The 211714-nt window shown below is 43.0% G+C and overlaps 3 protein-coding genes and 2 long non-coding RNA genes across 7 annotated transcripts in view; 2 read left to right on the top strand and 3 right to left on the bottom strand.

The window, feature by feature from the left end:
- The window catches only part of il16 (interleukin 16), a 58610-nt gene extending 39181 nt beyond the window's left edge, over positions 1-19429 (top strand). Inside the window, 20 exon segments of the mRNA XM_034105206.2 lie at positions 857-944; positions 1055-1278; positions 1377-1514; positions 4256-4309; positions 4311-4400; positions 5561-5563; positions 8809-8891; positions 9476-9519; positions 9522-9579; positions 9581-9983; positions 9985-10250; positions 10252-10421; positions 10424-10521; positions 10523-10558; positions 11838-11941; positions 12830-12989; positions 14806-14907; positions 15797-16016; positions 16510-16638; positions 18879-19429. Coding sequence (XP_033961097.2) covers positions 857-944; positions 1055-1278; positions 1377-1514; positions 4256-4309; positions 4311-4400; positions 5561-5563; positions 8809-8891; positions 9476-9519; positions 9522-9579; positions 9581-9983; positions 9985-10250; positions 10252-10421; positions 10424-10521; positions 10523-10558; positions 11838-11941; positions 12830-12989; positions 14806-14907; positions 15797-16016; positions 16510-16638; positions 18879-19045 — 2637 coding nt within the window. The 3' untranslated portion in view covers positions 19046-19429.
- Positions 19430-34167: 14738 nt separating this feature from the next.
- stard5 (StAR related lipid transfer domain containing 5) lies at positions 34168-58561 on the bottom strand. 2 transcript variants are annotated; one of them, XM_034106866.2, is made up of 6 exons: positions 58068-58561; positions 54415-54464; positions 52417-52549; positions 51542-51659; positions 39318-39411; positions 34168-39238 (listed from the first exon to the last, which is right to left on the bottom strand). In XM_034106866.2, the coding sequence occupies exons 1-6, from the start codon at positions 58155-58157 to the stop codon at positions 39088-39090; spliced, it is 636 nt and encodes a 211-aa protein (XP_033962757.1). In that variant the 5' UTR covers positions 58158-58561; the 3' UTR covers positions 34168-39087. The 2 variants fall into 2 exon arrangements, with proteins under 2 accessions (XP_033962757.1, XP_033962766.1); XM_034106875.2 differs by lacking the exon at positions 54415-54464.
- Positions 58562-59371: 810 nt separating this feature from the next.
- Positions 59372-162758, bottom strand: LOC117461295 (transmembrane channel-like protein 3). Of its 2 annotated transcripts, none has more exons than XM_034103117.2 (22): positions 162580-162758; positions 160585-160731; positions 155461-155536; positions 120756-120837; positions 120360-120466; positions 95038-95136; positions 93562-93704; positions 92828-92975; positions 92574-92617; positions 91500-91647; positions 90474-90583; positions 90294-90372; positions 88697-88960; positions 87623-87751; positions 84144-84211; positions 83510-83638; positions 79402-79512; positions 71732-71857; positions 71515-71593; positions 70444-70486; positions 70098-70368; positions 59372-60610 (listed from the first exon to the last, which is right to left on the bottom strand). In XM_034103117.2, exons 1-22 carry the CDS (start codon positions 162705-162707, stop codon positions 59623-59625), a joined length of 3519 nt encoding a protein of 1172 aa, XP_033959008.1. In that variant the 5' UTR covers positions 162708-162758; the 3' UTR covers positions 59372-59622. The 2 variants fall into 2 exon arrangements, with proteins under 2 accessions (XP_033959008.1, XP_033959016.1); XM_034103125.2 differs by having other exon boundaries at positions 59372-60493.
- Positions 76330-76936, bottom strand: LOC139435377 (uncharacterized). Its single transcript, XR_011644659.1, has 2 exons — positions 76650-76936; positions 76330-76429 (listed from the first exon to the last, which is right to left on the bottom strand). It is a non-coding gene; the product is annotated as an uncharacterized lncRNA (long non-coding RNA).
- Positions 162759-209501: 46743 nt separating the features above from the next.
- Positions 209502-211382, top strand: LOC139432995 (uncharacterized). The gene is made up of 3 exons (XR_011642568.1): positions 209502-209591; positions 210206-210482; positions 211068-211382. It is a non-coding gene; the product is annotated as an uncharacterized lncRNA (long non-coding RNA).
- Positions 211383-211714: the final 332 nt, after the last annotated feature.

Below are 211714 nucleotides of genomic sequence, written 5' to 3'. Positions count from 1 at the left end.
CTGGCCTCCTCCTCAGGCCACACTCGCAACAGAGTGGAATGAATGATGAATGAATGTGTAGGGTCTCTACAACAGGCAGTTCTTGGCTTCTGAGGCAAATGATGTAACACCCCTAAACAGAGGTGGGAAGTAACTAAGTACATTTACTCAAGTACTGTACGTACCATTTTGAAATAGTTGTGCTTTACTAGAGTATTTCCATTCCATGCTACTTTGTACTTCTACTCTCTACAGTTCAGAGGTACATGGTGTACTTCTACTCCTCTACATGTATTTAATCCCTTCAGTTACTTCACAGATGAATGATGTGAAATATAATCAAGTGTTGAATCAGACGTTAGTTCCACCTGGAGTAAATCCTCCAGCTACCCTGCAGTCTACAAAGTACTTCAGACTAGCTGCACCTCCACCAGCTTTGAGAACACTTCATGATCAACATCAGCATGCTAACATCAGCATGCTAACATTCGAACAATCACTTGTTGTTTAGCAGGTATACTTTTATACTTTAACATGCCTGTTTTAATTAATTGATTTCGTATCTGTGTCTAACAAAAGTCTGAAGTGTGGGTTGTCTGAATGCTAGAATAAAAATCCTCAGTCATACTAGATGTGACCATTTTCCTCAAATGTACACACACAAAACGTTGGTGTCGCCTTTATTCTGCCGTCACCCTCTATTAGTCTTTGTCTGGAGTATGGGTTAAGGCTTTTTACCTAATAGAATGAAGATATTTTAAAACTCTTATATGATATCCTTTCTTTACCTTAAAACTATCTTGAACTTGTTTTAAGAGCTGCCATTGTGACTCATTCATTAACCCCTTGACAATCTCTTTTCTGCCCGTACGGCCAGGTGTCAGGGCAGCAGCTGAATGATGCTATCGCTCAGGCAGTGGAAAACAGCAAACTGAGGAAGGAGAAGAGCCAGTGGAGTATTGATGGTGACATATTTATATTATTCATTCCACAGTTACATCTTTCTGTTTTAGGTCTTCTGAGTAGCATATTGTTAAAGATCCACGTGAACCTCTGTCCTGTGTTGCTGGCCCAGGTCTGCGCAGACTGGAGCCCTGCTCTCACAGTCGGCAGAGGTGTGAGCGCTGTCTGGAGAAGACTTTCAGTCAGCTGACAGTTCGACGGGCGCAGAAGACCATGACCCGCTCCTGCAGCGACAACACCAGCAGCCCCCACCACAATCAATCCTCACTACACAGCACCTCCACAACACACACCATCACCCCATCCGCCCGCGTGCACAGCCTGGACACACCCCAGGTAAGCAACATGAGCAGGTTGTGTTGAGAAAGTTGAAAATACAGCCTCTTTTTGTAGTAGTGTGTGTCATCTGACCCTGTCCCCTCCCTGTTGTGTAGTCTATGAGAGAGACGTGGTCTGACAACAGGCTGTCAGTGCCTGTGTATCCTGATGAAGACTACAACGTCCCCTACAACACTGCTGCTGCACACCTGTCCAATCAGCACGCCCTGGACCCGGCCCTCAGGAGCAACAAGGTACACCATCCAACTATCCATCCATGCATCCCATCCATCCAACTATCCAACCATCTATCCATCCAACCATCCATCCATCCATTCATCCAACCATCCATCTATCCATTCATCCATTCATCCAACCATCCATCCATCCATCCAACCATTCATCCAACCATCCATCCAACCATCCATCCATCCATTCATCCAACCATCCATCTATCCATTCATCCATTCATCCAACCATCCATCCATTCATCCAACCATCCATCTATCCATCCATCCATCCAACCATTCATCCAACCATCCATCCAACCATCCATCCATCCAACCATCCATCCATCCAACCATCCATCCATCCATCCATCCATTCAACCATCCATCCATCCATTCATCCAACCATCTATCCATCCAACCATCCATCTATCCTTCCATTCATCCTTCCATCCATCCATCCATTCATCCAACCATCCATCTATCTATTCATCCAACCATCCATCCATCCATCCAACCATTCATCCATCCATTCATCCAACCATCTATCCATCCAACCATCCATATATCCTTCCATTCATCCTTCCATCCATCCATCCATTCATCCAACCATCCATCTATCTATTCATCCAACCATCCATCCATCCATCCAACCATTCATCCAACCATCCATCCAACCATCCATCCATCCATTCATCCAACCATCTATCCATCCAACCATCCATATATCCTTCCATTCATCCTTCCATCCATCCATCCATTCATCCAACCATCCATCCATCCATCCAACTATCCAACCATCCATCCATTCATCCAACCATCCATCCAACCATCCATCTATCCTTCCATCCCAAAAGACAAAGCAGGGACTCCAAACTACATAATGTTTTTAATAATTGTACTGTAATGTACTCTAATTTAAAGACAAAAAACTCCCAAACATTATCTAACAAAATGAAGACACCTACTGTCTTCTTGTGTCACACTTTTATTAGATTGGTGCAGCAAAGATGTATATTTGTAGGCCGACACAGAAGTTGGCATTGCAAGGGCTCCCACAACTAAAATGCTATGTATTTTTTAGTGCTGTCAAAATTATCGCGTTAACGGCGATAATTAATTTTTTGAATTAATTGCGTTTAAAATATTTAACGCATTTAACGCATGTGCAGAATGGCCCGCCCCATACATGCCACCAGTGGCACCGCCAGGGTATGGCTGGGGTAGGCTACACCCATACCAAGAAATGGCTTAGCCCCACCATGAAAAATGATGTTAAAGTAAGCAAAATAAAGTCTGCCAACTCGCGCGGAGTAAATTGCACAGACAGCAGTTAGTAAGATTGATTTCAGTAGCCACGGTTTTGAAAACTTTTGTCACGAAGTGATCGTCTTCTCAATAGAACATCTTTGATAACGGCGTGGTGTTGTTGCAAGAAGTCCCGACGGGAAATACTTTTGCTGTAGGTACAGTAAGATGTACACATAACTGGTACGCAGGTTATATGTGTGCGTAATCTGAAATGCGTACCGTCACTTGTGTCACAAAGCGCATTTGCGTACCGACGTACTTGTGAAGCTTTTCCAGAAGGCGGTTAGATCACCGGACGACAGAGTCGGTCTCCGTGTGCACAGGACAGGGCTGCTGTTAGCGTCGGTCTGTACAACGGAACTGTGCCAAAAACTACGCCAACCGGCTGCGGAGGGAGACTCCCCCCTTCACTGGAGAACTGCGCTAAAACAGCTGATCACAACGTTCACACTCTGTGGTCACGAAGTAACTCCACTAGCCCCCGCCCCCCCCCCCTCCGTCGACTTTTCCTGAAGTACTCCCCCGTTGATAGAACTCAACACGTAATGAATTAAGACCCCACGGTTTGATGATGGATAGGTGTGTGGGTTGTCTTTCATTTTGACACACAGAATGTTATAATAAACATAGATACTGTATGTTAAATGGATATATCCGCCTGCTTTCATTTATCTTTCCATTCCCAACAATATACATAAATAAATGGCATATTTTGGACATAGTTCAAATGGTGATTAATCATGATTAATTAATTTTTAAGGTGTGATTAATCTGATTAAAAATGTTAATCGTTTGACAGCCCTAGTATTTTTCCATTGGGTTTGGAATATTAGAAAGAAAATAAGATCTGTAGCAAACACACGTTTATGATACTTAAACATTTTGTTCTGCAGGATAACCTCAATATATTAACACCACTTTGATATTTGAAAGGTAATTGAAATTTCCAGAACTAAAAAGCTAACATAATAAACTGCATTAGTCGCATGGCTACTCAATGCTAAGCTAAAGGACGCTAATGCTTGGTGGGATGAATTTAAGAAGTCTCATTTTGTCACTTCCTAGCAACTGCTGTTTTTTTATGATACAAAGAAGCTTTGGTCAGAGAATAATATGTAAAAACGTTCTTAAACCAGGATTAACCACAGAACTTATTTTAGGCTTACCACAAACAAAAACAAAACAACTGTTGACTTCAAGACGAGGGACCTGGAAATGATAAAATGCTATGTCATTTCTGGGTTTTAGGACCACTCTATAAATGTATTACAGCTGGTGTGTGTGTGTGTGTGTGTGTTGTGTGTGTGTGTGTGTGTGTGTGTGTGTGTGTGTGTGTGTGTGTGTGTGTGTGTGTGTGTGTGTGTGTGTGTGTGTGTGTGTGTGTGTGTGTGTGTGTGTGTGTGGTGTGTGTGTGTGTGTGTGTGTGTGTGTGCGTGCGTGCGTGTGTGTGTGTGTAGTCCACCTGCCGGGTGCGTGCTGCTCCTCACAGGCACTGCTGGCCGCAGGATGTGGACCAGTGAGGAGGGCTATAACGGAGACTCCAGCGGCTCCAGTGGAGGGTCCCCAGTCAGAGAGGGGGGCTGGAGTCCTCCTCACACAGCTGTCAGGTACACCACTCTGCATGCTGCCTCTGAACACTGGGAACAGGTTTATTAATAGCTGTGAAGCCTCTGTTGAATGTATGTACTATTTCCACATTTCAACAGCCAACTTTGCTGGTGCATTGCTACATTATTGGTGCAGTGATCGTTGCAACACGTTAAGCAAAGTTAGGGAAATTAAAATGAATCCAAATGTGCTACTGTGTACTTCTACTCCACAACAATTCAGAGGTAATGTGTGTACTTTTCCTCCACTACATGTATTTAATACCTTTAGTTACTTCACAGGTAAATGATGTGAAATCTAATCTAGTGTTGAATCAGACTTTAGTTCCACCTGGAGTGAATCCACCAGCTACCTGCAGTCTACAAAGTACTTCAGACTAGCTGCCACCTTCACCAGCTTTGAGAACACTCTCATGATCAATCATTATAAAACATATCATAGATATTATTCTGAAATGGACCAATCTGCACAACGACTACTTTTACTGTCGCTACTTTCACTATATTTTGATGAGAATACTTTTCTACTTTCACTTGAGGAACATTTGAATGCAGGACTTTCACTGTAACAGAGTATTCCTACACTCTGGTACTTCTACTTTTACTCTGAATACTTCTACTTTTACTCAAGTACAAGATCTGAGTACTTCTACTTTTACTCAAGTACAAGACCTGAGTACTTCTACTTTTACTCAAGTACAAGATCTGAGTACTTCTACTTTTACTTACGTACAAAATCTGAGTACTTTTCTCACCTCTGGTTAGGGAAATGGAACGTATCCAAAAGTGAGCATTACAATTAATACCCAAACATGACCTGGAACCAGAACTTTGTCAGTATCTGTCAGTTGTGTCCGATAGCAGAACTGTTATGTGTTAACACTGTCTGCCATTTCTTGTGCCAAACATGTGTCAAAACATTCATTACAAACATACCATCCCCCTTCTCTCACGTTCCATACGTCTGGTCCCTTGAATTACATTGGCATCCTAATCCTGATTGGAGAGACTATGTGCTGCTCCAATCAGGATTAGGATGCCAACCAGGAAGTGGGATGGGCACATGGTATCCATCTCACACATCCTACTTAGCATACATAAACCAGTCTGTTGGATGTTGCTCCGATACAGTAGCTAATTAGGTTGATCAAACAGTGTGTAATTCACTGCCCATATATGGATGCTGATTTGAGGAACAGCGAGGGCACTGCTTCTTTCCGAATGAGCTGACCATCTCTTGTGATATGCATGTTTTCTTCAACAGACTAACCATGACTAACATGTAACCCTCTCCTCTCACTGCCTGCAGTTCTTCAGCAGTGTGTCCAAGGCACTGAGAAAGATCCTGAGGTTACTCTTAAGGAACGTATGTGAAGGAATTGCTTCAGTGTTGTGCTGGTGAAAGCATGCTGAACACCTGGTTGTGATTTAACAGTCAGCCTATATAGTCTACATCAGTGGCGAGCCGTGACTTTTATACCTAGGCCCTCTGACCCTCCTTCCCTCGAAAAAGAAGAGATATTACGTCACAGCGGATACTTCAGCGGAATATCAAAACAACGGGCCGGGGTGCAAAACGCATCAATGACAGCGACCCTCTACCACACAGAACAACACCATTTATATAAACACCTATCATGACAGGGCACCCACAGCCAAGTAGCAATTACAAAAGAATTAAGTCGGCACGGCGGCCCGCATTGAAAATGACTTAGGCCTACCTTTGATGATAAATCACTGAAACACAAAGTCCATCCTCCTGTCCTTCTGGATGAAGCACTTGATTCAGCTGATCCTTTGCCACTCAATCTTGAAAATGACTCGGTTAATAATTTCGCAACGATGACATCACTATCACTGAAGTGAGCCATCATGAACGAACTTATGCTAATTATAAATATAACCAGTGGCGACTGGTCGTTAGGGGCAGCACAGCCCCACCTAGTGTCAGCAGAAAGTATTACAAATAATGATTACAAAAAAATGCAAAAAATTAATTAAAAAATATATTTTAAGATCATGTTTAATCATCTGATTCGTCTGTACATTGCTGTTTTAGTCTGTGTTCTTCTAATTAGTGTCTATAGTGTGCCTATTGAGCTGCTTAGAGCCATGTGGGACAAAACCTGATCCTGCCCCTCCCTCTGACTGTCTAAGTGAACAGTGACTGTAAAAACTACACTGCGCACGCTCAGAGTATTTTCCTATTTAATGTGTGTGGCAAAAAAATAATGACCCAGGGGCATAGTGCTGCCATCCCCACCATACGTCATCTCACATCATTCAGAGCTGATTGGCTGTAAGTACGTGTGCCGCGAAAAGTGTGGTGTGTGAAGAGGAGACGAGAGAGCTGCAGTGAGCGTCCTAAAACCAGGAAGTAAGCTGCGCATGGATTCCCTCGACAAAAAAGCAATGATATTTCTCCATAGGATTTTAGAAAATATCTCCAAATAAGGTCTGTGGGAAACAAACCTGTTAGATAAATGAACGTTTTGTTCAGCCGGATAATATCCACATGTCTACCCTACTTTTATAATTTTCGAATCATAAATCTATAAAATTACATTTTTTGGGTATCCTTCTGTTGAACTGTCTGTTTAAAATTAATTGAAGCATCAGACAAAAAAAGCTTTTGAAAATAATATTATATTTTGATTTAGGTCAAAATATAATATTTGTAAACCTGAAGAGTCAGTGCCAGTGCCTCACCAGCCATGAACCTCACTGCAGAAGCTTATATATAGACATCTAAGTTTTTTGTGCCCCACCACTTTTGTACATATAAAAACGCCACTGAATATATCGATCATAAATCTATCGTTTAGATTTATGATTAGAAAATAATAAAAGTAGGGTTAGACATGTGGATATTATCCGGCTGAACACAACGTGCATTTATCTAACAGGTTCGTTTTCCACAGGACCTTATTTCGAGCTATTTTCCAAGATTCCTATGGAGAAATCCCACTGCTTTCTGTCGAGGGAATCCGAGCGAAGCTACTTCCGGTTTTAGGACGTGTCACTGCACCACTTGCAGAGACCTCACAGTGGGCGGAACTTGTCATAAAGTCCGCGAAAATAAAGCCCGCCCATTTAGAGGGAAGATATGATTGGTCAATTGAACTGTCATTTGACATTACTCTCTAGTTGAGTTACTATAGCTGGCCCTCTGTGAATGTAGAGAGGGACCAACAAGCTCTCCCGTCTTCACAGTAACTCGCAGGAGACGGCATTTAACCCTTCACATTCCAACAGAACTGAACAGGCAGTTCGAAGGATTTATTTCTTGGAAATATTATTTTAATACAATTAAATTCAAGGTATTTTGGTAAAACTAATGAAAAATGTAACAATAAAAAAAATATTAAAAAAAAATATTTTAAAAAAAGTTATTTTTTTAATGTTTCAAATATAATGGTTTAGAATATCTTAGGCCCTCACTGACGGCTCGCCACTGGTCTACATTACAGACACTTGCTTTAATCACAGCTCAGTGTACTGCACTTTTGTATGATTGGTAAGACATTGTTAGAATCCTTTGTTTACTTCCGTAGTGACATAGTGACATCGCTACGTAACACTCGCGCTTCTATTGGCTAGCTCTCCAACACAGTGTACATGATAGACTAAGGGTCGGGACATCTCTCTCTCGGTCAGACCGAGGGTGAAGAGAGGTCAAAATAAGAGCCTTTTGAACATGAAGGCATGGAGACATGTCCCGGTAGAGACTCTACATACTGATATGAAGCTGAACATTAGTAAACAATTTCAATGAATGAAGAAGACAAATGCATAACACGGTGCTGCTTGCAACACCCATCTTGTGTCTCTGTGTTGCTGGTATGCCTGTTTTTATACATGTACTATTCGTGTGCATGTCAGCATGAAGGCGTGTCAGCATGAAGGCGTGTCATGTGCTCGTATGCAGCTTTAACACTGATGTGTCAAATGGAATATTACAAGATTGTTCTCACTTTTACTGCTTTACCTCTCCTCCTTTGGGACTCCAGTGTTTATTGAAGCGTTTCACTCACATTTATTTAAAATGATCAATAATTAAAATTGAAGATAAATAAAATACAGTAAATATCAAATATATACATGTATTGTTGCTCCACCTTAATGTAATCTGCCTACTGATTCAGTGAGGTGAATGGAATGTAGTACGAGCACTAGTAAGTCCATGAGTGGACTATGACAACCTTCCACCAGTACACCCAATCTAATTGGACGAGGGCACCAATGTTAGCATCATGCTTGTTCAGGTTCTGGGCCTGTTACGCCTCATGGCGCAGGGAGAGCAGCAGCAGTGATGTGGATGAGTGTCAGAGCGGAAGCATTATTGCACCTCTTGTGGTTGATATGAGAGCAACTGTGTGACACAATACTTCCTGTTTGTGTAGCAGGAAGGAGAACGATTAAGAGAACACTCTGCAGAGGGGACTGCAGCCTGCACCAACAACAGACGACACACAGGTAATGCTCCATACCATTATATACTGTAGGCCCCTGAATGCAACCTCAGGTAGCTGATGCATCAGGCGGCTGGCTGACCCTGCTGCTGTGGGATCAGTGTGTTTCGGTACTAAAGTTCCATTTCCTGTTTAAGGCAGGGCTTCTATGTGTCCGTCACTATCAGGATGTGCAATGGGCTCTCACGTCTGAAGCACTGTGAGCTGCTTCAGTTACACCAGGGTTTCAGGTTGTCTGGAATGTCACTGTGATAATATGCATATCAGCCTTTTTCTCAAAGCTCCACTTCAATGGAGAAGAGCTTAGCTTCACATGGAGTAGCTGGAGTCTAGTTTTGTTACATTTTCATCAAAACCAATTTGATTGAAATGGAGTTTTTTAGTTGGTATGGTCAGTTTGATATACATTTCTTTAATGAATGAAAAGCAGTTTTATGGGGACCTCCATGATAACCCTACCGGCAGAAGCCTGGATAATCATCAGTCAAATTGGGACTTTGTGAACAGAAGAATAAGTCTTCTCATGAGTTGTGACGTGTTTGGAAAGAAGAAGAAGCAGCAGATTGTATACGCCCCCTCTGCTTTGTGTCCGTCAGACGCTGTTGCTCTGCTCCCAGTCGAAGAGAGGAGCTCTGAGGAGACAGCCTCCACTGACCAACACACCCAGGCACGCATCGAGGACCCCTGGGTTCGCCTCGCAGACCGCCCCCCCTGAATTGATGCTCCACCACCACCCCGCCGCTGCCGACAGAACACACCCCCCCACCATGAGCGACCAGGAGAACACACCTGAGGTTACCGGCACACACTCGGACGTCACCTCAGATCCTCCCTCGGATACGACTCCTGAGAACACATGTGAGACTCCTCCAGGAGAAAAGACGGCCCCCCCGGTGGCCCCCAAGCCTGCCTGGTTCCGCCAGAGTCTGAGGAACATCCGGAATGAGCAGGGCCAGAAGAAGCAGGACAAACCCGCAGAGCTGAGGTCAGTGGGGGGCTTCACCAGGACCTACGGGGGCAGATCCGCCTCATCTTCAGCCAACCTGTCAATCAAACAGAAGATCCACTCCTTTGAGACTTTTTCCAGTCCGGAGGTTTCAGAGAAGGGGGGGGAACAGGAGACCCTCGGCCACCTCCACCTCTCTACCTCTGGAGGAGAGCAGGAGTCGCCCTGCCTCACATGGGGACAGTGGGAGGGGCCAACATGAAGTCCAAGAAGAGATCCAGGAAATCACCTCTCCGTGTGACAGCGAGCCAGAGGACCCCCCTGTCTTTGCTACACCTTCTGCTATCCCCTCCTCCACGTTGGAAGCATGCAGTCAAACAGCCGCTGGAGATGACCCCCCCTCTATCCAACCCCCCCGCAGATCTGCCACTGTGTGACAGCACTGATCTGCACTCAGGGACACATGGTGGTCCTCCATCAGCTCCACTTCCTGCCAGACAGGAAGCTGAGCTAGAAGAGGATCTCACCAGCTCCAATCAGAACACAGTCTCTCCCCCTGCCACATCCATGATATCTCAAGAGGGGGGAGAGAGCCTCAAGAAGAGAGAGATGGAGCAGAGAACCAAGGGAAGCCCCTGAGCCCCACCCTGAGTGCTGCGCCCCCCGCAGGCAGCCACCATCAGAGAGGCCTGGAGGAGGGCCAGTTTAGAGAAGATCCTCGCCTTCAGTAACCAGGTAATCTGTCAGGGAAGAACCATGGTTATGGACTTTATGTCAATGATTATTATTTGAAGGTCCAATTTTTATATTCACTTATTGTGTTTTGGGGTTTTCCTTTCCTGTCGGGTGTTTTATAGGTTTGTGTGCATGTCAATGGTCTGCAAAGGCTACGATCCCTATGTTCCTTCCAGAGGGAGCACTCTCAACCCCCCCCCCCCATAATGAAACGCCTCCATTGGCCTCCATTGTTTACTTCCGTAACTTAGTGACATCACTATGTAACGCTCAAGCTGTTGACCAATCACAACAGAGCCGGCCAGCTAACCAATCAGAGCAGACTGGGCTCTGGTTTCAGACAGAGGGTGACAAGGCAGTATGAGCTTTTTTAACATTAAAGCAGTGGAGACATGTCCCAGTACAGACACTACATACATAATATACACCTGAACATCAGCAGGAGAGGACTCTTTAAAGTAGAGACACTAAATACTAATATACACTGAACATCAGCAGGAGAGGACTCTTTAAAGTAGAGACACTACATACTGATATACAACCTGATCATCAGCAGGAGAGCACTCTTTAAAGTAGAGACACTACATACTGATATACACTGATCATGATCAGAATGTGTCCTCTTTAAGGGACTATAGTATACAGTCCTATATAGTATACAGTCCTATATGTCTGATAGTGAGATAAATGAGTGCCAAAATTCTAACAATGCTGCTAAGAACAAACCATTCATCTTGAATATGACATGAGGGTGATGGATAATACATTTGCCAAACACCCATAATAAGCTCTCAGTGCTTCCTTTCCAGGTGCTCAAAGCACTTTACAATTACACATAGATGTAACATGTAACATGTAACATTCATTACTGAAGATCTTAGGTCACAGGCTCCTCCAAACAGTGCAACACAATAAAACAGATAAACGAAACATATAGTGCAAGTAAATAGTAAAGACAAAAGAAAAATAGTTAAAAAAAAAAATTGAAAATAGTGCAATAAGAGTCTATATGCAAGTTATTGGAATATTATATATTAGATACATCATTTCTAAGTAGCAGCCAGATGCATGTTGTGGATGTTGTTTCAAAGTTCAGGTGTTTAACAGTCTTATTGCCAGTGGGACATATAGTTATGAATGAATTAATATATTTCAATAATTGTGCCTATTATTGAACATTCTTTTGTATAGGTTTGACTTATTTTACCTGTAAATCATTGAAACACAGAAATGCTTATGTTTTGTATCTAATTCTATTTTAATATGTTGGTTGTTCCAGGTTTCCCAGGCGGTGATGCGCTCTCACAGCGACCTGCTGCCCTCTGTGGAGAGCGATGCTGAGGAGAGAGAGCAGGACAGCAGCGAGAGAGGCTTCTCTGTCAGGTGCAGTAACACACACACACACCACAACACAACACACACACACACACCACACACACACACACACACACATCACACACACCACCACACACACACACACCACACACACACACACACACACACACACCATTTATACATCACTTCAGGGGACATTACATTGACTTACATGCATTTCCTAGAGACTTATCCTAACCTTAACCATAACCACCACATGCCTAACCCTAACCCTTACCCTTAACCTTACCCTTAACCTTACCCTAACCCTAACCCTTAACCTTACCCTAACCCTAACCCTTAACCTTACCCTAACCCTAACCCTTACCCTTAACCTTACCCTAACCCTTTAACCTTACCCTAACCCTAACCCTTAACCTTAACCTAACCCTAACCCTTAACCTTACCCTTAACCCTACCCTTAACCTTACCCTAACCCCTAAACCTAACCAAGTCTTCACCCTAAAATTAATGATCCCCCTCTTATGGGGACCTCCAATTTGTCCCCATAAGGGAGGCGAGTCCCCACACGTGACTGTGTAAAACAGATTTAGGTCCCCACAAGTATAGTAATGCTAGTCCAACACACACACACACACACACACACACACACACCAACACACACACACACACAACACACAACACACACAACACAGGCACACCACATGGTTTATAATGACCATAGACTGTATTAGTCAAACAGAGACTCGCCCCAGAATGCATACTGCATACGTGCCTGTTTTATATTCATAAGGAAGTGGTTCATTTTGTTGAAAAAAACAACAACTTCCTGTTTCACCAGAGAAGCAGCGGCACGTTTTAATTAACAGAACTCACAGCCAGGCGTGCAGTGCTCAGAAGTGTGTAACAGTGTGTGTGTCTTCATGTTAAACACAGCTTGGCCACACTGAGGGAGTGTACCATTGAGCGAGGGGAGGGGGGGCACCATGACGAGGCAGCAGGCTCCTCTGCTCACTCTGTCATCTCAGCCATCCCCTCACAGGAAATACAGAGGATGATCCAGGAAGTCAAAGCTCTGGACCAAGACACGCTGAAGGTGAAACAATGAAAACATCTCAGACCTTCCCAGTTGCACCATATTTTAACAGCTTATAAAACTGATAGTATAATAATAAATATGAATTACCTTCTACTCCAATCTGATTATAAACCCATTACATAAATAAACTTAAACACAGGTTTGAGAAATTCTCACCCCCATACATTTAGGACCAGCCACTTTCATTCTTTTTGAAATGGAGGGTTGTATACAAATATTTTAATGCAAAAAAAAATGTAATCGATATTTGGAACCTTCTCTTAACTGAAAACAGTGGAAATAATGATCCGAGTGTCGTGAGAACTGGACCGTCTTTGTTATATATACACTTCAGCACACATGAAAGAAAGGTGCAGATGGAATATGGAATAAAAAACCCAAAAGGTATGTTTGACCTTTCTACCATTATTAAAATTAGGTGTCCGAATCACCAACAAAATGTCATTCTGTACTCCCTGCTGTTGGGAGTGTGTGTGTGTGTGTGTGTGTGTGTGTGTGTGTGTGTGTGTGTGTGTGTGTGTGTGTGTGTGTGTGTGGTGTGTGTGTGTGTGTGTGTGTGTGTGTGTGTGTGTGTGTGTGTGTGTGTGTGGTGTGTGTGTGTGTGTGTGTGTGTGGTGTGTGTGTGTGTGTGTGTGTGTGTGTGTGTCGCTGTGGGTGTTTGTGTGTGTGTGGCCTGAGGGAAACTTGACCTTATGTTGTGGTCAGATAGAAATATCAGATATCTAGGGGTCATGATGTGCTAGACATCTACTGTGTAAATACCACTGATTCCACTGATGTTCTAACCACATGCAGAATGTCCCATAATACTCTCTGAACGGCCACGGTTCCCTTTACCTTCTAGACGTAGGAGTGAGGAAACACTCACAGCAGGTCATTGTTCCCTTTACCTTCTAGACGTAGGAGTGAGGAAACACTCACAGCAGGTCACTGTTCCCTTTACTTTCTAGACGTAGGAGTGAGGAAACACTCACAGCAGGTCACTGTTCCCTTGACCTTTTAGACGTAGGAGTGAGGAAACACTCACAGCAGGTCACTGTTCCCTTTACCTTTTAGACGTAGGAGTGAGGAAACACTCACAGCAGGTCACTGTTCCCTTTACCTTTTAGACGTGGGAGTGAGGAAACACTCACAGCAGGTCACTGTTCCCTTTACCTTTTAGACGTAGGAGTGAGGAAACACTCACAGCAGGTCACTGTTCCCTTGACCTTTTAGACGTAGGAGTGAGGAAACACTCACAGCAGGTCACTGTTCCCTTTACCTTTTAGACGTAGGAGTGAGGAAACACTCACTGTTCCCTTTACCTTTTAGACGTAGGAGTGAGGAAACACTCACAGCAGGTCACTGTTCCCTTTACCTTTTAGACGTGGGAGTGAGGAAACACTCACTGTTCCCTTTACCTTTTAGACGTAGGAGTGAGGAAACACTCACAGCAGGTCACTGTTCCCTTTACCTTTTAGACGTAGGAGTGAGGAAACACTCACAGCAGGTCACTGTTCCCTTTACCTTTTAGACGTAGGAGTGAGGAAACACTCACAGCAGGTCACTGTTCCCTTGACCCTTTAGACGTAGGAGTGAGGAAACACTCACAGCAGGTCACTGTTCCCTTTACCTTTTAGACGTAGGAGTGAGGAAACACTCACAGCAGGTCACTGTTCCCTTGACCTTTTAGACGTAGGAGTGAGGAAACACTCACTGTTCCCTTGACCTTTTAGACGTAGGAGTGAGGAAACATGGTCATGTTGATGCAAACAGTGATGATGTTTATTGTGAGCAATAATAAAGAGAGCAAATGAACTGTCTGTTTCCACAGCAACTGGTGGACATCCATGTGGTGATTCTGCATAAAGAGGAGGGGGCCGGGCTGGGCTTCAGCATCGCAGGGGGGTCCGACCTGGAGAGCAAGGCTCTGACAGTAAGCAGCACTACACACACACCCACCCACCCACACCCACGCACACACACACACACACACACACACACACACACACACACACACACACACACACACACACACACACACACACATACACACACACACACACACACACACACACACACACACACACACACACACACACACAGGTCAGACTGCCTGTGAATAGCTGGCTGAGAGTCGAGGAGAGCATCATTCCTGACTCTACTTCATATGACAGTGTTTCCTGTAATGGCCAGTAGGTGGCGCCACAATCCAACATCAAATACTAAGTGGGTTTTGAGTGCCTTCTTATTCCTAATGTTTTTAATAGTGGTGCCATATTGCTTAGTGAAATGCACATTTAAGGGGTTCTGTTCCTCACAAAAGGGTTTCTCAGCGTTGCTGTTTATGCAAGCAGATAGATGTATTAACAATACAGAGGTGCTCCTAACTTTTTATCAAAAAGAATACAACATTTTACTATCACACACTACCAACAAGATGTGCATGAACAGAATCTGAGTATAATGAGAGGGACTATAGAAACGTTCTTTATAATTATAGAAAGTATTGTATAACTGTTCATGTAGATATGTAGTAGAATTTGACTTGCATATTATATAAAGAAACATTATGATTGGACTGAAATGCACTGCCTTGTGTGTTTTATGTGTTTGTATTGAAGATACTATATTACATATTTACCTCAGAGACATACATAGAGGAAGCCATGCCTTACATTGAGCACGGTCAAGGTTCCTGCAGGTCAGTTCTGTCACAAGACTTAATTCTGAGATGTGCATCAAGGGATTTGGTTGAACTGTCCAGACCGTGCACACACTCTGGCATCAGCGAGTGTGTGTGAGACTGAGTGTGCTCTGTCCAGGTCCACAAAGTGTTCCCCAGTGGCCTGGCGGCTCAGGAGGGAACCATCCAGAGAGGAGACGAGGTGCTGTCCATAAACGGACACACACTGCGCGGTGTCACACACACTGATGCCACCAGCGCTCTGCGGCAGGCCCGCAGTCTGCAGCTGGCTGTGGTGGTGGTCTGCAAGAGGGCGGAGGAGGGGGACGGCTGCAGGACGGAAGACCTCCACCCTGCAGGTGAGTCCTACAGCTCCCAGAGGGTGAGCCTCTCCAAGGCTCGGCTGAAAAGGCGTCTTCACATTATGAGATCAATTACACCTCTTCATATATGAAAGGCTGCTTTCATGTATGCTGGTGTGCTTGAAGAGGGCATACACACTAGTGTGTGTATGCACACTAGTACACTAAAAGGATGACTCTTTTATAGTGGGCTTTATATCACTTGAATATGCATTAATGTGCCAACTGACAACTCTAGCCCCAAACTCTCCGTTTCACTTTGATGCTGTCAGCTGTGGAATGAAGGTATGCAGGCTACATCTGTCCTTGTTGTTGATGGGGTTGTGTGTGTGTGTGTGTGTGTGTGTGTGTGTGTGTGTGTGTGTGTGTGTGTGTGTGTGTGTGTGTGTGTGTGTGTGTGTGTGTGTGTGTGTGTGTGTGTGTGTGTGTGTGTGTGTGTGTGTGTGTGTGTGTGTGTGTGTGTGTGTGTGTGTGTGTGTGTGTGTTGCAGTGGTCCTGCACTCCGCCCCGCTGACGGTGGAGCTGCAGAAAGGAGCTGCAGGAGTGGGCTTCACCCTGGAGGGGGGCCGGGGCTCCCTCCATGGAGACAGACCTTTAGTCCTCAACAGGATCTTTGCAGGTACACAATATAATGCTGACATTATGATATTATAGTCACAATGAAACCACTTCACATTCACTCAGAAGAAAACATCCGGGGTTTAAAAACGGGTTCTGTTTTTAAAAGTCTCCTATCATGCACTTGCAAATGTATTCAGATGCGGGGTCACCGTGCTGTCTCCAAGGAGACACAGTCTTGGCGAAGTGGGAGTATCACATTTCAACCATGTCCCCATAGAGTCCAGACACTCCTCCACAAGGGACAACCCTTCGAACATTCCCAAAATGCATGCATATGCGTTCTTCCCCACACCTCCAACATAAATCACCCTGAATCAGGCTCCGTCGTCTTGAAGGAGTATAATGATATCTTTGAATTATTTTTAGACTGAATTTGTCTCTCCCTTCCCTTATGTATCTTTCAGAGTTAGATATCATTAGATACACGCTTGAGATTACCACAGCCAGTGTCCTTTATCCAGGGACACGTCCCGTACCACCTGATGCTCTTTGAAGCATTGTTAGGTAACACTCTATTGTATTCTCATCCCTATTAATGAAACTCCTCCCCCCATACGATGTCTGATCTGTACATATTCCCAAAAGTGGCCTCGTCCCCAAACTAAACGTTTCCTTCAGTCTGTCATAAGAAATACAAATGTTCGCTTCAAATAAATCATCCAATATCCTTTTGAAGCCACTGTGCCCACTGCCCAGTTGGGCTGATTATCGATGTGTATCTTAGGATGGAGCCATAAGGCGCATATCTTTCAGCATTGTGGGACAGTTTATATTTTGTATGTGCTTCTCACCAAACTGCTTTTGAGTGTACAGAATAGGATTGATCACGTTCTTATCCTCCTTGTTGGGTGCCACCTGCTGGAGAGCTGCAATAGGTTTAAAAGGGGAGGTTCGTTCCTGCTCGATCAGGACCCAGTCCAGATCACCGTCTAAACCCTTCAATGTTTCACAAGCTTTGACATTTCAAAAGAAATACTATCATTCTTTATATTGGGCAATGATAATCCTCCTCCATTTTGTGGTTGACATCAATCGTCCATATTAATCCTAGGTGTTCTCCCATCCCAGAGAAAATGCTTTAGCATGTCGTTATATCTGATATATGATTGATTGATTATATCTAAGTAGTTGTGGAATGCATGCAGGTATCATTCCAGTTGTCATTTACACACATAAGACTATCATCTTAATCGTGTTCACCTCCCCCAGAGCGTCATGCGTAACTTACTACATTTGTCCAAATGAACTTTACATCAGTAGTTTCCCACATTAGTATCATAGGTACTCTCATATCGAATGTAGTTCTATCCCTCGATACTTCATGCCATTTGGAAACCATTTCCAATGGAAGGTGGAGAGCAGGTTCTGAGGGCAATGAATACAGTAACCAGACACTTTGGAATATACTTCCATCACTTCTAATAATGCTTTGATGGAGTTTGTCAGATCCTGACTCAGTAATAAAATGTCCTCCGCGTAAAGAAAAAGCTTATGCTCCCTGCCACCTCCAGCAACTCCTTTTCTTCTTAATCCTCTCTAATCATTGCAGCCAACAGTTCAAGGAAGATTGTAAATAAAAGAGGACTGAGACTGCTTCCCTGGCGGGTTGGCAAATGCACTTTTTGATGTCTTTTAAACATAAATATGTGTCAGGGACCTCACGCAGCATCAGAAAGCAAAACCCTCTCTTTCCCTCCGGACCCTCGTCTCTCCAAACGGGGCTACAACGGAGCTGATCCAGATTTGCGTCCGATATGACGTAATATCTGAAAGGGCAAACATCCTTGATGAGGTTTGAAACACAATACGGCGTCTAATCACGGCAGCGGTTCTCCTGCATAAGCTCCCCACCTCTTTTACTTTTCTTTTTTTAATCTCCGGACCCAGAATCAGCAGTTCTCTAACAGGGCTGAACGAGAGGGATGAGGCTAGAGTGGTGATCTGTTTGGTTTTTTGAGCAAAACACTTCATAGACATGTTTTTTTTACCAATAATATATACCTAAAAATAGTATAATAGGAGACCTTCAAATGATCTGACCGTTCATATCTGAGAGAACTGTGAATAATCAGCATCACACTTCTGAACAAAGTCAGGGTTTTTAATTTATGTGGGAAAAAAACAAACTTCTGGAACCGGTCAGACTGAAAAGAATGAGTTTTCAGGTCTGTGTGTCTTTGGTGAAAGCCAGGTTCCAGTCCTGATTGCATTGTACTCTTTGATTCCTCCGGTGTTCAGGGGGGGCAGCGGAGCAGAGCGGGCTGCAGCGGGGGGACGAGCTGCTGCAGGTGCAGGGGGTCAGTCTGCAGGACATGACCCGCTTCGAGGCCTGGAACATGATCAAGGCTCTCCCTGAGGGGGTCATCACTGCTGTGCTGAGGAGGGGGCCGGGCGGGGGGGAGTGACAGCTGCTGGGAACGCTGACATGTGACATGGCTGGAGAAAAGAAAGAAGAAAACTAATAATGGTAGCGAGCAAACAGATGTAGACTTTTAACAGTCTCATATCAGGAATCTGCCATCCAGTGTGAACTTCAAATGTTTATATTATTTTTATATCACATTCCTTATCCGATTTTAAAGTCTATTAAATTGTAAATTCACCCAAAGACCCCCAACTAGCCATGTGTCCCTTTTAGTGAGATTAATCTACAGAGCTCACTGTCATTGTTGTACTTTCCGTAGCAATAGTGTTAGCTTCAGATCTGTGGATTCTCCTGCATAATGCTGCTGTGGAAAACGTATTAAACAATGCTCTCAAATTAATAAATGTGCACAGAAATGATTTAATGTTGTCCTTGAAAAACTGGATTTGTGTTCTCGGATTGAGGGATTGTTCTGTTACAGCTACATTTAGTATTGTTTGCATTTTCTGGGCTATTTGTTGTGTGCCTATTGTGCCTGGTCCCTCCTGTTATATTTGTTTTTTGTAACATCCATATATTTCAGTGCTAGGTTGATGCTTAGCTAAGCTAACTATGAAACACTTTAACTGACAGGACTCAGGGTCAACTGTGTACTGTAAGGTAGCTTCTAGCTTCATGTCGAACAGTAAGTCAACATTTCCCAGAGAGCTTTCTTTGAAATCACCAGGTAACACTAAAAAACATTACATTTAGATTGTATGACAAAGTGTTTATTTAATATATCTGGCTAGCTATAGCTACTTGCTAACGGTTTAGCTTAGCCCCGCGATTCAAAGTAACGTCAACGTAGCTGTAATGTATGCTTTGCTTACATGTTCGCATAACTTGGAAGTTTACTGACATTTACATACCTTGTTCACCTGGCTCAAGTGGTGGCTCTGGGGTTGTTGTGTGAGCCACCACTTGAGAATTGTTTTTTTAAGAAAAAATGTTCTTATGTCCATCTTCAAAAACTCTGAGTCCGACTGACAGTTTGTTTTAAACATTGTCACAGCTCACATGATAGGTACCTGTCAGCCAATAAGACATGTTTATTTCCATTCAACTCTCTGGTTGGTCTGGTGTCTTGCCTCTGTTGCATTCACTGAACACGGGAAATTACAATCCTGCCGTCCTCTCTTGTGTCATGATGAGGTTCAGGTAAAGCACGGTTAATGTATTATATGATTGACTCAATAATATAATACATTACTTTGAGAGTAGGCAATCTAGGCATGTTAACACAATTAATTAAACATACTTATCACGGCGACGGTGTACTGAGATTTTTGTTTTGTTTTAATTTTTTCAATTTCTTTTTTCGTTTTGTTGCTAGGGGGCCCTTCGTGGCTGCGGGGCCCTAAGCGGCCGCTTATGTCGCTTAATAGGTCGGCTCTGTATATACCTTTTCACTTTTCAGGACATCTCTTCGATATAATGTAGGAATGTTTCAACATGTTCAAAGTGTTTCATTTCAACACACAAATGAAGTAATTTAAGAGGATACAAAATTATTAGTGTGTTGAGTATCTCAAATTGTTGTATTAGTTTTGTATTACCAGAATACATTTGCCAAATCTTGGGCTATGTAAAACTAAGGCAGTGAAAGTTCCAAATAAATTAGGCCACACAAATGTCATACCACAGAAGAAATGTGTACCAAGCAGAACAAAACAGGAAGCTACAAACAGGGCATGTGAGTCTCTGAACCAAGCTGTCACTACCCGATCCGTCCCCCTGCCCGATCGGTACTGCGCATGTGCGAGATGGTCCGCCATATTGGACAACTCCGGACGGCAACCCAAGATGGACACTTGACACAGTGGCTTTTAGCAAAGCTCAAAAAGAAAACTCGAGAGAGATGAGTTATTGTTAATACAACGTGACTTCCCTATTATTTAACAACTCTTTCTATTGGGTTCTTTTATTTGGGGTTAAGTACATTGTCAGAATAAGTGAGAAATGAATTTAACTTCTGTTAGACAGCTATCATAATGAATACATATTTTCTGTGAATGTATGCAAAAATGTATGGCATATGGCTGTCTAACAGAAGTTAAATTCATTTCTCACTTATTCTGACAATGTACTTAACCCTAAATAAAAGAACCAAATAAAAAGAGTTGTTAAATAATAGTGAAGTCACGTTGTAATAACAATAACTCATCTCTCTCGGTTTTTCTTTTTGAGCTTTGCTAAAAGCCACTGTGTCAAGTGTCCATCTTGGGTTGCCGTCCGGACTTCCGGACCATCTCGCACATGCGCAGTACCGATCGGGCAGGGTGACGGATCGGGTAGTGACACAAGCCCCCAGGAAGTGCGCCGGACTCAGATGAAAATATTTGTGGTGGCCAAACGGCGATACTACACTTCCGTTTGGTTGCCAGGCCCGGAAACACTTGTTCCCATTGACTTCCATGGGGAAAGAGTGGTCTGTAAATCGTTGGATAATTTTTTTTAAACTAAATAAACTACCCAGTATGAACACTTGTATAGCCCTTATTAAAAACATTCGTTCCTCAAGTTGTAAAAATGTGCTAATAACGTTATTCTGAGAGTTATTTCCCTCTGCATTATGAACGCGCATCTAACCCACGGGACCGCGCCGCCAGGCACGTTCATGTTACGTGTTCAGCATGGTCCCGACCAATCAGAGCACACTGTGCTCACAGGGAGGGTGGGGGCTGGAGCTATTGGAGCTACAACGAGCCGTTAAAGGCAGAGAGTGAAATTCAATGAATACACGTAGTTTACAGAGATGCTGTTTGAGAAACCAATGTGAGTTGCGTTTATCTTTACCCATGGATGCACAATAAGAACGGACCCATATCGTCTTACTGCCATCCCACGGAGCTGTAATAATGGATATATTGCACATGTTTGCTGTAATTCATCATTTGTAAAATATTATACTACATGGGCTGTATGATTACATCTTGTACCGTAAATGTTGTATTAAATAAAGTTAATATTACCGACGTTAGATTAACGTCCCTGTAGCTTATTATTGCACTTAGTGCAATAATTCTTTCATGCTAGATGAAGCTCTGTCACTAGATCCTGTTACAGCGTAATATAAGTACATAACGATTGATGTGTACATTAGCATAATTACTAGCTAGCCGCTAGCTGCTAACTGCCGCCTCGTTAATATCAAATCCATCATAATAACAAATCATGACCATGCTGTCATGAACTTGCGGTGCTGTAATTTACGTGTACGCAAATTGACGTGCTTGATGTGAACGAGCATTTTGGTTAAAGTTGCGCATGTGCTATGAGCGGACATACGGGTACTTCTCAGGCATGCCGGGTAATCTGGGACGTTTTGCTCTCTCAAAAGTTGGGCCATTTTGTCATCATGCACCAATGAGCAACTCTCATAGGAATTAATGAGGCCCCGCCTCCCACGCTGTATCCAGTTCTTATTATACATCCATGGTCTGAACACATCATGAAGGACTGATTATGGCTAATGTGAAGCAGGTGACCTCAGAAGACCTGAAGGGAGAAGGGAAGACCTGCAGAAGGTAAAAAGATGGTGCTGTTGTTGAGGTTGGTTGTTAACACCCCAAGCTGACACCAAATAACTGACACAGACGGACCCCGACTGTGGCGTCGCCTCACGTCTCTGCGTCTTGGCCATGTGTCGCACTGGAACACACCGCAAAGACTTCAGCTGAAGGCCAAGTAGCACGTACGAACTGTGCATGCGTGAGTGGCAATAACTCTTCTTACCAGCAGGCGGCGGTAGTGTGTATTCGTCATTCAAAAGAGGCAACAACCGGAAGACAGACTGCGTGATAACCGAGAGAAGAACAGACTGCGTGATATAAACAAACAACAAATAGTGTGTGCGTTCCATTTTCACTCTACAGCGAGAAGCTCACGGGGCTTTCGCGAACCTGTGTCGAGAGCTGGAGTTAAATGAAATCTCAGATTTGCCTTCTTAATAGTTTGTTTGGGTCCCTCACTTCCGTTTCGCTTCACATGCAGGTTTTTGGCCAAAAATACGTCGGCACGGCTGGAAAGACACGACGGTGTGGGACACACCAATCTGAGTAGGGCGTTTCGACGCTCACCGTCGGCCTGACGCCCACCGACGGACAAATTCAGCTTGGTGTGTCTGGGCCTTTAAACGAGAAACAGGACAGTAGACAAGGAGAAGAATATATATTAGAGTTAAGATATCATTTTCTCAGCAGAACGTACAGAATGTGCTTTGAATTTGACCTCCTGCTTCAGCTTTCTGTCAAACACAACTCACTTGTGATTTGTATTAAAAGGTCACCTTTTTATGCAAAATCCACTTTTTCACGTCTTTTATACATAAACATTAAATTAAATTAACTAATCATATCTCAGAGGGGCGTGGCCAGCAGCAACTCATTAGCATTTAAAGCTACACTCAGAATCTGCACTTTTGAAACCGGGCTGAAACAGAGGGGTTTATGGGATGCTATCAGGGACGTGCACAGACATTTGGAGGGGCTATTGCTCTAAACTGGAAAAAGGGCCTCCCCCCCGAAAAAATAAATAACACCAAAACGATTATTACATTAACTAATTAATTACTAACAGTAATTACAAGTTTTTAATACTCTTATCAACATATGAGTGGACAAATATGCTTTATGCTAATGTTTATTATCATTTGAACAATGACAAATATTCTCATGAATATTAAACACAACAACCTCTGAACATTACAAATATTCGCCTCAATTCAACCTGGAGCCTCTCTCATTCAATAATACAATACAAATGGTGTGTGTGGGTGTGTGTGTGTGTGTGTGTGTGTGTGTGTGTGTGTGTGTGTGTGTGTGTGTGTGTGTGTGTGTGTATGTGTGTGTGTTTGTGTGTGTGTGTGATGGATCGTTGGAGCTACGTGCAACTCAAGGCATATGCTCGAACGGGAGCTGCCTGGACGCTGCAATCATGTTGCGCACACTATCCGTCCTGAGTGTGCTGACTTCTCCTACAATGTCCCACTGTCTGCTTCCTGCATAAAGTCAAGTGCTCTGCGCAGTTGTGGCGAAATGTCGCTCCTCTGTTTTCATTTAAACAGCTCCTTATATCCGTTAGCGCAGCTAGCTAGCACCAGATGCTAACAACAACAATGCACGGAAGGTCTCTCTCGCTCGCTCGGGCCACACACACACACACACACACACACACACACACACACACACACACACACACACACACACACACACACACACACACACACACACACACACACACACACACACACACACACACACACACACACACACACACACTCCCTCCCGGTCCTCCCAATAGCCAGTCGGTGCCTGCCGGTGAGCGTGGAAGTGTGGTCTGCTGCAAGCGGGCGGCAGGAGCAGGGCTGTCAGCATCAGCTTGTAGATGGTATTTTGAACTCGATGCGCTCTGAAAGTATACGGGGCGGCCGAGGAAAATACACATGCGTTAATCGCATTAAAATAATTAGTGGCGTTATTTTGTTGTTGTTATTAACGCGTTAACTTGACAGCCCTAAAACAAATATAGAAAATATATTTTAAGATCATGTTTAATCATCTGATTCGTCTCATTGTTGTTTTAGTCTGTGTTCTTCTAATTAGTGTCTACAGTGTGTGCCTATTGAGCTGCTTAGAGCCATGTGGGACAAAACCCGATCCTGCCCCTCCCTCTCACTGTCTAAGACTAGTGAACGGTGACTATAAAAACTACACTGCGTATGCTCAGAATATTTTCCTATTTAATGTGTGTGGCAAAAAAATAATGACCATAGGGGCATAGTGCTGCCATCCCCACCATACGTCATCTCACATAATTCAGAGCTGATTGGCTGTAAGTACGTGTGCTGCGAAAAGTGTGGTGTGTGAAGAGGAGACGAGAGAGCTGCAGTGGCGTCCTAAAACCAGGAAGTAAACTGCGCATGGCTTCCCTCCACAAAAAAGCAATGAGATTTCTCCATAGGATTTTAGAAAATAGCTCCAAATAAGATCTGTGAGAAACAAACCTATTAGCACGTTTTGTTCAGCCGGATAATATCCACATGTCTACCCTACTTTTATAATTTTCGAATCATAAATCTATTGATTAGATTAGTTTCCATTTATTTGAAACTACAAGAAGATAAGGACTTTTACAAAAAAGTAAGACATTTTTGTCCAGAAGGATAGCATGGACTTCATCTTCAAGTCAAGGTAAAACTACAATTTTATTGAAAATGAGATCTTACTAAGAGAGAACAATTCAATATTTAAATGATACATTTACATTTTTTGGGTATCCTTTTGTTGAACTGTCTGTTTAAAATTAATTGAAGCATCAGAAAAAAAAAGCTTTTGAAAATAATATTATATTTTGATTTAGGTCAAAATATAATATGTGTAAACCCGAAGAGTCAGTGCCTCACCAGCCATGAACCTCACTGCAGAAGCTTATAGACATCTAAGTTTTTTGTGCCCCACCACTTTTGTACATATAGAAACGCCACTGAGTAATTCACATCATCATCTCATAATTAGATTAGATGCTAAGGCAAACTTGCATTCAGTGACTTGATGTTTAAAATGAAAACCAGTGCATTTTTTTGTTTTGCGGTCCATATCTCATTAAAATATCTAATGTTAGTAACTAAAGAAAAAATGGGGACAATTCAATGTAGTTTGACCATTGTAACTGCTGTGCAGACATACTGATAAAATAGGGCTTCTATAATTATTAATGAAACCAGCTCAATGTGCATTATTCTTATTCTTTATGAGCACAGTAACGGTAAGGTATCTAATGACTTATTTATTTAGTATTCCATAACTTAATAACAGAGATGGTCAAATTAAAGTAGAGACATGGCAGAAATCCTACAATGAAGCGGGCAGTGAAGTGTCCTCTGTGAGAGGGCGATCAAGAGAAGAGAGAGAGCGGTGTCGAGGGAGTTTACCATGGATGTTTAATAGGAGTTTACGGAGCAGATGAAAAGACGCAGAAAGACAGAAGCACAATAACAAGTATATGTAGGTGTTTTTTTGTAAATAACCGACGGTGTCAAGAGGAAGTAAAGTCCCTGCCATGAGAAAACTCAAAATCCATTTTCCAAAATCCGACACTAGGGGGTCTTAACGCACCGGCACCAATAGGCCTACTGTAGCCTATACTAAATAATATAGGCCTAACATGTGTAATCACACACTTGGCGATATAGAACATAAATAATAAAGACGTAGGCCTACGTGGTTTAAAACACTTTAGTGGTCATACTGTGGAATGAGTTCACACTGAAACGAGTTCTTCATTGAAAATTACATGTAAGAAGAAGGAGAAGAAGAAGTAGTAGAAGAAGAAGAATGAAGCTGGTGTGTTTCCCGCAGCGAGACACTACGATACCAATTGTGGGCTTATCATGTTGATTCGACCACAACAGAAAGGAAAACAAACCTCTCTCTCTCCAGAGGGGCAGTCAGCCAAAAAGGGAAAACGGGCCGTTGCCCGGGCAACATTAGCCCGTACCAATCAATCAATCAATCAATGTTTATTTATATAGCCCAATATCACAAATGTTACATTTGTCTCAGTGGTCTTCACAGTGTGTACAGAATATCAGTATGACAATACGACACCCTCTGTCCTTAGACCCTCACATCGTACAAGGAAAAACTTCCAAAGAAAACCCAGTTTAAAGGGAAAAATGGGAGAAACCTCAGGGAGAGCAACAGAGGAGGGATCCCTCTCCCAGGACGGACAGACGTGCAATAGATGCCGTGTGTAAATTGAAAAGATAATACATTTGCAACATAGGTAGTCCAAATGTTTGGAAATGCATGTGTGTATAATAGGAAGATGAATCCACGAGGATATCCATCCAGGACCTATGATCCAGGACCACAGCCACGACTCAAGATCCAGCGCTCGCGATCCAGGACACAGGACCGCAGGATCATCCATGACTCCGGATCCCAGCGTATATAGACACCAAAAAGAAAGACATTTGGGGAAGCTGGGTTAATCGGAACATGAGTGTACACGGGTATAGACAGAGAGAAGGAAGAAGTAAGATGTCCCCCGACAAACTAAGCCTATATCAGCAAAACTAGGGGCTGAATCTAATCAGCCCTAACTATAAGCTTTATCAAAAAGGAAGGTCTTAAGCGCACTCTTAAAAACGGATAGGGTGTCTGCCGCCCGAACACAAACTGGAAGCTGATTCCACAAATGTGGAGCTTGATAAGAAAAGGCTCTGGCTCCCATTGTACTTTTAAAGATTCTAGGAACAACCAACAACCCTGCATTCTTGGAACGCAATGCCCTAGTAGGACAGTAGGGTATAATGAGTTCTTTAAGGTAAGATGGCGCCTGCCCATTAAGGGCTTTGTAGGCGAGAAGAAGAATTTTAAATTCTATCCTGTGTTCTATAGGGAGCCAGTGTAAGGCAGCCAGAACAGGAGTAATGTGGTCCCTTTTCCTAACTCTGGTTAGTACACGAGCCGCAGCATTTTGAATCAGCTGAAGCGACTTAATTGACTTCTTAGTACTCCCTGATAATAAAGAGTTACAATAATCCAGCCTAGAAGTAACAAATGCATGGACTAGTTTCTCTGCATCGTTTTGAGGCAAGATATGCCTGATTTTTGCAATGTTACGTAGATGGAAGTAGGCGGTCCTTGAAATTGATTTTATGTGGGCGTTAAAGGATAAATCCTGATCAAATATAACACCAAGATTCCTTACAGTCTCACTGGAGGCCAAATTAATGCCATCCATAGTTAGTATGTCTTTAGATAATTTGTTTCGTAGATTCTTCGGGCCAAGTACAATAACTTCAGTTTTGGTCGTGTTTAACATCAAAAAGTTTAAGGTCATCCACGTTTGTAAGTCCTTAAGGCAGTCTTGAATTTTATTTAGATGATTAATTTCATCAGGCTTGATTGATAAATATAGTTGAGTATCATCCGCATAACAATGAAAGTTTACAGAATGATTCCTTATAATATTGCCTAACGGAAGCATATATAATGTGAACAAAATAGGTCCGAGCACTGAGCCCTGTGGCACTCCATGGCTAACTTTGGTTTGCGTGGAAGATTCATCGTTAACACGTACAAACTGAGAGCGTTCAGATAGATAGGACCTAAACCAGCCTAAAGCAGTTCCCTGTATGCCAACTAAGTGCTCTAGTCTTTGCAATAGGATATCATGGTCGATAGTATCAAATGCAGCACTAAGATCGAGCAAAACAAGAATAGAGACAAGTCCCTTGTCTGAGGCTATTAGAATATCATTTGTGACTTTAACCAGAGTTGTCTCTGTGCTATGATGTGTTCTAAAGCCAGACTGAAAATCTTCAAATAAATCATTGTTTTTTAAGTAATCACACAACTGTTTTGCGACCGCTTTCTCAAGAATTTTTGAGAGGAACGGAAGATTAGAAATAGGTCTATAGTTGGCTAAAACCTCTGGATCGAGGTTGTGCTTTTTAAGAAGCGGTTTTATCACTGCTACTTTGAATGATTGTGGAACATAGCCTGATAATAAAGACATATTCATAATATTTAATAAAGAAGTGCTAATTAATGGAAAAACTTCCTTCAACAGCTTAGTTGGAATTGGGTCTAACATGCACGTTGATGGTTTAGAAGAGAGAATCATTGAATGTAATTGTTCAAGGTTAATGGCTGAAAAGCATTCTAGTTTACTATCTAGTGTAATATTAGAACTTACGATTCCGGGAGCTGTTGATAACACTATACTGGTCGAAGGCAAGAGGTCATTAATTTTGTTTCTAAGAGTAACAATTTTATCGTTAAAAAAGCACATAAAATCATTACTACTGAGTGCTAAGGGAATAGAAGGCTCAATGGAGCTGTGGCTCTCTGTCAGCCTGGCTACAGTGCTGAAAAGAAATCTTGCATTATTCTTATTCTCATCTATTAATGAAGAGTAGTAGGCTGCTCTCGCTTTTCGCAGTGCTTTCTTATATTCATTGAGAGTAATATGCCAAATTAAACGAGATTCTTCAAGTTTAGTGGAACGCCATATCCTTTCAAGTTGTCTAGACTTTTGCTTTATTTTGCGGGTTTCGGCATTATGCCATGGAGCTAATCTATGTTGTTTTATTTTCTTCTTTTTCAAAGGAGCAACAGAGTCTAATTTTATTCGCAGCGCATCTATAGCACTATCAACAACATGATCAATTTGGGGTGGTGTACATTTTGTATAAGTTTCCTCCCCTACATGCAGACATGCTATCGAGTTAAGTATTGGTTGAATCTCTTCCTTAAATGTGGCTATAGCACTAACAGATAGGTTTCTGCTGCAAGAGCTTTTGACTAATGCTTTGTAGTCTAGTAACAGTACTTCAAAAGTTACTAAGTCCTCCAACTCATACGACCATATGGGTCGATTGTTTTAAAGGGGAAAGGAAACACCAATTACAGTTATAATATTCCGGTAGTTTATTCATTTTACAATGGATATTGATCGTAATATTTATTGTATATGATATTACTCGCCAAAAGAAAATTAATTATCCGCCGGCCGGGTGGGGAATTCCGGGACCAGGCCGCCGCCATTAGGGGAGTCCCAAATGGTGACGTCACTGGCTGTGTTTTCGCTCCACCGGAAGTCAACACAACGTAGCAGATATGGTAGCGATGGAGGAATTTTGCAATGAGATCGACGTTTTGAACGATGAATTTGACTATTCGTCGGGAGATGACATTGATGTGGAAGCATCTACAGTTACCAGGCATCCCATGGCCTATGCTTATGAACCGATTCGGTCGAATAGAGTGGCATACGATCCGGAATAAAAAATTTAAAAAAACACAATGCTAACAGTGAGCCTCTGAATTAGCCCCGAGCGAAAATGCTAACCTATTACTGCACCGAAAATCACTCCTAGCTCCCTTATTACTTATCCTAGCCGCACATCCAACACATCGTTTATGACCGCAAGGAGACACAGAATCTAACGGTGCCCACCTCAACACTGAAAGATACAAACTCGCGAGGTTATCCACAAAAACGTACATCAAAACAAGTGGCGCTAGGTACTAACATACGCCAGGCTAACGGCTTACCTTCCTCATTGTCTGGTCTTCAATGGCATTACAACGATAAAAACGATGATGTAGTTAATCCATAGGTTAATATCCAATGGGGCTGTGTCCCCTTTGAAATGTTCTGATAATCTATAAGCAATACAACTGCAATTCCGTTATCTGCTGTCCGCTCTGTGCTCCGTGCGCTCTGGGTCCTGCAATACCATCCATCAATAGCAATACTAGCCTTTTTAGGGCTGTTTTCGACAGATGAGCGTGTGTATGCCAGTTTAATTAGTTGAGCTATAGAACACCACCAATTCTCTATTGTACGTCATAATAATAGCTACCATTTAGTTTGGACGCGATTGCGTTAATTAATAAGGTCACACTGTGTCAGTAAATACATGTGTGAGCTAGTAATCTGGTAGTGCTGCAATATTTACCTCTCTCTCGGCAGCTGAAGCAACTCGTTTGGTGGCTCGAACTTCACGTTTGTTGACACTGTCATTGTCTTGCGCGGCCGACGTGCTGGGACGGTCGGTGTTCCCGACTGCATACGTTGAGAAATCGAATATTGTGGGAACAGATCCTGGCTTCAAATCCAATGTTTTGTATTGAACCAGGCATCCAGACTGGACTTTGAGCAGCTTCTCATCCTTTAGTGGCAGCCTATGGAAATGTACTTCTTCCTTCTTTGTATAAAATCCATTTGTGCAGCCTGGGGCAATACAATAAACTCCTGACGACGACCGTTTTCTTGTAATGTAAACTACTGGTGCATTGCACGCCATGTTGTTTGTTATTGAGCTTTGGCCCAGGAAGCCGTACCCACTCAGTGACGTCACTGGAAAAGTCCCGGAGCAATGGAAGCGCCCATGGTCATTAGGCACGTATTTCAAAAAGTAAATTCGCGTATCTCGATCGTTTACATTGGAAATAGACTAGATAAATACATTTCCTAATGGTAATATTGTCGCATGGAAAGCACCAAATATGTCGTTTGTTCAAGCGCTTAATACGACCTATAATTACGTTTTAAAATTGTCGGCCTCGAGTGCTCCCGTTGAACACAAACGTTACAGAGGGTTGTTTATTCACAAATAACCCTCTCTGTAAAATCCTAAATTGTAGGATAGTTTGGCCATTAAAACGCTTTATGATTAGATTTCTAGCGAGAAGTATATATTGTACTTTTAGAATCCACGTCCAGTCGATATGTAGGATCTATAGTTTGATAGATATTACGAAGATGATTTGAGGTTTCGTCAGGAGAACGTGTATATGCGGCAAGCTTCCATGTAAAGTTACGGGTTGAAAACAGTATTTCCGGTCTCGCCGTTTTCATAATAAAACCAATGATCAAATGATTTAACAGTGATATCTGCACTACTCATCCACTAAAAAAACATCAGTTTATCCTAGTTAATTATACGACATTAATTGGTTTAAATTGTGTACAATGCTTTTTGCTTTTTACAGTGTTTTTCCCATAGGTTTTTCTCTTTCGATTCTGAGAGACACATTTCTTGTTTCAGAGGTTTTTGCTAAAATCACGCCGCAATGCACGTCGGGATATGGTGTTTATGTGATATGAAATCGGAAAACATTAAAAATAATAATAATAATACTTTATTCCGAGTGTTCTTGCTTTTCTCTTTGAAAGTCATCACATAACGGCATTGCAATACACGGTTCGGCTGCATTAAATATTACATATCTGCCGTAGATATTTATTTATGGAGCCCTGATCAGAAGACCTTTTGACAAACTGGAAGAGATGCCGCCAAAACTGAATACGTGACGTGAACCATAAATATATCAACAATTAAACAACATCTTCCATTTCTTTTCACACAATACGTCTCCTTGCAGTATCAACACTAATTCGGCTGACTTTTATATTTGATCCAATTAGTAGATAGCCTGTATTTACACCATAACGGTGCACAGCTGATAGAAAGGGACTTTTTTGTAGTTTTTAAAGATATTACTGATTTTCTGAACTACCTTTCCAACTCCTCATGCAGTTGACTGTTACAGGTCTATACAGGTTCATGGTACAATGCATAAGCTTCACATCGAGAGACTGAAACTGTATTTTCCTTTACCGTTCTGTTTTAAACTCACAATAAAGTGAATAGTCATTATGTACGATATTATTATGTTTTATTAACTAGACCACTGGTCTAAACCGCACCTCCTAGTGGTTAAAGCACGTTATTGAATGTAGTTGTTGAATGTAGTTGTTGAATAAGTTATATTTATTTAGTTATTGATGAAAACATTTAAATATTAAGAGTAGCCTACATACAAAATAGAGGTCAATGATAGAAATATAGAATGGAAAATATCTAGAAGATACTGTAGTGATCTCTACAATAAAACAGTTTAGTGCAGGACGTCCAAAGATATTAACAGGAGGATGTGCAAAACAGACAAACTGATAAGGCTGAATTTTACTCAGGTGTAACTAAAGTCTGATTTAAGGGTTGTTTATATTTCACATCATTAATCAGAATCTGCAAAGTAACAAAAATAAATGTAGTAGAGTAAAAATACCAGGTTAACCTCTGAATTGTAGTGGAGTAGAACAAAGTAGTACATGCTGCTGTAACAAAAACATTTCCCAACTTGGGATCAATAAAGTATCTTATCTTAAGATGATCGATGGCTACTGCCATATTTGCTAAATGTGCATCTGAACCTTGACAAGTGCATGTTTCAGGCTTATCAATTAACAACAGGAGGGGTCACAGACATAAGACCAGCTGTTACATAAAGCTCTTCTGACCTTAGCTGTCGTGTGGGTATATATTAATGCTGCCCATTATGGACACAAGCAATTTTCACCCATGTATTAATTATATGTTTTAAATTTGATAACACCAATGTGTTTCGTGTCCCCTAAACCTCCAGGGATGTATACAGTTTAATACTGGCAACTTCTAATTGTGGGAAATACGAAAACGTCTTTTAAAACTACATTTCCCAGTAGAGACGTGCCATAGAACATGTTGCGAAACACACAATAGGCAGCAAGTGTAATTCTGGGGGGGAGGGCCGGGCTGGACCCGTCCAAGTCCAGTTTTGGATAGTCTGGCGTGGTTCCATTCCATTTCAAAGAGCTTTGACGCTCAGCGTAACCTTGTCGCACTGCCACTCCAATATCCAATCACAGAGCTTGAGGGCTAATCACGGGGTTTGTAAAGCAAGGCTGATGTTGTAGTCCCAAACGATAGCTGGGGATTCTGGGTAGTGTAGTGTCTTCGGAAACTCTGTAGTGTCTAAACTCCGAAAACACAATTTGTTTCTCCGAATCGAAGGTTAAAAACACAAAAGCATTGTACACAATTTAAACCAATCTATATTGTGTAATTAACAAGGATAAACTGATGTGTTTTAGTGGATGAGTAATGGAGATATCACTGTGTAATCATTTGACAGTGTGGGGAATACTTCCGGTTTTATTATGAAAACTTCGAGACCGGAAATACTGTTTTCACCCACGCTAACTTTACATGGAAGTTGCCCCATATACAGTACACGTTCTCCTGGCGAGACCTCAAATCATCTTCGTATATCTATCAAACTGTAGATCCTACACATCCACTGGACGTGGATTATAAAAGTACAATATACACTTCTCGCTAGAAATCTAATAAAAAAGCATTTTAATGGCCAAACTATTCCACAATTTAGGATTTTCCAGAGAGGGTTATTTGTGAATAAACGACCCTCCGGAGCGTTTGCAATCGACAGGAGCATGTTGTTTCTTACACGACCACTAGAGGGGCTACACTTTAAAACGTGTCTCTGGGTCGTATTTAGCTGCTGAACAATCGACCTATATGGTCGTTTTTTGTAGGATGACAGGCTGGCCTGTGCACGTCCCCGGATGCTATGACCTGTTTGGCGTTTCAATCAAATACATGTTTTGTATATATCTGAGACCTATAATATACTGTTGAGAAATAGTATAATAGGTGTCCTTTACATTCTGATCATGCAATGGAACAATTTGATCAGTCAGTCATTTTTTTGCAATGATATATAATGAATGCATAAAGAAACGGAAAACAAGATGTTCTTATTAATCATTTTAATGCTGGTGAAACACAGAAGTCACTGGGTGCAGAACAGCACGAGATGGCAGATGCATGTGATCTGATAACGTACATGGTAAGATGAGTCAATGAAAACCACCTGACATGAATCATTGAACATCTGCTCTGCCACACAGGGACTCTGGCTCGGTCTCCGCATGTCACCACAGAACACATGTACTTAGGGAACCTGGCCTCATTGGTCCTCACAGCCAACGGGAACGCTCCTGCCTGTTTGCATGCTCTTTGAACGGCGTGTCTCCCTGGAAACAGTGAGATTGGTCACAGTTCAGAGGTCAGATAAACCTGCTGCTCCACGGTCTCCAGCACCGCTCTGTTTACAGAGAAATCAAACCATGGAAACGATGAGATGTCCACGCATTGTCCCTGATGGGAAGCTGTTGCCAGAGGAGTCAGTTGGCTGGACACATGTTTAGTCGTGAACAAGCTGCTGGTTATTTGGTGGCAGTCCAAACAGAGACACGATCTCCATCCGGTACCAACAGGCCGTCGGTCTGGTGATCAAACACGGAGGTCTGCAGGACTTGATGTGTTGTTTATGGTCAGAGTAAGCGTTAGAGATGTGCTCCATTCTACCGTTTTGTATCGTTTACTTTTGTCACTTTCTTTTATAGAAAGTTGTCTTGAGTTTGTTTTTGAGTTAGCTAGTGGGCGCCTTTGGCTTTTGAGGTTATTAAACAACATCTTTGGGTTCGACAAGTCTTTTTGCCCCTGGTTATTTAAACTCGTGTTACTCCCCTTTGCCCTAGAGCGTTGGGCAACGTCACATGGACCACAAAGCTCTGGAGCCACAGCGAGCTGCAGCACATCGTGCCCTTCCACACTGAAGAAACTCACGCATTGACGTGTGTTAACTGACCTCACATAACTATTAGATTAGTTGAAAGCAATAGTATTAAGTTGAACCTAATATTATTTATTTAAACTTAATATTGCTTCCAACTAACCTAATACAGTTATGTAAAATATATTGACACAACACATTTAATTAAAGTCAACATTTCAGTTTTCTCAGTGCATATTGTAATAAATATTGATCATAGCCCATTTCACGCGAGCATTATGGAATCATTTTGGATGAGAAGTCCGCCCATTCCTCCTGTGGGAGCGTAGCTCCAGGAAGGGAGAAAGAGAACACTTGGTGTAGTACAAGTGGGTCTGACAGCAGAGGCCTGAGATCAGATCACATGTCAGAGACGGGTCAGGAAGTCAGAGGGTGGTGCTGGCTTGATTGTACTGCAGCAGCTACCTGTATGTACATTGAGATCATATGACAACAAATAAATAAAACCCTGCTGGATCCAGTTAAAACCGCAAATGCCTTCCGCCCTGCACCCGTAAGCACAGAGGACTTGGAACAGGTGCAATGTAATAAAGAATATTGTTACGCTGTGAGGTCAGAAGATGTTACAGATAACATGGTCAAACGCTTTGAAAGGAATATTAAAAGACTAGTTACAACGTGCCACACTCTATGGCTTACACACCCAGGCTGCAGAGAGAGTGGACCCCCCTCACCACACAGATCACATCCATACGTGTCCATTGAGCCCTAACACAGAGGGAATGGAGGGAAGGGTACGCCCATGAGGAGTGAGGTACAGTACAGATGTACCTCATCAATTGGAATATCTTACATCGTAATTATAATACATTTTATTTCTATAGCGCTTTTCTTGAACCCAAAGACGCGTTACATTTGGGAGGGAGGGTAGACAAACAAAACAAAAACAAAGCCAAAAAGAAACAAAACAAAACAGAAAAGCAGTAAAGCGTAAATCCTTATCAAGTAAAGAAAATGAAATGGCAGCTTTGACATTAAGTTATAAAGTATGCATGTACAGAAGGGTGAGGGTCTACCTGAAGGCGAGTCTTACAGAGCGTGACATGGTGAGAGGAATATAGACGGGCCTCTGGCCAGGAAGGACATGTGTCCTAAAGTCTCAGATAAGAACGAGAGAAGTGAAAATACTATAATTATATACAATCCCACTTCTTCATGTTCCACAAGTGCATTTCCCATTTCTTTCCCCCATTGAGCGTGTTGTAGACAGCAGTGTGTGTGGGGGGGCTGGGCTCACATACACGCCATCATGCAACCAGCCGGAACTGGAACTTCATATTAAACATGTTCAGTTTATAGGATGAGCATCTTCTAGTGTTTTAAGTCCTGTGCCGTTTCAAAGCGTTCTTCTGCTTTGTGTCCGGAGCTGGTGTTTGAGGAGAGCCTATCTCAGACTGGTGTTTGGAGAGAGCCTATCTCAGACTGGTGTTTGGAGAGAGCCTATCTCAGACTGGTGTTTGAGGAGAAGAAGTAGGAATTATTCTGGCTTTTATCTGATCATTACCAAAGCAGCGGTGGAGAAAGTGTTCAGATTCAGTCACGATTACAAACACATCCTGAATGTACAATGCAACATAAAGTCAGATTATGGAAGGTTTCCCCTCCCTGTTGTTGAGTCATGCCGTAATGCTTCAGACCGGACGCGATGCTGCGTTCAGACCGGACGCGATGCTACGTTAAGACCAGATGCGATGCGACGTTCAGACCGGACGCGATGCTGCGTTCAGACCAGATGCGATGCGACGTTCAGACCGGACGCGATGCTGCCTTCAGACCGGACGCGATGCTGCCTTCAGACCGGACGCGATGCTGCCTTCAGACCGGACGCGATGCTACGTTCAGACCGGACGCGATGCTGCCTTCAGACCGGACGCGATGCTGCCTTCAGACCGGACGCGATGCTGCCTTCAGACCGGACGCGATGCTACGTTCAGACCAGACGCGATGCGACGTTCAGACCGGACGCAATGCTACGTTCACACCGGACGCGATGCGACGTTTGGGGGCGGCGCGATTACATGTAAAGTCAATGCAGAGACGCGATCAGACGCGAATTCGCTCCGACGGCGCGCATGAAGCGGTGGCCGCGGCGCGAATCACGCGATTGAACGTGCCGCGTCAAACGCGAGACTTACATTTTTTCAACTCGGGCGTTAAATTCACGTGACACGTTCTCGCGGAAGCCAATCAGAGGTGAGGATCTCAGCCTGCCGTCACTGACGTTCAACCAGAAAACATCAGCCATTAGCTGTTAGCAGTTAGCACACAGAGATCACAGCTCCTCATATCTGTTCAGATACTAGACAAAGTTAAACAACAACAAACCACAGACATGTCTGTGTCATGGCGAATACAGTCGCTGGTTTATTTATGTCTGTAGGCCGTTGTTGTGTGGAGTGAGCAGCTACAATGTTAGCTTAGCCTGGTCGACCCAATCTCCATTCAGAAAACAAGCATTTTAAAAACGTTGTTCGCCTGCCGTCTGTCTGCAGACTTGTCAAAGCATTAATTCATGGTTTTTACTAACCGGTATCAGTATGTTGTTACGTCGGCATCATTTAGAAACGTGTATTACAATTTAATCACGGTAAAATATGTTTTGTTGTAGTTGTAGCTCCCGAGTCAGCGCGTCTTGTTTGAATGATGCCAGTAAACACAGCTGGCAGCCGCGGTGAAACTCGAGCGACTAGAGCGACTAGAGCGATGCGATAGGAGCGTTTAGAGCGAAGCGAATATTCGCATCGCGTCCGGTGTGAACGCAGCATCAGTGTGGCTGGATGAGGTAACATCACAGTTCAGGAGCCTGGAGCTCCTGATGAAATATGAATAAGACTGAGGTGTCCCACTGTAGATAAGGCTTACCTACTTTACCATAGGTCAGACGCCCCCAACAATCTCTAAACATAACTTAAAAGATCGTTGTTTTCCAAGAGTTCTAATGTACTCTGTCCTGTTTTTTAAGACACATTACACAGAGACATCTTGTGGTGCATTTTTGCATCTTTCACAGTGTCTCCAGTAAAACAGTGGTGACTCCTTGTGTTGCTCTAATTACACATTGGAACAGTTAGAGATCATAAAGCGTGTCTTTGCAGTACAAGCTGCCGAATGTCTTGAACGTATCAGCCTTGAGTGCAGTAACTAACACCACAAGTGAACTCATTTCACCAGGTGTTTCATCGTATGCAGCTGTAAGGGTTTGTGTTGTCTTTGTGAGCACCCAGCCAGTCAGACAGCTGCTTCAATGTTTCCTAACAAACTGCAGGCGGCTGCTATGGATCTGAACGTCATGAAGAGTTTGATTAGACATGAAGAAAAGAAAGGGGAAATGTTCTCGATGGAAAAAAGGAAGACACTTTTCTGCAGGGCAGAACACATCATATGTAGAAGCCGGCGTTGTTTCAGACAGAAGTCAAAGCTGCCTTCGTGTTAAAGGCCACCTTTGCCATCCCGCCTGTGCTTCAGTGTTTTAAGAGGCAGTATTGACTTCATCCATCTACATATTCAGCGTGTGCAGGTGAGCTGAAGATGGGCAATGGCAGGTCAAGTACAACACAAACAACTAAACATGAGGTGTGAGTCAATACTCCAAACAAACAACCTGATACCAGCATAGGGTACAAAAGTTCCATGCAACATGCATGTTTACTGTACACACTCAAGTATGATCATTATATCAAGAGGAAATGTCGAGTGTCTCACCATATAAAGTAAAGATGTTCTGGACTTTTAGCACATGTGGAAATATAGATATCTATTTCGTTGATTAGAGTCGAGGAAATCTTTCCTCATAAGAGCTGGAAGCCCTCCTTCTATGGGATTTATTTTTAAGTCTAAACTGCTTTCAACAAGAGGGACTGACTGTTGATTTACTCCTGCAGTGACACAGGAATCAAGGAATGTACATTAAACATAAATTGTGGATCAATTTAGCGATTATTAATCTCAGTGTGCTGATTGCTTTAGAGTTTGGACTGTTTAAAACCAAGGGACCGTGGGTCTGACCGGCAGCGGGGTGACGGAGATCTCTCATCTCTCGGGGTCAAAGGTCCTTCAGGGACTTGACGGCCTTGGCCAGGTTGCTGTAGAACTCGGCCATGCTGGAGGGGAAGAACGAGTCGACCACGGAGCGGGGAAGGAAGCCCCCCAGGTCGGTCTGGAAGAAGCTGAACACCTGGGTTTTGTTGGGCTCTCTAGAAGAAGAAGCACAACAACACGTCAGACACAGCAAGAGGAGCAGGACTGCAGTGAAGTCGTGTGTTGTGTACTCACCCTGAGATGGGAACACAGATGCAGCCACATGGATGGTTGAATCCTCTCACATAGCCAGACTGGGGGGGGCAGCTCGGGTGGCTCACATTAGTGGCTGTTGAAATACATGTGGTTTACACATTTGTATGCATCATATTGATCCTTCTGTCTGTGGTAATGTGGCTCTCCACCATATCTCCACACATATCCATATCTCCACACAACATAAATGGAGTTGAATCTATTCCCCAAACAATTTCTTTAAACAGCAGTGGCAACATTAGAGAGGCTGTATAATACTCCAGGTTCTTATTAGAATGTTGTGCCTCTACCTCTACTATTGTTCTCATACTGCCTGTGCTGCAGCACCTCTTTTCACCCTCTGTCTGAAACCAGAGCCCAGTCTGCTCTGATTGGTTAGCTGGCCGGCTCTGTTGTGATTGGTCAACCGCTTAGAGATGTCCCGCCTCTAAGCCAATCAAGTACCATGTGTTAGAGCGCTAGCCAACAGAAGCTTGAGTGTGTGACATAGTTATGTCACTAACTTACAGAAGTAAACAAAGGAGCCCAATAGAAGCGTTTCAGGCAGGGGGGGGTTGCGGACGGAGTGTGTTCTGTGTAGCTCCTCTTAGCCGTCCCCCGGCAACTCCCGAGCAGCAGGGAGGCTGGGTGACTGTTCAGAAGGGGCATAACGCGAAACCCGCAGGTCCCCACCAACCCGTTCACATATCTAACAGATATTCCCCACTCAGCGAGACACCCGCTGAGAAGCCAACTCTGGTTATTGGTAGCTCTATTATGAGACACGTGAATTTAGAGATCGAAGCCTCCACAGTCACATGCATTCCGGGGGCCAGAGCGGGCGACGTTGAGGCGCATCTTAAACTGCTGGCTAAAGATAAACGTAAATACAGTAGGATTGTTATTCACGTCGGTGGTAATGATGTTCGTTTACGCCAATCAGAATGCACCAAACTTAATGTGGAGTCGGTGTGTAGTTATGCTAAAACAATGTCGGACACCGTAATCTTCTCTGGTCCCCTCCCCAATCTGATCAATGATGACATGTATAGCCGCATGTCATCATTTCAGCGCTGGTTGTCTTGGTGGTGCCCAGCAAACAATGTGGGCTTCGTAAATAATTGGACAGCCTTCTGGGGAAAACCTGGTCTGATTAAGAGAGACGGCATTCATCCTACTTTGGAAGGTGCAGATCTCATTTCGGCAAACATTTCAGGGCTTTGTGGACTTAATCCATGACAAACTGGAGTTGAGACCAGGAGGCGGAGTCGCAGTCTTACACGCTTCTCTGCGCTCTCTCCTAGGCAGTCATCCATAGGAATCCCGAACCCAATAAAATACCCAATATTAGCAATGTGTGTGTCTGCCCAAGGACAATTTAAGGTAAAACCTAATAGAGGTGTCATACATAATAACCTAATAAAAGTAAATGTAACAACTACTACAGTGCAACAAAACAGGAAGATTAAATGTGGTCTCTTAAACATAAGATCTCTAGCATCTAAAGCAATATTGGTAAATGATTTAATATCAGATTATAATATTGATATATGCTGTCTCACTGAAACTTGGTTGAGACATGAAGAATATGTCAGCATAAATGAGGCCACTCCACCCAGCCATGTTAACACTCATATTGCTCGAGGCACGGGCCGAGGAGGTGGAGTTGCAGCAATCTTTGACTCAAGTTTACTTATCAATACTAAACCAAAATTAAATTATACCTCCTTTGAAAGCCTCGTTTTTAGTCTTACGCATCCGACCTGGAAAACTTTGCAGCCAATCTTATTTGTTACAGTGTATCGTGCACCAGGTCCTTATTCAGAATTCTTATCAGAATTCTCTGAGTTTTTATCAACTTTGGTTCTTAAAACAGACAAAGTAATTATCGTAGGTGACTTTAATATTCATGTTGACGATGATAAAAATAGTCTTACTGTTGCATTTAACTCTATATTAGATTATGTTGGTTTCTGTCAGAGTGTAAATAAACCAACCCACTGCTATAATCACACTCTCGACCTTGTTCTGACTTATTAGTCGAACCGCATAATCCTGCTTTATCCGACCATTTCTTAGTAACTTTTTTAGTACTATTACGAGACTACAAAGCATTAGTCAAAAGCTCCTGCAGCAGAAACCTATCTGTTAGTGCTATAGCCACATTTAAGGAAGAGATTCCACCAATACTTAACTCGATAGCATGTCTGCATGTAGGGGAGGAAACTTATACAAAATGTACACCACCCCAAATTGATCATGTTGTTGATAGTGCTACAGATGCGCTGCGAATAAAATTAGACTCTGTTGCTCCTTTGAAAAAGAAGAAAATAAAACAACATAGATTAGCTCCATGGCATAATGCCGAAACCCGCAAAATAAAGCAAAAGTCTAGACAACTTGAAAGGATATGGCGTTCCACTAAACTTGAAGAATCTCGTTTAATTTGGCATATTACTCTCAATGAATATAAGAAAGCACTGCGTAAAGCGAGAGCAGCCTACTACTCTTCATTAATAGATGAGAATAAGAATAATGCAAGATTTCTTTTCAGCACTGTAGCCAGGCTGACAGAGAGCCACAGCTCCATTGAGCCTTCTATTCCCATAGCACTCAGTAGTAATGATTTTATGTGCTTTTTTAACGATAAAATTGTTACTCTTAGAAACAAAATTAATGACCTCTTGCCTTTGACCAGTATAGTGTTATCAACAGCTCCCGGAAACGTAAGTTCTAATATTACACTAGATAGTAAACTAGAATGCTTTTCAGCCATTAACCTTGAACAATTACATTCAATGATTCTCTTCTAAACCATCAACGTGCATGTTAGACCCAATTCCAACTAAGCTGTTGAAGGAAGTTTTTCCATTAATTAGCACTTCTTTATTAAATATTATGAATATGTCTTTATTATCAGGCTATGTTCCACAATCATTCAAAGTAGCAGTGATAAAACCGCTTCTTAAAAAGCACAACCTCGATCCAGAGGTTTTAGCCAACTATAGACCTATTTCTAATCTTCCGTTCCTCTCAAAAATTCTTGAGAAAGCGGTCGCAAAACAGTTGTGTGATTACTTAAAAAACAATGATTTATTTGAAGATTTTCAGTCTGGCTTTAGAACACATCATAGCACAGAGACAACTCTGGTTAAAGTCACAAATGATATTCTAATAGCCTCAGACAAGGGACTTGTCTCTATTCTTGTTTTGCTCGATCTTAGTGCTGCATTTGATACTATCGACCATGATATCCTATTGCAAAGACTAGAGCACTTAGTTGGCATACAGGGAACTGCTTTAGGCTGGTTTAGGTCCTATCTATCTGAACGCTCTCAGTTTGTACGTGTTAACGATGAATCTTCCACGCAAACCAAAGTTAGCCATGGAGTGCCACAGGGCTCAGTGCTCGGACCTATTTTGTTCACATTATATATGCTTCCGTTAGGCAATATTATAAGGAATCATTCTGTAAACTTTCATTGTTATGCGGATGATACTCAACTATATTTATCAATCAAGCCTGATGAAATTAATCATCTAAATAAAATTCAAGACTGCCTTAAGGACTTACAAACGTGGATGACCTTAAACTTTTTGATGTTAAACACGACCAAAACTGAAGTTATTGTACTTGGCCCGAAGAATCTACGAAACAAATTATCTAAAGATATACTAACTATGGATGGCATTAATTTGGCCTCCAGTGAGACTGTAAGGAATCTTGGTGTTATATTTGATCAGGATTTATCCTTTAACGCCCACATAAAATCAATTTCAAGGACCGCCTACTTCCATCTACGTAACATTGCAAAAATCAGGCATATCTTGCCTCAAAACGATGCAGAGAAACTAGTCCATGCATTTGTTACTTCTAGGCTGGATTATTGTAACTCTTTATTATCAGGGAGTACCAAGAAGTCAGTCAAGTCGCTTCAGCTGATTCAAAATGCTGCGGCTCGTGTACTAACCAGAGTTAGGAAAAGGGACCACATTACTCCTGTTCTGGCTGCCTTACACTGGCTCCCTATAGAACACAGGATAGAATTTAAAATTCTTCTTCTCGCCTACAAAGCCCTTAATGGGCAGGCGCCATCTTACCTTAAAGAACTCATTATACCCTACTGTCCTACTAGGGCATTGCGTTCCAAGAATGCAGGGTTGTTGGTTGTTCCTAGAGTCTCTAAAAGTACAATGGGAGCCAGAGCCTTTTCTTATCAAGCTCCACATTTGTGGAATCAGCTTCCAGTTTATGTTCGGGCGGCAGACACCCTATCCGTTTTTAAGAGTGCGCTTAAGACCTTCCTTTTTGATAAAGCTTATAGTTAGGGCTGATTAGATTCAGCCCCTAGTTTTGCTGATATAGGCTTAGTCTGTCGGGGGACATCTTACTTCTTCCTTCTCTCTGTCTATACCTGTGTACCCTCATGTTCCGATTAACCCAGCTTCCCCAAATGTCTTTCTTTTTGGTGTCTATATACGTTGGGATCCGGAGTCATGGATGATCCTGCGGTCCTGGATCGCGAGCGCTGGATCTTGAGTCGTGGCTGTGGTCCTGGATGGATATCCTCGTGGATTCATCTTCCTATTATACACACATGCATTTCCAAACATTTGGACTACCTATGTTGCAAATGTATTATCTCTTCAATTTACACACGGCATCTATTGCACGTCTGTCCGTCCTGGGAGAGGGATCCCTCCTCTGTTGCTCTCCCTGAGGTTTCTCCCATTTTTCCCTTTAAAACTGGGTTTTCTTTGGAAGTTTTTCCTTGTACGATGTGAGGGTCTAAGGACAGAGGGTGTCGTATTGTCATACTGATATTCTGTACACACTGTGAAGACCACTGAGACAAATGTAACATTTGTGATATTGGGCTATATAAATAAACATTGATTGATTGATATAGTGCAAGTAAATATTAAAAAGTAAATACAAAAAGAAAAATAGTTTAAAAAAAGTGAAGTAGTGAAATAATAGTCTATATGCAAGTTATTGGAATGATCCATCCATCCATCCATCTTCTCCCGCTTATCCGTGGTCGGGTCGCGGGGGTAGCAGTTCCAAACTTTCTTTTCCCTGGCGACATCAACCAGCTCTGACTGGGGGATCCCAAGGCGCTCCCAGGCCAGCGAAGAGATATAATCCCTCCACCTGGTCCTAGGTCTACCCCTTGGTCTCTTCCCAGCTGGACGTGCCTGGAACACCTCCCTAGGGAGGCGCCCAGGTGGCATCCTAACTAGGTGCCCGAAACCACCTCAACTGGCTCCTTTCGACGCGAAGGAGGAGCGGCTCAACTCCGAGTCCCTCCCGGATGACCGAACTTCTCACCTTATTCCTAAGGGAGACACCAGCCACCCTGCAGAGAAAACCCATCTCGGCCGCTTGTATCCGCGACCTCGTTCTTTCGGTCATGACCCATCCTTCATGACCATAGGTGAGGGTAGGAACGAAAATGGCCCGGTAGACAGAGAGCTTTGCCTTCTGGCTCAGCTCCCTTTTCGTCACAACGGTGCGGTAAAGCGACTGCAGTACCGCTCCCGCTGCTCCGATTCTCCGGCGCATCTCACGCTCCATTGTTCCGTCACTCGAGAACAAGACCCCGAGATACTTGAACTCCTTCACTTGGGGTAAGGACTCATTTCCTACTTGGAGTGGACAGTACATCGGTTTCCTGCTGAGAACCATGGCCTCAGAGTTGGAGGTGTTGATCCTCATCCCAGCCGCTTCACACTCGGTTGCGAACCGATCCAGTGAGTGCTGAAGGTCGCAGACCGATGAAGCCATTAGAACCACATCATCTGCAAAAAGCAGTGGTGCAATCCTTAGTCCACCGAACTGCAGACCCCCTCCCCCACGACTACGCCTCGAAATCCGATCCATGTATATTACAAACAGGATTGGTGACAAAGTGCAGCCCTGGCGGAGGCCAACCCTCACCGGAAATGGGTCCGACTTACTGCCGAGGACCCGGACACAGCTCTCGCTTTGGGAGTACAGAGATTGGATGGCCCTGAGTAGAGACCCCCTCACCCCATACTCCCGCAGCACCTCCCACAGTAACTCCCTGGGAACTCGGTCATACGCCTTCTCCAAGTCTACAAAACACATGTAGACCGGATAAGCGTACTCCCAGGCCCCCTCCAGGATCCTTGCGAGAGTAAACAGCTGATCCGTCGTTCCACGACCAGGACGGAATCCGCATTGTTCCTCCTCAATCTGAGGTTCGACAATCGGCCTGACCCTCCTTTCGAGTACCTTGGAGTAAACTTTCCCGGGGAGGCTGAGTAGTGTGATGCCTCTGTAATTGGCACACACCCTCTGATCCCCCTTTTTAAAAAGGGGGACCACCACCCCGGTCTGCCACTCCTTCGGTACTGTTTCCGACTTCCACGCAACGTTGATGAGACGTGTCAACCATGACAGTCCCTCGACACCCAGAGCCTTCAGCATTTCCGGGCGGATCTCATCCACCCCCGGGGCTTTGCCACTGTGGAGTTGTTTGACGACCTCAGTGACCTCCCCCCGGGAGATTGGTGTTGATCCCCCGTCATACTACAGCTCTGCCTCTAACATAGAAGGCGGAGTTGTCGGGTTCAGGAGTTCCTCAAAGTGTTCCTTCCAACGCCCTAACACTCCATCAGTTGAGGTCAACAACGTCCCATCCTTACTGTACACAGCTTGGATGGTTCCCTGCTTCCCCCTCCTGAGGTGTCGGACAGTTTTCCAGAACAACTTTGGTGCCGCTCGAAAGTCCTTCTCCATGTCTTCTCCGAACTTCTCCCACACCCGCTGCTTTGCCTCGGCCACGGATGAGGCTGCTGCCCTTCGGGCCTGTCGGTACCTTGCAACTGCCTCGGGAGTCCCCCGGGATAACAAATCCCTGAAGGCCTCCTTCTTCAGTCGGACGGCTTCCCTGACCACCAGGAGGTTCGAGGGTTACCGCCCCTTGAGGTACCTAGGACCTTGAGACCACAGCTCCCCGCCGCGGCTTCGGCAATAGAGGTTTTGAACACCGACCACTATGGTTCAATGTCCCCAACCTCCACAGGAATGCCCGAAAAGCTCCGCCGGAGGTGCGAGTTGAAGGCCTCCTGAACTTGGGCCTTCTCCAGACGTTCCCAGTTCACCCGAACTACACGTTTGGGCTTACCAGGTCTATCCAGAGGCTTCCCCCGCCACTCGACCCAACTCACCACAAGATGGTGATCAGTTGACAACTCCGCCCCTCTCTTTACCCGAGTGTCCAAAACATACGGCCTCAGGTCCGATGATACAATAACGAAATCGATCATGGACCTTCTGCCTAGGGTGCTCTGGTACCACGTACACTTATGAGCATCCTTATGTTCGAACATGGTGTTTGTTATGGCCAATCCATGACCACCACTCCGGTTCAGATCAGGGGGGCCGTTCCTCCCAATCACGCCCCTCCAAGTGTCTCCATCATTGCCCACATGTGCGTTGAAGTCTCCCAGCAAGATTAAAGAGTCCCCTTCAGGAGCCCCATACAGGACTCTTTCCAGGGTCTCCAAGAAGGCCGTATACCAGAGTCCTGCATCGGGTCGGGTACCCGCGGGTACCCGACGGGTGACCCGCAAAAAAGGTGATTCGCGGGTGGTATTTTTTCAAACGAAATGGCTGAGGTGAAGCTCTCTAGCGGAGAATACAGCATTTTCAATAACACTTCCTCAAGAGCGAAATCCAACGTCTGGGAGGCTTTTGGTGTCATCCTAGATGGAGAAAATAACCAACATCCCACGCTTTTTGAGACAAATATGCAACTGCGTGTGTTAATAATTGCACGTTTTCACTGCTCATATATATGCGGGTTCGTGTCGGGTTGCGGATCTTGTGCCGACGGGTCGGGTCGGGTCGGGTTGCGGAACTAATTGGCAATATGTGCGGGTAGCGGGGCGGGTTCGGTATTGCACGTCGCGGGTGCGGGGCGGGAGCGGGTCTTGAAAATCAGACCCGTGCAGGACTCTGCCGTATACTCTGAACTGCTGTTTGGTGCATAAGCACACACAACAGTCAGAGTTTTCCCCCCCATAACCCACAGGCGTAGGGAGGCGACCCTCTCGTCCACTGGGGTAAACTCCAACAACGAAGCACCTAACCGGGGACTTGTGAGTATCCCCACACCCGCCCGGCGTCTCACACCTTGAGCAACTCCGGAGAAGAATAGAGTCCAACCCCTATCCAGAAGTAAGGTTCCAGAGCCGACGCTGTGCGTAGAGGTGAGCCCAACCAGATCCAACTGGTAACGCTCCACCTCCCGCACAAGCTCCGGCTCCTTCCCCCCCAGAGAGGTGACGTTCCACGTCCCAGAAGCCAGCTTCTGTCGCCCGGGTCTGGTCCGTCGAGACCCTCCGGTTTCACTGCCACCCTTCTGGCAGCGCACCCGACCCCATCGCTGTTTCCCGTAGGTGGTGGGCCCGCGGGACGGAGAAGCGGAGGTGTTGCCCACGTTGCCTTTTCGGGCTGGGCCCGGCCGGGCTCAGTGGCAAGCCCGGCCACCAGACACTCGCCGATGAGTTCTCCTTCTGGGCCTGGCTCCAGAAGGGGACCCCGGGCTTCCTCCGGGCCGGGTATCCTCACTTCTTGTTCTTGTTTCTTTCATGAGGTCTTTTGAACCAATCTTAGTCTGGCCCCTTGCCTGAGAACAATTTGCCATGGGAGACCCTACCAGGAACACAAGGTTCCAGACAACACAGCCCCCAGGTTCATCAGGGCACACAACCCTCTCTACCACGGTAAGGTGCTGGTTCTTCAGAGATAATCCAAGTTATTGGAATGATATATTAGATAAATAATTACTAAGTAGCAGATGAATGTTATGGATGTTGTTTCAGCAGTTCAGGTGTTTAACAGTCTTCTGGCCTGTGGGATGAAACTGTCCCTGAGTCTGGTGGTTTTAGTCCGGATGCTGCGGTACCGCCTGCCAGACGGCAGCAGACTGAACAGTTTGTGGCTGGGGTGATGGGGGTCTTTGATAATCCGGAGGGCTTTCTTCCTGAGCCGCTGGGAGTAGAGGTCCTCCATGGATGGCAGCTCCGTCCTGGTGATGTGCTGTGCAGTTTTCACCACCCTCTGTAAAGTCTTACGGTGCACCTGTAGAAGGTCAGGATCCTCTCTATGGAGCACCTGTAGAAGGTCAGGATCCTCTCTATGGTGCACCTGTAGAAGGTCAGGACCCTCTCTATGGAGCACCTGTAGAAGGTCAGGACCCTCTCTATGGTGCACCTGTAGAAGGTCAGGACCCTCTCTATGGAGCACCTGTAGAAGGTCAGGATCCTCTCTATGGAGCACCTGTAGAAGGTCAGGATCCTCTCTATGGTGCACCTGTAGAAGGTCAGGATGCTCTCTATGGAGCACCTGTAGAAGGTCAGGATCCTCTCTATGTTGCACCTGTAGAAGGTCAGGATGCTCTCTATGGTGCACATGTAGAAGGTCAGGATGCTCTCTATGGAGCACATGTAGAAGGTCAGGATGCTCTCTATGGAGCACCTGTAGGTCAGGATGCTCTCTATGGAGCACCTGTAGAAGGTCAGGATCCTCTCTATGGAGCACCTGTAGAAGGTCAGGATCCTCTCTATGGAGCACCTGTAGAAGGTCAGGATCCTCTCTATGTTGCACCTGTAGAAGGTCAGGGTGCTCTCTATGGTGCACCTGTAGAAGGTCAGGATGCTCTCTATGTTGCACCTGTAGAAGGTCAGGGTGCTCTCTATGGTGCACCTGTAGAAGGTCAGGATCCTCTCTATGGAGCACCTGTAGAAGGTCAGGATCCTCTCTATGGTGCACCTGTAGAAGGTCAGGATCCTCTCTATGGAGCACCTGTAGAAGATCAGGATCCTCTCTATGGTGCACCTGTAGAAGGTCAGGATGCTCTCTTTGGTGCACCTGTAGAAGGTCAGGATCCTCTCTATGGAGCACCTGTAGAAGGTCAGGATCCTCTCTATGAAGCACCTGTAGAAGGTCAGGATGCTCTCTATGGTGCACCTGTAGAAGGTCAGGATGCTCTCTATGGAGCACCTGTAGAAGGTCAGGATCCTCTCTATGGAGCACCTGTAGAAGGTCAGGATCCTCTCTATGGAGCACCTGAAGGTCAGGATCCTCTCTATGGAGCACCTGTAGAAGGTCAGGATCCTCTCTATGGAGCACCTGTAGAAGGTCAGGGTGCTCTATATGGAGCACCTGTAGAAGGTCAGGATCCTCTCTATGGAGCACCTGTAGAAGGTCAGGATCCTCTCGATGGAGCACCTGTAGAAGGTCAGGATCCTCTCTATGGAGCACCTGTAGAAGGTCAGGATCCTCTCTATGGAGCACCTGTAGAAGGTCAGGATCCTCTCTATGGAGCACCTGAAGGTCAGGATCCTCTCTATGGAGCACCTGTAGAAGGTCAGGATGCTCTCTATGGTGCACCTGTAGAAGGTCAGGATGCTCTCTATGGAGCACCTGTAGAAGGTCAGGATCCTCTCTATGGAGCACCTGTAGAAGGTCAGGATCCTCTCTATGGAGCACCTGAAGGTCAGGATCCTCTCTATGGAGCACCTGTAGAAGGTCAGGATCCTCTCTATGGAGCACCTGTAGAAGGTCAGGATCCTCTCTATGGAGCACCTGAAGGTCAGGATGCTCTCTATGGTGCAGCTGTAGAAGGTCAGGATGCTCTCTATGGAGCACCTGTCGAAGATCAGGATCCTCTCTATGGTGCACCTGTAGAAGGTCGGGGTCCTCTCTATGGAGCACCTGTAGAAGGTCAGGATCCTCTCTATGGTGCACCTGTAGAAGGTCAGGATCCTCTCTTTAGAAGTTGCAGAGTATCCTGGAGTCCATGTTGAACCTCCTCAGCCTGCGGAGGAAGAAGAGCCGCTGTCCAGCTGTTTTGGTGATGGTGGTGGTGTGAAGAGTCCATGTCAGGTCCTCAAAATATTCTTCCTCCCATTCTGGGTGGAAGTGGTATGTCTTTAGCTGCTTGCTCGGTCCCGCACTCATTTTGTTGTTTGTCTCTTTAACTTAATTTGAGTTTTCCCGGCACTTGACTGATTTTGTATCGCTTTGCATTCTGGGTTAACAGACTGGAAAGCGATAGGTCACTTTTTCTGTCAATCAAGTAAACTCCTGAATTAAGGGGCAGGGAGGCCAAGGGAGGAGGGATCAAAACCTGTTTTGTCTATTTTAATGGAGCTGGATTTTTTTTTTTATGAATGACTCGCGATCTACCAGTATTGCCCGGTCGACCGCGGTCGACGTACTGGGCACCTCTGATATAGACGGTTCGGCCACACGAGGCCGACAGGGAAACGCAGAAACGATAACGGGTCCTAAGGTGGGTAGATCTGCGGACGCAACGCTCTGGTGGGCCAAACGGCTCCACGTGTACGCCCTATAGGATCATTTCCTGATAACGATGACGCTATAGCCCCGCCTCTCCCCACCTCTACTGCTCTTAACTGTATTCACTTACAGTTAAATAAAAAAAAAACGTCATGTGTGTAAAGTGTGTATGTGGTGTGTGTTTGTGTGTTTAGATTTACATTACACATGAGGAGCATGATACAGATTACAGGTGCATGTTTTAGAAAAGCCAGGTGGCATGGTGGAGAAAGCCCTCCTCACAACCAGGACACACATTTCACCCCTTTTTCTTTTAATAATCAATTTGTCTTTTTAGCCTTAATGTAACAATGCACGACAGGGACTGTAATGTGGCCAGCGCTGTTCCCACTGGGATACAAAGCTGCTCCTTAACCTTCGTCTTTTATCAAACATAACGTGGCAGGAAAAAGAAAGGGAACTCAAATCCTTTTTGTTAAGTTCTCGGGGTTAACATGCCTTTTTACAACCCACACTGTGAATGTTCGCAAAATGATTCAATATAGACAATAACAAAAAGATTATTTGTGCACTAATGTGTTTGTTGATTTTTGGAACTCAGGTGAAGATCAGACATATTTCAGAACAAATGTATACATACATGCAGGATATTCCAAAGGGTTCACTTGCCACTGCATTTGATGAAATTGTCATCTCAGATATAAAAAAAGGAACCTGTCACTACTCTGTTGAGACATGTAGTGTATTCACAGCATAGTTCAACCTCAGACAGCCTTTCTTCAACATCACTACCTCAGGTTCAAAGAGCCTCTGCTGTATGGCACAATTACTTTAAAGAGGACGCCAGCACAGGAAGTGGAGGAGAAAAGAGAACGTTTTTACGCACCGTTCGATGAGATGGTGCCGTCTTCGTATTGCTTGATTAAAATAACATCGACAAAGTCTCGTGGAGCGATGATGCCCATCGCTGCTGAGGGCGTGACCGTCCGACAGACAGAGATGTGCTGAGTGGGGAACAAGGAGATGTTCAAACAAAGATAAAGTCAAACTAACTTAATATCACTTTACTTTAAACCTGCTTCATGCAAGGATTTTTTCTTTTATTAAATGCTGGGGATTCCCCCACTCGATAAGATACAGTGGAGTGTCAATGATCACACGCAAAGCAAACAAGAACATACGAGTGACAGTTAGATGCAAATACACACTGAATCCTGTACAAATCTGTCGCCTCTTTTCTTCCTTTTGTGTACTTTGGGATAAGACCTTATGGAATATCAAACTATGAGGCATTCCTGCAATTTATTGACAACATTTAAAACCGTTTTCAAACAGTTTTGCTGCTATTTAAAGGTTACAATATTGTTATTATGCAAAATCCACTTGTTCTGTATGTTATACATCAGCACGTGTCCCCTCTGTGTAAAGAGACTCTGACAGTTTCAGGAACAAAGAGTCTCTCTTTTTGTCCTGATCCATTTCTATAGAAACCTGAGCTGATCAGATTTTGGCCACTTTGTGATGTCATAACGATTTTTTGGCTTGGGTAACCATTAGCCAATAACCAACCAAGGTAACCCCCCCCCCCCCCCCCTTATCCACTGAATCTCCTCCAAGAGCAGTGTAACAAGGGACCTTTAAGACATCCAGTCAAGCTTTAAAATATTCCCTCTTTGATGGGATATCAAACGATCTGGGTTAACTCATACATATTGATCATGAATAATAACTGTAATCAGAAGAGAGAAAGTAGCAACACACCTCTGTGATTTGTTCCACAAGCTCAAACCTTTTGACATTGTTGTCCCATTTGACTCTCATGCCATTGGGTACGGGCTTCAGACACTCCCACACTTTCTCCGGACTGCCACTGATAACCCCCTCCCCCTTGTAACTGCAGGAAGGACACAACACAGTCAGGAGATCACATTATTAAAGGCATGACTGCTGTTAATTACATTCATACATTACTGGACAGGCAGACAGAGAAACAGTCGTTTATTCAATTATACACCACCAAGCCTTGAAATAACTAAAACATGGTTGACTTTTAACTAAATACATCCACATGTATATCGAGCAGGGTTTGGCATTTAACATGGCAACAACAGCTTACTCAGTGGCCTCCATATAGACTGGATTGAGTCCTAAAACTCGGAAATTCGTTAACATTTGATCACTTTCTGTTCCCTCGTCTATAATTGTTTTTTGAAATGTTCTACAACACAGAATATGTTAGTAAATAACCCACTGTTCAATGTCTGAAGGTTCTATGTGCCATAAAAACAGTGGTTGCTATCAAGTCTCTAATGGCGCATTTCTACTGCAGGGCCTCGCACGGCTTAGTACAGTATAGTTAGGCCTTGGTAGGCCAGGCTCACTTTATGCTGCGTTCCCATTACAATTTAGTAGCTGGGGCAGTAACTATAGTAACGCAGTGTAGGCGGAGCCGTGACGTCATCTTCAATGAGAACCACAGAAAACCAACATCAGCCGTTAGCTGTTAGCGCTCAGAGCTCCTCATATCTGTTCAGAAACTGGACAGAAGTGAAACAAGTACAAACCACAGACTGTCTGTGTCATGGCGAATACAGTCGCTGGTTTATTTATTTCTGAAAAGGCCGTTGTTGTGAGTGTGGACGGTCGGAGCATATATAACGTTAGCTTAGCCGATCTCCATTCAGAAAACACGCATTTTAAAAGTGTTTTTCGCCTGCCGTCTGTCTGCAGACTTGTCAAAGCATTAATTCATGGTTTGTACTAACCGGTATCATTATGTTGCTACTTCGGCATCATTTTGAAACGTGTATTACAATTAAATCACGGTCAAATATGTTCATTTTGTTGTAGTTGTAGCCCCTTTGCCAGCGATTCTCTCTCTAGTTTAGCATACTCAGCCCGGTTGTTGGCCCGGAAAGAACCTGGATTTTGGAGAGCCAGAAAACCCGTTAGCCGGAACTACCCCTAGTGGAAACGCAACAAAAAACGGGGCGGGTTTGGCCCAGCACGCTTAAACCGTGCTACGCGCTGCAGTGGAAATGCGCCATAAGAGAGATTACTAAACGTCAGATGCCGAACATTAGCCACCTTTAGCTTAGCGCTGGTGATATGACCACATGTACCGTGATGTAGTTCGTTTATAGCCACCTTAACGTTAGCTTTTTACTTCTGGTGATTGCATTAATGCTACAAAAATCACAAAGTGGTGTTAATATGTGGAGATGAGCCTGCTGAACAAATGGTGTAAGCACCAACAAAAACGTATTATCTGCAATATTCCGAAATCAAATGGGAAAGTCCCATTGCTTTTTTTTTAGGGCTGGGTTTGGCCTACAACAACACGTCATCACTGCACCTCTCTATTGTCCCCAGGACAATGAGACGGCATTAGTCTTTTGGCACCTACTGTACTGAAGAAAAAACAGGGAGAGCTAAAGCTAACAGAGCTGGGTTCCATTGATATATAATAGAATGTGTCAAAGCTCTATTCAGTAAATATGAGTACAGGGTAAAGGTAAATTAGAACATTATCATGATATGTTCAAATGTAATCATGTTGTTTAAGAAGAGAATGAGGCCTGTATTTTATTCTATATTTTTAGGTTTGTAATTTGCTTGTATGGGAAAAACACAGTTATATCACTTTTACACCACGAAATTGAGAACCTCAACACAGCCATTTTCACAATTTAATTGTTTCCATTTTGACATGATCAAGCCTGAGACTGAGAAAGAAAAAGAGAATTTGAGCTTTCTCACACATTCCCAGGGAACTCAGACGAGGGACGCCAAGACACAACCACGTCATTCTGCCGGAGAAAACAGTACACAGTCAGCCACATAAACCTTAGTGTGATGCACGGCCCTGATGGATGCTGTTCCCTCTGACACACAAATTTCAAAAACAACACAACTATTAATTTCTTACTTGAGGAGCTAGCATGATCAAGAGGTCAAGAGCAAATCACTGTTGAAGCTGGTAGTGAACCATCATGGCGCTCCAGGGACCGTTGTCCACAGATTGTGTTCAGCATCATTGTCACTAACCGTCTTTGAGCACCAGGAGAAGCGCTGTATGAACACCATGTGTTGTTATTACTACACGGCCCTAAACTGCACTGCCGATGAAGCTAATTAATAAGTGACAGGGTGGATTAGGTGCTACATTTGGATGAAAGAGTTCTGACTAGCACTTCACTTTTCAAATATGCAATTTGTGTTATTGCGCTATAAAAACCAAATGTGATGGTTTTAATGAATATTCTAATTTAAAAAACCTGGCAGAATAACAAGCTGTTAATGTTATCTGATCCTTAACCAGCTGCAACATTAATTGATGTACACATTTATGTATCACAAAATATAAAGCAGTGATATAATAGAAAGAGAGAAGAAAAAAAGTCGGGATAACGGGTTCGTTTCTCGTTACCCCGACATCTCCTTCATAAAACTAATAACAGGGGGAGTAATCGGGCAGTTCGGTGTGTGTGTGTGTGTGTGTGTGTGTGTGTGTGTGTGTGTGTGTGTGTGTGTGTGTGTGTGTGTGTGTGTGTGTGTGTGTGTGTGTGTGTGTGTGTGTGTGTGTGTGTGTGTGTGTAGTTAAAATGGAGCAGCCTGCGGTCACTCTTTAGCTGTTCGGGTGAAGGTAAACACAGTGTAGGCGGTGCGTTAAAGCTCTTTGCGCGCTGGTGCTGCTCTTCTCGAGTTACACGTCCCGCTGCCTGCTGGAGTGACCGCAGGCTGCTACGTTTTAACTTGGCCCAAATGTCCTTAAAATGAAGTCTGAGTTCGAAATATATCTCAAATAATGTATTCACTGTCATTCCCCACGTAAACATAACAGTCTGCAATGAAATGGTTGTCTCCTCTGTGCTCCACTTCCTCCTTGGCGCACCGGTAACTTTCTCAACAAGAACAAAAGTCGTGATAAAGGGTTAGTCTCTCGTGCGCACAAGAAACGAACCCGTTATCACGACTTTTGTTTTTCTCCCTCTTTTTTTCTCTCCCCATGTCCCTTTAGGGCAGTGGTTCTCAAAGTGGGGGGCGCAGAGGCATGCCAGGGGGGGGCGCGAGAGACCAGGAGGAAAAGTGGTTATTCAAAAACAAACAAAAAAAAGATTAAAAAAAACTTAAATCATAATTTGAAAAATTATTGATTCGAAAATAATATGATGCAGTACAGTACTATTACGTCTGGGTCTCTGTGCTTCATTAAAGCTCTGTGTATGTGTATGTGTGTGTGTGTGTGTGTGTGTGTGTGTGTGTGTGTGTGTGTGTGTGTGTGTGTGTGTGTGTGTGTAACGAGACATTTTGTGTGTGTGCGTGCGCGAGCGAGAGAGAGAGAGCACCAGTACCGGAGATCGTTGTTGTTAGCTTCTGGTGCTAGCGAGCTACGCTAACGGGTATAAGGAGTTGTTTCAACAACAAAGTGGAGGAGAGTCCTCTCCTCTCAGACTGAGAGACTCAGTGAGCTAAAGGACTCTCTCAGTGTTATCTCAGTGGGTCTCAAACGGTTTGGTCACCATTAATGTAAACAATTATTTCCGAGGCACACGTTTATATGATCATAATAGTTATAAAAAATAAGAGAATAAATGAAAAATAGCTATGAGATACTATATGACATTAAAACAAGAATACAGTTTAAAAGGGTGATTTGTAAATTATCCATAAAGAAAAAGTAAATCTATTTACAGTTCTGTTTCATATGGGTGTTGAGAGAGGTATCCATAGATCTCTTCATGTTGCTCTCAAAGTGCACCAGATTGATGCTTTTAACTTCAATATTTAAAAATCTTCCCGGGGGAGCATGCCCCCGGACCCCCCTATGTGAGGTCCACACACCACCTATAAAAATAGCACTTTACCCCTGCTTACACCTATATGCCGTGAGCTGATTATCGAGCCTTCATTGTAACAGTCACACTGTGTATTTGCGTGTGGGGATTGTTGCAGTAGAAAGTTCCACTGTAGCGCCCGGTACATTAATGGGAAACCCTAAATGTTTGAGCACCCTCTATGAAACGTCAAGCTACCCCACAGCACCCCGCAAATAAATCTCTGGCACCGCCACTGAGCCTGACTATTTGTGTCGGGGGGGCCCCGACTTCTTTTTTTCTCCAAAGGGGGGGCCTGACAGAAAAAGTTTGAGAACCACTGCTTTTGGGACTCCGAAATGATTCTAATATTTTTGTACTTTTATTTATGTATCATTTTGAATGCAGGATGTTTACGTACGAAATAGTTTTCTGTACTGCTGAATTATTACTTTTACTGATGTATAACTTCTGAGTGTGTCTTTCAAAACTGCTCTCTCTACATCACTGTATGGTGTATTCAGTGTCCTAAGTTTTACTTAGTAGGTTGGTCCATTTGTGTATTCTTGCTTATTCTGTGTAGTGTGTACTCTTTAGATACTCTATAGATATTCATCTTTCTGTTGATATCTATACATTTACTGTTAATGTTTATTTTTAATTGATTAGCAATGTCTAGTTCCTAATGTTGCTGTAACAACTAACTTAAAATCTAACCTAAACCACGATGACATCTATACACACTTTGTTTCATCAAGTGCCAAACATTAAATGATCCATTCATCGCTTGTCTGAGCTATTCTGTCCAGCGTCATTTCAACATGAATTACTCAGATATTTTACTAGTAAAGCAAAAGCATAAATTCTACATTGTAAAACACCTCAGTTACAAACAAAAGCTCTGCTTTCAAAATGTAACTTGAGTAAAAGTACAAAAGTATTACAAATATATACTTAAGGTACCAAAGTATCATTATGTAGTAATAGCCCATTTCACAATCTTATATTATATAATAATTATTGATGCATTAATGTGTCATTCACTTCAATCTTGCAGCTGATAAATGTGGGGTTTATTTTAACTAAATTATATACTGCTGGTTAGCTTAACCTATAATGTTATACCACAATGTATTAGTTGTTTTATATAGTTTATAACCAACATAGTTTTTCAAAGTTGTAAGTTACTTATGCAGTAAAAAGGTTGCCTTACTAAGTGTGTGGGGCCAAAATGTAAGGTAGCATAATGTGAACATATTCACAAGTACCTCCATGTTTTTACTCAAGTCTAGAATAAATGTACTTCGTTACTTCCCAGCATTGGTTAGAACAAACAACAACACGGGTTAAAGGATGGAATAGTGAACAGTAAAGCCTCACATTTATGAAATAGAGCTGTCCTGTCTGTAAGCTAACGTTAGGTCTACCTCGGTGAGCAAGGCCACATCCAGTGACATGTATCACTGAAGCTAACGTCATTGTTCTGTATGTTAAAACCATAGACTGTTAAAACACTATCTGAGAACAGCAAGTATCAGGGCCATGTCCATTAATGTAGTACAAAATCATATCAGACAATAAAAACGTAATGTTTACCGATTTTTTGCAGACTTTCCACCCGGACTCATCCGTCTTGTAGCCCATCAGACAATCACCCACTGCCTTCGCTTTATGTTCATAATCCATAATAGATAGTAAAAGTAACCTTTCTCAGACCAGCTGACGTTATTGTCGCTTACGGTTTGACACACAATACCGGTTTCTTTCAATTCAACAGAAAATCTGAGTCACACTGTACTGTAGCTGGGTCAGTCACGCAAATGCAGCGGTGGCGAGTTACTTAACATTAGGATGTGGAGCCGCCACTACAAAGCTAGCGTTAGCCAAAATGAATGAAAGGTGCTAAGCGATGCCCGCATCGTTTACTAAAAAATAGCTAGCTCCCGGTTGTGAGGAATGTGACAACTCTGGGACTGTTCTCTACAACACCTCTGTGGCCGCGCAGCAGCCCACACCTGCCTCTGGAACAAAGATAAAATCCGAAAAATTATTGAATGGAATTCCTGAAATACATGGACATTTCCTAGCGATGTGTCACATCATCCAGTAGCAATAACTTCCGCTTTTAGCTTTCAAAATAAAAAAGCATTTAACGAAATTAAGGTTTATGAACATGTTACTAAACCTTTTACTATATTGTGAATAACATACAGTGATTTATTCAATTATATTACGTGTAGTTTGTAAAAAGCAACATATTTTAGTAACTGACTTGTTCCAGGTATCTTATCTTGAAGGCAGAGCCGCGTCCCGACTCTTTCTCGCAGTCTGTTTGACTTCCGGTCTCCTCATACATCGATCACCAGCACCAGCTGGAATTCTCGCAAAGCAAGCTGGGAAATGTAGTGGTCTGTCATGTCATTCTACAAATGAGGAAATCCCCACTACGACACTATTTGGGAGGAATAACATTTGTATTTTATTGTAAGATTTACGATTCAAGATTCAAAGGCTTTATTGTCATATACACAGTAGCTGCAGTGTAGTTATGGCAATGAACAAGTCCCAGGCTCCAATAATGACATATAACAATACAACAAAACAATAAAGATAGTGCAAGAAGAGACAGAGTAGAAATAAAATAGTGCACGAGTATGTTGCAAAACCAATGTGTAAGTAATGCAGATGAATTATACAATATCATAAGCTGAATGTTGCAGAAAATGTTGTTAGTGAATGCAAGAGTCTATACATGTAAAATAGAGATAAACAAAAACAGAAAGTACAATTTAATAATGTACAGTCAAATCAAATACTGTTTATTATAATAATAATAATAATAATAATAATAATAATAATAATAATAATAATAATAATAAATAAATAAATTGAGAGATGCAAACAGAAAATAAAGCAAGTGTTATCGTGTAAGCTGTATTCCTGTTCATGTTACACAAATAACTTCAGTGTGTTTTGATTGTTACACATTGCTAAAATAACCAATTCAAAATACAAGACCACACACATAAAATAAACAAAGTACATTTATAATATACTCTCTGTGCTCTCAATAAAATGTATTAAGCCCTAGTAGGGTATTTCTCTAAGATATTTTGAGAAACATTTTTACACATAGATATTAGCAAATCTGTCATACATTGGAATAGACCAGGTCCTTTGACTCAGTGACATTCAGATCAAAGCTGGCTTTGGACTTCTTTTTGGCCTGCTTTCCCTGCCTGGCCTCTGACTTGAGATAGTGGTCCTTGTTGTGGATGACCTGGATGTACTGGTCAGTGCTGCTGTTCTGCTGGTCGCTGCTGGAGGCCAGCGAGGCCGAGTCCGACTCGGTCAGAGGGGGCTCCAGCTTCGGTCTGGTCTTGGGTTTCACATGAGACTCCATGTGCATGCTCCTGACCGGGGAGGGACAGGGTCTTCCTGGGGAGTGGATGTGACGCCTGTTTCGCACCAGAACAGAGTCTGCTCCTCTCACACTGCTCTGAGACCGGGAGTGTGGCTCTAAATCTCCCCAGTCTATTTCTTCCTCACCATCCTCCTCTTCATCCTCTTCATGCACTCCATATCTTCCTCGGCTGTCTTTAGACCTGTGTCTCTCCCCGCGGTCCCCGATGTAGAAGTGTGCAGGCTGGTGCAGGTCAGAGAGGGATCTGGGCCGATGAGCCTTCCCCAACGATATCCTTCTTTTTCCTTTCCCATCCTCCTCCTCTTCCTCCTCTTCACTGAGATGCTGCTGTGATGGGTGTGAGCGGTGAGGGTGTGGTTGGTGGTGAGCGCTGCGGGGGGCGTAGCGTTTGATGTTGCGCGGGTAAAGCTCCAGGATCTCTGCGGGCTCCTCCATGAGGAAGTGGCGAGGGATCCGTGTGGCCGAGCGCAGCAGCTTCTTCCTGGGGTCGTGTTCGTTGACGATCACGTAGCGGGTGGTGTGGCCGCGCCGCCCCCCATAACTCTGAGCTGAGATGATGCCTGCCGCCTCCATCGGATGTATGGAGCGGAGGGTCTTCCTGTACAGGGGGTCAGATTGGATGTGGTCAGAATAGCGAGCTGGGGGACTGCAGGCCATGTGGTGGTTGGACTTGGACCTGCAGGAACCACTAGGACCACCAAGAAAGGGTGGGGGCCTGTTATGAGAAAGGAAAAGAGATAATGGTGAGCTTATATGACTGTCATTAGGTTATATTATTGTTGGAATCTTATTGTTGCATAAAGCTGTAGAAAAGCATGGATTATATGAAATGTTTGCATTGCATGGCCGCAGAATAATCTCTTAGTGTCAACCAACAGCGTCTTGACTAACATTAGAAGCTACTTTGAGATGATTTTGTATTGACGAGCAGTGATGTAATGTTATTGGTACACAATTTTAAACATGCAAAAATAGTGGTATGTTCCTTTAAAGCCAATATTCAGCAGGTTTAAAAAAAAAATGTTCATGCCAAAAACAATCCCATAACTTACTATTCAGTGCACCTCACAGACAGTGGCGACTGGCCATTAGGGGCCGGTGGGGCACAGTGTCAGCAGAAAGTAATTCAAATAAGAATTCCAAAAAAATGCAAATAAATGCAAAATAAATACATCTTAAAATATATTTTAAGATCATGTTTAATCATCTGATTCGTCTGTACATTGCTGTTTTAGAAAGTGTTCTTCTAATTAGTGTCTACAGTGTGCCTATTGAGCCTTTTTGAGCGACGTGGGTCAAGCCCCATGGTCAAGCCCCGATCTAGCCCCTCTCTCTCACTGTCTAAGTCAGGGGTCGGCAACCCGCGGCCCTCGAGCCGCATGCGGCCCTTTAAGTCCCATGCGGCCCTTTAAGCCCTCTGCTTAGACAAAAATAATAAGGAAATAAATTAAAAATATTTGTAGGACTATTTATATTTTGTTGCACAGTTGAAAATGTTTCGTATCTTGTATTTTGAGGTGATACTTTGACACATAAATAAAAAACGGTTTTAATTAGGTCAACTAACATATGCGTCTCATCCTGCTACGGACCCGCGCCAGCGCCTTTTCCTGCAGGCGAATAACCTGACCCCCGGCTCGATGAGCGAACTATGCATACATCAAAGAAAAGAAAAGTACCGGAGGAACACAGGATTTAATTCTGCATGGACAGTTATCTGCTTTCACAGCAAGCGATGCTGGTTTACCGGTGTGTCTGATATGTGGAGAGAAGTTATCAAGGTGCTGCTGCCTTTACGTATCGAGGAACAACACGGAGAGGAAGACAGCTGACGACCTTCAGTCATCATTCAATCAGTTAACTATTTTTAGGGTGCAGCTATATGTTTTATTTATTTCAAAGTGGGCCCATTTGAATTATATTAATTTTCTTTAAATGTGCAGAGGACTCCCCAAGTGCTGTGTTGATTTATTTTAAAGTAGGCTTGTGTATCTTTTTTTATCCTCCTTATATGAGTTCTTTGTTTATTATTAGAGGTAAACAGTTTTCTATAATGCAATAAATAATAAATGCAAAAAAAACTGTAGTTGTTGTCTTTGATGTAACAATATATATACAACGTTATAAGCTACCAAGCTATCAAATACGTTTTGAGGCTCCAGACAAAAGAAATGGGTGGAAAAGGGGGCAAAATGGCTCTTGTTGCAGACCCCTGGACTAAGCGAATGGGTGCTGTAAAAACTACACTGCACATGCTCAGAGTATTTTTCTATTCAATGTGTGCGGCAAAAAAATAATCACCATAGGGGCACTGCGCTGGCATCCCCACCAAACGTCATCTCATAATTCAGAGACCTGATTGGCTGTAAGTGTGCCGTGAAAAGTGAAGTTTTCACCCTGTAGTGAAGAGGAGACGAGAGAGCGGAGCGTATAGCGATTCAAATCAGTAAAACGGAAAGAAAATGAATGAAGTTGACCATCTACTTCAGCTTTGGTAAGTTCATTTTATGTCATATCTTTTGTTGATCTTCTGTGTTTTGCCTATAGGCTATTGCTCTGCTGGATCGATTGATATTGTGACCTCGGTGATGAGTGTCTGTGTTTTCCGTCGGAGAAACCAGAGGACTGTACTACGAAGCTGGTTCAACCTAACCTGGATATGTTTGAGTTAGCCGGTTGGCCTAATCCAAAACATACGCGCTCTCGCTAAACGGTCCTACGACGCGGGTTATCAAGTGGATCGCTCAAGCCAGCCGTGTCCTATCTAGTTAGGTGCGCGTTCACATGAAAGGGGTGGTATTTGGAGCATTCGACCAATCACAGACATGGAGAAGCTACTGATAGCGCAGCGTCATATTTCCTGAATGAAAAGTCAACTATAATATTAGACATATGAGGAAGTTAAACTTTAAACATCCATGACTTAAACACATGATCAGGATCAAAGCCACAGAGCTGCACCTGCAAGGTGAATACAGCTGGGAACAGAACAAGTGTTTGAATGCGTACATTAACAGGTTTATGATATCACTGCCCCGTCTAAAACACGATCTGACTTTAATTACATTTGTCTCGAGTGTTTCCTCAACTTAATGTGTTGCTTAAAATAATACTTCTGCATCCAGTCTGTGACGCTGTGTGTTGCACGGCCAGATACGGCTCAGTGACTCAGATCAGGAGATATATGATACATTATGAAGTGATATGCGGACTGTACTTAATGTTACTCTGATCCGGTTATTGTGTCGTGGCAGATATTTAAGTAAGCTTTCTTAACGCTAATGTTATAATAGTCAGATTGCTCTGAAGATGGAGGTGATATTCTATTCATGTTCACGTTCACACAGTCGGTGATTTTTGCAATGGCAGCTTTTCTGTATTTCCTTTCTCCTGTAATATGACTTGATCGCTTTAAACTCCGCACACTGAGCTCTGATTGGTCAGCAGGCGGTGCTTTCACTGAGTTGATTTCTTAGCCTGCAACCTAACCTGCTCTGGAGCAGGTTAGCCCAAGCCCCCAGGAAGTGCGCCGGACTCAGATGAAAATATTCGTTGTGGCCAAACGGCGGTACTACACTTCCGTTTGGTTGCCAGGCCCGGAAACACTTTTTCCCATTGACTTACATGGGGAAAGAATGGTCTGTAAATCGTTGGATAACTTTTTTTAAACTAATAAACAACCCAGTATGAACACTTGTATAGCCCTTATTAAAAACATTTGGTACTCAAGTTGTAAAAATGTGCTAATAACGTTATTCTGAGAGTTATTTCCCTCTGCATTATGAACGCGCATCTAATCCACGGGAACGTGCCGTTCATGTTACGTGTTCAGCACTACATGAGTTGTACCCATGGATGCACAATAAGAACGGACCCATATCGCCTTACTGCCATCCCACAGAGCTGTAATAATGGATATATTGCACATGTTTGCTGTAATTCATCATTTGTAAAATATTATACTACATGGGCTGTATGTTGTAAATCTTGTACCGCAAATGTTGTATTAAATAAAGTTAATATTACCAACGTTAGATTAACGTCCCTGTAGCTTCTTATTGCACTAAGAAGCTTATTGCACTATATATATATATATATATACAGTGCAATCATTATTTCATGCTAAATTAAGTTCTGTTGGATATCACTAGATCCCGTTACAGCGTAATATAAGTACATAACGATTGATGTGCACATTAGCATAATTACTAGCTAGCTGCTAACTGCTGCCTCGTTAATATCAAATCCATCATAATAAAAACCCTGCTGTTACGTGTACGCAAATTGACGTGCTTGATGTGAACGAGCATGTTGGTTAAAGTTGCGCATGCGCTATGAGCGCACATACGGGTACTTCTCAGGCATGCTGGGTAATCTGTGACGTTTCACTCTCTCAAAAGTTGAGCCATTTTATCATCATGCGCTAATGAGCAACTCTCATAGGAATGAATGAGGCCCCGTGTCATGTCTAGGAAACTAATAGTGAAAGTCTATTCTTTATGTTAGTTTTGTCATGTCCCTTTGCCCTGTGCTTTATGTTTATTCCCTTAATTAATCATCCCTCTCATTTCAGGCCTCCACGCTCCCCGCCCCCTTCTGTCTCCTGCGTCCTTGATTGTTTTCCCCGCCCTGATTGTTTCCACCTGTGTCCCCTTTACCTGTGTATATATTGTGGTAGCTTCCTCCTGTTCATTGTCAGTTCGTTGTCTTACTATGACCCACGTTCCTGATTACCTCACGGACTTCCCACGGATCTACCTCATTGATCACTTGCTAGTTTTCCTCGAAAGAGTATATTTGTTTTCCTTGTTTTGATTACTGTGCTAAATTCCAGTAAAGTCTTTATTTTTGAAAACACTATCTGAGTCGTGCAATTGAGTTCATGCCTCAGAGTCTCTCCTTGACAGTACGAACTGACCATTAAAATGAACTCAGCCGACTCAGACCAGCTAAAGAACGCCATCCGCTCTCAGGGCCAACGTCTTGGGCAACAAGAAGAGCAGATGGCCGCCATACAGCACGGAGTGCAGCACCTATCCAACAGCCACGGGGAACTACAATCATCGGTGACAACCCAGGTGAATCTGCTGGCAGCTGAGGTCCAGCGTATGCTCACTCACCTGCAGGCTGCTTCTCCTCCCACGACTCCCCCGGTTCCGGCGGCGACCGGTTCCGATCCCAACCGGTCTACTGAGCCGCACAGTACTTCCATGCGTCTGGCTCCACCCGAAAAATACTCCGGAGACTCGGAGGGCTGCCGGACGTTCATTGTGCAGTGTGAGTTACACTATCACCACCAACCGACTGCTTTTCCCACGGACAATTCCAAAGTGGCTTTCATGATCTCCCATCTCTCCGGCCGAGCAGCAGCGTGGGCTACGGCAGAGTGGTCCCGAGGCTCCCCCATCTGCGGGTCTCTGGAAAACTTCATAGACACTATGAGAAAGATCTTCAATCAAACCACGCCGGGCAGGGAAGCAGCTCGGGCTCTGATTAAGCTGAAACAACATCAGCGGAGTGTGGCTGACTACGCCATCGAGTTCCGGACTATGGCAGCCGATAGCGGCTGGAACTCCGCTGCATTGTTTGACGCGTTTGTCAGCGGTCTCTCGGATTCCCTACAAGACCAGCTGGCGCCTCTCGATCTGCCCGCTGACTTGGACTCTGTCATATCCATGGCAATACGGATAGACAATCGTTTGACGGAGAGGAGAAGGAATAAATCCAAGGATGCGGTTGATCCGCCTCCCCAGAGAAGACGCTCGCCGCTGGATACTACTTCTTCTTGGAGGCCCCGTCACCCCTCACCTGCGTTCCAGACAACAGCGCCCCCTGGCTCCGTGGAGGAGCCAATGCAGTTGGGCCACGCGAAGCTTTCGATGGCAGAACGTCAGCGTCGATTAAAGGAGGGCCTGTGCTTCTACTGCGGGCAGCGCGGACATCCACAAGCGGCTTGTCCGGTAAAAGAGGAGGCTCACCAATAAAGAGGAGTACGTTGGTGAGCCGGATCTCTTCCTCTGACTTTCCTCCTCGCACCCTGACCCGCATCCAGGTAAAAATCAGAGACAATGTGGTTTCTCATGGTGCACTCATTGACTCACGCCCTTCCTCATCACCAGCAGGAGCGGAGTTTTTTTTTGTTGGGAAAAAGGATGGGTCTCTTAGGCCCTGTATTGACTACTCACCTCTCAATGACATTACGGTTAAAAACCGGTACCCCCTTCCTCTCATCTCGTCAGCCTTCGAGCAGCTTCAGGGAGCCAAGGTTTTCACCAAGTTAGACCTGCGTAACGCTTATCATTTAGTCAGGATCAGGGAGGGCGATGAATGGAAAACGGGTTTCAACACCCCTTCAGGCCACTATGAATACCGTGTAATGCCATTTGGATTATCAAATGCTCCTGCTGTGTTCCAGGCTATGATCAACGACGTGTTGAGGGAGTTTCTGAACCGTTTCGTTTTTGTATATCTTGACGACATTCTGATCTACTCCCCTGACCTTGACACCCATAAACAACATGTCCGCCAGGTTCTACAAGAGCTGCTCAAGAATAGGTTGTTTGTCAAAGCAGAAAAATGCGAATTCCATGCAGAGACAGTCACTTTCTTGGGCTTCATCATTTCGCCAGGTCATGTTAGGATGGACCCAGAGAAGGTTAGCGCAGTAGCTTGTTGGCCTACCCCTGACTCTCGTAAGAAAGTGCAGCAGTTTTTAGGCTTTGCAAATTTTTACAGACGTTTTGTGCGGAGGTTCAGTGCTATTGCAGCCCCTCTTCATGTCCTCACGTCCCCTCAAGTGCCTTTTTTGTGGTCTCCTCAGGCTGAGGAGGCTTTTTCTCGGCTTAAAGGAATGTTCACCTCTGCTCCCAGACTCACCTTGCCGGACACCACTCGTCAGTTTGTGGTAGAAGTGGATGCCTCCAACGAAGGGGTGGGAGCGGTCCTCTCCCAGCGACTACAGAAGGACAACAAACTTCACCCCTGCGCTTTCCTGTCCAGGAAGCTCTCCCCAGCAGAGAGAAATTACGACGTGGGAAACCGTGAGTTGCTGGCCGTGAAGCTGGCACTGGAAGAGTGGAGGCATTGGTTGGAGGGAGCCGAGCATCCTTTCGTGGTTTGGACCGATCACAAAAACTTGGAGTATATAAGAAAGGCCAAAAGACTGAACTCCCGCCAGGCTAGGTGGACCTTGTTTTTCAACCGTTTTGACTTTGTTCTTTCCTTCAGGCCGGGGTCTCAGAATGTCAAGCCTGACGCTCTGTCCCGTCTGTTTGACCCTGTGCCTGCAGTCAAGGAGCCGGAACCCATCATCCAATTAAACCGGGTGGTAGGAGCGCTGACTTGGTCAGTAGAGAAGGAGGTAATACGAGCCAATGCTGGAGCTCCTGCACCAAGGGGTTGCCCGCCTAACCGGCTTTTCGTTCAGGAGGCCGAGCGACCACAGGTGATCCACTGGGCTCACACTTCGCTGCTCACCTGTCACCCTGGAGTCAAGAGAACTATGTTCATCATAAAACAACGTTTCTGGTGGACATCCATGGAGAAGGAGGTGAAGGAGTATGTGGAGGCGTGCCCTGTCTGCGCTCGAAACAAGACCTCTTCCAGGGCGCGAATAGGACTATTACAACCACTCCCTATTCCCAACAGACCCTGGTCAGAGATCTCCATGGACTTCGTCACTGGCCTGCCCCTCTCTAGAGGTAAAACCACAGTTCTTACGGTAGTGGACCGTTTTTCGAAAATGACACATTTCATTGCTCTGCCCAAGATGCCCTCAGCGAAGGAAACGGCTGAGGTCATGATGCATAATGTGTTTCGGCTTCATGGTTTCCCAAAGGATATTGTCTCCGACCGGGGCCCCCAGTTTGTGTCACGCTTCTGGAAGGAGTTCTGCTGCCTCATCGGTGCCACGGTCAGTCTCTCGTCAGGATACCATCCGGAGTCTAACGGCCAGACAGAGCGCCTAAATCAAGAACTGGAGACCTGTTTGCGCTGCTTGGTGTCCCAGAATCCATCCTCCTGGAGCGAGCACCTCACCTGGGTTGAGTATGCGCACAACATCCTCCCTACTTCTGCCACGGGCCTGTCCCCATTTCACTGTGTTTATGGCTACCAGCCGCCACTGTTCCCAGACACGGAGAGGAAGGTCACGGTCCCGTCTGCCCACGCGCTGGTCAGGCGTTGTCGGCGCGTGTGGGCTGCGGCTAGGAAGATCCTCTGCAGGAATTCACAACTGGTGAAAAGAGCAGCAGACCGAAAACGCCGACCAGCTCCTGTATACCAGCCAGGCCAAAAGGTCTGGCTTTCTACACGAGACCTTCCCCTCCACGTACTCTCCCGTAAATTGGCTCCCCGGTTTGTGGGTCCTTTTCCCGTCACCAAGGTCATCAACCCGGTTTCAGTGAGACTACGGCTTCCCAGGTCCATGAAGGTACATCCCACCTTCCATGTAGGGAAACTAAAACCCTTGAAGGAGAGCGCTATGGTTCCCACCGCCAAACCCCCCCCGCCCCCCCGGATGATTGATGGAGGTCCGGTTTACACCGTCAAGAAGATATTGGCTAGTCGGAAAAGGGGTAGAGGGCGACAGCTACTGGTTGACTGGAAGGGTTATGGTCCTGAGGAGCGGATATGGATTCCTTCCCGCTTCGTCATAGATAAAAGCCTCATTGAGGATTTTGACCGCCTCAACTCAGAGGAGCCTGGGCCGTCAGGAGCCGTCCCTAGAAGGGGGGGTACTGTCATGTCTAGGAAACTAATAGTGAAAGTTTATTCTTTATGTTAGTTTTGTCATGTCCCTTTGCCCTGTGCTTTATGTTTATTCCCTTAATTAATCATCCCTCTCATTTCAGGCCTCCACGCTCCCCGCCCCCTTCTGTCTCCTGCGTCCTTGATTGTTTTCCCCGCCCTGATTGTTTCCACCTGTGTCCCCTTTACCTGTGTATATATTGTGGTAGCTTCCTCCTGTTCATTGTCAGTTCGTTGTCTTACTATGACCCACGTTCCTGATTACCTCACGGACTTCCCACGGATCTACCTCATTGATCACTTGCTAGTTTTCCTCGAAAGAGTATATTTGTTTTCCTTGTTTTGATTACTGTGCTAAATTCCAGTAAAGTCTTTATTTTTGAAAACACTATCTGAGTCGTGCAATTGAGTTCATGCCTCAGAGTCTCTCCTTGACACCCCGCCTCCCACGCTGTATCCAGTTCTTATTATACATCCATGGGTTAGCCGCACAGCATAAGTTACCATGGCGATCTAGCCTGCTAAAAAGAGAACCAGCGGAAAGCCGGAGTTTTCCCTGAAGTTAACCGGCTAAGCGAAAATCCTGCTTCGTTGTACACCCCCCAGCTCGAGTGCGCTAGAATTTGAAAATACCCAGCCGGAACAAATCTGCCACTTCCTTACAGAGCCCCTCCTCCAACACACACGCACGCGCACATGACCAATGAGGGCACGAGATAAGTTTGTGCCCAGATGGAAGGCTGACAGGCAGGTAGGCCATCCAGTTATTTCAGCCGGGCCGGCTCAGGTGATTGGTCGTGCTTTTTACAGCACTACGGCTTCCAGAGAGGACATTTTTGTATGGATTTGTTGTCAAAGCACTTCAGATATTCATTGCTATCGGGATGTTAGAGCATTCCATGGAATATAAGAAAAAGTGTATCTCGAGCCGGTTTCTCAAACTTACCTACCCCACCTTTAAAGAAAATGTTTTGCAATTGTAATTTCAAATCAATGGAATAACAATGGTAAAACCTGGATTTACCTTATTAACAAGCTTAACAAGTGAACGCTTAAGCTACAACTATCTAATGTAATAGTTTGAAGCTCATTTTCATTAAAGCTGTTTTTAATCACAATTGGATAAACTTGGTTTACTACGAAATTAACACTTACTTTTTATGTTAGCAGCTAGCCTAATATAATCACGTTTCAAAGTTAGCCTTCCTGAACAGACTCCACCAGGAACATGTATCGTAAAGGGGAGCACACTAAAAGATCTGTAGACTCTTCACTGTACTCATTACAAAAGAAGGTCACTTCTGAGATCAGTGTCATTTAAAACGTTCCCATTGGCTACATCTTCACTATTGATTCTACGATAAATCCATATCACTTAAAATGTTCTCCTTCAAATAAGAGCTGGCATGAGGTCTTAGGGTCGCCCTGATTGGCTGAACTGCTGTGTGTCAGACCTGCTGGGGGTGTGCTCCGGCGGTCTGTGTTTGGGCAGGATGGTGACTGCTGGACTCCGGACGGACCCCGCCACACCCCCTCTGCTCAGCTCCGCCCGGGACGCTGACTGGGTGATGGTGTGGATGCTGTTACCACGGTGAACAGGAGAGTTCAAGTCTGTGATGCTGCCGTTCCGCCGGGGAGATGGAGTGTGGATGGAGGCCTCCTGGCTGGTGACGTCGCTCTCCTGCTGATCCGGCTTCTTGTCGGCCTCTGGAGCCTGCAGTCTCGCTGAGGTGGTTAAAGAGTGAAGGTCAAAACACTACATACCAGAACACACACAGATCTCAAAAACACCAGAGATACCTGCAGCCAACTGGAAGACCTTCTTCTTGTCCTCGGTCCGTTCCTAAAGAGATTAAAGGAAATATTCACCGTAATCATATTTCTTATTAAAAAATATATATATATTATTGGTATTTTGAAGGACAAAATTAAATGGATCCATCAAAAATATATATGCGTATATTTGGTCAGTATGTAAAAAATATATATATCTAGCTCTAAAATGTACATCTGTCAACATGACTGTTGTACTTATTTGGACCATGTCTTTCCCTAAACCTAGTTTTAGGGTTTCTTGGAAAAGTCTGTATGTATGCAATGAGCATAAACTGACACCTCGTCGTAAAACACGAGGAAGAACTGAGGAACAACATTTCCTGAGATTTCATACGAACTGTTGTATAAGGCCACGTGTGCTATGATTGAGAGGGTCGGAACGTGTTCTAATTCAGCCCTTCTCGGTACACATGCCGGAAAAAGAAAAAAATCAAAGAAGTCTTCTGTCCACACAGAATCGGCACAAGAAACGTGTCTGTCCACACGAGACCGCTCGACCCGCTGGAGACGCTGTAGTACATATGCCGGGCCTGTAAGTGGCGCTGTACTTCCGCCACAAAATACACCAAAAGCAGCGAAGAAGACCCCCAGAGCAGGGTTGCCATGGTTGCCCTTCTGGTTATTCTCCGCGGTGGATTTAGCAACATGTAGTTCATGTAGTTCTCCATGTCCACTTGTTGCTGATGGTTGTGGTGGAGGAGCTGTAGATTTTGCACTAACATCTGTAGCATGGTCAGTAGCGTCTGGAGCACGAACGCAACCCTGTGATCCGCCATTGTTGTTGTTGTTGGCGAAACGCATCAGCAATGACGGGTGAAGCGGGGCTATGATCGTTGAGGGCGTACACACGATGCCGCAAGCGTTACGTTACCAGACCTTCCCACTTTGGGATGCGTTATCGTTATCCGTTTCCGCGGTTCCGTTACGACCTCGTGTGGACGAACCGTCCATACGATAAAGAACTATAGAGGATAACACCCGTTTCGTCTCCGTGTGGACGGGGCCTCAGTGTGAGAATGAAACTCAGGAACTCACCGTCTGCAGCTGTATCCTCAGCTGGTTGTTGGTGAATTTGAGGGATCTGGCTATGGCCTGCAGATAATATATCAGCATGCTGAAACACAGAGGGACAAACGTCAAACAATGAATCTTAATATGTAGTGTTGTGTATGTGTGTGTGTGTGTGTGTGTGTGTGTGTGTGTGTGTGTGTGCGCGTGTGTGTGTGTGTGTGTGTCTGTGTGTGTGTCTTACAACAGCAGTAGCAGTGCAGGCAGCACTACAACAGGGCTGGTGACGTAACTCATCACTTTACTGAACCACAGTGGGAAGTCATTGGCCACCGTCTCAGAGATGATGTCATAAATCTTCTCTTGACCACTGAAACACATTTAGGACTTTAAGTTAATCAACAATTACAAACAATATAAACACATCCACACCTAAGGGTGGAGGAAAGAGCTCCTTCATCATATATGGTGACCATTATGGGCCAAACAGAGGGATGGGCAACTGGGATGGTGGTGGGGGCCACATAATTGATGTACTGGCCACCAGGGGGTGATTCACTTGGAACACACACACACACACACACACACACACACACACACACACACACACACACACACACACACACACACACACACACACACACACACACACACACACACACACACACACACACACACACACACACACACACACATACATTCCATGTATTGTATGTAATTATGAACACATATACTAAGTCTGACATCTTCATTGACATTTTTCAATCTTTCAGGGAACATCCTCTAATAAGTTCATTAAGCAAATATCTGTTCACAGAAATGTTATTTAATTTGTACAAGTGGCATGTTTGTATTGAACAGGTTATTTAACAGTGGAATCAAACTATTTTTAAACTATTGGAAAGCACGGAAAATGTGTGTGCATTGAGATGAACCATTAGATAAACATGAAGTCATGAACTCTAACCCAGACATTAGCTGTCTAACTGGAACCTAAGACACTTGCAGCCTCTCTCTGCTGACGCACAACAAGGGGAGTGTCCACACAGACACCCGTCAACCCGCACTCTGCTGTTCCTCAGCGCCGCTCCCCCTCCCTCCCGCTGACATTATGAATGAAAGGCATCTAGTAATCATAGATAACACGGAAGGGTCTGTGACAGTTTGTTTACATCTGATTTCAAATAAACAAAGTCTTGGCTTTTTGGAATATTCAACTCGTTTCGGCAAATTCAGATGATGAAAACAGCTTTGAAGCTCGTAACGGCATGATTACAAGCGGCAGCTTAACGTCACAGCAGGCATAACAACAGCCGCTGTTTCTTGTGAGGGTTTCCCCAGGAAACAAACACAATACACATAAACGCGTCACAGATTATTTCGCGGTATTTGGCTGCCGAACGAAATCATGTACGCAGCTCGCGACGTAACTAGGAGTCTAGTGGACGGTATCAGAACTACAAGTAAAAAAAACGCCATTTGCCCATCCCTGAGCTAGACCATTCACCTTATGTAGCCCCTTCCCTTCTTCCGGTTCAAAGCTAGCCAACAGTCGCTAGCTAACATTAACTACCTACCTACCTTGTTAGCAAGCTTACCTTAGCTACCCTATATATCAGGGGTGGGGAACCTCCGGCCCCCGGGCCGTATACGGCCCGCGAGACAATTTGGTGCGGCCCTCGAGGTAATTTATAAACACTCAAAAAAGAAAAAAATTAGAGAAATCTAGACCGCAAAAAATTAAACAAGCGAGTGCCTGTTTTTCCTAGCCAAGGTCAGGGTCCTTGAACACAACACGAGCCTAACGTGTCATCACGTGGTATATGTCTCGTCTGACAGGGGTGCAGTTCTGCCGGAGAGCACCAGAACGCCGCTCCGGCACTTCCAGAAATTGCAGTACCCATAAGGAGCCGTACACATGCTGCAGTTTCTGCGTGTCTGTGTCTTTAGCTGAAAGCCCAGTGGCGATCTGCTCATCTGTCATACTGATCATACAGTCAATAGAGAGGCGAAGTCCCTCCCTTTCCGGGAGCCTCCATGGGACCCCGGAAGCGTAAAATTATACATTGAAGTCAATGGAGAGAGAAAGGTTATCTTTTGATCCCGTTTGAATTGTGCCACGAATGACACATATGATGTTTGTCAATTTAAAAGAATATTTTGCAAGTCAAAAAAATTAAAATGTGTCGTAAAACTGTGAAGTTACAAAATGTTTTGTGTGAAACCGCTGAGTGAACTACAGGTCTCTTGGTCTCGCACAATACGCGTCACCATCACAAAGATGGCCGTCACGTTAGCAAATGTCACCTGTTTCTTTCAGAATGAGAATAAAAGTATAAAACGAGGTGAACATCACTACAAGTCTGGACACGTTGAGAGCTGTACATACACGAAAGGGGAGTTAGTCGGTTCTGTAAGAGCAGCGGGACCGGCTTTACAAGATGTTGGTGAGTAATATGAGTGCAATGTGTAACGTTAATGTCAGCTAGCTAACATTAGCTAACAAGGTACACTAACGTGTTTTGTTTCAGTAACTAGTGTTCTCCTTTAGAACTTCGTGGTCTGTGTGTATGCTGTGGATAACATTAGTGTTCACAAGAACAAGGTAAACTCCCGTGTTTTGTTTTAGATGCTCTTCAGATTGAAGCGGCCAGTTTTATATCGACTATACTGTATGTGTGATCTCCTTTTACATCTCGTTGTGTCATTTGAGTTTATTTGCTGTGTGTAGATTCAAGGGTTTTGGTTATCTTGTCAATTTGTTTGGTTATCCAGGCACAGCTGTGTGTGACTCCCTCGGGTACACTGGTATGTGTTTTCCTAATGTAGAGAGCATTGATTAATTAATAAACTACACACTGAGTCTAGATCCTGACCAAATCCTTTTTTATTGTTGATCAAATGTTTTTCAAAAATGTATTCATACACATTTAGAAAAATACAATGTACAATCACAACCAGTACAACACACATTACAAAAAATACAGAAAAAACAAACAATAACAACAATCAGACAAAACTATGGAAAAATAACCCCTCCCACCCCCAGATCCGGACCATCCTTGTATTATTGCTCATTCAATCTATTATAGCATGCTAACAAACATGGTACTTACTTTATTTGTACAGATCTGCATGGGAGACGATGGCGCGATGCAGAGCGCTGTCTGTGATTGTGCACGGGGGATGTACAAATGCAGCCACGCTGCAGCATTGGCAATATGTGCCATGTGGCAGATCGCTCCACAGATGTCGAGTGCCAGTGGAGGAAGCCTGGCACTTCCAAAGTAGTCCAGCCGGTGTCTCAACTCTACCAACAGTGAGAGGAGACATACAACCCACTGGCCAGAGACATCGCCACTCAGGATGTAGACTGGTTCAGGTCTGCACTGAGGGGCGCACAGTGTGGCATGGCATGGCTTTTGTCACCTGAGCCAGAGCCGCGGCCTCAACATCAGGCCATTGTCACCGTGCCGGAGCTGGTGAAGGGGCATGGGGGCTTGAGGCAATTCTTGCCTCAATGCGACTGAGCAGAGACCAGCAAGCTGCCATCCAGACAGCCACCGGAGGACAGCGGACAAAGTGGCAGTTACACAGGCGGGGCAGGTTGACAGCCAGCAAGTTTGGTGCTGTGCTGCGGTCGGGACTTTCATCCACTCCATGCGCGTCCCTCATGAAGAGGGTGCTCGGGGGGTACAACTTGGACGGAGTCATGGCTGTCAACTGGGGGGTTGTATCAGGAGACAGTGTTCGAGTCTGGTCTCTTTGTGAGTGAGTCGGTGTTTTGGGAGCATCCCCCGATGGACTTGTGCAGCCATCTGCCCTGCTGGAGGTGAAGTGTCCACCATCATTATATAGGATATATATATATATATTTGTATACATATCTGTAAATTGTATAATTTTATTTGATTTAAAAGTATTTTTGATCTCTGTCTATAAACACAAACTGAGTAAGATTGACAATAAAGTTGACTTTGAAAAATATATATATTCTTTATGAAAATAGTTGACTGTTGGAGAAATGAATCCAAATGAAACGTTGGACTGAACTACAACTACGCCTTTAAATCTCTATGGACTGTTTTTCAGTGGGATGGCAAGTTCCTATCTTTAAACATTTATTAGTTTTTTCTCAGAACAGATTTGATTGAAGTTAATTTAACTTTGCCGACCATGTAAGGTCATTATTAAAAAGGTACAATCAATTTGTTTAGGGTTAACTAAAATAATGATATACATTTCATTTGGATAATTTACTGACAGAATAAGAAACTCAATAATGCTCTACTCACCTGTTCCTTTTTATAAAGTGAAACAGTTGAAACGATAGATTTTTAGTAAACTTAAAAACAACCTTCTCCAAAAGCTATCAAGGAATATACCGAATACTTATTTTAGAACTTTATTACATATTATTTGTATATAGTTTGAATGATCCATAATTGACAGAAGCTTGTGTTTACACTGACCTGTTACTCATATATTAATGTCTTTGTAACTTCAGTAAACCACTACCTCATTCATCACGGTTCAGTAAACTAAGTGACACATGAACCAGTTGAATCATTATAATAACGTAGGATTGCAACTCTTTGAAACTGTAGGTGGCTCTTAAAAGAGCCGTTGTGTTTGGGTGTGCTGGTCTCAGGTCAGTTTAAGCCCTCTCTCGCGGATGCGGCGGGATGTCCTTGGGCATGATAGTGACCCTCTTTGCTTGGTTCATCTTACTGGGGGCAGCTACATGGATGTCGGTGCAGTCCACAGTCATTGTGCAGTTGAAGGCAGAATGGATGAAGGCAGAATGAATGTATTATTGACTCCGAATGAAGCACAACTTCATGTCATACAATACATTGACTTTATTTGTAATTGTGTGAAAACATATGAGCATTGATTAGCAAGCAGGACCTGCAGGAACAGAGCACGGTGATGGATGGAGCTGGGAAGAGAGAAGAATAAAGAAAACAGATCAACTTCATTATCGGATATTAAAAATTCAATTTCAAAACAAGTTGCCGCTCCTACAGTTTTCTAGTGTGTAAAGATGATTTCACTTGACCTATGCACAATATCACACTCAATACATGTGTGTCTCTGGGGGGTGCATTGTGCCTTTGATGTATATAAATAATATACCATAACCAAATACTATTACGTACAGTGGAAATCAGGTTGCCAGAGCAGGTCAGTGTGCATGTTCCTCAGGGTCTCAGCAGTTACAGGTGAGGGAAAGGAAATAAAAGAGAAAAAGGTCAGTAACAACACTTTAAAGTAACACAACAGTAACACTTTGAATAATTATCCCTTCTAATAATTTTCTCTCAGTAATCACTCAACTACTGTCTTTCCAACAAACAGATTGACTCACCCTTACTGTCATCACAATGAAACACGTCCAGAAGAATCTGTCATGCAAAGCTCCCTGCCTGCCTTCGACTCTCCCTGACTGCTTCCATAGCACCCGGTGAATGGCGCAGTAGGCTACTCTTCAAATGTTTCACGAAATACTTACCATCTACTCTTACTCTTACTTCATGTAATAAAATAATAACTTCATGGTAAGGCTACTAAAAATGACAAGGCTAAGTAATGTAATGCTAACTAACGTGCTCGCTACTCGTCGCTACTAGCTAGGTAGCTAACTTGACTATATGTTCCATGCACAACATGTATATTACCTGATATGTCTGATCCGGCGACTCCTGGTCCTTTCATCAGACGGGAAGCGATAGAACGAGCAAGTGGTATGATCACTTATGTGATTACAACCTGGTACAAAGCACACATGCATCTTGTAAAAGTGCATTTATTTTTAGCAATCTCTTATTTATTGGAGGGAATAAATCGGTTATGAGATCTTCTTCTTCTTCTTCGCTTTAATTACGAGTCGCAACCACTTGGAGAATTATCGCCTGTGACATAGAATGGGATTTGGGATTTGTAGTCTTTGTAGTCGCGTATTTTTCATAGTCTTATATTTCAACAGTTTTACGACAAAATGTGACTTTTTTTACATGGAACTTATTGTTTAAGATTGACAAACATCATATGTGTAGTTCGTGGCACAATTCAAACGGGATCAAAAGATACGTGTTCTCTCTCCATTGAATTCAATGTTAATTTTTCGCTTCCGGGGTCCCATGGGCCGGAAGTAGATGGGCGTGACTTCGCCTCTCTATAACTGTGTTGTTATTAGCATCTGGTTAGCTAGCTATGCTAACGAATATAAGAAGCTTGTTCTCCAACCAGTGAGGTAAAGGCACATCTTTATATGATCATTATAGTTATAACAAAATAAGAGAATAAAGTAAACGGGTATAAAATAGTATAGGCCCTATGACGGTAAAATAAGTTGTTATTAATAAACAAGAATACAGTTTGAAAGGGGAGTGATTTGTAAAATATCCATAAAGAAAAATAAATCTGCTTACAGTTCTGTTTCATCTGGGTGTTGAGAGATGTATCCATAGATCTCCTCATGTTGCTCTCAAAGTGCACCAGATTGATGCTTTTAACTTCAACATTTAAAAAAAATCTTTCCAGCGGAGCATGCCCCCCCCTAGAGGAGGTTAGCTCCCCCCCACTTAAATCGTGTCCACATGGATAGGAAACTAAATACTTTTGCACACATCTTGTGTCCATATCTTTCTGTTTTGGTGGTCATGCCACAACCGTGCACGTGCATGCATGCGTGCGCGAGTCATGGTAAACTATCTGGATTAAGAGGTTGTTTTTTCTTTGCACAGCATGAAAGAAAGGCCAAATGAATCTGTGATTTTAGTATTTTTAAGCAGAGGTCAATAACTTGTATACGGCCCTCGGAGGATATTGTAAAAATTGAAATGGCCCTTGAGAGGAAAAAGGTTCCCCACCCCTGCTATGAAGCCAGGGTGTCCGCGGGGTCTTAAAAAGTATTACAAGTTGATAAATCAATTTAGAGAAAATGAAGGCTATTAAAAAGTATTAAAGGGCATTTTCCAAGGTTTTACATTTTGTAGCTTGTTTTCAATAAGTATATAAATTGTCCAAAGAGCTTGTATTCTACAGTCTGCCTGAATGTAATCATTGCGTAGGTGTGTAGTGTGATTCTGTGTAGTTTATTGATGGCATCCCGTTGGGTTTGACGTCATCTGAACAGGACATCGCACGCTCACTGCTTGATAGCGCGAAGGCCCGTTTACGCCGGTTGTTAAACAACATCGTTATGGGGAAATGCAAGTCTGCGTCCAAATGGTTGGAAGATAAGGAGGAAAGACAATCTACACTGTATATAGTAAATGTGAGGTAAAGTGTGTCGCCAAGGTAACCGGTTAAAACTCAAAGTGACGATGAGGTCTAAAAGCATATGGAAAGGGTCTTAAAAAAGGTCTTAAAAGGTATTACATTTGACTTCAAGATTCCTGCATAGACCCTGGAAGCTAGCTAGCACATTTTAGCTATCTAACTAGCAAGATGTGTGGCTCTCGTAATTTAAAATCGGAATTATTTGTAAGCCCCCTATGGTAAGACAGCTAGGCAGTGTGGACCTGTGTCTACGTTCAGCCAGTGAGAGTAATTGTAAAAAACATGTTTTTTTAAGCAGACCGCCTGCTCATACAGCACTCCTGAAAAACTGTTGTAACTTTAGTAATAACAGTTAGTTCCAAATCTTGAAAACTGCATAATTGGCAAGTAAGGGTTGATAAAGCTGGCGACACATTTGGGATACATTACATTTAATAAACAGATTAACAACAAGAGGGGACATCTTTGAGCCATTAAGTCATACCAAACAAAGACTGGGAAATACAAATCAACAAGATAACTGTTTTTTAAACTTAAGTAGCAGTATATTACACATTCCATAATGTAAATGTCCTGCTACACATACAGACATTTGGCAAAGTTTCTTTATTATAAAACCATTTTTACCTGAATGGTCCACAGTGCTGGGACGGTCTGTACCTCACTATGGCAAAGATGGTGGGCAGCATACACAGAAACAGCATGAACAGCAGCATGGCTACGTAGAAATTGTTTGATCTAAAAACAGCCAAACACAGACGACATGGATTAATTAAAAAAAAAAAGGTTCACATTACTGCATTGTATTCATCAGCCCAATAGGGTGACTATAGTGTTCTTTAACAACATATGTATTGGGCCCAGCTAAAATCATAATCTTTCTTTATGTGACTTTTTTACCCACTGCAAGTAAAAGAGTCACATAAAGGTGTTGTATGGAAAAGCAGAATTTTGGGAATTACATTAAAGAGTACAATTGTAATCTTCTGAGGTGTGCTACAGCTAACAGGTTTCCTGGAACAGACGTTATCAACCATTATTGCAGCTAAATATTCTTCTACAGAATGCTCAGGCCCACATTCAGAGCTGGCCCCACCCATTAAGCGACATAAGCGGCCACTTAGGGCCCCTAGCAAAAAATAAATAAATCTCGGTACACAGTCACTGTGATAAGTATGTTTAATTAATTGTGTTAATATGCCTAGATTGCCTACTCTCAAAGTCATGTATTATATTATTGAGTCAATCATATAAAACATTAACCGTGCTTTACCTGAACCTCATCATGACACTAGAGAGGACGGCAGGATTGTAATTTCCCGTGTTCAGTGAATGCAACAGAGGCAAGACACCAGACCAACCAGAGAGTTGAATGGAAATAAACATTTGTCTTATTGGCTGATGGATACCTATCCTGTGAGCTGTGACAATGTTTAAAATAAACACATTTTTTCTTAAAAAAGACGACAATTCTCAAGTGGTGGCTCACACAACAACCCCAGAGCCACCACTTGAGCCAGGTGAACAAGGTATGTAAATGTCAGTAAACTTCCAAGTTATGCGAACATGTAAGCAAAGCATAAATTATAGCTACGTTGACGTTACTTTGAATCGCGGGGGTAAGCTAAACCGTTAGCAAGTAGCTATAGCTAGCCAGATATATTAAATAAACACTTTGTCATACAATCTAAATGTTGTGTTTTTTAGCGTTACCTGGTGATTTCAAAGAAAGCTCTCTGGGAAATGTTGACTTACTGTTCGACATGAAGCTAGAAGCTACCTTACAGTACACAGTTGATCCTGAGTCCTGTCAGTTAAAGTGTTTCATAGTTAGCTTAGCTAAGCATCAACCTAGCACTGAAATATATGGATGTTATGTGACGGTATTTCTGAGAAAAAGTCAGCTGAAATGGTGGCATAGTTGCCACTGCTTTACGTGTCGACAGCATGTTTGCATGTATTTGCAGCAGTAAATGTGGCTGTTTGGCCACTGACGTTGCCATAACAACACCTGAATTTAAATGTGCAACCTCTTTTTGTGACAGATTTTTGCAAGAAATTATAATTCCTCTGAATGATATTCCTATTGACAGCTAGTTTCCATGTGAACATTATGAGATGGACAGTCAGAGAGAATACATGAAAAACAGTTATGAAATACTATGACAAAACAAGAATACAGTTTAAGTGATTTGTAAAATATCCATAAAGAAAAATCTGTTTACAGTTCTGTTTCATATGGGTGTTGATAGATGTATCCAGATCTCTTCATTTGATTGATGCTTTTAACTTCAATATTTAAAAAATAAAAATCCCGGGGGAGCATGCCCCAGGACCCCCCTAGAGGAGGTGAGGAACCCCCGAGAGGAGGTTAGATCCACGGTGTTTACATGCCTTATTTATACAATATGTGTGCTTATGCTAACATCATAAGACAAAAAAAGTTGGTTCCGTGTTGTGTGTAATGAGAACGCGCTAGAGTGAGGGGGGCCCCCAAGCCAAAGCTCGTTTAGGGCCCCCAACAGTCTAGGGCCGGCCCTGCACACATTAGCTCCACTCCACTGGTGTTGCCTTTAACAGCAGTGATCGCATCATCTGCTGACTGCACATCATGGGAGCAGAAATGTGCAGAGACTCCACAGTACACTGGCCATTAACACTGAACTAGGATTTAATAAATATCAATTTCTCAGATTTTATATCCAGACATCTCAGCGATGGTGCCAACCTTAAAGTCCTATGTTTGGAACACAAGATTGTACTTAATAATATTTTTAACCCACAAATGGATCAAATGTGCTATGTAAAAGGTTTGTCAAGAATCCATACAGATGCATCATCATTATCATGGTTTCACTTTAGAAGGAGCCAGGATATCTGTTCCCCTCCACTATTGTTGCTACGCTAGGCTAACTACATCCTGATTCTACCTCTGTTTTTAACACACACATGTTTTGGGAAACACACATTGTCCATGTTAATGTCTGAAATGTTCTGAATTTCATTTCCATTTTTTAAAGCCAGTTTTCAAACAGTTGAATAAGGGGATTGTGAATGCTGTGTGTCTTGGAGGCGTGTGGTGTGGGTTGAGCGTTGATCGTTGGTGTTTGGATCAGGGGGTCACAGGTTCAAACCCCTCTGCAGTCAGCATGTCGTTGTGTCCCTGAGACCCTTCACCCCAAACTGCTCCTGTGGGGATTGCCCACAGTATTGAGTATGTGAGTCGCTTTGGATAAAAGTGTCTAATAAGTGACCTGGTTAGCCTTTAATGCTACATTAGCAACTGTGAGGTCAAACAATCCACCCTTTGTAGCTGCTACATTTTTAGTCCATGGACAGTAAAATAATTGAATGATGCGAAAACATTCCATGTTAACCACAACAACAATATCGACAGTGCACATGCAGTGCTTTTTAACACCTCATAATTCTGAGTAGGGGGCGTACAAAAGCCTTCTTCACTATCAGCAACGTGTCAGCATCAATCTCTCCCTACCTCAGCACAACTGCATCTAATAGTGATTACATGTTCTCTCAGCTGTGTGTGTGTGTGTGTGTGTGTGTGTGTGTGTGTGTGTGTGTGTGTGTGTGTGTGTGTGTGTGTGTGTGTGTGTGTGTGTGTGTGTGTGTGTGTGTGTGTGTGTGTGTGTGTGTGTGTGTGTGTGTGTGTGTGTGTGTGTGTGTGTGTGTGTGGGGATTTCCCCCACATCTGGGAGTGACTGATAAGCACTGAAAGAGGCAATGACAGCCTCGTTACATAAATCAGAGTGGGCTGAGCCCTCAGGCCTGTGTGCACTGTATGTGTGTATGTTTATGTGTATTACTATTTATATATATATATATATATATATGTATATATGTGTGTGTGTATGTATATGACTCATATGATGCACTGAAGGACCACCTACTGATTTGTCATCACAAGGCAGAGCTGTTATATTAATAAGATAAGAAGGAAAAGCTATACAGTTATTGGTGGTTGTATAGTAAGAGAAGTGAGCTGATGCAGTTCATCTCTATCAAGGAGAGGCTCACGTGCACACACTGTGCACAGTTCAGTGACCGGAGTGGAGTGTGTGATGTCACAGACATAGACATAGGGTCATGTGTCCTCTTCTTCTGAGAGTGTGAGATAAGATACTTGTACTATAGATCATTTTCTTTGCATGTATGTATGTATGTATGTATGTATGTATGTATGATGTGTATCTTTCTCACTACAACTAAACCTCAAAAGAAAATTATTTCAAGATTACCTCTTGGTATTTTGTAAAAAAGAAGTCATGGACATTTATAGTGTGAACCTTTTCAACATCACAAAACCTTTTATCTTTAATGAACCTGTCCTTTTCAGAATTATATTGATGTGCAATGCAAGTTTTAATATTAAGTAGGTGAAGCTTTGGTTACAGTGAGTTAAGCTCACACAGGCACAGAGGGCAGCCCAGGGGTCCTTTAGGTGAAACGCAGAAGAGGTAAGAACATCATGTATGTTTTAAACCACCAAAAAGCAGGTGTTTGTATGTTGTAATTGTATTAAGATATTCAAATGTTTGTTGCAAACTTAAAAAAGCATCCTATCACAGACACCAGGTAAAAGTTGCAAAACACAACAGTTCAGTAATCCTGTGTGTGTGTGTGTGTGTGTGTGTGTGTGTGTGTGTGTGTGTGTGTGTGTGTGTGTGTGTGTGTGTGTGTGTGTGTGTGTGTGTGTGTGTGTGTGTGTGTGTGTGACCTGGAGGCTCGGAACACCTGCTGGTGGGGGACATTGCAGGTGAGCACGGCCCAGCTCCTCAGATACATCAGACCAATCAGCTTCAACACGTTAAAGGCAGGGAGACAGGGGGAGAAAAACGCTCCCATCCTGGAGGAGAGAGAGGTGAGTCAGTCACACACACACACACACACACACACACACACACACACACACACACACACACACACACACACACACACACACACACACACACACACACACACACACACACACACACACACACACACACACACACACACACACACACACACACACACACACACACACACACACACACACACACACTGGGGTCACACCTCATATAGAAATACATTACAGCCAGTGGCTCGAGGTCTCACTTCATTAAGTTCATTGCTTCAAGGCGACAATTGTGAAATGAGTTGAGGAAATCCATCGGGCAGGCCACAGAGGTGTAATGGAGACATTAGAGGACCACAGTCCTTTAACCAGGGTCCTGGAGGCTGCTCAGCAGCGGCCACACTATTACCTCTGAATCAGATCTTCTATTAAACACACAGTGGCAAGGACGTGGTGATAGAGTGGAATGTGTTCTCAATATGTCATTGTTTCCATTCTGGCATTTCACACTTACCAGATCATCCCTTGGTTATAAATCAGATGCAAAACATTCTCTGCTATTTTGAACTCTCCATATTCAGGCTGAGGAAAGAGAGAGAAAGCATGTGAACCCTCTCAGCCTCATTAGGTGCTCCCTGTTCTCAGACAGCAAACAAAAACATGGAGAAGCACTTCCTGTGCACCACAGAGCAGGACCCCCCCCTACACAGGGTATTACACTCGCACCTACTTGTAAGTAGAGTAGATGTCTTTTGGGGTTGAGATATCCCAACCAAAGGTAGAACAAAACACTGTTTTTTCATCATTTTAATATGTGTAGCTTTTGAAATGGAAGGTTATATAAATATTTTACTGCAAAATAATTGTTTGAATCCTTCCTATAACCAAAGATGTGAAAATGTGGTAGCCTATATTCCAGATGGGATTGTGACTATTTTTATTAAAAGATTACTAAAGATCTTTGAATAAGAACTGGTACTTTTGGCTGCACTGGTTATCTGTTAGCGGCTGGACAGCAGAGGGTGAGGTAAGGACTCAAATAACCCAATGTTACATTACATAGCATTTAGCTGACGCATTAATCCAAAGTCATCAACAGTTCTGCCAACACAGACAGTTGGGCAGCTTTAAGATCCTGAATGTCACTGTTAGGGAAATTATTGACCTAGACTCCTAGATATGACGTACAGGACCAACCGTGACGTTTGTTTATCTCCTTTAAGGACATAGGCTGCTTGTGCCATAATGTTATTGTTCCCATTCTGTGACCGGTCAACACTAGGTCACAGATGGTCTGTTGTTGTGGGTGCACTGGGACACTTCCTTCTTTGTTTTTTGTATGGCATCCTCGAGGCCATAGGTGACGGACGCAAGTGACTCAGTGTGCCCAACTGGTTAAACTATCTTGTTTAATTACTGTTAATTATTGTTTGATTACTCTCTGTGAAACCAGTTAAATGGGCTAACGAGAGAGAGGTTCTCCAGAATTGACGTGGCAACTCTCCCGTGCAGTCAGACCGTGACTGCTGTGATTGTGATGTGAATCCTCCGGCCGTAACTCCAAATAAACCTCCAGTGTTTGACATCAAAGCTCCTGCTCTACCGTGTCTCCTTCCTGAGTCGGTGACTCCCACTGCATTGCTACACAGACGTTTCCACTGCAGTCACCAAGTGCTTATGCCGCACTTTTATTAATAGTGCGCATGTTTCCTCAAGTTGGTGAATGTTTTCTACACTGAACAAAAATATAAATGCAACACTTTTGTTTTTGCTCCCATTTTTCATGAGATGAACTCAAAGATCTAAAACATTTTCTATATACACAAAATAACCATTTCTCTCAAATATTGTTCACAAATCTGAACAAATGTGTGATGGTGAGCACTTCTCCTTTGCCGAGATAATCCATCCCACCTCACAGGTGTGGCATATCAAGATGCTGATTAGACATCATGATTATTGCACAGGTGTGCCTTAGGCTGGCCACAATAAAAGGCCACTCTGAAACGTGCAGTTTTGCTTTATTGGGGGGGTCTGGGGGGGTCCGAAAACCAGTCAGTATCTGGTGTGACCACCATTTGCCTCACGCAGTGCAACACATCTCCTTGGCATAGAGTTGATCAGGTTGTTGATTGTGGCCTGTGGAATGTTGGTCCACTCCTCTGCAATGGCTGTGCCAAGTTGCTGGATATTGGCAGGAACTGGAACACGCCGTATACGCCGATCCAGAGCATCCCAAACATGCTCAATGGGTGACATGTCCGGTGAGTATGCTGGACATGCAAGAACTGGGATGTTTTCAGCCTCCAGGAATTGTGTACAGATCCTTGCAACATGGGGCCGTGCATTATCATGCTGCAACATGAGGTGATGGTCGTGGATGAATGGCACAACAATGGGCCTCAGGATCTCGTCACGGTATCTCTGTGCATTCACAATGCCATCAATAAAATGCACCTGTGTTCGTCGTCCATAACATACGCCTGCCCATACCATAACCCCACCACCACCACGGGCCACTCGATTCACAACATTGACATCAGAAAACCGCTCACCCACACGACGCCACACACGCTGTCTGCCATCTGCCCTGAACAGTGAAAACCGGGACTCATCCGTGAAGAGAACACCTCTCCAACGTGCCAGACGCCATCGAATGTGAGCATTTGCCCACTCAAGTCGGTTACGACGACGAACCGGAGTCAGGTCGAGACCCCGATGAGGACGACGAGCATGCAGATGAGCTTCCCTGAGACGGTTTCTGACAGTTTGTGCAGAAATTCTTTGGTTATGCAAACCGATTGTTGCAGCAGCTGTCCGAGTGGCTGGTCTCAGACCATCTTGGAGGTGAACATGCTGGATGTGGAGGTCCTGGGCTGGTGTGGTTACACGTGGTCTGCGGTTGTGAGGCCGGTTGGATGTGCTGGTGGACATTCCTGCTGTCAGCATGCCAATTGCACACTCCCTCAAAACCTGTGACATCTGTGGCATTGTGCTGTGTGATAAAACTGAACATGTTAGAGTGGCCTTTTATTGTGGCCAGCCTAAGGCACACCTGTGCAATAATCATGCTGTCTAATCAGCATCTTGATATGCCACACCTGTGAGGTGGGATGGATTATCTCGGCAAAGGAGAAGTGCTCACTATCACAGATTTTTTCAGATTTGTGAACAATATTTGAGAGAAATGGTTATTTTGTGTGTATAGAAAATGTTTTAGATCTTTGAGTTCATCTCATGAAAAATGGGAGCAAAAACAAAAGTGTTGCATTTATATTTTTGTTCAGTGTAAATACTGCATGTCTCATCACATTGCTGGAGATGTTTCTGCATATGATTTGGCACATTTGTGTTTATTTATTTGCATAATTTCTTTGGAAATGTTTGGACTGTTGTAGCGCGTCTGCACCAGTCGGCCGCAGTAGCTTTGTCTCTCAGTAAACATCTAGTCCAAATTTGGTGACATTCTGATCAACTTAGAAAGAGATCTATGTTATGGCAGATACCATTCCCTTTGGAAAATACCACATTTTCACTATAATCGGTTTTGGGAAGGCTCCAAACACCAACCAAACTACATCACTTTGGCCATAAACCTTTTTTCGACAACCTTCCATTTAAAAAACTAGACATTAAAGTAATGAAAAAACATGGTTGTGCTTTGTTCCACCTTGTGTAGGGGTACCTCAAAAGCCTGTTTTGGGGGGGGTTTGTTCCTCTACTATATATGACCTTTGGGTCCTGGTTTGAAAATGTGTTTTTAGCACTCCTTTGTAATAAACCTCAAAACTCCTCATAAGATATCTGTCTATTTATGTCTCTGTTCTTAACATTTGTTCTCTAAACATTTTTAGAATCAGTTTTGCTGGATGTTGTTAGAAATTTATATCATCATGTTGAGCTTTGTGCTGGACTATTTCTTTGTCGAGGGGTGCTTGGAAATTGCTCAAAGCATTTTATAGTAACAAAAAAGTCAACTTGTGAACAACTTACAAACTTGCTCTCTAAATCCCAGCAGCAGCAGTCACTGAGGTAGCGGACCACCAGACCTCTGATGAAGTCAATGAGCAGGATGCTGGCCACCGTGAAGATCATGTCGATGATGGACAGCTTCAGCATCTCCTGAAAACACATGCACATGAACGTTAGGTAAATATACAAACATGCAGTTCCTTTAATGATCCAGCGCTCAGACCTGTTCATTGTTTGAAGGCACAGAGAGAGCAAGCATGTGGATGTTTCTCACGAGTGGACAGGGACAGCCTGCATCCTGTCTTTATTTAGCAGGGTAGTTGGTTGTAAGAATGAGCACTTTGGTAGAGACTAAAAGTGTCTAAATATAAAATGGATGTATTTATTGATATGACATTTTGGGAAACCCAAGTCCAATTTAGGATGACTTTGGTAGTTGTAATTCTCCTAGCATCTAGTGCCATCCTCTGGTCAAAAGCTCCCCCTGTGAGATACTTAATGTTCTGACCATACTCCTATTGTAACATAGATAAGATCAGCTGTACCTGTTTACAGCTAGTGAGCAACAGGTTAAATGTTGTATACATTTACAGTATATTTTGTGGTAGTATTCTATATATCTAATTCTGAGCAATGTACTGCCCTTAAAGGTGGGGTAGGTAAGTTTCAGAAACCGGCTCGAGTGCACTAACATTTGAAAGTACACAGCCGAAAAGAATCCGCCCCTTCCTTCAGACTTCCTTACAGAGCACCTCCTCCAACACACATGAACGCGCAATGCACGCCCAATGAGGGCACGAGATACATTTGTGCGTGCACGAGATGGAAGGCTGACAGACAGGGCGTGCTTTTTACAGGACTACGGCTTCCACAGATTTTTGTCAAAGCACTTCAGATATTCATTGCTATCGGGATGTTAAGAGCATTCCATGGAATATAACAAAAAGTGTATCTCAAGCCGGTTTCTCAAACTTACCTACCCCACCTTTAAATATTGTATATTCTATGTTTCAAAGCTATGATGACCATTAGTCAACATCATAAGTAAACACAACCCAAACAGTAAATATAATAAACATGCTCAGAGTGGAGAACCTGTCCAACATAGGTCTCCCAGCAGGGGTCCTGCTGAGAGCGGATGTTCTTCTCAAACAGAGCCGTCTGGTTGGAGATAACCCCTGAGCCGCTCGTGCTAGTGTTCCTAACATCCAGCACCGTGGCAATGGTTGCTATGGTGATGTTGTGATGTTCAGAGACGGAGATCTCAGAGACCAGGGTGGAGAGGCTGTTCCCCTCCGGCTGAGAGATGGTGGCCAGGAAGGAGCTGGACTCAGACCAGTTCCCTGGACTCAGCGGGATCTGGAAGACACATGGGGAATATTAGACTTCATTCAACTTCATTGTCATTGCACAGAATATTAGTACTGAAGACAATGAAAATAATAACAATATATCTAGAATATATGGACAACTTCAATTTAGGCTGAAGTATATTTAGGCTGTTGTATTGCTACTTTTTCTTAAAGGTCCCCTATTATATTCTTTTTCATCAATATATTATAGTTCTCAGTTATATACAAAACATGTCTCTGAAGTGTTTGGCTCGTACCTTGGTTGGTGATTGGCTAATGGTTACACAACCTAAAACACATTGTGACATCATCAAGTGGCCAAAATCACAGGTTTTTACATTACATTACATTACATTACATTTAGCTGACGCTTTTATCCAAAGCGACTTACAATAAGTACATTCGACCAACAAGATACAACCTTGAAGAAAACAGAATCATATAAGTACATCAGGCTTCAGAGAGCTAAACATTTCAAGTGCTACTCAACTGGCTTTGGATAAGCCAGTCCTTTGTTAGTATATAAGTGCTTTGTTAGTATATAAGTGCTTAGTTATTATATAAGTGCTTAGTTAGTATATAAGTGCTTTAATAATAATAATAATAATAATAACTGGTATTTCTATAGCGCCTTTCAAGGAACCCAAGGTCGCTTTACAGGAATAGGCAAGCACAAACAAAACAAAACAAAACAAAGGTCAGACAGACAAAACAACAGATAGATTTAAGGGCCGAAAGCCTTGATGAACAGATGGGACTTGAGGGCCCTTTTGAAGGTGTCGAGTGTGGGGATGTTGCGAATCTCCGCAGGCAGAGCGTTCCAGAGGGTGGGGGCAGCCACACTGAAGGCTCTGTCCCGAAGGTTCTCAGTTTGGTTAGTATATAAGTGCTTAGTTAGTATATAAGTGCTTAGTTAGTATATAAGTGCTTTGTTAGTATATAAGTGCTTAGTTAGTATATAAGTGCTTAGTTAGTATATAAGTGCTTTGTTAGTATATAAGTGCTTAGTTAGTATATAAGTGCTTAGTTAGTATATAAGTGCTTAGTTAGTATATAAGTGCTTTGTTAGTATATAAGTGCTTAGTTAGTATATAAGTGCTTTGTTAGTATATAAGTGCTTAGTTAGTATATAAGTGCTTTGTTAGTATATAAGTGCTTAGTTAGTATATAAGTGCTTAGTTAGTATATAAGTGCTTTGTTAGTATATAAGTGCTTAGTTAGTATATAAGTGCTTAGTTAGTATATAAGTTGTTGAATATGTTTAATAACTTAAATCTGTTTGTGGAAACGTGTTAAAAAGGATAAAAAAAGGCTTATATTTCTTCAGCTTCCATACTCACAGCAGAGCTCATACTGTTGACCTTATCAAGGAGGGCAATGATGAGGCTGTAGAGATTCCCCAGGTATAAAACTAGCACCCTGTAAACACAGAAACATATGACACGCGTCGGTCGGACCTGTGATGCATTATACAGTGTGTGATAGTGATTAGTGCTGCATCAGGCAGAGTGACGGAGCACCTGGCCAGCTGGAAGCGCAGCGAGGTTCGGGGGTGGTACATCTCCAGCTGAGCCACCAGCTCAAAGGCAGACGGAGCGATCATGGTGATGAGAGACACCACCACACTCACCTGGAGGGAGGGGGAGCATGAAGACACAGAGGCAGTGATGAAACAATACACAGATGCTCTGCCTCTCAGCAAAGATCTTCATTTATCAGGCTCAGTCGTCTCCTGGTGAGACATTTCATCTCAGCACTTACTTAAACTGAATTGCAGTACCATTAAATGAACGTTTAAACTCCCTGAGCAGACATTTTAATACATTAAAATTGAGTGGAGATAGCATAATGTGTACAGATAACAAATATGTCAGAATAAATTATGGGGATATGCTGTTTATTTATTTTTGTATGTCCTATTCTACCACTAAGTCATTTTGATTTCATTTCTAAATACATATCTTTGAGGTAGAGAACTTTGTTTAAAGAACACATTTAAATTATGAATAACTAGGAGATACATATAGAATATAATGAAATTAGAATGACCACCTTGCTGTCACAGGAAAGCAAACCATCCATATCTGTCCAAAAGGCCAACACTAAGAAATGTATGCAAAATCATAATTATAATATAACTGTTTTAGTTATGGCCAAAACACATGTTTTTTGAGGTCACATAGACCTTGACCTTTGATTGCACATTTAATTAGATATGTCATGTGTCCAGTAGGACGTTTGTGCATATCTAAAGAAACTCCCTGCATGTGTTCCTGATAGGAGGACAGGTGGACAGACATGATACAGCCGTCACTGGCTCAGAGCTATAACACATGTTTAATATTGAAATATTCAATTAGACCAATCAGAAATGGATTATTTTGCCACCATGATTACAATGCCTGACTTATGTACAATAAGAGATGATGGAAATACGAGTCACTGACACTGGATCAGTGTCCACTTGTATTGATTCCTCTGTATTGTATGTTGAATAATATAATCAGACTGATGGTAATGAGAAGATGTCCGCTCTGCTCTTCTACCTCGTTCTTCTCCCACAGCGTCAGCTCTGGCTTCTCCTGCTCCAGTTTCTGAGAGCGGTCCACCACAAAGTAGATGATGTAGATGCTGCCAGCCAGAGACAGAAGGACCAGGATGTTGGCGAGGATCCGCAGACTGATCAGAACTGCCCTGAGGAAAGACACACACACACTTTGATCAGGGCACATGTTCCCTCTGCAAACATCTGCAAGGTCACGTCATTTCTAAAATGTTTTATATGATATATTTGCTGCCACTGCAACCCTCTGTTCATATAGCCTTTCAAAAGCCCCAGCATGCATTATCAGAGATGGAAGAAGTACTCAGATATTTTACTTACATACAAGTAATAATACCTCAGTGTACCCAGTAATCGGAAAAGCCATTTTTTTGAATTATTTATATTGTATCAAAGGGTTATATTTATTGATTAATTAACTTGTACATCATTTGCTGAAAAAATATAAATACTGAAAAATGCACTCTCCTCTACTGTACGACTGGGCGACTGTGGCTGCGAGGGAGTGCGGTCGTCTTTCAACCAGAAGGTTGTGGGTTCGATCCCAGCCCATGCAGTCAACATGTCGATGTATCCTTGAGCAAGATACTTAACCCTGAGTTGCTCGCATGGCCAACGGTGTGTGAATGTGTCTGCATGTTAGGTCCTAGAGTAACATACACTGCTCTGTGAATGGGTGAACGACATGTAGCATGTAAAGCGCTTTGAGGGGTCGTAAAGACTGGATAAAGCGCTATATAAGTACAGTCCATTTACCATTTACTGTCTATGTGAGCTGAGTTATAGGATACATAATATTTTTACAGCTGTATTTCAGAGTGGAAGATGAAAATTAACGTGATATCTGAGGTATGCAGGGAGATACAGGACACATGCATATATCTCATTTTAATATCTTCTGTCGTCTCATATTAGTGATTAACTGTCAGTTCAGGATGAGTGCACATCGCTGTGTATCAACTGAAGAGGTGCTGTAAATCAACTGGGTTAGAGAATGATTCAAAGGGTTATTCAAAAAGGAGAAGAACAAGAACAAACAAGTTAGAAAGACACCTACAGACTGGTATCCTTCTTCTTTTCCTGCTCCTCAACAATGGCTTCCTGTGAATACAAACCAAGTATTACACTGTGACACACAGCCCCCTGTTATTAGCATGAGTTCACAGCAATCAATCACAACATGTTCTGTGAATTAAAAGTGCTAGACACACGAAGACGGAACAGAACAAAAGAAATGTTTTCGCTTGGAAAGTGAATACAGATGTATGTAGGTCTAACTGGATGGTCACTGTGTGTCCAAGTGTCTCTGACCCGGATGTTGTTGACGATGGCGGCTCCTTTGCTCTCTGCAGCCTCAGGGTTCCCGATCAGGTAGTCCCAGGCACAGAACACCCTCCAGCAGAACGTGAAGTTCTCATCGGAGGCGCTGGCCAGGCTCATACGAGAGTTCTTAGCCATTCTGAAGGAGGATTCAATAATCAGAGCACATTAGCAAACCATACAATATATTAAAAACATGTAGAATGGTGATGCTAGTTAGGTGACCGAAGAGTTGATCAGTCGAACTCCAGTTCAGCTTTGGCCTTCACAAAAAGGATGAAGTTATCGTTCCTACATACTGTATGTTGTTCTATTTCTTTTCTTACATCTCTGGTGTTAATGATATTAAGCCTTGCCGCTTTGCATTGTCCCACTGAGTGACAGGTAGCTGGTGCTATCTGCTCAGCTGCGTGATCCCGCTTTAACTCCAGTATTGATACCCATGTTTTAGATAGATTGGGAACCAAGATGGCCACAGATAGAGAGACACCTTTGAGCTTTACAATTGCTCATCATAAAAATAAAACATGATGTCACAGAGACCACAGACTGTGGTTGCCACACAACTGATTGGTTTCAGGCACTCGTTCATTTATTCAGTTTGAAATGGTGCCGTGGCTTCTCACTAGTTTGAGTTGTGTGTTGTCCTCAACTTCAGGCAAACCATCACAGTATCACATTATCCCTGTCCCATCAGTATGATTTTTAATTTGTGCAATGATTACTTTCTTAACAGGACGATGAAACTGTAGGCAAAGACCGCCATCCCAACCAGGAAGTAGGCGAGGGGCAACCGGTACCCCGCACTGCCAATCTTCCTCAGTCTGCCATAGTAACCATAGAATAACACGGAGTACTGCAGGTAGCCCTGTTGAGATCAAACACACAACACACATTCACAGCAGATTATTATTATTATTATATTATCATGTATTATAAGATGCACACACAGGTCCAGCTCAGGGTATTGCATTGGCTTCCAAAAACATAAGAATACATGTCCAAATTGTACTTTTAACTTGTCAAGCGCTAAATGGACTGGGACCACCATACTGTACATGTCAGACGCAGCTCTGTTACGAGCCGCCCAGATCTTTGGAAGTGATTTACTCAGCTTTTAGCTTCTATGCTCCGCAGACCTGGAATAAACTTCCTGAACATCTGAGGTCTGCCCAAACCCTGAGTTCTTTTAAATCCAGGCTGAAACCCTTTCTCTTTAATGCTGCTTTTCCACAGGTCATCTAACTATGGTGCATTGCACTTCAGCACTTCAGACTACAATGTCTATTTGTAATGCTTATGTGATGCACTTTGAATTGCCTTTGTGTATGACATTTGCTTAATAAATAAATGAACGTTAAACTTAAAGGTGGGGTAGGTAAGTTTGAGAAACCGGCTCGAGATACACTTTTTCTTATATTCCATGGAATGCTTTTAACATCCCGATAGCAATGAATATCTGAAGTGCTTTGAAGCCGTAGTACTGTAAAAAGCACGACCAATCATCTGAGCCGGCCCGGCTAAACGGATTGGATGGCCTACCTGCCTGTCAGCCTTCCATCTGGGCACAAACTTATCTCGTGCCCTCCTTGGTCATGTGCACGTTCGTGTGTGTTGGAGGAGGGGCTCTGTGAGGAAGTGGCAGATTTTCTCCGGTCATGTATTTTCAAATTCTAGCCACTCGAGCTGGTTTCTCAAACCTACCTTTAACCTGCACTTGATATTTATGGTGTGCAGAAGATGAATTCTAATGTTTTAGGTGACTCCATGATCTTTCCTCCAACACCTCGATCACAAAAGCAGATTGCCTTATCAAACATGATATACTTTATATAAACCTGAATTCAATGACATTGGTATTTCTATTAAGTAGGCCCTCGCAGCATTATGGAACAAAGCTCTGCCTGCATTCATATCGGGAAAGCTATTGAGGGCTGCTCTTTCAGAAAATGTGACTGCAAAGCTGCCAATGCACAGGAAACATTTGATTCACTTAAACATAAATGTGTATGTAGATATTTGAATCAGGATGTTAGGGATTTTACAGCCCAGTTCACTATTCTAGGTGTGTAACTTCTGGAAGGTGGTGGTGGCCTTGGAGTAGAGGTCAGGGAGGCATTAAAGTAATGTTTGAATAATTCTCCATTGTGTCTGTAAGTAATGTGCTATTGACAGAACAGTAAAAGGAAAGAGAGACTCACCCCGAGAGACCAGATGGTGTCCAGGTCTTGGGCTGAAGCCAGATGCTCCTTGGGGATAGTTTTACTCCTCGTTGTTCCAAACGGAGCTCCAGCCAGCAGCTAGTACAACAAAATACAGAACAAGTCTAAGTATTAATGCAATAATACATCAACTATATTTTATACAGCAATGGGTAGTGCTAAAAGCTTAAACATATTCACGTAAATGCCTTCAATTATTTACATAATTTTTATTAATTCACTTTGGTGTTAATCGATAAATACTTTACATTAGTTTTTTTTTTTTTTTACGTGTGATTTCAAATAACTGTTGCCTGGTTTTTCCTTGTGTTGTGTGGTTTTAACATGATGTTTCATGATGTTGTTTACATTTGAGACTGTGATTAGAGGATGTAAAACAGCTGTGACTACCTGGACACACCCCCACAGCACATGATTGGCCAATAATGCAAAATAAGAAATAAGGAAGATGAGGACAGAGAAAGGAGGACAAAGGAAGCAGAAGAGTATAACGCAACACAGTTGGAACCACTGGACAGGGGAAGGTCCTTGTGAGGATGTGAAAACGGAAGGAAAAGACAACCGGGAACACGGAAAAACTTTGTTTGAATACAGATAAGTACAAATAATGTGACCAGGTCAACCCACTCATGCTAAATGAGTGTTAGCATTTTACCTTAATAAAATGTTGAAATAGTGGCGTGTTGGCTTTCCATAGAGAAGAGCGCGACTATATTAGTAGAACACTATTTGAACAATTTGACATACAGGTTGTGCATGTAGTTTATACATTACATGCTACATGTTAGACGCTTTTATCCAAAGCGACTTACATACTCAATACTGTGGACAATCCCCACAGGAGCACTTTGGGGTGAAGGGTCTCAGGGACACAACGACATGCTGACTGCAGTGGGGTTTGAACCTGTGCTCCCCTGATCCCCAGAGCAAGGCTCTATCCAGTGCGCCACACACCTCCCTATACTAATATAATCATTCAACGATTAGATTTCTTTATAAAACAGAGATGAGAAGATCAATTTTACACAGGTCTATTTGTTAAAGGGATACGCTGTGCTAATCTAGGCAAAACAAAATCCTTACTCCAGGGTTGCGTTCCTATAATCCAAAAATCAGCTCCTAAATTCTAACCCTATCGTCTATTCCTTGACCTCTGAGTGAAACGTCACAGGGTTAAGGGATAGTGGATAGGAGAATTCAAAAGGACTTAGGAGAAGAGACTGCGGTACTTTAGAGCAGTGGTTCCCAACTTGGGGGGCGCCAAAGATCGCAAGCGGGGCGCCAGGCCTCAGATGATTTGAGGCCAAATATCATATTTAGACTTTTTTTTTTTTTTACATATAATTGTAACGCAATACATGATTGTCACTAAAAGCATTGTCTCTACATTACAATAAAAATATAAAAAATAGTTGATTAATTAATTTGAATAAATATTCAAGTTAGTATTAAAGACATAAAAACACAGAAATGTATAATTCTTTCTTTAATATAAATGTTTCTTCTGCCCGTAAAGTTTCCAAACCGGGCTTGTCTGGATAAGTGCATTTTTAAAACATAGTCATTGTCCATGCCGGTTTCAGTTGGATTATTTGTCCCAGTTGCTCCGATCAGATCGGTCTCCTCCATTTTGTAGATTATTTACGACTTTTGAATCCACATAAACACATCGGCAAAATCCGTCTTACTTTGAGCATGTGTTTTAAACAGTTTAATCCCTTTGTGAATTGTTTCCACTTGCGCCGTCCTTTAATTTCTTCATTCAGCGGGAATCCAAATGAATGAATCCTGAGTCCAATAACCATCAAAGTCACTCCAATAGTGCTCCTTAATTACGCTTTCATCCTCCTTTAACAAAATACATCATTCATCCAGTTTGTGACAGTAGTTGGAGCATTTTGAGACTTTTAAACTTTAATTACCGCTGTTGCGCCCCCCCCCCCCCTTGTGTGTGTGTGTGTGTGGGGGGGGGGAAACTTCCAACAGGAGTCATTTGGGGGGGCTCTTGGGAAAAAAGGTTGGGAACCACTGCTTTAGAGAATCCGACTGCACTTTCACTATCCGACGTGTTTATGATGCGCCAGCGGACGTCATGAATGTGCGTCTGCTGCTGTGGGGGAACTATGGAAACTACAGTTTTCTATACAGCGGACTACAACATGGATGTTCAATAAGAACGAGGGACTACTGTAAACTCATCTAGAGACTCTGCACCGTGCTCTGATGCTGTTGCTTTGCTTTATGAACGGGGACAACCAGAGATGTTCACAAGTCTTTTTTTGCAAGTCCAAGTCAAGTCTCAAGTCTTTGGTCACGAGTCCAAGTCAAGTCTCAAGTCTTTGTGGGGTGAGACTTGATCAAGTCTCAAGTCTTTGGTCACGAGTCCAAGTCAAGTCTCAAGTCTCTAAAAAATAAAAGTCTCATGTCTCTTCTGGTTGTAATAAGCCTTCTATTGTCTGCTGCTATCCAGTCTGATAAGAATACTGCACGCTATATCTAAGAAATTCAAAGCATTTACTATGTTATTATCACTCCTATATCTATTAGCATACAGTATCAGTACTGATTAGTTGTTTGTTATATGATCACTTTAAACAGGCTATTGCAATGCAATATGAGGAAAAACATCACACTTTAGCTAAATGCAAACAACTTATAAGCAAAACACTTCAGAATCAGAAATCAGTATCACAAATACAAAGCTAGTAGCAAGCTAAGTTAACATTACATAGCTGATGCTGAGCTAAACATGTTTGCTAACCGTCCATGTGTTAATGTGACTGACCTCTCCGGGTGAGTTTTCAAGTGCCTGATGAAATTCGACGTTGTTGCGCCAGCATCCTTGATTTTGATATTGCAGACTTTGCAGTGTGCGCTCCTTTTGTTGGTGCCGCCGGCGTTTTGTTCGAAGTTTTTGTAGTTGAACCTAATTACAAGCGGTACAACCGCAGGTCATGGATGTATAATAAGCCGCAGATGTGCCGCCGGTCGCTATTGTGTTACTACGAGGTAGTAACAGAGGCGCGCACGTCTGCGTAATGAGCCCGGCTAAAATAACTGGATGGCCTACCTGCCTGTCAGCCTTCCATCTGGGCACAAATTTATCTCGTGCCCTCATTGGTCATGTGCGCGTTTGTGTGTGTTGGAGGAGGCGGGCTCTATAAGGAAGTAGCAGCCTCTAGCAGATTATCTCCGGTTGTGTATTTTCAAATTCTAGTGATCTCGAGCCGGTTTCTCTCAAATTTACCTACCCCACCTTTAATACGCCAAAAATAGAAAACACAATGATTGTTCACGAGTCCCAACACACGAGTCCAAGTCAAGTCTGAAGTCTCTGTGTGTGCGACTTAAGTGCGACTCGAGTCCGAGTCGCAGACTCGAGTCCCCATCTCTGGGGACAACAGAGAAACATATTCTTCATGACCAATCGAAAGTGAAACTTAACCTCGCTCCATTGCGGATACAGTATATTCCCGCGAGAGTGCGGAAAACTTAAATAAATTAATTTATTTCAAATGTGAAATGTTACCAATATACTCACGGACCACTAGGGGGCGCTCACGGACCACCAGTGGTCCGCATACCACACTTTGAGAAGCACTGTAGAGAATTGGAACGGCACTTATCATGGCTGCCACTAAGGGACTTCACTTCCGGGTCATTTCACTCCATTAGGAAGGTTTCTAAACTAAATGGATTATTCGACTTCAGCCCAGCTCTGTTGCCAAAGGGAAATGATATCAGAACTGGAGAGTATTTCTTCATAAAGGAAGAGCAAAGGACCGCAGTGGAGGCTTTTTTCTCAATGGAAATGTTTCGTTCTTGTCTTGCTTCCCATGATAGACATGATCTATCTTCAGTAGGTGTTTTTTTCCAAAATGTGTGCTACATTAAGAATATTTTTAGAGCTCTATCTTGTCGTCAGTCAACACTTTCCAACAACAACATGGCACAACAGTGTGTTCTGTTGACCACCGTTTACTCTAGGAAATACAATGACTACAGAAAAGTGGCTCATCCAACCCCACTTCAAAGATCCAAACTACCTCTTTAAGTGCAGAGCTTTGCTCCTGCAAGGTTAGCCTAGCTTAGCATTATACTGGAAGCAGGGGGAAATGGCTAGCTTAGCAACACCTCTAGTTACCTTTTTTATTGTGATGTATTGTATTTTTCTGTTGCAAAATGTATCAACAGTTTTAGAGTTAAAAGAAAACAAACTTACAGAAATAAAAGTGAGCTACAACTAAGGTCACCCTCCATTCCACCATTAGCCGCGTTCACACTGCGGTACTTTTCCCACAAAGGTTCATGCGAACTTAGTTCATGATCGCGTTCACACCAAAAAGAGCCGGTACTAAAAGTAGTTCATGTGAACCTTTTTACCCCCTCGAAAGTCCCTGCTAGAGAGCAGGGACTTTCGAGCAGCTCTTTTTTGAGAAAAGAGCTATATTTCTGATTGGCTCGGCGGATTGCAAACCACGCCCCGTAAAACTCCCAAAAAGTTTTGTGAAGCCGCCATTTTATTATCCTCGCATTAGCATTATTAGCATTAGCCCAGCGCAGAAACGCAGAGAGAATAACTTATGGCAACACAAAATATAACATGGGAGCGGTGGAGATGAGGAGGTGTCGGCGTTCTGGCGATTTACTCGGAAGGCTTCAGTACTTCTACTGAAGCCAGTCCCCAACTCCGGGGACTTCCGGCCGGGGACTTTGGGCGGCAGTATACGCCGTGAAGTGGTTTGCGGCCTGCCAGTAAACCCAAAGCAGAAGAAGAAGAAGTGACGTCAGCGGCTTAATTTGCCTAATCCTCCCTCAGGGACTTTTTCTGGTGTGAACGCGATCTGTACTTAGTTCATGAGAACTAAGAGTTATCATGAACTAAGTTCGCATGAACCTTTGTGGGAAAAGTACCGCAGTGTGAACGCGGCTTTTGTGGAAAAAGTACCGCAGTGTGAACGCGGCTATTGATCACATCATTTAAAGAATGAAACAAACACAGACATCCAATCTGATGTGGGATGAGATTACTCAGTAAGCAGAGGTGAGATAAAGGAGGGATAGGGTCGGGAGCAATAGTACGAGTGTCCCAACAAATTGGGGGAGGGTGTAAGAAATAAACAGGGGAATAAGAAAAGACATTGAGAATGATAGGAAGAGTTATGGGTGGGGAAATTGCCTGCTGTTTGTATTTGAACTGGTTGAGCTGAAGCTGCTGCAGAATCAGCAGATACACAATACTGTGCCAGGAGCCATCGGACTTCCCCATCAGGGTTAACCATGAAACCCAGGTGAAAACAAACCTGCATTGTATTTTAATGACATTTGCACTGTATGTACATATGACTTTTACTCACACCCTCACACTCGCAGCTGCACACATATCTCCACATATATGTATATATATATGTATATATATATATATATATATATATTAGGGCTGTCAAACGATTAACATTTTTAATCAGATTAATCACAGTTTAAAAATTAATTAATCATGATTAATCACCATTTGAACTATGTCCAAAATATGCCATTTTTTTATGTATATTGTTGTGGGAATGGAAAGATAAATGAAAGAAGGCGGATATATCCATTTAACATAGGCTACAGTATCTATGTTTATTATAACATTTTTCTGCGTGTCAAAATGAAAGACAACCCACACACCTATCAATCATCAAACCGTGGGGTCTTAATTCATTACGTGTTGATTTCTATCAACGGGGGAGTACTTCAGGAAAGTCGACAGAGGGGGGGGGGCTGCTAGTGGAGTGACCACAGAGTGTGAACGTTGTGATCAGCTGTTTTAGCGCAGTTCTCCAGTGAAGGGGGGGAGTCTCCCTCCGCAGCCGGTTGGCGTAGTTTTGGCACAAGTCCGTTGTACAGACCTACGTTAACAGCTCCCTGTCTGTGCACTCCGTGTGCACCGACTCTGGCGTCCGGTGATCTAACCGCCTTCTGGAAAAGCTTCACAAGTACGTCGGTACGCAAATGCGCTTTGTGACACAAGTGACGGTACGCATTTCAGATTAGGCACATAACCTGCGTACCAGTTAGTTATGTGCACCCCTGTACTACAGCAAAAGTATTCTCCGTCGGGACTTCCTGCAACAACACCACGCCGTTATCAAAGATGTTCTATTGAGAAGACGATCACTACGTGACAAAAGTTTTCAAAACCGTGGCTACTGAAATCAATCTTACTAACTGCTGTCTGTGCAATTTACTCCGCGCGAGTTGGCAGACTTTATTTTGCTTACTTTAACATCATTTCTCATGGTGGGGCTAAGCCATTTCTTGGTATGGGTGTAGCCTACCCCAGCCATACCCTGGCGCTGCCACTGGTGGCACGTAGGGGGCGGGCCATTCTGCACATGCGTTAAATGCGTTAAATGTTTGAACGCAATTAATTCAACAAATTAATTACCACAAAATTATCACGTTAACGGCGGTAATTAATTCAATTGGTTGAATTAATTGCGTACATACATACATACAATTAATTGCGTACATACATACATACATAAAGCTGATCAATATGTACATTCAACTGATCAGTATATATGTACATTCAGCTGCGCATTGTTGTACTTTATGTTGTCATTTGAATCCATAGGCCTACTGTTAATCACATGATTAACTCTTATTGTTAGTCTTCTTAATATCCTAGGGTGAACTCTTATCTGTATTAGTAGTTATACAAATGCCACTTTCATCACATTAGTATGCATGGAATGTGACAGGTCGCCCCTTTTGACATTTTGACCGGAAGTCCCACCCCTTTTGACCGGAAGTCCCGCCCCTTTTGACCGGAAGTCCCGCCCTTGTTGACCGGAAGTCCCACCCTTGTTGACCGGAAGTTCCGCCCCTTTCGACCGGAAGTCCCGGCCCGTTCGACCGGATGTCCCGCCCCATTTGACCGGATGTCCCGCCCCCACTTCCGGCGGATGTCCCGCCCCCGCTTCCGGTTTACAAAATAACATAAAATAACATAAAAATTAAAAAAATGAGAAAAATAAAATGCCGTTGTTTCAATCAATTAGTATGCATAGGATATATGTCCCGCCTCCTAACCACTTCCTGTGCCCCTAATCCTGTATACAGTATTGAATGTAACTTACAAATACTTGCAAATAACATGAAATAGTAAAGCATCTAAAAAAAACATATATTTTAAAAAAAGTCAGCCTCTCTGTTTTTGCGAACATTCCGAGACAAGTCAGGACATGAGGGGAGAGAGCATATGGTGGTCGAGGGGAGGAACACACACACACACACACACACACACACACACACACACACACACACACACACACACACACACACACACACACACACACACACACACACACACACACACACACACACACACTTTCCTCACCCCTCTCCCGTTAGAGGTTGGTTAAATAAAAAGCCAGCGTCTTTTGGTCACTCTTCAATATTTTTCAAGTCGAGAGAAAATGGCCAAGAGACGTCTTGATATGAGTTTAATCAGCGAGACACCGGTGACAACTTACAGCCATCCGTTGGGTGCTCCAATCAAGAGAAAGTCGTAATATTGTTTATTAGTGATACCTGAGGATATTCTCTTTTTTATTTGTAGCGACTTTTTTTACTATAAGAAAAGTCTCTCTGAAGAGGGGAAATAATAAAACAATTTTAAAAACATGATCTTTGTCTTTTTATAATTACTTTACACCACTATAAGGAAAACCAATATTAAGTTTGTGTGAGGTTGTACTAGGGATAATACCCATAAAGAATGTGTGTGTCTGCTCCATTTCACTCCATGAAGCCTCCAGCTTGTACAAGGGCTCCGCCTCCACTCAACATAACATGTCCCGCCCTCCTCACCAGATCATTTAAAAGTAAGGGGATGGAAATAGATGAAAATAAATACGCTCAAACTAAATAACAGGCCAGTCATTTCCAATCACCAAGGCACTTTTCAAAAAAGAAAAATGGCCAAGAGAAGCATAGATATGGGTTTAATCAACGAGACGCCTGTGACAACGTACAGCCATCAGTCCGGAGCGCCAATCAAGAAACGAATGCAATATCTGTGCCGGGTTCAGACGCCTACAGCCGAAGAACTTCACGAGGAATGGACTCTGAAAAATGGCGATGTTTGGGGTTATATATTCAACTATATGGCTAATGAACTGCATTTCTACAATCTGAAGAATGGAGAAACGTATTGACCCCGTAGTGTTAAAGCGACACTGACCTCAACAGATTGGGCTGTGTTAACTCTGGTGTCTTCCCGAGATCTACACGCAACCACTGTATCGGAAGAAGTAGTGCATCAAGAAACCATCGTGGAACCACCGGTGTACAAGATATTTGCAAAGAAAAGCAAAGAAACACAAACAGCATGCGAGATTAAAGAAGAGTTTGCATCGCTACCCCTCAAGGTGAAGGAAGAAGAAGGAGATATTCCCACACAGCCAGAAGGGAGAAGAGTCCTGATAAGCACCGTCTGGGAAACTAAAAGCGGACCCTCTGGGCGTTGGTATTACCGCTCAAGCCGTTTGGTGACGTTGGGTAAGGACCCCTCTGATGATTTTGTTTTGGAGTATTTTAATTCTACATGCGGGGTATTTCAAACGTCCTTGAGGGTGCCTCTGACTGCATGGCTGGAAATGATTGATGGAAAAGCTACAAAGCTTAAAGAACTTTTTAAACAGAGTCAGACATCGATGGACATTATACTGGTGAAAAAGACCCTCACGTTTGCAGAGGACTCCGCCTCCCACTCAACATAACAAGTCACACCCTCCTCACCAGATCATTTTAAACTAAGGACCCCTCAAAGAAAAACATTGTGTATTCTACCTATGTAAAAAGAATGTCAGGGTTGTCTCTGTATCAAGAAGATGTGTTTAAAAAAGAATTTTGTGAAAAATACCAACTGTGTGAGAGACGTCATAAAGACACTCATTTTAACCACAGTGTTTGTTCTCTACAAATGTTTTAAGATTGTTACAAAATGTAAAAAATAAAAATAAAAGATATGGAGACAAAATTAATTCAGGTGACTCTGGCTTTATTAGGAAAACAAACATATAATACAAATGGGTTAGGGGTTAAATGTAACCATCATGGACTTAATAGTCTAACAAAATACTTTTATCTGAATACATTTGTCGCACTTTTTGAAATTATTTATTTATTATTTCAGTGGAACAATCCAGTTTTTTGTTAACATTAACGCTTTCTTCTCTTTTTCTTGTGTTACTAAGATACTTTTAAACACACTTTGGTGTATGCAACACTTGTTCAGATAAACAAGGTTTTTTCTTTTCTGATAAACTTACATATTTTAGTTATTTTATGATAAGGTAAGATACTTTGAGATACACCCTGATGTACGCAACACTTAACAAAGGGTATAATATGAAGTAGTTGATAAGGAAGGGGTTTTTCTTTAAGCGTGTAAAACTTTAGAACAGGGTAAAATATTCATTAATTTGTATTGAATTGAGTTTTCTTTTTTTGATTTTCAACATACTATATGACTTTTACATATTTCTGACGTACTATACTTTTTTGACTTTTTTCTGTAGAATCTTGACAAAACTATTACTTGTTCTTAAATGATGACCTATTGCTGGAGATGAGATGAAAAAGCTACAACGCTTAAAGAACTTTTTTCTAAAAACTCTCAATTCTATAATTGACTACCACCATTCAACGCAATAAGCCCCACCCTCCACTCAGCAAATCATCTGAAACGAAGGACCTCGCTAAGACGACCGTTGTAAACTAGCCATGGAGCAGAGAATAGCCAAGACCCCCCCCCCGCGAGTTGCAGCCAGGAACAGACTACTGGACTACCATCATCACCACCAAGGGGGAACCCCGAATCTTGCAATACTACTGCTGCTGATTTTGCTCCTTGGGCCAAAACGTCTCTGTTTATGGACACAGTGAAAGCGGTGTTGGTTGATATTGTGGAGAGGGTGATACATCGGTACAGAGAAGAAATATGCAACGGGTGCCGAGTCAGTCACCCCGGCCAGAGGCAACACGATTTTCTGAATGACATGTCCGATTTTTACTTCAGAAACAATTACAACGCGTTAATGAAAAGACTCTGGCTCACCGACTTCATTACTGAGATCGACCAGACTCTTAATGATAAAGACATTTTCACGGATGATTGGAGGATCCAAGGCGCTTCGGAGGCTTTTCTTCACAATCTCAAAAATTGCAGACGCCTCAAGGAGAGACTTGAAAAGATCCATGCCAAGTTGGATGGAGAAGAAGAAGACTAACAACCAGCAGTTGGATGGAGAAGCCAGGGACTTGTTCGATACATTGACTTTTTTCTTTAAGTAAAATAAAAATGGGAAACTACTATGCAAAACGCTCTGTATATATTGATCATAATGTAGTCATTACCCGTTTAATAAGTGTGGTGATGGGGACGATTGAAAACAGAACGAGTAGTGACCCCTGTGTAAAAAGAATGGCCGAAGTTTGTAAACTGGAAGACATTTTGGATATCGTTCGTTCTGGCAGTACTATTCCGGGTCATTGGGAAACCATTGTAAACGAAACATTTAAAGTGGTCCTGGAATCTTCATTTTCCGAAACATTCTGTAACATTATCTCAGAAATGAAACAAACATCAAAAGTGTATCATGTGCTCTCATTGTATGCTCTGTTTGTAGATGTAATGCATCTTTGCGTCGAAAACAGCATACACGTGAATATTTTGACTGAAGTGAAAAAACTCCATCACGATATCTACAGTAATATGGGGAATTCTAAGCTGGAGACTGTCCTGGGGATGCTACAATCAGTATAACTATTGATTTTGTGTGTGAAAAAAATAAAAAAAGTGTTTTTTTTACATCTAAAAAGTGTTTTCTGTGTGTCTGTACACACAAAGCACACTTCATTATCTACTTTTCAGCTTTTTTAAAAAGAAAAGTGTATCTTTCGGTAACTTTCTCAGAGAATTTAAGCATAAATCTGTCAAATGTTCAAAACAGCCTTGTTTCACTGAAATACCCTCAAAATGACAAACTGCCATTAAGAGTCAGATTCTTAACCAAATCTACTGACACAAAGTACTTCATTATCTACTTTTCAGCTTTTAAATACAAAAGTGTATCTTTCGGTAACCTTCTTGAGAGAATTAAGCATAAATCTGTCAAAGATTCTTAACGAAATCTACTGACACAAAGTACTTCATTATCTACTTTTCAGCTTTTATACACAAAATGTATCTTTCAGTAACTTTTCTCTCATTATACTGAAGCAAAGTTCTGCCATTGCTTTTGGTATTTGTTCAACACATTCGCAGCAGTCGGTTAGCGGGAGATGATCTATAAGATTATTATGATCCGGTAATGGCTCTACAACACCATCCTCTAGTTTAAATGTCTTCACTTTGTTTCTTTTTTTTTTCACCTTCCTTCTTTTTGTCTTTTTAGTTTTCCGTCCTATGGTCCCTTTTCTTTTCATTCGCATTCTGCGTTTGCTTTTAATTTTTCTTCTCCTTTTCATGTTGCTTTTTCTTTTTCTTCGTTTTTCTTTACTTTTTCTATTCTTTTCTGCTATTTGTTGTTTGCGATCTTGGCGAGTGGCATGAGATATACTGTTTCTATAAAGGTTATCTATAATACCATCTTTTAAAGAAAGATATTCTTCATATGTCATGTTATCATGGTCCTCTTTTGTCCTAAAGACCTTACATGGATATGATATAGAGGAGAGCTCTTCTTCGGGAACATCCTCTCCCCTACTTTGTAACATCCAGTCATTAAGCCCATATCCGTTATCCTGGTGATAATAAGGGCAGGCTACATCAGACTTGGTTTTTCTCAGATCCATGGCTAGTTTTTAACGGTCGTCCTTAGTTTTATATGATTTGCTGAGTGGGTGGGACATATTGCGTAGAGTGGGAGGCTTCATCTGTAGAAAGTACTCTGTTTGAGGAGATTTCGTTAGGATTCTGACTCTTAATGGCAGTTTGTCATTTTTGAGGGTATTTCAGTAAAACAAGGCTGTTTTGAACATTTGACAGATTTATGCTTAAATTCTCTGGTAAAGTTACTGAAAGATACATTTTGTGTATAAAAGCTGAAAAGTAGATAATGAAGTACTTTGTGTCAGTAGATTTCGTTAAGAATCTTTGACAGATTTATGCTTAATTCTCTCAAGAAGGTTACCGAAAGATACACTTTTGTATTTAAAAGCTGAAAAGTAGATAATGAAGTACTTTGTGTCAGTAGATTTGGTTAAGAATCTGACTCTTAATGGCAGTTTGTCATTTTGAGGGTATTTCAGTGAAACAAGGCTGTTTTGAACATTTGACAGATTTATGCTTAAATTCTCTGAGACAGTTACCGAAAGATACACTTTTCTTTTTAAAAAAGCTGAAAAGTAGATAATGAAGTGTGCTTTGTGTGTACAGACACACAGAAAACACTTTTTAGATGTAAAAAAAACACTTTTTTTATTTTTTTCACACACAAAATCAATAGTTATACTGATTGTAGCATCCCCAGGACAGTCTCCAGCTTAGAATTCCCCATATTACTGTAGATATCGTGATGGAGTTTTTTCACTTCAGTCAAAATATTCACGTGTATGCTGTTTTCGACGCAAAGATGCATTACATCTACAAACAGAGCATACAATGAGAGCACATGATACACTTTTGATGTTTGTTTCATTTCTGAGATAATGTTACAGAATGTTTCGGAAAATGAAGATTCCAGGACCACTTTAAATGTTTCGTTTACAATGGTTTCCCAATGACCCGGAATAGTACTGCCAGAACGAACGATATCCAAAATGTCTTCCAGTTTACAAACTTCGGCCATTCTTTTTACACAGGGGTGACTACTCGTTCTGTTTTCAATCGTCCCCATCACCACACTTATTAAACGGGTAATGACTACATTATGATCAATATATACAGAGCGTTTTGCATAGTAGTTTCCCATTTTTATTTTACTTAAAGAAAAAAGTCAATGTATCGAACAAGTCCCTGGCTTCTCCATCCAACTGCTGGTTGTTAGTCTTCTTCTTCTCCATCCAACTCGGCATGGATCTTTTCAAGTCTCTCCTTGAGGCGTCTGCACTTTTTGAGATTGTGAAGAAAAGCCTCCGAAGCGCCTTGGATCCTCCAATCATCCGTGAAAATGTCTTTATCATTAAGAGTCTGGTCGATCTCAGTAATGAAGTCGGTGAGCCAGAGTCTTTTCATTAATGCGTTGTAATTGTTTCTGAAGTAAAAATCGGACATGTCATTCAGAAAATCGTGTTGCCTCTGGCCGGGGTGACTGACTCGGCACCCGTTGCATATTTCTTCTCTGTACCGATGTATCACCCTCTCCACAATATCAACCAACACCGCTTTCACTGTGTCCATAAACAGAGACGTTTTGGCCCAAGGAGCAAAATCAGCAGCAGTAGTATTGCAAGATTCGGGTTCCCCCCTTGGTGGTGATGATGGTAGTCCAGTAGTCTGTTCCTGGCTGCAACTCGCGGGGGGAGTCTTGGCTATTCTCTGCTCCATGGCTAGTTTACAACGGTCGTATTAGCGAGGTCCTTCATTTTAGATGATTTGCTGAGTGGAGGGTGGGGCTTATTGCGTTGAATGGTGGTAGTCAATTATAGAATTGAGAGTTTTTAGAAAAAAGTTCTTTAAGCGTTGTAGCTTTTTCATCTCATCTCCAGCAATAGGTCATCATTTAAGAACAAGTAATAGTTTTGTCAAGATTCTACAGAAAAAAGTCAAAAAAGTATAGTACGTCAGAAATATGTAAAAGTCATATAGTATGTTGAAAATCAAAAAAAGAAAACTCAATTCAATACAAATTAATGAATATTTTACCCTGTTCTAAAGTTTTACACGCTTAAAGAAAAACCCCTTCCTTACCAACTACTTCATATTATACCCTTTGTTAAGTGTTGCGTACATCAGGGTGTATCTCAAAGTATCTTGGTAACATAAAATAACTAAAATATGTAAGTTTATCAGAAAAGAAAAAACCTTGTTTATCTGAACAAGTGTTGCATACACCAAAGTGTGTTTAAAAGTATCTTAGTAACACAAGAAAAAGAGAAGAAAGCGTTAATGTTAACAAAAAACTGGATTGTTCCACTGAAATAATAAATAAATAATTTCAAAAAGTGCTCTTAAAAAGAACAAATGTATTCAGATAAAAGTATTTTGTTAGACTATTAAGTCCATGATGGTTACATTTAACCCCTAACCCATTTGTATTATATGTTTGTTTTCCTAATAAAGCCAGAGTCACCTGAATTAATTGTGTCTCCATATCTTTTATTTTTATTTTTTACATTTTGTAACAATCTTAAAACATTTGTAGAGAACAAACACTGTGGTTAAATTGAGTGTCTTTATGACGTCTCTCACACAGTTGGTATTTTTCACAAAATTCTTTTTTAAACACATCTTCTTGATACAGAGACAACCCTGACATTCTTTTTACATAGGTAGAATACACAATGTTTTTCTTTGAGGGGTCCTTAGTTTAAAATGATCTGGTGAGGAGGGTGTGACTTGTTATGTTGAGTGGGAGGCGGAGTCCTCTGCAAACGTGAGGGTCTTTTTCACCAGTATAATGTCCATCGATGTCTGACTCTGTTTAAAAAGTTCTTTAAGCTTTGTAGCTTTTCCATCAATCATTTCCAGCCATGCAGTCAGAGGCACCCTCAAGGACGTTTGAAATACCCCGCATGTAGAATTAAAATACTCCAAAACAAAATCATCAGAGGGGTCCTTACCCAACGTCACCAAACGGCTTGAGCGGTAATACCAACGCCCAGAGGGTCCGCTTTTAGTTTCCCAGACGGTGCTTATCAGGACTCTTCTCCCTTCTGGCTGTGTGGGAATATCTCCTTCTTCTTCCTTCACCTTGAGGGGTAGCGATGCAAACTCTTCTTTAATCTCGCATGCTGTTTGTGTTTCTTTGCTTTTCTTTGCAAATATCTTGTACACCGGTGGTTCCACGATGGTTTCTTGATGCACTACTTCTTCCGATACAGTGGTTGCGTGTAGATCTCGGGAAGACACCAGAGTTAACACAGCCCAATCTGTTGAGGTCAGTGTCGCTTTAACACTACGGGGTCAATACGTTTCTCCATTCTTCAGATTGTAGAAATGCAGTTTATTAGCCATATAGTTGAATATATAACCCCAAACATCGCCATTTTTCAGAGTCCATTCCTCGTGAAGTTCTTCGGCTGTAGGCGTCTGAACCCGGCACAGATATTGCATTCGTTTCTTGATTGGCGCTCCGGACTGATGGCTGTACGTTGTCACAGGCGTCTCGTTGATTAAACCCATATCTATGCTTCTCTTGGCCATTTTTCTTTTTTGAAAAGTGCCTTGGTGATTGGAAATGACTGGCCTGTTATTTAGTTTGAGCGTATTTATTTTCATCTATTTCCATCCCCTTACTTTTAAATGATCTGGTGAGGAGGGCGGGACATGTTATGTTGAGTGGAGGCGGAGCCCTTGTACAAGCTGGAGGCTTCATGGAGTGAAATGGAGCAGACACACACATTCTTTATGGGTATTATCCCTAGTACAACCTCACACAAACTTAATATTGGTTTTCCTTATAGTGGTGTAAAGTAATTATAAAAAGACAAAGATCATGTTTTTAAAATTGTTTTATTATTTCCCCTCTTCAGAGAGACTTTTCTTATAGTAAAAAAAGTCGCTACAAATAAAAAAGAGAATATCCTCAGGTATCACTAATAAACAATATTACGACTTTCTCTTGATTGGAGCACCCAACGGATGGCTGTAAGTTGTCACCGGTGTCTCGCTGATTAAACTCATATCAAGACGTCTCTTGGCCATTTTCTCTCGACTTGAAAAATATTGAAGAGTGACCAAAAGACACTGGCTTTTTATTTAACCAACCTCTAACGGGAGAGGGGTGAGGAAAGTGTGTGTGTGTGTGTGTGTGTGTGTGTGTGTGTGTGTGTGTGTGTGTTCCTCCCCTCGACCACCATATGCTCTCTCCCCTCATGTCCTGACTTTTCTCGGAATGTTCGCAAAAACAGAGAGGCTGACTTTTTTTAAAATATATGTTTTTTTTAGATGCTTTACTTTGATTAATTTCATGTTATTTGCAAGTATTTGTAAGTTACATTCAATACTGTATACAGGATTAGGGGCACAGGAAGTGGTTAGGAGGCGGGACATATATCCTATGCATACTAATTGATTGAAACAACGGCATTTTATTTTTCTCATTTTTTTAATTTTTATTTTATTTTGTAAACCGGAAGCGCGGGCGGGACATCCGCCGGAAGTGGGGGCGGGACATCCGGTCAAATGGGGCGGGACTTCCGGTCGAAGGGGGCGAGACTTCCGGTCAAAATGGGCGGGACTTCCGGTCAAAATGGGCGGGGCGACCTGTCACATTCCATGCATACTAATGTGATGAAAGTGGCATTTGTATAACTACTTGTATTGTCCTGTGTTTCACTCTTATTCTGTTGCTGCACGTGCATTTCTGGGGTATATCTTATCTTATCTTATCATTAAAGGTGGGGTAGGTAATTTTGGAGAAACCAGCTCGAGTGCGCTAGAATTGTTTAAATACACAACCGGAAAAAATCTGCCACTTCCTCACAGAGCCCCTCCTCCAACACACATGAACGCGCACATGACCAATGAGGGCACGAGATACGTTTGTGCACAGATGGAAGGCTGACAGGCAGGTAGGCCATCCAGTTACTTTAGCCGGGCCGGCTTAGATGATTGGTCGTGCTTTTTACAGTACCACGGCTTCCAGAGATGACATTTTTTTATGGATTTATTGTCAAAGCACTTCAGATATTGGAATATAACAAAAAGTGTATCTCGATCCGGTTTCTCAAACTTACCTACCCCACCTGTATGAAACATCTTTACGAATGAAACCCTCAAAAAGATTGGACCAGAAAGTTCAACTATTTTAAATCAAATGGGATCAAACAGGAGTGTGTGTGTTTAGTCAGCACTTGAGATGAACACAGGGCCGTTTCTTCCTATAGGCGGACTATGCGGGGGCATAGGGCCCCCGCGGCCACTAGGGGGCCCCCAAGCTGAACGTTTTTTTTTTTCATTCATCCGAAAAACAAAAAAAGTTTAATTCATACACACAAAGATGAACAAAATTAGTAGAAGTGGGAGGGCTGAAGCATAACTTGTGGAAAGTAGCCCTCCCGTGCATCATCCTAATACAGCGGCATTATTATTATTAGCGGCCCGTGTTCTGCTGGATCGGAGGCCTGCTCTGGTGCCATCCACCTGTCTTGGTTCCGGTGTGAAGGCCTGCTCCTGCCTGTTTCTGCTTCTACGGGTGCGAAGGCCTGATCTGAGATACTGCGGAGAAACCTGGAGAGTTGCTACGCTGCTGCCACCCTGCCTGGTTTTTGCTGCTGTCCTGGCGTGGTTCTTGCTCCGGGAACAGCGTGGATACTGTTGTGCTGGGCTGGGAGCATGGCGGGTGTCGCGTTTCTGCTGTGCCTTTTCTTGGCTGTGCTGGACAAGGAGAAGATCGCTAGTCGTCCTGAAAAATCTACTGGATTCGGGTATGTTCTGCCGCCCACAGTGGACATCCCCTGTACAGTTTCGGAGGTGTTGCACAAACAATTGTTGGTTGCACTGTCGCGGACATTCATTTCGGAAAATGTTTGTCTTTCTCACATGCCTGCCACGATGGTCCTTCAGAATTGTTTTTTAAACTCTAATCTCACTTTCGCGAAGTTTGCTGGTGACTCTAGAACAGCTGACAATGTATGTGTGTTGATTAAGAGGAAAAGGTGCTTGGTATTTTTATTGTTGTTACTATCAGGAAATGTACAGCCAAATCCAGGTCCACCTAGCAGTATTAGTCAAACAGCTACTCCTGCTGATTTTATATCTAGATCTGGGCTAGGTTTAATTCATTTAAATGTGCGTAGTCTGTTACCTAAATTAGATTTTGTCCGTATTTGGGCGAGTTCGACTGATGCTGATGTCATTGTCTTATCAGAAACGTGGCTAGATAAATCCATTTTGGCCTCTGACATTTACATAAATGGTTACAGTGTATATCGTACTGACCGGCCTAAAAAAGGTGGTGGCGTTGCCATTTATGTTAAAAATAAGTTTTGTGTAACTAATATGGTTTCCAAATCTGTTAGTAAACAGCTAGAATTTTTAGCCGTGAATATTGAGGTAACAAAGGGTCAACAGGTCATGGTGGTGGGCTGCTACAGGGCCCCCTCGGCTGTCAAGAACTCTTTATCGTCATTGGCAAAGCTGTTATCACAACTTTCCTACAAGTAAATAGTGCTGCTTGGTGATTTTAATTGGGACTGGTTAACTTCTGTGTCAGAGGATTTTAAAAACCTGTGTACCTCTTTGAATTTTACCCAGATTATAGACAGTCCTACTCGCCCAAATATTAAGTCCCCAAATAAATCCTCCTTAATTGATCTAATTTTAACAAATGTTCCACATAAATACTCATCTGTGGGAGTATTTGCTAATGATGTGAGTGACCACTGTGTTGTAGCCACAATTAGGGACACTAAGGTTAAACCACGTATCACAAAGAGAGACAAAAAACACTTTGTGGAGCAGGGTTTTCTACATGATCTGTTTGATTTTGATTGGGGTAAAATCAATCTGTGTGCTGATGTAGAAACTGCATGGTCTTATTGTTATCTTGGTTTTATGAAAATTATAGATAGACATGCACCTCTGTGTAAATTTAGAGTGAAGGGACGAAACAATCCCTGGTTTTCTGCTAAGCTGTCCAGTCTACTTCATGAGAGAAATAATGCTTGGGCTAAGGCTAGGAAATCTGGCTCAGAGGTACAATGGCTGCGTTTTAGGCAGCTAAGGAATAGCTTCACATCTCAAATAAAAAGTGCTAAATCAAAGTACTATTTGTCAGTTACCACAGAAAACCTGAATAATCCTAGGAAATGTTGGAAAGCCATCAAATCGATTTCCACCGGTGATATCCCAAATGAGCTACCTCCGTGCCTCACCACAGCATCTGGCATTATATCAGACAGGGCTACTATGCTAAATTGCTTTAATAAGCATCTTGTGTCTTGTGGCTCTCTGTTTGATTCTGTCACTGACTGTACTTCTGCTTCTGTGAACGCTCCAATCCTTGACTCTGAACAATGTGGTCTGGAAAACCCTTTCAGTTTTACTCCTTTAACTATTGGTATTGTTCATGAAGCATTATCCAAGTTAGATCCTAGGAAACCGGCTGGCCCGGACAACTTAGAACCTTTCTTTTTAAAGATTATTGCTCCACCTCTTACTTCTCTTTTTAACCTCTCCCTCAGCACAAATGCAATTCCAAAAGTATGGAAGTCAGCTTATGTCTTGCCTTTACTGAAAGGAAGGGAGGCAACTATTTTAAATAACTATAGGCCAATCTCTAAATTGTCAGTTCTGGCTAAGGTGCTCGAACGACTTGTGAGTGAACAAGTAAAGGAGTTTTTATGTATAAAAGATATCCTGTCGAAACATCAGTCAGGATTCAGAAAGAAACACAGCACCATCACTGCGACAATGAAAGTGGTAAATGACATTACTAGTATTTTAGATAATAAGCATAGTTGTGCAGCTCTGTTTATTGACCTTTCCAAAGCGTTTGACACCGTTGATCATCACATTTTAAAGCAGAGGCTAGCCAGTATAGGCATATCCAGCAATGGAGTGGGGTGGTTTGTGAACTACCTCTCTGAAAGGTCCCAATGTGTTCACTTTGATGGACTGTCTTCTGAGTGGTTAAACATTTATAATGGTGTACCACAAGGTTCTGTTTTAGGACCACTTTTATTCTCCATATATATTAACTGCGTAGGTGAAAATGTGGATGAAGCTACTTTACATTTTTATGCGGATGATACCGTGATGTACTGTGCAGGTCCCTCCATTAAAGAGGCTGTTGTTAAATTACAGGCTGTTTTTAACACTATTCAGACTCAGCTCTCTGAATTAAAGCTTCTTTTAAATGGTGATAAAACCAAGGTAATGCTCTTTTCTAAAGCTAAAAAGACACCAGAGCCTGTTTTAGATATTGTAACTACGCAAGGAATAACACTTGAAGTGGTTGGTTGTTACAACTACCTTGGTATCTGGCTTGATGATTGTCTCTCTTTTAAACTTCATGTCAATAACCTGCTTAAAAAGCTGAGGGTTAGGCTAGGTTTCTTCTACAGGAACAAGTCCTGTTTCTCGCTTGAGGCCAGGAAAAGGCTAGTCACTGTGACCTTTTGACCTGTGCTGGACTATGGTGATTTGATGTATATGAATGCACCTGCCAATTACCTGAGCAAATTGGATGCTGCGTATCACAGTGCTCTGAGATTTGTCACAAATTGTAAAGCGCTTATACATCACTGTACACTGTATACCAAGGCAGGTTTACCATCACTCTCTGTACGGAGGCTCAGTCACTGGTACACTTTTATTTATAAAGCTATGTTGGGCAAATTCCCGTATTACATCTGTTCTCTGGTAAAGCAGAAAGTTGCGGGCAGCTATTGTCTGAGATCGCAGGATGTGGTCTTGTTAGATGTGCCAAGAGTGAGGACTGTCTTAGGTAAGACAGCTTTTATGTGCGCAGCTCCACTTGCTTGGAACAGCCTACAGTCCAAATTGAAATTGAGCAATTTTATTTCTCTGAATGTTTTTAAGGCACGTCTGCACGAGATGCTTTCTGACACTATGGGTGTTTGTAAGTGTTGGTGAATATGTAAATATGATGTCCTCTATTGTCTATTTGTTTTTATGTTGTTTTTATGTTTCATGTGGAACTAAATTGATGCAGGTCTCCCTTGTAAAAGAGATCCATGATCTCAAGGGACCTATCTGTCTAAATAAAGGTTTGAAATGAAATGAAATTATTGTGTCAAAAACGTATAGAAATGAAGGAGTATAAAGAAATAAAGAGAACAAATTAAATAAAAGTTAGGGCAGGAAAACAATAAATGCATATATATACGAAAACTAGATATAGGGTCATTTTCTGCACATGTCAATAGCAGTTTCAACTATCTTTTTTTGGAAATTAAAATACTATATATAAATATATACATAGGTACACATGTACTTGGCAAATTAATAATAATAATAATAATAATATATGCATAATTGCATATAAACATTGTGAACACTTATTTCTAAGTGACTTTTTTACATTCATATGTTCACGCTGTGGTTTGGAACTGCTTTTGAATGTTATTAGGCATTTTCTTATGGAAAATGTTGTGCATAATCAGTACTGTTTTAAGCTGTACTATCTCAATACATTTTAATAGATTGAGTTTTTTTAAATATGGGAGTTGTGTGTTCATATTTACCAACACCACAGACTATTCGTAATACTTTTTTTTGGGATGTTATTATTTTTTGTAGATTTGTTGAGTACGTGTTTCCCCATATTTCGGAGCAGTAGTAAAGGTAAGGGAGAATTAGACTGTTATAAAGAGTATATTTTCTTCAAGAATGTTCTTAGTATGATACAAAATACCTATTGTTTTTGACAGTTTAGTCTGTACATAATTTATATTGTGCTTCCAATTGAGTTTTTCGTCAACAAGCAGTCCTAAAAATGTACATGCACCAACTTTATCTATCTCTGTATTGCAAATCCGTATAATGCAGTCATTTCTAGTCTCAGACTTTGTACTGAATAACATGTCATTTGTTTTGGCCACATTAAGGGATAATTTATTAACTGCAAAGCAGTTACATAGTATTTCTAATTCTGCATTCACAATTTTAACAAGATTGCCAAGATTATGATGGAAGCAGAGAATTCAAAGTTCAGGTTCAGTCTCAATATATTTGGAGAATTAAAATGAGCCGTCTTTATTTGTAGACAGTCAAGCCCCCTCCTGTGTTCGCAGTGGCGTTTTTATATGTACAAAAGTGGTGGGGCACAAAAAACGTAGATGTCTATATATAAGCTTCTGCAGTGAGGTTCATGGCTGGTGAGGCACTGACTCTTCAGGTTTACAAATATTATATTTTGACCTAAATCAAAATATAATATTATTTTCAAAAGCTTTTTTTGTCTGATACTTCGATTAATTTTAAACAGACAGTTCGACAGAAGGATACCCACACAATGTAATTTTATCATTTAAATATTGAATTGTTCTCTCTTAGTAAGATCCCATTTTCAATACAATTGTGGTCTTACCTTGACTTGAAGATGAAGTCCATTTGCCTATCCTTCTGGACAAAAATCTCTATTACTTTTTTGTAAAAGTCCTCCTTATCCTCTTGTAGTTTCAAAAGTCTATCATAAATCTAATCGATAGATTTATGATTACAAAATTATAAAAGTAGGGTAGACATGTGGATATTATCCGGCTGAACAAAACCTGAATTTATCTAACAGCTACGTTTCCCACAGATCTTATTTTGAGCTATTTTCTAAAATCCCATGGAGAAATCTCATTGCTTTTTTGTGGAGGGAAGCCATGCGCAGCTTACTTCCTGGTTTTAGGACGTGTCTCTCTCGTCTCCTCTTCACACACAACACTTTTCGCGGCACACGTACTTACAGCCAATCAGCTCTGAATGATGTGAGATGACGTATGGTGGGGATGGCAGCACTATGCCCCTATGGTCATTATTTTTTTGCCACACACATTAAATAGGACAATACAGTCACCGTTCACTTAGACAGTGAGAGGGAGGGGCAGGATCGGGTTTTGTCCCACATGGCTCTAAACAGCTCAATAGGTACACACTGTAGACACTAATTAGAAGAACACAGACTAAAACAGCAATGTACCGACGAATCAGATGATCAACCATGACCTTAAAATATATTTTATATATTTTGTTATTTATTTTTTGCATATTTTTGTAATCATTATTTGTAATACTTTCTGCTGACACTAGGTGGGGCTGTACCTGCCCCTAATGACCAGTCACCACTGTGTGTTCAGTGAAGCATTATATGCTTACAAATCCAATGTAGGATATAAACACGACTAAACTGCAATGATAGCAAAGCTGTGGCTTGGGTTTTTGGGGTAATAAAGTCCAAATCATGGGCTGACAGCACAACAATCACTCATTGGCTGACAGCGCAGCTAGCTAGCACCAGATGCTAACAACAACAATGCACGTAAGGTCTCTCTCTCGCTCGCTCGGGCCACACATACACACACCCTCCCGGTCTTCCCAATAGCCAGTCGGCAGTGTTGCCAACTTGGCGACTTTGTCGTTAAATTTGGCGGATTTCCAAACCCTCCGGCGACTTATTTGTGTCAAAAGCGACTAACGACTATTCTAACGATTTATAATGGTGTTATTAGCGACTTTTCTGGTGTTTGGCGACTCACGTATTGTTCTGCAGTTAACGAGCTGCCGTGAGCCCCGCCTCCCTCCCATAGTACTCACAGGCGCTCAGACTGACAGTTGCCTGGCGGCAGCAGAGCTGCTGCTGCTGCTGCAGTCAGAGAGAGCAGCGAGGAGACAACCACACTCCCCCTCGTCGCGACTGCAAATGAATTGCGCATGCGCCAACTGCCAAGCCGTCCTGGTTTTGAGCGGGATTTAAATGTAAATGTTTCTTCACTCACTTTCACACTATAATACATTCTGAGTTATGTTCTGCTTAAGACGGGAAAGCAAAAAAGTAATTTTACATTGCAGAATAGAGATATTTCTGATCTACTGTCGTCTGGATTTAACTCCGGTGGTTTCAAGTTTTGATCCTTGAAGGGTTGGGAACGTTTTTTGTACTCCCCTCTACCATGCTCTCTTCTACAGCCGCCATTACATGATATGCAAATTAGGCGATGACGTCATTCAGCGACTTATGACGACTTTTTGGACAGCCAATAGCTACTTTTCTTACTAAGGAGTTGGCAACACTGCCAGTCGGTGCCTGCCGGTGAGCGTGGAAGTGTGGTCTGCCACAAGCGGGCGGCAGGAGCGGGGCTGTCAGCATCAGCTTGTAGATGGTATTTTAAACTCGATGCTCTCTGAAACTACGGGGCGACCGAGGAAAAAAAATACACATGCGTTAATCGCGTTAAAATAATTAGTGGCGTTAATTTTTTTTTGCGTTAACGCGTTAACTTGACAGCCCTAATATATATATATATATACAGTGCAAAAAGCTTCTTAGTGCAATAATAAGCTACAGGGACGTTAATCTAACGTCGGTAATATTAACTTTATTTAATACAACATTTGCGGTACAAGATTTAATCATACAGCCCATGTAGTATAATATTTTACAAATGATGAATTACAGCAAACATGTGCAATATATCCATTATTACAGCTCCGTGGGCTGGCAGTAAGGCGATGTAGGTCCGTTCTTATTGTGCATCCATGGGTAAAGAGAAACGCATGTATTGCTGAACACGTAACATGAACGGCACGGTCCCGTGGGTTAGATGCACGTTCATAATGCAGAGGGAAATAACTCTCAGAATAACGTTATTAGCACATTATTACAATTTGAGGACCGAATGTTTTTAATAAGGGCTATACAAGTGTTCATACTGGGTAGTTTATTTAGTTTAAAAAAAATTATCACTCTTTCCCCATGTAAGTCAATGGGAAAAAGTGTTTCCGGGCCTGGCAACCAAACGGAAGTGTAGTACCGCCGTTTGGCCACAACGAATATTCTCATCTGAGTCCGGCGCACTTCCTGGGGGCTTGGCCCAGCTATAGTAACTGAACGAGAGAGTAATGTCAAATGACAGTACAATTGCCAATCATATCTTCCCTCTAAATGGGTGGGTTTTATTATCGCGGACAAGTTCCGCCCGCTGTGAAACTTTTCTTGTTTCCATAGCAACAACAACTTCCTGTCAACAGCGTTAACTCGCCTTAAAAATAAAAGCATGCCAAATTACACTTAAGACATACAATACAACTGCAACGAAAGTAACAAGCACAATGCAATATCCTTTTCAATTTCAAAGAACACAAATAGGGTTATTTACAGGTGTTGTTTTGTGTAGTAGAGGGTCGCTTTCATTGATGCGTTTTGCACCCCGGGCCGTTGTTTTGATATTCTGCTGAAGTATACGCTGTGACGTAATAACTCGAGGGAAGGGTGGAGGTCAGAGGGCCTAGGTATAAAAGTCACGGCTCGCCACTGCTACACTCTATAGCAGGGCTTTCTGTAAAAAACGTCAACATATCGGCCTCGTGATGCTTTCGCCTGATAACCAGGCAACGTCATAGAGCATCACCAGATGCTCAATAATATGGAATTGTCATTCGGTGGAGGGGTTTAAATCAGAGACTCACTGACCTCTGGCAGCACGATGAAGGCTCCGGTCATGATGGTGAGGACGATGTTGATCCCGAACAGCCAGCGGAGGAAGATGAAGTAGGAGGCCACGCCCGACCCAAAGTGACCTGAACAGGAAGGAGGAGACATACGTTAGACAGGTTTCATACTACTCACACTCAGTGATGTAGTGCTACACAACCCAAATGTATCTTTTTATATGTACCTTATGTACACTATACAATGTAGGATGGATAACTGTCCTGAACATAAGCACAATTGTCCGTCAACTGCCAGCACATGCCTGGATATGACTGTACTTTACAGATATTAAACAAAATAAATGTTAGCATTTCAGTCATGATTCAGTGCCAGCATTACTTTAGATGAAATTATCAGAACAAAGTGGTGACTCACTTTCGATTTTCTTAATCCTAACTTCCCAGGGAATGAACAGAACCAAAATGTTGTAAAGTACACGTGAAAGTTTCTTCAGGAGCTGCAGGGGAGAAAGAGAAATTATATTATAATATATAATATATATATATTTTTTTCCTTCTAATTTTGTATTCTTTTCTAAACCACAAACTGTTATTTACTCAACAATAACACACAATTAGCCTTGTGTTTATTTATTTGTTTGATTAATAAACACAAGTTGGAGTCCGTCAGGACCGAGGGTCGGAGCAGCTCATTCGAACACAGGAAGCTGTATTTTCAAAATAAGAGTTTATTTTAATATTATGTTTGATAATATATTTGTTATTAACTAGACCACTGGGTCATGTTAAGACCATCTTTTCTGTCGGTTTGGTTTTACAAATATCAAAACGACATATGTGTGGATAACAAAATACATCAATCATAAACTAAACTGGAAACAGCAGTATATTTTATTGTGTTGAAGGTGTAGAAGGTCAATAATAGAAATATAGAATATAAAATATCAAGAAGATACTGTAAGGGATCTCTACAATAAAACAGTTTAGTGCCAGATGTACAAAGATATTAATAGGAGGATGTGCAAAACAGAAAAACAAATTAACCTTTATTTAAACATTAAATAATACTTTAGATTAAGGTCTTCTTTTAAATAAGAAAAAAGCTTTGGGGGTATCTATCTACAGATAAATATTAAGCCTGACAAAGTACTTAACGTCTAATATATTGCTTTCCAGCAATGTTAACTATGTTGAAGCACTTATTTTAACTGATATTATACATATGTATTATACTCTTATAAGATGTATGTAGATAGAATAAGAAATGTGCAGAATATGACAGTTTATGACAGAATAGTTTAATGTTGGAGGTATACACACATATTGATAGATGTCTTGTAATGCACTGTTGAGGAACCTGCGACCCAAGTTGTTCATCTCCGACCTTGTCAGGTATTGAACATTGAATAAATAAAGAACACAGAATTGTTAAATATAAAACACAGAATTTGTGTGATTATACTGTGATTTACAAATAAACACCACTGCATATTTACAACTGTTACACATGCTGATGTAACGCAAATGTTCCAACTTGGGATCAATAAAGTATATCTTATTTTAAGATGATCGATGGCTGCTGCCATATTTGCAAAATGTGCCTCTGAACCTTGACAAGTGCATGTTTCAGGCTTATCAATGAACAACAGGAGGGGTCACAGACATAAGACCAGCTGTTAAATAAAGCTCTTCTGACCTTAGCTGGCATGTGGGTATATATATTAATGCTGCCCATTATGGGCACAAGCAATTTTCACCCATTTATTAATTATATGTTTTACATTTGAGTGTTTCCTATCCCCTAAACCTCCAGGGATGTACTGTTGGGGCAAAGCGTGGTCTGAAACCCACCTTGGCTCCGCGTGTCCTTTGATGAGCTGGTCAGATTATAAAAGAAGGAATTCAGAGCACCAGGATTTTAATGGCAAAAAACAACAATACAAATAAAGAGCACTCTGCAATAGTACAATACAGAGCGCTCCGGGCTAAATTCTACTACCGTGTGATATACGTACCACGACAGTCAGTCAGAAGACAGCGCCGAGTATGAACATTGGAACAGCTTAAATACAAATTCTGTGGGAGGAGTTGTGTCGGTTGCTCCTCCTCAGCTATTTGTTATTGGCGATTTCACTTCTGGGCGAGCCCTAGACCGTGAGCTGTTAGTTCTCCATTGGCCAGTTTCACTTCTGTGCGTGACCCTAGGCAAGGAGTCAGCAGTTGTTAACTCTGTCTGATTCGCTCCCTAGTTTATTTATTTCTAGTTTATTTTATTAGGATCCCCATTAGCTGGTGCATACAGATGTAGCACCCCAGATCAGACTCAAATGGCTAGAGGGCGTTGCCCAATTTCCCCATTTGTTCAATTACAGGATTTAACCATGAGATGGCGCTTTATTCACAAAATACACAAAGACAACTGGGTGTTGTAGAAACATCAATATTTTAGATCAAATAAAGTATATAGTTAGCAGTATATTTCTTGTAATATTGTTGGGGTGTTTTTACACAGTACAGTAGATTGAAGTAAATCAACTTATACATTAAGATAAGATAAGATGGACCTTTATTAATCCCGTGGGGAAATTCAGTAGTTCAAACAGCAACAGGGTGAGAGTGAAAAACGATAGTTACGGCTGTAACTACGGTTCTATGAGTCCCGGATGACCGCCAGAGGCGGTGCTTTAGCACTGGATATGTCCATCGCGCGCATGCGCAGCTCGAGTACCAATAACAACAAAGTCACCTGTGACCCACGTGACACCGGCTATATCAGCCGGTATTGTCAGAGGATCTGTTCCCCGAATCTTCTCGTGAGCACACAAGAATTCTGAGTGACAGGGAACTCTGGCGGTCATCCGGGACTCATAGAACCGTAGTTACAGCCGTAACTATCGTTCTATTTCGTCCCTACTGACCGCCAGAGGCGGTGCTTTAGCACTGGATGACCTATACCAACAATGTCATGAAGAATCCAAGCCCTTGCTCACCACTGGAAGCAGCGGAGCTCGGCAAAAGGACCACGCCCAAAGAATGGGGAGTGGCGACATTGACCTGATGACAACTGGAGAATGTGCCAGAAGACGCCCACGACGCCGCAGTGCAGATGGTCTCCAGGGGCACCCCTCTCAGGGCAGCCCAATATGTTGAGATGCTCCTTGTAGAGTGGCATCTCAGCCTGGTGGCAGGGGGCGGCCACTGGCCCCGTAAGCCTGTGAGATGGTATCGACAACCCAGTGGGGAAGCCACTGGTTAGAGGGCCTAACCTCCTTTAGTGCCGCCAGGGCAAACTCAAGAGTTGCTCCTCCTGCCGTATACAGGCAGTAGCCTTGATATACGCCCTTTGGGCACCCCCCGGGCACAGCAACTTCGATGTGCCGTACTCCTGAATGTCAAAGCGTGCCAGCTGGGCAGGCTGATTGAAGTGAGTTTGTGGAAGGACCCCGGGCGGGAATGCCACATTTGCCCAAAGGGCAACGCCTGAGAGTCTCACCTCGGGCATGTATTGTTTATGGAGAGGACATGCAACTCCCCGACTCACTTCCCTGAGGCTATGGCAAGCAGAAATGCTGCCTTTGTGGGCAGCCACCTAAGCCCCACCTGGGCCAGGGGCTCGAAGGGAGGAGATGATAGGGCATCCGGCAGCAAGGGCAGGTCCCAAGCCGGAGCCCTCGGGGTGCAAGGGGGACGCTGCCGTAAAGCCCCTCTCATAAAGAGGGACACCGACCTGTGGCACCCCGCCGTGGCGCCGTCGACCCGAACATGTTGGGCAGAATCGCAGCCACATAAATTCAGAGTGGAGTGAGAACGTCCACTATCTAGAAGGGACTGTTGTCTAAGCAACAATGTACATGCTGTCCCCAAGGAACACGCACATTCTTGCCCCCCAGTTGGGGTAGAAAGTGCGTGAGTGCAAGCTGCACGGCCCGAAGCTCTAGCACGTTGACCTGGCGCGCACTCTGCTGGGCAGACCACTGACCCTGAACGGTCCTGCCCTGCCGCACTGCACCCCACCCTGAGAGATATGCACCTATGGTGATGGTCTCCTGGCGGGATGGGATGGCTCCCATGGGCACGCCTACCAGGAGATAGGCCCTGCCCCTCCAGCGTGACGGAGAGTGGAGCAATGCTGCGACACCCTGACTTCACTGTGCCTGTGCCACTTGGCGTCCAAGTGAAGGCTGTTCAGCCACCTCTGCATGGGGCGCAACGACAGCGGGCCGAAGGGCCCAGCGGCCGAGGCAGCTGCCAGTCTGCCCAAGGGCCGGAGGAACTGAATATAAGGCACCCTCTTGCCCGGCCCACGTGGAAGTAGGCATCCCTCGGTTGGGAACCACTCCACCTGTGCGTATGCAGTAGTCGGCATATAGAATGGCAGCACCTTCAGGAATCTGTTGATTCCTCTGAGGTCCAAGATCGGGCGAAATCCGCCGACTTTCTTGCTCACGAGAAAGTATGCCGAGTAGAACCCCCTGGCTAAGCAGAGGGTCTTACTGGGTTGATTGCGTCCTTGGACAAAAGGACGGACAACTCTTGGCCCAGCGGTATGGCCCCTGCCGGATCGCTGACGACTGTCAATTAGACCCAGCCGAAGGCTAGGGGCCGGAGCTGTGGTCCGTACCCCTGGGTTAAGGTGAAAACCACCCAAGGGACGGAAGTACAGACTGCCCAGAAACTGAGCTGCTGCTGGGAAAGCAGCCGCCGACCACCCCCGGGATTTCAGAGCCCAGCCCCCCGGATCCTGGAGCCTCCTGGGGGGTTCCGGTAAGGCTCTGGGGCACGAGGCCGCCTGGAAGGCGGGCGACATGGGGCATGAAAGTCATTGGGAGGTGGTTGAGTGGGCCGCTAAGACCTCTGCAGACCACCCCTGTAATCCGGTGGCTGAGTGCGGCTGCTAGACGCTCCAGTGCCTCCAGGGCAGCTGATCTAAACAGCTCACCCCCCAACCGAAGGAGGGGGCTGCTAGGCAGCCCCTAGCAGCCCCTACACCGGGCCCAGGCTGAAGAGGCGACTTCATCATGCCCCTATCGGCAGCTAGCCGATCCACTTTAGAGGACAGCCTGTTTCTAGTCCTTCTATTGGGGGGAGCACACACCCATCGCTCCCTCAAGTCGCCGGGAACGGCCGAATTGATCTGGAGGAGGACGTGACAAGGAGAGGTGTCTGTTGGCTGCTGCCAGACGTTCCACCTCAGTGATTCGAGCCACTCTGAGCACCCGAGGCATGCAGCTACAGCTCATGCAGGCGTTTACCGTGAGAACCTCCCTCAGATGCTCGAATTTCGTCCCCACTGACCGCCAGAAGCGACCGAGGCAGGAGGGGCAGCGGTCGTGGCCGTCCTCGGGCTCAAGAGAAGCCATACAGGCGCTACATGAATGAACCATTCTGTAGGTAGCCAGATGCAGCGTAGCCGGGAGCGGGTGCGGGAACACAGCCTTCACCAGCTACCTGCTTAACAGAAAAAACAAGGCAGTTTGGCGTCTACCAGGAGCGGGGGCGAGAACTGCCTTCACTGGTTGAGTTAGAGACGAATGCCAGATGCAGTGTAACCGGAAGCGGGTGCGGGAACACAGCCTTCACCGTCTACCTGCTTAACGGAAAAATGAGGCCGTTTGGCGTCTACCAGGAGTGGAGGCGAGAACTGCCTTCACTGGTTAAGTTAGAGTTGAACGCCAGATGCAGTGTAACCGGGAGCGGGTGCGGGAACACAGCCTTCACCGGCTACCTGCTGAACGGGAAGAGTAGAGCGGTGCTACTACTCGCCGAACAGAAAAAGGGATGTAGCTACATCCGCATTACCGGTAGAGGGAGCAGGAGCGAGAGCACTGCCTTCACCTGGCTGGATTAATAAACACGGCAGTTCAGCGTCTACCAGGAGCGGGGGCGTCTACCAGGAGCGGGGGCGAGAACACTGCCGGCTGAGTTAGTGACGAATGCCAGATGCAGCATAGAGCGGGTGCGGGAACACAGCCTTCACCCGCTACCTGCTTAACGGAAAAACAGGGCAGTTCCGCGTCTACCAGGAGCGGGGGCGAGAACACTACCTTCACTGGTTGAGTTAGAGACGAATGCCAGATGCAGCATAACCGGGAGCGGGTGCGGGAACACAGCCTTCACCAGCTACCTGCTTAACAGAAAGAGTAAAGCCGCGCCGCTACTCGCCCAACAGAAATAGGGATGTAATTACACCCACGTTACCGGCAGAGGGAGCGGGAGCGAGATCACTGCCTTCACCTAGCTGGATTAGTAAATAAGGCAGTTTACCAAGAGCGGGGGCGAGAACACTGCCTTCACTGGCTGAGCTAGAGGCGAGTGCCAGATGCAGCGTAACCGGGAGCGGGTGCGGGAACACAGCCTTCACCAGCTACCTGCTTAACGGAAACCAGGCAGTTTAGCGTCTACCAGGAGCGGGGGCGAGAACACTGCCTTCACTGGTTAAATTAAGACGAATGCCAGATGCAGCGTAACCGGGAGCGGGTGCGGGAACACAGCCTTCACCAGCTACCTGCTTAACAGAAAAAACAAGGCGGTTTGGCGTCTACCAGGAGCGGGGGCGAGAACTGCCTTCACTGGTTGAGTTAGAGACGAATGCCAGATGCAGTGTAACCGGGAGCGGGTGCGGGAACACAGCCTTCACCGGCTACCTGCTTAACGGAAAAACGAGACCGTTTGGCGTCTACCAGGAGTGGGGGCGAGAACTGCCTTCACTGGTTAAGTTAGAGTCGAACGCCAGATGCAGTGTAACCGGGAGCGGGTGCGGGAACACAGCCTTCACCGGCTACCTGCTGAACGGGAAGAGTAGAGCGAAAAAGGGATGTAGCTACATCCGCATTACCGGTAGAGGGAGTGGGAGCGAGAGCACTGCCTTCACCTAGCTGGGTAAAATAAAGAAGCTAACAGCATACGCAAGACGTTAGCCGAGCGGCTGCTGCTAACGATCAAGCGAGATCAAGTCAAATAACACACATGTTTAAGACCAGATAACTAGCTTCTAAAGAATAGAATAGCACAGAGCCGTAGTTACAGCAGTAACCATGGCCAGGGCTCACACGGCATCTAACCGTAGTTACAGTAGTAACTATGGCCAGTACTTACACGGCTTAGAACCGTAGTTACAGTCGTAACTCTGGCCAGTACTTGCACGGCTTGGATACTTACACAGTATAGAGCCGTAGTTACAGTAGTAACTCTGGCCAGTACTTGCACGGCTTGGAACCGTAGTTACAGTAGTAACTATGGCCAGTACTTACATGGTTTAGAACCGTAGTTACAGTAGTAACTATGGCCGGTACTTACACATCATAGAGCCGTAGTTACGGTATTGCCTATGGCCAGTACGTGCACGGCTTGGAACCGTAGTTACAGTAGTAACTATGGCCAGTACTTACGGCTTAACCCCGTAGTTACAGTATTAACTATGGCCAGTACTTACACAGCTTGGAATCGTAGTTACAGTAGTAATTATGGCCAGTACTTACGGCTTAGAACCTTAGTTACAATAGTAACTGTGGCCGGTGCCTAAAAGTGTCAGCCAACGGCTGCCCACTAGACAATATAATATTGGGAGGATGAAATCCTCCTTAATGGCCATACATGCAGAGCACACGGCACACACAGTGAAGATTGTTCTCTGCATATCGTCCTAGTGCTAGGAGTCTAGTACTAGGAGCAGTAAATACAACGATATAGCGCTACTGCAACCATACCATGCGTTTACCGGGAGCAGCAGCGAGAGCACTGCCCTCACCGGCTGAGTTAAATAATGAAGCTTAACCGTACATGCAAGGTGTTAGCCAAGCGGCTGCTGCTAACAATCAAGCAACCAAGTCAGAACACAATGTTAAGACCAGATAATTAGCTTCTAAGAAAGAGAACAGCCCGCATAGAACCGTGTCTGGTTACAGTAGTAACCGCACATGCCGTGAATATGTTCTCTGCATATCATCCTAGTGCTAGGAGTCTAGTACTAGGAGCAGTAATACAACGATCTAGCGCTACTGCAATCAAACCCTATGCTACAGGGAGCGGGAGCACTGCCCTGAGTTAATAGTTAAGCTCAACAGCAAGGTGTTAGCCAAGCGGCTGCTGCTAACAATCAAGCGACCAAGTCAGAACACAAATGTTAAGACCAGATAATAGCTTCTAAGAAATAGAAAGTACTTACCTTACTTTCTGCATCTAAACGAAAAACGGGTTTAAAGTATGACACTCTTGGCTTTCCATACTAAATTGAATGAGGGACCCAGCCAAAGCTGGGACTCAAATGCTAATGATAGCTCGGGCACAACGCCACAAGCAGAACTTTCAAAAGAGCATAAAGGCAACTTTATGGGTGAGGAAGCGGGAACACTGTCGTCACCAGAAAGTCTAAGCCACAAACAATAAGACGGTAATCAGGACAACTTGGCTGGGAGCGGGTGTGGAAACACAGCCATCACCAGCAACAAGCTGACACAAACCTGTCTGTCGAGGCTCTGCACAGCCGGCGCAGCTCCTGGAGGACGCGTCTAACGCAGCCTGTCCTCCTACAAAAAACGACCATATAGGTCGATTGTTCAGCAGCTAAATACGACCCAGAGACACGTTTTAAAGTGTAGCCCCTCTAGTGGTCGTGTAAGAAACAACATGCTCCTGTCGATTGCAAACGCTCCGGAGGGTCGTTTATTCACAAATAACCCTCTCTGGAAAATCCTAAATTGTGGAATAGTTTGGCCATTAAAATGCTTTTTTATTAGATTTCTAGCGAGAAGTGTATATTGTACTTTTATAACCTACGTCCAGTGGATGTGTATGATCTACAGTTTGATAGATATACGAAGATAATTTGAGGTCTCGCCAGGAGAACGTGTACTGTATATGGGGCAACTTCCATGTAAAGTTAGCGTGGGTGAAAACAATATTTCCGGTCTCGAAGTTTTCATAATAAAACCGGAAGTATTCCCCACACTGTCAAATGATTACACAGTGATATCTCCATTACTCATCCACTAAAACACATCAGTTTATCCTTGTTAATTACACAATATTGATTGGTTTAAATTGTGTACAATGCTTTTGTGTTTTTAACCTTCGATTCGGAGAAACAAATAGTTTTTTCGGAGTTTAGACACTACAGAGTTTCCGAAGACACTACACTACCCAGAATCCCCAGCTATCGTTTGGGACTACAACATCCGCCTTGCTTTACAAACCCCGTGATTAGCCCTCAAGCTCTGTGATTGGATATTGGAGTGGCAGTGCGACAAGGTTACGCTGAGCGTCAAAGCTCTTTGAAATGGAATGGAACCACGCCAGACTATCCAAAACTGGACTTGGACGGGTCCAGCCCGGCCCTCCCCCCCATAATTACACTTGTTGCCTATTGTGTGTTTCGCAACATGTTCTATGGCACGTCTCTACTGGGAAATGTAGTTTTAAAAGACGTTTTCGTATTTCCCACAATTAGAAGTTGCCAGTATTAAACTGTATACATCCCTGGAGGTTTAGGGGACACGAAACACATTGGTGTTATCAAATTTAAAACATATAATTAATACATGGGTGAAAATTGCTTGTGTCCATAATGGGCAGCATTAATATATACCCACACGACAGCTAAGGTCAGAAGAGCTTTATGTAACAGCTGGTCTTATGTCTGTGACTCCTCCTGTTGTTAATTGATAAGCCTGAAACATGCACTTGTCAAGGTTCAGATGCACATTTAGCAAATATGGCAGTAGCCATCGATCATCTTAAGATAAGATACTTTATTGATCCCAAGTTGGGAAATGTTTTTGTTACAGCAGCATGTACTACTTTGTTCTACTCCACTACAATTCAGAGGTTAACCTGGTATTTTTACTCTACTACATTTATTTTTGTTACTTTGCAGATTCTGATTAATGATGTGAAATATAAACAACCCTTAAATCAGACTTTAGTTACACCTGAGTAAGATTCAGCCTTATCAGTTTGTCTGTTTTGCACATCCTCCTGTTAATATCTTTGGACGTCCTGCACTAAACTGTTTTATTGTAGAGATCACTACAGTATCTTCTAGATATTTTCCATTCTATATTTCTATCATTGACCCCTATTTTGTATGTAGGCTACTCTTAATATTTAAATGTTTTCATCAATAACTAAATAAATATAACTTATTCAACAACTACATTCAATAACGTGCTTTAACCACTAGGAGGTGTGGTTTAGACCAGTGGTCTAGTTAATAAAACATAATAATATCGTACATAATATGACTATTCACTTTATTGTGAGTTTAAAACAGAACGGTAAAGGAAAATACAGTTTCAGTCTCTCGATGTGAAGCTTATGCATTGTACCATGAACCTGTATAGACCTGTAACAGTCAACTGCATGAGGAGTTGGAAAGGTAGTTCAGAAAATCAGTAATATCTTTAAAAACTACAAAAAAGTCCCTTTCTATCAGCTGTGCACCGTTATGGTGCACCGTTATGGTGTAAATACAATACAAATCTACTAATTGGATCAAATATAAAAGTCAGCCGAATTAGTGTTGATACTGCAAGGAGACGTATTGTGTGAAAAGAAATGGAAGATGTTGTTTAATTGTTGATATATTTATGGTTCACGTCACGTATTCAGTTTTGGCGGCATCTCTTCCAGTTTGTCAAAAGGTCTTCTGATCAGGGCTCCATAAATAAATATCTACGGCAGATATGTAATATTTAATGCAGCCGAACCGTGTATTGCAATGCCGTTATGTGATGACTTTCAAAGAGAAAAGCAAGAACACTCGGAATAAAGTATTATTATTATTATTTTTAATGTTTTCCGATTTCATATCACATAAACACCATATCCTGACGTGCATTGCGGCGTGATTTTAGCCTATCAAAACCTCTGAAACAAGAAATGTGTCTCTCAGAATCGAAAGAGAAAAACCTATGGGAAAAACACAAAAGCATTGTACACAATTTAAACCAATTAATGTCGTATAATTAACTAGGATAAACTGATGTTTTTTTAGTGGATGAGTAGTGCAGATATCACTGTTAAATCATTTGATCATTGGTTTTATTATGAAAACGGCGAGACCGGAAATACTGTTTTCAACCCGTAACTTTACATGGAAGCTTGCCGCATATACACGTTCTCCTGACGAAACCTCAAATCATCTTCGTAATATCTATCAAACTATAGATCCTACATATCGACTGGACGTGGATTCTAAAAGTACAATATATACTTCTCGCTAGAAATCTAATCATAAAGCGTTTTAATGGCCAAACTATCCTACAATTTAGGATTTTACAGAGAGGGTTATTTGTGAATAAACAACCCTCTGTAACGTTTGCATTCAACGGGAGCACTCGAGGCCGACAATTTTAAAATGTAATTATAGGTCGTATTAAGCGCTTGAACAAACGACATATTTGGTCGTAATAAGGGCTTAAAACAATCGACCCATATGGTCGTATGAGTTGGAGGACTTGTTGGTCTAACGACCCGTAGCCCCGACTGTCAGTCGCGAAGCTTCACGCGGCCAGCTGTTTGCAGAGAAATCCCTCAGATCAAACGTTCAAACCTGAACGCTGTAGGCTACGAAAACGTAGCCACGGTACCCTCGCGCAGCGAGAAGATGAAAAGGAACAGATCCTCTGACAATACCGGCTGATATAGCCGGTGTCACGTGGGTCACAGGTGACTTTGTTGTTATTGGTACTCGAGCTGCGCATGCGCGCGATGGACATATCCAGTGCTAAATTACCGCCTCTGGCGGTCAGTAGGGACGAAATAGAACAGGACAGCACAGATTCACACAGATTAATAAAATCAAAAATAAGATGAGCGATAAAAATAATAATAATGAGAAACTATGAAATAAGAAATGAATAAAACTAAAATGTAATTATCATATATTATAATGTATTGTATTATTAAGTAATATCATACATTAACCCCATTATAGCAGATGCCACATTGAATGGATGAACACATGTATGCATCAATAATTACAACAGAGTATTTCTAAATACAAGTTGTAAAAATACTTATATGTATTTAATATTAACCCTTTGGAGTCGACCGTCACGCCGGCGTGATCAGATCACATGACCTGTTCAAGCCGGTGCCGCATAAAAACAACAGTCCGGACAACATTGTCGTGTGTTTCTGTCCAAAGTACTGGCTTGAAACTATATCCCAGTCTTTATTTCATGCAAAAAGACCCAGTAAACACGGAGATACGATGATATAAAGTTAATACATTTCAAAAGTATGACAAATGGAAGCACATATTTGAATATCTTCGCCGTATTTGATCATTTTACGAAACGGAAAATACTGGAAACTGTAGATCGTGCTCAACAGGATGTATATGTGTATTTCTGTCGAAAGTACTGGCTTGAAACTATATGCCAGTCTTTGTTTCATGCAAAAATACCCAATAAACACGGACATACGATGATATAAAGTTAATACAGATATATTTCAGAAGTATGAATAATGAAGCACATATTTTAATATCTTCGCCGTATTTGATCATTTTACGAAACGGAAAATACTGGAAACTGTAGATCCTGCTCAACAGGATGTATTTACCAGGGAGGGGGTGAGGTAATCAGGTAAACGGAGTGATACGAAACGAGACGAAAAGAGACGAAGAGGGACGGCGGGAACCGAAGAGAGACGGCGGGAAATGGAGAGAGACAAAGATATACGAAGACAGGCGGCGGGAGACGAAGAGAGGCGGCGGGAGACGAAGAGAGACGGCGGGAGACTGCGATTGAAGTAAAGTGACAGACAAACATTGAGAATTTAGATATAGTTAGATAGATTTAGAGTTTTGAAGATTCAACTATGATGAAGAGAACTCTGAACGTGAGTCAAGCTTTAAGCTTGTTTTTTGACATGGAGGAGGAGGAGCCTGTGATGTTGCCCTCTGTGTCGTAGTTGACATAAACCGCTTTGAAGCGTGGCACAGATAAAGACAGAAAAAACAGATTTTTGTACATAATGTGTATATATTAGTGCTGTCAAAATTATCGCGTTAACGGCGGTAATTAATTTTTTGAATTAATTGCGTTAAAATATTTAACGCATTTAACGCATGTGCAGAATGGCTAGCCCCATACGTGCCACCAGTGGCAGCGCCAGGGTATGGCTGGGGTAGGCTACACCAATACCAAGAAATGGCTTAGCCCCACCATGAAAAATTATGTTAAAGTAAGCAAAATAAAGTCTGCCAACTCGCGCGGAGTAAATTGCACAGACAGCAGTTAGTAAGATTGATTTCAGTCGCCACGGTTTTGAAAACTTTTGTCACGTAGTGATCGTCTTCTCAATAGAACATCTTTGATAACGGCGTGGTGTTGTTGCAGGAAGTCCCAACGGAGAATACTCTTGCTGTAATACAGGGCAGAGCCATATAATAGTAATAATATGGCTCTGGTACAGGGGTGCACATAACTGGTACGCAGGTTATGTGCGTAATCTGAAATGCGTACCGTCACTTGTGTCACAAAGCGCATTTGCGTACCGACGTACTTGTGAAGCTTTTCCAGAAGGCGGTTAGATCACCGGACGACAGAGTCGGTCTCCGTGTGCACATACAGGGCTGCTGTTAACGTCGGTCTGTACAACGGAACTGTGCCAAAACTACGCCAACCGGCTGCGGAGGGAGACTCCCCCCTTCACTGGAGAACTGCGCTAAAACAGCTGATCACAACGTTCACACTCTGTGGTCACGGAGTACTCCACTAGCCCCCCCCCCCCCCCCCCCCCTCTGTCGACTTTTCTGAAGTATTCCCCCGTTGATGGAAATCAACACGTAATGAATTAAGACCCCACGGTTTGATGATTGATAGGTGTGTGGGTTGTCTTTCATTTTGACATGCAGAAAAATGTTATAATAAACATAGATACTGTATGTTAAATGGATATATCCGCCTGCTTTCATTTATCTTTCCATTCCCACAACAATATACATAAAGAAATGGCATATTTTGGACATAGTTCGAATGGTGATTAATCATGATTAATTAATTTTTAAGCTGTGATTAATCTGATTAAAAATGTTAATCGTTTGACAGCCCTAGTATATATATATATATATATATATATATATTTGTATTATATTTATAATAACACTTTTGCCTTATCAGAATGAAATCCCATGCTATCTCAATCAAACTTTCACATTATCATAGTGACATCCCATGTATATATTTCCAGCTTTTAAATGGTTTCGTTGTGTATGTTTGTGTTACCTATATGAAAAATAATATCGTTTTCAAAATCTGTTTTTACGTTTTTTTTGTGATTTTGGGTCCAAAATGTTCATATAGTAGAAGATCACTGCTCTAAACAAAGTCAAAAATCCTACATCCATATGAAATAAATATAATTAATTATGATGAATACGTTAAGTCTTGTTCATTGTTTTTCACTTTTATTAAATGTTTGATATTTCTGGTGGAAATGGTGGACTATCGGACATTCAAAATGCAGCATATTTTCACTCTTACACACATATATTCTCCTTTTACATACATACATTTTCACTCTTACACACATATATTCTCCTTTTACATACATACATTTTCACTCTTACACACATATATTCTCCTTTTACATACATACATTTTCACTCTTACACACATATATTCTCCTTTTACATACATTTTCACTCTCACACAATTATATATTTACACTCACACATTCATACATTTTGCTCTCATATTATCATATTTCAATGCACACATTCATATATTGTCACTCATACATTCATGCATTTTGTTCTAATATTCATATAATGTAATGCTCATATTTATACATTTTGCTCTCATGCGAAATCTACTAAAACAAAGTATGTCATGGTGGTCAGCTGTTAAACACAAAAGTGTATCTTAAGGGCTGTAAATATAATAAGCCTGTTGTCAATTTTAGACACAGGCTTATTATATTTACAGCCCTTAATAACATTCATTTTCTGGACTCAATGTGTGTCTTGGCCATTTTCTTTGTTCCAAGCAAACGAGTGCTTTTTGTTTTGAAATCACTTCCGCGAGTTTCGCGGGCCCCCCCCCCCCCCTCGCTCCACTGACCATTAGACCATTTAGTAAGGTAATAATCAAAATGGGCAAAAACGCCTCTCAGACGCTCTTCCGTTTACTTTTTTAATAAAGAAAAACAAATGGTCCGTAGATACACGGACTCATATAGCCTATGTATGTATACTGTAAGGAGAATGTATGTGCGTGAGAGGACCAGTATGAATTACGGCATAGAAATATGCAAACGAAACCCTACAGAGTGGGGGGGGGGGGAGAGCTGTGGAATGTGACCCTTCCTCCACACATTCCGATGGCCAATTCGTTTTAAACAAAGAGTTCGCAACACAGGACAGCATAGGCAACATGGGGGGTGGGGGCTGGTGAACGGTCTGGTCAATGTTTGTAAACACAATCCCCAGGATGTGTCCTAATCAAACCAAAAGAGAAAATGCAGATATCATTCTCTCTCTCGACTCGCTGGTATCTTGAGCTGAGCGCTCATTGGTGTTCATACTGCTCACAGGCTGGGCTGCTGTGTATATCTAGTGTATTCATACTGTACCCCTCCTCACTGTTTATTCATCATTCAAACATTTACACCTTCCTTTTTTCCCGTCAAGAGGTTGAAAAAGATTGAGTCCTATGTTTCCAATTGGTTCCCAAATCTGAACATTGACCAGTGGCATAAGATCAGGAGCCGGGTAAATGAGAGACTGAGGAGCCCCCGAAAAACAGATCCCGAAATAGCATCCTGGTTTCCTGGTGTCTGTTATGTTGAAAACTGAACTTGAAAATTGTTTCCTCTTTTTATTTTATTTATCATTTTCGGGACGGGGAGACGTGGGGAGACGTGTGTGATTAAAAATTAATTTTCAGAAATGTAAAGTGATCTAACTAAGTTCTATTCATATTCTTGACGGGAAGAGCCGTGTAAATGGGTGGCCATATATGCATTTGAAAAGCAATATAAATCACACAGTTATAATACAATAGGCTATAAAAGCACCATCGATAACCATTACCTTTATCCAATTCAAACTTTGGATGGGAAAAAAGGAAGGTGTACATGGTTGGGCTATACTGTAGGCCTACTGTATACATACAAAGGCCATTCAAGCTAGAGTTCTTCTGGAAATGTTCACATCAGGCCAGAGTCCTGCATCGGGTGACCCACAAAAAAGGTGATTCGCGGGTGGTATTTTTTCGCTTTTTTCCGGGTTCGGTTCTGGGTAAAACAAAGATGATGCGGGTCGGGTCGCGGGTATTGCATAATAAATATATTAAAATAATAATAATTTAGTTTAATGTTTAAATCCTCAGACTTCTCCCCCGCGGGACCGCGCAAAATCATAACCTCTGCAGCCAACACATCCTCACTCCCAGGTCGGCCTATGTTGACGTTATGTCAAGTCCCCTGTGTCGGCTTTTTCCAACGCAAGGGGGGGGGGGGGGGGCCTTAGCGTCCATTTTCAACGCAAGGGGGGGGCCCTTAGCGTCCATTTTCAGCTTTCCGGGATGTCCATATGCTTCTATGGACGCTCATGGAAGCACGGCATTCGTTTGTGTCAGCTGCCCTTCAAGGCAATGTGAGCGTCCATTCTCATTGGATAACGGAGAATTGCACACCCGGAAGTAAGTATTCCCCTTACTGTCGATATATTTTACAGTGATATCTGCACTACTCATCGACAAAAAAACACCAGATTATCCTTGTTAATTACACAACATTGATTGGTTTAAATTGTGTGCAATGCTTTTGTATTTTTCCCCTTCGATTCGGAGAAACATATTTTTTCGGAGTAAAGGATGGCAGAAGACACTACACTACCCAGAATCCCCAGCTATCGTTTGGACTACACCATGTGCTCTGTTTGACAAACCCCGTGATAGTCCTCAAGCTCTGTGATTGGAGAGTGTGCTCCGAGGGTTACCGAGCCTCGAACAGCACTTGAAATAGGATGGAACCACGCAAGACTGTCCAAAACTGGATTTGAACAGGTCCACCGCGTCCCCCCCTCCCCCACCCCGTCCCCAGAACTACACATGCTGGCTATTCTGTTTCTCAACATGTTCTCTATCTATGGCACGTCTCTACTGGGAGTTGTAGTTTTAAAAGACGTTTTCGTATTTCGTTGCCAGTATTAAACTGTGTACATCCCTGGAGGTTTAGGGGATAGGAAACACTCAAATTTAAAACATATAATTAATAAATGGGTGAAAATTGCTTGTGCCCATAATGGGCAGCATTAATATATATACACACATGCCAGCTAAGGTCAGAAGAGCTTTATTTAACAGCTGGTCTGTTAATTGATAACATTACATTACATTAATTGATAAGCCTAAAACATGCACTTGTCAAGGTTCAGAGGCACATTTTGCAAATATGGCAGAAGCCATCGATCAGCTTAAGATAAGATATACTTTATTTATCCCAAGTTGGAACATTTGCGTTACATCAGCATGTGTAACAGTTAAATATGCAGTTGTGTTTATTTGTAAATCATTTAGTATAATCACATACATTCTGTGTTTTATATTCAACAATTCTGTGTTCTTTATTTATTGATTGTTCAATACCTGACAAGGCCGGAGATGAAATATCTACATACATCTTATAAGAGTATAATACATTATGTATAATATCAGTTAAAATAAGTGCTTCAACATAGTTAACATTGCTGAAGGTATTCACAAATATTGATAGATGTCTTGTAATGCACTGTTGAGGAACCTGCGACCCAAGTTTTTCATTCAGTGCAGAACTACACCATAGTTGTGTAGGCCTATATGATATGTCAATAAACCTTGAAAGGGATGTGCAAAATAGTCATTATATACAGTCTTTAATTAACTATTAGTAGAGAATAACGAGTAATGAATATACTTTATAGGGATCCTATTAATATCTAATAATAAAAATAATGAAATTCAATAACATGCTTTAACCACTAGGTGTCCCTTTATATCAGCCTTTACCTTTATTTATTGTAAATACAGCCTATCTACCAATTGGATCAAATATAAAAGTGAGCCGAATTAGTGTTGATACTGCAAGGAGACGTATTGTGTGAAAAGAAATGTAAGATGTTGTTTAATGGCTGATATATTTATGATCCACGTGATGATCTGTAATATTTAATGCAGTCGAACCGTGTATTACAATGCCGGTATGTGATGACTTTCAAAGAGAAAAGCAAGCACACTCGGAATAAAGTATTATTTTATTTTTTTTAAATGTTTTCGGTCTGTTTCCAGTATTTGTTAATGACGATGTGCTGTGAGATGTGAGACTGGAATTGCACAGGGGGAAATAACGTAGGCTATCTTTAGATGCGGATTTTGTTAAACTAATATGTTTGCGCTGTGGACCAACACTATACGTTGACAGGGGTAGCAATAAAGATAACACCATTAAACAGTTACACAACATAACAGAAATAATATCGATAGCAGCGTCCCTAGCAACCACCTTGGTAACAATGAAAACGTTATGGACGCAATTTCCTGAAGTAATCTTCGTAATAACTAGCAAACTAAAGATCATGTACATCCACTGCACACATAATCTGAAATAACAACTCATATTTCTCGCATCAAATGACATCAAAACGCATTTTAATGGCCAAACTAACTTTAAAATAGGCATTTTCCACCGAGAATAAAACGAAGTTCGGCCATGTTTTTTTTTCTGCAGGGCGAAATTTGAAGATCACGTGATGTCAAACAGAGAACATGGTGTAGTCCAAACGATAGCTGGGGATTCTGGGTAGTGTAGTGTCTTCTGCCATCCTTTACTCGGAAAAAATATTTGTTTCTCCGAATCGAAGGGGGAAAATACAAAAGCATTGCACACAATTTAAACCAATCAATGTTGTGTAATTAACAAGGATAATCTGGTGTTTTTTAGTCGATGAGTAGTGCAGATATCACTGTAAAATAAATCGACAGTAAGGGGAATACTTACTTCCGGGTGTACAATTCTCCGTTATCCAATGAGAATGGACGCTCAAATTGCCTTTAAGGGCAGCCGACACAAACGAATGCCGTGCTTCCATGAGCGTCCATAGAAGCATATGGACATCCCGGAAAGCTGAAAGTGGACACTAAGGCCCCCCCCCTTGCGTTGGAAAAAGCAGACACAGGGGACTTGACATAACGTCAACATAGGCCGACCTGGGAGTGAGGATGTGTTGCTGCAGCGCATCAATCTGCTGCTGTGCGCGCCACATTCGAAATGGCTGAGGTGAAGCTCTCTAGTGGAGAATACAGCGTTTTCAATAACACTTCCTCAAGAGCGAAATCCAACGTCTGGGAGGCTTTTGGTGTCATCCTAGATGGAGAAAATAACCAACATCCCACGATTTTTGAGACAAATATGCAACTGCATGTGTTAATAATTGCACGTTTTCACTACTCATACTGTATATAGGCTAGGCTATGCGGGTTCGGGTCGGGTTGCGGAACTAATTGGTAATATGTGCGGGTAGCGGGGCGGGTTCGGTATTGCACGTCGCGGGGCGGGAGCGGGTCTTGAAAATCAGACCTGTGCAGGACTCCGCATCAGGCACCTTCAAGTTAAACAATACTACAGTAAACAATTAACACAGTAGGCCTAAATTATGTGGATTAAATCACATTTATTTCGTTAAAAATAAACGAAATATGATTTAGTTTGAATGATTACATGTCATCAGGCACCTTCAAGTTAAACAATCAGGTGCACACTTTAATGTGCCGCCGCCTCCGGACTCGGCTTGACTCGGTTTAAAGAATGCACAAATGTGTTTAATCGTTTATGTCAGATGTGTACTAAGTAGCCTAAATACATTTGTTCCTGCTCAAGATTAGATTCAACTTTATTGTTATTGCACATATTATTGCAGGTACTGAGACAACGAAATGCAGTTTAGCTTCTAACCAGGTGCAACAAGCAGCGAAAAGTAATGTGCACAATACTACAGTAAACAATTAACACAGTCAATTATGTGGATTAAACCACATTTATTTCGTTAAAAAGAAACAAAATATGATTTTGTTTGAATGATTACATGTAGGGTGAATTGCCCTAATGTGGGACATTTTTGCATTTCAGACTTCGGGAATATATTGCGATATGAAGCCGATACAATAAATCAAAATCCAGTACCATTCCGAAATCCCCAGTAATATTAGACACTAATAATACAGTAAACGCTGCATTTTCCTCCGGTCGGATGTGATATAAAAACAAAGCGATTGTTTTTGTTGTTGTAAACTCATGTGGATTACATTTAGTGCATTCATTTCAACTCGCGAACATATGATAGATTAAATGATTGTGAGGATGATGATTGAAAATCGTTTGTTTGACCCTGGATGCATTTCCTGATCTAAAAACATAGCGATGGTTTTGTACTTACGCCAACGTGAATTAAACATTATTTTGTTAAATAAAAACATGGTGATGTTTAGTAAATGATTACATGTCTCTTATTTAGCACAGAATATGATCCTATCCGTGACATATGGATCTTAACAAATATCCGCTATATCAGATACCTGTAGATCAGCTGTTTATCCCCCTGGTGGATCCATGATCCATTGCAGCTGGTTTCATTATAATTAAATGTCTTTATCAAGGGGGGGCGTTTCAAGTCCTGCGGGGGGGTTTTCCTTTTCAGCAGGGGCCCACCCCGTGCCGATCACGGACCCGCACGGGTAGGCGTCTGAAACGAAGCGCTAATCTTCCTGGGGTCCACAAATAACATAAAACATGACACTCGACAGTACATTACAAGACAATGATACAAATCGTGTACGGCGTAAATGTTCCTTAAAACAGTGACTTTCTTATCAACCATCACATACAGGTTATTTTCTGATTCCCCATTTCCTTGGAAAGAAAAAAAAGAAAAAAAGAAAGAAAAGAATAATAATAATAGTGATTTTACAAATGTCTCCCTTCGCTTCTTTTAGAGTAAAAACAAACTAAACAAATACAATCCTCATCATAACTGTGAAAGGCTGTGTGTGTGTGTCTATGTTAGCGAAAGTACCATATTCCTGCATGTGTTTAACAAACCTATATGAATCGGTGTGCTGCTGTATGTGTACCATAACCTGTCTGCTGCTTGTGTAATTTACAGTCTTTGGGCTTCTAGATGCCTCTTCAATCGTCTTTTGAAGCTTGCTTTAGTTGTTTCTTTAGGGTCTGATCTGGCAGTGTGTTCCATGCAGCCATGGCTCTATACAGCACTGTGCTCTTCATGGACTCTGCTTTGGCTTTAGGGATTTGATAGCAACCTCTTGTGGCATGTCTCGTTTTATATGTATGGATTTAGAGCTAGGTGTAAGTTGCTTATAGAGACAGGTTGGATGCTTCAGCTCATTTATGTTTCTCAAAAAGACAAGGAGTGATACCATCAGCCTCTACGTGACTAATGTCCAGGAGAGCTTGACATGCATTGTGTTTACATGATGTCTTGGTGTCCACCTAAGGGCAAGCCGAGCTGCTCTGTCTGAACCAGTTGCAGCTTTCCCAGGTCCCTCTTGTTTGCCCCCAGGTCCCTCTGGTTTGCCCCCAGGTCCCTCTGGTTTGCCCCCAGGTCCCTCTTGTTTGCCCCTGACCAGGTCATTGAGCAGTAGTCCAGTTGTGAAAGGACAAGAGTCTCAATGACTTGTTTTGTCAGTTGCGGTGGTAAAAACACTGAGCACCTCTTGATGACAGATGTATTCCTCCCCATCTTTGCACCGCTGACTCTATGTGTTTCGTCCATGATACATTGTTCACTAGGATGAGTCCCAGGAGCTTTGTTTCCTCCACCTGCTCAACCTCTACATTATTCAGCATCAGATTCAACTGCGGTTTAGACCATAGTACGTCATTTGTGCCAAATACAATACTTTTTGTTTTTTGAATGTTGAGCACTAATTTGTTGCTGGTCACCCATTCCATTACTGTTTTCAGTTCTTTGTTCAGAATATCAGTTATCTCACCGATTATGGGAGCCCGTGTATATATTGTCGTGTCATCCGAGTACATGGAGACTTGTGCTTTTTCAAGATCTAATGGAAAATCATTTGTAAAGATTGAGAAGAGTAAAGGACCTAGTGAACTTCCTTGTGGAATTCCACTTGCAACACGTCTAGCACTAGAGATACTGCCATTAAAGTATACACTTTGAGTTCTGTTATATGGATAGCTTTCTAGCCATGATATCGCCTTTGGGGCAAAACCATAGCACTCCAATTTGTCAAGTAAAATTCTATGGTCTATCAAATCAAAGGCAGCGCTATAATCTAATAGTACTGCTCCCACCATTTTCTTCACATCAATCTCTTTCATCCATTGATATGTCATTTGTGTTAATGCTGTGGCTGTGGAGTGACCCTCTCTATACGCATGTTGATACTCACAACTGACTGTTAACAGGAAAAATAGCATTGTATTTGATTGAATACAATGTTTTCTAGTAGTTTGTTTAGAACAGGTGACAGGCTTATTGGTCTGCTGTTAGAGCCAGTGAAGGCATTCTTTGCATTTTTAGGGAGTGGAATAACTTTAGCTACTTTCCAGATTTGCGGGCATGTACCTTCCAGACTCATGTTGAACATATGACAGATGGGTGCAGCAATGCACTTGGCTACATTCTTTAATAACTGACCGTCTAAGTTATCAATACCTGGTGGTTTATCATTATTGATTGCCAACAATAACTCTTCCACCTCTTCTGTCCTAACTTTACCCAGCTCAAAGGTGCAATTTTTATTTTTCATAATACGTTCTCTAATATTAACATACGACTCGCAGCTAGATGTTGGCATTCCCTGCCTTAGCTTCTCCACTTTATCAATGAAATAGTTATTAAAATAATTGGCAATATCTAGTGGTCTAGTGATGTATGCCCCCTCTGATTCTATAAAGGACGGTGTTGAGTTGTTTTTCCTACCCATGATGGTAGTCAAGGTACCCCAGAGCTTTTTCCATCATGCTTTATATCATTTATCTTAATCTCATAATACATTTTCTTCTTCTTTCTGTTCAGTTTTGTCACATTATTTCTTATTTTGCAATATAACTGCCACTCAGAATGATTGCCGGAATTCATTGCTGCCCTTTTTGTTCTGTCTCTATCAGCCATACATTTCTTTAGCTCCTCGTCAATCCATGGTGCCTTTACTGTTTTAACGGTTAACTTCTTCACAGGTGCATGTTTATCCATCGCGGGTAACAACAAGTTCATGAAAACATCCAGTGCCGCATTTGTGTCACTCTCTTTAAAAACATTAGACCAACATACTCCCTTAGCATCCTCCACATATGAATCACAGCAAAACCCTTTATATGATCTCTTCAGCACTATTTTCAGTCCTGCTTTTGGGACTTTGGCTTTCCTACATATTGCTACAAGGTTATGATCGCTGAAGCCAATTGGTACTGATACCGCCTTTGAGCACAGTTCACTTGCGTTTGTGTATATGTGATCAATGCATTTGGATGATGTTACTCCAGAGCTATTGGTAATTACCCTGGTTGGTTGATTGATCATCTGATCTAGGTTACATGCACTTGTTACCGTCATCAATTTGTTTTTCAATGAACAGTCTGATGACAGAAAGTCAATATTCACATCACCCAATAAATATATCTCCCTGTTTTCATCACATGCCTTCTCAATCATTTCACACAATTTATCTAGATAATTACTATCAGAGCTTGGTGGTCTATAGCAACATCCCAGCAACATAGGGTTTAAATGGGGCAGGTGAACCTGCAGCCAAACCATCTCTACCTCACTTAACATCAAATCCTCCCTAAACTTCACAGGAATGTGACTTTGTACATAAAAAGCCACTCCTCCCCCATTGCAGTTTCTATCCTTTCTGTAAAAATGGTACCCCTGTATTGATATTGCACCGTCCTCAAACGAGTCATCTAAGTGAGTTTCAGAGATGGCTAAAATATGAATATTATTTGATATCAACATATCCTGAACACACTGAACCTTATTTCTAAGGCTGCAGATATTCAAGTGAGCGATCTTTAGCCCTTTCTTAGGTAGTTTAGCATTCACTGACATAAATAGAGATAGACTAACAGAAAATTAAGCACAATGTCCATTACAGTTCTGATGCTAAAGTGCATGTTTGTGTGTGTGTATGTGTGCATCCCTTGTGTGTGCGTATGTATATGCATGCACCAAGCTACGAACCCCTTCTGTCTCTTTAGTCCCTTTTCTCAGTCCTCTGAGATGAGTGGCGTGAGTCCGTTCTCTCAGCCCTTTGGGAGGGGGGGATCGGGGGATGGGTGGGGGTTTGCGGAGGATGAACAATTAGTCTGTCGTACCTAATGTAAGCAATGTTCCCTTTGCTCCTTTCGGCCTTCGTGGCAGGGATGAGTTCCTTTCTCTTCTGGCGTACCGCTTCAGGATAATCCTCGTTGAGGAAGATGTTCGTTACTTTCAACCTGTTTCGTCTCCCCATCACAGCCGTCTTGTCCTTGAAACGCAGAAACTTCACAAAAATCTGCCTAGGCTTGTCTGCGCCCCTGCCCTTTCCACCTCGATCCTCTCCTCATCCATCTATAGTTCTGTTCTGAGCAGCTCCCGGACCTTGTACTCCGATTCCTCCCAACTCTCCTCTGGAGACTCTGGGATTCCATCAATAATTACGTTTTTGCGTTTCGATTGGCCCTCTAGATAGTCTGATTTTCCAATCATTGTCATAACAGATTGACAGTGCTCCTTGGCTCTTCTTCTTCAACTCCTTACAAGTCTCTTTTAGTTCATTCACTTCTTTTTTGGGAGAACTGTAGACTGTTCTTAAGGTCCTGAGCCTCCCTATTCATATCATCCATTCTCTTGTTGGTGGAATCAACCAAATTTTAAAATTGTTTTCTTGCTGCGTTAGTAGCTGCCCGTATGCATCCTGTTGTTGTTTTAACAGTTCACTCACCTGTGACAGGCTGACGTTGTCCTCTCCTCTTGGCGGCATGGTTGCTTGGTTACCGTGAGTTTGACGCTAACTCCAGTTAGCTGCTGTTAGCAGCTACGTTAGCCTCCTTTGGGTTCCCTCTTGGCACGTCCTTACTCTGTTCCGAAGGGCAGGCTGGGCTCACGTTCGGTGGTCCTATATAGTGTCCCGGCTGTAGAGGATCACAGCATCACAGCTCTTCAGCGACCTACCCGCCCGGATCCAGGCTAAAGGCTAGCCACACCAGGTTTAGCAGGTCGCTAGCTGCCGCAGAGCACTAGCCACGGTGGTCCAGTTTGTTCGAAGGTTCGTGTCTTAGAGCTAATGTAGGCAAATGTGTGGTTTTGTGGTTAAACCAAAGGGAGCCACTGTACTTGATAGCTTCCTAAAATCACCTATCTGCACTTCATAGTGTGACAGATAGTTCGATAGGTAGGTAGGCAGGCTTTAAGGGTGCATTCACACCTAATACACACCTAATAGTCCGCTTCTCTGGTGCGCACCAGACGACAGTTTGTTACATTGTTTCATTTTTCAGAAGGTTCAGTTTGCGTTCACACGGGCAAAACTCAAACGGACTATAAACTTTAAACACAAGTCATGTGCTCGGAAATGCTGTTCAACCATTGGTCAGACATTAAGGGGGTAAAAACGCAAATCCCGGCAATTTCTACCGGAGCCTCCGCCATGGAGCATCGGCACTTTCGGCAGGTTATTATCATGCTGCTGTTAATCTGGAGATCAACAGACACTAGCGGCCCGCGCATATGATTATACTCAGACAACGTCCGTTAAAAAACATTATAGCACATACACAATGAGAGACGTTCTGCAGAGGAGGGGCGTTTCACCGACGACAGGTGTTCTTACTTTTATGTAGCTGACGGATAATTTTTACTTTACACGACACTGTTCAACACTTAATTCTGCTTTACTCTTTAACTAAACAACCGCGGATGTCTTGAAAGACTCTTTCGCTAAAGATTTTTGAAGATATCCGCGTTCTTGTGACATGTAAATACTGCGCTTCCTATGTTTTGGTGCGGACTGCGTTCACACCAGCAATGAACCGCTCCAGAGTTCGCAAGCAAGCGCTCCGAGACCACCTATTTTAGCGGACCAGAGTCCGGTTGTTTAGTTCACTTAAGAGGTCTCGGACTGCGTTCACACCGACCCAAATGAACCGCACCAAGCGGCTAAACGCACCAGGGTTCGATTCAACCGGACTATACAAGGCAGGTGTGAATGCGCCCTAACTGTCTTTTGTTCAGTCTGAGGGCACGGTGTAGCAAAGTCTCTGTGAATGACTTGCCCCTCAATCAAACGTGAACAACTGATAGGGAAGCCTGACACAGGTGTGTGCAATGCATCCAAGTTGTCATTTACAAACGTAATGCGCAACTAATATCATAAAGACGGGTCCTCTCCTTACAGTGTGTGTCTGCGTGTGCGTGTGTGTGTGTGTGCGTGTGTGTGTGTGTGTGTGTGTGTGTGTGTGTGTGTGTGTGTGTGTGTGTGTGTGTGTCTAAATAAGGATGTTTCCTGCAAACTGCTCCTACTTCATACAGAGTAATTAAGCACATTTAAGCCAACTACTTCACAATGTTGTGGTAATTTAGTGCTCAGAACATGAAAGAATAAAACACAGGTATAGTTAAGCAGTAATTGTACAGCATATATATATAGCCACTGCAATGAACACACACATTCCACCATGCAGCATTCCAGAGGTCTGAGCCGTGTCCAAACAAGGACACCCCATCTCTCACATCTCCTAATAGAAAGGTTTCACTTCTCATATTTCCAGTTTCAAAGTCACGTCTGGACACTAGGAACACAGGTTACTTCAATAATCAATAGTACACAGTTTAATACTGGCAACTTTCCTATTATGGGAAATATGAAAACGTCTTTTAAAACTACAATTCCCAGCAGAGATGTGCCATAGAACATGTTGCGAAACACACAATAGCCAGCATGTGTAGTTCTGGGGACGGGGTGGGGGAGGGGCGGGACGGGGTGGACCCGTTTAAATCCAGTTTTGGACAGTCTGCCGTGGTTCCATCCCATTTCAAAGTGCTGTTTGACGCTCGGCGTAACCCTCGGAGCACACTCAAACATCCAATCACAGAGCTTGAGGACTATCACGGGGTTTATCAAGTGAAGCGGAGAGAATACTTACTTCCGGGTGTACAATTCTCTAAAGCAACTAATGAAAGCTTTAGCGCAAGTTCAATAAGGAAGACCTAACAATGAGTCACTTACACGTCACTCTATTGCTCTCTCCCCCCTCACTAAATACGAGGGCGTCACCCCTCAGCAGCCAATCGCTGCACATGCTAAATTCCTTAAATACCTGCTCTTCCTCCCTGTCAGTTGTCATTTCAGGTGACCACACAGACCGGTCCCACCTACTCATCACCACCACCAGTGTCTAGACCCCGGGGATTTAATCGGAGCGGTTCTTTCCCTCCTGAATGATTATCCTGCAAACCGGGGCCTAATCGCCAAACACCATTCCATTCTCCTTTTGTATTATCATGGCAATCATTTCATTCATATGATGTGTAACTATAAATATGTATTCCTGACATCACGTCTCTCCAGTTTGAACTATGAGCTGCTCCGACCCTCGGTCCTGACGGACTCCAACTTGTGTTTATTAATCAAACAAATAAATAAAGACAAGGATAATGATGTGTTATTGTTGAGTAAATAACAGTGTGGTTTAGAAAATAATACAAAATTAGAAGGAAGAAACGATGAAACAATACAGATTTCAGTATTCTGAGCCCCTACTCTCCGCCTAACTGACGGCAACAAAAGTCCTACATTATTCAATTAAAATAAAGAAGTAAAAACAATCAGTGTGGCTTGATATTGAGTAAGAAACATTTTGATAAACGCTGTGAGAATGGATCTGCGGAGAGCATTTCGCCGCGATCCCAACTCGTCTATTACCAACGTTCAGGGAGCTCTATGCAAGTCAATGGGACGCCCTGATAGTTGAAGATCGACGCTATACTGCGTTTGATGGTGGCGCCAAGGGATCCTGACATAACGTCACTATAGGACTTTGAGCACCTGTAAAAACGCTAACAAATTACATCTATTATTATTATTATTATTAGGACGAGTTGGGAGTGAGAATGTTGTATCCAAAGATAGCTTGGATGTCGTCTCCAAACTAAATACCCGTCACTTCAAAACAAGAACACGGAATTTTTTTTTTTGTGAATCTGAGAATTTAGTAACTTTTGTGAGAAAAAACACAAAGAGAGATCTCTCAAAGCTAGCCACTTAGGAGCTGAACTCGTAGCCAATAGAGAAACTTGTCATTAGATTATCATTATATACTGTATGCTGTATTAGGCTACAATCTGTCATTTAGTAAAATGTTGCTAGTTGGTGTGCCGTGGGATTTTTTTTAATGTAAAATGTACAGTGACTCAAAAAAGGTTGAAAAACACTGTCCTACAGGGTACAGCATGTGCATCAGATCTGTAGTTGTAATGCAATGAAACTAACTCTGTTATTGTTCATTTGAATCCTCCAGGGTTTGTTTAAACCACCTCCACGGTTCAGGTTGTGTGGTTGGGTTGTGACAGAAGAGGTTTTTGTCAGGGTTTAGTGCTAGTATGCTGTTAGCTGTTGTGTTTTAGTGTTTTGTCTATCGGTCTGTTGATAATAATCACTATACTCTCTCTCTCCAGGTGTCGGCACTTCCTGTCCGTGTGGCACCTGCTAGACTGATTGTTGTTCCCGCCCCTGATTGTGTCCACCTGTGCCCCATTACCTAATATGTATATTTAGTCCATCTCTCCCTTTGTCTGGTGTTGGTTCGTCTTGTGTTATCGTTAGATCCATGCCTGTTTACCAGAGATCGATATTACAGTACCTAGTAGATCCTAGTGATTCCATGGAGAGTCCTAGTAGAACCTAGAAGTCATTGATAGCTTTGGTTTCTGTCCAATAAAGACTATTACCAAGCAACAGAATCGAGCATCTGAGTTCTTACGAGCCCATCGTATCAGAACGAACCAACCTAACAAGATGGACTCAGCCGATTCTACAACGCTAAAGACGGCCCTGCACGTGCAGGGTAGACTCCTTCATCAGCATGAGGAACAGCTGTCAGCTATTAACCAAGGGGTCCAGAGTTTGAATGTTCGTCAAGACAACCTTCAAGCTACTGTGTCAACGGAAATAAACCTACTGGCTGAGAAGATGCGGGAAGTACTCACTCATCTCGTGGCAAATCCTGGTGTTCCTGCGGCACAGTTTTCCGGTCCAGCGGGGGTCGGGTCTGCTGATATTCCCGTTCAAGTCCCCGTACATTCGCCTACGATCCGCCTCGCTTCGCCAGAGAAGTTCTCCGTAGAATCTGGAAACTGTCGTCCTTTCCTGGTGCAGTGCGATCTCCACTTCAAACACCAGCCCGCAGCATTTCCCACCGATCAAGCTAAGATAGCTTTTATTGTTTCTCATCTGACGGGGAGAGCGGAAGCCTGGGCAACAGCGGAGTGGTCCCGGAACTCGCCTGTTTGTCAGTCATTAAGACTGTTTTTGGAGACCATGAGCAAGATTTTTGATCTGACGTCACCCGGGAGAGAGGCAGCGAGAGCCCTGGTGAACATTAAGCAGCGGCAGAGGAGAGTGATGGATTACGCAATCGAGTTCCGTACTTTGGTAGCGGAGAGTGGGTGGAACTCAGCGGCTCTCTTTGATGCCTTCCTGCATGGATTATCGGATCCCATAAAGGATCAGTTGGCTCCATTACAGCTGCCTGAAGATGTGGACTCGCTCATCGCCATGGCTATCCGGGTTGATCAACGTCTAGCTGAAAGAGAGCGGGAGAAAAGAAGGAATACAGGATCCACTCCACCTTTCAGACAGGAATTACCGAGGGAATACAACGTTTGGCAGAGGAATTCCCAGTCTTCACCTCCAGAGCGACCAGCGCCCCCTATCGCCGCGGAGGAACCGATGCAGCTCGGTAGAGCCAGACTCACTCCGGAGGAGCGTCAGCGCCGTCTACGGGAACGGCGATGCTTCTACTGCGGCCAGCAGGGTCATGTTTCGGCAGCCTGTTCGGTAAAAGATCGGGCTCATCAGCGGGAAGGAGGACGCTGGTGAGCCGAGTGACTTCCGTCGACTCTCCAGTCAGAAAATTAATGCAGGTACAATTCAAACTTGGTGATAATACTATGACTCAGGATGCATTAGTCGATTCTGGGGCTGATGAGAGTTTGTTAGACTGGGAGTTGGCTAAAAGTTTAAACTTAAAGGTCGTTCTTTTAGATCAACCCTTAGAGGCTAGTGCCTTGGACGGATGCCTTTTATGTACTATTACTCATCGCACGGAGCCCATGGTATTAGTCATAGATCAGGAACATCGTGAGCAAATAAGTTTGCTCAACATCCTATCATTTTGGGGTACCCCTGGCTTGTTAAACACAACCCTCACGTTGACTGGCAGACAGGAAAGGTTAAAGGGTGGGGAGTTGAGTGCTCTCGTTCATGTTTAAGTAAAACAGGGTTGAGTAAATTGCATGGATCTAGTAACTCTAAGCAGGGGTCAGGCAATAACACTGACACTTTTTCTAAGCCTTCTGACTTTCCTGATTTGGCTAAAATTCCGGCGTGTTATTTAGATATCAAGGAGGTGTTTAATAAAACACGAGCTACTTCTTTGCCACCCCATAGACCGTACGATTGCCCCATAGACCTTCTGTCAGGCTCTACTATTCCCAAGGGACGGTTGTACTCACTTTCTGGGCCAGAAAGGGAGGCCATGAAGGAATATATCGATTCTTCACTCAAAGCTGGTTTGATTCGGACATCTTCATCCCCAGCAGCGGCAGGTTTCTTTTTTGTGGGGAAAAAGGACGGGACATTGAGGCCCTGTATTGACTACAGTCCGCTAAATCAGATCATAGTTAAGAACAGATATCCCCTTCCACTCATCTCTACGGCATTCGAACTGTTACAGGGAGCCAAGATATTTACCAAGCTTGACTTAAGGAATGCTTATCACCTTGTGCGCATCCGGGAGGGCGATGAGTGGAAAACAGGTTTCAATACACCTACGGGACATTACGAATATTTGGTGATGCCTTTTGGACTTTGTAATGCACCTGCTGTTTTCCAAGCCCTCATTAATGATGTGTTAAGAGATTTTCTGAATGTTTTCTGTTTTGTGTATTTCGATGATATTCTCATCTTTTCTCCAGATGAGAAAACTCATGTTAACCATGTGCACCTTGTTCTTCAGAGACTCCTGGCTAACCATTTGTTTGTGAAGGCCGAAAAATGTGAGTTTCATGTCAACTCAGTGTCATTTTTGGGCTTTGTGATTTCCCCTAACAAAGTGGAAATGGACCCAGCTAACGTCAGTGATGTGGCTAATTGGCCAACACCAGACAATAGAAAGAAAGTTCAGCAATTTTTGGGGTTTGCTAACTTTTACAGATGTTTCATACGCAATTTCAGTGCTATTGCCTCTCCTCTCCATGCCCTTACCTCTCCCCATGTTCAGTTTGTGTGGAATTCACAGGCAGAGAAATCTTTCCTGGAACTGAAGAGGAGGTTCACCACAGCTCCCATCCTGACGGTACCTGATCGCCACCGACAGTTTGTGGTGGAAGTGGACGCCTCCAACGATGGCAGCGGAGGACAACAAACGGCAGCGGAGGACAACTAACTTCATCCATGTGCATATCTCTCCCGTAAGCTATCTTCTGCCGAGAGGAATTACGACGTGGGAAATCGGGAACTGTTGGCGGTGAAGATTGCTTTGGAGGAGTGGCGGCACTGGTTGGAGGGAGCGGAGCAGGATTTCCTGGTCTGGACGGATCACAAAAACCTGCAATACATCAGGAAGGTCAAACGCTTGAACTCTAGGCAGGCCAGATGGGCTTTGTTCTTTAATAGATTTAGGTTCACTCTGTCATATAGACCTGGTTCACAGAATGGAAAGCCTGATGCACTCTCCAGAATGTATGATCCTGAGCCATCCCCCAAGAGTCCAGACCCCATTCTGCGGCCAGACCGAGTGATAGGGAGTGTGACCTGGCCCATTGAAGCCAAGGTCAAACAGGCTAACAGCGGGAATCCTGTTCCTAAAGGGTGTCCTCAGAATCGCCTGTTTGTTCCAGGGACACTTCGTTCTAAGGTGATTCATTGGGCCCATACATCTGTTCTTTCATGCCATCCTGGAACCAAGAGGACCCTCTTTATGGTGAAACACAGATTCTGGTGGCCTGCTATGGGGAAAGATGTGGCAGAATATGTGGCAGCATGTCCTGTGTGTGCTAGGAACAAGACGTCTCGTCAAGCTGTGGCAGGTCTTCTCCGACCTCTGCCCATTCCCAACAGACCATGGTCGCACATTGCGTTGGACTTTGTGACAGGATTTCCACCTTCGGCAGGTTACACCACAGTACTCACAGTCATTGATCGTTTTTCCAAGAAGATGGTACACCTCATCCCCATGTCCAAATTGCCTACGGCCAGAGAAACAGCACAGGCCATGTTGTCCCATGTTTTCCGTATCCATGGTTTCCCAAACGATGTCGTTTCAGACCGAGGCCCACAATTCGTTTCACGTTTCTGGAGGGAGTTTTGTCGCCTGATCCAAGCCACTGTGAGCCTGACGTCCGGATACCATCCCCAGTCAAACGGCCAAGCGGAGAGGATGAACCAAGAAATGGAGACCTGTTTGAGATGCCTGGTGTCCCAGAAACCTACCACCTGGAGCAAACATCTGATTTGGGTTGAGTATGCACACAACACCTTACCCACATCAGCCACCGGAATCTCTCCTTTCCAATGTGTCCATGGATACCAGCCTCCATTGTTCCCGGAGCTCGAGCAGGAAGTTATCGTACCATCAGCACATGCTCTGGTTCGCCGCTGTCGCCGGGTATGGAAGGGAGTTCGCCAGATGCTGCAGAGAAGTGCGACCGGCATGAAGAGGTTGGCTGACCGAAAGCGACGTCCATCTCCTAGATACAAGGTCGGTCAACGAGTGTGGTTGTCCACCAAGGATCTTCCTCTGCACGTCCCCTCCAGGAAACTGGCTCCTCGGTTCATTGGTCCATATCCCATTTCAAAAGTTATTAATCCTGTTGCTGTTCGCCTATGTCTCCCAAAGTCCCTCAAGGTCCACCCCACGTTCCATGTCAGCAAGCTGAAACCAGTTTTAGAGAGCAGACTGGTTCCCCCCTCCACACCACCTCCACCTCCCCGGGTCATCGACGGAGGTATCGTCTATACAGTCAAAAAGATTCTGTCAGAAAGAAAGCGGGGTAGAGGGAGACAGTTCCTGGTCGACTGGGTCGGGTATGGAATAGAGGAAAGATGCTGGATCCCGGGCAGCTTCATTGTCGACAAGTCCCTTATCACAGATTTTGACAGACTACGGTCTCACTATTCAGGGACGTCTGGAGCCGTCCGTAAAAGGGGGGGTACTGTCAGGGTTTAGTGCTAGTATGCTGTTAGCTGTTGTGTTTTAGTGTTTTGTCTATCGGTCTGTTGATAATAATCACTATACTCTCTCTCTCCAGGTGTCGGCACTTCCTGTCCGTGTGGCACCTGCTAGACTGATTGTTGTTCCCGCCCCTGATTGTGTCCACCTGTGCCCCATTACCTAATATGTATATTTAGTCCTTCTCTCCCTTTATCTGGTGTTGGTTCGTCTTGTGTTATCGTTAGATCCATGCCTGTTTACCAGATATCGATATTACAGTACCTAGTAGATCCTAGTGATTCCATGGAGAGTCCTAGTAGAACCTAGAAGTCATTGATTGCTTTGGTTTCTGTCCAATAAAGACTATTACCAAGCAACAGAATCGAGCATCTGAGTTCTTACGAGCCCATCGTATCAGTTTTGTTCATGTTTAAAAAACAACCTTGACTGTTGGCTTGGAACAGAGGTATAACATAAACCTAGCACAAAGCACATAGCCTTTGCTCCTGAGGCTTGCCTGGTAAATGTAAATCAAAAGTGTTTCATGTTTTCGGGTCCATAACCACAGCAGCTGTCTCAGATGAATGACATTACATGTATGACGTCTGCACACATGAAGCAGGAGAGCATTCTGCTGTCCTCCTCATGATAACGGAAACGATGTGACTGTGAGGCTCTTCACATCTTATGTTGTGATGAGAAATACAATCTGAAGTGAAATGATGATTATCAGCTGGATCAATAATTCTGATTTTCAATTAACTTGGAGCCAAACTGTAAAATAGCAATAACTCATCGTCAGACTGCTCAATTTATTCTAATGGGCCTGAACATTTTAATTAAACTGAGCTATAACAAACGGCCATAAATCCTCTCATGCTGCTGTGCTCCAGCTGTAGAGCTGTCTGTCTCTCTGTGTGTGACTGCGTGACACACACAGACACACAGGTACAGTTATCCACAGCATGTGTGTGTGTCCAGCTCTGGGAGATGCTTTGTTAAACTCAACCTCAGCAGCCTCACAAAGGAAGCCCGACATGTTTTATTATTCTGGCTCTGATCGTCAGCGCACTGCAGTGCAGTGGAATAACACAAAGAAGCTCCTCTCAGCAAACATTCAGATCAAATAAATGCTCTTCAGAGAGTCCAGCACGTCATTCACGGGAAAGAGTCTCGTTGTTCATTTCCGTTTCTGCACCGTTACCACTACGGTTGTATTTTATGTGATTTGTGCACACTGTTCTGATCGGTTAATATTATAAATAAACACATGCTTTATGTTCCACAATCTGTCTCCGTGGCTGCCTTAGTTAATATGGGTTCATTTCAGGTTGAGTCCTACTCACTTGGCTCAGTAGATCTACAGAGAAGGAGCCTTGAAGAAATGATATAAACCTGAAGAGCCGGAGGAAGCAGTAGTATTGTTCTTATTTGCTCCATTCTTATATTACACAAAGAACCCCTTGAAAGTTAAAGAACTCACTCGCAAAATCATTATTGTGTATATGAATAATTCAACCTGCGTGACGTTGAGTTTATGCTCAAAACTTCCTATTCACCGTACTGCTGCATAAACAATCTAACATGCGAGTACTGATAGTGCAGAGTTTTAAACGTGTGTGTGTGTGTGTGTGTGTGTGTGTGTGTGTGTGTGTGTGTGTGTGTGTGTGTGTTCTTACGTCAGCTCCTGCAGTCTGGTACCCTCTGGTTCTGGTCAGGCGGCCCTCGTACTTCAGAACGATCTCTCTGGCCTGCCTGCATAAAGACACACACTCTTTACTCAAATGATGCCTAAACATTTCGACTTCTTCTCCAGATCTTTTTAGGTAATGTTGTACTTTTTGCACCAATACATCATGGATGTATAAAGACAACAGGATACAGCGTTGGAGGCGTGGACACTGTTCATTCAATTTGCATAGTGGCACATGAAGCCAAGGTGTCCTGACTCTCGACAGCAGAAGATCTGAGGAAACATGAGTCTGGATTCAGCTTTTAGCGCTTTTTACAACTTTTGGACCTATGATTTAAATAAGGGCTTTTCTAATGCTCGTACAGGGAAGTTGATTAACATTTTTAAAAATGATCCGCTGATTTATAGACTTCTCTTTCCCAAAGTATTTTTAGGCCAGATGACGTCACTGACTGACAGTTGCAGCCCAGCGCACTTCCTTACAATACATCCCTCTGAGAGGAGTGATTTGACTGTGACAAACTGAGTGATGAGCGGTGCTAAGAATGAATGAGAGTTCAAGATAACCCCGAGGTAAGAGCTTTAATAACAATCTCATTCTCAGACATATTGTTCTTTTTAATATGTCATGTAATGGATGGTATTATATAGGCAACCCGGTATCACGGCAAGACGTGAACATGTGACGATTTACCATGCTGGGAGACGTGAAGATGTCACGATTTTGTCCCTTCAAACGTGACAGTTACACGGTATTGTTAACCCACTTTAACCAGGAGAGAAATACCCGGAAATGCCAAGCAAATGCTACCCCGACGGTCGGTTGTTATTGTCAATATTAATATATATATAATAATATTAATATAATAATTATATATCTATAGTCACACTCGATTTCGCCGATGTTCTTGTTGCCCCAGCTGGTCGACACCTCTTTTAGCAGAAACAAAGGCTACATTCATGTATTAAATCGATGTTAATCCATGCGCGTGGATGTGGAATTAACGGATGTGACGTTGCGCGATTGCATTGCCAGGCAACAGCTTCGGTTCATGTTCATTTACAAACTCTTCAACTACAACCGTAGTTATATTTAAAAACATGTTAGAAGGCCTCACGAAATACTTTAATGTATATTAAAATTTAAATGTGAAGAAATGTGTGTATAACAAAATACATCCGTCATTAACAATACCGGAAACAAGACGTAGGCAAGATCCTCAGCTCGGTGATTCGATGGTTTATGCATGCTGGGATTTGGTGTTTATGCGATGTGAAATCCGCAAAAAAAAATTGAAATACATTAGGGCTGTCAAGTTAACGCGTTAACGCAAAAAATAATTAACCCCACTAATTATTTTAACGCGATTAACGCATGTGCATTTTTTTTCCTCGGCCGCAGTTTCAGAGAGCATCGAGTTTAAAATACCTACATCTACAAGCTGATGCTGATGCTGACAGCCCCGCTCCTGCCGCCTGCTTGTGGCAGACCCGGCAGACCACACTTCCACACTCACCGGCAGGCACCGACTGGCCATCGGGAGGACCGGGAGGGTGTGTGTATGTGTGGCACGAGCGAGCGAGGCATACCTTACGTGTATTGCTGTTGTTAGCATCTGGTGCTAGCTAGCTGCGCTAACGGATATAAGGAGCTGTTTCAATGAAAACAGAGGAGCGACATTTCGCCGAGCACTTGACTTGATGCAGGAAGCCAGACAGTGGGACATTGTACGAAAAGTCAGCACACTCAGCTCGGATAGTGCGCGCAACATGATTGCAGCGTCCAGGCAGCTCCCGGTCGAGCATATGCCTTGAGTTGCACATAGCTCCAACGATCCATCACAGTGTCTCTCTCCACACACACACACACACACACACACACACACACACACACACACACACACACACACACACACACACACACACACACACACACACACACACACACACACACACACACACACACACACACACACACACACACACACACGCGCGTACACACACTGTATTGTATTATTGTATGAGAGGTTCCAGGTTGAATTGCGGCGAATATTTGTAATGTTCAGAGGTTGTTGTGTTTAATATTCATGAGAATATTTGTCATTGTTCAAATGATAATAAACACACATATAAAGCATATTTGTCCACTCATATGTTGATAAGAGTATTAAAAACTTGAAAAATATTCCTCTAAGGTACATTTAGAACAGATCAAAAATGTGCGATTCATTTGCGATTAATCGCGATTAACTATGGACAATCATACGATTAATCGCGATTAAATATTTTAATCGACTGACAGCCCTAAAAATAATACTTTATTCTGAGTGTGCTTGTTTTTCTCTTTGAAAGTCATTACATAACGGCATTGTAATACACGGTTCGGCTGCATTAAACATTACATATCTGCCGTAGTTCTCTATTTATAGAGCCCTGGTGAGAAGACTTCTAGACAAACATGAGAACTGCCACCGAAACTGAAAACGTGACGTGGATCATAAATATATCAGCAATTAAACAACATCTTAAATTTCTCTTCACACAATACGTCTCCTTGCAGTATCAACACTAATTCGGCTGACTTTTACATTTGATCTAATTGATAGATAGGTTATATTTACAACATTACACCATCCACACACATGGATTAACATCGATTTAATACATTAATGTAGCCTTTGTTTCTGCTCAAAGAGGTGTCGACCAGCTGGGGCAACAAGAAAATTGGCGTAATCGAGTGTGACTATTAAAAAGTAAATCATTATTATTATATTAATATTGACAATAACAACCGACCGTCGGGGTAGCATTTGTTTGGCATTTCCGGGTATTTCTCCACTGGTTGGGCCATGTTAACAATACAGTGTAACTGTCACGTTTGAATGGACAAAATCGTGACATCTTGTGACAGCATGGTAAATCGTCACATGTTCACGTCTTGCCGTGATACCAGGTTGTATATAGGACAGGGGCAACTGGTGTATATACTATTTTGTCCATCTCTTGTAGTTAAAGATGCAGGATTTAGAGGACTAAATATATTTATTCCAGTAGGAAGATGTGTTTGTCCTTTGGTCTAAAGCAAATTGGTTACTAATTTGTGAAGTCAATACTCTTTAACACATTACACTGAATACTATTGACTTGACATTTTAAAATCATAGTGATTCCAGTACTAAAGCCAGTCACAGCAGTGAGGTCCCATTAACTCACAGTGAGGCAGGTGATTGTGTTGCTTTACAGACCATAAGCTGGGGAACGCAGCTCACAGCAGGGGGCACTTCAGAGGGCGATGAGGGTACTAATCAATGGACCCTCAGCAGGCACTTCACTCACTCCAGTGGAAAGCAGTTTTGACAACTGGAGAACACATATGGTTTGTTTTTTAAACTTATATCAATATAGGTGTATTACATTTATTATGATAAGGGTTGAGACAAAGTTCAGAGTAACTCATGAGTAGAATTTCTCAGAAAATCTTGGTAAAAATGACTGATTTTGTGACGTGAAATACGAGCTGTTATTGCAGAGGGAGTAATCGCAGACATTCAGCCGGAGATTAAAGAGGGTGTAAAAACGCAGACTTGCATCCCATCCCTGATGACGGTACTAAAACCTCTGCGGTAATAACGGACGGCCCATATAAAACCTGTTATCCATGGCACATACTCAGCACATCTTAGAAGCTCTCTATCTCCTCTAGTTTTCTCCGGCTCAGCCTCTTCTCTATCAGCTGCTCTAATTACATTCAGGCAGACGTGAGGACACCGCCTTCACAGCTTTATACTGACCAACACTGAGGGACCAGATACTTCACAAATGTGGACACTCACAAGGCTTATGAGGCATTGTTGACACCTGGAACGATGTTAGTGTATGGTTAAGGTTTGGCTTAAAGGGGACCTATCATGCAAAATGCACTTTTGTACGTCTTTTATACATGAATATGTGTCCCGGTGTTCCAGGGAACTCACCAAGTCACAAAACACAACCCTCTCTTTTCCTCCATACCCAAATCTCTAAAAACGGGGCTCTAGACACTCTTTAAATAAATGTATCAATAATGATTCACTAAAAGCATATTTCATGTACTTTCTTACAATACCCACATGGGGATGCTAAACCATGAATATTCATATAGTTGAATCCATATTGTTGCTATAAACGCAATTCGAAGCACATGTGACAGAACGGTTTTACTTTCTCAAAGTGTTGGTGGATATACTGTATTCAGAGCCTTTACCGTAGTTAAGAACAATAATACCACTTTGTAAAAATACTCTACAAATGAAAATCATGCAAGAAAATGAACTGAAGTAAAAGAAAGTATAGTCAGCAAAAATACCTATTATACCCAAGTTACTTAAATGTGTACAAATGCCAATTTATGTTCTCTAAATTGGCATTTTAATAAAAATGAATTGGATCGATTAATAACAAAATATCAATTTTTATAAACTCTTGAGTTTTTTTATTTGAAATCATAATTATTAAAGTAACTGGTGAGGTACAAAGTAAAACAATTCCCTTTATAGTAGAGTTGAAGTATACATTGGAATTACTTAAGTAAAGTATACCTCGAATTTGCACTTAATTACAAAACTGGAGTAAATTAATGATGTTACAATTCACCACTACTTTCTTCAATATTAACCAAAATGAGCTCCTCACAAAGGGCCGTAATAACCTAAAGCACATCTGACACCCTGCTCTGGCTGTGAGGGGCATCCATCCATTTATGGAACTAAAACAGCATTTGTAAACTATATTATTCTAAATATCATGGTTTCTTCTTTCCTAAGGTCACATTGTTCTTAGATAATACACTGATGTTTATTCTGTATTGGATTTATTTGCATTGCATTTGATATTGAGGTAATCCAGAAATCACTGAAAGGGATTAGGTTACATTGCGTTGATATTGTGATACTCAGATGAGGTTGATTACAGCATCATGTAACCTCTTCAGGGTCTGGAGCGTGACCTGCTGAGGCACTCCTCCAATTCACTGACTGTGCTTTCTTCAGCAAAAGTACATCTTCTAAAGTCTGCAGTGTGTGTTTATGTGAGAGCGAGAGCAAGAGAGTAGGATACAACTGTGAGTGGCTACTTGAGGACTTTGAGCTTGCGTCTCATTGGCCAGGGTCTGGTCCGGATGTTGGCGATGATCTCCTTCTGGTACTGAATGTTCTGGAACATCTCCTCTGGGTCGTTGCTGTCCGCCCGCTCATCCTCTTTGTCCTGATCATCTGAGGAGCTGCAGAGCACACAGGGGCACAACATTTACTTCCTCTGTCATCAGACCCCCGCAAGGAAGATACCCAAAGACCCCCTCAAATGAATGGGGGAAACCTTTAGGAGAGCAACAGAGGAGGTTCCCTCTGCCAGGACGCAGTCGTGCAGTAGGTGTTGAAACAAAGATCATTACAATAACACCATCCAAATTAGAAAAACGATGATGAATGTTTTATAAAGATGGATCCAGAAGGAGGTCAAAACTACTGGAAGTGTTGCAAAAAATAACAACATGTGTCCAATGTCTGTAAGGATCGTATGGAAAAGAACCAAAACAAACAACGTCCTCAGGGACAGCACGTGTCGGATGTATAGGGGGCATTATGTTTCACTCAAATGAAACTAAATACAACATCATGGAACTACCGTTATTGCTGATTGTTGGGTCTCCGTGCCAGATGGTAGAAGTGAATCTGAATTGAATTTTATTTAGCTGACGCTTTTAGCAAAAGCAACTTACAATAAAAACCACAGTAAACCATAGAGATAAAAACTCAGAACATCAAGAAAAGAGCGGATGTATTCGCTCAAAATAAGCCAAACTATTGTAAGTGCTGTTGCTTTAGCTTCAAATGCTAAACTCTTTCAGTCATTTTAACCCTAATTATACAACAGAATACTTATTCAAGAAAAAAATGCTTATCAAATGTCGAGTCTGCGTTCTGCTCTCAAAAGAAGATTGAGTGCGTCAGGCCGAATCAAAGCAACACGATGAGGGGACTGCATAAAGCCGCCCAACAGGACAGCGTTCTGCTGCAGACGGAGACTGAGCTCTGCTGTGGAAGGCTGACCGAGAACTTAATGCACGGCTGATCTGGTGATGAAGGTCTGACTTTGCTTTTCAGTTCAAAAGTGTGTCCTCATGTCGCTCTTATTGAAGCTTATTTGTGTGCATCACAGAACTGATTGTATGAGTAACATTCCATAGTAAGACGTGATTTATTTAATGGGACCAATTATAGATATTTATTTAGTTGTCAATGTGTAAAGCTGGACAACATTTACATCAGATTAACTTCATAACATGTAATCTGACTGCAGTGATTTGATGATTGGTGATTTGACATCTAATCCCTATTTTCAATATGTTCACATCCAGACGCATAGAGGAGGATTGATGCAAAGATAGGGACGCATCCCCGTCTGCTGAACATCAGTAGAATGTGAGGGTTGTATCTCACAATAGTCCTGATCAATACCGTAAACATTTCATAATGGCAATTCCAACTGTCCTGTCTGGTAATGACTCGAAAGAAAGTTGTAATGCATTCAGATAAATGAGACATGCCATCATTAAAAAACATCACCATTACAAACAGGATCTTATTAGGGTGAAACTAAATGCACAGCTGGTTGTGAACATTCCTCGTCCAAACCATGTCTACATCACTGGAATACATTTGATCACATTATCACCACGTTATTGTCCGAGTTACACCAGATCAATTGTATCATAACAATACAAGATGTATTCAATGATCAGGCACAGTGTGTGTCTTTACCTTATATGCACATTTTGTATTATTTAATTGAAAAGTAATCAATAAACCTTACAACTGTGTATAGGCGCTTGTGATCAATAGCTCAGACTGAATGCAGATAGAGGACCAACAGACCAGAAGGTCCCTATATGGTAGTCAATGGTAACACAGTCAACTCTTTGAAGTAAAGAATGATAATTAGATTGAGTAAATGAGTAATCGTATAACCTACAGGAAGTCAGGTAAGGCTCAGAGAGATGGTAGTTATGAAGAGACAGATTGAGGCAGAGGAGACAGAGAGGAAGGCTTCTGATAAAGTGAACACTCACCCCTGGTTGTCCTGGTAGGCAGAATAAATCCTCCTGGAGTTCTTCCTGATACTTTTGTGTCTCTTGGCTGCGGACAGAGACCTGGTGCTGCCCACCACTGACTCGGACACTGTGCTCATGCTGCTCATGTGTGTGTCCGTGGGTCAGTGTGTGAGCGGACACTACCTGCTGCTGAGGAGCCCCACACACTCCGCTACAGAAGAACAGAGTGAAACACACACACACACACACACACACACACACACACACACACACACACACACACACACACACACACACACACACACACACACACACACACACACACACACACACACACACACACACACACACACACACACACACACACACACACACACACACACACACACACTCATCAGTCCAACCACAGCCAAACCGAGTGCTTAAAGGGACAGCAGCAAACTGATACGGGGAGATACGATTCCATGAAAGCTCATTAGCATAAATCACATTCAAGGCTTTAAAAATACTCTTAAAATGAAGCTTGAGTAAGATATTCAGTTTGGTTAATACACAGGGTTGATGTGCCTAAGCATAAAGGATTGCATGCAACGGGATTACGATAGCAGCACAAACAAATACAAGGTATCTGACTGTATCCTTACAGTTACATGAAGAAGATGTAATCAGATTACTTGTTCATTTTTTAGAAATAGAGATTACTAACAGGATTTCAATGTTACAATACATTTTAAATAGAGATTGATACATTACAAATACAGTCAAAGAGAGCATATTTCTCTTCAGTTTATTTTGTTGCTCATATTGGGTTACTGATACTTTACAAATATATTCCATTACAATAGTTGTAATGGAATATATTTGTAAAGGAACCCTTCCAACCCTGCGTATGGATGAGCTGAGGTTCTCTGTATTTAGTTTGTTTATTCCATAATAACAGATATTTAAGAAATAAGAGTTAAGTGTCCCTTAGAGGCACCGATATGTATTGAATTAATGTTCTGTGTCGGTACAAACATACTTGATTTTGTCCATCTTTTATGGAGTCATCAATGTGACCCGTCGGGGATTGGCCCTACCAAGAGAAATCAGCGTTATTGTTGTCAGTGTTAGGCCATGGATGTATACTGTAGACAAGAACGTGAAATGGTCGTAACATAAGAGCGTGACAGAACATGCACCCCCCTACAGAGGTCCAGGTAGCACCCATGTTTGTGTAGTTCCTACTTTATCACTCTGCTGGCCCAGAACCAGGTCACTATATTGATTACTGCAGTAAATAGCGGGTTCAGTTCTTGGTCTGCAGCTTTGGTGGGATGCTGAATATATTCAAGGCAAGGCAAGTTTATTTATATAGCACTTTTCAACGCAAGGCAATTCAAAGTGCTTTACAAAAAAAAAAAAAAAAGACATTAAGCATTAAAAAAGAAAAGCTAATAAAATAAACATTAAGGAAAAATACATGGATAAAAGTTACAGTGCAGTCTAAAATATGAATAGTTCAATTAAAAGCAGCGACAAAAAGAAAAGTCTTCTTGCTGGATTTGAAAGTAGTCAGAGTTGCAGCGGACCTGCAGGTTTCTGGGAGTTTGTTCCAGATATTTGGAGCATAATAACTGAACGCTGCTTCTCCATGTTTAGTTCTGACTCTGGGGACAGAAAGCTGACCAGTCCCTGAAGACCTGAGAGATCTGGATGGTTCATCATTTAGCAGAAGATCAGAAATGTATTTTGGGCCTAAACCATTCAGTGCTTTATAAACCAGCAGCAGTATTTTGAAATGTATTCTTTGACACACAGGAAGCCAGTGTGAAGACTTCAGAACAGGAGTGATGTGATCCACTTTCTTAGTGTTAGTGAGGACTTGAGCAGCGGCGTTCTGAATCAGCTGCAGCTTCCTAATAGATTTTTTAGTGAGACCTGTGAAGACACCATTGCAGTAGTCCAGTCTACTGAAGATAAAAGCATGGACAAGTTTCTCCAGATCCTGCTGTGACATTAGTCTTTTAATCCTAGATATATTCTTTAGGTGATAGTAGGCTGACTTAGTAACTGTTGTAATGTGACTGTTGACACTCAGGTCAGAGTCCATGACTACACCTAGATTTCTGGCTGTATCTGTTGTTTTGAACATTGCAGACTGAAGCTCAGCGCTAACTTTTAAACGTTCTGCCTTGGCTCCAAAAACCATTACCTCAGTTTTATCTTTGTTTAATTGGAGAAAGTTCTGACACATCCAGTCATTGATTTGTTCAATGCACTTACTCAGTGTTTGAATTGGAGCATAGTCTCCTGGTGAAATTGTTACGTACATTTGTGTGTCATCTGCATAGCTATGGTAACTTATTTTGTTGTTCTTCATTATCTGAGCCAGTGGTAGCATGTAGACGTTAAAGAGAAGAGGCCCCAAGATGGAGCCTTGAGGCCTCAATGAGAATGAATGTCTGCAACCATGTTGATTTCAGGTCAGTGAATACGTAATGATGTTACATATCTAGGGAGATATGTTTATAATTAATAAGCAAGATAAATAGACTCACGTGCCCAGGCCACCTACCTTGGGCCCACTCTCTGAAATCAAATGCAAGGTCTGTTCTGCATGCTGCATTTCAATATTTTCTGGAATTCTGGGGACCGCTTAGCATCTGATGGACTTCACCCAAATTATAGAGGTTCTCAACTACTAACAGCAAACATCAGTCACGCGCTCTTGACCTCCTTAAAGAGCCAGTGACAGCCTCCCAACAACTGGTGTGCAATGAAATATTGGGCTACTAGTCATCTCGAACCGTCAGCTTAAAAAAGAAGGTGCGATACCGTTCCGATAAATATCAATCGTTTCCAACATCGCGGGGAAATTCCTTCGACTCATTTTGAAGTTTTGGGGGAAGCCGGAAGTGACGTCAATGCGGGACCGCTTCACTGTGCGGCGAGAGAGCCAAACACGGACAAAGTGTGTTGTCATGCGTAGAAATGGTGAATTACTGAGTTTAGGCGGACTGGCCATCGGGACGAATCCCGATGGGCCGGTACCGAAGTGGGCTGGTCGGATAAGTCACTAGCACATCCCCCACTCCCCCCGTTGACAACTTACTAGCGGTACCGAAGTGGGCCGGTCGAGAGTCCCGGGATGATTTTTAGTCCCAGTCCCACTGGCTACATGACCGTATGATCGCCCATATTGACGCACCTAATTCCTAAACTTCTAACAGATACAACATAAACCGATCCTTCAGCCTCATATGAGCTCTCAGACACGTTCAAAATTAAACTGTCATCGCTCTCTGAGCTTGCTGCTGTGTGCGCCATCATGCGTTTACATGCAGATGCTGGGATCCTGAACGGTGCAGCTGGAGCGCTGTGCCCGCAATGACGTCACCCATCATTTGGCGGGATTTGAAGAATCCCCGAGAAGATCCAGAATATGGTCAACATTGAAGGGCAGATTAATGGTTATCAAAGTACAAATATCCAAAATCAGTTCAGTAACGGTTTCAAGGGGACAACATTTACTCAAATTGATGGGTTTGGATGATGGGGGAAACTCGTGTCACAGGCTCTTTAAGAGGACAGAATCAAGCCCCAATCTCTGCTCCATCTAAGCCGAATGACACAACCTCCTGCATGGACACAAGCAACACACTGACCTCCACGAAACAACATCTTGAACTCAGTGTAATCTCAGTGGACTCACTGCCCGAAGAAAAACAACGATAGTACAGACGCCATGCCATCTCCAACATACCGGTCATCTTAACCAGCCAATGGCATGGTAACAGCTATGCACCGTCTAATAGGCCTGCACGTGCCGTTAACCTCAAAGTGATCAAAATCCAGCCAAAGCAGATGATCCTCTCATGACATAGAAGTCCAACAAATAAAATTAGCCCTCCTAAATGTCAGATCTCTGAATAATAAAACCTTTGTAGTTAATGATCTGATTAAAGAAAATAACTTCTGCTTAGTGGAGACATGGCTTAATAACGACACAGCGACATCAATAATGAGAGAGACCTGTCCACCAAACTATAGCTTTTATCAGCTGCTCAGAAAGAACCGAAGAGGAGGAGGGGTTGCAGCCAATTTTTCCTCAACATGTTTGTTTAGAATCACAGAACTAGGTGAGTTCATGTCGATGGAATATCTAGCCATTGAACTCAAAACTGAATCAACCATAATTGTCACAATATACCGTCCACCTAGACACTCACCATCATGTATACAAGAGCTCTCTGAGCGGATCTCACTGTGTTACCAGTTACGATAAGGTGATCCTAAACGGAGACCTGAATATTCATATCAATAAAAAAGCGGACTCCAAAGCTATAGAGCTTGCAAATCTACTAGATAGCTTTGATCTAACAGCATATAATAAATGCAACTCACCGACATGGTAACACATTAGACTTAGTGATAACAACTGGACTAAACATCAATAACTGAGCTACCTCTCTCCGACCATCACTGTATATTCTGTGATGCTGAAATAACCCTGACTAAAACTAAAAAATAAGTCATAGTTCAAAAAAGACTCCTTAACGACAAAGCTGAATCAAAGTTCACCGATCTCATCAGACTCTATGAACCACACAGTCATGACAGCTCTCTGAATGAAATGGTAGAACATCTCAATGATGCACTATCATCTGTATTAAATTCTGTTGCCCCACTAAAAACTAAAAAGAAATTGACAAGCAGAGCCTCCCCCTGGTTGAACTATAATGGTGTCAAGGAAGAAAAAAGGAATTGTCGTGCAGCAGAGAGAAAATGGAGGAAAACAAAAACCACTATCTGCTGTGACATCTACAAAGATGCTTTAACTGCCTTTAACAGAAGCATCCGATGAGCAAGGAAAGATTCTGTGTCCAATATTCCATCCATCCATCTTCTCCCGCTTATCCGTGGTCGGGTCGCGGGGGTAGCAGTTCCAGCAGAGAGTCCCAAACTTTCTTTTCCCTGGCGACATCAACCAGCTCTGACTGGGGGATCCCAAGGCGCTCCCAGGCCAGCGAAGAGATATAATCCCTCCACCTGGTCCTAGGTCTACCCCTTGGTCTCTTCCCAGCTGGACGTGCCTGGAACACCTCCCTAGGGAGGCGCCCAGGTGGCATCCTAACTAGGTGCCCGAACCACCTCAAATGGCTTCTTTCGACGCGAAGGAGGAGCGGCTCAACTCCAAGTCCCTCCCTGATGACCAAACTTCTCACCTTATCCCATCTCGGCCGCTTGTATCCGCGATCTCGTTCTTTTCTTTCGGTGTCCAATATTATCACAGAAAATGCCGGAAATTCCAGAGTCCTTTTCTCCACAATCGATCAGCTGCTAAACCCTGTCTCTGCCCCCCCCCCCACCCTCCCCAACAGCTAACTGTGAGGATTTTGCTCTGTTTTTTGAGAACAAAATAACTTCAATCAGAGCTGGTGTCATTCCTAGTGGAGGTGGAGATGAACCCGATCTCAGTATGTAATGTAACCATGAGTAACTTCACATGCATCACACTAATAATGCTTTTATATCTAGCCGACTGCAATGCACTATTCACTGGTCTCCCCAAGAAAGCTATTGGAAGACTCCAGCTCATTCAAAACTCTGCAGCTAGACTACTGACGAATACCAAAAGGAGGGAACACATTAGTCCTGTCTTAGCTACTCTACACTGGCTTCCTGTAACCTTCAGAATTGATTTGAAGGTGCTTCTCCTCACATACAAAGCTCTAAATGGACAAGGACCCAGCTTCATTGCTGACTCTCTAATGAACTACACACCCGCCAGAACACTGCGATCATCAGATGCAGGTCTGTTAGAGGTCACCAGAAAGAGTCATAAGAAGATCGGTGATGCAGCCTTTGTAAACTACGCCCCCAAACTGTGGAACACGTTACCCAACAATATTAGGGAAGCCAATACGTTAGACATTTTTAAAAGGCAGCTTAAAACCTATCTCTTTACCAAAGCATTTGACTGACTTTACACTATTATACTGCACTATTCTCTGTGATTGACATTGCACTATTTCTCTATGTTTTATTCCCCATGTTTTTATATTTAATTATTTTATCCCACTTTATGCTTTGCTCTTGCTGCTTGTTTTACACTGATTTTATGTCTTATTTCTTACTGATGTAAAGCACTTTGAACTGCAATCCCCTGTATGAAAGGTGCTATACAAATACAATTATTATTATTATTCTATACTATATGGTGCATCCTCTGGTGAGCAGGAATAGCGACGTGATTTAAGCCCACTGGACAGAATGTGTTGACATGTTCCCCTGTAGCAAAGTGTGCAGAACCTCAGGAAGAGCCACTGTGACTTGTTCTCAGACATACTCGGGTTTCCCCAACATTTTGTTTCAAAGAAAACCTGATGAGTTCATTTATATGCTTTTATTCAAACATTATACGTCAGCTTGAGAGCCGTTTCTGCTACAGTAATGGTGTTCCTTATGTTCGCTCGGCTTCCCTATGTTCAGCTCCTGAAGCTGAGGCAGGGGAGTCACAGAGCCAAATGGACGCCTGACAGATGTCTCTGCTTTAATTGTGTCTGTTTGACTCCACCTAGAGGAGTACTTCTGTCCAACGTGTCTCTGTCCACGGGGACCAGTCACAACCTGGATGTTCAACTCAGTCACAGGCGTTTAATGGTTCAGCAGAGACTTTAGACAGAAAGCTTGTTGGAGTTCAAAGCCTGTAGGAAGTAGAAATTTATGTCAGGCTCTTTCTTTTACTGCCAGTTAAGTCTGTTGGAATAATTGGCTCTGAAAATTGTGACTACTCATTCTAACTTCTGTCACTCAGCCATCTCATGGAAAGATAACTTACAGCTAGTGTTTTCACAATACTCTCCAGAGTACCTCTACGGAGACTAATGCTGCGTTCACACCGGACGCGATGCGAATATTCGCTTTGCTCTAATCGCTCGAGTTTCACCGTGGCTGCCAGCTGTGTTTACTCGCATCATTCAAACAAGATGCGTTAGCTCGGGAGATACAACTACAACAAAATTAACATATTTTACCGTGATTAAATTGTAATACACATTTCTAAATGATGCCGACGTAACAACATACTGATACCGGTTAGTAAAAACCATGAATTAATGCTTTGACAAGTCTGCAGACAGACGACAGGCGAAACACCTTTTAAAATGCTTGTTTTCTGAATGGAGATTGGGTCGACCAGGCTAAGCTAACATTATATATGCTCCCTTCACACTCACAACAATGGCCTACAGACATAAATAAACCAGCGACTGTATTCGCAGACAGACAGTCTGTGGTTTGTTCTTGTTTAACTTTTGTACAGTATCTGAACAGATATGAGGAGCTGTGATTTATGTGTGCTAACTGCTAACAGCTAACGGCTGATGTTTTCTGGTTGAACGTCAGTAACGGCAGGCTGAGATCCTCACCGCTGATTGGCTTCCGCGAGAACACGTCACGTGAATTTGACGCTCGAGTTGAAAAAATTGAACTCTCGCATTTGACGCGGCACCGTTCAATCGCGTGATTCGCGCCGCGTCTACCGCTTCATGCGCGCTGTCGGAGCGAATTCGCATCTGTCCGCGTCTCTGCATTGACTTTACATGTAATCGCGCCGCCCCCAAACATCGCATCGCGTCCGGTGTGAACGTAGCATTAGTCCCACAGAGGGGAAATGTACGTTGTTACAGCAGAAAAAGAGCCACAGACAGCTTAATGTTACATATGTTACATAATGTAACATGCATTAAAAAGTACTAAGTTAATAAAAAAAGTTAGGATATAATAAAAAATAAAAAGTTACGGTAACACTTTATATTAAGGTACACAAATTCACCATCAACTAGTTGTTAATTAACATGCATATTAGCAGTATATTGGCTCTTTATTAGTCATTATAAAACACTTATTAATGCCTTATTCTACATGACCATATTCTACTAAAGTAATAAGCCATTAGTTGAGAGTTTTTCCTCAATAACCCTCTAATTAGTGCGTATTGATTGCAAGTAAGGAAGTTGTTGTACATGAGTTTTGGTCTTAATATGCTCTGCTCAATATGGGCCTAATAAGGCAGTAATACCACACGAATAGTAATTCTCCCATAATAACACCTAACAAATAGGATCTATTCTTATGTAAGAATACATGAAACTATAAGTGTTAATTAAGTCTAAACAAATGAAGCTTAGCGCAAGTTCAAGCAGGAAGACCAAGCTCTTCATTCATATTTCACGTCACTTCTCTACCCTCTGTTGGAGTCTACCGGACCAGGTCCGTCCTCCGCGCAGATCGTTTGGATATGGCCAGAGCGGGGTCGCCGTCCGGATCCGCCGATGACCTTCTTAGTTCTGAGGGAAAAGGAATTGTCTCCTGGACACTATTCTCTGTTAGCTGTACAAACTAGACTTTGCACTCCAATGGATTGTTTCTTCAAATAAGCACTTTATTACACAGTTCAACAAAGATATATCAATCTGATACTATACCACAAAGCGCCTGCGCCTTGGACTCCTTCTTGAGTTCTCACCGTGACATGCTCGTCAGTGAGAGATCCCAGTTGAAGAGAGTCTCGAGTACTGAATACATCTTGCTTATATACTGTTCCTAGCGGAGCCCCCACCTTTGCTGCTTTCTTGTGGTGTAATCTGCCGTTGCTTACCCTAGCAACTCTTAGGTTAGCCTTCGGCGCGCTTTTGTTTACTTCCTTATTTGCTTTCACTCACTTCCTTATCTGGTTTCACTCACAAGATTGCCCTTGTGAACTGTTGCGCCTGCTTGGTGGGTGATTTAGTGTGAGAATAATGAGTTCTGCAACCTTGTGGCTTATCAGTTTGGACATAACAGGATGCCTCTGTTCTTAATCTGGTTGACCCCGCGTTTTTGTTACACACAGTATTGACACAGTATATTTCCACTGAGGCTCCTCAGCAGTTGGACTTTAACACAGTACTGTACTTTTCCACTCAGACTGCTCAATGTCTTAGCTTTTCCATGATAGGCCCACTATATCTTATATTCACTGCCACATTTGCCTTATTTTTATCCTTCAATCCCCCTTTTGCCCCATTCTAATGATTGGGGCAACAAAACAACGCTATTGTTTATGTACATTTATGTCAGCTGTTTTAGGCTTCTGTCTCTCTTTCCCACATTCTGCCATACGGTGGTACTGGTGGTGCTGTCGGGAAAGTGTCCATTGCTGCCACTTCTTCTTCGCCTTCTTCAATGTCTGGGTTGTTTTCTAAGGATAGCAAGGCGAGTTGTTGGCCCAGGGGAGTAGAAGGTGCTATGGCGGTACTAATTATTTTGTCCACCATTGAGCGGATACATGGGATGCAGCAGCACCCGCACAAGGTCAAAATTGCTGCAAACACGGCCATTGATACCAATACTGAGGTGACCAGGGTTTTGTATTTACCGAACACTGACATCCATTCGTCCCATTTACCGTCGATACCAGATTGATCTTTCATGCGGGAGTTGAGGGTTTTCTGTCCCCATTATTTCAGTGGCACACATTGGTTCTACCGGGGCAGGAATTATGTGGAGCAGGGGTCTGGCTCCCATACAAACAAGGCAGTCATCGCCTGTGTCTAGCGCGGCTTGTTGTGCCATCAGTAACCAGTTGTTGCTGTTTGCTGAGTGTCCCGAGATTCCAGTTGCTGCTTGGAACTCTTGATCAGTTGTCCACTCCTTAGTGGAGTGGATCACCACCCCCTTTTGGACGGATACTATGTCAGATTGTGGTCTTTTAATGCGACTGGACATGCATACGTATATAGAGAATTTGGGGCTTGGTGATGTCTTGGGCCATAGATAAAAGGATGCGCAAGGGGGTTCATCTTTCTTGGGTGGGGGTACCCCCATTAAGTCTAACTGTACTATGAGGCCAGATGAGGATTTTGCTAGGTGTACTCTTTGCCTTACTTTTTTCGCTGTTCCTGTTGACGATGAACTCCAATCCGCCCCTGTCTCTCCCACCAAGTCGGTCCACGCTCGACCATAGCTATATCTTTCATTGGGATCGCCTTTTCCGAACCAAAAGTCTAGCGTCATGTACCATTGGTATTTGTTTCCCCACGACCCTCCTTTTTGGTTGCGTTCGTTTGACAAACTGGTGTACGGGATGAGGGTAGTGGTGCTTGAGTCCGAGGGTAGGCAAAGTGTCAGCGAGATGTGTCTTAATGCATCTTTCTGGTTACATTGGGTGAAATTTGCCGTATCTACTGTGCCGGCCACATTGCGGACGTGTCTAGTTAGGCTGTTTTTTGGAGGAGAAAAGGTATCTTGTGTAGTTTTATTTTGTGGGGAATTTGGATTATTACTTTGGTCAATGATTTGCCTCCCCCTTTCACCCACTATGATAATGATTATTCCAACAATGATGAAAAAACAAAGTGTTAAGGCCAAGCAATAGAGGTGTTGGTTAGGTCCTGAGTTCTTCTTCATCTTTGTTTTTCTTGTAAAAGTTCTTTGGTGTGTCAGTGTAGGTGAGTGTCTCTTGTGTGGTGTGTGTATGTGATGCGTGTGGTGTACCGCCTACTTTGGGGGAGCGGTCCCTTGTTGTGCCTCCTCGCCGGCTGTTATCTCCTGGGCTGCCGTTGGTTCTCCTGTTGTCTCCTCCTCCTCGGAAGTGGAGTCGATGTCCACACTTGGGGGTTGGGGGGCTTCGGTTGTTTGCCTGATGTTCAGTTGGCCTAGGTCCTGGATGGTGTCAGCGAGGGTCCTGGTAGGTGCTGGTGCTTCCACACACCTGCTCCAGTGGTACCACGTGTCTCCTTTTCCGCCTACTCTGACTGCATGATCTGTTCGGTGGGTTACCTTGAGTGGTTCAGAGAACCTTGGAGCACACCACTTGGGTTTGATCGTCTTCAGGCGGACGTATTCAGCGTCCCTACTGCCCTCAGCTTCCTCTGTGTGTCCTTTGGCTCTGGCTGCTGTGGATTCGTCTGCGAACTCTGCAACGAGGCATTTTAGTTGTTTATAGTAGGCCTGGTGCCCCACTTTGTCATACAGTTCCTTTGAAACCGTGGCTCCCGCCCCTGGGCCTGGAAACTGGTGCCCATGAGTCATTTCATATGGAGTGAACCCAGTGGTCCTGCAAATGGAACTCCTGATAGCCAATAGGGCGAGAGGTAGTGCCTCCAACCATGTCATTCCTGTTTCTTCCATCGCTAGTTTCTGTTTTCTTTGTGCTAACTCGGCCTCTAAATTCGCCTCGGCTAACGCCCTACCTTCATTTCTTCGGGGAGTATCTGTGTCTTCATGATCGCTTGTTTTAGCTCCCCCTCCCCTTTCTTTGCTGTGTTCCTGTCTAGGGTATGGGGTATCTTGGTATCTCCTATCTGGGGACGGTCCTTGTACCCCTGCTCTGGTCAAAGGTGGGGATGTTTGGTTTAATAAGACTTTTCCCTCTATCTGGTAATACCCGCCGGTGGGTTCAGCCCTCATAGGGTGCAGCACTGCCTGGATGAAGGGGTTGGCTGGGCTATACGGGGGTGGCACCTCATGCTGTTCTCTAGGGAGCTCGGGGTACAGGAGAGCTGGGGCGGTGGCGGCCGTGTGTTTCTCTTGGTTGATTATGGGTTCTGCTGGTTTTGGGGGTTCTGCTACTACGGGGGTTCTTACTGCCGGTGCTGCTACTGGCGCGGCTACTAGGGGGGCTTGTGTGGCCGGGGTGGTTTTATCCTTGTCCTCCATGCGGCTAGCGGCTGAAACCATGGCATATGAGGTCCTAATTAGCTGCTCTAGTTTTTCTTGTTCGTCTTGGTGTGCTTTCTTTTTTAAAGACCATCTTCCCGGGTCTATACTTTTATGGCGGCAAAGTTCCTCCTCAAGCCCCTCTGTGGCTTTCTTGAACATTCCCTTTGTATCCTTTCCTCCTAACAACTCTCCTTTTGTATCCTTAGTTCTGTCTGTGTGCTGTCAGTATGCCATTATCTGTCAATTTTCGGTACAATTTTGCTACCCCTTTTTCCCATTTTTTGTGATCCTTTTTCTCAACTTCCTTTTGTCCTTCTTCCACCCATTCTTTCCAAACCTCGCGACGTACATCTGGGATTTTGAAGCCTAGTGCTTCTTCTCTCGCAAATTCGCCTTCCATTTTCTACTTTTCCTTATCTTTCTTTATTAGATTCTCTGGTTGCTAGCGTCTTTTGCTAGTCTTCTACCTTTTCTTAGATACTATGGCCTCGCCTAGTTTTACACTGTGCTATGGCTACTGGTACGGCGACCAGTTTTACACCTTCCCTTAGATACTAGGGCCTCACCTAGTTTTACACTGTGCTATGGCTACTGGTACGGTGACCAGTTTTACACCTTCCCTTAGATACTAGGGCCTCACCTAGTTTTACACTGTGCTATGGCTACTGGTACGGCGACCAGTTTTACACCTTCCCTTAGATACTAGGGCCTCACCTAGTTTTACACTGTGCTATGGCTACTGGTACGGCGACCAGTTTTACACCTTCCTTAGATACTAGGGTCTCTCCTAGTTTTACACTGTGCTATGGCTACTGGTACGGCGACCAGTTTTACACCTTCCTTAGATACTAGGGTCTCCCCTAGTTTTACACTGTGCTATGGCTACTGGTACGGCGAACAGTTTTACACCTTCCTTAGATACTAGGGTCTCCCCTAGTTTTACACTGTGCTATGGCTACTGGTATGGCGACCAGTTTTACACCTTCCTTAGATACTAGGGTCTCCCCTAGTTTTACACTGTGCTATGGCTACTGGTACGGCGACCAGTTTTACACCTTCCCTTTGGACCGCGGCGGATCCTCATAAATTACGGGTTTCACCCGCTTCTCATCACAGATTTGTTTATGCCCTTGTTGATCTATTTAGTGCACACAATTTTATTTACGTTTTATCTTTAATTTTTAGCTGAGACAATTATTTCTGCCATTCTCACACAATCCTAAAATGTAGTGGTGTTTCAAACACATCTATTTGTTGTAACAGGCAGATGCTTACCTTGATTCTGAATTACCCGGGTTTTTGATTGTGTGAGATGGTTTCTTGTAAAAGCCGTAAACTCAATGTTTTTTGGTGTCCTCTTAGAAGGTCATCGGTGTCCAGACTACCTGCTCTAGACCATCACGTCGGGGTCACCAAGCTGTTGGAGTCTACCGGACCAGGTCCGTCCTCCGCGCAGATCGTTTGGATATGGCCAGAGCGGGGTCGCCGTCCGGATCCGCCGATGACCTTCTTAGTTCTGAGGGAAAAGGAATTGTCTCCTGGACACTATTCTCTGTTAGCTGTACAAACTAGACTTTGCACTCCAATGGATTGTTTCTTCAAATAAGCACTTTATTACACAGTTCAACAAAGATATATCAATCTGATACTATACCACAAAGCGCCTGCGCCTTGGACTCCTTCTTGAGTTCTCACCGTGACATGCTCGTCAGTGTGAGATCCCAGTTGAAGAGAGTCTCGAGTACTGAATACATCTTGCTTATATACTGTTCCTAGCGGAGCCCCCACCTTTGCTGCTTTCTTGTGGTGTAATCTGCCGTTGCTTACCCTAGCAACTCTTAGGTCAGCCTTCGGCGCGCTTTTGTTTACTTCCTTATTTGCTTTCACTCACTTCCTTATCTGGTTTCACTCACAATATTGCCCTTGTGAACTGTTGCGCCTGCTTGGTGGGTGATTTAGTGTGAGAATAATGAGTTCTGCAACCTTGTGGCTTATCAGTTTGGACATAACAGGATGCCTCTGTTCTTAATCTGGTTGACCCCGCGTTTTTGTTACACACAGTATTGACACAGTATATTTCCACTGAGGCTCCTCAGTAGTTGGACTTTAACACAGTACTGTACTTTTCCACGCAGACTGCTCAATGTCTTAGCTTTTCCATGATAGGCCCACTATATCTTATATTCACTGCCACATTTGCCTTATTTTTATCCTTCACCTTTCCTCCCTCATTAAGTGATCGGGGGCGTCACTCCCCAGCTAACCAATCACTCCTCTCTCCATTCTCACAAGCCTATCGTTGTACCCGCTAATCCCTTTATATCTGCTCTTCCCTCTTGTCAGCTGTCATTTCAGGTGACAATACGCAAATGGTAGTACACTAATACTCCTCTTCCGTTAAACACTCTGGAATATATAACCTCAAGATGTCTAATTCAGACTTTTACGACAACGAACCTTTTTAGAAGGATCTCGATCCTGTCTCCGACGTACCTCCAGGAAAAAAAGGACCTGCTGGAGCTTCAACCTCTTCCGCGAACAGGGCCGGGTCTTCTGCTTCGGTACCGCCAGGGTTTATGCCGGGTCAGGGTATTTTACATTCACAAGCGGTAGCTCCCTCTCACTCCCTGGCTTCCACCCTCCCAGCTCCTCCTTCAGGCAGGATGTACATTCCCCAAGCCGCTAACATTTCCTCACGGCTTAGAGCGAAAATGCTCGAAGGGAAAGACATTAATCTCGTCAGCCTTATTTTGCCTTCTCCGGAGTGGGACAAATCCATTTCCACGGGAGGAAGCATCACTGCCGTCTTCAAGTCTTCAGACCCCCGGCTCCTCAAAGACCTCAGCATAGGGCAATTTCTGGTTGCTTTTGGCATCTTTCAGGACGTTCTCTGTTCAGTTTACCCCGAAAGAAGGATCGAATTAGATGCTTATGAGGCCATGATCGGCGATCTTCTCCTTAAATACGGAAGATCCGTTTTCTACTTTTACCGTAAAAGTTTTTCAAGCAAAGCAGCGCTTCACTTAGCCCATCACAATGTTCGCCTGGATTGGTCCGTGCTGGACACCGAGCTGCTCGTGATGGCTACCGGCGGCCATCAAGTCGCTATGTGCAACAGCTGCGGGGCGCAGGGCCACACCTCCGCTTTCTGCCCTTCAGTGCCTCTTTCTTCAGATTGCCTCTCCAGGGTCGTCATCAAATGTGGTTCACCTGCTGTCTTCTTTGCTACGTCATTTACCTCTTTTAACCGTCTCTAATATGAGCGCTAACATAACATAAGCTAGTGTTTCTGTCTTAACTCCACTTTGAAGGCACTTTTTATTATTATTTTACAGTCAGAAGATTTGCATTTGAAAACACAATGACAAACTGAACTAAAAATAAAGTCAGTGGTTTAAATCTTGATCTACAATATAAAATACGTCATCACATTTAAAGATCTCCTATCATGCTATTTTTAGGCATCTATTATGGGTATCAGATATATAAAAAACATATCTATGATGTGTTTTGCTCAAAATACCAAACAGATCACCCATTCTAGCCATGCCCGTTTTGGGCCCTTAGCTTTAAAAGAGAGGGGGTGGGAGCTTATGCCTGCTCAGAATTCTACCGAGAGATTCTCAGCTAAATGCTTCTGTGATGAAATGCCATATCATGTTCCAAACCACATGAAGGATTATTTCTGAAACAGTATGGAGCTGAAATGCTTGTTTTCTTGCAGGTTTACCACAAGGTGAGTTCCTTTCTTTATTTCCTGCTTCTTTACACATACTCTCTCCAGTACAGGTTAGCTCTGAATGTTAGCGAGGCTTGCTAATGTAAACAAAGACTGCTGCTTCATTTCTCCCAACGTTATGACTCAGTTTGGCTCTGAGTTATGGTCCTGGCACACACATGTAATCTGAGCCTCTCAGGACAGATGACCACAGGAGGACCATCCAGAGACACTGAATGTCTGACCTGGCTGAGAACAGCATGTCCAACCAATCCCACTCTCCTGTCAGCTGTAAATCACATTAACAGTGGGTGTTATTGTGCTAGTGTCATGCTCTGCTCCCCTTCGATTTATATGACACAGTGATCTAATGTGTTTCTATTCTTTGTTTTCTGCAGATCAAGAGATGATCAGCCATTACAGGTATAAATGGATTATTAACCACCTTTACTGTAAATCACACAGCTGAATGTCAACACAGCCTGTCCTCAGTCCCTCTGAGTGGAGCACAATCATTTCAAAGTGCATTTTCCTGTGAAAGTGATATGAGGCCCGCTCTGCTCACAGTGCTGCTTCAGGCTGTTCTAAAATAGAATGCAACATTATTTTGACATGTGGAAATCAGATTGTATCTGCTCTAATCTTTTTCCCTTTTTCTTCATTCTTTCATTTCATTTCATTTCAAACCTTTATTTAACCAGATTGGTCCCATTGAGATCATAGATCTCTTTTTCAAGGGAGACCTGCAGCATATAGGTTCCACATGAAACATAAAACAATAAAGGACATTATACATTATATTTACAGGATACATAGTTATAGACATTTACAAGTGCCCATTGTATCAGCAAGAATTTCATTTAGCCTAGCTTTAAAAACATGCAGAGGAATGAGATTGCTCAGTTTCAATTCTTGCTGAAGATTGTTCCAAGCAAGTGGAGCTGCGCACATAAAAGCTGTCTTACCTAAGACAGTCCTTGCTCTTGGCACATCTAACAAGACTACATCATGTGACCTCAGACAATAGCTGCTTGCAACTCTCTGTGTTATCAGAGAGCAGATATAATACGGGAGTTTACCCAACAAAGCTTTATAGATAAACGTGTACCAATGACTGAGCCTCCGTACAGAGAGTGATGGTAAACCTGCCTTGGTATACAGTGTACAGTGATGTGTAAGCGCTTTACAATTTGTGACAAATCTCAGAGCACTGTGATACGCAGCATCCAATTTGCTCAGGTAATTGGCAGGTGCATTCATATAGATCAAATCCCCATAGTCCAGTACAGGTCATAAGGTCACAGTGACTAGCCTTTTCCTGGCCTCAAGCGAGAAGCAGGACTTGTTTCTGAAAAAGAACCCTAGCCTAACCCTCAGTTTTTTAAGCAGGTTATTGACATGAAGTTTAACCTGTTAAACCCAGAGCCTGTTTTTCAGGTTTCAGGCTCGAAAATGACATTCCCAGAACAAATGACTATAACATCACTTCTAAAAAGGTATATATGAATAATTGTTGTTATCAAATCAAGGTTACACCTGTGAGTTGGATGTAGAAGTGTCAGAATCAATATAGATTGTTCTGTGTCAGAGTAAATTCAGATGAAACATAGCAAAAAAATGTAAATTCCTGTCTCCGCCTAAAGAAAACCCATTACTTATAGTGAAGACCAACCTTGAATGATGGGTTAGTAGCCTAAAAGCTTTAGGAATCCAAAGTATAACATATAATAAGTACCATGTATCAAGATTGAGGCAAAACAAGTGACATTTGACCTTTTTAGAGAGGTTTATGAAAATAAAGTCCAGGCGGTATAAGCTTTGGGCACATTTGGTTCCATCAGTGCCATTTGACCTTTTTCAGGTACCAGACTATAAAAATCATTGTATTACATTGAATCATCACTATAGGTATTCATTCCACCCAAAACAAAACAAAAAAATATTTTTAAAAAATATATATTTTTGTGTGATTGTGTGTAGGTGTGTAAGTGTAGCTGTGTGGGTATGTGTAGGTGTGTAAGTGTAGCTATGTGGGTATGTGTAGGTGTAGCTGTGTGTATGTAACTGTACCAACGCACAATACAATAAAACTACACTGTAAGTCAGTGCGTGTAGGTGTACTTGCACAATTAAAAAAAAAACGGAAACATAGGTAACATTTGACTCCACTGGGGCAGATTTATTTCAAACATTTTACCAACACACTATAGGCATGTAAAAACAAACATTTTAGCAACGTACTATACAATAAAACCACACTGTAGGTTTGTAAAAACAACAAATATTTTACCAACACACTATACAATAAAATCACACTAGGTATATAAAAACAAGTTTTTTTTTTTAAATAAACACTCGCAAAACGTTATACATACCTGAACTTTATACCTACCTGAATGTTCCAGTATTTAGGTCGTGCCACTCCGTGAAACAGTTCTTTTTGACAGTGAAGCACAGAGGGACCTGGCACTTCCTGCAGTACACAGGTGTCTTCACCCTTTTGAGTCCAGCATCTAGGCACCTCCTGCAGTTCTTCCTGACCTTGGTGGCATATTCCCCATAATACTCGGGCATGCATGTGAGTGGTGGAGGAGGGGGGTGGTGGAGGTGCAGGGCCTTCAGCAAACTCCAACAACTCTGCAGCAAGCTGCTCACTGAAACTCTTCTGGGTGTGTGGCTTTGTCCTGCTGGGGTCACTCCTCATCTAACAAATGTGGAAAAACAAAGAGATTAGATTAATTCACTGATTTATACTTATAGGATAATATTGGACTAGAAATGAATAATATTACACCAAATAAATAAGTAAACACATGTATATTCATTCACTGGCCATTCATTTAGAAAATGTAACTCCAAAAAGACAAGTAACACTATTTAGCATTTTGCCTAATCATTCCTGTAGCTTCTTGGCTAAGCTAGCACTGTGACGCAGTTCCACCAAACACATAAGTAATATAAAAAAAACAGAGAGATTACATACCTTTCCCGTGGTGGAAGTTCAACATCCGAGTCACTACTGTCCGGATCCAGGTCTGGCTGGAGGAGATCTTCATCATCTGACGAAGAGTCATCTGGTATGATCATAGCTATCGTCAGCTAGCATCTCTAGCACCTGCTCAGTGGTGAAGCTCTCCCTTCTGGCTGCGTAATGCGTAATGGAGCCGGAGCGGGCGTAGTTTATAATACGCAGGATCATATATTTGGAACCCATTGGTCGATTTGGGTGATTGACACCTTTTCTGAACCGTTAGAGCCAATAGAATTGAGTGACAGTTAGTGAGTCCCGCTAAACACTTACGTCAAGTAGAGAGAGGTTTGCGTAAACAGCATGTGAGACAGCATTAGCTCGGGACTGCGAAACTTTATACCTACTCTGCTGCCATGAATGTAATGATAGATTATCAGGAACAATTCTAAAGTGACTAAGAGACATTGGATTAACCTTAAACAGCGTTGTTATTCCCTTGAACAAGAGCTTTGATTACAAAACAGCAATGGTAAGACATAATTATTGTTATGGTTTTGAAAACTGTTTTTTTTTTCTTCTCTGTTCTGGCTGCTAGCTCAGTGAGTTTGTGTCCTACAGTGATGATACTTATAACAAAATAATCTGTGGAGTATCAGCTTTCATGTGATATGTAGTTTGTGCAGAAATATTAAGTTTTAAAGATAGTTTTTGCTATTTAGCACCGGAAGTAGCATCTGCCCGTTTTAGCTAAGGGCTAATGCTAACGCTTCTTGTGTGACTTGTGTTTTGTTTCGGTAAAAATGGTTCGTATTTTCAGTTAGCTGAGATTCTTCTCGTTAATCTGGTATAACACATTAATAGGTTTTTAAATATTAAGATACCCTGAGACACAGTGTCGTGAAAAAAAAAACAGGGTCCCCGACGGCGGGGACCTTCGGGCTTAACAGGTTAAAAGAGAGACAATCATCAAGCCAGATACCAAGGTATTTGTAACAGGCAACAACTTCAAGTTTTGTTCCTTGCGTAGTTACAATATCTAAAACAGGCTCTGGTGTCTTTTTAGCTTTTGAAAAGAGCATTACCTTGGTTTTATCCACATTTAAAAGAAGCTTTAATTCAGAGAGCTGAGTCTGAATAGTGTTAAAAACAGCTTGTAATTTAACAACAGCCTCTTTAATGGAGGGACCTGCACAGTACATCACAGTATCATCCGCATAAAAATGTAAAGTAGCTTCATCCACATTATCACCTAAACTGTTAATATATATGGAGAATAAAAGTGGTCCTAAAACAGAACCTTGTGGTACACCATTAGAAATGTTTAACCACTCAGAAGACAGTCCATCAAAATGAACACATTGGGACCTTTCAGAGAGGTAGTTCACAAACCACCCACTGCAAGGCTGGATATGCCAATACTGAGTAGCCTCTGCTTTAAGATGAGATGATCAACGGTGTCAAACGCTTTGGAAAGGTCAATAAACAGAGCTGCACAACTCTGCTTATTATCTAAAATACTAGTAATGTCATTCACCACTTTCATTGTCGCAGTGATGGTGCTGTGTTTCTTTCTGAATCCTGACTGATGTTTAGACAGGATATCATTTATACATAAAACTCCTTTACCTGTTCACTCACAAGTCGTTCGAGCACCTTAGCCAGAACGGACAACTTAGAGATTGGCCTATAGTTATTTAAAATAGTTGCCTCCCCTCCTTTCAGTAAAGGCATGACATAAGCAGACTTCCATACTTTTGGAATTGTGTTCGTGCTGAGGGAGAGGTTAAAAAGAGAAGTGAGAGGTGGAGCAATACAATCTGCAGCTATCTTTAAAAAGAAAGGTTCTACGTTGTCCGGGCCAGCCAGTTTCCTATGATCTAGCTTAGATAATGCTTCATGAACAATACCAACAGTTAAAGGAGTAAAACTGAAAGGGTTTTCCAGACCACGTTGTTCAGAGTCAAGGATTGGAGCGTTCACAGGAGCCACACAGCCAAACAGAGAGCCACAGTTGAGCATAGTAGCCCTGTCTGATATAATGCCAGATGCTGTGGTGAGGCACGGAGGCAGCTCATTTGGGATATCACCAGTGGAAATCGATTCTATGGCTTTCCATAGGATTATTCAGGTTTTCTGTGGTAACCGACAAATAGTACTTTGATTTAGCACTATTTATTTGAGATGTGAAGCTATTTCTTAGCTTCACATATAATAAAATGTTTTAATGTATTAAATATACCAGTTTATTTCATAGCAGCAGTGGCCGATATTGAGAAATCATACCAATTGCTGGAAAAGGCTGGTATGAACTATAGCACAGAGGCACTAATCATGGCAGCACCAGAACAGGCGTTCAGCACCAGATCCATAGAGGCTTGGGTCTTCAATACCAGACAGGACCCCAGGTGCAGGCTGGGACAGGACAAGGTCATGGATTTGTAAAGACATGGACAACGGACTCAGCAGCACAACTTGTGGAGAAAAAGGCTTTAGTGGGAAAAGGGTCTTCAGAAAATAAGACCAGTCTGGACAGGCAACCAAAAGAGACAAGGAGTAGGCAAAAGGCATGATCCGGAAAACCAGGAACACTAAACATTCGGGAAAACTGCTGGAACATCTGACATTGACGTACAAAGAACAACTGACAATGTTTAGTCATTGGCACACAGACTAAATTTGCCAAGAGAGAGGATAAGGAGAAACCACTTATAATGAGGATGAGGAGGATGATTACAGAGGTGAGGAACACTCAAGGACAGGAAGTGGCACACTGAAATGAGAGTAGAGGTGAGTAAGTATGAAATAACAATAGGAAATAGAAAATGACCAACAGAAGCTAAATGACAGAGGAGCTCACAGAGAGGCAGTGAGAGGGACAGTCAATCTGCACGTAGGAATTTCAATCAGCAGAGAAAGAACAGTTATTGACATGTATAAAAGATGATGACAAAGGTGAATCATATTTAGCATTTAATCCCTATAATTATCATTTTGATGATACAGCACAATCTCTGACAAAGATGTTGAACTTGTAATCATTAGTCCTAGAGAAATAATAAAAATAACCTAGGAAACCAGATGCATTAAAAATAAAGCTTCACTGTGGAAACATTACATTACATTACATTACATTGCATTTTGCTGACGCTTTTATCCAAGGCGACTTACAATAAGTGCGTTCGACCAGGAAGACACAACCTTGAAGAAAACAGAATCATAAAGTACATCAGGTTTCATAGAGCCAAGTATTTTAAGTGCTACTCAACTGGCTTTAGAGAAGCCAGTCCTTTATTAGTATATAAGTGCTCTGTTATCAATTCTTTGTTAGTTATTCTATCGCTCGAAGTGGAGTCGAAAGAGATGAGTTTTCAGTTTGCGCCGGAAGATGTGCAAGCTTATTGCTGTCCTGATGTCAATGGGGAGCTCATTCCACCATTTTGGATCCAGGAAACAAATGTTAATAATCATTAGATTGACACTAATGCAGTTGCATCATTTATGTTTAAGATCAACAGGCTGCATTTAAAGGTGGGGTAGGTAATTTAGGAGAAACCAGCTCGAGTGCGCTAGAATTTGAAAATACACAACCGGAAAAAATCTGCCACTTCCTCACAGAGCCCCTCCTCCAACACACACGAACGCGCACATGACCAATGAGGGCACGAGATAAGTGTGTGCACAGATGGAAGGCTGACAGGCAGGTAGGCCATCCAATCCGTTTAGCCGGGCCGGCTCAGATGATTGGTCGTGCTTTTTACAGAACCACGGCTTCCACTGATGACATGTTTTATGGATTTTTTGTCAAAGCACTTCAGATATTCATTGCTATCGGGATGTTAAGAGCATTCCATGGAATATAACAAAAAGTGTATCTCGAGCCGGTTTCTCAAACTTACCTGCCCCACCTTTAAGGCTGAGACCTGAATCTTAATGAAGCCCACAGTGGGTATGCGTGGTGACACTTTATGGCCCCGCTGTAAAAAAGGCATCTGTGAAAACACATCCGGTGATAAAAACAAATATCAATAAAATGTAACAGTGAGCATTGTTAGGTGTGCTTAATATTGAGCAGGCAATGAAAGAACGAGGCATTGAAACAATACAGTACTGCCTCCTGCTGGTGATAACAGGCAGCATCTCCTCAGTGAAGATTCAACATGTGAACATGGTGCAGCCCTATGGCGTCCCCCAGTGGATCCCTGGTGATCACAGTAGATTAACAGTAGATAAACTGCACCGCTGCCCAAAGAAGACATTATTTAGAAAAATGGCTCATAGAGAATCACTGACTGTAGGTGTTTGCATTTCATGGGATGATTCAAAATGACTTCAAGGATCATCATTTTGCTCCTCAAAGCACGACAGAGCTGTTCTGCTCTGTTCATATTTAACAACTCTATTAAATACAGCTGTACAGAATTACCAGGTCTGGTTACATGACCATGCACATGTGTTTCAGGGTTTAACTATAGGCCTATCCACTAAATCACATATTAAAGAAAAAATAACATAAATATAAAAGATCTTGTTGAAAGTCAAATCAACAGCTCTTCCTTTTAGATCAGTTTTGTACCAACTGAATATCTACAGTATGAAGCAATGTGTTTATACTAGGGCTGTCAAACGATTACAAATTTTAATCAGATTAATCACAGCTTAAAAATTAATTAATCATGATTAATCACCATTCGAACTATGTCCAAAATATGCCATTTATGTATGTATATTGTTGTGGGAATGGAAAGATAAATGAAAGAAGGCGGATATATCCATTTAACATACAGTATCTATGTTTATTATAACATTTTTCTGCATGTCAAAATGAAAGACAACCCACACACCTATCAATCATCAAACCGTGGGGTCTTAATTAATTACGTGTTGATTTCTATCAACGGGGGAGTACTTCAGGAAAGTCGACAGGTGGGGGGGGGCTAGTGGAGTACTTCGTGACCACAGAGTGTGAACGTTGTGATCAGCTGTTTTAGCGCAGTTCTCCAGTGAAGGGGGGAGTCTCCCTCCGCAGCCGGTTGGCATAGTTTTGGCACAGTTCCGTTGTACAGACCGACGTTAACAGCAGCCCTGTATGTGCACACGGAGACCGACTCTGTCGTCCGGTGATCTAACCGCCTTCTGGAAAAGCTTCACAAGTACGTCGGTACGCAAATGCGCTTTGTGACACAAGTGACGGTACGCATTTCAGATTACGCACATAACCTGCGTACCAGTTATGTGCACCCCTGTACCAGAGCCATATTATTACTATTATATGGCTCTGCCCTGTACTACAGCAAAAGTATTCTCCGTCGGGACTTCCTGCAACAACACCACGCCGTTATCAAAGATGTTCTATTGAGAAGACGATCACTACGTGACAAAAGTTTTCAAAACCGTGGCTACTGAAATCAATCTTACTAACTGCTGTCTGTGCAATTTACTCAAAAAATGAATTACCGCCGTTAACGCGATCATTTTGACAGCACTAGTTTATACCAAAGAGTTTCTGTAGCTGATGGGAAAAAAGTGTATTTCCATGCCAGCAATGGCTTAGTTTGATCATTCCATCATCACAGAAATGATGCAGTATCATAATATTACACTTGTTTGTGTTCTTCCTATTCTTCTGTAAAGGAAAGGGAACCATGACTTCCAAAACACTTTCAGGGGGAAATCTCTTTAGTGTTGCCTTTCTCTGGTGGCAGTAAACTGAACACTGCTGGTAACTTACAAGTTTTGCACTTCTAACTAGGGTTGGGAACCGAAACTCGGTTCCAGATGAGAACCGATAAGAAAATGCCGGGTACCAGGTACCCATACAAAATACACAATTTCGGTTCTGCTTAACGGTTCCTAAACGCGGTAGACCCTGTATTCCACCGGGTCCGTCTGCGCCGCGGCGGTGACCCGGTAGAATATATAGCAGACTGGCCATCTGTGTGTTCTGGAGAATCACAGAACGGCCGGTCGTCAGCGGGCCGTTGACGGCTCGGTACGCTGACGGCCGGCACCGGCCTTAATTTTTTTAAACGACATCACGTAAGTTCCGTTGACAGGCGACAGAGGGCGACAGAGGTCCACAGTTGCCCCGCAGCGAGGCTCCCCCGCCCTCCCCTAGACAGTTAACGAGCTCAGTCACTTCATAACACCAAAGATGGGTCGCAGTAAACGCTCTGAAGTTAGGCTCCACTCAGGCCCGGCTCCAGGATGAAATGACTAAGGGGGCTGTTAAAAAATCAGAGGGGGCGATTTTTTTTTCACAACAACGAAAAATACTGGCAATCAGGGGCGTCGCCTGGGGTAGGCTTTTTCTTTAGCCCCGGACAAATTCTCCCTCAATAATATAATACATTAACCTACTTTACCTATAGGACGGACGGCAGAATTGTAATTTCCCATGTTCAGTGAATGCAACACAGAGGCAAGACGACCCACCAGACCAATCAGAGAGTTGCATGGAAATAAACGTGTTTTATTGGCTGACAGGTACATGGAGGTACCTCTCCTCCATGACAATGTTTAAACTTTAAACTGTCAGCCCCGGACGCGGAGATTCTGAAGATGGACATTAGACATTTCTTGAATAAAAAAGACGGCAATTCTCAAGTGGTGGCTCACACAACAACCCCAGAGCCACCACCAGAGCCAGGTGAACAAGGTATGTACCTGTCAGTAAACTTACAAGTTATGTCAACATGTAAGCAAAGCATAAATGATAGCTACGTTGACGTTACTTTGAATCGCACGGGTAAGCTAAACCGTTAGCAAGTAGCTATAGCTAGCCAGATATATTAAATAAACACTTTGTCATACAATCTAAATGTTGTGTTTTTTAGCGTTACTTGGTGATTTCAAAGAAAGCTCTCTGGGAAATGTTGACTTACTGTCTGTGTTCGACATAATAATAATAATAATAATAATAATAATAATAATAATAATAATAATGCATTACATTGTTTTATTAGAGCGCTTTTACAGGTGCTCAAAGCGCTTTACAAGTACACATTACACATATTAGACATGTAAGAGTCATTACTGCGGACATTACCCACATACGTACACAGTTGATCCTGAGTCCTGTCAGTTAAAGTGTTTCATAGTTAGCTTAGCTAAGCATCAACCTAGCTCTGAAATATATATGGATGTTATGTGACAGTATATCTGAGAAAAAGTCAGCTGAAATGGTGGCATAGTTGCCACTGCTTTACGTGTCGACAGCATGTTTGAACGTATTTGCAGCAGTAAATGTGGCTGTTTGGCCACTGACGTTGCCATAACAACACCTGCATTTAAATGTGCAACCTCTTTTTGTGACAGATTTTGCATGAAAATATAATTCTTCTGATTGATATTTCCTATTGGCAGCTAGTTTCTATGTGAGCATTATGAGATGGACAGCCAGCTAACAAGCTTTTTATACAAATATTTCAGTTCAAAGCCAATCCAGTGGGGCTCCTGAAAGGGGGAAGGGACGCGATGCTCCCAAATATTAAGCCTTGACCCGCATCTTAAAATTGATATGATCAAAAAATGATCTGCATTGTCGGAGGCCTTTTTTCCTCATTATCATGTCAAATTGTACAGCTTTCCTTAGTGTTGAATGCAGAAAGATGACTATATTAGAGTATTAAGTGAAAATGACTATATTAAAGTTTTAAGTAAATATATTAAGTGAATTACTCAAACTGCATTTGTATAGGAATGATTCTGTCCTATTGGCAGATAACTACTCTTAACAAGGCAAGTTTACAGTGATATCTCCAAGAGGTTTCCAATGTAAATGTAACTATTTTCAATTGGTTAGTATTACATTTTGTGACAGTGTGGTGACACTCATTTTAATGAAGACAAATGTGTTTATCTTGAAATTCATTTATTTGACAGAGCTGGAAACTGATTGACTTACATACTTGTTTGTGTTTACCTACACAGTCATCACAGATGAGCCAAACGGAGTAGAGGATGAAGAAAGGAGAACAGGAGAAAGGGACACACGAGAAGGAGATACAACAGACAAGAACGACAATGGAGACAACAATGAACAGGAACACCAGAACAGACAAGAGTCAATGGGTAACATGACTGATTTAGGGACTGCAGATACAGGGCCAAGGCAAGTGAGACATCACTGCTTTCCATCCGACATGTTTGGCCAGCAAAAGAGATCATTTCAACCGCAAACAACAAGAGATGAGGGATTATTATTTCCTCCTTCCATCCCTTTTTTCTGTTTAATCTGATTACTAACAACTTCTAATAATTTGACATAGTTTATGATTTAATTGGAAAATGAAGTGTTTTTAAATAATAAACCCGTTTCTGATTCTGATTCTTTGATTTATTTTTGACATCTGGGTGTTGAGAGATGTATCATATCTCTTGATGTTGCTCTCAAAGTGCACAAGATTGATGCTTTTAACTTCAGTATTTAAAAAAAATCTTCCTGGGGTACCCTAGAGGAGGTGAGTTCCCCCCAAAATAGCACTTTATCTCTGCTTATGTAACTCTGGTGTAGTGTCCCCTCGGCAACAGATCACTCAGAGCTGGTGATTACTTTCCTACATTTCAATGGACAGCACATAAAAAGGACACGTGAGCTGCATTGCTTAAGAGATCCTCTCATGCTATCTCTTTTACAAAATAAGTGTCCAGTCAACAACAAAACATCAGTGATCGTATAGTGGTAGTATATTTTTCACAAGCAATGTGAAACATTAAACTTATACAAACTGGTGTACAAAACTCAAATACCTGCGTTGATCTCCTGGAGTGTCTCTACTCTTTCTTCTCCACATCTCTTGTCCACCATCAGAGATTGCAAACATTTCAGAAACAGTTAGAGGTAGGGGACAAACAACTCATTCGCTGGGCATGTCAACAACCTCCTGCTTTGATCAAGACTTTAGGGAGCCTTTCAGCCCCTCTAGCAAAGGGACTGGAAAGCAAGCTTTGAACATGCAGTACCATCTACATGCTTGTCATGTTCCAGACACTGCTCTCAACCACTCAGGGCCTGCACAAATACCTGCAGAAAGAAACTATTGCCTTGGTGCAGGCAGTAGATTACAAAACAACAGTTGAGAACACACTGAAAAGTTACCGAAGTAACGAGAAAGCACATGAGGTCTATGACAAGACCAAGGCCCTGTGCAATGATCTTGATATTCCCCAAACTGTGACACAGAGGAAGAAGCGTAGAAACATGGAAGACTTTGTAGTCGAGGCATCATGTGGAGCAATGTGAAACATTAAACATAAATGAACTGGTGTACAAAACTCACATACCTGCATTTCAATGGACAGCATAAAAGGACACGTGAGCTGGGTTCTAGTGCTCAGATTAGCTATTGATGATCACGTTGATAAATCATATAAAACAAATAGCCAATCACACAGAAAACATGTTGCTGTGACTGTGAGCATTAAACAGTTAACATTAAACTAAACAAACAAAACAGTACGTTATTGTCCTTATAAAATAAAAACATACCTTTGGTCCACCGAGATAATACAGGCACCTTACCCTCAAGAGATCCTCACATGCTATGAGAATCTCCCACAATCCATTGCCATAACAAAGCTAATGCTCCCTCTCCCTCTCTCCCTCCCTCCCTCGCTCTCTCTCTCTTCCTCTGTCTCGCTCGCTCACAGAGGCTGTGTGCTCCTCCGTGGCGATGACGGCTTGCGTTAAAAAATAATAAACATATTTGTAAAGTGGGGGGACACAAACGGGATTTCGAAACGAGCGGGGGACATGTCCCCCCCCCTGTCCCCAGTGGAGATTACGCCATGCGTGTGTGTGCGTCAAGTGGAATAAATATATATGCAAGTTGCAACACACAGAGTAAAACTCTGCCCCTCATGTGTTGTATAGGCGGGCATGATGCGCTGTTCAATGGGGCTGATGTGTTGTGTAGATTCTGCCAGAAGGAAAATCAGCGGGGAGGTGCCACATTGCTTTTCTTCCCGACTGCAACGCTGGTCCCGCAAATCAAGCAAGAACGTGATTGGTCGATATTCATTGTGGGGGTAGGGGGAGGAGGGGTGTTATAGATATAGAGTTGTAGTAAGTAGATAGAGTTCACTATGATTTAGGTTTCCTTTATGGTAGATTCTTTTAATTACATTTCCTTTTTTGTTTTGTGTATTTTATACATTTTGGATTTGCCTGGCGAGCTATTTTTAGAACATGCCCCGCGGGCACCGTGTTGGCTACCCCTGCTCCAGAGTCTACATTTCTAAAGAGTTGCAAATTTCCCCTCTGTGGGACTAATAAAGGTATTCTGATTCTGAACTGCCATGAGAAAAATCAGATCAATGTTCCACAATCCGCCACTAGATGTCTCTCATTGTACCGATACGGTTTATATAATACATACCTATTATTATTATTATTATTATTATAGTAAAAGGGCTCGCTTTGGCAAAAGCCTGATCCATACAGGCAGCCCTCAATAATAACAGATGCCTGTACTACGAAGCTGGTTCAACCTAACCTGGATATGTTTGAGTTAGCCGGTTGGCCTAATCCAAAACATACGCGCTCTCGCTAAACGGTCCTACGACGCGGGTTATCAAGTGGATCGCTCAAGCCAGCCGTGTCCTATCTAGTTAGGTGCGCGTTCACATGAAAGGGGTGGTATTTGGAGCATTCGACCAATCACAAACATGGAGAAGCGTACTGACAGCGCAGCGTCATACTTCCTGAATGAAAAGTCAACTATAATATTAGACATATGAAGAAGTTAAACTTTAAACATCCATGACTTAAACACTTGATCAGGATCAAAGCCACAGAGCTGCAGCTGCAAGGTGAATACAGCTGGTAACAGAACACGTGTTTGAATGCGTACATCAACAGGTTCATGATATCAATGCCCGTCTAAGACACCATCTGACTTTCATTACATTTGTCTCGAGTGTTTCCTCAACTTAATGTGTTGCTTAAAATAATACTTCTGCATACAGTATGTGACACTGAGAGTGTTGCACGGCCAGATACGGCTCAGCTGACTCAGATCAGGAGATATGTGATACATTATGAAGTGATATGCCGCGGACTGTACTTAATGTTACTCTGATACTTATGTTGTGGCAGATATTTAAGTAAGCTTTCTTAACGCTAATGTTATAACAGTCAGATTGCTCTGAAGATGGAGGTGATATTCTATTCATGTTCACGTTCACACAGTCGGTGATCTTTGCCGGACGTCTTTCCTGCAACGGCAGCTTTTCTGTATTTCCTTTCTCCTGTAATATGACTTGATCGCTTTAAACTCCGCACACTGAGCTCTGATTGGTCAGCAGGCGGTGCTTTCACTGAGTTGAGCTCTTAGCCTGCAACCTAACCTACTCCGGGGCAGGTTAGCCGCTCAGCATCAGTTACCATGGAGATCTAGCCTGCTAAAAAGAGAACCAGCGTCGTAGGACCGGAAACCCTGAGTTTTCCCTGAAGTTAGCCGCTAAGAGAACATCCGGCTTCGTAGTATACCCCCCTGGTAACCACCATGTGTGGTGCTATCTGTAGTTGTCTGTCTTATTTGTTGTTGTTTCATAGTGTTTTCACAGTGCTGTAAAATGAATTTCCCCCTCGGGACAATACATCTAATCTAAACTAATTTAATATTCAATCCCACACTTGGCCATTGAGAACATACATTCGTAATTTACCTTCTTTAAAGCACTTTTGCTGCAATACTCTGGATTTAGTTGTCACTACTAGCCGAGTTTATTTTGTCCAATATTTCGCGGGGGCAGTTACATTGAATTGAAGAAGAAGAAGAAGAAGAAGAAGAAGAAGAAGAAGAAGAAGAAGAAGAAGAAGAAGAAGAAGAAGAAGAAGAAATACGCTAACGCTACCAAAAGGCACAACACTGTTACTCGTTTTATTTCACCTAGCTCTATGTTTTTTAACGCACATTCAAAAACGGGAACATCTTCGGGAGTTTCAACCGGGTACCGGTCACCGAAAACGGGGACTTTGCCCGGAAAACGGGGACGTTTTGGTAACCCATCCGACTGTGTTTACAAGAACACACGCTAACATTAAGACTCCAAGCTCACTTACACGTGGCTTGACTGCCTGCACACATATCTGATCCAAACATAGTAACGTGTATTGCCAGTATTGGGGAAACTAATTATTTTAAGTTATTTTATAATTGTGACATTTATTGTACTTTTTGATGGATGAATGATGCTCAAAGTGAGGGGGCAAATAATACAACTGAGGGGGCAATGCCCCCTTTTGCCCCCTCGTGGCACCGGGCCCGGCTCCACTACACTAAAAAAGAAAAAGACAAGGCACAGTGTAATGCCTGTTAATTGCTTGCCAAAGGCATAGCTCAGTTAAAATAAAGCACATATTTGTAATTGTAAAAATGTCAGTTAAAGCTTAAAAGAATACAAATAGTTTTGTTATCTAAACGTTTGACCTCATCAATGATACGTGAGCGTTCACACACTGAAGTTGTATAAACGTATAAACGCCGGCCAATCAGGGCAAGCCTACCTGAATGTGCGCACAGGCACACAGTATATAAGGCGGCTACGCCTCCTGTCATCCTTTTCTCTTCAGCGAGCAGGACAACACCTGACAGAGAAAAATAAAACGTTTGAAAGAAGAAGAAAGAAGTTATCATACGTTCATGGAGTCGCCACTTCTAGAGGCCCGGGCCTGTCCTTCGTGCCCTGGCTTAATAGCGGGCGCCAATCCCCACCACCTCTGCTTCGAGTGTTTGGGGGACCAGGATATGGCCGAGGCGGTGCCATTCACATTCGCGGATGGCTCCGTTTGCCGGGGAGGAGGATGATGAGGACTTCTCGTTGTCGGGCACTTCCGGGTCCGGCGTCCATGGAAGTCCACCGCTCAGGGTGCAGGGCCGCACAGACACAGCGTGTCCCGGCGTGCCCCCCCTTGATGAGAGCCTGGCAGCCCATCTGCTCCCACAGGCAGCAGAAAAGCGGCTTTACTCCATGTACTTCCTGGTTTCCAAGAAGACAGGAGAGTTCAGACCCATTCTGGATCTTCGCAGCCTGAATCAGCACATTGCCTGCAAAAAGTTCCATATATAAACCAATTACTGAAACTAGTGCAGCCGGGCGATTGGTTCACCGCTTACTTCCATGTCGAAATTTCTCCAAGGCACAGAAAGTATTTCCGTTTTGCCAGAGCCGGCCCGACCCATTAAGCGACATAAGCGGCCGCTAAGGGCCCCGCAGCCACTAAGGGCCCGCTAGCAATAAATGAAAAAAATTAGAAAGAAAGTAGGTAATGTTTAATTAATTGTGTTAATATGCCTAGATTGCCTACTCTCAAAGTCATGTATTATATGATTGAGTCAATGAGTGAATGCAACAGAGGCAAGATACCAGACCAACCAGAGAGTTGAATGGAAATAAACATTTGTCTTATTGGCTGACGGGTACCTATCCTGTGAGCTGTGACAATGTTTCAAATAAACTGGCAGTCGGACTCATAGACTGTATATATACTCAAGAGTTTTTGAAGATGGAAATAAGGAAAACATTTCTTAAAAAATACGACAATTCTCAAGTGGTGGCTCACACAACAACCCCAGAGCCACCACTTGAGCCAGGTAAACAAGGTATGTAAATGTCAGTAAACGTCCAAGTTATGCGAACATGTAAGCAAAGCATAAATTACAGCTACGTTGACGTTACTTTGAATCGCGGGGGTAAGCTAAACCGTTAGCAAGTAGCTATAGCTAGCCAGATATATTAAATAAACACTTTGTCATACAATCGAAATGTAATCTTTTTTAGTGTTACCTGGTGATTTCAAAGAAAGCTCTCTGGGAAATGTTGACTTACTGTTCGACATGAAGCTAGAAGCTACCTTACAGTACACAGTTGACCCTCCCTGAGTCCTGTCAGTTAAAGTGTTTCATAGTTAGCTTAGCTAAGCATCAACCTAGCACTGAAATATATGGATGCTATGTGACAGTATTTCTGAGAAAAAGTCAGCTGAAATGGTGGCATAGTTGCCACTACTTTACGTGTCGACAGCATGTTTGAACATATGCAGCAGTAAATGTGGCTGTTTGGCCACTGACGTTGCCATAACAACACCTGCATTTAAATGTGCAACCTCTTTTTGTGACAGATTTTTGCATGAATTTATAATTCTTCTGAATGATATTCCTATTGACAGCTAGTTTCTATGTGAACATTATGAGCCAGAGAGAATAAATGAAAAACAGTTATGAAATACTATATGACAAAACAAGAATACAGTTTAAAAGGGGAGTGATTTGTAAAATATCCATAAAGACAAATCTGTTTACAGTCCTGTTTCATATGGGTGTTGAGAGGTGTATCCATAGATCTCCTAATTTTGCTCTCAAAGTGCACCAGATTTATGCTTTTAACTTCAATATTTAAAACAATAATCGTCCCGGGGGAGCATGCGCCCGGACCCCCCTAGAGGGGGTTAGGTCCACGGTGTTTATATGCTTATTTATACAATATGTGTGCTTATGCTAACATCATAAGACAAAAGTTGGTTCCGTGTTGTGTGTAGTGAGAACGCAGAGTGAGGGGGGCCCCCAAGCGAAAGCTCGCTTAGGGCCCCCAAAAGTCTAGGGCCGGCCGTGCGTTTTGCCTTCCAGGGGGTAGCCTACGAGTACAACAGACTACCGTTAGGCTACTCCCTATCCCCACCAGAGTTAGGTGTAACGCGTTACTGTAATAATATTACTTTTGTCGGTAACGGAGTAGTGTAACGCGCTACTTTTATAATTCAGTAATTCAGTTACTAACATTGCCCCGATACGCGTTACTTCGTTACTTTCTAAAATCAGTCATAATCAAACCACAACAAACACCTGCAAAGAACACATGCTAAGGTGAAGCTAACTCACAGCTATTTGTTGTTTGTTTATATCACGTATTCTGTTCTTCTTCTTCTCTGTTTTCCGGTTGTTGCCTGTTTTGAATGACGAATACACACTACCGCCGCCTGCTGGTAAGGAGAGTTATTGCCACTCACGCATGCGCAGTTCGTACGCGCTCGGCTGAAGTCTTTGCGGTGTCTGGTTCCAGTGCAACACATGGCCACCACGCAGGAGAACACGCCGACGCAACAGTGTGAGCAGAGATGGACTGCGCAAAATATACAGATAGCAGGAGACAGAGGACAGCCACGGTCAGATAGGAACACATTCAGGATCTGGATCAGTCTTATGCGACAATGGAAACTGAACTAAAGAGAACATTTGAAACTTTAGCAGTCTGCGTGATCTGCCTGCAGGGAGGGGCGGGCCGGCCCGGCGAGTAAAGTAACGAGTAAAGTAACGAGTTACTTTATGTAGAGAGTAACGAAGTAGTGTAATATATTACTTTTTTTTAAAAGTAATATGTAATATGTAATATATTACTTTTTTTTAGTAACGACCCCATCTCTGATCCCCACCATTGTTGGGTGTAACGCGTTACAAAAGTAACAGTTACAGTAATATATTAGATTTTCTCTAGGGGGTGCTGTGGGGTAGCTTGACGTTTCATAGAGGGTGCTCAAACATTAAGGGTTTCCCATTAATGCACCAGCGCTACAGTTGCATTTTCTACTGCAACACTCCCCACACGCACACAGTGTACCCGCGACTGTTACAATGAAGGCTCAATAATCAGCTCACGGCATATAGGTGTAAGCAGGGGTAAAGTGCTATTTTTACAAGTGGGTGGTGGACCTCACCTCCTCTAGTGGGATTTTTTTTAAATATTGAAGTTAAAAGCATCAATCTGTTGCACTTTGAGAGAAACATTAAGATGGATACATGGATACATCTCTCAACACCCATATGAAACATAACTGTAAACAGATTTTCTATTTCTTTATAGATATTTTACAAATCACTCTCCTTTTAAAACAAACCGTTTGAGACCCACTGAGATAACTAGACTAAAGTTAACTATCTAAACACTGAGAGTCCTTTACTTCACCTGAGCTGAGGTTACCTGAGACTCTCCGTCTGACAGGAGATAGTTCTCCCTCCACCTTGTTGTTTAAAAAGCTCCTTATATCCGTTAGCTTGGCTAGCTATCACCAGATGCTAACCACAACGATCTCCGGTAGATACCCACCGGTGTGCGAGCTGTCTCTCTCACTCGCTCGCGCAGGCACACAAAATGGCTCGAGCCACCCCCCGTTTAAGGACTAAAAAACGATCAATTTTTCACTTTGCTGTTAGCAAATAATGTGGCGCTCTAGCTAACAGGAAGTCACTCAAGTGTCACAAAGTAATTTAGCCTATGGGTAGGTCAAAAATTGAATGGGTGCTGGCCATTGGCCTAATCATATCACCTGTGTTGGCTTTATGTTTTTGGTAAAAAATGTGTTTGTTTCACATTTACATTGAGGTAATCAATATCTTTTCTAATTGAATTTAATAAAAATAATAATAATAATTTTCGAAGAAAAAAAAAAACATATTTCTTGGGGGTGCTTAGGGGGTGCTTTGGCAAGCACCCCCCATGATTGCCTAATTCACAGTTTTTCTGATCCCATAAAATCGTGGTTCTAGGGCCAGGAACAACCAGGCTGAGTCGGGCTGAGTATGCTAAACTAGAGAGAGAATCGCTGGCAAGGGGGCTACAACTACAACAAGATGAACATATTTTACCGTGATTTAATTGTAATACACGTTTCAAAATGATGCCGAATTAACAACATACTGATACCAGTTAGTAAAAACCATGAATTAACGCTTTGACAAGTCTGCAGACAGACGGCAGGCGAAAAACCCTTTTAAAATGCGTGTTTTCTAAATGGAGCTTGGCTAAGCTAACGTTATATATGCTCCAACCGTCCACACTCACAACAACGGCCTATACAGACATAAATAATATTAAAATAAATAAATAAATAATAAATAATATTCCCCATCACACAGATAATCTGTGGTTTGTACTTGTTTAACTTTTGTCTAGTTTCTGAACAGATCGTCTCTGTCCCCGGCTGTTTGAAGAGCAAGCATGGGAAACAAAAGACAGCATTTACCTCTTTGCATCCAGCTAGCCATGCCTTTCTGGTGTACCAGCTACGTGAGAAGCCTCGTTGATGCGTTTTGTCTTTTTTGCTGCGATATATACAAATCGGGTTGGTCCGGTCCAAGGTCTTTAAGTATCAATTTATCTCCCAAACGTCTCCTTTCGAAAGGATTGGAGAGTAGCTCTTGCACGGAATTGGGTGCGGACCGAGGTCCGGCGACTCCACCTGCACAAGAAGCCATTCTCATCCAACTACTAGACCCTCCAGAAAAACATATCGCATTATTCGCATAATCAGCAAAATGGCGCATATTTTTAAAAAGCCGCATATTTATCAAAAGGCCGCATAATCCCCGCATTTTTCCACACAAAATTGAGAAAAAAAAAAGTTAACTCGTCTTGACGTGAAGTGATGATGATGCGCGACGTCATCAGAAGGTAAACAACACCGTAGAGTGAACGTGTGGAGCTCACACGAGAGTTTCTCTTTACCAAGATGAAAAAATCTAATCCATCTCATTTACCGACGAACATTTCTGCTAAAGACCGGGCAAAGCAGTACCCCGATGTCTGGGGGGAAACTATTCTGCACCCCGTGCAACTGTGTGTTGGAGCATAAGAGAACATCGACGGTGACGACCCACTTTGATTCATTCAAACATTCGAAAATGCTTTCTGCTGCTGCGGACAAGAAAGCCAAACAACTCACGTTCACCGAGGCATCGACCTCCAAAACCCTTTCGAGGGCTGCAAGAAACGAGGTGAGAAGCCTCCAAGATTGAAGCTGGTCAGATAACGAACGAGTAAATGAAAACAGAATGAGGCGGAGAAGTGTGTGTGTGTGTGTGAGAGAGAGAGAGAGAGTGTGATTAAAATAGCCCAATTGCTTTTACAATAAATAAACATTGAATGTATTTAATTGAATAGTAAAGGGGTTTAATGTTAGTGGCAGGTTGTGTGTGAGAGAGAATAAATAAATTAGACAGCCCAATATTTATTTTGTACGCATATTTCGCAACTTTCCGCATATTTCGCAACTTCCCGCAATTTCACCGCATAAAATCACTTAAAACCCCGCATGTTTGATCGCATACTCAAGGATTTTAGCCCGCATAATCAAGGATTTTAGCCCGCATAATCAAGGATTTTAGCCCGCGTTTTTCTGGAGGGTCTAAACTACCTTGGTCATTCACGAGTCTAAAAAACAACTCACGTCAACGCACGTAAGCAACGTGGGCGCCAACGTGGGCGCCAACGTGAACGCCCTCGTGACCAAAATATTTGACGTCGCTGATTGGCTGAAATTATGTTTCGGCGGCACAGTTTACTATTGAGACTTTTGCAACGTGCTGGTTGCTGCTGTTTGGCTCGGGGGCTCCTTGCACGGCGCCCGGTAATGATAAACTAATGCCACGGGCAAGGCCAGGCAGGAAACATGTGACTTATCAGTAACTTTAGACATTGTAACACAATTTTAAACGAGATTTTATTGTAGATTATACATTTTACTGATACCAATTGTATGATATTTACCTTGTTCATTAAAAAAAACATTTAATATATTTTTTTTATTTAATATTTTTTTTAATATTTTTTTTTGTATGTGGGAAGAGGTGGGGCGGCGCCCCTAGCGCCCCTATGGGCCCGCCGCCGGTGATAGTGAGACATTCCGACACCAGACAAATTGTGCGGGTAGATTAGTAAACCTGGTGTTTACCCTTCAGGCAGTTGAATGTTATGCACCCTCTATTCAAAAAAGAGATCGGAGCGAAAAATACAAACAACAAATTGTGTCAGGTGCGCGTGACCTGCTCCTCTGCGCGTGCATAATTTCCAAAGTGCTTCCAGCAGTGACACACATCTGTGGATTATCATTTATACGAAAATGGTTAAAGCAACCATAACTAAACGCTACTGCAGACAGTAGCAACGGGTCAGATGGGGACATCACGTTACCCTCCGTTGGACACTAGCTTACTCCCGCCTGACTCGCCGCCCTCGCCCCGGAACAGCAGTGTTCGTCGCCCGAAACACCGCCGCCCCTCTGCGGCCCGCAGGTGCCAGGATACGACGGCAAAACAGAGCCTGCCCAGGTATATCTAAACAAGTACCCGCCTGCATAGTGGGGTTAGGCGGTCATTTTGCAGCTCGTGGTATACAAATAGACAAGGGCTAGAATATTCATGTGAAAATAGTGCCATATTCTGCCATGCCTGTAGAAATGTTGGGTCAAACATAATGCACACAATACCACAGATGCCTTCACCACGAATGGCTACAAAAAGATCTCATATCCCAAGCTTATCAACGAGCTGATGTTGCAGCTGAAATGTTCTCCAGGTCACAAAGTCAACCTCACATGATGATGTGATCCAGTTTTCAAGCACAGTAAATATTCTCTTCCCAGAGTATATGATGGGACCAAAGTGATGATTTCGAGTGCGTTCACACCTGCCTTGTATAGTCCGGTTGAATCGAACCCTGGTGCGTTTAGCCGCTTGGTGCGGTTCATTTGGGTCGGTGTGAACGCAGTCCGAGACCTCTTAAGTGAACTAAACAACCGGACTCTGGTCCGCTAAAATAGGTGGTCTCGGAGCGCTTGCTTGCGAACTCTGGAGCGGTTCATTGCTGGTGTGAACGCAGTCCACACCGAAACATAGGAAGCGCAGTATTTACGTGTCACAAGAACGCGGATATCTTCAAAGATCTTTAGCGAAGGAGTCTTTCAAGACATCCGCGGTTGTTTAGTTAAAGAGTAAAGCAGAATTAAGTGTTGAACAGTGTCGTGTAAAGTAAAAATTCTCCGTCAGCTACATAAAAGTAAGAACACCTGTCGTCGGTGAAACGCCCCTCCTCTGCAGAACGTCTCTCATGGATAAGCAGGAAAAGAACACCGACAGGCTGAACAGGAGCCTGATGCGAAGCGGAGGGATCTAGATCGGCATGAAGATGTTCTTTTCCCCATAATGACCGCGCTGCTGCACATTATCCCGCTTATTACATGGCCACATTCTCAACAAAGTAACGACATGACTCCCAATATTAATTTAAATGCTTTTGTGGATTTAGAAAATTATTTTATTGATTTAAAAAATAGTTGTATTTAAATGTACATGCATCCGCTAAGAAAAATAGTCCGTTGTTACTGTTTGAACTAACGTAGCAACGGCAGGAACTGCTTCGATAGCGTTTTTGAGGAGCTTCATGATTACAGATTTGAAAAAATCGTTGCTTGCTTTAAAAGTAGCACAATTCATGATGTCAAACCTTGGGAAGTATCTAGATATCCCTGCCCTAATGCCAAAGTAACTGGCAACTGAATATGTGTCGCCGTCTGACCTATGTCTGGACCGCTGTGTAAAAAGGAGGGTTTCTGCCCGTTACTTGTTTACTTCCTGTCTGCCTTCTTCTGGTGATTTATCTGACGTCCAGCGCTCCGTCTTTTAAACTCTTTTCCTTTCTCTTTCTTGATCCTCCTTAGCAACCTTCACTATAGTCCTTGACAGTGGTCTGTACTTCTGGATTAACAACGTGTCACATGTTAAGAATTTACAATCAGAATCAAGTATTCAACTAATAGTGGAGCAGATAAGTGTGATTTTTTTGGCAGAATTGTTCAAATGGTGATACAAGCATGACATTTGGTAGGAACGTTCCTTTAGGATCACTCTGCAAGAAAAAAGTGCTAGCCACGTGGATTTTCAACATGGCGGCCATTTTTTCCAAGATGGCCGCCAGGGTATGAAAAAAACAACTTTTAACCATAGAAATCGCCAGAGATGTCGGATTTATTTCATCTTGGTGTCGATTTATAGGTTTTTGACCTTACTAGAGCTGATTCCTGAGTGTATTGATTGATTTCTTGAACCAATAAATCAATTTTAGGACTTGTGTAACAATAAAGAAGTCAAATGACAACTATTGTGCAGGCTTCGAATACAAGTAAATTGGTTCTCGTTATAGATGGGGAAGGTTAGAATTGCCCCTCCAAAGGACTACTAATGCCGGGGTGGCAAAGAGGATGAGCTCTCTTTGCCTACTAAATGCCCCAAATGGCAAGCGAAACAAAGGCTCTGGCAGTCAAGCTCCAAGCCTAGCCTTCTCGTGGCGGGGGTGTTTCCACAAATAGTGGTGGTGCGAAAGGTGAGTCTCTGGCGCCTGAAAACCAGAAAGCTCTGGGCAGATGAAGCTCATTAGCCAGGTAAAGGCAATTTATGGAAGCAAACAAGAGACAGAAGTATTCGAATTTTATTAGACACCGAATCTATAGCATTGGAAATAATTACTTTGAAAATCATGAATCTGAATTTTTTTTCCTCCGAATTTATCTATGTGAAATAAAAATGTAAAAATTCAAGTTAAAAACATTTGAATGTTCAAATTCAGATCCCAAAAATTCAAGTGAAAAAAATTCGACATCAAATATTTCGGTGTTTAAAATTCGATGTCAAAAAATTCGGTGTGTCAAATTCGATGTCAAAAATTGCGATGCAGCATCATCCGGGCTACTCAGACAGGATAAGCAATAGAGCCCTAATGCAATCAAACCGACTTCTGGCCTATCAGAGCACGGCTTTGTCAGTCATGTGATCACAACAGCCCGGGAGAAAAATGACGGAGAACAGCGGAGCTCGGGTAAGTAGTCAGTTTGTGCTCTTTATTTTACAAGCAGTGAGGGCTCGACAGCATTTGTGTAACGACTGAATGAACACAAGTGGAGGACTCAATAGCACGACTCGGAGACAGAGGATTAGGATGCAAAAAGGTCTTTATATCCAAGGTTCGGTACACGGGAGATCAGTCAATAAGGCTAACAAAACAGACGAGGAGTAGACAGGAACCGGGTCAGGACACGAAGCTGGGTCAGGTACACGTGGAATCAGATACTAGAAAAACACTGCTGGAACGCTAGGAATAACTAAGACGAACTGGCACTGAAGGGACTGTGGATGCAGACTAAATAGACAGAGGGAGAGATGATAATGGGGCACAGGTGAGGCTAATTAGGGAAGGGAAGCAGGTGGAGTTCAATCAAGGGCAGGAAAGCTGAGACTGAAATGAGAGAAACAACAATGAGAACAGGAACAATAACAAAAACATCAGCATGCTGGCTAAACCCTTACAGTACCCCCCCCCCCCCCTCTAGGGACGGCACCTGACGTCCCAGGTTGTTCAGGACGTTGAAAGTCTTGGATGAGGTCCTTACTGACATTACTGGTGGAGACCCATGACCTCTCCTCAGGACCGTAGCCCTCCCAGTCAACCAGGTACTGACGTCCCCGGCCTCTAGGTCGAACTGCCAAGAGGCGTTTCACAGTATATACAGGTCCACCATCAATACACCGGGGGGGTGGAGGGGGTCTGGAGGTGGGGACCAGTGGACTCACTTTAACTGGTTTGATGCGTGACACATGGAATGTAGGATAGGCCCTCAAGGATCGAGGTAGTCGAAGCCGTACTGCCACAGGATTTATGACCTTGGATACCGGGAAGGGACCCACAAAACGAGGAGCCAGTTTGCGAGACTCCACTCGAAGGGGCAGGTCTCGAGTAGAGAGCCACACACTTTGTCCAGGTTGGTAGGCAGGAGCAGAGATACGTCGGCGATCGGCCATCCTTTTATAACGGGCTGAACTCCGTAGTAGCACCTGGCGGGCCCGGCTCCAAGTGCGATGACATCGGTGGATGAGGGCATGTGCAGATGGAACACTGACCTCCTTCTCCAGGTCGGGGAACAATGGTGGTTGGTATCCATTGGCACACTGAAAAGGTGAGAGACCAGTAGCAGAACTAGGCAAAGTGTTGTGTGCGTACTCCACCCAAATCAGATGCGTGCTCCACGTGGCAGGGTTCTGAGACACCAGGCAGCGTAGACAGGTCTCAAGCTCCTGATTCAGCCGCTCCGTCTGGCCGTTAGACTGCGGATGATGTCCAGAAGAGAGGCTGACTGTGGCACCGATGAGTGAGCAGAAAGCCTTCCAAAACTGTGAGGTAAACTGTGGGCCCCGGTCTGACACAACATCCCTAGGGAAACCATGGAGACGGAAAACATGGAACAACACTGCCTCTGCTGTCTCTCTGGCAGATGGCAACTTAGGCAGCGGGACAAAGTGGACCATCTTCGAAAATCTATCCACAATTGTCAAAATAGTGGTGTTACCTTGAGACGGCGGCAACCCTGTGACGAAATCCAACGAGATGTCAGACCAGGGGCGATGTGGCACTGGGAGCGGGCGCAGAAGACCAGAAGGGGGCTGACGGGAAGTCTTGTTCCGGGCACAAACTGAACAGGCTGCCACGTACTCCTTGACATCCCACATCTGAAGCGTCCACCTCGACCACAAACTGCTGAAGTGGATCAGGAAGCGTGAGAATAGGGGCTGAAGTGAAGCTCTTCTTAAGCCTCTGAAAAGCCTGTTCTGCTAGGGGGGACCATTGGAACTTCACCTTGGGGGAGGTTAAAGCATGCAGTGGGGCAGCCACAGAACTATAGTTTCTGATGAAACGTCTGTAGAAATTTGCAAAGCCCAAAAATCGTTGCATGAGTTTCTGATTGGAAGGTGTAGGCCACTCAGTGACTGCACTAACCTTTGCTGGGTCCATCTGAATGCTGTTCTCCGAAATGACGAATCCCAGGAAAGAGACGGTGGATACGTGGAACTCGCACTTCTCTGCCTTCACAAAGAGTAGATTATCCAAGAGACGCTGCAACACCTGGCGGACATGTTGAATGTGGGTCGTCTCATCCGGAGAAAATATGAGAATGTCGTCGAGGTAGACAAAAACAAACTGGTTGAGCATGTCACGGAGAACATCATTAACCAGAGCCTGGAAAACAGCTGGAGCCTTGGTTAACCCAAATGGCATTACGAGGTATTCGTAATGGCCACAAGGGGTGTTGAAAGCAGTCTTCCATTCATCCCCCTCCCTTATCCTTACCAAATGATAAGCATTTCGAAGATCAAGTTTAGTAAAAATCTTTGCATCCTGTAATAGTTCAAATGCTGAAGAGATAAGAGGAAGGGGGTACCTGTTCTTTATGGTAATGTCATTTAGCCCTCTGTAGTCGACACATGGACGAAGAGTCTTATCCTTCTTGTCGACGAAGAAGAAGCCTGCTCCAGCCGGAGAGGAGGAAGGCCGAATTATCCCGGCAGCAAGGGAGGAGTCAATGTATTTCTTCATTGTTTCCCTTTCGGGGCCAGACAAGGAGTAGAGATGTCCCTTAGAGGGAGAGGTCCCAGGGAACAAGTCAATGGAGCAGTCATAGGGTCGATGGGGAGGCAGGGTGGAAGCACGAATCTTATTGAAAACCTCCTTCAGGTCCCGGTAACAGGTGGGCACCCTGCTAAGATCCGGAAAATCAGAGTCTGCTGCAGCTTGGAGAGGGGTAGAGACAGCAGTAGTCAGGGCAACAGTCACATGGGTGGAGGGCAGAGCTCTCTCTGGAGCAGGAGCAGAAGGGAAACATGTGGCCAAACAATCCTTATGCCAACCCAAAACTCTCCCGGTGGACCAGTCCATGTGGGGATTGTGTTTTACCAGCCATGGGTAGCCCAAAATAAGAGGGTGTGAAGGAGAGTTAAAAAGATGAAAACTCAGGGATTCAGTGTGGCCGTTAGCGATGATTAGTTTAAGGGGCCGAGTACGGTGAGTGACTCGGCACAATAAACGTCCATCCAGAGCCTTTGCTACAAGAGGCCTCAACAGGCGAACAAAATTAAGTCAAAGTCTCTTGGCTAATCTCCAATCAATGAAACTCTCATCTGCTCCGGAGTCAATTAGAGCAGCATGCGACAAAGTCTGAGTAGGAGTAATTAGCTGAGCAGAGGTGAGAGTACGAGAGGGACAAAAATAAACAGTTCGACTCACCAGGACCCTCCTACTTACTGATGAGCCTGGTCTTTTACTGGGCATCTGGCTACAAAGTGACCCCTCTGTGAGCAGTAAATGCACCTCCCCTCCCGTAGGCGGCGCTGGCGCTCCTCAGGAGTCAGCTTTGCTCTTCCCAACTGCATGGGTTCCTCCTGGGCAGTAGGCGGCGCTGGAGAGTCGGTCGTCTGGAAACGCTGCTTGGAGAAAAAAGGACTGGCCTGAGACTGCCCTCTCTGGCCTGGCGGAGAAAACACAGCTCTCGACTTCTCCCTTTCTCTCTCTACGAGGCGAGTGTCAATTCTTATTGCCATAGCAATGAAACTATCCAGGTCAGAGGGAAGCTCTAGAGGAGCCAACTGGTCCTTGATGGGGCCAGACAGTCCATGGCGAAAAGCGTCGAAGAGGGATGAATCATTCCAGCCGCTGTCTGCAGACAAAGTGCGGAACTCCACGGCGTAGTCGGAGACACGTCTCCCTCTCTGGTGTAAATCCATTAGAGCTCTCGCTGCTTCCCTGCCTGGAGTTGTGTGATCAAATACTTTGCTTAAAGTCTCTGTAAAACCTCTCAGGGAATTACAGACTGGGGAATCTCGAGCCCACTCCGCCGTAGCCCACGCCTCCGCTCTGCCGGTGAGGTGGGAAACGATGTAGGCTACCTTAGCCCGTTCAGACTGGAAGGAAGATGCTTGCAGCTCGAAGTGCAACCCACACTGGACCAGGAACGCACGACAGTTATCCGAGTCTCCGGAAAAACGCTCTGGTCTGGAGAGGTGAGGAACCGAAGGCAGCGGTGTCGGCACGGTGACAGGAACAGGACCGGGAGCTGTAGCCGGATCCGACGCTGGAAGCGGAGTAGCAGAGCGTTGTGGATTGAGATGTGCCACCAGCTGCTGGATCTGATCTGCCAGCTGGCAAACCTGGCTGCCGATGGATGACTGGAAACCCTCCTGCCGATCCGACAATTCTCTTACTCCCTGGCAGACAGCGGTAAGTTGTTCATCTTGTAGGTTAAACGAGCCCCCTGGGATCGAATAGCAGACTGCAAATTATCAGAGTCGGCTGAGTCCATGGTTCTGGCCAGTTCGTACTGTAACGACTGAATGAACACAAGTGGAGGACTCAATAGCACGACTCGGAGACAGAGGATTATGATGCAAAAAGGTCTTTATATCCAAGGTTCGGTACACGGGAGATCAGTCAATAAGGCTAACAAAACAGACGAGGAGTAGACAGGAACCGGGTCAGGACACGAAGCTGGGTCAGGTACACGTGGAATCAGATACTAGAAAAACACTGCTGGAACGCTAGGAATAACTAAGACGAACTGGCACTGAAGGGACTGTGGATGCAGACTAAATAGACAGAGGGAGAGATGATAATGGGGCACAGGTGAGGCTAATTATGGAAGGGAAGCAGGTGGAGTTCAATCAAGGGCAGGAAAGCTGAGACTGAAATGAGAGAAACAACAATGAGAACAGGAACAATAACAAAAACATCAGCATGCTGGCTAAACCCTTACAATTTGTATCTTACATTAGCTAGCTAAATGAGTGATGTAGCCTTGTGCCTTTCTGTCAGTAAGCTCCGTAGTTATCATTCAAGTGAATAGCGACGTTACCGTGTCCTCGTGTGTGTGTGTGTGTGTGTGTGTGTGTGTGTGTGTGTGTGTGTGTGTGTGTGTGTGTGTGTGTGTGTGTGTGTGTGTGTGTGTGTGTGTGTGTGTGTGTGTGTGTGTGTGTGTGTGTGTGTGGGGGGGGGGCGGTGATACACGTGACGATACATAATGTCTCACTTCCGTTAGATAAGTCAAATTGACTAGTTAAAGGGGGTGTAAGAACATCCATAAGTTGTTAGAAGTAATCGTGGTGAATGAAGTTTTCAGATAATTTACTTCAGTAAAATTACTAGTGCTACATTGTACAACATCTCTCTTACAAAACCCCCGTATTTAAACGTTAATTCAGTAAAAGTTAGCTCAGTAAAAGAATGGAAGAATTATCCGAAAAATGTTGTTAAAATATTTCAAGTTGAAGAAAGATATACTATTATATGATATTATTTGTTTTTTATTATTATTATTATTACCATGCATTAATGTAAAAGGGTTGATAACTAACTGTTGTAGTTGGAGCTCATTTTGAACAATGACCTAAATAATGATAACTTTCATAATGGTTTAATATGCTGATTATTTTCTCCAATAATAGATGAAGCTCTGGTTATTTTCTCCAATAATAGATGAAGCTCTGGTTAGTTAAAACCTATGGTTACAACTCTCAAAATAGTAGGAAATGCTGTCATAATTACCCAGAGCCCAAAGTGACACCTTTACAATGTTAAAGGTGTCAGATACATTTAGTGATGTAAAAACGACTATATTCAAGATATTGTAGTGGAGGCGATGTAGAAATTGGCATGACAAAATTAATGTAGAGCCCTGAAACTGCATTTAAAATCTTTACAAAATTAAGCTTTTAAATGTTCTATTTTGTTCACTAATGCAGCTGATTTCCTTCCTTCTAATTTTCCTCTCACAGGAACTACTGCTTGATCATATTTTGGGACGTCTCTACTCTCGTTTAGAGCATATTGTTGGACAAATGCCTCTGGATTTGGACTACTTAGAATTTATTTGCACACAAGAATTGGTCTTCTTAAATGCTTTTAATGTATTGCTTATACATTAAAACTGTGCAATTTGAGCAAGGACCAGTTGGACGACCGAGAATGGTAATTTCTCCGGAGTATATTCACAGCCTTTTGGAGCTCAATCTGTCCATCCCATGCATAGCTGCACTTTTGGGAGTTTCAAGACGCACAATGCACCGACGCATGGCTGAGTCTGATTTCTCAGTCAGGGAACTGTACAGCACCCTTACAGATGAGGAATTGGACCAGTGTGTGAGAGAAATTAAATCCAGGCAGCCTCACTCTGGATATCGAATGATGAAAGCACTTCTCCAAGCTCAAGGACTGCGAGTGCAGTATGACCGGGTTAGAGCTTCCTTGCACCGTGTTGACACCATCGGAGTCATATCCCGTATGAACAATTTAGGATGCATTTTTCGAAGAACCTACTCAGTTCCAAGCCCCCAGTCTTTGATGCACATTGACACAAATCATAAACTAATCCGGTAAGATTAATACAGATTAATTCATAAAAGTATTATAATTTACTAATAATATAAATATATTTTACTATAGGCCTATTCATCATAACATTTTGATTTAATAGTGCTTCTTTCATGTTACTGCCCATGTGAACACGCATGTCTTCAATTGAAGATGATATCAGATGCTTTTGAAAATGTAACTTATTGTTAACTTAATTTACAGCTAAAACATTGTCCTCTTTGGTGGCATAGATGGCTTTTCACGGAAGGTAAGCAGTTTTCAGGGATAACTATACATATACATGTTTATCGTGCTTACTGCATATAGCTTTTTGTCGCATTCAATTGGCATAACCGCATTTATCTGCAGATAATGTATCTTGGTGCAGCATCCAACAACCTCGCGTCAACCAACCTGGCCTTCTTCCAAGAATCTGTCGAGAAGTTTGGTTTCCCTCTTAGGTAAATATTTCCTGAGGCAGTGGGGAAGCTGCCACTGAAACCAACACTTAATGTGGTCTTTGTTGTAATTGTTGGTGTATTTTAGGGTACGAGCTGATCAGGGAGTGGAAAATGTGGACGTTGCACGTCTCATGTTTACAGTCCGTGGCACTGGAAGGGGCAGCTTTATATCCGGCAAGAGTGTTCACAACCAACGGTAAGTCCAAAAGATCAGAAATTGTTAGTTGAAAGACACCATCTCACTGCTGCCATGCCAGAACTGTACTGTTTGCTACACATATACCTTACTAGAAGCAGTACTGTTATTTGCAATAGTGTGAGGTAAAATTCCTCTGAGTTGATGTCAGTCAAAGGGTACTGAACTGTGATCTCTTCATCATGCAAATTAAACAATCTCTGCCTTGCTGCAAAAATAAAAGTGTGTAGAGTTTTTTTGCTGGGCAGTGTGTGTCAAATTACATTTGTATGTCACACCTATTGTCTTAGTATGTAAATAACACGAGATAATGTTTTAGAAACATGTTACAAAAACATCTATTGTTTTGGACTGACAATGAGTCAAGAAATGGTAGATAAATGAATACACACATTGAACAGCAGATCATTGGATTGCATTAAAAGAAAATCTATCTGTGTGCATTTGTTGTTGATGGAAACCTTTTCTCAACAAAAGAAACTGCTGAGATCTTACATTATCAGTTGTTTATTATAAATACTTAATCATTCCATGTCAAATCTGCCACAAATCCAGATATTGCAATTCCCTGTCCTTTAACTTAAAAATGTTCTGGTAAACTTGCAATTGTCCAGGATAGAGAGGCTATGGAGAGACATGTGGACAGCTGTTACAGTCATCTACTATGATGCTCTACACTACCTCGAAGAAGAGGGTTTCCTCAACATTGGCAATGCTACACACCTCTTCTGTTGCCATTATGTGTTCCTGCCACGGCTACAAGATGACCTGGACACATTCCGCAGTGGCTGGGCAAATCATCCTATAAGAACAGAAGGCCATATGACCCCAAATCAGCTGTGGGAGCTGGGACGAATCCATCACCCAATTCCAGTTTCTGATAACATGGAGGTAACGTTGTCCAATTTTTACAACTTCAGTGCTTTCAATAGTATTGATCCCTCAGCAACTAAAAAACTGAAACCGCTATCCATGCTCTTGCAAACACCTACCAACTCCATTGAAACTTCCCCTGTATTTTCAACCCAGAGCACCCTTTAAAGAGAGCAGGTGGCTATAAAGCCTCAGTTCCCCGTCAGAAAGGGCTATCTGACAGCAAGGTAAAGCGGTGAAAATATTTTAACTATAGCAGTTATACTGTATGGCACACATTTGGATGGGTCAAATGCATAAGAAAGGTTTCCTGCTGAGAAAATGTAATTTATCTTACCATTACATGTGGGAACAATTCATATTTAGCTGAGTGACTTACAAAAGTGTAGGTCAGAATAAGAGCCATGAACATTTACTAAACAACATTGGCAGTGGTTTAAGGCTTATGTTCCTAGAAAAGGAGTTACAGTATGTGAAAACAGAAAGATAATTGAGTAGGAGCATACAGATTTCAAAAGCCACAAGTGCCCACCTTACTGCTGCGGTCCATCAAGATAATTAATACCGCAAATAAATGAGGCTTTCTATTTCTGTTATTTTTAGGGTGTGGATATTCCTCAGATTGAGTGGGAGAACAGTGGATTTGCTCCTGATGGCCACTCTAGTGTCATTGTCCCAGACACAGAGAGCCCACTGACTGATGGACAAATGGCTGCTTTAAGAGAAGCTGTTGACCCACGAGCTGCATCCCAGTCCTTTGGCTCTGATATCTACATTGCTGCTGTTCAATTTTGTGAGCATGTTCTATCTGATGACTGAGAAAGAGAGCTTAGGTGTTTTTCTCCAATGTATCCAAATGTGGCACAAACATCCACTTCACCTTTGTTTCCTTGTTATTTTACAGATGTATTATGTTTTATGGCAGACAACTGTTCTGCTTTTGGAATCTTCAAATTGTCAAGGAAAAATAATAAATTAACATTTGAAGAATGACAAATGTTCTTTTGTTTGTTGTTATGCGAACAATAGTGATGTCAGATTTGATCAGACACATAACATATTAAAGATACAATTGGTCAATTCATAAAATGGGAAAGACAATCTAAAAAAGGTCACGTTTGATATTTGATCACTGCTGCCTATTTGATTAGTTTCTTGGAGTTAATCAGCACGATTAACAGGTGCTTCTGACTACCCTCAGCTCTGATTGGTTGTTGTCCTTTAGCTGATCCGTAGACCCTCAGGTGTGT

The sequence above is a fragment of the Pseudochaenichthys georgianus genome, chromosome 3, assembly GCF_902827115.2.
Source record: "Pseudochaenichthys georgianus chromosome 3, fPseGeo1.2, whole genome shotgun sequence".
NCBI classification, from domain to species: Eukaryota; Metazoa; Chordata; class Actinopteri; order Perciformes; family Channichthyidae; genus Pseudochaenichthys; species Pseudochaenichthys georgianus.
The sequence above is the reverse complement of the archived record's forward strand: the minus strand, read 5'-3'. Positions and strand labels throughout refer to the sequence as shown.

Coding starts and splice junctions, on each gene's coding strand:
- LOC117461295 (XM_034103117.2), bottom strand. CDS start 162,707: ATGAGCAGCATGAGCACAGTGTCCGAGTCAGTGGTGGGCAGCACCAGG. Junction 87,752..88,696: donor GGGAGACCTATGTTGGACAG/GTTCTCCACTCT, acceptor ATGTGTTTTCAG/GAGATGCTGAAGCTGTCCAT. Junction 79,513..83,509: donor CAGGTGTTCCGAGCCTCCAG/GTCACACACACA, acceptor GGCTGTTTTTAG/ATCAAACAATTTCTACGTAG.
- stard5 (XM_034106866.2), bottom strand. CDS start 58,157: ATGGATTATGAACATAAAGCGAAGGCAGTGGGTGATTGTCTGATGGGC. Junction 54,465..58,067: donor GGAAAGTCTGCAAAAAATCG/GTAAACATTACG, acceptor TTTCTCCGGCAG/AATGACGTGGTTGTGTCTTG. Junction 39,412..51,541: donor CGGCACCATCTCATCGAACG/GTGCGTAAAAAC, acceptor GTATTTCAACAG/CCACTAATGTGAGCCACCCG.